The 238,336-nt window shown below is 51.3% G+C and overlaps 9 protein-coding genes, 1 long non-coding RNA gene and 1 other non-coding gene across 30 annotated transcripts; 6 read left to right on the forward strand and 5 right to left on the reverse strand.

The window, feature by feature from the left end:
* Positions 1–3,062: 3,062 nt before the first annotated feature.
* On the reverse strand, positions 3,063–38,893 carry H1-8 (H1.8 linker histone). 4 transcript variants are annotated; one of them, XM_059879699.1, is made up of 5 exons: positions 38,290–38,893; positions 7,496–7,755; positions 5,504–5,852; positions 3,704–3,765; positions 3,063–3,405 (listed from the first exon to the last, which is right to left on the reverse strand). In XM_059879699.1, the coding sequence occupies exons 1-5, from the start codon at positions 38,315–38,317 to the stop codon at positions 3,169–3,171; spliced, it is 936 nt and encodes a 311-aa protein (XP_059735682.1). In that variant the 5' UTR covers positions 38,318–38,893; the 3' UTR covers positions 3,063–3,168.
* Positions 38,894–40,526: 1,633 nt separating this feature from the next.
* Positions 40,527–46,855, reverse strand: RHO (rhodopsin). Its single transcript, NM_001014890.2, is given in 5 exon segments — positions 40,527–42,035; positions 42,895–43,134; positions 43,253–43,418; positions 44,637–44,805; positions 46,495–46,855. Coding segments are annotated over 5 exon segments (1,047 nt in total). The 3' UTR covers positions 40,527–41,924.
* A 7,891-nt stretch (positions 46,856–54,746) lies between these two features.
* On the reverse strand, positions 54,747–123,676 carry IFT122 (intraflagellar transport 122). 4 transcript variants are annotated; one of them, XM_005223076.5, is made up of 30 exons: positions 123,547–123,676; positions 116,825–116,891; positions 115,412–115,496; positions 110,165–110,243; positions 108,321–108,397; positions 105,630–105,696; positions 104,300–104,446; positions 103,046–103,222; positions 100,990–101,065; positions 98,160–98,351; positions 97,872–98,010; positions 96,522–96,724; positions 94,904–95,041; positions 91,145–91,309; positions 87,654–87,851; positions 81,436–81,576; positions 77,805–77,858; positions 74,849–75,010; positions 70,438–70,604; positions 67,692–67,863; positions 66,262–66,364; positions 64,286–64,426; positions 63,233–63,327; positions 60,668–60,768; positions 58,618–58,783; positions 57,579–57,690; positions 56,981–57,106; positions 56,085–56,164; positions 55,677–55,841; positions 54,750–55,205 (listed from the first exon to the last, which is right to left on the reverse strand). In XM_005223076.5, exons 1-30 carry the CDS (start codon positions 123,585–123,587, stop codon positions 55,116–55,118), a joined length of 3,726 nt encoding a protein of 1,241 aa, XP_005223133.2. In that variant the 5' UTR covers positions 123,588–123,676; the 3' UTR covers positions 54,750–55,115.
* On the reverse strand, positions 91,596–94,897 carry LOC132343527 (DNA-directed RNA polymerase II subunit RPB1-like). Its single transcript, XM_059880127.1, has one exon. The coding sequence runs from the start codon at positions 94,027–94,029 to the stop codon at positions 91,693–91,695; it is 2,337 nt and encodes a 778-aa protein (XP_059736110.1). The 5' UTR covers positions 94,030–94,897; the 3' UTR covers positions 91,596–91,692.
* Positions 123,677–123,910: 234 nt separating the features above from the next.
* MBD4 (methyl-CpG binding domain 4, DNA glycosylase) lies at positions 123,911–132,968 on the forward strand. The gene is given in 8 exon segments (NM_001034405.2): positions 123,911–124,115; positions 125,621–125,851; positions 126,269–127,071; positions 129,404–129,478; positions 129,556–129,690; positions 130,667–130,816; positions 131,299–131,402; positions 132,644–132,968. Coding segments are annotated over 8 exon segments (1,665 nt in total). The 5' UTR covers positions 123,911–124,026; the 3' UTR covers positions 132,722–132,968.
* A 5,590-nt stretch (positions 132,969–138,558) lies between these two features.
* EFCAB12 (EF-hand calcium binding domain 12) lies at positions 138,559–158,764 on the forward strand. 4 transcript variants are annotated; one of them, XM_024982590.2, is made up of 10 exons: positions 138,559–141,110; positions 142,383–142,479; positions 144,856–145,307; positions 147,560–147,742; positions 149,575–149,731; positions 150,080–150,276; positions 151,163–151,376; positions 155,422–155,584; positions 157,336–157,392; positions 158,232–158,764. In XM_024982590.2, exons 1-10 carry the CDS (start codon positions 141,039–141,041, stop codon positions 158,488–158,490), a joined length of 1,851 nt encoding a protein of 616 aa, XP_024838358.1. In that variant the 5' UTR covers positions 138,559–141,038; the 3' UTR covers positions 158,491–158,764. The 4 variants fall into 4 exon arrangements, with proteins under 4 accessions (XP_024838358.1, XP_005223177.1, XP_059736111.1 ...); XM_005223120.5 differs by having other exon boundaries at positions 138,559–140,713; XM_059880128.1 differs by lacking the exon at positions 142,383–142,479 and having other exon boundaries at positions 138,559–140,713; positions 151,184–151,376.
* A 1,293-nt stretch (positions 158,765–160,057) lies between these two features.
* On the forward strand, positions 160,058–163,824 carry RPL32 (ribosomal protein L32). The gene is made up of 4 exons (NM_001034783.2): positions 160,058–160,101; positions 160,932–161,032; positions 161,591–161,772; positions 163,646–163,824. Exons 2-4 carry the CDS (start codon positions 160,937–160,939, stop codon positions 163,773–163,775), a joined length of 408 nt encoding a protein of 135 aa, NP_001029955.1. The 5' UTR covers positions 160,058–160,101; positions 160,932–160,936; the 3' UTR covers positions 163,776–163,824.
* On the forward strand, positions 160,712–160,851 carry LOC112443561 (small nucleolar RNA SNORA7). The gene has a single exon (XR_003031972.1). It is a non-coding gene; the product is annotated as a small nucleolar RNA SNORA7 (small nucleolar RNA).
* A 552-nt stretch (positions 163,825–164,376) lies between the features above and the next one.
* On the reverse strand, positions 164,377–192,805 carry CAND2 (cullin associated and neddylation dissociated 2 (putative)). Of its 2 annotated transcripts, none has more exon segments than NM_001206543.1 (15): positions 164,377–165,360; positions 166,256–166,363; positions 167,660–167,824; positions 168,922–169,115; positions 171,190–171,231; positions 174,110–175,651; positions 175,994–176,135; positions 177,266–177,558; positions 179,728–179,870; positions 180,050–180,155; positions 181,548–181,813; positions 183,380–183,503; positions 184,205–184,359; positions 187,522–187,665; positions 192,685–192,805. In NM_001206543.1, coding segments are annotated over 15 exon segments (3,720 nt in total). In that variant the 5' UTR covers positions 192,753–192,805; the 3' UTR covers positions 164,377–165,132.
* Positions 192,806–192,878: 73 nt separating this feature from the next.
* LOC104975605 (uncharacterized) lies at positions 192,879–196,111 on the forward strand. Its single transcript, XR_814675.4, has 3 exons — positions 192,879–193,154; positions 193,244–193,541; positions 195,660–196,111. It is a non-coding gene; the product is annotated as an uncharacterized lncRNA (long non-coding RNA).
* Positions 196,112–203,477: 7,366 nt separating this feature from the next.
* TMEM40 (transmembrane protein 40) lies at positions 203,478–236,051 on the forward strand. Of its 10 annotated transcripts, none has more exons than XM_010817961.4 (13): positions 203,490–203,556; positions 217,708–217,748; positions 221,302–221,373; positions 222,198–222,335; positions 225,735–225,824; positions 230,072–230,125; positions 232,692–232,727; positions 233,092–233,136; positions 233,496–233,543; positions 234,228–234,299; positions 234,383–234,457; positions 234,958–235,020; positions 235,894–236,051. In XM_010817961.4, the coding sequence occupies exons 3-13, from the start codon at positions 221,310–221,312 to the stop codon at positions 235,911–235,913; spliced, it is 705 nt and encodes a 234-aa protein (XP_010816263.1). In that variant the 5' UTR covers positions 203,490–203,556; positions 217,708–217,748; positions 221,302–221,309; the 3' UTR covers positions 235,914–236,051. The 10 variants fall into 10 exon arrangements, with proteins under 10 accessions (XP_010816262.1, XP_002697153.2, XP_024839075.1 ...); XM_024983303.2 differs by having other exon boundaries at positions 203,492–203,556; positions 233,092–233,124; XM_010817960.4 differs by lacking the exon at positions 217,708–217,748 and having other exon boundaries at positions 203,478–203,556.
* The last annotated feature ends 2,285 nt before the right edge of the window (positions 236,052–238,336 follow it).

Here is a 238,336-nt window from a genome sequence, read left to right on the forward strand (position 1 = left end):
GACTTGGCTCTGGGCCTGAGCCGGGGCTAAAGGTCACTGAACCCCAAGAAAGGTCACTAGAGGACCAGCCCCAAATTAGAAGTGGCTTAAGTAAGTTTTTTTTCCTTTTAGGAAGGAGAAATAATCACACATATATATCAGGAGTAAGAACTAGGACAGAAACATGTACAATTTAAACAAAACCCCAGCAACACCAGTTCTAGAATTAATGAGCACAGAAAAGTGAGGAGAGAAAAGTAAACAATTTTTAGCTTTAAAAATAGCCTCTTCCTGTCGTGCCTTCTGGGTGGAGAGAGATTATCTTTTCAAATTTTCTATTCTGATCACTGATGCGTCTTTATTAAGCAGCAGATTTTCTAATGTGAGTTATTGACACATTCGATGGGTTTTTTTTTGGGGGGGGAGGTGTGATTCTAGAATGAATGCATGCTTTCTGCAAAACTGTCAAGGAGGACAAAAAGCACGGAGAAGATAAAACCCACCCTAACCCCACTTGTGGTCTGAATCTCAGAGAATGTTGTCCCAAAGCCCAAATCGTGTGCCCGTCTGGGCCGTGGGCAGACGGGTAGGAACTGGAATCAGGACGTGCTCCATCCTGCAAGCTGCCTTTATCCCATGTGGCCTTTCGTCAGCACCATCTTTCTATGCCATTAAATATTCCACAGCCTGTTTTAATGCCTGATTAACATGCGAGTCCTCCTTGAAGTTTAAGGACGCATTTGCAAGTGGAGGAAATCTCTCGTTTCTGGGGTCATCTGCTCACCACCCCCAGTCCTTGCCTGGGCCCCCGAAGGCTTGCCTTGCAGCTCCAGGTGTCCCTTGGCTCCATCTGCGGGTCACAGGAGGTGGGGGCTTCGGCAGACTGTCTGTTCTCAAGCCGGGGAGCAGGCTTTCCCAAGTCTCATGGGTGCTCCATGCTGTCAGACCTTGGCCAGGTCGGGGCTCCTGGCTGGCCCCCAGCTCGTAGAGGTGCCCAGTGATACCCACCCCCAAGAGCCTGCCCGGGGTGCCTCCCACTACTGGACCCCTCTTGTGGAAAGCGCCAGCCCAGCTCCCTGCCAGCTGCTCACAGTGCCCATGGGGGCTCTGCCGGCAGCCCCATGACAGAGGCCCCAGGGAAGCCGTGAAGCCCGACAAAGCCTCGCGTGGGATTGGCGAGGCGAGGGCAGGGCTGAGAGGAGGGGAGGGAGGGAAGACGCTGGGCTGCCTCAGTTTCCCTCTGTGTCCATCTGCCCCCTGCCAAGTGCCGTCCAGTTGACCTCTGATGCCCCTCAAATCCACTTGTTGGTCTCCGCCCCCCATCCCTGGCTCAGCGGTCACCCCTCATCTGGACCATCTCTCAGCAGCCTTCAGAACGAGCTGAGTTCTCACCCCACCAGGTGGGTGTCGAGCAGGTACTCATGTGGACCCCACATTATGGACTCTTTCTACACACAGTCCCTCAACAAATCCCATCCACCGAGCGTAAACGTCTACCTGGCATCCACCACTTCTGACCCCTCCCTCTGTGGCCAGCCAGCACCCCTCAGCTGGCCCACAGCAGGGGCCACCACCCTGGCTTCCCCCGTAGCTTAGACGGTAAAAGACTGCCAGCAATGCAGGAGACCCAGGTTCGATCCCTAGGTTGGCAAGATCCCCTGGAGAAGGAAAATGGCTACCCACTCCAATATTCTTGCCTGGAGAGTCCCATGGACAGAGGAGCCCGGCAGGCTACAGGCCATGGGGTTGCAGAGTCAGACACGGCTGAGTGACTCACACACACACACCGCCCTGGCCTCCTGTGGCTGCCCATGTCCCCCTGTGGGCACTCAGCTCCTCAATGGCCTCAAATGGGCATTTATCACAATTAAAATCCGAAGTTCTTACCCTGGCTCACGAGGCCCTTCAGGATCTAACCCTGTCCACCCTGCAGCTCTCGTTAGAGTGTGTACTGCTGCATAACAAACCACCTCAGTACACTCACAGCGCTCGTGCGTCTGTGATCAGGGCAGGGCTCGCGAGGGAAGGCCCGTCCCTTGGTGTCAGTGGGGCCGCTCAACAGGGGCAGAAGATCCAGTTCCTGGATGGCGCATGCCCAGCAAATTGGTGCTGGCTGGTCAAGGAGCTCAGTTGGGGCTGAGAACTGGGGTGTCTCGATTCTCATCCAACGGCTGTTTAGGCTTCCCCACTGCATGGTGGCTGAATTCTAAGCACAAGTATTAAAAAACAGAAAAGCAGCCCGCATGCAGGAAGCAGAAGCTGCCGGTCTCTTGAACCCTGGGCCCAGAAAGTGTCCCAGCGTCATCTCCTCAGTACCTGATTCAAGCAATCACAAAGCCCAGAATGAAGGTGCAGGGAGGCAGACTCAACCTCTCCTCGAGCAGTGTCACATTTGTTTAAAAATAACCCCAGCCCTCACCTCTGCACCTCCAGGTACCGTCTCTGTGTGGGCTTTAGCTTATGAGCTGCCCTGAGTTCCGTAGCTCACTCCCAACCCAGGGGCCCCGCACTTCCACTTCCTTCTGCAGATTCCCGCGGGACCCACAGTCCTGCTCAGTGACTAGTCCAGTGATCCATACTTCCTCTCAGCTCCTCTAATCCTTCCTCTCTGCAGCCACAGAGCTTCTTCTCAACACACACGTCAGTCTCTCCCTGGCCTGTAACCCTCCCTGGCTCCAACCGCTCCCAAGAAGATGCCTGCCTGCCTTCCCTAGCCTACTCCGCCATGCCTTGCTGCCCCATCCCCACGGCCCAGGGGCTCATGCCACCCCTCCCCGGCTTGTGCTCCTCTCAAAGCCTCAATTCGCCCCCATCCAGGCCTATCCCACTGCCTGCAAGCCCTTCCCCCGTCATCTGTCTGGCAATTCCTGCTCGTCCTTTTAAGACCAAAAGCTGCCTCCTCCAGGAAGCAGTCCCAGATCTCAGGTTGGACGAAGCACCTCTCCTGCGCCTCCGCAGGCCCCTGCATGCCTTTGCATCCCTGTTGCAGTCTGCATCTCCCAGGGGAGGGGCTTCCATCCTGTCCATCTGGGTGCATGCCCTGGATGGCCAAACCTTTAGACCTCAGCCTCCTCTCGCACCCATGAGTGGGGAAAAAAAGCTTTATTGATAAATAGGTTCCAGTGAAATAAACAGAGTGACAGTTTCTAGGGGAGTAAAAAGTAGAATCTGCATCTCTCCACCTTGCCTCTAGCCCTCGGCTTCTGCCTTCTTGCTGGCCGCTTTGGACACTGAAGACTTGGTGGGGATGCCAGGCTTTCTCGGGCCCTTAGAGGCCTCAGCCTTCCCAGCCAGTGGTCCAGGCTCCTTCTTGGACCCAGCACCCTTGGGAGGAACAGGGGCCTTGGCTTTGGGCCCCTCCCCAGCAGCCTCTTTAGGGACCTTGCCCCCCATCTTCTTTTTGGCCAGGGGAGCACCATTCTCACCCTGTAAGAAAGCAAACCAGGAGAAGGTGGCAGGGCTGGGCACACCACGCAGAGCCCACGAACTCAGGGTTGAAACCCCAGCTCTAGGTTGCTTTCGACAAGCGCCCTCCCCTCTCTAAGCCTCAGCCCCCTATCTATAAGGTGGCGACGGTGATCCTCCGGGCACTGGAGGGCTGGGAGCAGAGGAAAATGAAGTAAGTTACCCTCTTCCTCATCTGACCCCCGCCCCGGGCTTAGGGGGGAACACTCGAGCTCTGGCCACTGGAGATCAAGACAAGGGAAGTTACCCCGACACCTACCTTGGTGACCGTGGATTTTGAACTCTGACTTCCAGGCTGTGTTTTCCTGTGGGCCTTGGTATCTGCTGGAAGAGGGGATGCCGTGTGAGACAGACTTTTCCGGAGGAGGTGCCGCTCAGCAGCAGGCTTGAGGGGCCCCACAGCCCGCCCACGGCCCAGTCCTCACGCTGACACTTGCAGGCTGTGTGACCTGGGACAAGTTGTTCAGTCTCTCTGAGCCTGGTGCCCGAGTCTGCCAACTGAAGGTCGCAGCCTCTTGCCCACGGGACAGCAGGAGGATTAAGTGGAAGGAGGGCAACCATCCCTCATTCCATTCACAGCTCCCCATCCACCCACGCCGAAGGCCCCCGACAGGGCTGTCAGCCCCATGTCTTCAATCCATCTTCCATGTGACGGCCAGGATACATTTTAAAAAATGCCTCAGGCCCTGCCTGTCCCCTGTTCAGAGTCTTTCCATAACTTGATAAAAACCATCATGGAGAACAGTATAGAATTTCCCTACGAAACTAGGAATAAAACCACCACGTGACCCAGCAATCCCACCAGGAGGGCATGTATCCTGAGCAAACCATAATTCAAAAAGACACATGTGCCCACCCTGATCATTGCAGCACTATCTACAACAATCAGGACATGGAAGCCACCTAGATGTCTATCAACAGAGGAATGGATGAAGGGGTTGTGGTCTATCTTATACCAAGGAGTATTACTCAGCCATGAAAAGGACTGCATTTGAATCAGTTCTACTGAGGTGGATGAACCTAGAGACTGTCATACAGGGTGAAGTCAGTCAAAACGAGAAAAACAAATATATATTAATGCATATACATGGAATCTAGAAAACTGGGATCGAACCTTTTTGCAGGGCAGGAAGAGAGAGACAGACATAGAGAACAGACTTCTGGACAGTCGGGGAAGGAGGGTGGGACGAACTGAGAGAGTAGCGCTGAAATATACACACTGCCGTGTATAAAACACAGAGCTCGCAGGCAGCTGCTGTACAGCACAGGGAGCTCGACTCGGTGCTGTGATGACTAGAGGGGTGGGAGGGGGATCACCAGGAGGGGATGTATGTATACATATAGTCGATTCACATCGGTGCTCAGCAGAAAAACATTGTAAAACAATCACACTCCAATTTTTATAGTTTTGTGTTTTTTTTTAGATTCGTAAGAAAAAAAGCACCTTGGGCCCTAAGTGTCCCCTGTTCAGGGTCTTTCTGTGGCTCCTCACCAATCAAGTCCAGCCTCCCGCCGCCCTTCACAGCGTCCCCTTCTCCCACCCCCGATGCACACAGACAGGACTATTTAGACTTCTTCCACCTTTGGGGCTTCCCTGGTGGCTCAGATGGTAGAGAATCCACCTGCAATGTGGGAGACCTGGGTACGATCCCTGGGTTGGGAAGATCCCCTGGAGGAGGGCATGGCAACGCACTGCCGTATTCTTGCCTGGAGAATCGCCCATGGACAGAGGAGCCTGGCAGGCTACAGTCCATGGGGCCGCAGAGTTGGACATGACTGAGCGTCTAAGCACAGCTTAGCACAGCCACGTTCTTCATGCCTTCAGGCCTTTGCACAAGCTGGTCTCCTGCATGGGCCACCTCCTCCAGGAAGCCTCCCCTGACCCCTCCTCCCACCCCCACCAGCTACCATGAGTTCTCTGTCTCTCCGGGTCAAGCCAAGTGTCCTAGGGCACATTGAGTAGACAGCCCCTCCTCCCCAGAACTGACCCCTCCATCCCAACTCGTGGCCAGTGGTTGCCAGAAACCCCATCCCATGCCCACCCCATTCACACCCATACCTTGGCGGCTCCCTCTTTCTTTGACCTTCGACTTCCCGCCAGGCCCACCGGCACTGGGAGGGGCCTGAGCGGCCTTGTCCGGCCGTCGGGAGGACTTCTTGGCCTCACCCAGCCTTGGCTCTGGGTCCTTGGTCTGCGTGCCTTTCTTGGGGGCCTTCTTGGCTGCGCCTGGTTTGGAGGGAGCTGCCCTCTCCTCTCTGGGCTTCCTGGATCCTTTTTTCACCTCGACTGTGTTGGCAGGGTCCTTCTTTGACTCACTCGGCTTCTTGGGGTCCTTCCCCTCAGCCTGACAGGGCATCCTGGGGGCCGTCTTCCTGGGTGGGATTTTCCTTTTGTCTTTGGGGACTAACTGGCAGAGGAGAGAACGGGGTGGAAGTGAGAGCAGAGATCTGGGCATCTTCTGCCCCGACACCCTGCGTGAGGCTCAAAGAAGCCCCCATCCCCAGGGAGGGGGCGAAGAAGGCGGCCAAGGGCTTGGGGCACAACCGCCTCCTAAAAGCCGGAAGCCAGCAGTGCATGCCACCCCCCGCACCACGAGAGAGGTGCCGCCATGGAGGAGCTACAGGACTCGAGTCTGCAAAACTCACCCAGCGTTCTCCCCGTTCCCTGGGTAGGTGGCAGGCACGTACCTCCCGCCCCTGCCCCCGAGCCCAGCACATACTGTGAGCTCTGATGCTGTCTTCTCATGCTAACCCGTGAAGCTCCTTTGACCCCCCCCAACACCTCCCTGTGGACTGTGGCCCTGACACCACCACCCCTGCCCCCGCCTCATGCCACCACATCCCCAGGTCTCCTGGCTGCTTCCTGCTCTGCAGCTGAACATGGACGTGGAGGGCAGATGGGCCCCAACTCCAGCCATGCAACTCGACCTGTCCAAGTCTTTCCCTCCCCGCTTGGGCCTCAGTCTTCCCATCTTTACAATGGGGTCATCAGGGAGGGTGTGAGCAGCAGGGGCACGCAAGGGCCCCTGGCTCTGCCCTTCTAGAGCCCAGCTCTGATGACGCTGCTCCCCAACATCCCTGAATCCTCATGGGTCCCCGTTACCCACCATGACCAGAAAACAACCCCCACTCCCAGCACACACACATCTTGACTCCATGGTACCCGACACCCCCTTCTCTGCCTCCCACCCCTTGGTCCAGTTTCCTGACTGCCTCCCAGTCACACACACCCCCAGCACTCTCTCTCCTGCTTCCCCTTCACTCCACCCTGTGCCCCTGGCCTTGCCATGGCAGCTGTCGAAGTTCAGACCCACACACTCAGAGTCCCAGGAGGGGGTGTCCCTGAGCACAGCTAGCCTGTTCCCACAGGGACTGGAACTGGCAGTTTGAGAATGTTCCACCAAGTTCCACGGTGACTGTCAGAGGAACTGCTACATGCTGGAGCACAGCAGTGACAAGATGGATCCCAGGTCCGGGTCCCTGGGATCTGGGATCCAAGATGTCCCTGGTGGCAGCTGGCAGTCACGACCCTGTGGTTTGAATTTTGTGCCAAATTTGCTCTCAGCTCTGGGTGACTTGACCCTTTAAGAGAGGAGGATGTGTTGGCTCAGAGAGGCGTCAGCCCCGGTTTTGGAGCCAGGGAGTGTGGGGAGCAAACCCCAAGGCTGTGACCTTGAAGGGGCCAAGGCTGGGTCTGGGCCGCCCCTGGTAAAGGAATTCCAGGAAGGGGTCATGGGCACCAAGGACCCGGAAGTGAAACAGCTGAAACAGTCTCTGGTCATGGGTCCCACCCAGCAAGGAAGGAGCAGGGTGCAGCAGGGTGACGGGGGCCGTGTCGGGGCTCAGCCTCCCCGGGGGGGTGGGGGGAGCAAGCAGGGGGCATCTGGGTGAAGACAGAGGACAAAGAACAGACAGGAGGAGAGAGGGAACAGCACCCAGAGCTCGGGAAGAAAGAGCTGGAGCTGGAGTTCAAGCCTGGGGCCAAGTTCGCCACACCCCGGGACCACCTGGCACCTCCCCCCCACCCCCCCCCCCACCACCCGGCACTCACTTTGAAGCTGCCGGTGGCCCCCTTGGCCTTGGAGTTCACGGGCCTGATGAGCAGGCCGCGGTGCAGGCCCGTGGCCAGGGCCTGCTTCAGCAGGTGGTTGAGCCGGAGGGCGTCCACCGTCGGGTACTTCTGCAGGATGTAGACCTTGATGGCTGCCACCGAGGTACCCCGGCGCCGCTCCCCGGCCTGCAGTGCTTCCAGCACCATGCGCAGCACCGGAGGGTGGCGGCGCGGCGCCCGGACGGCGCCCCGGGCCAGGCCTGCGGGCGGGGGTGGGGAGCAGCAGGACGTCACCCAGGGCCCAGACCGCTGCGGGAGGCGGGGGGCAGCAGGACATCACCCAGGGCCCAGACTGCTGCAGGGGGCGGGGGGCAGCAGGACTTCACCCAGGGCCCAGACCGCCCCCAGGCCCCCAGCTGACAAACGTGCCCAGGGAAGCACCAGCTGGGTGCTGGCCAGTCCCTGTGGCCGGTGGGCAAGCAGCCCAGGGACTCACGTATGCATTCCCCCAGCCCCACCCACCCCTGATCTTGACCAGCCACACTCTCCCGGGGCCCACCGTGGGGCTGGGCACACAACAGCCCTCCAAGAAGGCTTATTAAGAAACGTTAAAGGGTCCTTTTAGTAAACAACACTGGGATCCCCTCTCTGGTGACCCAGGGTTAAGAGGCCACCTGCCAGTGCAGGGGACACGGGTTCGGCCTCTGTTCTGGGCAGTAAGATGCCACGCGCCCCGGGGCCTCAGCGCTGCGTCCACAACCTCGGAAGCCCGTGTCCCAGAGCCTGTGCCCGCATCAGGAAGCCGCAGCAATGAGGAGCTCACACGCTGTAACCAAGACCCAGTGCGCCAAAATAACTCAAAAAAACAAAAACCCTACACCAGGCCAGTTGTCTAGATCTAACATTTTACAGGAAATGCAAGGGCCACATGAAATCAGTAAAACCCAGATATGAGGAACTCTCCAGGACACGTGATCCAGTGCCTCCTACAAATAAGCAAGGAGGAAAAATAAACGTGGGAAAGGCTCCAAAAAGGAAAGATCCTACGAGACCCTTCAACCAGAGGCAAACGTAGGGGCCTTGCTCAGACTCAGAGTATGATCTGAACAATCTGACTGGGGGCAGAAAAGGCAACTAGACACATGTGGACACTGGGATATTTGAAAGCAAGAGAGTTCCAGAAAAACATCCATTTCTGCTTTATTGACTATGCCAAAGCCTTTGACTGTGTGGATCACAATAAACTGGAAAATTCTGAAAGAGATGGGAATACCAGACCACCTGACCTGCCTCTTGAGAAACCTATATGCAGGTCAGGAAGCAACAGTTAGAACTGGACATGGAACAACAGTTAGAACTGGACGTGGAACAACAGACTGGTTCCAAATAGGAAAAGGAGTACGTCAAAGCTGTATATTGTCACCCTGCTTATTTAACTTCTATGCAGAGTACATCATGAGAAATGCTGGGCTGGAGGAAGCACAAGCTGGAACCAAGATTGCCAGGAGAAATATCAATAATCTCAGATGACACCACCCTTATGGCAGAAAGTGAAAAGGAACTAAAAAGCCTCTTGATGAAAGTGAAAGTGGAGAGTGAAAAAGTTGGCTTAAAGCTCAACATTCAGAAAATGAAGATCATGCCATCTGGTCCCCTCACTTCATGGGAAATAGATGGGGAAACAGTGGAAACAGTGTCAGACTTTATTTTTTTGGGCTCCAAAATCACTGCAGATGGTGACTGCAGCCATGAAATTAAAAGACGCTTACTCCTTGGAGGGAAAGTTATGACTAACTTAGATAGCATATTCAAAAGCAGAGATATTACTTTGCCAACAAAGGTCCGTCTAGTCAAGGCTATGGTTTTTCCTGTGGTCATGTATGAATGTGAGAGTTGGACTGTGAAGAAGGCTGAGCACCGAAGAATTGATGCTTTTGAACTGTGGTGTTGGAGAAGACTCTTGAGAGTCCCTTGGACTGCAAGGAGATCCAACCAGTCCATTCTGAAGGAGATCAGCCCTGGGATCTCTTTGGAAGGAATGATGCTAAAGCTGAAACTCCAGTACTTTGGCCACCTGATATGAAGAGTTGACTCATTGGAAAAAGACTCTGATGCTGGGAGGGACTGGGAGCAGGAGGAGAAAGGGACGACAGAGGATGAGACGGCTGGATGGCATCACCGACTCAATGGACGTGACTTTGAGTGAACTCCGGGAGTTGGTGATGGTCAGGGAGGCCTGGCATGCTGCGATTCATGGGGTCGCAAAGGGTCGGACACGCCTGAGCGACTGGACTGAACTAAAGGATGATATTGCTTCCGGTGTGCTGATGGCAGTGCAATTATTTTAAGAGATTCTCATCTTTTAGAGATAAATACCGAACAGTTTACAGATGAAATGATAAGCGTGGCACTTACTCTGAAATGACGCAGTGGTGGAACAAGGGTAACCACGAGCTGTTAGCTGCTGAAGTTGACTGATGGGTGCATGGGGCTGTGGGGGCAGGGCTGGCACCATGCCATCAGTCTGCTTTTGTGTCCTTTTGAAAGCTTTCATCATAACAAGAAAAGGATTTCACTCTTGGGTATATACCCAGGAGAAAATAAAATATATGTCCACACAAAAATACACATACAGATGTTCATAGAAGCATTATTTTTGGTTTAGTCACTAAGTCGAGTCCGACTCTTATGGCCCCATGGACTCCTCTGTTCACGGGATTTCCCAGGCAAGGATACTGGAGAGGGGTGCCCCTCCAGGGGATCTTCCTGACTCAGGGATCGAACCTGCGTCTCCTGCTTTGTCTCCTGATTTGCAGGTGGATTCTCTATGGACTGAGCCACCAGGGAAGCTCCTTACATTATTTATAATAGTTCAAAAGCAGAAGCAACCCCAAAGTGCATAAACAGGTGAACGGATAAACAAGACTCAGTACAGCCAGAACGTCACACAGCCAACAGGAGGAATGAGGAACTCCCTTGAAAAGATGAGGCAGAGTGAAAGAAGTTAGTCACAAAAAAGTCACATGTTGTATAATGTAGCTGATATGAAATGTCAGGAACGGGCAAGTCGGAGCCAAAAAGTAGACTCGTGGTTGCTAGGGGCTGGAAGGCGGGTGGAGACGGTGAGTGACTACCACTGGGTACAGGTTTTTATTTAGAGGAGATGAAAATATTCTAACATTCGCAGTAGAGACGGGCCACAACTGTGAATGTGCTAAAAGCCACTGCACACTTTAAGTGGGCGAACTGCATGCTCTGTGATTTACTGAGATATCCCAATAAGCCGCTATTTTTAAATTGTTGCAAAAAAGAGTAGGATCCAGGTGAGGAGGGAGACAGTGTTAGAAGCTGTCAGTCACCATAAAGCACAGAAAAGTGGTTTAAATATGAAACCTAATTTAAACATGGTGATTAGAAATGTTGATTTCTAACCAATATCTAAAAACTGAAGACTCAGAAAAGGAATCAAGTAGCTAATATTAATAAACATATATGAAGGCAGATGTGCTCAGTTGCTCAACTGTGTCTGATTCTTTGCAATTCCAAGGACTGTAGCCCACCAGGCCCCTCTGTCCAAGAAATTTTCCAGGCAAAAATACTGGAGTGGGTTGCAATTTCCTTCTCCAGGGGATCGTCCTGACCCAGGGATCAAACCAGCATCTCCTAGGACTCCTGCACTGCAGGCAGATTCTTTACCACTGAGCCACCAGGGAAGCCTATATATATGTATATATATATATATATATATATATATATATATCTCACATATTAAAATGGAAAAATAGAACTTTGTACATATACAGATTGCTGTATCAAAATCTCATGGGAACTATTAATACAAAACAAAAAACTACAATAGATACACACATACAAAAGAAAAAGTCACCCAAACACAACAAGAGGGGGCTTCTCTGGTGGCTCAGTGGTCAAGAATCCACCTGCCAAGGCAGGACACATAGGTTTGATTGCTGGGACGTGAAAATCCCACATGCTGTGAGGCAACTAAGCCCGTGCATGACAAGTACTGAACCCATCACCCTAAAGCCTGTGCTTCACAGTGAGAGCAGCCACTCTAGTGAGGAGTCCAGACCCCACAGCTAGAGAGTGGCCCCACTCAGCGCAACTGGAGACAGCCCTCACACAGCAGTGAAGACCCAGTGTAGGTAAAAACAAACAAAAGAACAAAAACCCACAACACTAGTCATCAAACCACAAGAGATAAAAGAGGGAAGAAAGAAGACCAACAACAACCAAAAATCCAAACAATAAAGAAAATCTGATCTGATGCACCCAACTTAGGAGCACCTCAGAACAACACGTCAAACACCCATAAAAGAGGAAATTGACAGTAACACAATGATAGCAGGGGAAATTAACACCCCACTCACACCAATGAATACATGATCCCAACAGAAAATTAAGGAAACACAAGCATGAAAAGACACAAGAGACCAGATAGACTTAACTGATATTATAGGACATTCCATCCGAAAGCAACAGAATACACTTTCTTCTCAAATGCACATGGAACATTCTCCAGGATAGATTGTGTCTTGGGTCACAAATCAGTTCAGTTCAGTTCAGTCGCTCAGTCATGTCTGACTCTTTGCAACCCCATGAATCACAGCACGCCAGGCCTCCCTGTCCATCACCAACTCCCAGAGTTCACTCAGACTCACGTCCATCCAGTCGGTGATGCCATCCAGCCATCTCATTCTCTGTCGTCCCCTTCTCCTCCTGCCCCCAATCCCTCCCAGCATCAGAGTCTTTTCCAATGAGTCAATTCTTCGCATCAGGTGGCCAAAGTACTGGAGTTTCAGCTTTAACATCCTTCCTTCCAAAGAAATCCCAGGGCTGATCTCCTTTAAAATGGACTGGTTGGATGTCCTTGCAGTCCAAGGGACTCTCAAGAGTCTTTTCCAACACCACAGTTCAAAAGCATCAATTCTTCGGCACTCAGCTTTCTTCACAGTTCAACTCTCACATCCATACATGACCACAGGAAAAACCATAGCCTTGACTAGACAGACCTTTGTTGGCAAAGTAATGTCTCTGCTTTTGAATATGCTATCTAGGTTGGTCATAACTTTCCTTCCAAGGAGTAAGCGTCTTTTAATTTCATGGCTGCAGTCACCATCTGCAGTGATTTTGGAGCCCCCCAAAATAAAGTCTGACACTGTTTCCACTGTTTCCCCATCTATTTGTCATCAAGTGATGGGACCGGATGCCATGATCTTCGTTTTCTGAATGTTGAGCTTTAAGCCAACTTTTTCACTCTCCACTTTCACTTTCATCAAGAGGCTTTTTAGTTCCTCTTCACTTTCTGCCTTGGTAAATTTAAAAAAAACTGAAATTGTATCAAGCATCTTTTCCAATCACAACACTATGAGATTAGAAATTACATTAAAAACAAAAACAAAAAACCACACAGAGGCTAAACAATGCACCAGTAAATAACCAACAGATCACTGAAGAAATCAAAGAGGAAAGAAAAAATACATTAAAACAAATCACAGTGCAAACACAGCAACACAAAATCTACCACCCAAAACCTGTGGGATATAGCAAAAGCAGTTCTAAAAGGGTATATAAGGCACTTTAATCCTAGCTCAAGAAACAAGAAACTCTCATATAAACAACGTAACCCTGCCGATTCATGTTGAGGTTTGACAGAAAACAACAAAATTCTGTAAAGCAATTATCCTTCAATTAAAAAAATAAATTTAAAAAAAACAACCTAACCTTATATCTAAAGCAACTAGAGAAAGAAGAAACAAAACACAAAGTTAGTAGAAGGAAAGAAATCATAAAAATTGGAGCAGAAATAAATGGGAATGAAGACAATAGCAAAAAAAAATCAATGAAACTAAAAGCTGGTTCTTTGAAAAGATAATTGAAATTGGTAAACTTTCATAGAGACTCATCAAGAAAAAAAAGGGGAGAGGACTCAAATCAATAAAATTAGAAATGAAAAAGGAGAAATGACAACTGACACTGTAGAAACACAAAGGCTCACAAGACATTACTACAAGCAACTCTAAGGTGATAAATTGGACAACCAGGAGAAATGCACAAATCCTAAGAAAGGTACAACCTTCCAAGACTGAACTTGCAAGAAATAGAAGATATCAACAGACCCATTGCAAGTCATGAAGTTGAAACTGTAATGTAAAATCTTTCAACAAACAAAAGTCCAGAACCAGATGGCTGTGGATTTGATCAAACATTTAGAGAAGAGTTAACACCTATTCTTCTGAAACTCTTACAAAAATATGTGGAAGAAGGAACACTCACAAACTCATTCTATGAGGTCACCATTATCCCGATTCCAAAATCAGCCAAAGATACCACAATAAAAGAAAATGACAAGCCAATATTACTGATGAACACAGACATAAAAATCCTCAACAAATACTAGCAAATTGAATCCAACAACACATTACATGATCATAAACCATAAACAGGTGGGATTTCTCACAATGATGCAAGGATTCTTCAGTATCCACAAACCAACCAGTGTGATACATCACATTAATAAATTGAAGAATAAAAACCATATGATAATATCAATAGACACAAAACACTTTCACAAAATTCAAAACACCCATTTATGATACAAAAAAAAAAAAAAACTTTAGAAAGTAGGCATAGAGGAAACTTACCTCAACATAATAAAAGCCATAAATGACAAAACCCACAGAACACGTCATTTTCAATGGTGAAAACCTAAAAGCATTTTCTCTAAGATCAAGATAAGGAAGCTGACTCTAAACACTATTATTCAACATAGTTTTGGAAGTCCTAGCTACAGCAATTAGAGAAGAAGAATAGATAAAAGAAACTCAAATTGGAAAAGTAAAACTTTCATTGTTTGCAGATGACAGATACTATACATAGAAAATTCTAAAGATGCCCCCAGAAAACTACCAGAGCTCAATGAAATTGGTCCTGTTGCAGGATACAAAATGAATACCCAGAAATCTCTTGCATTCTTGTATGCTAACAAGGAAAGATCAGAAAGAGAAATTAAGAAACAATCCCACTGACCACTGAAACAAAAAGAATAAAATAGCAGGAAAAAAAAAAAAAACTACCTAAGGAGGCAAAAGACACACTTTTGGAAAACTCTAATAAGACACTGATAAAAGAAATCAAACACGACACAAACAAATAGAGAGATACACCACATTCTTGGGTTGGAAGAACCAAGACTGTAGAAACGACAACACTACCCAAAGCAATCTACATATTCAGTGCAATCCCTATCAAATTTCCAATGGCATTTTTCATAGAATTAGAACAAAACAATTTATAATTTGTATTAAAAAAAAAAAAAAACAGAGCTGAAGGAATTAAGCTCCCTGATTTTAGACTATACTATAGGGCTACAGTAATCAAGACAGTATATTCAGTTCAGTTCAGTTGCTCAGTCGTGTCTGACTCTTTGCAACCCCATGAATCGCAGCATGCCAGGCCTCCCTGTCCATCACCATCTCCCGGAGTTCACTCAGACTCACGTCCATCGAGTATATGGTATGGCACAAAAGGAGAAGTATAGGTTAATGAAACAGAATAGAAAACCCAGAAATAAACCCAGGCACCAACCGTCACCTAATTTATGACAAGTGTGGCAAGAATATACAATGGAGAAAAGGGAGTCTCTTCAATAAGTGGTGCTGGGAAAACTGGACAGCTACATGAAAAAGAATAATATTAGAACCCCTTAACACTATACACAAATTAAAGTCAAGATGGATTATAAGGCCAGAAACCATAAAACTCTTAGAGGAAAACATAGGCGGAACACTCTCTGACATAAATCACAGCAAGATCTTTTTTGACGGAATATTACTCAGCCATAAAAAGGAATGAAATTGGGTTATTTGTAAAGACGTAGATGGAGCCAGGGACTGTCATAGAGTGAAGTCAGAAAGAGAAACACAAATATCATCTATTAACGCATGTGTGGAGTCTGAAAAAATTTTGTACAGAGGATCTTATTTACAAAGCAGAAATAGAGATACTGACATAAAGAACAAATGTATGGATACCAAGGGGATAGGGGAGAATGGGATGAATCGGGAGAGTGTAGAGAACCTACTGCATAGCACAAGGAACTTCACTCAACGCTCTGTGATGACCTAAATGAGAAGAAAATCCAAAGAAGATATACACATACACACACACACACACACACACACCCCTGATTCACTTTACAGTAGAAACTAACACAACATTCTAAAGCAACTATACGCTAATAAAATTTTTTAATAAAAATAAATAAATGGGACTTAAAAGCTTTTTCACAGCAAAGGAAACCATAAACACAACAAAAAAGACAACCTTGAGAATCAGAGAAAATATCTGCAAATGAAGCAACTGACAAAGGATTAAACTCCAAAATATGCAAACAGCTCATGCAGCTCCATATCAAAAAAACAAACAAGCCAATCAAAAAATGGATAGAAGACCTAAATAGACATTTCCCCAAAGAAGACATACAGATGATCAAGCAGCACATGAAAATACGCTCGACTTCACTAATCATTAGAGAAACGCAAATCAAAAGTACAATGACATATTACTTCAAACTGGTCAGAATGGCTATTATAAAAAAAAATCTACAAACAATAAATGCTGGAGAGGGTACACTGTTGGTGGGAATGTAAACTGATACAGCCAGTATGGAAAACAGCATGGAGGTTCCTTAAAAAATTAAAAATAGAACTACCATATAATCCAGGGGTCCCACTACCGGGCATATACCATGAAAAAAAAAAAAAACCTTAATTCAAAAAGACACACGCACTGCGATGTTTACTGCAGTATTCTTTATAATAGCCAAGGCTTCCCTGATAGTTCTGATGGGAAAGAATCCACCTGCAAGGCAGGAGACCTGGGTTCTATCCCTTAGTTGGGAAGATCCACTGGAGAAGGGATAGGCTACCCACTCCAGCATTCTTGGGCTTCCCTAATGGCTCAGTTGGTTTAAAAAAAAAAAAAAATCCACCTGCAATGAGGGAGACCTGGGTTCGAACCCTGGGTTGGGAATATCCCCTGGAGAAGTGAACAGCTACCCACTTCAGTATTCTGGCCTGAAGAATTCCATGAACTAACTATACAGTTTATGGGGTTGCAAAGAGTCAGACATGACTGAGCAACTTTCACTTTCACTTTGGGCTTCCCTGGTGGCTCAGACGATAAAGAGTCCGCCAGTAGTGTGGGAAACTTGGGTTCGATCCCTGGGTCTGGAAGATCCTCTGGAGAAGGAAATGGCAACCCACTCCAGCATCCTTGCCTGGAAAAATTTCATGGATGAGGAGCTTGGCAGGCTATAGTCCATGGAGTCGCAAAGAGTCAGACACGACTGAGCGACTTCATTTTCTTCTTTACCATAGCCAGGACATGGAAGGAACTTAAATATACATTGACACATGAATGGATGAATATCTGGTATGTGTGTATACACACACACAATGGAATATCACTCAGCCATAAAAGGCAATGAAATTGAGTCATTTGTAAATAAATGAATGGAGCCAGAGACTGTCATAGTGAAGTTAGTCAAAAAGAGAAAAACAAGTATTGTGTCTTAATGCATATGTGTGGAGTCTGGGAAAAGCGGTACAGATGAACCTATGTGCAGGGCAGGAACAGAGACACAGACGTATGGATGTACGGACCTGGGGGTGGGGGAGGGAAGTGGGAAGAACTGGGAGGTTGGGTTTGCCATATATACACTACTCTATGTAAAATAGATAGCTAGCGGGGACCTGCTGGATAGCACAGGGGGCTCAGCTCAGTGCTCTGTGGCGACCTCCAGGGGTGGGGTGGGTGAAGGGAGGTGACATCTGTATACATACAGCTGATTCACTTTGTTGTACAATAAAACTAGCAACACTGTAAAGCAACTATACCCCAACTTTAAAAGGAGAGCAAGCTGGGGTAGCAATACTCACGCCAGACAAAATAGATATTAAAATAAAGAGTGCTGTAAGAGACAAGGAAGGACACTATGTAATGATCAAGGGCTCAATCCAAGAAGAAGTATATATGCATCTAACACAGGAGCCCCTCAGTGTGCTGTGCTCAGTCGCTCAGTCGTGTCACACTCTTTGCAACCCCATGGACTGTAGCCTGCCAGGCACCTCTGACCATGGCAAGAATACTGGAGTGGGTTGCCATGCCCTCCTCCAGGGTATCTTCCCTGCCCAGGGAGAGCAACCAGGTCTCCCGCATTGCCGACGGATTCTTTACCAGCTGAGCCACCAGGGAAGCCCAAGAATACTGGAGTGGGTAGCCTATCCCTTCTCCAGGGGATCTTCCCAACCCAGGAATCGAACCAGAGTCTCCTGCATTGCGGATGGATTCTTTACCAGCTGAGTTACCAGGGAACAAGGCAAATGCTAATAGCCATAAAAGGGGACATTGACAATAACACAGTAATAGCAGGGGACTTTAACACCCCACTGACCCCCGTGGGCAGAACATTCGGGCAGGAAATAAATAAGGGAACATAAGCCTTAAATGACACAATAGACCAGATAGAGTCAATTGATATTTTAGGGCATTCCATCCAAAAGCAGCAGAATACACTTTCTCCCAAATCCACATGGAACATTCACTAGGACGGATCACATCTTGGGTCACAGATCAAGTCTTGGCACGTTCTGAAAAGCTGAAATCGTATCAAGTATGTTTTCATAGCACTATGAGATAAATCAATTACAGGGGGGAAAACTGTAAAAAACACAAACACATGGAGATTAAACAATACGTTACTTAACAACCAATGAATCACTGAAGAAATCAAAAGAGGAAATAAAATACCTAGAGACAAATTACAATGAAAACAGAACAATCTTAACGCAAAAGCAGCTCTAAGAGGCAGTTTACAGCATTAGAATCTTATCTCCAGAAACAGGAAAACTCAAATAAACAACATGACCTCATACCTAAAGGAACCAGAGAAAGAAGAGACAAATACCAAAGTTAGTAGGAGTGACGAGAATAGCAAAAAAAAAAAGAATGAAACTGAAAGCTGGTTCTTTGAGAAGATAAATAAAATTTATAAACTTTTAGAGAGACTCATCAAGAAAAAAAGAAAACAGATTCACATCAGTAAAATTAGAAATGAAAGAAGAGAAATTTACAACTGACACCGCAGAAATGCAAGGCTCATAAGAGATTACTACAAGCAACTACACGACAATAAATGGGACAACCTGGAAGAAATGCACAAATCCTTGGAAAGGTACAAGCTTCCAAGACTGAACCCAGAAGAAACAGAAGATATAAACAGACCAGTTACAAGTCGTGACATCGAAACTGTAATTAAGAATCTTCCAACAAACAAATGTCCAGGACCAGGTGGCTTCACAGGTGAATCTGATCAAACATTTAGAGAAGTGATGTGAAAGTCACTCAGTTGTGTCTGACTCTTTGCAGCCCCACGGACTATACAGTCCATGGAATTCTCCAGGCCAGGATACTAGAATGGGTAGCCTTTCCCTTCTCCAAGGGATCTTCCCAACCCAGGGATTGAACCCAGGTCTCCTGCATTGCTGGCAGATTCTTTACCAGCTGAGCCACCAGGAAAGCCCAAGAATATTGGAGTGGGTAGCCTATCCCTTCTCCAGCGGATCTTCCCGGCCCAGGAATCAAACTGGGGTATCCTGCATTGCAGGCAGATTCTTTAGCAGCTGAGCTAACAGGGAAGCCCATCGATCAAACATGTAGAGAAAAGTTAACACCTATTCTTCTGAAACGCTTCCAAAAAACTTGGGAGGAAGAACATTCCCAAATTCATTCTCTGAGGCTACCATCATCTTGATTCCAAACCCTGACAAAGATATCACAAAAAAAGAAAATTGCAAGCCAATATCGCTGATGAACACAGACACGAAAATCCTCAACAAATACTAGCAAACTGAATCCAACAACACACTAAATGATCATACACCATGATCAAGTGGGATTTATCCCGGTGTTACAAGGATTCATCAATATCCACAAGTCAACCAGTGTGACATACCACATTAACAAATTGAAGAATAAAAACCATATAATCATCTCAATAGATGCAAAAAACTCTTGACAAAATTCAAAACACTCATTTAGGATGAAAACTTTAGAAAGGAGGCATAGAGGAAACCTACCTCAACCTAATAAAGGCCACATATGACAAACCCACAGACAATGTCATTCTCAACGGTGAAAACCCGAAAGCATTTCCTCTAAAATCAGGAACAGGACAAGGAAGCTCACTCTTGTCACTATTATTCAACATAGTTTTGAAGTTCTAGCCACAGCAATCAGAGAAGAAAAAGAGATAAAAGGAATCCTACTTGGAAAAGTAAAACTGTACTGTTTGCAGATGACATGATACTATACATAATGCTCCTTGGAAGGAAAACTATGACAAATTTAGACAGTGTTATTAAAAAGCAGAGACATCATTTTGCTGAAAAAGGTCCATATAGTCAAAGCTATGATTTTTCCCAGTAGTCATGTATGGACAGATGTGAGAGCTGGACCATAAAGAAGGCTGAGCATCAAAGAATGGATGCTTTCAAATTGTGATATTGGAGAAGACTCTTGAGAGTCCCTTGGACTGCAAGATCAAATCAGTCATTCCTAGAGGAAATCAACCCTGAACATTCCTTGGAAGGACTGATGCTGAAGCTGAAGCTCCAAGACTTTGGCTACCAGAATTAGGACAAAAAATGTATATAATTTGTATTAAAAAAAAATGGAGTTGGAGGAATCAAGCTCCCTAACTTTAGACTATACTACAGGCTACAGTAATCAAGACAGTATGGTATGGCACAAAAACAGAAATATAGATCAATTGAACAAAATAGAAAACCCAGAAATAACCCCACCCACCTATGGTCACCTAATCTATGACAAAAGCAGCAAGACTATACAGTGGAGAAAAGGTAGTCTCTTCAATAAGTGGTGCTGGGAAAACTGGACAGCTACATGAAAAAGAATGAAATTAGAACACTTCCTAATGCCACACACAAAAATAAACTCAAAATGGATTAAAGTCCTAAATGTTAAGGCCAGGAACTATAAAACTCTTAGAGGAAAACAGGCAAAACACTCTCTGACATAAATCACAGCAAGATCTTTTTTGACCCACATCCTAGAAAATATAAATCAACAAATGGGACTTAATTATACTGAAAAACTTTTGCACAGCAAAGGAAACCATAAACAACTTGAAAAGACAACCCTCAGAATGAGAGAAAATATTTACAAACAAACCAAGTGACCGAGGATTAGTCTCCAAAACACACCAACAGTTCATGCAGCTCAGTATCAAAAAATCCAACAAGTCCATCAAAAAATGGATGGAAGACCTAAACAGACATTTTTCCAATGAAGACACAAGATAGCCAACACATGCATAAAAAGATGCTCAACATCATTAATCATTAGAGAAATGCAGACCAAAACTACAATGAGATATCACCTCCCACCAGCCAGAACGGCCATGATCACAAAATCTATGAACAATGATGAACGCTGCTGGGGGTGTGGAGAAAAGGGAAGCCTCTCACACTGTTGGTGGGAACGTAAATTGATACAGCCACTAAGAAGAACAGTAAGGAGGCTCCTTAAAAGCTGAAGATGGAACTACTATGTGGCCCAGCAATCTCACTACTTGGCATATACGGTGAAAAAACATAATTCACAAAGACACATGCACCCCAGCGTTCACTGCAGCATTATTTACAATAGCCAGGACATGAAAAGAACCTAGACGTCCGTCGTCAGATGAATGGATGAAGATATGGGTGTGCGTGCACGTGTGTGTGTACACACACACACTGGAATATTACTCAGCCATAAAAAGGAATGAAATTGGGTTATTGCTGGATGGAACCAGAAACCATCAGAGTGAAGTAAGTTAGAGAAAAACAAGCATTGTATATTAATGCATCTACGTGGAATCTAGAAAAGTGGTCTAGATGAACCTGTTTGATGGGCAGCAGCAGACACAGATGCAGAGAATGGGCACGTGTTCGTGGGGGTGGGGAGGGGAGCAGGGTGAATGGGGAGGCTGTGTGAAACAGATGCCTAGGAGGACCCTGCTGCGCAGCACAGGCTGCTCGGCTCAGTGCTCTGCAGTCACCCAGACGGGTGGGGGGCAGAGGGAGGCCATGTGCGTGCACACACCTGATCGTTTCGTTGTACAGCAGAACCTAACGACACTGCTAAACAACTATACCCCAATTTAAAAAGAAAGAAAGAAAGCTGGGGTAGCAATACTCATATAAGAGAAAACAGATCTTAAAGATTGCTACAAGAGACAAGGAAGGACACTACATAATGATCAAGGGATTCATCCAAGAAGAAGATAGAACAATCGTAAATATGTATGCACCCAACACAGAAGTACCTCAATACATAAGGCAAATGGTAACGTCCGTAGAAGGGGAAGTCAACAATAACGCAGTAACAGCGGGGGCCTTTAACACCCCATGCCACCAACGGAGAGGACATTTGGGCAGAAAACAAGCAAACATAAGCCTTAAATGGCACAGCAAACCAGGCAAATTCAATTCGTATTTTTCGGGCATTCCATCCCAAAGCAGCAGAGTACACCTGCCCCTCACGTCCACAGGGAACAATTCCCAGGACAGATCACATCTTGGGTCACAAATCAAGCCTCGGTGCATTTTTAAACATTGAAATCATATCAAGTATCTTTTCTGACCGCAACCTTATGAGATTAGAAATATATTACAGGGAAAAAAAACAAACACAAACGCAGAAAGGTGAGACAACATGTTACCAAACAACCAATCAATCACTGAAGAAATCAAAGGAGGAAATCATAAAATACCGAGACAAATCACGATGAAAACACAAGTATCCCAATGCAAAAGCAGCTCTGAGAGGATTTATAGCATTAGAATCTTATCTCAGGAAACAAGAGACATCTCAAAGAACCTATCCTTACACCTAAAGCAACTAGAGAAAGAACAAATAAAAACCCAAAGTGAGTAGGAGAGACATCATAAAAATCAGAGTGGCAATAAATGAAACAAACAAAGAAAACCAATATTAAAAACCAACAAAACTAAAAGCTGATTCTTTGAAAAGATAAATTGGTAAACCTTTAGCTAGATTCATCAGGATAAAAAGGAAAAGCGTTCAAATGAACAACATTAGAAATGAAAACACAACAGAAATACAAACGCTCAAAAAAGATTGCTATAAGTAACTATGGGCTTCCCCGGTGGCTCTGCTGGTAAAGAATCCACCTGCAATGCAGGAGACCTAGGTTCGATCCCTGGGTTGGGAAGATCCACTGGAGAAGGGACAGCTACTCACTCCCATATTCTGGCCTGGAGAATTTCATGGACTGTATAGTCCATGGGGTTGCAAAGAGCTGGACACGACTGAGCGACTTTCACTTTCACAAGTAACTATATGCCAACACATTGGACAACCTGGAAGAAATGCACAAATCCTTAGAAAGGTACAACCTTCCAAGACTGAACCAGGAAGAAACAGAAGATATAAACAGACCAATCATGCGTACTGAAAATAAAACTGTAATTAAAAATCTTCCAATAATCAAAAGTCAAGGACCAGATGGCTTCATAGGCAAACTCTATCACACACTTAGAGAAGAGTTAACACCTATCCTTCTGAAACTCTTTCCAAAAAATTGCAGAGGAAGAAGCACCCACTAACTCATTCTATGAGGCCACCATCACCCTGATTCCAAAACCAGGCAAATACCACAAAAAAAGAAAATTACAGGTCAGTATCTCTGATGAGCATAGATACAAAAATCCTCAACACACACTAGCAAACTGAATCCAACAACACATTAAAGGATCATACGCCAGGATCAAGAGGGATTTATCCCAACGATGCAAGAATTCGTCAGTATTCCACACATCAACCAGTGTGATATATCACATTAACAAACTGAAGAATAAAAACCATATGATCATCTCAATAGATGCAAAAAATGCTTGGCAAAATTCAAAATACCCATTTATGATAAAAACTCTTTAGAAAGTGGGCATAGAGGGAGCTTATCTCAACATAATAAAGGCCACATATGACAAACCCATAGCAACCCTCATTCTCAATGGTGAAAAACTGAAAGCATTTCCTCTAAAATCAGGAACAAGACAAGGAAAGTTCACTCTCACTACTATTATGCAACAGTGCTTTGAAAGTCCTAGCCATGGCAATCAGAAGAAAAAGAGAGAAAAGGAATCCAAATTGGAAAAGTAATGCTGTCAGTGTTTGCAGACATGGTATTATTACACGGGGAGTTCTAAAGATGCCATCAAGAGAGCTCATCAATGAAATCAGCACCGTTGCAGAATACAAAATGAATCCACAGAAATCTCTTGCAGGACTTCCCTGGTGGCCCAGTGGTTGAGAATCCACCTGCCCATGCCAGGGACACAGGCTTGTTCCCTGGTCTGGGAAGATTCCATATGCCGTGGAGCAACTAAGCCCGCATGCCACAACTACTGAAGCCCGAGTGCCCCCCCAAGAGAAGACACCGGAATGAGAAGCCCACACGCCACAACTGGAGAGTGTGCCCCCGCTCACCACAACTCAGAAAGTCTGCGCGCAGCAACAAAGTTCCAGCACAGTCAAAAAAACATATATATATCTTGAATTCTTATATACTAACAATGAAAGATCAGAAAGAGAAATTAAGGAGACCATTCTATTTACCACTGCAACGAGAATAAAATACCTATGTATAAACCTACCTAAAGATGTAAAAGAACTCTACTCAGAAAACTATAAAATACTGGTGAAAGAAATCAAAGGTGACACAAACAAATGGAGAGATATACCGTGTTCCTAGGTTGAAAGAATCAACATTGTGAAAATGACTATACCATCCAAAGCAATCTACGGGTTCAATGCAATGCCTAACAAATTATCAATGGCACTTTTCACAGAATTAGAACAAAAAATTTTCCAACTTGTATGAAAACACAAAAGACCCCAAACAGCCAAAGCAATCTCTAGAAGGAAAAACAGAGCTGGAGAAATTAAGCTCCCAGACTTCAGACTACTACAAAGCTACCATAATCCAACATTTCACTGCACCATGATTTACAGTAGCCAGGACATGCAAGCAACCTAAATGCCCATCAACAGAGGGACGGATGAAAAAGATGTGGAACATCTATACAACGGAATATTACTCAGTCATATAAAAGGAAGAAAGCAAGGCCATTTGAAGCAACACGGACCGACACAGAGGTTGTCACTGAAGGAAGTCCGTCAGACACAAAAAGACACGTATGTGATCTCGCTTGTGTGTGGGACCTAAAGAAAGAGTACAAATGACCTTATTTACAAAACAGAAGCAGAGGCACAGATGTGGAAGACAAACAACAGTTACCATAGGATAAGCTGGCGGGGCATAAATTGGAAGACCGGGACTGAGAGTTACACACTCCTATTTATGCGACAGATAACTAATACTAACCTGCTATACAGCACAGGGACTCCACTCTGTGCTCTGTACTGGCCTGCATGGTAAAAGAACCAAAAAACGAGCGGACACGCGTGTATGGGGGCCTCCCAGGCGCCTCACTGGTGAAGGATTCACCCGCCAAGTAGGAGACGCAGCTTCAATCCCTAGTTTGGGGAGATTCCCCTGGAGAAGGAAATGGATAGCCACTCCAGTATTCTTGCCTGGGAAATTTCAAGGGCAGAGCAGCCTGGTGGGCTACAATCCATGGAGTCACAGAGAGTCAGACACGACTTAGCGGCTCGACAACAACGACGTATGCTCATGTATAACTCACTTTGCTGTACGCTGGAAACTAACAGAGCAATGTAAATCAACTGCACTTCAACAAAAAGTTTAAAAAAATAACTAATGGGATCTAATTAAACTTCAAAGTTTTGCATAGCAAAAAAAAAAAAAAAACAAACCCCACTATACGAAAAGGCAAGCCACAAACTGTGAGAAAATATTTACAAACAAAGCAACTGACAAGGGATTAATCTCCAAAATATACAAACAGCTCATCCAGCTCAATATTAAAAACTCAATCAAAAAATGGGCAGATGATCTACATAGACATTTCTCCAAAGAAGACATACAGACGGCCAAAAAGCACATGAAAAAATGCTGAACATCACTAATTATTAGAGAAAGGCAAGTCAGAACAATCACCGCACACCAGTCAGGATGGCCATCATCAAAAAGTCTACAAAAAATAAATGCTGGCAAGGGTGTGGAGTAAAGGAGACCCTCCTACACTGCCGGTGGGAATGTAGATTGGTTCAGTCACTGTGGGAGAGAACAGTATGAAGGTTCCTTAAAAAACTAAATATAGAATTACTGGATGATACAGCAATCCCACTCCCGGGCATGTACTCAGAGAAAAACATAATTCAAAAAGATACATGCACCCCATTATTCACTGCAGTACTATTTACAATAGCCAAGACATGAAAGCAATCAAAATATTCATCAACAGAGAAGTGGGTAAAGATGTGGTACATATATACAATGGACTATTAGCCCTAAAAAAGAACAAAATAATGACGTGTGCAGCAACATGGATGGATTTAGAGCTTTTTCTTACCGAGTGAAGTCAGTCAGAGAAAGACAAAAAGCATATGATACTGGTTTTATGTGGAATATACAAAATGGTAGAAATGAACTTACTCATAAAACAGAAATAGAGTCACAGATGTGGAAAGCAAACCTCTGGTTACCAGGGGAGAAAGGGGAAAGGGATCAACCGGGAGACTGGGACTGACATATCCACACTATTATATATAAAGCAGATGACTAATCAGGACCTGCGGCAAAGCACAGGGAATTCTACTCAGTCCTCTGAAGTCACCTATACGGAAAAAGAATCTAAAGAATAGATGTATGTATACTGTACACCTGAAATTAATACACTGCAAATCAACTATACTGAAATATGAATTTTTACAAAATAAAGTCGGAAAAAACTCTACCCGAAAACTCGAGATGTCAGCAAAAATTGTACAGACCTTATCAAATTGACCCTCTATTGCCTCCTGGCTAGGAAGAACCCAGTGTCTGAGAATATTCATTTTGGAACCAGAGCCTGCAAGTCAGTGGAGTCTCAGGTCAGCCAGGATCTCAGGGCCTCAGCTGCGTCCCATCCCCCATCTCCAACCGTGGGGAGGGGGCCCTAAGGAGGTCCGAGCCCTCCCAGCTGCAGAGGGAGAGGCTTTCAGGAGGGGCCTGGCCTGGGGTGACAGCTTTGAGACCGGCTGCGACCTGGGACTGCTTGTTGCAGGGCTGGCACCTGGACAAACATCTTCTCCAGCAACAGGACAGAGAGACTACAAGGGACTGCAAACAACCACACGCACGGTGTGCGTGACAGTTGCTCAGTCGTGCCCGCCTCTCTGCAACCCGTGGACTATGGCCCGCCAGGCTCCTCTGTCTGTGGGATTTCCCAGACAAGAATACTGGAGTGGGTTACCATTTCCTCCTCCAGGGGATCTTCCCGACCCAGGGATTGAACCCAGGCCTCCTGCACTGAAGGCTAATTCTTTACTGTCTGTGCCACCACAGAAGCAGTGGAGGCAAATTATGGACAAGAAGATACAAAAAAACCCCAAAACTCGACCGCTACTTCTGATGAGCTGTGAGCAAAAGCAGGGTGCTGCGCATGCCCCCCGCACTCCACACCTCTAAAGGGATGGACAGACCACCTAGGTGGTTCTTTGGCCTGACCCCTGAACACATCCCTACCCTCGCCCCATATGAGGAACAAATTAGCCCCCACCTCAGCGAGTGAATGAGGGAACCTGTTACTTGTTTTCATTCCTCCTTCTGTAGCAGGAACTGCAATAAATCATTGCCTGAATTTCTGATCGATTTCTCTTGTTTTAGGAGGCCAAGAACCATGGTCGGTAGCATACTATCTGGGATAGTTATGGACAGTTGCCCACTTCCCAGGAGAGGATCTGGGCACGTCCAAGACCATGGAATGAAGCCTCCCCGTGACCCGCGCGCACCTGAATCTCGTTTCAGTGTCACCGCAGGTGGTAAGTCTGCCTTCCTGGCCCCGGGGGTCTCAGGATCCTCATCTGGGCAATGCTTTCCCCTCCCCTGTGTCCTCTCCTCATCTTATCCTTCCGAGAGAGTGGACATCGGGCAGCTACAACATCGCTTCTCCCAGCTTGTGAGACCTGCCCCCTCTGGCCAAGGGCTCACCTGACGGGTGACAAGCGGAAGTGCAGAGGCTCTCCCGATGGGAGGTTTATCTCATGAGTGATAGACATGCAAACCTCAGCCCGGGGCTCGAAGTCCAATCACCCCCAATATCCACACCTTTGTTTCCCTGCCGCCAAGAGAAGTCCCCTTGGGAACGGGCCCAAGCAGCAGATTTCCACACACTTGTGTACACACGCGTGAGAGTCCCAAAGATGACGGACCCCAGGCTGGTTTCCGGGCTTGCTCACCCCGTGAGCAGTGGACAGGGTGCCCCCTCCTTCACTGGCCCTTTCTGGAGGCGCACAGGTTGGTGTCTGGACAGACACCTGCAGGGCGGGTGGAAATGGCAATTTCTCCGTCTCTTCCTCTTTCTCGGTTTTTTCTGTCTCTCCTACGTTTACCTCTCCCTTGATCCTCACGCACTACACTCCCACCCCGTTCATCCTGAAGTCTTATCTGTGTCTTTATGAGCTTTTGTCACTGACGTCTTTGTTGTATGTAGTTTCGTCTGTCCGGCAGCTCCTGCAAGTCTCTGCCAAGACACGGTGGAGAATTTAAGCCTCGAAATACAAACACAGCCCACACTGCCTGAGACGCCATCCTTGGGTTATTCGGGGGGAATTTTAAAGAACAAAAAAGAAAAAGAAGAGGGGCTTGTGTCTCTCTCGTCTGCCTTTGCAACGTAACTCTTCTGCCTGGGCTCCAAGAATTACCTGATCTATCCCAAACTGAGGAAGAAAAGAGACCTTTTTAAATTCCAGCAGGAAAACTGTGAGATCCCCGGTTCTGTAGAAATGAACTTATCTGGCTTCAGCTTGTGGGTTTAATACAGACCTGTCTTTAGAGTTATCAGTATGACACTTTTACTGTACCCAGGGTTACTGAAAGTCAGGAAGTACACATTGTTTCTGTTATAAAATCCATCATCAGAGAATAACCTGATACGATTAAACTTTTACGCAAATATAACTGTGAAAAGAGCTTTTTGGTAAACGCTATAGGAATCGTTATGCTTTGGAGATGTCCGTCAAGAATGCTGTTTACTCACTCAGTCACGTCCGCCTCTCTGCAACCCCATGGAGTGTATCCTCCCAGGCTCCTCTGTCCATGGGATTTCCCAGGCAAGAATACTGGAGTGGGTTACCATTTCCTTCTCCAGGGGATCTTCTGACCCAAGGATAGAACCTGGGTCTCCTGCATTGGCAGGTGGATTCTTTACCACTGAGCCACCAGGGGAGCCCTCCATCTAGAATAGTTCCTCCAAATTTTGGCACCTTGAAAAGAAACTAAGTATCCAGGTCAGTTCAAATAACATGAAACATTGGAACATTCATTGCTAGACAGGTCTACGTTTACCTGCTTTTGTCATCTTGGGAGAGGGAAACTAAACACATTTGGGTTTACGGGACACACGTCTTGCACCACATTAAGGACAGAAATTGTGCTTTGGGAAGACACATGTTTCTAGAGGTTATGGGATGTTCCAATCAGGGGCTGCTAACGTGAAAGACAGTTCATGGTGGCTTAAGGAGAGGATGTGTGTTTGCAGACAAGAAGGTATGAGGAATGGAAATATATCTTCTTAAAAGGAAAAAGGTGACTTCTGTCCTACAGCTGGTGATTTCTGAATGCAAAGAATAAGGGACAGGACAACACGGCTCCAGAAAGTTGCAGAAGGTTTGGGACAAGGAACACTGGGAAAAGTGTGCGTTTGTGCTCAGGACTTTCTGAGCTTGGGTTAAATTTAATCAGGAAGATGAATTTTATTAAGAGTAGGCTGATGCAAGACTGGATCTGGCTTCTCTCTCCCCAAAGAGAACAAAGTTGTCCTAGAACCCTGCTCTTGACCACAGATCTTGTGAGTTTCTGGGTCTTTAATCTGCATTTACTTTCAAAATCTTGTTTTCAACTCAGCTCAAGGAATAAGTACTTTCACCTTATTCTATGTCCAAAAATCCTCTCTGGGAATATTCCCACCTCTAGGTCCTCAGGTCCTGACCCCCGTGGCAGTTTTCATGGTGAATCTGTAAGGAGAGGTGTGCAGGTTTGAATTTATCAGGCGGAGGTTGTCATTCTGTCTCACCTGGCAGGCCATCACGGTTATTCTGGCCCACTGTGGTACCCCGGATGAAAAGGAGTGTATACTGAGCAAGGCCAGGGAACATGCAGATGGCCTACTGGCCACCAATCCGTACCACCAAACTGATCAGGCAGGTACATCAGGGACATAATCCCAGAATATGACCCACCCTGGGAGACAAATCCCCCCCACAAAATGTAAGGATTTTATCCTGGCTCTTTTAGAAGCAAAGGAGCTCGTGATCCAAGGAGCAGTAATCCACAGTAGTGCCCATCAGAGGGAGGGATCTTCTGTGAACCAGTGGGAAAAAAAGTGGAAGTGTTAGTTGCTCAGTCCTGTCTGACTCTTTCACAACCCCATGGACTGTAGCCTGCCCGGCTCCTCTGTCCATGGGATTCTCCAGGCAAGAATACTGGAGTGGGTTGCCATTTCCTTCTCCAGGGGATCTTCCCAACTCAGGGATCGAACCCAGGTCTCCTGCATTGCAGGTGGATTCTTCACCATCTGTGCCAGGGAAGCCCAAGCTGATTGAATTGCAAAACACACAGCTTGCGTGCAAGAGCCTAAGTTATGGTCCTAGTGATTGGCCCCCCTGAACTCCCTGGTCTTCCCCAGTACTCCCCACAGGAACAAGAAATGCTGAGAAATGGAGCTAAGAGAGAGGAAGCGCAGGTTAGTGTGAAGAGTAGGGTTAGCTTCTAGTCCTGGAGGCCCCACAATGGAAACTAAGAGTTGACATGATGCCATCCCCTACGGGAGGGACGTACTATGGGATGTGATGCAAAAGGCTTTTTCAGGGAAGGGGCTTAAAAGAACAGTAAAGCAACCAACATTGGCCTGTGACTTATGTGCCCATCATAATCTTAAAGGGATCTTCCCAACCCAGGGGCCAAGCTGGTTTCCTGCAATTACAGGCAGATTCTTGACTGTCTGAGCCACCAGGGAAGCCCCATGACAATGCCCAGACCCATTCAATACCCCCTCTGCTACTCAGGCCAATTCAGTGCCGAGTGACATATCCAGGGGACGATTGGCAGTTAGATTTCACCCAAACGCCCCCACGATCAAGATATAAGTATGGTCTGGGGTTGGTTGATACTTTCACACGATGGGTTGAAGCCTTCCCCACCTGACCTGAAAAGGCTATGGACATCTGTAAGTTCCTTTTAAAAAGAAGTAATTCGTTGCTTTGGACTTCCCAAGTCTCCCCAGAGCCATAACAAGCCCTCTTTTACAGCCAAAATCACGCAGGGGCTCACAACAGCCCTAGGGAGAGACTACAAGCTACACACTTCATGTTCGACTCTCTGCGACCCCATGGACCGTAGCCCACCAGGCTCCTCTGTCCATGGGGATTCTCCAGGCAAGGATACTGGAGTGGGTTGCCATGCCCTCCTCCAGGGGATCTTCTCGACCCAGGGATTGAACCCGTGTCTCCTACGTTGGCAGGCGGGTTCTTTACCTGTAGCACCATCTGGGAAGCCCAACTGTATGATTTAGTTCATGGGAAATGCCAGGAATGGGCGAATCAGAGCTAGATAGTAGAGAAGCGGTTGCCAGGGGCTGGGAGGTGGGTGGTGAAGGGGACTGACTGCTAACAGGTATAGGTTTTCGTCTAGAGGAGATGAAAATTGACTATGGAAACAAATAGACAACTGTGAACGTGCTAAAAGCCACTGTACACTGTAAATGAGTGACTTGTGTGCTATGTGAATTACTGAGGGATCTCAGCAAGATGTTATATTTAAAAAGTTGCAAACGAGAGTAGGATATAGGGGTGAGGAGGGAGCCGGTGAGAGGGGCTGTCAGTCACCATAAACCACATAAAAGTGGTTTAAATATGAAACCTGATTTAAACACGGTGATTAGAAACGCTGACTTCCAGCCAATCTGTAAAAACTAAAGGCTGAAGAAAAGGAATCAAGTAGCTAATATATATATATATATATATATGTGTGTATATATATATATATATATATAAAACCACATTTTAAAGGGAAAAGACAAAACACCATCTAAAAACTCTAGACCTCAGTAACATTTGTAAAGAGACTTAATCAAATTCAACCTCTGTTGTTTCCCGGCCAGGAGGAGCCCGGTGTCTGAGAATATTCATTTTGGGGTCAGAGACGGCTAGTCCACAGAACCTGAGGTCAGTCAGACCTTGGAGTCTCACTCTCAGAGCCTCAGCCTTCCCAGCCCCCGCCTCCTACAGCAGGAGCCCTAGCGTGGTCTGAGCCCTTCCCGCTGCAGGGTTAGAGGGTTTCTAGAGGGGCCTGGCCCTGGGTGAGAGCTCTAACTGCTGCCCTGTCTCCCCCAAACCACGCCCTGTCCCAGGGAGCCATCCCCGAGTCTCCGTCCTCCCCCCACCCTCCAAATTGTTCAGCTCCTCATTCTGCAGTTACTCGATGCCTGCTGTATACTGAGGTGTCCAAAAGAAGAGCTCAGGGTCCTTACAAACCTATCTCTCTGCTTCTCTCCCCAACAGTGGTGCCCATCTCTCATACCTACCCAGACACCCAAACAGGTGCCCAGGGCATGTCCTGAGCACCCCCCCCACCCCGAGGCAGGAACAGATAGAAACAGGCTTGAACCATTTCTCCCTTATGGACAGAAACTCCATAAAAGCACATGATGGGGGAGGCTGGATCCTGCCCAGATAAAAGATCACATATTCCTCATTGTCGAAGTTAAGGAGGCCTCCCCGACGACACAGGCATAGAAAGGCTCCTTGGAGGTCAAAGAGAGAGTGGGTGTCACCCCATGGCAAGTAATGTCAGCTACCCATAGGCCTCCGCGCCAGACTCCATCTCGGCTTAGAGATGCGCACACACACGTGGGAGGAGGCTGAGATGTACCAGATACAGACGCCCAAGCAGGCAAAGCAAGGCGCCTGGCCCAAGGAAACCCAGGAGAATTGCCCCATAAAGGCGATTCAGACCACGAGGGCATGACCCTCTCTCAGCCCACCCATGTGTCTACATCCACATGTACTCTTTTTCCTCCTAATAAACACTGGACTTGCTTCACTACTTTCCGTCTCTATGTGGAAACTCACTTCCACACAGGCCACAAGCTAGGGCCTCATCACTGGCCACTGGTCCCTGGGGGTCTGGTGGCCAGGATTCTACACTCTCCCTGCCACTGCATGGCTTCAGTCTCTGGCCGGAACCGAAACCCTGAGGTCACTCCTGCTCCCCACAAGCTTCTCAGCCGCCATCCCCAGGGCGCAGACTTTCTCACCCTCTCCACACGCATCCCCCAGAGGCCATTGCCTTCACACCTGACCCGGGGAGGGGAGGCTCATCCGATCAGCCCCTGCCCCCATCACTGCTGTTCTCCCAACTCTGCCCCAGCCTGAGGGAAGACGCACAGCATCCGCCTCCAAAACCAAGCCCTCCACCAGCACGCTCCCCTCCAGGCCCTGGCCCCAGCCAGGCTGTCCTCTCGGTCTGGTCGGCCGTGACCATCCAAGCTGCTGTCACTCACCCTTTAAGGCCCAAACAGCACTGAGCCGCTCTGCCCTGTGCTTCCCAGGCACTTGAACCTATTCTGACTCCAAAGACGTCTTCGCAAATACTCTGAACACGTCCCCTGTCCCACCCTCCTTCAGGAGTTGCCTCCTCTGGGAAGCCTACCCTGACCACCTAGAGCAGGTCAGGCAACTCCTCTGGGCTCCGACAGCCCTCTGGCTCCCAGCCACTCAAGCATGTGCCAGCATTATCAAATGGGCATCTATCAGGAGGTGGCATCTATCAGGAGGCGGCTTGCCTCCCAGCCTGGGAGCTCCTGGAAGGGATGAAGCGGGTCTGTGTGCCTCAAGGGACCCCATACCCAGAGAATCCTGAGGCGCTGTATGCTGGTTGAAAGCTGGGATGCGGCCCTACAGCCAAAGCCCAGTCGCGCCTCAAGCGCTTGCCGGCCTATTGCTGGAGCCCTTCAATTAGCTCCAGCTGGGCAGAGCCCCTCGCCCAGAGCAAATGGACTCCAGCTGGGGAGGCCCCTGCTCTCTCCTCCCTGCCAGCCCCCCACCTCTGGCATCAGCTCTTCTGCCCCTTGGCGGGGTGGGAGGTGTGTGGTGTCTTGGGCCAGCCTGAGGGAGGAGAGGGCAGGAAGGAAGCGTTCAGGACCCCCAGGGAACAGGCTCTCTCCCGGACAGAGGGGGCCGCTCCATGAGCTCACCTGGCTTTTCAGACCCTAACGGCCTGGACGACCCCTCTGCGGAGGCTGAGGAGGCCGAGGAGGTAGAGGAAGAGGAGGTAGAGGAAGAGGTGTCACTGGAAGCGATGCTCCCGGGAGCCATTTTGCAGGCAGAAAGGTACGGGCAGCCCCCTCGCCTGGCGTGAGGCCCCCAGCCCGCCTGCTCGCCTTACATACCCCCCAATTAGCCCCTGATTGGGCGGGAGGCGCGGAGCTGCTGATTGGGCAGGAGGCTGGGAGGGGGCCCTGCAGCCCCGCCCGGAGCACCGACCATGCCTCAGCTCCTGTGTGACCTTGCCCGTGTGCCTGACTTCTCTGGGTCTCAGCCCACGGTGAAAGGAAGGGGGCTCAGATGCTTGGTCCGCTCTGCGCCTCCGTGCAGCAGAGCCTGGGGGTGCAGACGGGGAACTGGCACGCCTGGGCCAGTGGAGGTACCCTCGGGAGGTGAGGGCCCTCCCCACCCCACCTCACCTCCCCCACCCCGGTGCCCACCCCTGTGCCCAGGCCTCAGCTGGCCTCCGCTGTCTCAGGAAGCAGCAGGTGGAGGCCGGCCAGTGGCTTCACCTGGAGCAGACACCCCCAGGTCAGCCTGTCCTGACCTCCTTCTGTGTTGTAAGAAAGAGTTTCTAAGGGAGGACAGAGTGATGTTTAAATTACTCAACAAAAGTCTCTATAAATAAGGACAACATCCACTGGGAAAGCGACAAAGAACACGAATTCACCAGAAAGGCAAACAAACACAGGAAAACAGCCTCGCCGTCTTTGGCACTCAGGAAAATTTAAATCGAAACAACGATGAGCTACTCCTTTTCTCGTCAAACTGATAAAAACTGAAGACAAAGTGTTGGCAAGGATGCGGGAGCCAGGCCCTGCTGTCTCTGCCAGGGTGTATTTGGGTGCAGCCTACTATGGAAAGGTATTCCCTGGAGCAGCAACTCCACCTCTCCTAGGAGCGCATTTGTTGGAAAAGAAATAATTACTGTGTTATCTGGAAAAGGAAAAAAAAACAAAACAAAACTTCCAGATGAATCACTCAGGGCCTGGCAGAATTACTCTCTTACTGTAGAATACTCTGCAGCCATTTAAAATGACGAGGTGCAGACTTCCCTGAAGCACAGGGATTAGGACTTCGTGCTTCCACTTTGGGGGCTGCAGGTTCAATCCCTGGTCGGGGAACTAGGATCCCATATGCCATGTGGTGTGGCCAAAAATAAATGAATAATAACAACAAATAATAAAAATAAAATGATGAGATGGATTAAAACAAGGAACGAGGTGGTATTTTACATACAGTAGGATGACGGGTTTTTTTTTTTTGGCCATGCCATGTGGCAAGTAGGATCTTAGTTTCCCAAACAGGGATTGATCCCACACCCCCTGCACTGGAAGCATGGAGTCTTAACAACTGGACCACCAGGGAAGTCTCCAGAATGACACATTTTTTAATGTCCATCGAAACTGAGCATCCAGGATGTGAAGAAATACATAGCCGCTGGGAAGCAACACAGAAAAGCAACTGAGGAACATCTATCACGACTAAGATGGATTTGGGCCACATCTACCCATGTCACTCACACTGATGGTGCTTCCCCCCTAGTTCAGTCGGTAAAGCATCTGCCTGCAATGCAGGAGGCCTGGGTTCAATTCTTGGGTCTGGAAGATCCCCTGGAGAAGGAAATAGCAACCCACTCCAGTCTGCTTGCCTGGAGAATCCCATGGACAGAGGAGCTGGGCAGTTTACAGTTCACAGGATCACAAGAGTCAGACACGACTTAGCGCTCTTTCTTTCTTACACTGTGATACGTAAGAGTGCTCAGTGCAATCTTGGCAAAAATGCAAAACAACCTAGATGCCCACCAAGGGCAGACTGGACAAATAAACTGTGATCTGTTCACATGGTGGAATCTTACACAGCAGTGAAAATGAGTGAAACAGAAAGATCTGTGGAATATGTTCCCCACTTCCGAGAAGGCAGAACTTTCTGTGTGTGTGTGTGAGAGTGAGGGTGTGAGTGTGAGTGAAGTCCCAGCAGAAGTTCTGAAAGGATTTACACCAAGGTAACAGCAGTGGTTACCTCTGAGGAGAGTGTAGGATTTTAAGGGGGCAGGTCTAGGACAGACTTGCATCTTTCTCTCTGTGGTTTTACTGTTGGGATTTTTCCAGGGGACTCTCCATTACCAGAGGTCTGGATTGAGGCAGGCAAGGTGTTCTAAAGTGAAACTAGATACCACTGCCTGCCTAGCACCCTGCATGGCTCCCCACTGCCATGAGGACCTCTCCACTGACCTCTCCAGTCTGGCTTATGAAGCCTCCTTCCCCCTCGAAACCCGAGTCCAACCACACTGAGGCTCTTGAAACTGGTTAGGTGTTGAGAGCTGGGCTTTCCACTTTGATTTCCTGTGTGTGTGTTAGACTGATGTAAAAATAATGCCAGTTTTTCACCCCTGCCCACATCCATGCCCATTTGCAGTGTAAGTCTGCAGCTCCTCCCCCGTGCCTGGAATCTGAGCTCACCTTGGGACTTGCTGTGACCAACCCAGTATGAGGGAAGGGACGTCTGGTCCCAGTCCCAGGTGAGCAAGCCTGCTGGATATGGAGAGGCCCGTGGCCCAGTCTCCCCTGTTGCCCAGCCCACACTGGCCAACCGGCCAGCCCTCCAACTGACCACAGATGCTCGAGTGAACCCAGCAGAGGTCAACCAAGCTTGGTCTGGGTCACCTGGCTGACTCACAGAGTCACAAGCAACAGTACACGGTGTGTTGTTTGAAGCATGAGATTTGGAGGTTGTTGTGAGTGCAGCTGATACACTCTTCCTACAAGGCCCTCTTTTATCTATATCTACCTTCTCCAGGGGACTTCCCTGGTGGCTCAGTAGTGAAGAACCCGCCTGCCAATGTGGGAGACGCAGATTCTATCCCTTGGGTGGGAAGATCCCCTGGAGAAGGAAATGGCAACCCACTACAGTATTCTTGCCTGGAGAATCCCATGGACAGAGGAGCCTGACGGGCTGTATAGTTTATGGGGTCACAAAAGAGTCAGACTTGACTTAGCGACTAACAAAAACAACACAACAACCACCTTATCAGAACTGTTTCTCACTCATCCTTTTGGCCTCAGTGTAGACATCACGTCCTCAGAAAAGCCCTCCATGACACCCTAGGATGTTAGGGGCCCCTCCTCGGGCTGCCAGCAGCCTCCAGCGCCTGAGGTTAAACACTGCCTTCCCTGTCTCCTTGAGCTCTGGGAGGCAGGGGCAGTGGGCAGGGCTGTGTCTGTCTTGTTCCTGGTGATGTCGCTTGTGCCCAGCACCACACCTGGCACACAGTAGGTGCTCAGCACCCACTGCTGTAGCAGTCCCAGTGCCAGAGCGGAGCTCGGCTGAGTGGAGGGAGGCCTGAAAACCATCTGCAGGAACCATCTAGAGCAGGAGCCGAGATGAGGCAAAGAGGAGTGTGGAAGCTGGTGCCAACGGGGGCAGCAATTTTGATCACGTTTCCAAGAACTGAGAAAGACTCAGGGATACAAACATTCCCACGAGCTTCATCTGAAACCCTGCTCCAGGTCTGTGCCAGGATAGAGTTTTGCATTTGGACGGAAGAAGTTCTAAAATGTGCTGCGTGATCTAAAAATTCTTCTAGAGGGTTGCCTTTTCACAGGGAAATGGTAATTGTGAAGATCAGGCTGCTGGAGAGAGGACGAGCTGCTTCGGGTACTCATGAGATGTTTTTACTGAGAGCTGTACGAAATTTAAGTTTTGCCAAATTTTTTTTTTTTTTTTTTTTTGCCATCTTGGGACACTGACCGGGGTCCTTCTATGTGTGAACTTACAGTTCTGCAGATTACAGTTCTAAACTCTTTGCACTCTCCTTCCAGAGGCAAAAATCAGGGGCTGAGAGAGCTCCGTGGCCTTGTCCCTGGCCAGGGCACAGCCCAGAGACTTGCTCCCTCCAGTCCATCTCTGAGGCCCCAGGGCGTCCTGGCCCAGGGACCCTGGCTGCCTGGAGCCTGGAGATGAGGTTGGTAACACCCTCTCCCCAGACTCAGTCAGCAGTTGTCTGCCTTTATATACGGCGGATTCCCCACCAATGGCAGTCAAATCAACTGCAAATTGAGGAAGTTAAGTAGGGTTTACTCTCTACCAGGAAAAAGTCAGAGAATGTTCTGGTTTTAGGGGAAATTTCTTTTTTCCTCTGGGTGTGAGGCTGCTGAATCCTCACAGTAAGTGGGCTGTGGGAGGGAGGGGACAGGGCTGACCGCAGGGCAGACTGGCTGCAATGCCACTGTGCCTACCACCACTGTGCCTGGTCCCACACGGCATCTGAAACGGAGGGTGGGATCCACACCCGCCGGCCGTGGGAATCCTCTCGTCACTGCTGTGGATGGAGGGCGAACTAGCCGGATATCACAGACACGAAGCGCACCTCTTCTGGATCGCTGTTGGTTCCGGGCCCCTTGCCTGTGGCTCTCCTCCTTCTGGTAACCACCTCCTGAAGTTTCCTTTCAGCTCCTTCCTATCCCCACCCTCAGACCATTCGGTTAACGTAGGGCTAACACTAACGTAGGGCTTCCCTCGTGGCTCAGCTGGTAAAGAATGCTCCGTGCGGGAGACCTGGGTTCGATCCCTGGGTTGGGAAGATCCACTGGAGAAGGGAAAGGCTACCCGCTCCAGTAATCTGGCCTGGAGACGTCATTGAACTGTATAGTCAGTCCATGGGGTCACCAAGACTTGGATGTGACTGAGTGACTTTGACTTTCAACGCTACCTTGCGCGGCAAATGCAATCAGGTGACCGGGGGCCAGGCCAATCAGAGGATGAATGCCCATCCCAGCCTGGTGATTGGCTTAGGAGCTATCATGTGACCCAGGCCTGGCCAATAAGAGCCCTACCTGGAAACGACTAACAGATGAAGAGAAGCCCTATTTCTGCAGGATTTGCTGAGCTTGGAATTAACTGGTGATTTCTATGCTTACATCTTTGGAACAGTTAACCTGGCATAAAGGCATTACTTTGTCAATAAAGGTCCATCTAGTCAAGGCTATGGTTTTTCCAGTAGTCATGTATGGGTATGAGAGTTGGACTATAAAGAAAGCTGAGTGCCGAAGAATTGATGCTTTTGAACTGTGGTGTTGGAGAAGACTCTTGAGAGTCCCTTGGACTGCAAGAAGATCCAACCAGCCCATCCTATAGGAGCTCAGTCCTGGGTGTTCATTGGAAGGACTGATGTTGAAGCTGAAACTCCAATACTTTGGCCACCTGATGCGAAGAGCTGACTCATTGGAAGAGTCCCTGATGCTGGGAAAGATTGAAGGCGGGAGAAGAAGGGGAGGACAGAGGATGAGATGGTTGGATGGCATAACCGACTTGATGGACATGAGTTTGGGTGGACTCCGGGAGTTGGTGATGGACAGGGAGGCCTGGCGTGCTGTGGTTCATGGGGTCGCAAAGAGTCGGACACGACTGAGCGACTGAAATGAAAGGCAGCACAGAGGAAAGTGCGGCCAAAGGGAGACCTAGAAGCCAGATAACACGGACTTCCCTGGTGGGCCAGGGGTTGAGTCCCCCCTGCCGGTATGGGAGACGGAGGTTCCGTCTCTGGCCTAGGCTCCAGGGCAGCTGAGTGGATAAGCCACAGCTACTCACTGAAGCTCGTGTGCCCTGGAGCCCGATCTCAGCAACGAGAAAAGCCACCGTGATGAGGAGCCCTAGCACCAGAGGGAAGTGAGCACCTACCCGCTCACTACAGGTAGAGAAAGCCAGCGCACAGCAAGGAAGACCCAGTACAGCCCCCTCAAAAGCCAGGTGACCTCATCTGAGCACCTGCACCCATGCATGCCTGAAGCCCTGAGCTTTTCATTTATGGGAGCCAATCGTGTCTTCCTTTTGCTTCAGTGCTATTGAGTATGATTTCCTGCCTCCTGCAGATAAAGGAATCCTGACTGACATCACCCACCTAGGGAGACAGAGTAGAGAGGGGCAACGACAGAGATCCCAGCTATTACCTGCCCCAGCGCCTCCATGGCATGAAGGATCTCCCTTCTCAGACTCCTGCTGCCTTTTCCCGCCTTGGACGAGAATGGTCATTTGGGAGCTACACCTTCATCCCATTCCCCCTTCAGATGAGGTCCCTGGTAGGGCCAAGCCTGGAGCTCCAGTAATGCAAAAAGCCTCTCATCATCTGCTGAGCCCAGGAAGCACATTGGCTGCATAAAGCCTGAAATCTCATTAAGGTCAGTTTTAAGATCCCCTTTTGCAGATAAGGAGGCTTCCAAGAGGTGACAAAATTTGCTTGCAGTTTCACGGGCCACCTGGATCTCTGTGACTCCGAGGTTGGAGCTTTTCCCATTCCTGGGCCTGCTCCCCAGGGGGCACCAGCCTAAAGCACTCCCAGGGGGCTCTGATGGTTGCTCAAACCCAGAAACCCCAGGGTCAAGGATCAGATGAACACTGCCCCGTTTCTATCCGTCCTGTAGATAAAGAGCTTGAGACTGACAAAAACCACCACCACTAACACCAAGGATAGGAGCTGAGCTTTTAATACCCCAATTTGCCTTCGTCTCCAGGCAGAGCTGGGGAGAGGTAGAGCTTCCCGCTTTGGTTATGTAGTGGAGGAGGGGCAGTTATGAGGCGGCTCGATTCTGATGTCCTAGAGTCCCAGCCAGCCTCTCAGCAGCAAGGACTCTCCGGAGTGGAGAATGGACTGGAGCCGCTGAAGGCTTGCCCAGCAAGGGAGCTAAAATCTGTGATCTGTGAACTTCCCAGGGGGAAGGTGGGTCCAGCCGGATTTCCCACGCTTTTGTTTTTTAAGCTCTTTTTGAGACAAAGGTGATGTTGGGGACCCAGCTCTTCGTTAAATGTGGGCAGGTAAACATAACTTCTAGAAGCTCCATACGGGCCCAGAGATACTGCAGCCTGGGTGCTGGGCAGGAGAGCTAGTGGTTTTTCAGATGCCGAGAGCAAGACCTGTCTCTCTGGGGGTTGCACTGGGAGGGAGTGGCCCGCGTCATGGGGGCTCTGCACTGGCCCCAGACTCTGGTCCTCTGATGTTGTTTTTTTGGTTTTTGTTTTCTTCTCAGGCCTGATGCCTGCACTCTGCATTTCCTTGACCGTCCTTCCCTGTGGCCCACCACCCGGCGCTGGTCTGACCTTGCCATCTGTCTAATGTTTATAAGCCTGACGAGGCTGGATGCTTAGAGCCTTGCCCAGTCTCAAAGTGGTCGCTATCAAGAGGAGATGATCATAGGAGATGAATTACTTATATTACTTGATATTATTCATAATGTTAACTACAGTCTGTCCAGCTCCTTACTATTTACAAAGAGCTCACACAAGCGAGCACGCACGCACGCACACACACACAATCTCATTTGATCTTCCCAGCAGCCCGTGTGAGGAGAGATTTGGAATTCCCATTGTATGGGGGAAGAAAGTGAGGCCCAAGGACAAAACAGCTGCTCAAGGTCATGAGCCAAGGGCGAGCTGCTGCTGCTGCTGCTAACATGTTGTAAGAGGATGCCTATGCCCTCCCGACCCGTTCATCTCTCCATTCATTCCTTCTTTCCTCCACCTAGCATTTATTAATAAGCACCTACGGCATGCCCCGTCATGTGCTACTCACTTATCCCTAAGCTGGGACACTTTTCCAGAGCAAGAGCTCTTGTGTAGCTGAGAGATGAGCTGGGGGGAGTGGATCTACAGCGGGCCCCCGGGAAATCAGGACTCCAGATCGGGCTGCCCCTGCCACGTGAGGCGCCTCCTGTTTCTCTCGTTGATTCTTTTGCATTTGGTTGGTTGGTCTTTGTGTTTACACTCAGGGAGCCTGTGAGAGCTGGTTCCGACAGGCGCGGCTCCTGATGGAGCTGCTGAGGCTGGGGTGGGGTGGGGGCTGAGGGACTCCTGCAGCTGGCCACGGAGTCCCTGGAGGGGCTTAGGCAGGCGCCACCTGGCTGGTCTCTGTCTTGGAGACGGTGGTGGAGGCCTCGTCGTCACCCAGCGGGTTCTTGCCACAGCAGAGAGTGGTGACCATGCAGTTCCGGAACTGGAAGGAAGAGGTAGGGTAAGGGTGAGGGGTGGTCAGGGTCCCGCAGAGTCTGGGTGGGAAATGGCATCGTCAGTGCGGTGCGCCACCTCCCTCTTCTGCCTCTGGCCCTCCCAGCCTCCGCTCCCCGGTGAGATGGCTCCCTGGAGGAACTTACTAAGCCTCCCCAACCCCACCCAGAGGTGCTAGGACCAAACCCGAAGGGGCCTTGTCACTGGTGATGCTCTGTGATGCCCTCAGTGTGCCAAGGGCCGTCTGGGAATTGTCTCATTGAACCCAAGAGTTCAGGATTTCGTCCTTTCCGTGGATGAAGAAACTGAAGCCCAGAAAAGGGAAGTGACTTGCCCAAGGCCACACAGCTGAAACCTAGCAGAGCTGGGATTTGAACCCAATCTGTCTGACTCCAGGTTTTCCCCACTGGACCAAAGAACCTGCAGAGGAACCACTGGTCTATATGTTAAAAGGACCGCTTCATCCATTCATCGCTCAGAACGAGACTTTTTGGCATCCTGTCCAGTTTGTGGAGACTGGCACCTGTTCCCAGGCCTGGGACTTTGACCATCTGGACCGTTAAAGCCAGCCTCCAGAACCATCCAGACTGGCACTTCTCTTTCCTGAGCCAGTATCAGAGGGCTTGTTAGAAATGCATGTTCCTGGGCCCACCTTGAGCTTCTAATCAGAAGGTCTGGGGGTTGTCCAGGAATCTGCATTTCTCCCAGATGACTTATGATTACCCCAGGGAAAACCAACTCCCCCTGCCCATTTTGCAGGTGGAAAGACGGAGGCCCAGTTAAAACTGCGGCTTCTCCACCTGTCGCCCGGGGGGGGCCTGGCCCCTTCCCACCCCACCAGCAGGCACCTGCTTGTTCATCATGATGTAGATGACGGGGTTGTAGACGGCAGAAGTCTTGGCAAAGAAAGCCGGGATGGTCATGAAGATGGGGCCAAAGTCAGAGCCCTGATGGGTGAAGATGTAGAACGCCACCCCAGCGTAGGGCAGCCAGCAGATTAGGAAAGCGATGACCATGATGATCACCATGCGGGTGACCTCCTTCTCGGCCTTCTGAGTGGTGGCCGACTCCTGCTGCTGGGCAGCCGCCTGTGGGGACACAGGGCCTGGTGTCCAGACTTGAGGCTCCTCTGGGCTGGGGGCCGCACTCAGCCTCATCAGCGCTCTTGTCCCCAGCCCCACAGCACTGGTCCCCCAAGGACCCTACCTCCTTGACGGTGAACACCAGCTGCCCGTAGCAGAAGAATATGACAATCAGGGGGATGATGAAGTGGACCACGAACATGTAGATGACGAACGACTCATTGTTGGTCTCCTCGTGGGGCGTGTAGTAGTCAATCCCGCACGAGCACTGCATGCCCTCCGGGATGTACCTGAGGACCGGGGAGGGGCCGGGGCAGGAGGGGCAGAGGGAGACCCACACGTGAGGGACCGGGGAACAGGCCCAGCTGACCAGAGCCCCCTGCCAGCACCTGCGCGGGGCTGCTCTCACTCTGGGCCTCACTTCCCCTCTCTGTAAAAGGGGGATAATAAACCTTTCCTTGGCTGTGAGGCTCACATCTACTGAGATAAGGGATTCAGGTGTGTGGAAACAGTGTTGTTGCCTTGCTCAGTGCCGTGTTACCCTGGGACCCTGGTCTCTCCCCGTCTCTCACTCCCAGCGCCCCTAGTCTGCACCCCTGCTTCCCTGCCTGGCGCTTCTTCACCCAGCCTGCCACTCCCAAGTGGCCGGAGGCCAGGCCTTGGACCATGAGGTAGGTGGGGGGAAGGGAAAAGGTCCCAATGATCTGTATTGGAGGCACCCAGGTCTTTCTAGGCCACTCAGAGTAATTAAGGGATTTTTGCACAGTTTCTGGAAACAAGAGGCCCTGGGGCGTGTGGTTAGGGTGTGTGATTTCAGAGGACGGTGACACTGAACTGACCTCAGGAAACCCAATGTTCATTAGCTGCGTCTATGAGGATATAACTAGGCCAGACTGGAGAAGATAGGGAAGGAGGGGCGGGGTTTTTTGCCCCTTGCTAAATTGCTCAGGAGGGAAAACACTGGCCCCAGGAAGACTGAGAGAGGAGGAAAGGGGAGAGAGATGGCAGTTTCCTGGAAGCAGAAGGGCACGAAGCCTCTGGGAACCCAAAGAGGCCAATTTCCCAAACCACGTTCCACCCCACCGCCATCTCATCTCAGCCCGTTGGGGGATATCAGCCGAGAGTCTTGCCAGGACTGGTTCCCAGGGCCACACGCCCACACCTGCATGAGGGAGGCTCTGCCTCTGCCGGGGCAGAGGCCTGAGGTCAGAGGAGCCGCTCCCAGGGCACTGGACCAAAGAGGATTGGAATCTGGCCTGGCTTAGTTGGGGATTAGGGGCACAGCCAAGGTGAAGGGTCGGGGTGTCTTGGAGTCTCCTTGACACAGGGCAGGGAGCAGCCCCGTAGTGACGTTAGGGGCTGACCCTCTCTTCCCTGCCCTAAACCTCAACCCTATGACAGCTGCCGGCTCAGGGGGCCTGAAACCAGGCAGCACTACCCCCGCCCCGGCCGGAGGACCCTAGGAAGCACCCCGGAGACCCTCCTCCCCTCCTGGTGAGGGCCGTTACCTGGACCAGCCGACGAGGGGGGGCGCGGCACAGGCCAGAGCCATGACCCAGGTGAAGGCGACGCCCATGATGGCGTGGTTCTCCCCGAAGCGGAAGTTGCTCATGGGCTTGCACACCACCACGTACCGCTCGATGGCCAGGACCACCAAGGACCACAGTGCAATTTCACCTGCAAGGCAGCCGCTGTCAGCCAACCCACCGCGTGGCTGGACCTGTCTTTCTAAGGATGGGGTGTGCTCCTCCCAGGGATGGGGAGGGGGGCCGACCAGGAAGGCACCCGGGGAGCAGTCCTGGAGTGCAGACTTAAGAAGCAGAAGGTCTGGACACGGACAAGGGGAGGTGGCGGGGAAGACAGGCCGATACGCCACGTGGAGGAACTCCCAGGAAGGTTAGTGCAGCCAGAACTCCAGGTTCACGGGGAACACAGCAATCGTCTCGTGGGGTCACGGCTGAGAACTGGGAGCCCGGCGGGGAGTTTTCACAGAACAGTGTGTCCTTCATGGGGCCATTGGCAGAGTTCTGGTCACAGGGGACGGCAGAGTTCTGGTCATGGGACGGCAGAGGCAGCAGGAGCCGGAGGGGGAGGCCTCCCTTTCCTCCTGGGCAGCGGGCCTCTCGCCTCCAGGGACATGTAACACCCTGGGCATGGGTGACCCTTTCCCGGGAGCCAGGGAGCCGGAGACTGTATTGCTCAGAGGGAGGAGGAGAAATAATAATGATGGGCTTCAGACATCTGCTCTGCACATCACCCCCAGAAACTCAGGAGGGAGGTGGCTGTGGGGTTTACCAACTGGGGCATTTCGGAGAGTGAAAGGGAATGCTAATGGGTACTCCAGGCCCACGGTTGTCTCAGAGGCGTGCCCACCTGTGGGTGGCACCCTTCTGGCCTGAGACTAGTGGATCGCAGTCACCCAGCAATGGCCAGTGCCCCGGGAACAGGGCTGAGGCAGGGCCTGGATGCACGTGGGAGACAGGAGACAGAGCATGCTGTGGCTGGTGCCAGGCTCTCTCTGCCCCCCAGCCTTGGTGACAACAACCTCCTGCGTCTCCTGCTTGCCCAAGAGGCCGTATGCCCCCTGGGGGATGCTCCTTGGTCTGAGCCAGGAGCCCCAGGCTCTGGGCACTGGCCTGCCACGTTCCTGAGTCAACTCTTCCCCTCTGCACGCTGCAGTTTTCTCATCGGCGAAATGGGATCTATTCACCCGTCTTTCAGTGAAAATATTTTAAAAGCATGGCTCGCAGCTACGCAGATCACCGGGCCTACTGTCTCCCTGTGAATGGACTCCTCAAGGCGGAAAGCCTTCAAGCAGAGCAGAGAGCCTGGAGGTGGCTGGGATGGAGTCAGAGAGAAGCTGGGGAGGGACCACGCCCTGCACCCAGTGCAGGCAGAGGCTGGTGCTGGAGGACTGAGGACTCTCATCCCGCCCAGGCTGGGGCCCTGAGCACAAGCACCGGTGTCGTGCAGCTCTCTGTCCCGGGACCCGGCGTGGGTCTCGCCCAACCCTGGTGCTCCAAGGGGAGCAGAACCGTGGCCTGAGGGGCCGCAGAGATGTGGGCTTGCAACTCGGCCTTGCCAGAGACCGCCTGCGACCCCAGTGAGGCCCCGGACTCCTCTCATCTGTCTCCTGGCTGGAGGGTGAGACAACGACCCCAGTGCCAGTGAGATCACGTGCTCGGCGCCCGCCCTCCACCAACGCCAGCCGAGCTTGACTGAGTAAGGGACGGCTTTGGTTCACAGGCTCTCGTCCACCATCCGCAAGGCTGGGGCTGTCCCCACACACCCACCCCCCACCACACCCAAGCTCCTGGCTCCTGAACACACACACCCCTCGCCCAGCCCACCGCACCCAGCTCATACCGCCCAGGGTGGCAAAGAAGCCCTCCAGGTTGCAGCCCGTGGGCCCAAAGACGAAGTATCCGTGCAGAGAGGTGTAGAGGGTGGTGGTGAAGCCCCCGAAGACCATGAAGAGGTCGGCCACGGCCAGGTTGAGCAGGATGTAGTTGAGGGGTGTGCGCAGCTTCTTGTGCTGGACTGTGACGTACAGCGTGAGGAAGTTGATGGGGAAGCCAAGCATGATCAGCAGGAACATGTAGGCGGCCAGCATGGAGAACTGCCATGGCTCCGCCAGGTAGTACTGCGGGGCCTCGAAGGGGCTGCGCACCACGCCCGTCTTGTTGGAGAAAGGCACGTAGAAGTTTGGGCCCTCGGTCCCGTTCATGGCTGCGGCCCTTGCGGCTGCCCGCCGGCGGCGCGAACCCGGGGATGCTTCTGAGGCCGGAGCTCAGCCACACGGGGCTCCGGCTGGACGACTCGTGGCTCCAACTCCCCCCCCAGGCCCTTATGAAGTGACCTCCCCTCCCTAAGCTCCCGGCTGAATCAGCACCTCGGAGATTGGGGGCGTTATTAATCATATTAATCCTCACTGCTGCAACGAGGGGCTTAATTGGCTTCCAGGTGGGGCCAAGGTGACTCCAGGTAGAAGGCTGTGGTCGGGGAGAAGGCGGGGCGTGCTGGGGACCCTGGGAAAGAGCAGAGGCCTGCCCCCAACTCCCCTGTCCCCCTCTGGCATCTCAGCTGATGGCCCTGGCCTGGCATTGGGACCCCTAGCTCTAGGCCCACTTCCCTCTGGCTCAGGGCAAGCAAATTTTGCCTTCCTCCCGCCTGGCCCACGAGCTCCTGGAGGGCAGAGCGCTGGTCCTTCGGTCATCCCCTCACTCAGCCCCTGAGCTGTCCCTTCCCCACCTGGGTCACCTCTGGGCTTATCCAGTCACCACACACTGACAGTGCCCACCGGCCAGGTCGTGAGCTTCACAAGTGCAGCGGGGCGCTCCGGGGACCGGACACAAGCCCCGCGTTGCCCAGGAGCTCAAAAAGCATTTGTTCCCTTGAACTGGAGTTCACTCACTCACTTGTTCAAACCGACATTTATGTGCAGGCCACTGGGGCACCCGAGGCTCCAGGAAGGAGGAGCTTATGGGCTGAGGAGGACTTCCGTGTGGGAAGACCCGCTCTGGACCCGGGGCGGGGAGGCCACCTATCTGCAGAGACGTCCAGGGGGACAATGTGTTGAGGGAGGGGGGCACTTTGCCAGGTTGCCAAGTGGGGAAGTCAGCATAGACTGAAGACAGAGGCCCGGTGAAGGCCCGAGGCCCATCTGGGATGTGGGCCCTCGTGGGCTAGGGTCAGCTGGGGTGGGGCTTAGTGCCAGGGGCTTTATCCAGGGGAACTTGGGCAGATCTTGGGGAGAGGAAGGTGGCTCAAAAGCCCTCAAGGATGAGCTGAAGGGAGCGATGGTGGAGGAAGGGACCAGGGCAGAGGGAACCAAAGCGGGGAGGGGACAGAAGCTCTTAGGGCTCCTGAAGCAAGGCCTCGTCTCCAGGAGGTGAACGGGGCCAAGCCTGTGCCGGGCACCAGATCCCTGCGGTGAGCAAGGAGGTGTGGTCCCGGGCACTCCCATATGGAGGGGAGGTGGGCCCTGGGAACAGCACACGGGCCGAGGCCCAGGACTGGGGTCAGGCTGGGTTAGGGCCGTGGGCCTCGGGTGCCGTGCGATCGGCAAGCCGTGATGGCGTATCCCAGAACAGCAGCACGAGCTCAGGGTGCGAACAAGGGCCCCCATCTACAATAGGATCGTGAAGACCCCTCCTAGGAGTGAAGTGGGGTCGCGGGCAGCCTGGCCTTCGGGGTCCTCAATGACCACAGTCCAGCTGTGAGTTTTATCTGGCACCGACTGTGTTCTACACAAGACGCTCAGTTCTGGGGGACACAGTGGACAAGAAGGACCAAGCCCCTGCCTGTAGGACGTGTCCTTCTTCTGGGGGGGCGGGGAGGGGCCCCCACAAACCATGAAACAAACGACCACAGGGACTGTTCAGATGGTGACGTCCTCCCGACACACAGTTGCCTGGAGCCGCCCAGGAAGGCCTCTCTGAGAACTCGAGGATGGAAGGAGCACTAAGGGGTGGAGCTGTCCAAGGAGAGAGAGCGGCCAGTGCAAAGGCCCCGAGGTGGGGAACGCAAGGGTGGCCAGGAAGCATCCCAGTGTCTGAGACCTCCATCGCTGAGGCTCCCTTGTGCTGTCCCTCTTACCACCTGGGATGTCTACACCTCTCTGCTCAGACACGTGCTCCCTTCGCTGCAGCCCACCTGGGGCTCCAGAGCCCTGCTGTCCCGGGCAGCGGGCAGCATCAGGACTTGTGTGGGGAGCCTGGTGGTAAGTGCTCTGGGGGGAAGGAGCAAGGGGCAGGCAGGTGTGGCGGGTGGGTGGGGCGCAGCTGCTCAAGGTGCTTGGCCCTGTGATTAGGTCCATCGCTAAAGAGGTCAAGGTGAAGAGTTTGATTCTAACACGGCCCCTGGTGGCCAGACAGAGGGACAGACGATGGACTCCCTGGGTCAAGACCAGAGCACGCAGCCCTGCCCTGGCCAGGCTGTCCCCCCGACCCTCAAACTCATGGCCTTGCTTGTTACCCGCTAACGCTTCTGACAACGTGGAAGCTTTTAATTCCTATTCTGTTCATGGGTCTCCTAGGCTGTAACTCGAGCCCCCAGGGGTGGGCTGGAGTCTGTCTTGCTCATCACAGGGCCCCAGAGCCCAGCTCAACACACAGCAGGTGCACGTCAATCATTTCCCTTACTGCTGCGGTCCCCAACCTTTTTGGCACCAGGACCAACTTCATGGAAGACAATTCTTCCACGGACCAGGGGTTGGGGGCGATGGTTTGGGGATGATTCAAGTGCATCACATTTATTGTGCACTTTGTTTCTAATTTAGTGCTGCCGCTGATCTCCCAGCAGGTACCGTAGGTCCACAGCCTGGAGGTTGGGGACCCCTGCCCTACTTGAATGAGCTGGGATTTCTGTTTGGTACCCGGGGCCTGGCACATGAAAGGTGCCCAAGAACTGTCTGTGGACTGAGAGGATGGATCTATGTCATCACAGGAAGTGCTGCCTTTCTCTAAGACTCAGGTCCACCCTCTGTTCAGTTCAGTTCAGTCGCTCAATCGAGTCCAACTCCTTGCGACCCCATGAACCATAGCACGCCAGGCCTCCCTGTCCATCACCAACTCCTGGAGTCCACCCAAACTCATGTCCATCAAGTCAGTGATGCCATCCAGCCATCTCATCCTCTGTCGTCCCCTTTCTCCTCCTGCCCCCAATCCCTCCCAGCATCAGGGTCTTTTCCAATGAGTCAACTCTTTGCATGAAGTAGCCAAAGTACTAGAGTTTCAGCTTCAGCATCAGTCCTTCCAATGGACACCCAGGACTTATCTCCTTTAGGATGGACTGGTTGGATCTTCTTGCAGTCCAAGGGACTCTCAAGAGTCTTCTCCAACACCACAGTTCAAAAGCATCAATTCTTCGACACTTAGCTTTCTTCACCGTCCAACTCTCACATCCATCTATGACCACTGGGAAAACCATAGCCTTGACTAGACGGACCTTTGTTGGCAAAGTAATGTCTCTGCTTTTGAATATGCTATCTCGGTTGGTCATAACTTTCCTTCCAAGGAGTAAGTGTCTTTTAATTTCATGGCTAAAATCACCATCTGCAGTGATTTTGGAGCCCCCAAAAATAAAGTCTGACACTGTTTCCACTGTTTCCCCATCTATTTGCCATGAAGTGATGGGACCAGATGCCATGATCTTCGTTTTCTGAATGTTGAGCTTTAAGCCAACTTTTTCACTCTCCTCCTTCACATTCATCAGAGGCTTTTGAGTTCCTCTTCACTTTCTGCCATAAGGGTGGTGTCATCTGCATATCTGAGGTTATTGATATTTCTCCCGGCAATCTTGATTCCAGCTTGTGCTTCTTCCAGCCCAGCGTTTCTCATGATGTACTCTGCATAGCAGTTAACTAAGCAGGGTGACAATATACAGCCTTGACGTACTCCTTTTCCTATTTGGAACCAGTCTGTTGCTCCATGTCCAGTTCTAACTGTTCTAAATATGCTATCTAGGTTGGTCATAACTTTCCACCCTCCGTAAAAGAGTCTAATAATCCACTCTTTCAGGGTGGGGAAACGGGGGATTACAGGTCATCCCTGACATGATGGACGTCTGCTCTGTAATGCTAGACAATTTAATGATAGACAATTAAAAACAAAGAATGCTCTTTTGTTTGGAGGAATGGGCTCACAGAACGACAGGAAGGTCCTTAGAAGTCACCTACTCTGACCCTCCTTTGCAGGTGGGGAGACCAAGGCCCCAGTCCACAGGGGGTCACCCAGGCCACCCAGCACGCCTGCCTGGCTGCTCCTGCCCCAAAGGAGCTCTCAGGAAGACCGTCCATCATCCACACCGGGGTGCCACTGACGAAGGCGGGCTGTGCCGGGGTGCTGGCAAGGGCCCCACTCAGCTGTTCAGGCCTGGGCAGCAGTGGCGGGGGCGGCACTGGGCTCAGTCGCCTAGAGAGTCTGGAAAGGCCCGCCGCCCCCCTCAGTTCGCTGGGACTAAGAAGCTCCAGGATCCACTCCTACCTACAGGGCAAAGCTGCCTGCTGTCCCGCATGGGCCCAGCTCACAGACCTACAGACCCGAGGAGCAGGTCCCCTCGCCCTCCCACATGGGACCGCGGCTATTGGCCACGAGGCTGGGGCCAGCCCAGGCCTCCCTTCCCTGAGCCTGTTTCCTGCCGGGACCAGTGAGCCTTGCTGACAGTATCACCCCCTTCTGCGCGCGTGTGTGTGAGCTAAGTCCCTTCAGTCGTGTCCGACTCTGGGGGCAGAAGGAGAAAGGGGACGACAGAGGATGAGATGGCTGGATGGCATCACTGACGGACGGTAGCCCGCCAGGCTCCTCTGTCTATGGCATTCTCCAGGCAAGAACACTGGAGTGGGTGCCCAGGGCCTCCTCCAGCAGATCTTCCCGACCCAGGGATCGAACATGCATCTCTTTCACCCCCTGCACTGGCAGGCAGGTGCTTTACCACTAGCACCACCTGGGAACCCTCCTCAGAACCTAGTTCAGTTCACAGCCGTGGAGGGCCCCTCCAGCTCTAAATGAGCATTTCCCACTCAGTACCCAACACTGCCAGCCGCATCTGACTTGTCCCCCAAGTGCCTGCCCATCCCAGAGTAGGTGCTCGATGAACAAGTGTCCAGGGGAGGGACAGCTCCTCCCAGCCCCACGGGGAGGCCTTCGTGCCTCTGACCACTGGGGAAACCAGCTTCCTCGGCAGAGCCGGGTAGAGGCGGGGCGTCCAGCCTTTCACTTGAGCTCTGCTGTCCCCACTGCCGGGCCGGCTGGAGGGAAGCTGCGAGCGCACGGAGGGCCAAGCGCGGTGTGGGTGACCTGAGCCTCCGCCCCCTCTGTGTGAGGGGCGGTGAGCGGCGGGGCTGGTTGAGGGGGGTGTTGGTTGGTCTCTGCTTGGAGGCCAGGTGTGGCGAAGGATTAGAGCTTAGCAGGCAGCGGTGCGCAAATAGCTCTTAAGCCTCTGCGTGGAGGTGCTGCTTGGTCAGCAGCCTCCTCTCCACGCCACCCCCCAGCTCCCCTCACTGCTGAGCCCCGTCACCTGCGTCACCACAGCCCAGCGAGGCCTGAGACTGAGCTGCCAACTCAGGGGGGAAGAGGGGAGGAGAGACCGGCTCTCCGCTTTCCGTCTGCCTCTCCTCCCGCCTCCCCCTCCCCAGCATCTGGCCAAGGCTGGGGGCTGGGGACATGGAGGTGAATCCTAGGCCACTCCCTGTCTATCCTCCTGGTCTCCCCTCAAGGAGCTCCCGGTCTTCAGGGGCAGCAGCCACGGGGAAAACGGATAACTCGGAGAGGTGGGAAAACACTCCCGCCTCAGAAACATTGGGGCCGGGAGGGAGGAGACAGCTGGACCAAGGCCCCTGGCTGGTGGAGAGGCGCTGGGGCCCTGGGATGGGGGGGCAGGGGAGCCCAGGGGTATGGGCGCCAGGTGGCGGCCAGCAGGGCCGCTGAAGCTATGACAAGCAGGGCAGTGGCGTGCTGGAGCCCATTCTAGATGTGCTGGGGTCTGGTGGAGGGCATCAGGATGTGCTTGGGCAAGTGCTGGGCCAGGGTGGGAGCCCCGCCCGGAGGTGGCCCCTCTGCCGGGGCTCCCGCCTACCTGATGGAGGTGCTGGCCCATGCGGAAGGCCATCTGGCGCCTGCCCACCTGTCCGGGAGCTGCAGGGGCCCCTGGCTTCGGCAGGCTGCCTGGAGGTGGATGCGGACGTGGTCTGGCTGGCTGAGGCCACGCTCGAGCTGGGGCCACCTGAGGTCTGGCCCGGGGGCTCTTTCTGGCCGTCCAGTCCCCTCTTCCTCACCTCCTCCTTCCAGAAACGGGGAACAGTGCTGAGGACCCAGAGACAGGAGGTCGGGACGCAGTTGCAGCAGCCCAGCCTGCGGCCACCGCTCCTGTCAGGGCCCTGTGTCCTCATGGGGAGATGGGGCGTCTCAGGATGCCTGTGGCCGAGGACTTTCCTTCCTCGCCTTCCTCACCGTGGCATGCGAGGGGGGCATGGTCACCAACACAGACCAAGGCTGGAACCTGTGTCAGAGTTGCAGGGGTCTCGTACAGATGGGCCAGCAACGGTGGAGAGAGGGCTGGACCTGGCCACGGCCCTGCCCAGGAAGGACAGAAGGGGAGCATGACGCGGCGCTCACACGCAAAGGCTGTGCCTGCCTGTGACCCTGTCTTGGCTCCATAAATATTTCATGAACGGAAGAAAAGAGAATGTTCCCGAGCCTCAGTCTCAGCATGTGTTCAGTGGGCATCCTTGAAGACGCCTGAGGGTTATAGAAGACAAATGCATGGAAAATCCTCACTCGGGGCCAGACTTAACAGGTTTGAACTCAGGCCTCTGGAGCTCAGCTCCTCTGGGGTGGCAGAACCCGGCACAGCAAGGCCATGAGGATGCACGCTGGAGTCTCAGGCTGGGCCCCCTCCCCCGCTTCTAGCCATGAGCCATCTGATCTGTCGCTGTGATTGACGCCTGTTAGATGGGGGGGGGCGGGGGGCTGTTTGCTCCCTCTCCTCTCTTTCCCAGCCACATGCGAGTGATTTCAGCTCAAGCAACGTGCTAATGGAAATCCTAACACATTAATAAATGTTTAGCACGCGAGAGAGCATGCATGATCGTAAGTAATTAAGACGCTCAACGGAGGAGTTCTGTTGGCACAACTGTCTGGCTCCATTTCTTTCTTTTCCTCCTGAGAGAGCTGCAGAAGGCGGCAGGGGGGATGGGGGGGCCGGGGTCCAGCCCTGGACTCACCCCTGGGGGGCCCCTCTGCAGCCACTCCCCCATCCTCAGTGTCTTCATCCCTCCCTTTGGAGGGGACCTTTGCCCTGCTCGGCCCACTTCACGGACACCCTGCAAAGGATCAGTATCTAATCACCAGGGTGGTTTTCCACACGTTCCCTGGCGGCCCAGTCCCCTTCCTCCTGCCATCAAGACTTTGCATAAAGCCCCGGACTGCTCGCTGCCTTCTTGGCAGGGAGCAGGGAGGAGGGTGAAGGGAGCGGCCTCGGGGAAGGAAGGACAGACCTCAGCACCTCCGCCTGCCCCCGGGGCTGCAGAATGGGAAGTCACCCGCCCTCTTTCACAGAGCTGAGTGAGAACTGAGCCAGCATATGAAGCACGGTTGGCACAGAAAAAGGTCCCCAATAAATGTCAGCTCACCTCCTCAGCTTCCCATCTGCCCTCAAGCTGCCAAATCGGACGCTTGCTGATGCTCAGGGGACGGGCCTTTCCTGGAACCTCAAGCGGAACCCACCTGCTCCAGGTGCTGCAGGAAGGGGCAGCTCAGGCCACGTGGAGGACCCGGGGGCAGCTGGGGAGGATGGGGGGCCTGGTCCCTGGGAAGTAGAGGGTGGACTCCGCAGGCCCCGGGAGCAGCCCTGTTAGCCACCTTCTTTAGAGCCTGGAATCTTATCTTCTCCTTGGGATGGAGCCCCGTTCCACCAAAATAAATAAATAAATAAATATATTTAAAAAAAAACAAAACCTGTTCCCCTACCATTCCCATATTGCCATTTCAATTAGATTAAATTTTAAGAGCACACAAATGTAATGTTCCTCTCGGATCAAATTAGAAAAAAAACAGGTGCACTTTTGCATAAGGAAATTAAGTTGCAGACAATATGAAGATTTGCTAAAATGCAGACACTGATGAAAATAAGTAGCCCTTTTATTTGTAATTATTGAGGCAATCTGTTCGCAAAGTGTACATGTGAATGGTCTGACAGATCCGTGGACTCCGGCAGACTGCCGCGAACAACTCGGGAGCCGTTCTGAAAGGAACAGATTTTTTTTTCTCTCTCTCTCTTAGAAAATATATGTTCATTCTCTCCTCCATCTCCTGGTGCTATTCACAAGACACAAAATGCCATAAATAGGAGTTTCGTGGTTACACAAGGCCCCTCCCTGAGATACACACTTGGTGGGGCAGAAGACACAGTCTGACAGTTTAACTCTTCCTTCGATGGCCCCGTGGACGGGCAGCGGCCGGGTGGGGCGGTGGTCCTCAGGGGGCCGGTCAGGGGCTGGGGTCATCCATGCGCCGCCGGCAGTAAGGGCAGCAGGTGTGCTGAAGCAGCAGCAGCTCGTAGTCCTCCGAGTGGAACATCTGGGGAGAGATGGCCGTGACCCCGCAACCCTGGGTGCTCGGCAGCCCCGAGCCGGGCGGGGACCACTGCCCTGCTAAGGGCAGGCGGCTTGGCAGTGAGTCGGGGCCAGAAGCACCAAGTCCCGGCTACCCTTGTCTGAGGACCAGCAGGGAGCTGGGGAAGGTCTGAGGCCCCTTCTACCCGAAATGCAGTTCAAAGGTGCATCCCACTGGCCGGCCCTCCTGGATGAAGGGCAGGTACAAGGAGCACAAGGTCAGGGGGCAAATCCCCAGCAGATGGTCCAGGGATGCACGAGAGGCTGTGGAGGTGACTAAGGACGGCCAAGCCTCTCCTCCAGCCCAGGGGCCCTGGCCTTGGCCGCTGAGGGACACATGTGCTCCCCCGATGCCTGGCCTCCCTAAGGGGACCATCCGGGAAGCGCAGCAGCAGCTGGAGGGAAGGACCCGGGGACCACGCACGCAGGCCGGTACCTGGAAGCAGGAGGGGCACATGGTGATGGAGGCGTCGGGCAGCAGCGAGCGGAAGTACTGCCACCGCAGGGGCGGCGGCCAGCGCTTGATGAGGACGTCCCGCCGGCTCATGGAGCGCAGCACGGAGCGGCTCACCACCACGGGCACGAACTCCGAGCCGCCTTGCTGCAGGCCGGGCGGGGAGAGCGGATGGGACCTTGCTCAGCCGGCGGGGGGACTCATAACCCCACAGAGGACCCCCGAGCCCTCCTCTGCCGGTTCAGTCCCTCAGGAGAACCCAGCTGGCCATCTCTGTGACCAGGAGCCCACCTCCCTCCCCCGGGGGCCCCAGGGAGGAGTGTGCAGAGGAAAGGGACCTGAGCTGGGGGTGGGGGGTCTCAGCAGCCCGTCACTCAGGGGTGCCCGCACCTCAAAGCTCAGCTTGGCTGTGAAGGGGTCGTCGTCCCCCACGGAGTCCATGCTCTCGTCCAGCCTCAGGGTCTGGGCATCTGGGGGGTGCTGGTCAAGGACGGGGCCTGAGGCCGAGGGAGAGCCCCCCTCCACCCGACACGTTGAGACTCACAGGGCGGGGGGCTCCCTTTGGGCCTGTGTGGGACCCTCCCAATGGCTCAGGGAAGCACAGCAAGGCACGCAAGCAGCTTTCCCCATGGAGGAGAGGCCTGCTCATACGGAGCCCAGCATGCAGGGGGGGGAGGCGGCAAGGGGCTCTGAAGGCTTCCACCGTGGCCCCCCAGGACCCGGCCCACGAAGGCCGCTGAGACAGTGTGGGAGCCAAGGGCTGCGGGCTGCGGGGCCGGAGCAGGTACGACAGGCCGGGCGGGAAGCCACAGCCCCTAGCACGGCTGGCGGCTCCTGGAGGGTCTCCCCACAGCTGCTGGGCAGCCTCACAGACACTCCTCCCAGAGCAGGGTGGGCGCCCCTGGGGATCCCGGGGCCAGCCAGTCGGGACTGGAGGTGCCCAGGGAGCCGCCCCCTCAGCCAGACCCCCGTCCCCTGGGGAAGGGAGGCTGCAGGTGCCAAGTCAGCGTGGGCCGTGCCCCACAGCAGCCACACCCCAGCCTCATGGGCGGGCGCGGGCGCATGGACGCAGTTCCTACCTCCTGTCCTCCCTGCCCCTGTGGCAGCTCTGCAGCCTGGGCCGGCGCCCCGCCCGGCTCTGGCCCCGAGCCTGCTGCCGTGGGGGCCTCTCCAGTGCGCAGAGTGGCCCGCCCTCGCCTCGCCTGGCCCAGCGGGCCCCCAAGGCCCCCCTGCCCCCAGGCCGGTGCCCAGCGGACACACACGGGTCCGGCCAGCACCCAGGATACTGTTGCTCGTGATCTCTTGCCACTTGTTCTCCCGCTTGAGTCTTGGCGCCTCCAGGTCAATGAGGGAGACGGCTTCTTCGTCTGTGATCCCCTCCTCCAGGTAGAATTCAACCAGGTGCAGCACCTCTGCAGACACAGGCAAGGGAGGGGCTGGGAGGCTGTCAGAGGCAGCGCTGGGGGGCAAGAAGGGGGGTCCCAGAGCTCCTTCCCGCCCACTACAGGTCTCGCTGAAAGCTGGCGGGGCGGCAGGGGGAAGCAGGCGTATGTGGGCAAGGGGCTCCTCTGCAGGGGAAGAGAGGCCTCTTCCTGGCTCCTGGAAAGGGGCCTCTAATCCCCATCCATGTGGAAGGAGCTGGGCCTTGAGAGCCACGTCAGCTGCCCGGATCAAGGGCCCCTCTGCCCAGGGAATTTCGTCAGGCAGAGCAGCACTCCGGGCTCTGAGGGGTCTGGGCAGCACTGGCCCTGCCTCTGGGAACCCTGAGTGACCCTATGTGTCAGGGGGGTAGGGGTGGGGGTCTCACTGTCCCCACTTTGTCCAAATGAGGACACAGGCCGCGCCGTCCGCAGGCCAGCCGCCCCGCCTGCCCGCCGCGCTCACCGTAGGAAGAGGCGGAGAAGACGAAGGGCTGGCGGCAGTTGATGCAGACGTTGCCCAGGTTGTTGAGCAGCGGGTTGTTGGTGGAGCAGCGGTAGCACAAGGGCACCAGCTCCTGCAGAACAGAGCGCGGCCGCTGAGGGCCCTGCGGGGTGCAGGCGCAGCCCCGTCTCCTTGCCTGGGCTCTGGCTCCAGCCTCCTGGGGCCTGGTGGCCGAGAGGAGAGGCCACCTGGGTGGGCGGGGCAGGGGCTCTGCACAGGGATGGAGCAGGGTAAGTAAGGGCCCACAGAGACTGCAGAGGCCCGGCCCCTGGGGCCTGCTGCCCAGGACACCCCCTTCCCAGGCGGGGCTCAGCAGTTGCGGCTCTTCCGGCAGGAATGACACTGGCCACAGCCACCACTGCCCAGCCAGCCACTGTGCTCCACGGGTTGTGCCAAGCACGTGAGCCACTTCAGCCTCATTCCTCCTCACAGCCTCCTGCAGGAACGCTGTTACCCGCATCCCCGTGTGACAGACGTGGAGACTGAGGCTCAGGAAGACTGAGACACAGCTGGGAAATGGGGCAGCTGGGATTTGAACTTAGATCTGTCTGATGCCAAGTCTCTGCTCTGAGCTTGAAGGAGGCGACTGTGGAGGAGATGGTGGCTGGTTGGGCTGGGGGAAGACAGGTTGGGGCACAGACGGAGCTGCAGACACTCGGCGTGGATCTGAAGGTGAGTGATAACCTGCCTCCAGAAGCGGGGACTAGACCAGGGGCTCCTAGGATGAGGCCCAGGCAGAGACACTGGGCCCTGGGCCTGGGCAGAGCAGACCTGGAGCCCCAGGATGGCTGGGAAGCAAGTGGGCAGGGCTGTGGGGGTCCGGGGGCTGTGATAAACAGAGGAGGCAGACAGGGAAGGGCAGAAAGAGCTGGCACAACAGGGCTCAGACAGGGGAAGGGGTGCTGAGCCCCAGGAGCATGGCAGCCATCTTTCAGTTGAACCCAGGCCGGGCACAGAGGTGTCAGGACAGGCCTCCTGCCCGAGGGGCCAGGGCCCTCACCTCACTGTCATGGAAGGGCTTGGAGCGGATAGTCAGGCTGCCCAGTTCAATGGACTTCTGGAAACGGGCGGGGATCTGCAGGCCCTGCAGCTTGTCGTAGGCGTGCCGGGCCAGCTTGTAGGCGCCCAGGGCCTTGCTCTGTTTGGCCAGGGTGAAGAGTGTGTTCCTGCCAATGACGAGGTTAAGGACGACAGAGGCCACAGCAGGCCCGAGCGCTAGCACTGCCCACCTCTGGAGCGAGCCCCAAGCTGGAATGCAGCTTGTGCGCGTGCCAGGAGGGCACGGGAAGGAGCCTGAGGACTGCTTTGCTCATCTGTGGGAGGTAAGTGAATTTCTCGGATATCAAGACCCAGAGATTTTTCCAGAGATACAGACAGCGTCGTCTGCATTAATATTTTAACCTTGCTTAGGTTTTCTGGGCCTGCTGATGGCTCATCTTGGACCCTGGCTGGGCCAAAACGGTTCTCCCTGCCTCACCCAGCCTGCCAGCTAGCCCCTAGATTGCCTGGCACCTAGTGCCACCCACTCCAGCCCCACCAGGAGGAGCCTGATCCCCAGTGCAGAACTCTTCTGCCTGTGCTTCACCGAGGCCACGGCAAGCTCCAGGCTCACCTCCCCGGCTCTGGGGCCCTTCTCTGAGCTCCTAGTCTGGGGCTGATGGGCTTTCGTGCTCCACCTCAGGTCACCTCAAATGCTGGCTGTGCCCAGGCCCGGTCTGCCCTTCCTCCCCTCACCCTGACCCTGAATGCCCTTCCCCACTGCCCCCTGCCAAGCCTCAGCTAAGCGAGGCCCATGTCCCTCCTCCAAGCCATCCTTCCCAGACGTTCCTGCTGCCCACTGCCCACCCCAACCCCGCGGCCCCTTCCACAGTCATCATATGGAGACGGGTTTCCTTGCCTGCGTCTCCCCTGTCCTCCCCGGAGTCAGGGGCCATGTCAAGAGCTGTTTCCACGTCCCCAGCGGACGTGAGGGTGAAGCTCAGGGCAGGGTTCAGTCAGACTCTGCCGACCTGAACAGAACCTGCTGCAGGGGCTGTGTGCAGGGTCCGAGGCCCCATGATGGGGGCAGCTTCCCCCAAAATGTAAAGGATGGGCCTGACCCCTTCAGAGAGGCTGGTTCTCACCAACTGGCAGCTCTGAGCCCTTCCCTTGGAGGGTCTGTGATTCAGGGGAAGGCAGGGCGGAGGCTTGGCAGAGGCCGAGAGATAGTGACGTCCCCTCCTTCAGAAGGGGACAGGGGCTTCTTGTGACTTCTGTCCCGTTCAGGACCTTCAGGATTGGGGATTATTTCCTCGTAGTCTCTGGCACCACACGCCCTCAGGCTCCTCCGTGGCCCTCACCAGCAGCCAGAGGAGGACAGGCCAGCTCCTGGGCAGGCCGTGAGGCTGCTGCCCCCTGAGCCCGGCTCCCAGGCAGGGGGCTTCAGCTCCTCCCTTCCCTCACCTCAATTCCCTCCAGCCCCTTCTGTGCACTGGGTGTTCCCCTGGAACATCTACTCAGGCCTCCCCTGGTTACCTCGGCCTACGGGACAGATGTCGCCTCCTCCAGGCAGCCTTCCCTGACTTTGACCCCAGCCTTCACCCTTGCACACTGCAGCCGTCCCACTGAACAAGGCCCTGACACTCGTCGTCTCCCCTGACTGACGGTAGCTTGTCACCTGCTACTGGCTGTGCGCTGGGGATGCAGCAGGTGCTCATCCACCTGGGCTGAACAAAGCTCTGCCCACCCCCAGGCCCCCAGCTCAGAGGCCCGGCGCTTCCTACGTTCCAGTCGCACGCTCCTCTGGGGGTTACGGAAGGCCCGCACAGTGTGTTGGCCAGAGACCCTCTGCCGGGCCCAAAGAGCCCTGAAAACTACCCCTCCCCCGGCGTTGGCCTGAGCCTCCCTGGCTGAGCCTCGCCTTTAGCAGCAGCACGGCGAGCTCTCTCCCTCCGTCCGTCCCCAAGGGCTGCTGGAGAGAGAGGGCAGCCTCTGCCAGCAGAGTGCTCTGGAAGAACTCCTGGGGCCATCAGACAGGAGGGGCGGGACAGAGGGCTGTGAGCAAAGGATACACTTTGGAGATGCCCAGGGGGGTGTCCTTGGTCAGGCTGTGCAGCAGGAACCTGGAGATGTTGAAGAGCGTCTCGGGAAGGTGGAAGCTGAATGGCTCCTCCTGCCGTGAGGAAAGCACACAGAACTGAATCTCTCAGCCGAGCCGCTGCTGGGCCAGGTGAGAGGCAGACGCCGGGCACTCGGAGTGACTTCAACAGAAGAGCGATTGCCCAGGGAGCACCTGCCGTGCGTGTGCCGGGTGCCTGCGGCCACACTTGTGTGGTCCCCAGCCCAGCCCGGCGAGGGAAGCACCTTCACCCTCATGGTAGTGAGGGCAAAACCGACGCCCCAGACACCGTCTGCCCACGACACCTGCATGGGGCAGGGGTTCAAACCCACTGAAAGTGTTTCTGTGAAGCTCATTGCCTCTGGGGTGGCTAATGATTCCTTCTCCCTGAGCTCAAGTTGTTGTCAATTAGCTCTAAAAGGGGAGACCTTTAGGCAATTTGAGACGTGACCTCCATACAAGCATCTCCTTAAACGGAGGCACTTAACCCTTTGTAGCCTGAGAGCGCAGGCCTCCTCTCTGCCGTCCAGCAGCAGTCTGATGGCAATGCCCACATACGTGCCAGGCACTGGGGTCCCTGCTGCATGCCTCTGCCCCCGTGCCCAGCACAGACCCTTCCATCAGACAGGCGCTCAACACCCATGAGTTGAATGCACAAGTCTTCTGCACTGAGAGGCCGCCAGAAGCTCCACACATAGCCTGCAGGGGACGCTCCACCGGGAGGGGTCTATAAGAGGTTAAGAGATCCCTGTTTTGAAGGACGCTGGCACGCTGCTCCAGATGACAAGATGAAAGCAGGCCAGCTTCCCCTGGCAGCGAGCACTCAGTGGTAATAAACTGACATTTCCTCAAGGGCCCTGCTGGGCCATACTCAGCGCTGAGCCACCAGGACTCCGGCCCTAATTGGTCTCGATCCGCGAGGACTCGCTTTACGCCACTTCTCTGGTCCAGAGCCCAGCCTTCGCTCCTTAGTTCTCACTTAAATTTCTACAGCCTGTCAGTTCCAAGAAAACTTGAGCCTGCATCCTCTCCTGGGTGACAGCCAGGGAGAGGCCTGCCTCTGGTTTTACCACACGAGGTGTGGAAGCTCAGAAGTGTCCCAGGGAGAGGAGAGAGGGGGCTCCCCTGGGAAAGGTGCCACCACCTCCAAACCAGAGCTGCTCTGCCCGGCTGGACACCAAACCCCGAGACACCGGCCGCTCCAGGCCTGCACTCACGCTGGGGCCTCTGCCAGAAGCAGCCTCCCTCCGCCCCCTCGTCACCTGCCCCTGTCCTACTCATCTCCCACCTCCTGGCTTGGGGGCCACCTCCTCCAGGAAGTCTTTTTAGTCCTCTAAGCACGTCCTGTGAGGGAACTAAAATGCAACTGCTTGTTTCTAGGCTGATGGAAGGCTGGCATGAGGCCTCCGCACGGGGCAGCGGCAAGAGCTGACGCTCACCCAGGGTCCCCCTTCCAAGTGCCCCCCAGTGTCAACTCACTGGATCCTCACCATCAGGTAGGCACTGTTATGACCCTCGGCTTTCAGAGGTGGGAGCTGAAGCACAGAGGGGAGTAAACGACCTGCCCAAGGTCACACGCGGAGCTGGTGCCTAAGGCTAGCGGCCCGTCCTCTTTAACTCCGTGGATGGGGGTGGGGGCAGGGGCTGCTAAGCACACAGGCTCCAAGTCAGGCTGCTGTCTGGGTTCAAGTCCTGGCTCTCCTACTTACTAGCTGTGCGATCTCTCTGTCCAGCACCTCAGTTTCCTCATCTGTAAAATGGGATGGCAGTATGTACCTCACAGCATGGTTGAAAGGCTGATACAACGAAGCCCTCGGCACACTGCCTGGTATGCAGTAAGCACTCAGTAAGGGTCGTCTAGTGTTACTGCTCTCTGACTTATCAGCACGGGGTACCTCACACTGCTGAGTAACTGAGGATAAGCAAGCAAGGAAGCTGAGGACCATCTGTCACCTGTACCCCACCATCAGGAGGCAGATTTAAAACAGCTTAAACAAAGGATTCGGCAGTAACTATTAAGAGCTATTTGGGTCTCTGGAGATCAAGCCAACACTCTCCTTTATAAAGAAGGAAACTGAGGGTCAGAAAGGGGAAGTGAATTGCTCAAGGTCACACAGATGGTCAGTGGCAGGGCCAGGGAGAGGCCTTGGGCCTTTGGTTAGCGCTGGACCTTCAACTGACTAGAAGACAGGGGCCCCTGGAACATCCCCCACCGGTCATTTAGAGAGACAGCCCTCTGAGTGGCGAAGCCAGAGTCCGCCTGAGTCATCCGAACCTGAAGCAAGTGACCAGAAGGCCCCTCCAGGTCCGGCTGGCTGATTCTGAAGCCCACACGCTGCACGTCAAACAAGCCAACAATCAAGGAAAATCAAAGTTCCAACCTGTCTCCCAGGGAGACCAGACTTCTCCGCGGGCCGTCACGCCCTGTGGGTGGGTTTCTGCTCCACCCAGAGGTCTGCTGCTCTGTGAGACGTGCCCAGGCCCCCCGCCTGGCAGGCAGTGCCCCGGCCCACCTTACCACGTATCGGTGGATGACGTGGTAGCCGTGGTACAGCTCGGCCAGGTGCTGGAAGTGGTGGAACTTGCTGAGCATCACTTCCTTCTGGGCAGGATCTGTGGGGAGCGGGGAGAGGGCCTGTCAGCCTGGGCCAGTTCCCCTGACACCGGGCCCCCCACCCCAAGCCAGGACAATGGGGAAGGCGCTCTGCTGTCCCGAGGCAGCAGAGTCCCTGGGGCAGGGCTGGCGTGGGGAGAGGCTGATCACCAGCACCCAGACGGGCCAGGGCCCCCTGGCAGGGAGGGTGGGCGCACGTCAGGAGTGTTCACGCTCACCTCACACTTTTTCCCTCCCCGTCCTTCCTCCTCGAAGCCCACACCCCTGGCCAGAACAGAAACTGCCCCCTCACACCAGGGCTTGACAGTTTCCTAACTCTACCCGTGGCTCCGGGCAGTCATGTGGGAAGCACAGCGGGTCGCCCCTGCTCCACAGACGGCGGGCAGCGCTGGGGAGGGACTGTGCCTCGCCACGAGTCCCCTGGCGGCTCCCATGCCAGTGTCCCTCATCGCCCGCAGGTAGGCCTTGGCCAGGGGGACAGCATCTCCCTGCCCTGTCCGCTTCCAGAAGGCCCGCGGCGCATCATGGGAAGTCTCGTGAAGGAAATCAACACCAAAACTATCCGCTACCCCGCCTGGGACGAGTGAGAATCTGGAGTGTGCACCTAAAACGTGATCTCTTCACCTTTTCATTTAATTCAATTTTTTTTAAGCCAGTGCTCAGCTGGCTCCAGTTATGGGCTCCCAGGTAGTCGGGGAGAGACATCTTCTGAACTAGCAACGCAGGCCCAGACCTCCCAACTGTAACCCCGGCATGGCCCTCATACCATCCTGAAGCTGAGGGGCAAACTGGGAAGAGATGCCACGCGAGATTACGCTGCTGCAAGACAGGGCCATGGACAATACACCCAATAAACAAGCCCAGGGCTTTAATTAAAGCCTCCCAGCTCTTCCGATGTTTATCTTGGTGCCAGAGCGGGGCCGGGGAAAACAAGGGGCCCGGCTGATGCCTGCTTACCTTGAGCTATATCGAGGCACTGCATGGACAGCATCCAGTAATAATAGGCGGCGTCACTAAACCTGCTCTCGACCACGGCATTGTGCGTGAGCTGCTCCAGCACCCGGACCGCCTCGCCCTGCCGCCCGGCCTTGTGGAACGCTGCGGGGGCACAAGAGCACGCCCCGTGCGGGGGAGTTGGGGGGGTTCTGTGGGGTTCATGGGGGGTTGGGGGTTGCTGCAGAAGTAGGACACTCATCGGAGCAGCTGCAGCCCCACGTTGCCGGGATGCGCCTTTCAGGCCGAAGGCTATAAATAACCAAGGCTACATCCTGAAAAAGTACAGTGAGATATATACTCCTTTGGGGGGCTGGGAAAAGGCAACCCACTTTGGGAAGACATGGGAGAAAGGGAAGGCTGAGGGCCATGCCGCGGGGCAAAGTCTGAGGGCGGAAGCGCCATCTGCCGCGTGCCCCGCCCCACCCCAAGACAAAGCTTAGCCACTCCCCAGGTGACAGGGTGACAGGCTTGGGGCTTTTGTTGCCAGTTCCCTCACTGCATCGTCACTACAGACCTACACAGACTTTGTGACATGGGCTCACGAGGTGGAGGTAAGCTGGCACCCCCAAGGCCACAGAACCGAGCCCAACGAAGTGCATGGTCGGTCTTCAACTGAGGGCTTTTGGATGACCAACTTGGAAAATCGCTTGGTTCTAGCAACCAAACACTTGTAAAAACCAGCAAAAAATTTCTCAACCATTCTTCCATCCACTTCACAGAAATTTCTAGACTCCCAACTATGTGGCCAGAGCCTCAGGGTGTTGGGGGCACCTGGGGAGGCCCTCCTAGCTGTGACACTTGCCCACACGTGGGTGCTCGGATGATCCAAGCCCCCCACGATAGGGAAGGAAAAGTTCTGGCTTTTGTTCCAGTCTCTTGTCTGAGCACCAAGTTACTATGGCGATGGATTCTTGGATGGGTAGACGCAGACAGATGGGTAGGTTGACGTGTTTTGCCCAAACATGCACATACTTCAGCACCTGGGTGCTCTGGAAGCGCTGAAGCCGTGGAGAACACGCCGTCCTGCCACGGGGCCTTTCGGCTGAGGAGCTCCACAGGGAGACACCCCGAAACGGGTGCAGAGGTGGCCACTGCTCCCACAGAGAAGTGCAAACGGGGTGCTATGGAAGATGACACGCCCAATCGGAGCCCTGCCCAGAGAGGCCGCAAACCCGAGTCGGGAGAACCAGGCTCCCAGACAGGCAGACCCTGGTCCAAAGCCGGCTCTCCAGTTTGTGGCTTTGGGACTTTGCAGGGCACCATCAGCCTCTGCGTCTCTGCAGGGCTGCAGGCAAGATGCAGGCTTGTGCGGTTAGGCGCCCAATCAGTGCCTGGCGCAGAGAAGGCCGTCACATTTGAAACTGTTCCCAGTTAAAGCTCTAGACGTCCTTTCGCTCCTGTGTGCGGCTGTTTTCCCAGCGGGTGCGCTGAGGAGCAGAGGACACCCGGTTTCCCTGAGCCAGAGACAGAGCCCAAGTTTCTCTTCTGGGTGAGGAAAAGTGGCCTCACCCACGTATGGGAGGTCTCTTGTTCCATCCTTGCCCCATCGCGCCCCGCCTCAAACTCCCTCTGTGCCACCTCCTTGCTGTAGGACTTCAGACAAATCCTCTACCTCCTCCAACCTCAGTCTTCTCATCTATAAAATGGTACCTACATCACAGGGCCGCTGTGAGGATAACACACCAGAGCACTTTGCTCAGAGAGGCGACGGGACCTGCCGGAGGTCCTGGGGCTCGACCGTGAGTGGTGGGCCCAAGAGCATCCCACTTGAAGCCCGTCTCCTTCCCACGGCCCCACGGTCTCCACTACCCGGCCCACCACCCGCGGGAGGGAGCTGTCACTCAGCGGGCGGTGGGAGGGCTGGGCGGCTCCCGGCCGTGGGCGTGGCCAGCGCTCTCTCCCGCCCCTTCTGCACGGTGCCAGGCTGTGGGGCCTACCTTTCTGGGCTTCCTCAAAACGATCATTCTCTGCGAGCCACTGAGCATAGGGCACGTAGATGTCATCCTTAAACTCGGGGTGCTTCTCACCCAAGGCGAAGGCCTAGGGGAAGGAGCGAACGCAGGCTTCAGAACCCGGGCCCCGCCGCCCCCGTGAAAGCACGGCACTTGGCTGAATCCATTAGGGATGTCATATTTTGCCGGCCTGACAACTCAGAAGGGGGGAGTGCCTCCCCCCTAACCACCACCCCCAGAAACGCAAAAACAAATCAGCTCTTTGAAAACAAAAGGCAATTAACAGCAACATGCAAGCGACCGGATTCAGTGACAACACAGTCTGTTTCTGGACCGCAGAAGCGGCACAGAATCGGAAACACTTTATTTTGAGGCTTTGCGTGGGCTCCCGGAGCGCAGCAAACAGATTTCTTTTAATTGCAGGCGACACCTAAGGAAACAGAATTGACATTATCATCGCTGCTGCTTATTAGCTGTCAGAGATGACTGGATGTGGTGCTGCGTGGCACCCGCTGTCTGCTTCGTCTGAGCCCCAGAACCACCTGTCGGGCCAGGAGAACCGGAAATGAGTCACGGGGGCCAGTATGTGGTGACGGGGAGAAAGCCTGCCTGATGCACTCATTTCTGCTGCTTGGGAAAGCTGATAAACACCTCTTGAGATGCCATGATCGCCTCTGGCTTTGGCCCCACCCTCTTTCATCAGTGACCTTGTCACCTCAGCAAACGGTGCCACTGAGAGGGGAGACAAGGGTCAGATGGCTCTTACCGGCAAAGGCCTCGCAACGGCCCTGCAGACCAGACCACAGCAGGTGGGCACAGGTCTGAGCCCCCTGAGGATGGATTTCAATCCAGGGCACAGGGAGCCAGGGAGCCGGAGGGTGGGAGTCAAGCCACAGAGGGGGAGCACAGCACTGGCTCCACCAGCCCCCTGCAGCCATCTCTCCTGCTCGCCTGGCTAATTCTTACCAGCCCTTGGGACAGAGGAGTCGCGGGAGAGGGCGAGGGCCCCGTAATGGCTCTGGCAGCCTGCACCTGGAAAGTGTGGCTGGCGTCTTCTGCCACAATTTGGCGGAAAAATGCCACCGAGCAGGGTTTAAATGTCACAGAGGCGTGGCCTCCGTGTCGGCGACGCGTCAGCCAGGACCAACGGCAGGCAGTGGGGGCTGTCATGTTAACTCTGGCATCCCTCACGCCCATCACAGAGCCAGCAGGCCGTGAGGGTTTCCTGAATGAAGGAATGAGCGAAGGCAGAAAGCAAGTGCGGAGAGGCCCTCCAGAACACTCGGGGCTCAGAGAACTCACGGGCGGGTCTCCTGACCTTCAGGCCAGCGCTCACGTCAAGGTCAGCTGCTCTCCGTGCGAACCCACCCCCCAGTCCCCGTGTCCCAGGGCTCAGGGAGGGCCCCGGTGCTCACCTCATCCCAGCGCTGGGTCTCCACGTGCAGCTGAACCAAGGATTTGAGGTCACCAATCTTCAGGTAGGTCTCAGCGGCATAGCCAGGGTTATCCAGCTTCTTGAAGAAGTGGGCGCACATCAGCAGCGGCTCCCGCTCGGCCTTGTCCAGCTTGCGGGCAATGTCGATGAGCCTGGAGTGGCGAGAGCACGGGGAGGAGGTGGGCTCTGGGGAGGCGGCCGGTGGGGGAAGCCCCATGGCGTCTGGGTCTCTCCGAGGGCGGCTCATCATGCTGACGGACCACCCCCCGACCCAGCCCAGGCTCAGTATGGTGCCTCGGCCCTGGCGTGTGATGTGAGGTTACTGAGGGACTTCACCCAGAAAGGCCGCCTGGTGAAGGACACTCTGTCCCCCACTTCATGTGCCTTTCCTTTGAGTTACGACCCTGTCCAGCAAGCTCTGGGGGCAGCAGCCAACGTCTGCCGCTCACCTACACGCGTCAGTTCAGTGCCGTGAGCTTTCCCATGTGTGATCTCACTGGATCGTCTCTGCCCTTGGGGGGTGGTACTGTTATTCCCACTTCACAGAGGAGGACACCAGAGGCCAGCATGGAAGGTGGAGCCGACCACGCCTCTGCAGCCGGGAAGTGGCCGAGTGCCCTCTCCAGCACCATTAGAGGAATTCTCACAGGCGAGCAGGGGCGGGGGTGGGAGCAGCCTTTGGGGACAGACCGCTGGAGGAAGGGTCAGTGCGCTAATGCTCTGAGCTCTGGGAGGAGAGCCTGCAGGGATCTGTGCCTCTTCTGGCCACGGTGCTGAATGGGCCAGGGCAGGGGCAGGGGGTGCCACGGGACCACTGGTTCACCCAGCCCCGCCACGGCTCGTGGGCACATGGGGCTGCGTGGAAAGTGCTTCTTCCCTCCAGAGAGGCCGGGGTTTGGAGCCAAAGTGGCTCTCCCAGGGGAGAGGGGTTCTATCTACCCAGCTCGCTCTTTGTGAGAAAGGACGGGGAAGCAGCTGTTAACAGAGACATCTCAGAAATCGGCAAGCTCAGGGAGGCTTGTCAATCCATACTGAGAAGAATAATGGCTCTAAAAATACCACTTCTCAGCAGAGAGAGGACGCATTTTAGGGAAAGGTGGCGCAGGCAACCCCTTGGGAGCCCCCGCCCCCGCCCCACCCGTGAAGCCTAAGTCCTGGGAGAAAGGACCGAGTGTGCTTGATGTCTCTCTTCTGAACGAGGTGAGCATCCCTGGGGTAAAGCGATACGTATCGGCTGCAAACGACAGTGACGTGAAAAACTAGAGTAAGTAGGGACCCTAAACCTGCCTGGCTCTCTCCTGTCCCACCTCTTTTCGTGAAAAGAAAAACCTGGTTGGGGCGGCGGATAGGCGAACTCTGCACCTCTATCTTCAAGAAATGCTATTCTGGGACAAGAAGACGATGGGGCGGTGTGGGAGGGCCCTCTGTGAGGGACCACACCAACCACATGACTTAGTCGTCGACCAGCCCCTCTCCCTCCTGAGTCCCGGGCCACTGTGGCCCACGGACCACAGAGTGGTTTCCAGGGCAACCAACAACCTTCAGGGCACAGGCCGAGCCAACCTCAGGAGCCGCTCCCGCACCGCTTTTCCTCTGTGAGCTGCAGCCTGCACCGTGTACGTGTGCACAGACACACACACACGTGTTAGCACGAAGCCCACTCCTGACAGTGGGAGGGGAGAGGCTGCCCCACCCAAAAAGGGTCCTGAGACTGAGCCCATCCTCCATTCGGCAGCTCCACCTGAAGCCCCCGAGCATCGGTTCTCTGCCTATGTCAGCGGCATCGCCGACGCCCCGCCAGAGCTCAGAGTCCTACTCCAGCTCCCCAGTCAGCCCCGCCCTGACGCCACGGCCTCAGGTCCTGCGGTTCAGCTCTCCCACGTCTCTCTTGTTCCCTCTGCTGCCACACAGCCCCACCGGCCCCCCGAACTGGACACCTGGTCTCCCTTCCTCCAGTTTTCCCTCCATCCTACACCTGCAGCGGGAGCACGGCCCCAACCCGGGTCCTCCCCACCGACTGACAGGTCTAAACACCTCAGTTGGCCCCCGAGGCCCTCCCTGTGAGCCCAGCCCGGATGCCCTGCCGCTGCCAGCATCCTCCCGTCCCTCTCTTGCACCGTCATCCTGAGGCGGCCCAGTTGTGCTCTCTGTGCCGTTCCTCCCCCTGCGCGCCCTTCCCTTCCTGCGCCTCCACCACTTGAAAGTCGTCAAAGGCCCTTCAGGCGAAGACCACCCCCGGCTCCCCTGGCAGAATGCGTGTCTCCTTCTCCGAGGCACTTGGCACCGCTCCTGTTCTTTTCAGCGCGGACATCACACAGGCTACGGGCACTGCTCCATGACTGCCTGGCTGGCCGGCCTGTGTGATCGCTTGGTCCCCGAACCCCGGTTTCCTCATCTGAAGGGGGCGTGGAGACACTGACGCTGAGGGTGTCGGGGAACCACATGCCGCAAGGAGCCGCAGTGCCGGCTCAGGCGGGGCTCAGGGAACGGCGGCCCTGAAGACTGGGTGCTCCCCCCTCACCCTCCACCACCCCTTCCCCAGGGCCTTGCTGATCAGCTTAGAGGCAGTGACTGCTGTGTCTGTATCTCCTCCAAACCGAGTCACCGTCGCCTGTGACCAGATACTTCGAGAAACACTGTTTTCCCTTGTCAGTCACATCCGAGCGCTGACAGGACGTGACACGCCGCCGCCCACGTGCCTCTCAGGGCCGAGACTGGAAACCTACATGTCGACCCAGCCGTGTTCCCCGCTGATCTCGATGGCCTTGCAGTGCTCGCCCGCCGAGATGTACATCTCCACGGCAGCTTTGGGCTCGTTGATGTTTCGAGCCCAGTCAGCCTGTTTGGTGATTAGCATCTTTGTTTCTTTGGGGTCTTCAGATCCAAGGAAATCCTGAGGAAGCACAACAAACAAAAACACTCGGGATTAGAACTTCCTGCTGCCAGCATGATGTCAGACCTGCCGGAGGCTACAGTGAGGATGGGCCTGCTTGGGGGTGGCCAGGATGCAAGCATGGAGCCGACGGGGGTGGGGGTGGGAGGATGAGGGGGAGCAGGCCCAGGAGACGCCCCACAGGTGCTCTGGGGCAGGGCCGGGGCAGTGTCAAGGACAGCGGCCCTCAACACTTCCTGCCTGTCCCGCCAACGGCCACGTGTCCTCCAGCTGAACAATGTGTTCCGGACTCGCGGGAGTGCTGTGCACAAGCTCCGTGGCGCGGGAGGCTCATGGTCAAGGCGCTTTGTTTGCTTCTTCTTCACGCAGAGCCTGATGCGTGTGTGACTTTACACAATTTCGGATACACAGACCTAGTGGCACCTTTACTCAGAGTAAGGATGACCCCCTCCCCACCCCACCACACCTCAGACTGAGGCTGGGGGTCCCCTGAACTCAGACGGGATGGCTTCCAGAGTTCCCGGAGGGCCCCGCAGCTGCCACCGCACTGCAGGATGTCTGTTTCCTGACTCTGTTCACCTTCTGCCACCTGAACTCGGGGCACGATCCCCTCGGCTCTGCCCTGGCTGTTTGCCAGGTGAACCATTCTGGTGAACCACTTCTCAACCGGATGCTCGGAAACCAGGGCTGAGTTTGGGTCTGCGGGGCTGGGGCCAACAGGAGGCCATGGGGATCTGAGGCAGAGGGAAGGGGCTTGCAGAGACCCCGTGAAGGAGAGAGAGGCTGCTGGACCTGGGGGGCTCCAGAGCCTGTGTTCCTTCCACCACAGTGGGCCAGAGGGGCCATGCCCAGCTTCCCTGGGTTTGGCCTGAGGATTCACGAGAAACAGCTTCAGAAGAGCACTTCTTCTCAGGATACGGTTACCCAAAGTATGTGCATGGGGGCCGCCAGAGTTGAGGCAGCTTTGGTGCTGACAATTTTAAAGGTGGGGCTTTTCACAAAGAGAAATTGTGAGAGCTTAAGAGCACAGCCCCGTGTGCCTCCTCAGCAGCAGTTTGTCTCGGGAATAGAGTGCCCTGCGGAGTCTGTGCCGTGCAGAGCTCACAAAGCCTGAGAAAGCACGCCTCTCCCCTGATTAGCACTCACTTGTCAGGAAAGTGCAGTCAATGTATGCTGAAAACCCACTCGAACAATTAGCGTTCTCTTCTTTTTCCATTTGCTTTCAGCATAATTGGGTAGCCTCTAAAATAACACATTAGATGGGCCGAAGGCGAGCGATTCTTTAAGGGGAGGACGGAGCATCACGACCCTGACGCTGAGGCGCCAATGAAAGACAGGTCACTGCAGCTCACGTGGGGAGGGGGCTAGGACGGCCGCCGGGGCCGGAGACGCCTGGCTTGGGCCCTTAAGGACACGGCCTTTACTCTCGGTAGCTACAGTGCCGACCCTTTATGCCAAAGCAAAGCCAGAAGCTCTGCTGACCGGATTGGTTAAAAGAGGTGAGTGGCTGGAGAAAACAGGCATCCTGAGAGAACACAAATGTCCTTCAGAGTGAGTGCTCATGGACTGCGGTATAACTGTGGTGAGAAGGGTTAGAGGCCAAGGGCGAGCCAGGAGCTTGGCTGCTCGACTAGACCAGCCAGGGGCACAACACACAGGCTTCGTGAAGGAGCCTGCCCCAGCCCGCAGCCCGGCTCCAGAAGCTCTGACCTAACTGAAGTTGAGTCTAATGCTTCCTCTAACAAGATGGCTTTCCAAAGGTTCTTTGGTTCCACGGTGCTGACTTACATGTTATCTGGGGCTGTGGCAAAGGCGTTGTCCTGGAGTGGACAGAAAGAGGCCGTGCTGAGTGATGAGCGAGACTAAACAGTGCCCTCGCGAGCGCTGATTCTGATCAGGACATACCACATGAGAGTTAAGAGCACTATAATCCCCTTTATCACCAGATAAACATGTCACTTACCCGGAAAGCATACAATTTATTTGTACGTGGGAATGTAATTTAAAAATTTTCTGAAAACCAGATTGAATCTTGGGAAGCAATTCTCAAGTAAACAAAAACACGCCACGTTAATAAGCACTGTGTCCCCCTCCCCCCGCCGTAACGCGTATGCACGCACGCTCTCAGACTGTGGGTGGGGAGGGTGTGTCCCCCCCACCCCCCGACGTAACTCGTATGCACGCACGCTCTCAGACTGTGGGTGGGGAGGGTGTGTTCCCCCCCTACCCCCCGACGTAATGCGTATGCACGCATGCTCTCAGACTGTGGGGGGGGGGGCCCAAACGGAACCAACCTACTGGGATCCTACTTGGAATTTTACCAAAGACTGAGACCAAAAACAACGCCCAGCGTATTTACCTTCGTGGAGAGGCAGACCAGATGGGCTGTGTAAATGGCTGCCTTTCTGGGTGGGAGACTCTAGGCGCACGAAGCCCACTGGAAGTGTGATTGGGGGTATTCCCGTGCAGGGGCAGGGTGGGGTGGGCAGGGGGCAGCCCTGAAGGACAAGCACACTGTGGTCCTGCCTGGCTTCGCTCGTTCTCCCAACCTTTCTGAGCTGAGCTGGGCGAGGTCACCCTCCAAAGAGGAGCTGGAGGCTGAGTAAAGTGAAGTGCCTTCCCCAGGTCACCCACAGGGAGGCCAGGCCTCACGCCCGCTCCCTGGACAGCAGTGCAAGGCACCGTCTCCGATGCCGCAGCTGCCCACGGGACTTCTCAGAGGTTCCAGGGGGCGGCTGGCCCAGAAGAACCACCACGATTAGCCAATCCCAGTGCCCAGTCTAGCCTCAGGGATGCGCTCCTTTAGGTCAAGGTTTTATTCTTGCTTTAAACGTTATTATCCCCAGAAAGAGACACGCTGAGTTAGGTGTTCTCAGTGTGATCACGCTGTTATACAGCGTGTGTGTGTGTGTGTGTGCACGCACACGTGTGTGTGCTGGGGTTTGGTGGGAGGCGAGGGTACAAAAGTTGAAGAGGGCAAAATGGGGTCAGCTGAAGCAGCCAGGCCCGAGGGACGGAACAAAGGAACCACCAAGGAAGAGACGGGCTGCGGCCCGTGCTCGGCCAGGTGCCGAGGACCAGCAAGTCCGGGCCTGCATCATAGCGACCCAGGTACTGCCGTTCGCCCAGGGCCTCACAGAGGCGCTGAAGACAGCGCACAGCCGTCCTCAGGAACAGAAGCGCAGGGGGACGATGGGGAGGGCTTTCCATCTTGAACTTGCTAGATAATTACCACGAACAGCCTCTAACTGCTTGTGGCTGATGACTCACTGAACATTCGGAGGCCGTGAGGTTACTGGGAGACAGGGTAACAAGGGTACCTTCAGGCTGAAGCTGAAGCTCCAACACTGGCCACCTGATGCGAAAAGCTGACTCTGGAAAAGACCCTGATGCTGGAAGGCAGGAGGAGAAGGGGGCGACAGAGGATGAGACGGTTGGATGGCATCACCGACTCAATGGACGTGACCAAGCCCCGGGAGATGGTGGACAGGGAAGCCTGGCGTGCTGCAAAGTCCGTGGGGTCGCAAAGAGTCGGACACGACTGAGCAACTGAACAACAAACTGTGGCAGGCAGACCTGGCTGCTCTAGGCGCCCACCCTCTCTTCACCTGCGCTCGGCCCGCCTGCAGGTGTCCTGGTGGTCTGAGCGCCGTGGGGGGACCTGCTCTCACACAAGCCATGAGGAGCCAGGAAGACCCTTGTGTGCCTTTAACGGACCAGACCTGGAGACTCGGCTTATCAGGGCCTCCATTTGCAAGAGGATGTCAGCCCTCCACCCCACACGGGCAACAGGGGCGGTGGGCTCACACATGGGCAGGGCCTCCGTCGTGGCGCCTCTGACGCCCTGCAAGAGGGCCAGCGCTAAGAGGAGCAGGCATTCAGGAGGCCTTGGCCGGAGTGAACCACGCGGGCCCCCGTGACAACAGCTGAGCCAGCTCAGGCCTGAGGACACGGACGCTCAGCGACTTCTGACAGAGGCTGGAGGGAACTGGTGGGAGACAGAACCTCCAACCCTTACCAAGGGGACTCCGCTGGTTAGGACGCACCGTCCACTGTCTCTGAACCACCACGCTCTGCCCCTTGTGACGTCAGCCTAAAAGGTCGGCGGCGGGCCAGGTCTACCCGGTCAGTGGCCACTGACGGTCCCCCTGTTGACCAACCCGCCCATGCTCTTTCCGAGGCCGCGGGCCACGGTCCGGTCCATGCGGCGTCTGGGAAGGCAGCCCGGAGGCGGCGGCGGGTACCTTGGCGTACTCGAACATGCGCAGTTCCGTGTACATGTCGAGCGCGAGGTTCTCGTGCCCGCTCCTCTTGTACAGTTTGGCGGCCTCGTGGAACTTCCCCTGGTAGGAAAACACATCTGCCAGAAACAGGTCATTGTTGGTCTCTCCCCGCTTCTTCCGCTCCTGGAAAAATTAGAAGCACAGGAAATGGTCTCCGCAGCCGTGGCAGGAAGCGCCCTTTACAAAGGTCCGCCGTGGCTATTTCAAGTTAAGCCCCTGGGCCTTCCTACTGGAACCTACGCTTGGCTCCTGGGCTGCTGTGTCTCTCACCTCGGTTTCTGGTGGGAATGCCTGACAACAAAAGCAGATTTTTTTTCCCCCCAGATGAGGGAAGATCAAAAGAGACGCAAACTTGTTTAATGGAAATTCCTCACAGTGGCTTCCTTACATATCCTTCCAAGGAAATGACTGCATGGTTAGGATGGGGTGTGCTGCCCACTCCTGGGGACCCCCAAGCTCCAAGAACTCCCAAACCCCCAGGCCTGGTTTGGCTGGGTTGTGACTCATGATCATGGTGGACAAGGGGAGAGTATTTTAGCGTTTCCTCTTGAGAAAAAGACATAACGAGTCTTATGTTCCTTCCACTGAAGAGAAGTGAGCGACGCTGTGTGCTGAGCATCTGCCAGGCGCCGGGTGTCCTCACCCAGGGTCACGCTGCCCAGAGCCCAGCCTCGGGACAGGGGCGGGTGGGATCACACGGGGCTGGGGTTGGACTGCGTCTAACTCCAGACACTCTTTGCTCTACATAATCCTGCCTTTGGAAACCAGTAGTCGTCCCCAAGGACACACCTGTCGAGTGCCCGCCCCGCGCTGCACGCGTGATCGACGTGTACACGGTTGCACGCACGCAGAGGCGCAGCAGTGCTCAGGGTGACAGCAAGCGGGGCCCTCCTCCCGCCGTGGGAGGGCGTGGCCATTAGTCTGCCGCTCAGGCTGCTTGTAAACACTCAGCGGCTCCCATCTCTCATCCCTGGCAGTCTCGCTTTGCTTGGTTTCTAGCAAGCGCACCGCAGAGGAGGAACACGGGACACCAAAGCAAACTCCTAGACAAGCTGGTGAAAGTTACAACAGCTGGAGGCAACAAGCTTCCCCACAGACAGAAAAGGATTTATAAAAACCAAAAGGAAAGCAAACCCACACTATGCGTAGTTTACGCTAGTCAGCCAAATAAGCTGACTTCTAATTGTGGGAAATAAATTAAAATCTCGCAGTGGGATAAGCAAATAGGTTTTGCAGGGTGTGGAATTTAGGCCAAATCCGTTGCAGTCCCCAGAACCTCACCAGGATCAGAGCAAACGATTCCGTGGGCTTAGCGAGTAAGAATCGCGCAGACAGACTCTCTCCAGCCTGCTTCCAGCCCAGCGGCAGCTCACTGACCCAAGAGGCACCTGGTAAGGAACCCGGGTTCTCTGGAATAACAGTGAATGCGAGAAGCAAGCCACGGAGGCCTCAGAGCAAACAAAATGGATCCTTGCCCAAAGGCCCTTTACCCTTTCTCCAGGGACAGTTCTTCCAAGGTTCCTCTGCCTGGCTCAGAACACGTCGGAAGACACTGCACGTGTCATCTCAGGAAGACGTGGTAAACGGCCAGAGTCGGTCCTCACAGAGGCCAGTTACTTTTGCATAGAGAAAAATCACACGCCGTGGCCTCGTCTTAAGACTCCTAGATCCAGACTGGTTGACCTACAAACACGGCCCTGCTACTCAAAAGCAGTCCTGGCCGCCATGGGTAGACGACTCTGAACACGCCCTGCCCCGTGCAGGTAAGGACGGTGCAGAGGATGCACTGGGGAGGGCGGGGATGTGCAGGGCGAGCTCCGGGAGCAGCTTCTTAGAAGGCCACATGGCCCCGACTAGGGACCGCAGGGGCCTGGAAGACGGAACTGGCTTGAATTCTAACCCGGCCTTCTGCTTTGGGGACACAGACACAGCCTCTCTGAGCCTTAGTTTTATTTCTCAAATAAGGATACGAAGAGCAGCTGCCTCGTGAAGCTGTTGTGAGGCTGTAAAATTGTGTACATGTGGCTCACGCGTGCGGCACGGAGCAGGCACTCGACAAATGGCAACAATTACCAGGCCGGGGCGGCCGTGAGCTCCCGCACGCCTCTCCTCCATGCGACTCTCTGCCCACGGGGCTCAGCATGCGGCCTGGCCCGCGACAGGTGTTTAGGATGCTGAACTGAGCCAGAGGGACGAGACATTTGCTGGTTTCCTCACAACTTCCATATGTGAATTCAAATGTATCTCACATTCCCAGAGCCTCACAATAAATCTGTTCTGAAGGAGAAATACGTACACCTTTTCACAGACAGACAGCATGAAGAGACATGGGGATAGAAAGTCTCCCATCCCCCAGCAAATGGTATAGGCGGAACCAGCCTCTTGGGGCCCCCACTGCCCCCAGGGTGGCCGATGAGGAGGGCGGGCTACGGGAAGGGCTCAGCGTTCTGAGGGTGCAGCCCCCCCACCCCAGGGCCCATCCCAGGGGGTGGGCGCAGACCACGTGCATTTGGGAAACGCTGCTTCCACGGGCATACTGTGCAGCCCTAGAGAGGGTGGTGACGAGCTAACAGGCACTGCGAGCATGGAATCTGGCTCCCGAGAACCTGTTTAATCAACCTTCGAGGTCGGTCTCATCCCATCGTTTAGCCCTCCCAGCTACCCTGCGAGGTTGGTCTCGTTCCATTTCCCAGACAAGAAACCAGAGCTCTGACAGACGAGGCACCCGCTGGGCTCGCCCAGCTCCCAAGGGACAGTCCGGACTCCTGGCTCCCATGCGCCGGCCCCCCTCTGTGGGCACCCTGCCCTCCCACTGGACACCCATGGGCTCCTGCCACGAGGCCTCCAGGCGCCCGCCTGGCAACCACTGACAGCATGTGTACGCTGCCCTGAGAAGGAAGAACACTTCATCCTTTACCTCAATGCTGTTGATGAGCTCTAAATACCGGAGGTCTTGTACTCTGGTGAAGGCCTACAGGGGAAGAAGAAATGAAAGAAAATCAGCTGCCTTCTGGGCTTCAAAAGTGGGTGATTGGCTGGGGGTGGGAAGTCGAGCTTTAGCAAGTGAGCCAGTAAGGTGGGGGAGGTGTGGGGGGGAGAAGTGAGCACTGATTAATCACCCTGCGTGCGTTTGGGAGGGTTCTGCCACTCACGCATCGCTCACTTTGGGACTAGGTCAACAAAACCCGGACGGTGCAGTCGGCAGTGGGGCTGGCTTGCGGGATTCTCTATGCGCCAGGGAGGACCAGGCCCATGGAGCCTCCCAGGCAGCAGCATCAGAGGAGGAGTGGGGGCAGGGACCAACTGAGGAGAGACCACACGTCCACCCTAGTGACCGGGGCGGAGCGCGGGAGACAGCCATGCCTTCCACAGGGCACACACAGGGCGGCGCTGAGGGAGGGGACGGGGCAGAGCTGAGCAGGAACAGACATGGCTTCTGGAAGGAAGAGGGAGGCAGGCAATGAATCACTCCTCGTCCCTGGAAGCAAACCCTTACGTAAACCTGACCAGTGCAGCTTGCCCTGGACTCACTGTAAAGCCAGAGATTTCAACCCATGGGCTACTAGAACATTTGAGGCAGCCTTCTGCAGGAGAACGGCTGCTTGCTAAGCCTCTTTTACAGTTTTCAGATCCTGCAAGGGCTGCAAAGGAGCACAGCCCACCCGTCAGGAGGCTCTTCGTGGGCCTTTGCTGCCAGCATCCTCCCAGGCATGCTCCTCTGCACCGTCCCGTGGGAAATGGGCTGACATGCGCCCGCAGGAGGCAGCAGATCCAGGAGCCTTAGAACAACCACCCCCGCCAACTGCTCTCTCTGCTTAGCTGCATGACACCCTCCATCCTAAAAGGCCGGGGAAGTGGACAGGTCATCCGGCCTCCAGCTGCCTCATGGATGACCACAGGGTGACTTCATCTTTTCACCCTGCAGGGCCAGGCGTCCCTCCTGCAATTCAGGGGCCTGTATTCTAAAGGGTGAGGCAGGCAGGTGAAAGAGACCACAAAGCCTCCCTGAGCCAAGAGCTATACAGTTACAAACTGGATGCCCTGGAGAAAGTAGACTCACTAACTAGCAACGGGCAGTGGTGGGAGGCAGGACTCAGCAAAGCGCTGAGGGGCAGGAAGCTACCAGAGGGCACCCCTAGAGAGGGGTTCCCGAAGGAGTCAGGCAGGCATCACACGAGCAAAGGGGTGGATGGCCCAAAGCACCCATCTCCACGCAGGTCTGACAAGCCACCTTCGAGACCCAGGCTTCCTGGAAGCAACTGACGGGGACGTCTGGCCAAGCGGAGAGAGGAAAGAAGGAGCCTTTGGGGTCTCAGTCCTGTCTGGGGGCCCTGAACCTGCCCTGGCCCCACCTCCAGGCCGCCAACAGCTTTCTCCAGATGGGGGCAAGGTAGCAGGTCCCCTCTGTGGGCCTTCTAGGTCTGCTCGGCTAGGATTCCAGGACTTGCCACCATGAGAAACCTGTCTCTGAGTTCCTTCAGCCCTGACATATCCTGCAGAGTCAGGGGTGCCCTGGTGGGACCTGGTCAGAGTGGTCAGAGTCACAAGGCCCCAGGATAACCTCAAGCAGGGGGAGGTGTGGGAACAAACGGAGTTGTGCTCAGGCCCGTCCGGCAGGCAAGGCAGCTCTCCTGCGCCACCTAGTGGAGGCGCTGGCCTCTCACAGGGACCCACCCTGCACCCTCCCGTGCCTGGGAGACTGCAAAGCAGCAAATCGCAGCCAGTCTGGATAAAATGATCAAGTTCTAGTCTAGGGTTAAAATTCTGTGGGCTTCACACAATAAATAATCTCTATTCTCAGGGAGGGTGTGGGAGATACAGGATAGTGGGGGGAGGAATTTCAAGTTAGTTTTTGTCCAATCAAACATCTGCTGAGCTCCTAACGGCTGAGGTACCGTGCTAAGTGGGCTTCCCAGGTGGCTCAGGGGTAAAGAACCCACCTGCCGATGCAGGAGATGCGGGTTCGAGGGGGTTCGATCCCTGGGTCAGGAAGATCCCTTGGAGAAGGAAATGGCAGCCCACTCCAGTATTCTTGCCTGGAGAATTCCACAGACAGAGGAACCTAGCAGGCTACGTTCCATGGGGTCGCAAAGAGTCGGACACGACTGAGCGACTGAACAACAATTGTGCTAGGCAGTGTTGGCTGAGTCTGGGAAGAAACTGATGCCTAGTTCCTGGGCATAAGGAACTGATGATCTCTAAGGAAGACTCCTCACTGCAATCCAGGCTGAAAACAAACAAAACACCGTCTAGGGCTCCTGTGTCATCCTTCACCCCTCCTGGCGTTTCTAGGGGCGGCGGGGGCGGGGGGTAGGTGGTGGTGGTGGAAACCCCTCCATGGACTTGCCTCCTGTCCCCTCTGAGTTCTCAAGAATTGGAACAGCCCTACCTCCTCTGTTACCACTTTTCTGACACTTAGTAGATCTAAGACCGATACAGATAATTACTACATCATGATCATCTTACTTGTTTTAATCACAGCCAGCCTTTGGCCAACCACCGGCATTTTAGAACCCCTTCTACAATGTGGGGGTGAAGCCTAAGGACACCAGGTCACCCAGGCATGTCAGCTGGTGGGTGTTCTCCCCATCCCTGCTGAGGGAGCGGGAGGACGAGGCTCCCTGGGGTCTGCCAGCCCGTGCGGGCACAACTGTGCCCAGCCAGCCTGCCCAGTCCCCGGCCAGCCCGTGCGGGCACCACAGTGCCCAGCCAGCCTGCCCAGTTCCGGCCCGGTCTCCGTCCACTCTCTTCAGGCGCAGCAGCCTCAGCCTAGCACAGGGCGGGCACCACCCACTTCTGTAGCCCCCTGCCCACCAGCTGGGGGTACGGGCTAACTGAGGACCTGGTCCATGGACTATGGGAAGAAAAAGAGGGGAGGGGGAAGCAGGGGAGACACGACTGGAAGCCACTCATTCCCCCACCTCAGGTTTCCAATGAAAACCCATCTCAGAGACGTGGCTGGACCTTTTCTAACGTGTGGAAAGGGGGCAAACGTCTTCAAGCATTTCTGGAGTTCTAACAGACTCAGCCAGGCAATGCCGCCGTGAATAGAGGCCATGAGTCAGGCCGTGAAGGCGTGTGTGGAGTGGCGCTGGGTCAGAATCAGAGAGCCCGACCATTTCGTCCAATGGACCTAGTGGAGCGCCGAGAACAGCGCCGTGTAATAAACGGCCTAATACCGGTAAGTGCTTGCACCGATGATAAAAGCCACCGCTGACTGAGTGCTGATGAGGGGCACGCTTTAGCTGGGCGCTGGGCATGGATGAGAGCTAACAAGGCTGACGGCAGACTCTAGAGGACGCCCCTTCCGCGTCGGGCCTTACAGGCATCAGGTCCCTACAAGTCTGTGAGAAAGGGGCTCGCGGTCACCCAGCTCTTACACGTGAGCAGCCTCAGCAAGGCTGTGAGCGGCTGAGGCTCGCGGTCAGAAGGTGGCTGAGCTGGGGCCCCGGCACAGGCCAGTCTGAGCCCAGGGCCCAGGACAGCAGGCTTCGGCCTCTGCTAGGGACCCCACGAGGACAAACGCCCCGGCTCGCGTGGACGCTCACCTTCTTCGCTGTCTCAAACTCCAGTCCTTCCAGGGCTTCCATGGCCAGCTCGCGCCAGTCGGCATCGGTCACGCCCAGGCAGGCGATCTGGTAGGCTTCCCGGAACATCTTCCTGTCCAGGTACTGGTACATCGGGGCAGACTGGAGGGGTTCGGCAGCAGGAGAGAAGACTGCTCTCAGAGCAATGCACAGAGGCAGAGGCACACAAAGCCTGACCCCACAGAGCCGGGCCGCAGGGACCCCCAGCACCCAGCTCGGGCCTCCCCGGGCCCCGCTGATGGCCTTCCGTCCGGCCACTCCGTTCACAGCCGCTGAAGCATCATGTTCACAGCACACGCCTCCACGCCCCTCCCCTCCACCCCAACTGGCTGCCCCCACCTCCAGGGTTAGGGGGAGAGGGGGGCCTCATTACAAGATGTCACCCTCACCTGGATTGCCTTTGCCCCCGTCATTCTTTGCAAAGTACCTAAGTCACTTTGTTAGTCACTCAGTCATGTCCAGCTCTTCTGTGAGCCCATGAACTGTAGCTCACCAGCCTCCTCTGTCCATGGAATTTCCCAGTCAAGAACACTAGAGTGGGTTGCCATTCCCTTCTCCAGGGGATCTTCTTGATCCAGGGATCCAACCTGGGTCTCCCAAACTGCAGGCAGATTCTTTACCATCTGAGTCCACCAGGGAAGCTCAAGTCACTTCACAGTCAGGCCCTGTTAAAACGGCACTTCTCACAGAAGGTCCTCACAGACCCCTCAAGGGAAGGGGTCTGTCTGCCCCTTGTCCCGACCTCAGGCTCTATTTTAATTGTCAGCCTGTCCCCGTAAGGCTCACACAACCCGAGGGCGGCAGCGGGGCTGGACTGACCCCCCGGCAGGCCCTCAGCCTCTAATGCCTGTTCATGCTGCTGAAGGAACGAGCAGCATCACCAAGAGGCAGAGGCCTGGGATGGCCTTTACGAAGAGGGCCAAGAAACCTGCGGGTCCCAAGAAAGGCCGCCCTCTCCTCGTCCCTGGCGCTGGGAACCTTTCTCCCCCCCCTCGCCTAGGAAGGGCTGCCTCACCCTGACGCTTGTGAATGCTCCTAATAACTTCACGTTTTAGGTCTCCACAGTGCTTTTGGAGCCCCACAGCCCTGCGTGATGGGTGTTGCTGACTCAGTCGTGTCCAATTCTTTGCGACTCCATGGTCTGCAGCACGCCAGGCTTCCCTGTCCTTCACTATCTCCTGGAGCTTGCTCAAACTCATGTCCATTGAGTCACTGATGCCATCCAACCATCTCATCCTCTGTCGCCCCCTTCTCCTCCTGCCTTCAATCTTTCCCAGCTTCAGGCTGTTTTCCAATGAGTCGGCTGTTCGCATCAGGCGGCCAAAGTATTGGAGCTTCAGTGTCAGTCCTTTCAATGAATATTCAAGATTGATTTCCTTAGTAATGACTGGTTGGATCTCCTTGCTGTCCAAGGGACTGTCAAGAGTCTTCTCCCCAGTTCGAAAGCATCAGTTCTTCGGTGCTCAGGTGTTATCATCCCCTGACTACTGCCCAGAGACTGAGACTCGAGTGACTTGTTAAGGACCCAGAAGTGGAATGCAGAAGCCCTGGGGTTGGACCGGGGGCAAGCTGCCCAGGTTCCATGCCCCTCTCTGCTGTGTGTGTGTGTGTGTTCTCCTGCACATGAAAACAAGGGTGAATTGGGCCGTGGTGGCTTCCACAGCAAAAGGCCAGTCAGTAGGGCTGAGGCGCTGCCCCTGCCCAGGCCTCCTGGGCAGTGGACATCAATCAGCCAGCACTTCTGTGCTAATCGTTCCCAAATGTAGAGCTGGAAGTGCTGTTTTCTCCATTCGGGTCCTTTATCTTTGAAATTTCCTGTCCTGTTTTTTTAGCTTTAGATTGAAGGAAACTAACAGCAAGATTGCTCTGACAGCAAGATTGCTGCTGAATGCTCACCTTTTCCGCCCGGCCGCCCCACCCAGCTCTCCTCCCTTCGAGGCAGGCAGCAGGGTATCCTGGCCTGGCAAGCCCACATCCTCGCAGAGGGATTTGGGGTCAACAGATCAGCTTCTGTTGCCTGCCCAGCCCACTGGCGACCAGCGCTTTGAAAACGGGAAGGTGCCGGGAGAAAGCGAGCCTGCTCCCTCCCGTGCCGCACTTCTCATTTGTGGCTCCTCTCCGGCTCTCTGGTGAGCTTCCCTGGTGGCTCAGATGGTAAAGCGTCTGCCTGCAATGCGGGAGACCCAGGTTCGATCCCTGGGTTGAGAAGGTCTCCTGGAGAAGGAAATGGCAACCCACTCCAGTATTCTTGCCTGGAGAATCCCACAGACAGAGGAGCATGGTGGGCTACAGTCCATGGGGTCACAAAAAGTCGGAGGAGCATGGTAGGCTACAGTCCATGGGGTCACAAAAAGTCGGACACGACTGAGTGAGCTTCGCTTTCACTTTCCGGCTCTCCAAGCCTCTATGGGCTCAGATCAAGTGTCACCACCTCACAGAAACCTCCGCACGCTCCCCGAGAACACGGAGCTTTCCTTTCTAAACGCCTCTGGTGGACCACCTTTGTTCCAATTCAGTTGTTTTGTAGTGTTTGCCATTTAAAGATTGGGAAGAATAATAATAGGAATTGGGCCAGACAAAATCTGAAAGATGGACGCATTGAGCTCCACTGCACAGAGGGCGAGGGGCTGCTGCAGGCCGTGGCTGGTTAGGGGGCAGGGTCAGAACTCAAAGCTAGTTGTCTCCCCTCAAGGGACCCCCAGGTGGAGCCCCATGAGGGTGGGACAGGGACACGGATGACCAACCGAGCACGGAAACCATGGCTAAGACGGGCTGGCCTGGGAGGCGCCATCTGAGAATGGGAGCTTTAAAAGTATTCACACTGAACAAATGCCCTCTGAGCCCTGCTCGATCTCACTGTCGCATTCCAAGCATGAAGTCACCTCCGCCCCGAGGAGCCGGACCGATCTGGGGCTCGCCGCTCTACTTGGCAGCCCTGACGAACTCGTTCTTGCACAAGATGATGTCAATTTCGAAAAGAAACCAGAAATCCCCAGAGCAGGCTTGCTGCTTTCTCCCTCGCCTCTAGGCCAAAACCACAGGCCGGCTGGAGGCAGGGTGACAGATAAATCGCCTTTGTCTTGGGGCTGCCTCTCCTGACCCCTGGCAGCTCCGAGCTGCTGCGTCAGCAGGACGGCCCTGGTGCGGCCCGAGGGCCCTGGCTCCTGAATCTGCAGGGCTTGACAGAGGCGCCCAGGGCCGCCCCTCCAGCTCCTCTGGGCCGGCCACAATCAGGGAGCAACGAACTGTTATCTTCGAGGTCAGGGCGGCAGCTGGAGGAAAACTCGCTCTCAGCGTGGCCTGTCTGTTCAATGGAGGAAGGCTGAGTTTCTAGAGGCTGTGGGGCCAGGGCACGGCTGGGGAGCAGAAACGGTCCTGCGGGGGGAGGGGTTCTTGCCCCTCCTCCTGCCCCGATTCCACCCATCTCTCCCCTCCTTTCTTTGGCTTTCTTCTTTTCCTCAGATCTGAATTCCACTACCACGCACTGAATAATTGCTCTGTGTCAGGCTCTATTCATTCCCGAAGCAGTCAGTAACAAGGGTGTCATCGTCAGCTTAGAGCGAGAAGCAGGCCCCAGCCCCGCCCTGTACAAGAAGCCAAGGGAACTCCTCAGTGGCCCAATGGTTAGGGACTTCCCCAGCGGCCCAATGGTTGAGACGCCACGCTTCCAGTGCAAGGGGTGTGAGTCTGATCCCTGGCTGGGGGGGCTAGGATGTCACATGCTGCCTGGCACAGCAAAAAAAAAAGAGCCAAAGCAGAGAGCGTGAGTGAAGGTGGGGTGTCTGGAGGGGGCAACGACTGATGGAGCCCAGGCGAAGGGCGATCTGGAGACATGTCTACAAATCCTCCACATGGCCGTGACCTTTGACCCAGCAATTTTCACTCCGAGGAAAGTATACCACTGAGCTATATTGGGATTGGTGCAAAGACCTGGCTGGGAAGATGCCCACCACCTGCAGGAGCAAAGAAGCTGTAACAGCATGACTGTCCAACTGGCTGAGCGCGCTGTGGACACCGTGTGACGGGACAGAAAGCAGTCATCAGAACAAGGGGGCAGGGCTTCCCTGCTGCATCGGTGGTGAAGAATCCGCCCGCCAACGCAGGAGACACGGGGCTCGATCCCTGACCTGGGAAGACCCCACGTGCCGCAGAGCGACTAAGCCCGCGCACCACAGCGACTGAGCCTGTCTGTGCTCTAGAGCCCGGGAGCCCTGACGACTGGGCCCGGGCCCTGCAACAAGGAGCCCCCAGAACGAGAAGCCCACAGACTGCCAACTAGAGAGCAGCCCCTGCTCTCCGCAACTCGAGAAAAGCCTGCGCGGCGGCGACAAGGACCCAGCACAGACGAAAAAAAGTAAGTAAATTAAATTAAAAAATAAAAACCAATGGGGCAGCGGGAAGCCAGTGTGGTTTTAACAAGGGGCAACCCAGCCCCGGGCCCTCGTGGGCTGGAGGTGCCGGTGCCGTGCGGCTACCCAGGTGATAGATTTTGTACCTGGTTCTGCAAACTGCTACCAGTGAGGTCACCTCGGCAAGTGGTTACAAAGGATCTCTGTCTGATTTCCTTCGATTACATGGGACTCTACAATCATCTCAGTATTCTAAATGCTAGAGAAGCACATTTACTCATGTGGAGCCGTGTTTCCAGTAGATTGCTGGGTGGAAAAGCCCAATTGCTAGGTGACGGCCAATAACGCCTACAAAGTGATGGGTCTGCAAACATGTAAAATTAGGTTAACTAGAAGACGGAGGTGAGGGGAGGTGATGAAAAGTCTCCCTCTCTTATTTAAAATCCACGCTCAGTGAAAATATGGTAAAGCTGAGGTTTCATCTACAGGAGCAACACTTAGAGACGGAAGTCACAAAACAGTATTTACGGTACGGCTGCACTTTTGTTTCAAAATGTTTACATAAACCATATACTCAGAAGAGCGTATTGCGCATCTATTATATACACCTTTAGACATGGTCTAGGGGCACATATTCTACAATATTTAAGGTGACTCTGGGGAGGGGCGTCCCTGGTGGCGCAGTAGTAAAGAATCTGCCTGCCAGTACAGGACACACGGGTTCAATCCCTGGCCCAGGAAGATCCCGGATGCTGAGAAGCAACTAAGCCTGTGAACCCCAACTACTGAGCTTGGGCTCTAGAGCCTGGAAGCCGCAACCACAGAAGCCCACATGCCCTGGAGCCCACGTTCTGGAACAAGAGAAGCCCCCGCGCCTCAGTTAGAGAGCAGCCCTTGGTCGCCGCAACTAGAGAGGTGCTCACGCAGCAATGAAGGCCCAGAATAGCCAAAAATGAATAAATAAATAAATAAAAGAGTGATTCCCGGGAATTCCCTGGAGTCCAGTGATTAGAGGGTTTCCCTGGTGGCTCAGCTGGTAAGGGATCCACCTGCAGTGCAGGAGATCCTGGTTCAATCCCTGGGTTGGGAAGGTATCTTGAATTACCCACTCCAGTATTCTTGGGCTTCCCTGGTAGCTCAGACAGTAAAGAATCCTTCTGCAATGCAGGAGACCTGGGTTAAATCCCTGGGTTGGGAAGATATCTTGAAGAAGGGTTAGGCTACCCACTCCAGTATTCTTGGGCTTCCCTGGCGGCTCAGACAGTAAAGAATCCTTCTGCAATGTGGGCGACCTGGGTTAAATCCCTGGGTTGGGAAAATTCCGTGGAGGAGGGCATGGCAACCCACTCCAGTATTCTGGCCTGGAGAATCCCATGGACAGAGGAGCCTGGTGGACTACAGTCCATGGGTTCACAGAGAGTTGGACATGACTGAGTGACTAAGCACAGCACAGCAGTGATTAGGAGTCAGCGCTTTCACTGCCGGGGCCCAGGTTCGATCCCTGGCTGGGGAACTAAGATCTCACAAGCTGTATGCATGGCTCTCAGTGAAACACGCTGTCTGCTGCCAAATGACCTTCCATATCTTCCCTGTCCCTTCCAGGAGAGGCCGATCAGAAAGACATAGAGGCTCAGGGAGGCTGAGCTGCTTGCCCAAAGACACCCAGAGGTTGCAAAGGGTGGAGACAGGGCTCAGTTCAGGTCCAAAGCGCCTCCCACCTGATGGCTGCCACGCCCATCTCTCCACCCTGTCTCCTCTCCACCCCATCCCTGGCTGTCCCCGGGCTCCTAGGCCCTGCCCTGGCTGGGGGCAGACAGGGTGCTGGATTACCTGTGGCACCTCCACGGCCGACATGGAGAAGACGTGGAGGCAGAAGATCTTGGAGCCGTTGTAGCCGACCACAAAGCCCTGCAGCTTCTGCTGGTGCACCGGGAAGGTGCTGGCCTTGATGTTGAGGTAGCCACCGCCAGAGAAGCAGAGCATGTCCTCACACTGGGTGTTCCAGGCCACGCTGTTGGCGTTGGGTTCCTGTGGGCAAGGGACGGTGAGGGGATGACTCCACTCCTACACTCGGCCAGGGACTGGCTCCCTAAAGCCTGAATCCCACTAAGCTGCTAACATGGGTTGTAGGGAAGGTTGGGGGAGAAGGGATCAGACACAAAATGGACAGCACAGAGGAGCAAGCTCCTCTCTGCACTGCGTGTGCTGGAATTCTTCAGGTAAGCATCACTTCTGAAAAAATTATCATCCCCAAAGATTAATCATTACATAGGAAGTGAGAAAATCAGCAAAGTGGGATGCAGTTCTATTAAAGAATGAATAAACAAAGCTAGTTTAAACGGAAGAAGGTTTAAAGGGATAGATCCCAAACAATTACCACTGATTGTTTGGGGGTAGCTGAGATTGTGGGTAATTTTTTATTTTCTACATTTTTTTGTTTGCTTCAAATTTTCTTTTGGTCATGAATGTCTATTGTTTGTTATAATAAGAAAGAGAACAGTGAGTTATTTTAAAAGTAGAAAATAATATATTGTCTCTGCGCTGACAATTCACACATGTAAAATCCTTCAAGCTAAGTTTCAACAGTACATGAACAAAGAACTTTAAAATGTACGGGCTGGATTTGGAAAAGGCAGAGGAACCAAAGGTCAAATTGCCAACATCTGCTGGACACAGAAAAAGCAGGGGAATTCCAGAAAAACATCTACTTCTGCTTCATGGACTATGCTAAAGCCTGTGGATCACAACAAACTGTAGAAAATTCTTAAAGAAACAGGAATACCAGACCACCTTACCTGTCCCCTGAGAAACCTGTATGCAGGTCAAGAAGCAACAGTTAGAACTGGACTTAGAACAACAGACTGGTTCAAAATTGGGAAAGGAGTGTATCAAGGCTCTATATTGTCACTCTGCTTATTTAACTCATATACAATATATCATAAAAAAGACCAGGCTGGATGAAGCACAAGCTGGAATCAAAACTACTGAGACAAATATCAACAACCTCAGATACGCAGATGATACCACTCAAAAGGAAGAAAGTGAAGAGGAAATAAAGAGCCTTCTGATAAAGGTGAAAGAGGAGAGTGAAAAAGCTGGCTTAAAACTCAATATTCAAAAAACTAAGATCATGGCATCTGGTCCCATCACTTCATGGAAAATAGATGGGGAAATAATGGAAACAATGAGAGATTTTACTTTCTTGGGCTCCAAAATCACTGCAGATGGTGACTGCAGCCATAAAATTAAAATTAAGCCATTAAATTAAAATTGCTCCTTGGAAGAAAAGCTATGACAAATCTAGACAGTGTATTAAAAAGCAGAGACATCACCTTGCCGACAAAGGTCCACCTAGCCGAGGCTAAGGTTTTCCCAGTGGTCATGTATGGATGGCAGAGGTGGGCCATAAAGAAGGCTGAGCGCCAGAGAATGGATGCTTTCCAACTGTGCTGTTGGAGAAGACTCTTGAGAGTCCCTTGGGGAGCAGGGAGATCCAGCTAGTCAATACTATAGGAAATTAACCCTAAGTTATTCATTAGAAAGACTGAAGCTGAAGCTCCAATGCTTTGGCCACAGATGCGAAGAGCCAATTCATTGGAAAAAGACCCTGAGGCTGGATAGATTGAGGGCAGGAGGAGAAGGGGTCGACAGAGGATGACAGGGTTGGATGGCATCACTGAATCAAAGGACCTGAGTTTGGGCAAATTCCAAGAGATGGTGAAGGACAGGGAAGCCTGGCGTGCTGTAGTCCATGGGATCACAGACAGCTGGACATAACCTAGCAACTGAACAACAAAACTACAGTCACCCCAGGAGGCACCCTGGGGTGCCTTCCCTGAAAGTTCCCCTCAAAGGTTTCTGCTCAGCTCTGGAGCCCCAGGGACCAGCAGATGTTCATCCCTTTCTGCCTAGAACCTGTTATGATGGCTGAGTCGTTTATAATGAACATGGTTTACTTTCATAATGAGGAAAAAACAATGTAAGTGTTTTCTGTTTGCAGGCGGCTGGGGCAGCAGAGAGGAGAAAAAGATAGCTGGGAATGTCCGTGTCTCCTGGCAACTTGGAGAATTACTCCCCTCTGCCTCCTGCAGAACCCTCAGCGGGGGCTGGGAAGGACACAGGCTCTTCCACTCCTGTTGAGGCTCAGCTGCAGATTCACAACTGGGGCCCTGCTAACCTAGTGACACCTGCGGCCGTGGGTGCTGAGTCTGGGGAGACGAGAAGCAACACCGAGGGCCCTGGTTTGTGCCAGGCGCTGAGCCAGGTTCTACGGCAGCTTGTTTAGCCCTGCAGCAGTTCTGGGAGGGGGCAGGTACTACTTGCATTTTAGAGGTAAAGAGCAACCGAGGCTCCGAGAGGTTCACTGGCTTGCTCGAGACCGGCACAGTGATGAAAGCAGGGGTGGAGGCAGGTCTGTCTGAAGACAAATCCTGTGCTCTTTCCTTCCTCGAAACCACTCTGGCTCCCAGTGACGAGGGCGAGTAGCTATGACGGAGTCGCCTCAGCCCAGCGGTAGCCAGGCATCCCCTTCCCAATCCGAGGCAGCACCCCTCTGCCGTGTTAATGTCACTGCCGAGGACATAGCGCTCTGAGGAAGGGACCTCACTCTGCCCACCACACAGGGAAAGCCGCAGCAGCTGAGGAAGCCAGTCAGGGGAGGGTTCAGCTCGCGGGCAACTCGTGTCAGGCAAATGGCCTTGACCACTTACAAAGCCCTCGAGAGGCAAAGCCAGCGCCCAGCCCAGCAGAAAGCCAGCCAGCACTGGGCACGGAGCCTGTGGGCCCTTTTCTCCGGTGACACTTCCTCCAGCCTAGGCGGTGTGTAAGCAGTGCCTATCCCCCCCAAACACTCCGCATCAGCTGGCTGCGGGGCACCCCTGTGAAATGGCAGAGGGAGGGCTCCCCTCCCCTGCCCTCTTTCAGGTGACAGACCTGGTCCTGTTCCCTGACTCTGTCTCAGGGCAGTCGCAGATACAGGCAGGCCTCCGGTCCGTGAGAAGCAGACTTTTCCCAAAGAATCATCTTCACGTTAACCCACGTACGGAGAGCCCTCACGGGCCCCACTGAGACTTGTTACTCATTCACTGCTCACAGTAATCTCATAAGAAAGGTATAACTTGCCCATCTTCCCAGCGTGGAAACCGAAGCCCACAAGGCTCAGCCAACTCCTGCAGCTTGTGTGCGAGGGGCGGGCTGGGCCAGCGCTCTCAGACTCTGTGCCTCTGCACCTCCCTGCTCCCCCAGAGCCCTTCCTGCAGGGGCTGGGAAGCGAGGGAGGGTCTCGAACCCAAGGGCCCTGTCCTGGGCACTCCGGAGGTCACCTGAAACAGCAGCTCCTTGGTGTGGATGTCGTACACCAGGCACATGTCGTTCTCGTCCACCACGGCCAACTTGTTGCGGGAGGCGCTCATGTCCAGGCAGCGCACGGCGGTGGCCTGCTTCAGCAGGACGATGGCGAAGAGGTTGTCCACGAAGATCTTGAGGATCTGGCAAAATTTCAGAGGGGAAAGCGTGAGTAACCATGGCCACACACCCTGGAACACCGGCACGTTGCTGGAACCCCTGTGTTCTACAAGCACCATCGCCACTAACTTCACCGGAGGCTCTGTGCAGAGGAGGAAAGGGAGAGGCGGCTTCCCACAGGGACCAGAGTGTGGCCCATCAGAGGCTGCCTACGTAACCACAGGCCCCGAGACACGACCAACCCATCAAATGTCCGCTTGACGGGGGACAGTTAACAGCACTGCCCAAAATGAAGGATTAGAAGACAGCACAGTCACAAACTCACACGGGAAAAGGCTCCTGTAAACAGTGACAGACATCCGGTGTAACCACAGCAAGAAGAGGATGCTGGGGAGGATGGCGAGGATTATGGGGAGGATGGGGAGGAGGGTGAGGATGATGGGGAGGATGATGGTGAGGATGGTGAGGATGGAGAGGATGGGGATGAAGAAGGGGAGGATGAGAAGGATGGGGAGAAGGATGGGGAGGATGGGGAGGAGGGTGAGGATGATGAGGAGGATGAGGAGGATGATGGGGAGGATGGGGAGGACGAAGGGGAGAATGGGGAGGATGGGGAGGATGGTGAGGATGGTGAGGAGGATGGGGAAGATGACGGGGAGGATGGTGAGGAGGATGGGGAGGATGCTGAGGAGGATGGGGAGGATGCTGGGGAGGATGGTGAGGATGGTGAGGAGGATGGGGAGAATGGGGAGGAGGATGGGGAAGATGACGGGGAAGATGGGGAGGATGGTGAGGAGGATGGGGAAGATGACGGGGAGGATGGTGAGGAGGATGGGGAGGATGCTGAGGAGGATGGGGAGGATGCTGGGGAGGATGGTGAGGATGGTGAAGAGGATGGGGAGGATGGTGAGGATGATGGGGAGGATGCTGAGGATGATGGGGAGGATGGGGAGGATGCTGGGGAGGATGGTGAGGAGGATGGGGAGGATGCTGGGGAGGATGGGGAGGATGCTGGGGAGGATGGTGAGATTGGTGAAGAGGATGGGGAGGATGGTGAGGAGGATGGGGAGGATGGTGAGGATGATGGGGAGGATGGTAAGGAGGATGGGGAGGATGGTGAGGAGGATGGGGAGGATGGGGAGGATGCTGGGGAGGATGATGAGATTGGTGAAGAGGATGGGGAGGAAAGTGAGGAGGATGGGGAGGATGGCGAGGAGGATGGGGAGGATGGTGAGGGTGATGGGGAGGATGGGGAGGATGGTGAGGATGGTGAGGAGGATGGGGAGGATGGTGAGAAGGATGGTGAGGATGATGGTGAGGATGATGGTGAGGATGGTGAGGATGATGCGGAGGATGGGAAGGATGGTGAGGAGGATGGGGAGGATGGTGAGGAGGATGGGGAGGATGCTGAGGATAGGGAGGATGGGGAGGATGGTGGGGAGGATGGTGAGGATGGTGAGGAGGATGGTGAGGATGATGGAGAGGATGGTGAGGATGATGCGGAGGATGGGGAGGAGGATGGGGAGGATGGTGAGGAGGATGGGGAGGATGGTGAGGAGGATGGTGAGGATGGTGAGGATGGTGGGGAGGATGGGGAGGATGGGGAGGATGGTGAGGATGGTGGGGAGGATGGTGAGGATGGTAATGAGGATGGTGAGGATGGTGAGGATGATGGTGAGGATGATGGCGAGGATGGTGAGGATGATGCGGAGGATGGGAAGGATGGTGAGGAGGATGGGGAGGATGGGGAGGAGGATGGGGAGGATGGGGAGGATGGTGGGGAGGATGGTGAGGATGGTAATGAGGATGGTGAGGATGATGGTGAGGATGATGGCGAGGATGGTGAGGATGATGCGGAGGATGGGAAGGATGGTGAGGAGGATGGGGAGGATGGGGAGGAGGATGGGGAGGATGGGGAGGATGGGGAGGATGGTGGGGAGGATGGTGAGGATGGTAATGAGGATGGTGAGGATGGTGAGGATGATGGCGAGGATGGTGAGGATGATGCGGAGGATGGGAAGGATCGTGAGGAGGATGGGGAGGATGGTGAGGAGGATGGGGAGGATGAGGAGGATGGTGAGGATGGTGAGGAGGATGGGGAGGATGGTGAGGATGATGGGGAGGATGGGGAGGAGGGTGAGGATGATGGGGAGGATGATGGGGAGGATGGGGAGGATGGTGAGGAGGATGGGGAGGATGGTGAGGATGGTGAGAAGGATGGGAGGATGGTGAGGATGGTGAGGATGATGCAGAGGATGGTGCAGATGATGGGGAGGATGGTGAGGATGGTGAGAAGGATGGGGAGGATGGTGAGGATGGTGAGGAGGATGGGGAGGAGGATGGGGAGGATGGTGAGGATGGTGAGGATGATGCAGAGGATGGTGCAGATGATGGGGAGGATGGTGAGGATGGTGAGAAGGATGGGGAGGATGGTGAGGATGGTGGGGAGAATGATGGTGAGGATGAAGATGATGGGGAGGATGGTGATGATGGTGAGGATGGGGAGGATGATGGTGAGGATGATGGGGAGGAGGATGCTGACGGTGATAGGGAGGATGTGGAGGATGGTAAAGATGGTAAGGAGGATGGGGAGAATGGTGAGGATGGTGAGGAGGATGGGAGAATGGTGAGGATGGTGAGGAGGATGGAAACAGCTACCAGTTACTGACTGTGCTTGACAGTCCTGTGAAACATGGGCTGCAAAGCATGTGGGTGAAACACGTGGGATTCTCATTTGTAACATCTGAGCCTCAGAGAGGTGAAGTGACTTGCTCAGGATCACACAGCTCGTGAGTTGCTCAGCATGCACACGGCCCCAGGTTCACCTGCCCACAGAGCCCAAGCTCTCCAGTCTTGCACTGGAAACGACAGCTGACGAGAGGAAGAAGCCAGCTCTCCTTCACTGTAATGTTGACACTCTGCAGCCTCTGCTAATCTCATCCCCTATGACTTTCAGCCCCAGGAAAGGCCTAACAAGCCTCAGCCACAGCCATCTGCCAGACAGCTTGGCTCTCAGGCTTATGCAGTTATATTTTCCCTTTCACATTTCCATGTAACCCACTTAGAACTTTCTTCTTTTGAGCAAAGAACACACACACAAATCTGTTCAACTTTTTGTAACCTAGATTTTCCACCTCTATTTGAACATACGGCCCGTTTTCTTTAAAACATCTGGTAAGAGCCTGGGGACTAGCACCCTCTGAGATGCAAGCTAGAACACATTCCTTGACCCATTCACTGCTCTAACAGGCATCTCATCTAAGGAATGAGCTCCATCTCCCTCCCTGTGAAGACACTGAAACTGAATCTCCAACAAGTCTCCCACCTCCTGGGTGACCTTAAATCCACGAAGCCTCCATGGCAGCCCAGAGGCTGCAGAGCCAACTCTGCCAGAACGTGGCATGCTGAGTAGAAGCCATCGTGGCTCTGGCTTGACGCTGGCCACATAAAACAGGATCCCGGGCTGCCCTCCAACATGCCTGTGGGGCGAGAGGTGGGGGTGCAGCGGGGGAGCCCTTTGCTTGCTCCAGGAACCCACCTCGGAGTCAGCACTACTCTGGCTGCCTGTGTCTGCCTGCAGATGACTGGCCTAATGGGAGACGCCAGGGTGCACTCACCTGTCCATTCTTCAGGCCGACCAGCAGACCCTCCCTTCCTGGGGGGCCACCGATCACTTTAATGTAGCGAATGAGAGACTCCATCTGCCACTCCCGCTCCTTCACGCCGCTGAAGGACAGGCACTGCAGCCGCCTCTCCTAGAAAACAAGCGCAGCTCCGGGTGATCGCAAGCAGGACAGGCGTGCCCGGGCGCCCAAGGAGGTCTGCCTGTGCCTACAGGGTGAAAACTGCCTCCACACTCTGTTCCCACTGAACCCATCTAGACCCCGTGCCTGGCAGCTTCACACAAGCCTTCCCTGCGGAGCCCAGCTCAGCCTCCATCTTCAGCAGGCCTCCGGGCAGCCACAGCCAGGGGCTGCACGCGGAAACACATCTGTAACCCGTGGCGCCCCTACCCTTGGGCTTCCCAGGTGGCCCAGTGGTAAAGAATCCACCTGCGACACGACAGACGCGGGTTCGATCCCTGGGTCGGGAAGATCCCCTGGAGGAGGGCATGACCACCCACTCCAGTATTCTTGCCTGGACGGTACCATGGATAGAGGAGCTTGGAGGGCTACAGTCTGTGGGGTCACAGAGGCAGACATGACTTGGTGACTAAATAACAACAACCCCTAAACTGCTTTAACTTGAGATTTTTAGAGAGATTTTTTTAATAGTATCTTACATATGTGATTCTTAAAGGATTTCTTCCACTTTATCACTTCCAATAGGCTTAATTTTACAAAACCAAATCCACCTCTACTTCCAGGAAAGTGGCTGGGCTGGGCTTCTCTTACGGTCTCCGCAGGCATTCCTGGCATCAACCTAGACAGCTTCTAGGAAGCTCTAAGTTGACAAATCTTTTTTTTGTCAAAAAAATTATCAGGAAGTAAAACTTCCTTTACTATTTTGAGTTGATATCATAAATTTTTTTGTTGTTCAATTGAAAGTGAGCATAAATTTCTGTGTGTATACGTTTACCAAAACGACACTGACCTTCATTTTGTGGGATATCAATGTATGCTTCAAGTCATTAAAATATACACAATCCCAGTTCAACACAGTGCTTTGTGCAATACAAAAATGTATTTTTCGGTTTTTTTGTTTTTGGCCTCAAGTCTGGGAAGATCTTAGCTCCCCTCCCAGGGATTGAACCCAGGCCCTCAGCAGCGAGAGTGCAGAGTCCTAACCACTGGACCAACAGGGCCCAGTCCTTCCAGTCGTGTCCAAATCTTTGCAACCCCGTGGACTGTAGCCTGCCAGGCTCCTCTGTCCATGGGATTCTCCAGAAAAGATTACTGGAGTGGGTTGCCATTTCCTTCACCAGGAGATCTTCCTGACCCAGGGATCGAACCCATGTCTCTTACATGTGTCTCTTGCATGGGCAGGCGGGTTCTTTACCACTAGGACCACCTGGGAAGACCACAGTCCCCGTATTCCCCAGTTTACGGCCTATAGCTTTCTGGTAGGCTCTGACCCCTCCAGATGCCAATAAGCATGAAAGCAATGAACAGCCACTGAGCTTGATGGGAAGGAGCTTTCTTCTAGCGACCGACTCTAGAGCTGGGAGGTGGGTAACCCGCTCCCAGGGGGAGGATGAAGTGGATGCAGCCCGCCCTCTGAGCCGCTGCCGCCCACCTGACAGAGGATGATGTGGTCGGCACACACCACCAGGAGGTTGCACTCGAACTTCCTGGCAATCTTCTCCTTCACCCGGTACCGCATGTCCAGCGAGTCCTCTGAGTACAGCTCGTAGATGAGGATCTTCTCGGGCAGCTGGATCGCTAATCGATTCTTGTAGATGGCAATTTTCTTGACAAGTTCTTTGCATTTAATCCGAACTGTGAAAGAGGGGAAAAAAAAAACCAGCTCGAACAAGAGGCTATTAGGTAAGGGAGAAGGCAGAGAAATTAAAAGCCATCATTTACTTAATGCTAGAGGCAATTAAAGGAGACACACTCATCAAAAAACCTTTACAAAGTGTCTAATACGCAATCAACTCTGCTAAACACTGAGTCGCATACAAATCTTTGTGGCCTTGAGCTTACATCTGACTGTGCAAAGTAGAAGTCTCTGTGCTACCATCGCTTGCTGAAGATAAATCTCTGAATGGCACCAATAGCCCCTTATGGTCAGGAACACGTCTGGGTAACTGCCCACAGCTCTGGACACTTGCCACCCAGCACTCTTGCCAACAGGGAGCCGAAGGCAGTTTCTGGCACATGCTAGGGTCTCACACTCCCGCTACAGGTGGAGAAAGTCCCTCAGCAAGGACAGCAGGGAACCGCCTGACCCGCTGCAGCCTCAGCATCGCAGCTGGAGTCTTTCATCAGAGGTGCTCCCAGGTGGGGGACCAGAGAATGCCACCTGACTCTGCAAGACACCCCTCGACCTGGACCCCCACACACAGGCCCCTGCAATGTGCTGTGGCCGGGACACCTACAGACGACTGCCCCTGAAATAAGCAGATTCTCAGCCCACTGAGCCAGCATGGCCACTTGGGTGGACGGAGGAAGGGCCTGGCTACCCGAGGCCTGGAACTCTGGCCTTCTGACCCAGCCCATGCAACCCACTGCCTCCTTCTCTCTGGGGGGAGCACCCGCCAGGAGGTGAGTGGACACGGAGCTGGGGGAGAAGCACCCCAGAAGGGACTGTGATCAGAGAGGACACAGGTCCGCAGAGACCCATGCAGGTCGCCCAGCCCCCGGCTCTGACTTGTTGTATGCTGTCCTCCCTTAGCCAGGCAGTCCATTTCCCCTTAGCATTAGCTGCAAATTTTTTTTTTGGAAAGAGGGTTCATTGCTTCAAAGACATCAATATCCTCTCCATGCTCCCACCACACAAAAGAGCGAGACCCAGTGGTCCAACACGTGCCCAGAACACCAAGGAGCAACACGCCCTACCATCTCACCTGCCCTGTGAGCAGCCCTGTCGACCGGCCCCTCTTCCCAGCATCTGGTGGGCAGAGGGGCCGTACCCGCCGCTTACCTTTCTGCTCGGTGATCAGGTGCTGCACAATGACATCAGTCATGCTATCCCTGTAGGCGTAGCGGTCCTTGTAGAGCCCGTGGACTGTGCTGAAAATCAGCTGGTAGAAGGAAATGGTGCCATCCTGGCAGCCCACCACCTGCGGAGAACGAGCCTGTCAGTTCTCAGTCCTCTGTGGAGACAGACCTGCCTGTCAGGAACAAATGTCAGTGATCTGACTGGCTAAACACGGCCGATGTTCACTGACTACTCGGGTGGTGGCCCAACCAACCAACTCCTCCTTCTTACCACGTAGTTGGAGTCAGGCTTCACTTTACACGTCCACACCCAGGAGGTCTGCTCCCCAACGGCCCCAAGCCGTACACCATCCTTGGTGAAAAGGGACACTTGCTTGTCTGATCCCCCCAGCAAAATGTACTCCCCTTTAGTAAAGTAGCTGATGCAGCAGGGGTCAAAGTTCAGGGAGTGGTCCTTCCCGATCTGAAGAAAGAGAACACACCAAGGGAGATGCATGCTGAATTCATGATCATCGCAACACGATCAAGGGCTTTTCCCTCCATCCTTTACATGGAGAACTGGCCAGCGTTCTCCATGTGACAGATTCCGTCACGAACACAGCCCAGCCCTCTAGAGCACCCCATCCTCTCCACACGGACAAACCCTCCAGGGTCTCCCCCAGTCCCACCCAACGGCTCCAGGGCTGTGTCTTAGCTCCGCAGTCAATCCACACCCCAGATGGTCTTCTCCCGTTAGGCCTCCCCCTCTGCTCACAGCCCTTGCTAGGCTTCAGCATTTCCCTCAGTCCTGAGGGCAATTTCTTTTTCTTTCTGCTTTTCTTTTCCTTCCCTCCTTCTTTCCTTTTTTTGTACTTCACAAAACTAAGTCCATTCAATGTTTTAAAAGTTGTTCTTATTCTATAACGACACTCATCCTATTCTCTTTGGAACGAACTTATTCAGGTGTTTCACGCACCACACGATTCGCCCATGTCAAGTGTACACTTCATTAGCTTTTACTACATCTGGAGTTGTATAACCATCATCACCAACGGCAACACCCCAAAAAGAAGCCCTGTACCTGTAGCAGTCAATCCCCTTTTCCTTCTCTTTCCACCCCCTGGCAACCACTGATCTACTTCCTGTCTATAGATCTGCCTGTTCTGGACACTTCATATAAACGGAAACACAGACCGCGTGGCCTTTTGTGACCAGTTCACCCTTTTCCAGTCTGCACCAGTACTTCACTCCTTTTCACTGCTGAATAATATTCCATTGTACGGATATTCCCCATTTTTTTTTCCCATGCATGAATCGATAAACATTTCAGTTCTTCCTATTTCTGGCTATTATGAAAAACGCTGAATATGAATATTTGCATATAAATTTTTGTGCAGATGTACGTTTTCATCTTTCTTAGATATGGATATCTAGTAGAGTTGCTGGGTCATATAGTAACTTCGCATTTAACCTTTAATAACTACTTAAAAAGTGGCTGGGTATACCATTTTATATTCCTGCCAGTAGTATACAAGGGTGCCAACCTCTCCATCCTAGTGGGTGTGGAGTAGGTCTCAGTGTGAGTTTGATTTGCATTTTCCTGGTAGCTAATGATGTTGGACATCTTTTCATTTGCTTACTTGGCCACATGTATTTCTTGTTTGAAAAAATGTCCATTCAGATCCCTTTTCCATTTTTTAATTAAGTTGTCTTTTTATTATTGACTTGTAGGAGTTTTTTACTCCTTGGAAGACAAGCTATGACAAACCTAGACAGCATATTAAAAAGCAGAGACATTACTTTGCCAACAAAGCTCCATCTAGTCAAGGCTATGGTTTTTCCAGGAGTCATGTATGGATGTGAGAGTTGGTCTATAAAGAAAGCCGAGCATTGAAGAATCGATGCTTCTGAACTGTGGTGTTGGAGAAGACTCTTGACAGTCCCCTGGACTGCAAGAAGATCCAATCAGTCCATCCCTAAAGGAAATCAGTCCTGAATAGGCACTGGAAGGACGGATGCTGAAGCTGAAACTCCAATACTTTGGCCACCTGATGCGAAGAACTGACTCATTTGAAAAGCCCCTGATGCTGAGAAAGATTGAAGGCAGGAGGAGAAGGGGACGACAGAGGATGAAATGTTGGATGGCATCACTGACAATGGCCATGAGTGTGAGCAAGCTCCGGGAGCTGGTGATGGACAGGGAGGCCTGGCGTACTGAGTCCATGGGGTCACAAAGAGTCAGACACGACTGAGCAACTGAACTGAACTGAAGAGTTTTTTCACATATTTCAGATGCAAGTCCCTTATCAGATAAATGATTTGAAAAATTTCTCATTCACTCTGTGTGTTGTCTCTTCACTTTTGATGGTGCCCCCTCTACTTTTAGGATGAAGGTCAAGCTCCTGAGTTTAGTTCCCAAGATCCCAAGTCAAAATGAGTCTCTTACAGTCAGCCCATGCTCCTTCAAACCTCCATGCCATTCTCCACAGCACCCCAGCACTAGACAAGGATGTCCTTTCCCCCTTCTTCTCCCCCTTCATCTCTTCCAGGAAGCATCCTCACGTCTCCCTGCCCACCCAAGGCCTGAAGGGCTAGCCTAGCAGCTGCTTATAAACGTGAATAAAGCAAATACAGGAAGAGGGTCACAAACTAGGACCCAGGCTTTACAGACCAAGCTGCATTTCAGTTCAACCATTTACCGGCAGTGCAGGAGCTTGGGCATAATATTTATTCCACTGCCCTGAGACTTGTCTACTCCTATCTAAAAAGCAGATCATCAGACTTTCCTGGAGGTCCAGCGGTTCAGACTCCGCACTTCCCCTGCTGAGGGCACGGATTTTATCCCTAGTAGAGAAGTTCCGCACGCCCTCACTGTGGCCCCAAAAATGTAAAAAGTTGATTGGCAGAGTACCTACTTCTCAAAGTTTTACAAGAATTAAAAGAGATAAAGAATGATAGCACTCAGCACAGAACCTGGTGTCACAGTAAATGCTCGATAAACAGGAGCTAACACAAATGACAAACAATCATTAATAATGCAGTCTCCAAACATGAAAACAGACGAAAACTAACAGGCATGACCAAACCGGTGCCTCCCACCGGGCCGGCACAGACCCGCATACCTGTTTTCCACTCAGCTGGTAGAAGGAAAGCTTCTGTCCCCAGTCAGCTACAGCCAGGATGTCATTGCGTTCCTCTCTAATCAACAGAAGACAAAAGAGGTTACGTGGGGCCAAGGCCTGCTGGTGAGTGTGGCCCGAAGGGTTTAACAAACAACAGGAAAGAGAAAGCCCAGGTCAGGCGGTCAGATTGCCAAGTGCCGGACGGGAGGACAGGGGCCAGAGGGCTGTGACGTGGGCCTACCCATCAACCGGTCCAGTGGGAAGGGGAAGGTGAGGTCAGCCCTCCCGGGATCTGTATCTCAACAGGATGCCCCACCACGCGGGTGCTCATGGTGCAGGGACACAGCCACCATGAAGAGGTGAGACCCCTTGTTTCATAGCTTCCTGGGAGCAGAGCTAAGACAGCGAGGTTGGAGATCCGAGAGCGCTTTCTCTTACACACTGTACAAGGTGGGGAGGAGCAGAGAGACAGAGAGCAGAGTCTTCAGCGGTGGGAAGGCATGGATTGTCTGATTTTTTTTTTTTAATGGACAGAGGGGAACCTTGCTTGCTCTTCCTCAAGAGGAAACTAACACCCAAAGCTTGGTTCCCCCGCAGTTGGGGTTCACACGCAGGTGGAATGGTTTCTGATTGGATCTAACAGGAAAGAACGGCGGTTCGCTACGACCAGCCCGTCTCTGAAACCGACTGCCATCAGCATCAGCGTCCTGGAATTGCAGCTGCAGGAGCCACACAGGAGAAACCTCCGCAGCCAAGGCTGAGGATCAGGCTACTCAGGAGTCGAGTTCAAGAGAGAGAGGTTCCCAGCCCTCGGGTGCTGGCCTGAACCCACCTAACATTGCCTCCTCTTCATTAACTCCGGCGTTTTGAGCCCAGGGCCTTGGGGTCATCTGACAGCACCATGAGACACTCAGGCAAAGCATGGTGCAGCCCTGTGAGCAAAACCCGGGCAAGGGTGACAAGATGGCAACCCACGCAGGCTCTAGTCGACAGCCAAGGGGACAAAGACAACGGAGAGGGGCGGAGGGACCCACAGGTGAACTCTGTGTGAATGGCACTGATCCAAACACGACCCAGGGGCCCAGGCCACGGCGAGCCCTCTTGGGGAGACCTCGTACAGCTCTGGGTCAGGCTCAGCCTCCATGAGCTGGATGGCTGGTTTCCAACCTTCTTTCTCCCCCTTTTACCCACCCCCCCCAAATCCTGGGCAGTGGGACTCTTTACCAAAACAAAAGCTTGTATTAGTAACTAAAGGGTCCGCTCTGGCTGAACACAGGTTGGGACGTGAAGCCCACCCTCTCCTCCCCTCCTGGTCCCCCACCTCCCGCCTTCTTTTCCCAAGGAAGCCCAGGCACCACAGAACAGTTTGGATGAAGTGATCTAGCTTAGGACTTGTCAATCAGAATGTCCTGCTCTCACACCGCAGCCTGCAATGGCTTCCCTACAGGTAATCTGGGCTGAAGAGAAGGAAGGATGACTGGACAGCGAGGATTTGACATGAGGACTGTGGCTAAGACGGGGGAAGCTCCTCTCTGATACATGTCCTAGCAGATGCAAGGTGAAGTGCGGTGTGGGAGCAAGCTGAGAGAGGAGTCCGGTAAGAGGGGAGGTGTCTGATGAACTACGCTGCGGCCAGGCCAGGGCACACAGGCAGGCGCTCGACGTCATGTTTTTCAAAGGACCCCTAGATGCCACTGTAACGAGTTCACTCTACGATGCTAAGTGGACAAAAGGGAGTAGCATATGGTTTGGTTCATTGTTCGAACGCACTACAAGACTGGGGGAAATACACTTAAGATGCGAACAGTGGTTTCCTCTGGGGATGGGGTCTTTCAGAAAAGTTGAACTTTCTCCTTTGGACTCTTCAGTGTTTTCCAGAGTTTCTCTAGAAGAGTCTTATAACCCACACACAAGCTTCAGGGCGCTCCCCCAGGGGGGAGGAGCCTGCAGCAGCAACACCCTTGGTCTTTGGGGGGCAGCGCCAGGGCAGTGCTGCCCGGCAGGTCCAGGCGGGCGGGCCCTGCGGGGAGGGCTCCGGCCCCCGGGACACACTCACAGGCTGTCGTCCCCGGCACCGTTGTCCTCTTCCTCGGGCTCGTCCTCCTCTGCCTCACTACCCTGACTACTGTACACTGCGGACTTCAGAGTGGAAGGGATATCCTGAAAGTATCTGCTGACAATGGCTTCCTCGGAATCCTCGATCTCTATGTTCATCCAGAAATTCTCCCATCGGCTGCAGACGGTAAGGGGTTGTTCAGTCGCATTGCCTACAACTGCACTAGGGTTATTAATTTCAAGACCTGTCAAGGAGCCCCTGCCCCTTGCCCGGAAGAGGACAGCAACCAGGCAGACCAGGCATCCTGCATCTCATGAATTAAAAATGGGCCCCCGAAGCCACAGAATCATCTGTGGCCGCAAAAAGCAAACAGCAGGAACTCTGGGGTAGGCTAATGGGCTCTGAAGGCATCAGACATGCATGCCACAGCCCTGGGATGGACCAAAGTATTCAAGAAGAAGCGTAATCATCTGATGTCAGAAAGGCCGTGAGATTAAACAGACTTCTAAATCAAGTAGGTCCCACCTTTAAAATGACATTGGGTTGGTAAACAATTAAGTCCTTTACCTTCAGAGGACTCTATGGGGAATGGTGGTGGCTTAATAATGTTACAGGATTACACAAGGAGATCTAAAGCTATTAGCGCCCCATCAAAGTCACATCAGCACAGTAAAGAAAATGTGCGTAAGGCTGGAGAAGGTAGATGCCAATTGTTTGTGGAACTATAGGCTTTGGGGATATTTATACTTAATACTGATGTTTTGGGGGCCAAGGGCAGCAAAAAGGGCTCATGAAAAAGCCTATATTCTGTTCAGACTTGGAGGGAAGAACTGAAAAGGGGAAAAGACCAAAATAAAGCCACGGCACAGAGGTGAGCTACTGATTCATAAGGAAGTGGCTCTCCTATGTCACATGCATACACACTCTCTCTGTCACACACGCACATACACACACACGCGCGTGCGCACACATACACGCACGCACACACACACACACACACACACACACACACTCTGGGCTGGCCTAGATGGCTCATCTGCTCAGCTACATTTCTGGGATGCATTCCAAAACTCAAGATGGGCTCTTTAAAAATTCCATTGAAACGGGAACAGGTTCCAAAACGGATCAGTCACATGGGGTGAGAAGCCTTGAATCAGGGAGCCTTCGTGAGGACAGAAAGAACCCAGCACCTGAGGAAGGGCTTCCTAGAGCTCCTGACAGAGGAGGAGTGGAGGAGGGCGGCGGTGCAGTCACCTGGATGGGTTCCAGCTGATGGACCAGATAGGGGAGAGGGAGCCCCCCGGCCGCTCGATCTTCACCTTCTCCTCGCCGTTCTTGTTGCGGATGCTGACGACCCCGTTGAACATCCCCAGAGCCAGGTACTGCCCGTCATTTGTCCAGCTGTTCAGACAACCGCCAGAGGGCGTGGGGAGGGGAAAGGGAACACAGCAGGTAAACGCTGTGAGGGTGGGGCCCTGCTTCAGATGGCCTGATGAGGCAGCAACGGCCACGCGCACCTGGGCCCTGATGCAAAAATCACAGGGCTACACTGGGGGTCCCACTGCTTCCCGGAGTGGAGGGCGAGACGTGAAGGGGGGTACACCTTCCTCTCGGCACCCACGGTCTCTATTGGCAGCGCCACAAGGGCTCTGAGCTCTGCTTGCACCACTGGCAGGGCCGCCCTACTCCCTGCTCTCCATGTCAGCCTCCTCCCACCCCCAGAGCCCCCTGAACACAGGACCTGCATCTCGGTCACTGCCAGTCTCCCGAGCAGGTGCCTACCAGCTGCTGAACGAAAGGGAGGCTGCGCTGAGAAGCTGCTCGGCAAGCACAGCCACCCTTTGAGAGCGTCTACCATCTGCAGGAGCTGCTTGCTTTCAACTCACTACCTTGTGTGCATTTCACAACAGCCCCATCAAGACAGCATCTTTTTTTTTTCCCTACATACAAAATGGAAATATATTTGTCATTTTTCTATGTTTTACAAACAATTGATTCTTTTCCTTCATTAAAAGCCTCCACTCTGTTCTAAAATGAGAATATTCTGATGCTTGGAAAAAGCACTTATTGTAGCTTAAAATTAAAACTGTGAGTGAATGACTCCATATATTGAAGTATTACATGTTACTGCAAACATCAGATTTCTTTTTAGTATAGTTTCTTTTCTTTTTAGCATCTTAATCCCCATTTGTCACACTAGGAACCTCCTGAGGTCACAGAGCCTGTCAGAGCTGCTGAACCTGGATCTGAACCCAGATCTAACATCAAAGCCTGTGCTTCCTCCAGCTGTGCCACCTGGACAAGGCCGGCTTCACATCCCGAGTCTGCCCCGAGCGCAGCCTGAGGCTGGGACGCGGGCTGCTAGACAGCTGCCCAAAAGCCACCTGCAGTGCCCTTTCGCTCCACGATCAAAGACATGGGTTCTTCCCATCAAAGAGACCACGAGAGAAGAAAAGAGGAAACATGGGGGCCAGACCAACTAGGAAGCATACGCCCTTCTCTACTGTGTGAACTAACCACATTCTGAGTCTGTTTGAAGAGCAGGGGGACAGAAAACCACCCTCAGAGCTGCCCCTTAACTTACCTGCAGCAGGTTATCTTGCTGCTGGATTTGTGCTTAGAGACAGACTTCTGCTCAGGAGACCATAAGCCTTCAATGCAAAATAATATGAGAGAGACTGGTTGGACTATTGTTGTTGTTCAGTCACTAAGTCGTGTCCGATTCTTTGTGACCCCACAGACTCCAGCAGGCCAGGCCTCCCTGTCCCTCACCATCTCCCAAACTTTGCCCAAGTTCATGTCCATTGCATCAGTGGTTGGAATATTACTCAGCAACAAAGAGGAACAAGCTATTGACACACGCTACAACTCATATGGATCTCCAGGGTTTCATGCGGAGTTTAAAAAGTCAGTCTCAAAAGGTCATATGCTGTATGAGCCCATCTTATATAGAGATGGAGAACAGAGTAATGGTTACCAGGCACAAGGAGTTAGCTATAATAGGAGATGGGGGAAAGAAAGTGTTAGTCACTCAGTTATGTTCGACTCTCTGCGACCCCCTGGATTGCAGCCCACCAGGCTCCTCTATCCATGGAATTTTCCAGGCAAGAATACAGGAGTGCCATTTCCTCCTCCAGGGGATCTGCCTACCCCAGGGACTGAACTGGAGTCTCCTACGTCTCCTGCATTGGCAGGCGGGTTCTTTACCACGAGCGCCACCTGGGAAGCCCCCAGGAGGTGGGGGAGGTGATGATAAAGGAGTATCTGCAGCGATGGTCATCAACGCAGGTGACGACACAACACAGCTATACACACGCACTGTGCCAGGCCAGTCTCCTGGTCGTGATCGTGTGCGACAGTTACGTGAGGCGTATCCACCGGGGAGAGAGGAGGAAGGGTACCTGAGACCTCTCTACTATCTCTGCAACTCTCTGTGAATCTATAACTACTGCAGCTTATTGTGAATCTATAACTACTTCAAAAGAAAAAAGGAGAGGAAGATACATTGGTGAATTTCTAGCCAACCTTTCAGGGGTTTAACTCAAAGGAATGCAACTTTCATAATTATTACACTATAACCAGGATACAACTTAGTGGTCAAAGTAATGAAAGATGCCTCCTGAAAATCCAGCCTCCACTCCCCAGCCTTTCTGGGCCATGCCCTGTCCCCAGCATACTGGTCGCCTTTGACTTGCTCCCTCCTGCCACTGACGCAGTGCTGCACAACAGGTCTATGTCTGGGCAACAACACCAAATTCTGCTCTGGGTCTGGGCCACGAAGCATGGCCAAGAAGGAAAATCTAGGGCAGAAATACATTTGCAGAGCAAGATGCAACATCCAACAATTTGCCTCCCCCGTCTCTGGCACTGGAAGGCCTCCTCCAGCATTTCCGCCTGTGCTCGAGCCGTCTCCCCTCCACCGCACCCTCAGGGGCCTCTTGGGAGTGCTGTCCAGAGCAGGCACTCGATGCAATCGCGTGGCCTGGGTCCATCCCTTACCCGTGGGGCGACCTCAGGCACATCACTGGACCACTCTGAGCCCCAGTTCTGTTTCATTGGCACAGCAAGGCTGAGACTGCTACCTGACCTCCACGGTTGTCACAGAGCTCACCCAGGAATTCATTCAACCCTTGGCACAGTGCCTACCAGCATTTCCTGGAGGCTTGGTAGTAAAGAATCTGCCTGCCAATGCTGGAGATGTAAGAGATACAGGTTTGATCCCTGGGTCAGGAAGATCCCCTGGAGGAGGAAAAGGCAACCCACTTCCGTTTTCTTGCCTGGACAATCCCATGGACAGAGGAGCCTGGCGGGCTACAGTCCATGCGGTGGCAGAGAGTCAGACATGACTTAGTGACTGAGCGCGCGCACGCGCACACACACACACACACACACACACACACACAGCGCCCACCACATCACAAACGCTCAACAAAATCATTACTTCTCAGAGCACTTTTACAAATTCGACCTCCCTACCTGCCCCCGGCCACAAGCTCTTTGAGGGCAGCATTTCTACTTTGTCTTTTTCACTCCAAAAGTAAGCACCCAGACCAGTGCCTCACATGGAGAAAATGCTAAATTTTTCATCACTGACAGTCCCTTCCCCTTTTATGTACACAACATGCTTTCAATCACATCCTCTGTTTTGAACCTCTGAACGCTATCAGTGGACAGAAGGAACGCGTTCACTTTAGGCCGGGGAGGAAAACAGAGGAGTCAGATCTCGAGTTCTGCTCTGCGTACCCACTATCTCCCAGCAAGGAAAACAGAACCAATGAAGTGAAAGCCAGTCTGGACCTTGAACAGGGAGCCTGCAGGCCTCCACCCACTCTCCTGGCCTCCGCTCTGTGCCGGGATCCCACCAGTGCGTGTGTGGGGCGGGTGTGCTCCTTGGGGAGGACAGCCACAACCACAGAATGAGTAAAGGGGATACGCTGCACACGGGTGCTGGGGGACACGGAGGTGGGGACAACGGGACTGTCCCCTCTCAGAGGCAGCAACGCCAGTCACGCCGGGGCTCTCCCGTTCCTCTCCCCACCTCCCTTCCCAGGGCCTTCTCCCAAATCGCCGTCTTACCCACCCATTTCTGACCAGACTCAATGGCCTCATTCACTCCCTTGGTTCCTACACAATTTAAAGGACAATTCTCAGCCTCCCCTCAGCCAGTGAAGGGAGAAGAAGGCGCACTGACTCGTCACCACATTCTGGATGGATTTCAGCACTTTTTGCCAATTTCCAGTCATTCCAGGACGAGACGCTGGGAACCCAAACCTACCGATGTCGCTGGAGGAACAGGATGCCAGCTGGTGGGTGATGGGGTTGTAGGAGACACACTGGATGGAGTCATTGTGCCTGGGAAGTAAACAACTGGAGATGATTACACGGCAGACCACAAACACTTCAGTGGCTCCAGCAGAAGCCTGCAATGACGGGCCCACAGACAGCCTCTCTAATCCGCACCATGAGCTCTGCTGCAAGTGACCAGTGAAAAGCACAGGGGTGAACGCCCGCCTCCTGGCTTGCCTCTCAGCCACCATTTTCCTCTCTACATGTTACCCACCCACCAGACTGGCCACCTCCTCCAAGATAAACGCACTGCACAGCTCTGATGTGGCAGCTGGTAAGAGGATGATGGAAAGCACCCAGACAGGCGCACTGGAAGCGCCGTATTAATGGCCATTCCTCTTATGCTTTGTGGAGGCCTGGAAATACATTCATTCGCACAGGAGGGAGGTACAACGAAGACACTATTATAGACCAAGACCTGGAAACATCTGAGACGACCGTGAAGGCTGAGGGAGTCGCGTCCCACGTGTGGCACCTCAGCTTCAGGTTTACCCCACGTGTGAGCCACACTTCACTTGTGACCTCCTTCATTCATTTATTCATTCATGCAAATGTTGATCTGTACACACGTGTTCACAGCAGCATCATTCCAACCAGCAAAGAGGTGGAAGCAACCCAAAGGCCCATCAGCAACAGATGAATGGATAAACAAAATATGGTCTGTAGATACACTAGGATGTCATTCAGCATTAAAACGTACGGGAATTCTGACACATGCTACAACACAGATAAACCCTGAGGACGTTATGCTCAGTGAAATGAACCAGTCACAAAGGAACAAGTACTGTAGGACTCCACGTATATGAGGCACCCAGAGAAGTCAAATTCATAGAGAGTAGAACTGTGGTGCCTAGGGCTGGGGAGGGGGCTGGAGGTGGTTGTTTTTAGGTGAGGAGTTTCAGTTTTGCGAGATGAAGAGAGGCCCGGAGGCTCGCTGCACAGCAACATGGATGTACTACTGGCCTGCACACTTAAAAATGCTCAGGATGGCAAATTGCATGCTATGTGTATTTCACCACAGTTCAAAAGAAAACCATCATTTGTTGAGTACCTACAATGGGCCGGGCAAGGCGCCAGGCACCAGAGACACACGGTGAGCAAAACACAGGCAGTGTCTGCCCCCACGGAGCTTCCAGGATGAAGGGAGGAATCTATCAGCCATCAGAGTGAATGTAAAACTACAGCCATAAGGGACTTCCCTGGCGGTACAGTGGTTAGGACTCCACGCTTCCACTGCAGGGGGCACGGGTTGGATCCCTGGTTGGGGAACTAAGATCCCGCATGCCACACAGCACCCCCAAAATAAAAGTACAGCTGTGAGAAACGCCATGAAGGAGACCCGACCGAGGCTAAAGGGGCAGGGAGGCTTCTCAGAAGAAGCCACGTCTGAGACCTGCGGGGGATGAGCAGAGCCTTGGCACGGAGAGGGGCCTGGAGCACACGGAGCCCAGGTTTCGGGCTGGCCACCCCGGGTGGATGTGAGGCTCTTGGAGGTGGGGACACTGGAGGGGGGGGTGGGGGTGGGGTAGAACGTGTGACATCAGACAAACTAAACTGAGCTACACACAAACACCAGCCAGCGCCGGCCGAGCCAGCAGAGCTCCAGACTGCTCCCTCACTCACTCACTCCCTGACCTTCTCAGCACACAGCCCTACAACTGAACTTCAGTCACACGGAAAAAAGTCCTTCCTGACTTCTTTTCTAAGGGGCTTGTGCTCAGTCCCTCAGTGAGAGGCCAACTAATAATACCGTGCGCATAAACGATCACTCACGTGTACTTCAGAATGCCTTCCAGTTTTGACGTCCAGATTATTACACTTTTGTCAGCTGATCCAGAAGCAAAGCGTTTGCCTGAAAGTGTTTTTAAAAAGAAAATAAATTTCACTTGTCTTTAGGCCGGCATTTTGCAAACAGTATTTCTTAGAAAGCTGCTTCTTTCAGGTCCCTAGGAAGTATCAGTTGCTTCTGCAACCCTTCTTATCAGTGCTGGGTGGCAGCACTTTGGAGTCAGGAAATTTGAGCTCATTTCCAGTTTTGTCTGAAACTCATGGAGATGTATGGAGGGCCTGTTGCAAGCCAGCATCACGTCCTATGTTCAGGATTAAGTCATGATTAAAGCATATGTGATCCCTACCTTCACAGAGTTTGTCTGGTGGGTAAAGCAGGCATTAAATTAAATTAATCCAATTCAAACACAATGTGGAGAGAAAAAAAAAAGCAGCTCTATGAAAGAGAATACATGCGGACCTCATTTCGGTGATGGAGGTTTCTCTGAGAACGGGATCATTCATTAAGACCTGAAGGCTGAGGGCTTCCCTGATGGTTCACTGAATAAGAATCTGCCTGCAATGCAGGAGACACGGGTTCAATCCCTGATCTGGGAAGATCTCACATGCCACAGCGCAACTAAGCCTACAGGGCAACAAAGGCAAAAATAAATAAACAGAATTATTAGGAAAAACAAAGAAAAAAGACCTGAAGGTTGAGCCAAGCTTAGCCAGGTGCAAAGAGAGCAGAAAGGCCCATCCACATGGGTCGAACAGATGTGCAAAGGCCCTGAGGCAGGAAAACAGTGCACATCTGGAGGGCTGAGAGCAGCCAGCCTGGAACATCACTGGCAAAGGGCGAGGTGGGTGGTGGCGGGATCTCTTGGGGCTTCGGGGCCACATTAAGACCCAGCTCTCTGTCCCAAGGAAAGGCTTCAAGCAAATGAGGCCAGGTTAGGCTTTCATTCTCACACTGCTTTGGCTGGGTGGCACCGCTGCAAACACTAAGCCAGAAGAGCTGCTCTTGTTTCTTCTTCCTGTCACTGCTCCCCTACCCCGGCAGGCAGCAGGGCAGGGAGAGAGTGGGCTCCAGGCTCAGTCTGAGCGGGAATTCCCCGTGACGTCACCTGCCAGCTGCGGGAGCGCCAGGAGCCACTGAGCATCCCCAGGCCCTCATTTCCTCATCGGAAAAGCGGAAGCAACAACAGTGTTTACCTCTCGGCTGTTGTGAGGATGCAATGAGATTACAGTGCTTAGGACTGGCCTTCTGAAAGAGATGGAAATACCAGACCACCTGACCTGCCTCTTGAGAAATCTGTATGCAGGTCAGGAAGCAACAGTTAGAACTGGACATGGAACAACAGACTGGTTCCAAATAGGAAAAGGAGTACATCAAGGCTGTATATTGTCACCCTGCTTGTTTAACTTATATGCAGAGTACATCATGAGAAATTCTGGGCTGGAAGAAGCACAAGCGGGAATCAAGATTGCCGGGAGAAATACCAATAACCTCAGATATGCAGATGACACCACCCTTACGGCAGAAAGTGAAGAGGAACTAAAAAGCCTCTTGATGAAAGTGAAAGAGGAGAGTGAAAAAGTTGGCTTAAAACCCAACATTCAGAAAACAAAGATCATGGCATCTGGTCCCACCACTTCATGGGAAATAGATGGGGAAACAGTGGAAACAGTGTCAGACTTTATTTTTTTGGGCTCCAAAATTCCTGCAGATGGTGACTGTAGCCATGAAATTAAAAGACGCTTACTCCTTGGAAGGAAAGTTATGACCAACCTAGATAGCATATTCAAAAGCAGAGACATTACTTTGCCAACAAAGGTTCGTCTAGTCAAGGCTATGGTTTTTCCAGTGGTCATGTATGGATGTGAGAGTTTTACTATGAAGAAAGCTGAGCACTGAAGAATTGATGCTTTTGAACTGTGGTGTTGGAAAAGACTCTTGAGAGTCCCTTGGACTGCAAGGAGATCCAACCAGTCCATTCCGAAGGAGATCAGCCCTGGGATTTCTTTGGAAGGACTGATGTTGAAGCTGAAGCTCCAGTACTTTGGCCACCTCATGTGAAAAGTTGACTCATTGGAAAAGACCCTGATGCTGGGAGGGATTGAGGGCAGGAGGAAAAGGGGACGACAGAGGATGAGATGGCTGGATGGCATCACTGACTCGATGGACATGAGTCTGAGTGAACTCCGGGAGTTGGTGATGGACAGGGAGGCCTGGCGTGCTGCGATTCATGGGGTCGAAACGAGTCGGACACGACTGATTGACTGAACTGAACTGAGCTGGCCTGGGATCGACGCTGAACAAGATCAGCTACCATTATCACTATTATCTCCTCACATCATCTTGTATCGCTTTCCTTGAAGGAAAAAAACTAGTTCTTACACACCTCTGTGTCATGGCTGCTTATTATTTAGTAAACTTAAGGGAGAAATCAGAAACAAGCAAAGTCATCATGTTTTAAACAGCAAAACCATAATTCGGTGTATCCTTACTTCTAGATCCAGTGGGGAGGGACTTTGTCATCACTACTCGGGTGTTACGAGGGGCGGCATAAGGCACTGGGAAGAATGCGGGCTCTGCAGTCAGAGGACCCACGTCAGGCCTGCTCTGCCAAGTCTGCTGTAACATGCTAAGTCGCTTCAGTCGTGTCTGACTCTCTGTGATCCTGTGGAGCCTGCCAGGCTCCTCTGTCCACGGGCTTCTCCAGGCAAGAACACTGGAATGGGCTCCAAGCCTATTTTCTCACCCCTTCCCTACCCACTGCAGAGGCTACTGGGAGGCCAAGTGAGATGACAGTGTGGCAGGACTTTGCAAAACGCTGAGAAACGCCCCTGACCGCAGAGCTTGCTCTGACAGCCCCAAGGGCCGTCACGGTGCCGCAGGCTGAGGCCCTAGACTTATGAATTCTGAGACCTCACAGGTCGCCCCCTGGTGTTACTGAGAACTTGAACTCGAATAGGCACATAAAAAAAACAGGACGACATGGGACAGCACACCTGACTATCAGGCAAGAACCAGCACCGTCTCTGCCACTGACTTGCTGTCATGTGACAGAAACTCGAGTGACTTCTCTCGGCCACTGTGGAGGTCTAAGGTGAAGAGAATGGACTAGGTCAGGCTAACACTGGGTGCGTGGAATTGCACGTACACACGCAGCGGATGCATTTCTGAGAGGGGTCTGTAGCTTTCATCAGATTCTCAAAGGGGCCCATCATCTGAAGGAAGTGAAAACCCTGGAGCCTGAGTGATCTCCGTGGTCCATCCGCACCCTGTGCCCCTGGTCTGGCACCTTCCCAGCAGTGGTCACAGAGGCCCATCTCTAATCCTAGGGCCACATGACACAGGAGGAAGTCGAGACTCAGAGTCAACCACCACCTCCGACTCACAGAGCTTTTGGGGTTGGAACTGTCTTATCCCAAAGCCCATGTTCCTCCCACAGACACTCAGCTATGGGAAGCACGGATTTACTTTAACTCTCAACATCAGTTTCATGCAGCTGGTGTGACAACCATCTCTCTTCTTCCTCACGCCACCTGGTGCCCTAACTCCAATGACCTTTCAACTCCACTAGAACCTCCCTCTCCACTGCCCCTCAGCCTTGGGGTCCTCTCTCCCCTCATGACTCAGCAACAGTTCAAGGTCAATGTAGATAATCACTCGTTTGCATACATCCTCTGCCCCTGCCCTCGAACTTCATCTTTAAGAGGAGCCTGTAAACCTACCACTGTGGTTAAATCCCGTCTCCAATTGCTCTGCCCCTTCCGTATCTATGCAGCTCTAAGTGAAGGAGAAAAAGACATCATCACACCGCTGAGTTCACTTTCAATCCATGATCACCAGCTTCAGGTGGGCCTTTCAGGTAGCTGGGGTCTCACGACACCTCCTGGGGCCATTTACTCAGCCCCTTGGGCAGGTGGTGACTGACTTTCTTCCTTTGCCCTCAACTCTCAGACACCTCCTTCCCCATCCTCACTCTCAGGTGTTGCTGCTCCCTGCTTCACTGAAAGGATGGGACAGAATTCCGTTGCCAGGACCTGCAGGGACACCCCCCAGCTTCCCGCCATGCCCATCTCTGCCCTGGATCTCCTCCCCTCCTCTCACTCAACCACACTGCTCTGGCATTTCCCACTCTCCTCCCTACAGCATCAACTGTCTCCAAATTCAGTGTGTCCGAAACTGAGCTCCTGACCTTTCACGGTAAGTTGCAGCCTTCCTCATCTCAGTGGAGGGCAACTCCATCCTTTTAGTCCCTCAGGTCAAAAACCCGGGAGTCACCCCGACTCCTTCCTTCACACCCCACATGCAACTGTCAGCCAATCCTACTGCTTCTGCCTCCCAGCTCTATCCGCTCCTCACGACCTGCTCTGCTTCTACAGGGATCTGAGCTGCCATCACCAGTGTGATAATATCTGCCCGGATGACAAGATGACAATTCTTCACTTGTCCTTCTGCCTCCACCCTCACCCCCTGCAGGCTGTTCCCAGTATTTAAAACAGAAATCAGATCAGATTTCTCCTCTGCTCAGAGAAATGGTTCCCCATTTTCAGTGAGGATCAAAATCCTGCGGCAGCGCACGTTAACCAGCCAGCCCACGCCTGTTACCTCTCTGCCCTCGTGCCCTGCTGCTCCCACCGATGCTCTGTCCCCGCCCCAGGAAGGCACGACCACCTGAGGACCTCTGCAATGGCTGTTCCCTCTACGAGGAGCTCCCCTCCCCTGGTACTGGCTGTCCTTACTTCCCTAGCTCCCCACCTTCAATCTTTGCTTACTGGTCCCCATCTCGACAAGCCATCCTGACTCCCCTGCCCCATCCTGCACCCAGCGCCGACCCGCCCAGCACTCTCAAGCCCTCTTATTGTGCCCTTCTCTTCTTCCTAACACTCACCACCTTCCAGCGTACTGTTTAATCTACTTATTGAGTACATTCATTGTATGTCTTTCCTCATACTCTCTCCCCTTCCCCTCCCACAACATAGACATGAGTCCCACAAGGGCAGGGATCTTTGTTTTGGTCTCTGAAGTACCTCAAGCAGCTAGAACAATACTTGGCCCACAGACGGGCCTCAATAAATACTTAAATGACTGAATTAAGCTGAATGACTGAAGTCTAAGAGACTGACTGTCTTCCGAAACCGGAAGTGGTGCTTGAGCTCACTAACGACGTGGGCCCAGGCAAGGAGAGAGACGAGCGGCTGTGAGGCCGTGACAGAGACTGAAGCCGAGCAGCCGCTTACCATCCTTCGCATATGCCACACAGTATACCGTGTCCTTGTGTCCCTTTAGGGGCTGAAGCAAGGTGCCATCAGATGTGTCATAAACCTGGCAAAGGAGACGAAACTACAGGTTACCCACGTGGCATCCATGAGTCAGAATTCCTGCAGGTCACTGCCGCTATTTTTATTTTCATAACAAAACATGTGTCAATATTCTCAGTTTGTACCAAGCAGAAACTACACAGAGAAACCAGACTGGCTGTGAAAGTTGGGGAACCCAAGAAGTAGAGGCCACGATTCTGCACGTTACATGGCTGGGAATGTACCATTAATGCTCAAGAAAACAAAAGTTCAGTCCGTGGAACTTCCCTGCAAAATTCACTCCCCTGCGTGAATCTGGATCTGCGACCAATCAAGCTAGACCCTCCCAGAGAAAGCCAGCACAAAGAGCCCAGTGTGAGCAGGAAGAAACGCTAGTGCAACCCTGCCCCTACTGCTGACATCACAGAGAGGCATTTCACACTTGCTCCCGAGAGTCTGAGAGTCACAGACCTGGGCTCGGGGTCTGCAAGTGGGAGGGAGTGTTCTAAAGCCCAGCTGTAACGTGGACGTAGAATTTTAGAGCTGTGTGATATCCATACATTTTGTGGAGACTGAAAAAAACACACTGTCTGGGAAATAAAGGCAAGACCCTCCAGAAAGGGTCCGTGTTGGAGAAGATAACCTACTGGAAAAACCTAAAAGGATTTGGACTGTTTACCCTGGAGAAGAAGTCTGTGGAACAACTGACTCAGGGCTTTAAGATTATGTGGTTTCCCGCGGACGGTGGAAAGCAGGCCGTCTGCACATCTAGAGACGACAGAGCGAGAGGAAGTGGACTTACGCAGGAGGAAGGGGCGAGCAGGCAAAGGTTCTCAGGTCAAACATAAAGTGTTCTCTGAAAACGACTGTTATACACTGGGACAGCTTCCAGTGGGAGCTTATATTCTTTGAGAATATGAAAAATAGGACTACATCCATATGGAACTCTTTAGGAAGGGCCTGTGCCTAAAATTGGGGTCAGGCTGTCTGGCTTTTCATGGAGGGAGCCCCTTGAGTCCTGTTGCTTGAATTTTTCAGGGCGACACAAATGTGAACTGACAAATGGCTCCATTTCAAAGGCATTTTGATTAATTATTTTTCAACTCGTTCACGGGTGTCTCAAAGTAAAATGTGAAAGATTAATGACTCCAAAGGAGGTATTGTTCACAGGTTCCTAGCTGATAGACAGTTTACCTACCTGTTTTAAATAGCCCATTTCCTTCCCTATTAAAAAGTAATGACTGGTTTTTCCGCCCTTGCCTTTTTTATCTTAAAAACCGGGTCAAATTTCAGAGCACTTACACGAGGGAGAGGGGAAAAAAGCACTTAAAAAGGAAACAGACAAAATCCTACCAGTAATCTGTTTCCCGCAGCCACAATCAGCTGGGTTCCATCGGGCTTGAACGCGAGGTCATATACACTAAACAGGAGACAAGACAAGGCAAAGGGACAATTAGCAGCCAAAATGACGAGGCCGGCTAACGGCCAGGAAAGCAAATGTTATGTCCATTACAAAGCACGGCTTGTGTAGGAGGAAGAAAAATAATAGCTAAGAATTGCGTTCGGTTGCAAATTCCATTCAATCACCACACCTTCCATCGCAATTCACTTGGCAGCTAGGGTTGTATCCCACTTACCACTTGTCCAGAAGCCAGACGCCAGACTCGATTCAAAGGGTCAACAGTGGGGGGCACTATCTCATCATGAAACCATAAAGGCTACACAAACAAATGTGCGAGGGCCAGAAAATCCACAGGTCATTTACTAAAACATCATTACTTCCTCCAATTAATCCGATGTTTACCAAGTGCCTCTTCCATGTTAAGAACTAACAGCTACAAGATGACAAAATCAGTCCCTCCCTGCCGTCATGAAATGACCACCCTGTAGGAAGGCAAGGCTCAGACACACTCACAAAGAACCACGTGTCATCAAGTCCAAAGCACGCACTTTTTTTTCATATTTGAACATGTCTGATGCTGGGATGCGTCTTATAATTGATAATGTGTCAGTTTAGTTGGCAGCATACTTTGCTCTCTTAAATCATACAGAAAATAATATTTTACAAACAGTGACCTCTTAGATTGGATGGAGTGTAGAATAAGACCGTGATAAAGGCTTTAGGAGATACATTAAAGCATATATTGTGGGATTCCAAGCAGGAAGACAGAGTATTCTGATTTGAAGAGGATCAGAAAAAGCTTCACAAAGAACACAACTTGTGAAAAAGGCAGGGCTTTAGAGACAGGCAGGGGGAGACTGGGCAAGCGCAGCATTTCAGGCAGAGAAAACCAAGCAAAGACGGGACGGCGGGAAGAGCAAACATGCAAACAACCTAATTTGACTGAAACGTGGCCAGTGCAGGGCGACAGGGAGCAAGGGATAAGGCCGGAGAAAAGAGACTGCAGCCATATGACAAAGATTCTCAAATGCCTCCAGGCAGCGACTTTATTAGTTCCAGTGACCCTAGGAAGACTGTGTCAGACAGCACTGCCGTGATGGCCCACTGTAAAAGCTAGGCGTGGGGTAAATTAACCGGGCACCTGTGAGGGACCAAAACTAGACACCCTGGGGAATTCCCCGGCCCACCAGTGTTAAGACAGAGATTTTATTGCCAAGGGCATGGGCTTGACCCCTGATCAGGAAAAGATTAAGGGCAGGAGGAGAAGCGGGCAACAGAGGATGAGATGGTTGGATGGCATCACCGAATCAAAGGACATGAGTTTGCATAAACTCCAGAAGATAATGAGGGCTTCCCTGGTGGCTCAGACAGTAAAGAGTCTGCCTGTGGTGCAGGAGACCAGGGTTCGATCCCTGGGTCGGGATGATCCCCTGGAGAAGGAAATGGCGACCCACTCCAGTATTCTTGCCTGGAAAATCCCATGGGTGGAGAAGTTTGGTAGGCTACAGTCCATGGGGTCACAAAGAGTTGGACACAACTGAGTGCTTCACTTTCACTTTTCCAGAAGATAGTAAAGGACAGGGAAGCCTGGCGTGCTGCAGTCCATGGGATCTCCAAGAGTCAGACACGACTTAGTGACTGAACAACAGCAAGCAGGGAACCAGCGCAGCCAGTAAAGAATCCGCTTGCAATGCAGGAGACACAGATTCAATCCCTGGGTTGGGAAAATCCCCACTCCAGTATCCAGTATACTTGCCTGGAAAACCCCACGGACAGAGGAGCCTGGAGGACTACAGTCCAAAGGGTCGCAAAGAGTCAGACACGACTGAGGGACTAAGCAGAGGGAACTAAGACCCCGCAAGCCTCAAGGTGTGGCCAAAAACACACAAACAAAACACTCTGGTAAATACTTAAGAGCATTTACCACAGAGACACCTCATGTTCATCTCTTCAAATGCATTATTTTATGGCGTCCTCACAATTCTTGAGGTAAGAATTACTACTCGACTACAGGTGGCGCTAGTGGAAAAGAATCTGCCTGCAACGCAGGACACCCAGGTTTGATCCCTGGGTTGGGAAGATCCCTGGTTGAGAAGGAAATGGCAACCCACCCCAGTATTCTTATCTGGAGAATTCCATGGATGGAGGAGCCTGATGAGCTACAGTCCACGGGGTCGCAAAGAACTGGACACAACTGAGCGACTAACACTTGCACTTTCCCTTGAGGGCACCCAGCTCAGAGAGGTCAAGCATCTTGCCCAGCATCACACAGTCAGCAGTGAAAGGGCCAGAATTTGAACTCAGGTCTGACTCTAGAGTCTGTGCTGTCCCTCCTTCCACTCTCCTGAGTTACTATCAATTTTAACAAATTGTGGCTGCTCTCAGTACTTTAAAAACAGTGACTGATATTTATTAAGCACATTTATTTACATGTGTGCAAAGTACAGTTTAAATGCTTTACACATGTTAACTTCCTTAATTTTCATAACAACCCTATATCTGTTTCACACATGAGAAAACAGGTAAAAAAAAATTAACTAACCTGCTTGAAAATACACAGCTACTGAGTGGACTGAGCATGCACTCAATGCAGTTAGAGCCAGAACTCAAATCCAGTGGTCAGTTGCTAGCTATCAGCAGCTTGTGCTATGAGCACTTTTATAACAGAGTTAAAAGATAAGTTAAAAGAAATTTTTTTAACTCAAATCTCTAAAAAGTAGAAGTGAAAGATACAGTAGAAAGGCTATATGTTTTAAGAAAAGAGCAGTACAGAAAAGAGAAATACCCTTACCGAAAACAGACAATTCCTTGTGTTTAAGATACAAATAAACATCTCCTACTTCTGTTGCCTGCTTGACTCCTAAAGGCATTTCAGCCTGCTGTTCCCTGGAACACTGGGAATAATGAATTAGTGGCTAAGAGCATTGGCTCTGGAGTGAGCCAGAAAACTACCTCCATCACTTACTGTGTGACCTTGACAAATTACTTACCGTCTCTGTGCTTCAGTTGCCTCCTTTGTAAAACGGAAATAAGTACAGTACCTATGTCAGCGGGTTGTTGTGAAGTGACGATGAGATAAAAAATATGAAGTTCTTAACCAGCGCTTGGCACAGAGTGAGCATTAGCTATTACTGGTACAGAGTACAAAGAGAGCAACTACTTCCAAAGGGAGCCTTAAGGATGTTCAGGACTTCACTGTGAGATGAAGGCATGCTTTCCTCACACAGAGAGGCCTAAGAAAAGACAGAGGGGGAATGGCCCTGTTCCAGAAGCTAAAACAGAGGCTTCACAATGAAGCTGAAAAGATCATGAAGGAAGATTTTGAAAGTCAGGCTGTGGAAAACTCCCCAGTAAATCAGTATTCCCCCAAATGCAACCTTATATGATGAATTTCAGTTCAGTTCAGTCACATCCGATTCAGCTACCCCATGGGCTGCAGTACGCCAGGCTTCCCTGCCCTTCACCAACTCCCGGAGCTTGCTCAAACTCGTGTCCATAGAGTTGGTGATGTCATCCAACCGTCTCATCCTCTGTCGTCCCCTGCTCCTGCCTTCAATCTTTCCCAGCATCAGGGTCTTTACCAATGAGTCAGTTCTTCGCATCAGGTGGCCAAAGTATTGGAGTTTCAGCTTCAACATCAGTCCTTCCAATGAATATTCAGGACTGATCTTTAGGATGGACTGGTTGGATCTTCTTGGAGTCCAGGGGACTCTCAAGAGTCTGCTCCAACACCACGGTTCAAAAGCATCAATTCTTCGGCATTCAGGTTTCTTTATAGACCAACTTTCACATCCATACATGACTACTGGAAAAACCATGGATTTTACTAGAAGGACTTTTGCTGGCCAAGTAATGTCTCTGCTTTTTAATATGCTGTCTAGGTTGGTCATGGTGTTTCTTCCAAGGAGCAAGCGTCTTTTAATTTCATGGCTCCAGTCACCAACTACAGTGATTTTGGAGCCCAAAAAAATAGTCTGCCACTATTTCCATTGTTTCCCCATCTATTTCCCATGAAGTGATGGGACCAGATGCCATGATCTTAGTTTTCTGAATGTTGAGCTTTAAGCCAACTTTTTCACTCTCCTCTTTCACTTTCATCAAAAGGCTCTTTAGTTCTTCTTCACTTTCTGCTGTAAGGGTGGTGTCATCTATATATCTGAGGTTATTGATATTTCTCCCAGCAATCTTGATTCCAGATCGTGTTTCATCCAGCCTGGCATTTCACATGATGTACTCTGTATATAAATTAAATAAGCAGGGTCACAATATACAGCCTTAACATACTCCTTTCCCAATTTGGAACCAGTCTGTTGTTCCATGTCCAGTTCTAACTTTTGCTTCTAGACTTACATACAGATTCTCAGGAGGCAGGTCAGGTGGTCTGGTATTCTCATCTCTTGAAGAATTTTCCATAGTTTGTTGTGATCCACATGGTCAAAGACCTTGGCATAGTCAATAAAGCAAAAGTAGATGTTTTTCTGGAACTCTCATGGAATTCTCATTTTTCTGGAACTCTCTTGCTTTTACAATGACACAGTGGATGTTGGCAATTTGATCTCTGGTTCCTCTGCCTTTTCTAAATCCAGCTTGAACATCTGGAAGTTCACAGTTCACGTACTGTTGAAGCCTGGCTTGGAGAACTGTGAGCACTACTTTGCTGGCATGTGAGATGAGTGCAATTGTCAGGTATTTTGAGCATTCTTTGGCATTGCCTTTCTTTGGGATTGGAATGAAAACTGACCTTTTCCAGTCCTGTGATCACTGCTGAGTTTTCCAAATTTGCTGGCATATGGAGTGCAGTATTTTCACAGCATCATCTTTTAGGACTTGAACTAGCTCAACTGGAATTTCATCACCTCTCCTAGCTTTACTCGTAGTGATGCTTTCTAAGGCCCACTTGACTTCGCATTCCAGGATGTCTGGCTCTAGGTGAGTGAACACACTATTGTGGTTATCTGGGTCATAAAGATCTTTTTTGTATAGTTCTTCTGTATATTCTTGCCACCTCTTCTTAATATCTTCTGCTTCTGTTAGGTCCATACCATTTCTGTCCTTAATTGTGCACATCTTTGCATGAAATGTTTCCTTGGTATCTCTAGTTTTCTTGAAGAGATCTCTAGTCTTTCCCATTCTATTGTCTTCCTCTATCTCTTTGCATTGATCACTGAGAAAGTGATCTTATCAATCTTATCTCTCTGTGCTATTCTTTGGAACACTGCATTCAAATGGGTATATCTTTCCTTTTCTCCTTTGCCTTTAGCTTCTCTTCTTTTCTCAGCTATTTGTAAGGCTTCCTCAGACAACCATTCTTCCTTTTTGCATTTCTTTTTCTTGGGGATGGTCTTGATCACTGCCTCATGTACAATGTCATGAACCTCCATCCATAGTTCTTCAGGCACTCTGTCTATCAGATCTAATCCCGTGAATCTCTTTGTCACCTCCACTGTATAATAGTAAGGGATTTGACTTAGGTCATACCTGAATGGTCTAGTGGTTTTTCCCTACTTTCTTCAATTTCAGTCTGAATTTGGCAATAAGGAGTTCATGATCTGAGCCACAGTCAGCTCCCGGTCTTGTTTTTGCTGACTATATAGAGCTTCTACATCTTTGGTCACAAAGAATATAATCAATCTGATTTTGGTATTGACCATCTGGTGATGTCCATGTGTAGTGTCTTCTCTTGTGTTGATGGAAGAGGGTGTTTGTTATGACCAGTGCATTCTCTTGGCAAAACTCTGTTATCATTTGACCTGCTTTGTTTTGTACTCCAAGGCCAAATTTGCCTGTTACTCCAGGGATTTCTTGACTTCCTACTTTTGCATTCCAGTTCCCTGTAATGAAAGGATATCTTTTTTGGATGTTAGTTCTAGAAGGTCTTGTAGGTCTTCACAGAACCACTCAACGATGGTTTAGGTGATAAAATGATGAATTTAGGTGATAAAAACGGAACAGAACATTAAACAATATTGAATCATAAAGTGAGACAGTCATTCTCTTTCGAGACTCTTTCAAACCTTCTAACAAGACACAGGACAAAGTCTTGGTTTGATGCTATTCATCGCAAGCACCTCTCGACCACACTTGCTAAATCTCCAGCTTTAAAGACAGTACCCCTGAGGCTCAAAGGTTCCCTAGCAACAGTATCTACGTACAACTTGTTAACCTCCTTTTGTTTCTCCCTGCCTTAAGTCCTACAGTTATCTTACACTTACAGCGACTGCTACTGGTTTTCATATACGGAGTAATAAGGGTTCCTGTAGAATGTAAAATCATATTTAAAGAAAAATAAGTCAGACAATTTTGAGAAAAAACAAACAAGACTATAGGCAACACGTGGATGTGGCAAAAAGTTGTCAAGTTGGGAAAACACCGAGGAGCCCAGGATGGATTTTTGAGTAAGGCAACAAGATAAAATTGTGAGGACGTGTGAAGCCGCCTCCAAAGGCCGCTACCTCATACGTGGTACAACCCCTCGCTCCCACTCCAGGCCTCAGTTTCTGCATCTGCCAAGGGATGGGAGGGCGACCTTGGAGTCGCCCAGACCGGGGGCTCAGTGTCCTCAGCCCAACCCGCAGGCCCGTTGCCCTTGGCAACCACCGGGATTCACGCCAAGGCGCCCGCCATCCCCGAGGGCCGGGGCCTCCCGCTCCTCCCGGACAGCCCCGATCCTCACCACTGTTCGACTTTATCTCTCCACGTCAACACGGCCCTCATCGCGGTTTCCCTGAAGACTCGGGCCCCTCCTCCCCGCCTCGGCAATAGGCCTCTCTCAGCCAGCCACTTTGTCTACTTGCGTTACCCCTGGCAACGCACATGCGCAGTGAGCTGCGCGCGCCAGGGTTTCGAGTGCGCATGTCTAAAAGGGCTGGAACGGTGGACCGGGAACCTAGAGGCGTCCGCGATTGGTCGGAACGGTGCGTCTTCCTTGACGAAGGATTTGATTGGCTAAGCTGCGGAAATAGCGGCTGCGGTCGAGGGGGCGGCCGGAAAGCTGCTGAGGAATCGGAAAGACTTGCACTGCATTCATCTGTTGGTTCCAGCCTAGCGCTCCGAACTGAAGAAATTTTCACCTCTTACTCCGCCGCACACCCAGAGCGACGCCCCCTCTCGCCCTGTTGCTGCCGCCGGAGCCCACTTGAGAGGCACGTCTAGGATGGAGAGTCCGAGCCTGAGGGACTGCGGAGCTGCCCCCTCGGTCGTCGACCGTGAGCGCCTAGTCCCAGACCGGCTGTGTGACCTCCGGCAAGTCATTGTCCCCTTTCGGGCCTCAGCTTCACCACCTGTATAATGAGTGTTGGGGGTGAGGGGGAAGTAGAAGGTGGGTGGGCCTTTCTCAACTAGGTTGGATGGAGCCTTGGAGGCCGGCAGGGTTAATTCCTGCAAGCAGGGGCTGGACGAGGTTGCTGGGAGGTTTTCTGGTGCAAGGAGATGACTGCCTGGGAGTCAGTCATCTGACTGGAGGATCATCACTCATCTTGGAGGATCCGAGGAAGACCTTGGAGGAGATGTCGTGTTAAGCAGCCAGCAGCGCTCGAGAAATGGGTACTGTGAGAAAGTAACACAGGAAGCTGCAGTCATTGTTTGAGTACTTGTGTATGCGCGGGATGGGGCTAAGATGACTTACGTACTCCCCCCTTCAAAAAAATATAATCTTAAGAACTACCTTAAAAGAGGTATCACCTCCTTTTTACAGGTGGATAAACAGACTTTTAGAGGTTCAGTAACTTGCTCTTGGATCACACAGATAGTAAATGAAAGAACTGGGATTTGACTACATTCTGTTGATTTTAAAGTTTGTGCTGTTTTCACCAGAATTCAGTTTCCTTATCACCAAAGCTGTAAAGGGTAAAATTTCTCAAGATCCACCCCGCATCCCGCAAATTATTTAACCCCTAATTGCATCAGAAGACCTTGATTCTAATTCTAGTTAATCACTGATTCATGCTTACTTTCCCCGTTTGTAGAAAAGAAGTTGGTTAGAAAGACATCTTTAGACACTCATCCAACTTTGAAAATGTATGACTGAGTGATTAGGATACCCTCTACTGAAGTTTTTCAACAGTAGTACAGGAACAGAAGTATTAGACCAAGATTTAAGTAGACGTGGGTTCTGGAATCATTTCTGCAAGTAACAGTCTTCCTGTCACTCAGTTTTATCAATAAAATGAGAGTAATCCTTATCCTACCTACCTTCTCAAGGTTATCAGATCAAGAATGAATGAGAATTTGAAAATTCTATATCAGAAGTTCTTTACCTTTCTGAGGGCTACAACTTCTGATGAAAGTAATAGATACTTTCCCACCACCCCCAAAATGCATATATATTAAAATTTTGCCTCACTTATTTGGGAGGGAGGGTGAAAGAGGGTATCTCACTAACTCCTTTAAGCCTTTCTGTGTATCCCCAGGTTAAAAACTTGGCTCTTGGTTCATATGTTTCAATTTATGCCAGATGTCACCAGAAACCTGTATAACGGTGCTATTCAGTGATTAACAAAAAATTGTTTTTCTAGCAAATTGCTTGAGTTTTTCATTGTTCAGAGATTTCCAACCCTTTTTAACCCATATTGGAGGACAGGAAGGTGTTGAAAAATAGGAAGATACTCTCATAGCATGACTGATCCATACTGACTCTAACCTCTCCCATAGTCTATGTGGTTCCTTCTCTGTCACTGACTGAAACTGAATAAGCAGAATCAAATTAATTTTAAATGAGCTAATCACTTGCACTTTGTTTTTTTTTTCAGGGAGGAAGATGTTGCTCTGGGGTCAGAAAGAGTGGGAGAGGATGAAAAGCAAATGGTGATGAAAAGCAGCAGTGAATGTAATCTCCCTCTACAAGAGCCTTTTGCTTCTGCTCAATCTGGTGGGAACGCAATGACAGAGTGCCGAAAGTCTGTACCGTGTGGATGGGAAAGAGTTGTGAAGCAAAGGTTATCTGGGAAAACAGCAGGCAAATACGACGTACATTTTATCAGGTGAGCATGCAGGGCCGTAAAGACAGTACAGCCAAATAATTTTGTCTAGACAGATGGGAGGAAAACATAGCAGAAATTTTGACTTTTTTCTGTCTTCACCATAAAACCATCATGGATTCTGTTCCTTCGTTGTCACTGGTTAGTTATATCAGATGAGCTGGGGACAAATACTTAACATTTTATCTGACTGCAAATGGTTACTGGGAAGACTGCACTTGAGTTATATTTGTAAAATTGTGTTATATTATCAAAAAGGAAGCTATTTAAAAGCACCTTTTTAGCAGTTTTTTATTTTAAATAGCAATGTCCATGGCAAAATTTGGAGGTTATTAATAAAACATCTGAAACGTGACGCAGTTCTTTTTAAAAGTCACTTTTATTTACTAGCAGTAAGTGTCCTTTAATGTCATTTTCTAGCCCACAGGGACAGAAGTTCAGATCCAGAGTTTCACTTGTTAATTATCTTCACCAAAGTGGAGAGACTTCTCTTAAGCCAGAAGACTTTGATTTCAGTGTATGTCCTGAAAGAAGCATCAAGTCAGAATGTAAAGGCCGAAACACAGCAGCTCTGACATTCCAACTGCAACACCAAAGTAACAGTTCAAACCGGAACCTCAGGACACGGAGCATGAGGAAGAAAGATGTATTTCCCCTGCCAAGTGCTTGTTTGGAATTGCAGGATAGCGGAGAACTACCCAACTTGAAAGAAGATGAGGGTGTTCATGATATTGCCTCCAGAAAGGTTAGCAAGTCCAAAAGAAAGGTGACTGTTTTGAAAGAGATTCAAACTAAGAAAACAAAACCAGGGTGCCGCAAGAGTCTTCCTGATCCTGTCCAAAGTAATAGAGAATCTCAAAGTGAACCTGTTGCACAGGAAAGTCACCTTGAGGGAACTTGCTGCATCTCTGATGCCAGAGCCAGCGAACAGGCCCTCAGTGTGACCACTGAAGAGGAGAGGCTTGGTAAAAAAAAATCATCGTGTTTGGGACCAAACGGTGAACAGATCCCTTCTGGCATTGTAAGCAAATTATGTTCGGCCAAAGAAGTGGAACCCAACAATAAGTGTGAGGACCCCCTTTTAGAATCTGAGGAAATAAGAACCAAAGTAGAAGCTGCGGAGAGGAAGGAGCATTTGCATATGGACATTTCAGAAGGTGGCTCTGAAACAGACGACAGCTCACAAACACAGAAAAACCCTACGTCTGCGAAAGTATCTCAAGGTATTCAGTGCACTAAAGTGCTGTTAAAGGCGCGATGAGGAGTTGGCACTTCCCGCCTGTAGCCAGTTAGGATGTGGGAACAGAATGAAGCTCTTGAGCCATGTTATCAGATACATCCTACCAGTTGGTCCTAGTGCTTTGTCTAACTGATGTTTAAGCCCTTTTGCATGGCAGAGAAGGGATCAGCGGGCTGCCACTCTGATGCCCCCAGCAGAGGACAGTTGTGCCACAGACAGTTGCTACCATGGCTCCCTGGTACAACACCTGGGACTTGTCAATAGTGCTCTCCCTTCTTCCCTTTTGTCCAGTAATCTTATAACTAGAGGAGAAGAAAAGGCTGCCCTTCTGAGGTTTGAGGAAGACTCCTTTTATACGTAAAATGTTTGAGATTAGCCAGTATCTTCTCTTTGCACCCTTGTTACTTATTACTGATATGTGACTTCCAGTTTAATTTTGCATGTATCACAATCATTTTTATTTTCTGTTGTAATGCTACTCTAAAATGCTTTCGAGCTCTAAATAATTCAAAACTAATCACATAGTTCATCTATTATTTGTAATATGCTCTTAATACAGAGTTCAGAGCTTAGCAGTTTTGCCTTTATGATACTTCAGTGAATAGGAGATGAAAAGGAGACCTTTGAGCAGCCCTCTCTTAGTTATTCATTATGCCATTATGATATAATGAATAACTCCTTTAAAGAACAGTAATTTAACTTGAAGTCCTCTGGGGAGACAGCGTGGACGGGCCCGTAGAGCAGGTGGTTAGACTTGGTTCCTTCTCTTGGTCCCCCTCATGGGTTTATTATGTCTTTGCTGTGCCTGGAGTTTCTCTGCCTTAAATAGAAGATGACCACATACACCTAGGAACTGCATAAAAATTCTTCAGATCTGTCCTTTAAAGACCTTGAACTTCCTAAAGTCTTGAAGTTTATGTAGATTTATTGCTAGTACAATGAGCAAGTAAAATATTGAAAACATCCTTTAGTGACTAAAATGGAAGTATTCTGTTCATCGCATGCATAAAGTCTATTCTTAACATGAGATGATACGTTTACTGTAGGTAATAATAGGTGTCTGACGAAGTAGTAAAGACTTCCCCATTGTCTTAGTTATAAACTGCCAAGTGAACTGAACTTAGTCTCCTATTAATAAGAAGGCTTAGACAGCATATACTTATAGGAATCCGCAGAAGAAATTAGCAAGTAGGTAGTAAGAGCAGTTTCTGTTGTTCTAACTCTTTTTACTTACCACTGGGCTTTGCCTATTCAAACTAGAATAGCACAAAAACCCAGACTGATTACCTGGAGACATGGATACGTATCCCAATCTATAGTCAGTCTCGCTGTTGTTCAGATAGTTGCTTAATTTCTAAGCCTTAAGAGTCTTCATCTGTAAAATAACAAGTGGTAACCTTCACTAGTCCTGTTTTTCACATCATGAATGTTGTAAAATGGAGAGTGAAAAAGATGGCTTTGTGCTAGACAAACACAAGGTATTATTAACTGACATGCAAATTTCGAGGGTAGGGCTCTAGCGAGTATTAAATGTGATGATTTTAGAAACTCGAGAGGCCTAATAACGGTGGTTAAAGAGTCTTTGGTAAATTGAACATCCCAATAGATAGTGGCCTCAGGTGTTGTAAGGTCCAGATCTTTGGGTTTTTCTGCAGGTTCTGTTTTACCTGTATCCTTTTTTGTTGTTTTTCTGATAAAAGTATTCACTGCAGAATATTTGAAAAATACAGAAAATTACAAGAAAAGTTAACAACAACCATTATATCATTTCGGTTTATTTCCTTCTAATCGACATCATTTTTTTCTTTTTTTTTTTTTTTTAATTGGGATCATGTGTTGAGTATTGCTTTTTTCACTTAAAAATTAATGACATGGGAAAAAAATTCATGATCTAGTCTTAAAATATTTTAATGACGAGAGAACTAGTATAACAGCAGTTAAAGGCATGGATTCAGGAGCCTTGTTGCCTGTATTAGAATTTCAGCTCTAACCACTGATTAAATAGAACAAAGAAGTATAGCTAATGAAAAAAAAAAAGAATTGCAGTTCTGACACTTACTAGCTGTGTGACTTTGGGCAAGTTACCTAGCTTCTCTGTTCCTCAATTTCCCTGTCTTCAAAGTGGAGATAAAATAGTACCTGCCTAGCTCCTAGTTCATTAGTAGGATTAAATTGGCTAATTTTTGTGAAGCTTAGAGTAGCGCTTGGGGCATTCTAAATGCTTTTTAGTAGTAGTGGACTGTTATTTGCAGTCCTGAATATTTCTGTAGACTGAACCATAGATTCTGTAAACAATGTTCACTCTTCCTTTTCAGAAGACACCGTCCCACGGACACAAATAGAAAAAAGGAAAACAAGCCTGTATTTTTCCAGCAAATACAACAAAGAAGGTATCCCTTTTCCCATTAGAAAGCCAGACTTTAAATCTGCTTCAGGTGTTCAGCTCTGATACGGTGTGTTTCTTTAGCTCTTAGCCCCCCACGACGCAAGGCCTTTAAGAAGTGGACACCTCCGCGGTCACCTTTTAATCTCGTCCAGGAAACTCTTTTTCATGATCCGTGGAAGCTCCTCATTGCAACTATATTTCTCAATAGGACCTCAGGTTTGGGATTCTTTTCATCTTTGTCTTGGTAAAGACTCTGTGTTGAGGAGAATTGGTTAGGAGGCCTGGCCTCAGGTTTGATTTTGACCTCAGGTGAGGCCTTCTTGTAATCCTCAAATTTTTCACCTATGAGAAAGTTAGACTAGATAACCTCCAGCAGCTTTTTTGTTTTTTTAATAATTAAATTTATTTATTTTTAATTGAAGGATAATTGCTTTATAGTACTATGTCTGTGTCTCTATTACCAGCCTTCTTTTGCATTAAGGAGCAAATTGTCATTTATTTTCTGCTTCCAAATTATTTTTGGTCATCAGTGAAAATCAGTTATTTAACATTCCTCATCTCTCTGTCATGTATAAATGCACTTCTTTTTCATTGGATACTTTCCTTAATGTCATTGGCATCTTTGTGTTCTGTATGCTTTTACACTAGTTATCTGATGATCTGATTATTTAAACTGACATCATGCAAGGTCAGGTTTCAGTGTAATCTGGACAACTAACCAAATAGGTTAATGATGTTAGGTTTCAACCCTGAAAATGGTTGCTGTTTATATAGGTAATGTCTTCTTGTGCATGCTTGATCGCTCAGTCGTGTCCGACTCTTTGCAACCCCATAAACAGTAGCTTGCCAGGCTCCTCTGCCCATGGGATTCTCCAGGCAAGAATATTGGAGTGGGTTGTCATTTGCTTCTCCAGGGGATCTTCCTGACCCAGGGGTCAAACTCAGGTCTCCCACATTGCAGGCAGATTCTTTACCATCTGAGCCACCAAGGCAAGTTTCATATAGAGAGTTTTTTGTTTTCATTCTTTCTTGTTAAACCACCGATTAGAAAACATTGGTTTCCCAGATGGCTCAGTGGAGATGCAAGAGACACTTTTCAGTTTCATGTGAGATTTATAGATAAGGAAGTACCTGCACCTAAAATCAACCCAACCAGAGGCATGTAATCGCATCCTTATTTTTAACTTCCCAGGCAAAATGGCCATCCCTGTGCTCTGGCAGTTTCTGGAGAAGTACCCTTCTGCTGAGGCTGCAAGGACCGCAGACTGGAGAGATGTTTCAGAATTTCTTAAACCTCTTGGTCTCTACGATCTTCGAGCAAAAACCATTATCAAGTTCTCCGGTAACTTTACGCATACACCCAAAGGAGAAAACATAAAAATGTGGCTATTTAAGAGAGAGCCACACCTTAAATTTCAATGTCCTCAGTTGCGACATTAATAGAGATCTTTCAGCCCAAGCTCCGAAGGCATTTGAAAATCATTCGCTTGCCCCAAACCATGGTCTCCCACTGACCCAGAAGATAAATCTTTGCCCAGCACTGGGTCAGGCTGTGTGAGCAGGATTAGGGGAAGAAGGCAGTGAAGCAGAAAGCCCAGCTGACCTCTGGGATGTTACCTCTGTCCAGTTAGCCCAGCTCAAGACAATAAGATGAGTTCGTGGTAGATGAGCAGAGCTGACAGGACTTGTGCTGCAGGAATTCAGAAGGAAGCAGTCACCACTGCTATTAGGCTATTAGGAGACATGCTTTCCCGTCCTTTTCTCCTTTTTAGGGAAAGGATTTTTCTAGAGGCTGACCTGATGTTTGGGGTGTTGTATTCACAGATGAATATCTGACAAAGCAGTGGAAGTATCCGATCGAGCTTCACGGGATTGGCAAATATGGCAACGACTCGTACCGAATTTTTTGCGTCAATGAGTGGAAGCAGGTAAGGCCCAGCTCCAGCACGTTCTGTCTCTGGGACAAAATAAGTCCACCGTGGTGGTTCAGACGATTTCTTGGACCTAACTCGCTATTACGGTCACAACCAATTTCACTCCAAGCTGGAGGGGTAGTGAAGGCTTGGGGTTTATTGATGCAGGAGAGGGTCTAGAGGTTTTCCCGAGTTGGTGAAGACTCCCTGGCCTCTGAGTGACCCCATCGGTGTGCCTCTTCTGGGCCTTTCCTGTCGTTCCCATTCACGTACCGTCTCTAGGCCCCATGCGGTTTTCCTCATGTCATGGTCGTACTCGCCTTCACAAGCCCACCCCTGGAGAGCAGGCTTGTGTGGGATTAGGTGGTCTCAGTTTGTACGGTCAATGGGTCCTTCGTCAGCTGCCAATTCTATCGAGTATGCCCAGCCTGCAGGCATCCAGGAGGCATCCTGGCCACCAGTAGGCACTGCCTCAGAGCCTGGTATGCTAACTCCCTCGCCTGTGACTTGCCCTGACGCATATAGCTGCTCGGCCTAGCCAAGCCCAACCATGCTTCACTGTGTATTGTGACCTGAGCAGTTCGTTTAAAACTCTCAGGGTCTATAACCTCCTTCTGGAAAAATAGCCTATTAATATTTGACTCACGTTATCACCACCTCACACACTGAGTCCTGGGGAAGATCAGTTCCAAACTGGAAAGTATCTTATAAACTGTGAAGGATTCCTTTGATGTAAGGTGTAATCCTAAACATTCGTGAATCCCATTAGGTTACAGATTATTATACTTTTTCAGGTATATTATCAGCAGATACTGTTCTCCCACCATATCTTTTTTTTTTTTTTAATAATTTTTATTTATTTTACTTACTTATTTTTGGCTGCACTGGGTCTTCTCTGCCTTGTGTGGTCTTTCTCTGGTTGTGGTGAATGGGTGCTAGTCTTCATTGGGGTATATGGGCTTCTCGTTCCACCGACTTCTCTTCTCGCGGCGCCTTCTCTTGTTACAGAGCACAGGCTCTAGGGTGCATGGACTTCAGTAGTTGTGGTGCGTGGGTTTAGTTGTTCTGCGTGTGGGATCTTCCCAGACCAGGGATCAAACCTATGTCCTCTTCATTGGTAGGTAGATTCTTACCCACTGTGCCACCAGGGGAAACACCTCCCACCAGCACCACTATATCTTTAAAAAGCCAATTTAATAAATGCATTTCTGACAAACTTACATAGGCATCTGTCTCCTGTGTTGTATTTCTTCCAGGTACACCCTGAAGACCATAAGTTAAATAAATATCATGACTGGCTTTGGGAAAATCACGAGAAATTAAGTCTATCTTAAAAACTCTTTGAAGTTTTCAGACTTGTTTTTTCTACATCGCTTTGCACTTTGATTCTTCAGAGCTCCATTAAGCACAACCACCTTTCCAGGCGTATAGATTTTAATCAGCCCAGCTACTACCAGCCTACTGTATGTTTTCTTAATGTGCGTACCACTGGTAGATCTTTGCTACTGAATGTGCTGGAACATGTTTTAAGAGTTTTTTGGTTTTTGTTTTAAGAAAAAATAAATTGTTATTTGACAACAATCCTAAAAATGTAAATGTATATGACTTTCCAATAATGAAATGTGATTTGAAGTTGGAAAAAACTCTCCTTAGTTACCGACAATATAAAGCAAATTTCTATCAACCTTATTTGAGGGAAGATTAGACGTTCTGCTCTCTTTCTGTAGAAAATGATACCATTGCTGTTTAGTCGCTAAGTTGTGTCCAACTCTGTGCAACCCTGTCTGACTGTAGGTCACCAGGCTCCTCTGTCCGTGGGGATTCTCCAGGCAGGAACACTGCAGTGGGTTGCCATTGCCTCCTCTAGGGAATCTTACTGACCCAGGGAGTGAGCCTGCGTCTCCTGTGTTGGTGGGTGGATTCTTTACCACTGAGCCACTAGGGAAGCCCTATTAATAAAAATATTTTTATTAAAAAACACCTTCTGTGAGGATGATCTGGCTGTGTCATCTGTCACCTCACTGACTGCTGGGGTTGATTTCACTGATTGGTTGGTTAGGCAAGCTGCACGTTCAGCTGAAGAGGACAACCTTCTCCAATCGAGGAGGACCGTTCTTTGATCAAGGATATATGAGTACCTGCACTCCCCTGCTAGGACCTCCAGACAAGCTCTCAAGGTCCATTTGTAGGAGAACATAGTGTATTCAAGCTTCCAAGACTCCAGACACATCCCCAAAAAAACGCCAACCCCCAAGGAAAAATAAGATTATTTTGTCATCGTGTGTGTGTGTGTTTATAGGCCCTTTCTTTCTATTCTTTTTTTTTTTTTTTTTTTTTACTGTACCAGGTCTTAGTTGCAGTATGTGGGATCTAGTTGCCCAACCAGGTATCAAACCCAGGCCCCCTTCATTGGGAGCACAGAGTCTTAGCCACCGGGGAAGTCCCTGTCATTATGTGTTCTTAAGGACTCTTGGTTGACTTTTAGGAATTGGAGATTTGACCCCGGCATCCATTTGATAACCTAGTGTGAATACCTGCCTGCAATTATGTTTCAGAGTCTTGGTTTCTGACTCATGTGTTCACTGTGATCCCCATGTGAAAACTCAAGCATTTACCCATCTCTCATCTTCCAGCTGGAGGACAGGACCTTTTTAGTTTTATGCCTTTTTTAATACAGGTATTATCATGGTATAACCCAAATACTAAAACATTTACTTTAGAAGGAACTCATAAATGAAAATCTAAGTTATCAAGCCTCAATTATCACTCATTTTAAGATGAGAGGGTAACAGACAAGGAGGCCAGGGGTTTCCAAACTGAGGAAATAGGCTGCAAGTGTCAGACATTTTTTATCTCTCTCTTAAGTGGCGGGAGGAAACAAACAAGTGTTAAGAAGCGGCGGGAGGAAACAAGTGTTAAGATTTTTCCCCTTCTCTATACAAATTTAAAAAGAGGTTTCTCTTAAAATTCTGTGTTGCCATAATGACACCTGGTTCCACCTGAACTGAACTTTTCTCAAATGCACTTTTCTTGCACTAACCGATGCGTTTTTCTTACGGATATATTTGTCTGGAGCTATGTTAATGCACTGTGTATTTACCCTAGACTCTGTCTTCAACTTGGTTCCGCCTAAAGGCTCAGAACCCACTTGACAAACCAGTATGTTATACATTGTTCTCCTAATCTATGTTAATGAAACTGTATATTTGCTTGGAAATCTGCCTTCAAGATTCATGTCAGTGGTTTTATAGCCTGAGATGACTCACCTGGTGCCAATGTTATCTCAAAATGCATGCTGTGGGTGAGGGGCCTGGTGCCATTCTCTGAGTCTGAGACATTTCCTTTCTCTAATTAGCAGACTGCTAGTAGCTATATAACATCCAGCTAAAGACTAGCGGGGGGGCACTCTTTCTGCCCCCTTCTGATGTCTATGTCAGAAGCTTTCTCTATCTCTTTCATACTTTAATAAACCTTTATTACAAAAAAGCTCTGAGTGATCAAACCTTGTCACTGGCCCCGGATTGAATTCTCCAGAAGCCAAGAATCCCGGCATCTTAGGTGGTTCAGCAACAACCTTTTAAAGGCATAATTTGCAAATTAAGCTGATTGAATAAATGAAAGATAAATTGTTAGGAAAACTGCTTTTGTTGTAGGGTAGAGCGTGAGCAGAACAAGGAGACACTGCTGCAGAGCACTGGTTGTTGCCACTTCAGTGAATGAGTTCCATTTTTTAGAGAAGGATGGATTTTGAACAGAGCGGGAAAACTGGCCACACACATACTTGCAAGGCAAGCATCCACTTCATAACCTCCCATCACATTTTTATGTAACAGACACCAGAATAGCATTCACTAAGCGTGAAAGTTTGTGCTGGCTCTGTGGGGACTTTCACAGGAAAGAGGAAAGTAAAAATAATAATGAACAAAAGCAGTAAGGTGTGGGGACATGGTGCCCAACACTGTGGTCAAGAGCCTAGAGGGTCCCCTGCAACCCTGGCCACAGCTGAGGTCAGAGGGTAGAGCAGGCACCAAACTTGGGGTTCAGGGGTGGCAGGGCCCAGGTCCCATCCCAGCATCTCCATCAGGATTGTGGGCCTGTAGACATCGCAGGGAAGCTCCACATCAGGAGCTCAGGCTATGTCAAGCCCTGCCTTTTCCCTTTTCCTGCAGATAACCTGGTTTCTGTACCTGTTCCCTGTTCTCTTTAGAATGGGTCAGTTATGGTTATTAAATCAATATATGAAATAGTTTACATGGAGTCTCGCTTATAGAAGCACTGCATTAATGTGGCCCGTAGGAATAGTCTGAGGGAAGACCTCAGATTGTTGAGAGGGTCACAAAACTATGCAATTTAGGGGCTTTCCTGTCAGTCCAGCAGCTAAGACTCCACCCTCCCATTGCAGGGGGCCCAGGTTCGATTCCTGGTCAGGTCACTAGATTCCACATGCCACAGTGAAGTTCCAGCACCGCCAAATAAAACAGTTTAAATAATAATAATGCGTTTCAGTAAGGATGATATTTTATACAGAGTAAGCCCTCAAGTGTTTGGGTTTTTTCTAACTTTTTATTGAAACAAAATTTGCCCCCCAAAAATTGATTTAACCATTTTTAAAGGGCACAGACACCCGAGACCAGGGGCGGTGGCCGGGAGGAACAACCCACGCCCGAGGCCAGGGGTGGCGACGAGAGGAGTTACCCCGCGTCTGAGATCAGGGGCGGTGGCTGGGAGGAGATACCCCATGCCCCAAGCCTGAGGACAGGGGCGACGGGCGGGAGGAGCTACCCCATGCCCCTAAGCCCGAAGCCAAGGGTGGCAGCAGGGAGGAGCAACCGCACAACCGAGGCCAGGGGCGGTGGCCGGGAGGACCAACCCCATGTCCAAGGAGCCATGGCTGCGCGGGCGCAGGAGGGCCTAGAGGAGCTATCCCACATTGAAGGTCAGGAAGGGTGGCAGTGAGGAGATGCCCCTCATCCAAGGTAAGGAGCAATGGCTGCACTTTGCTGGAGCAGCCGTGAAGAGTTACCCCACGCCCAAGGTAAGAGAAACCCAAGTAAGACGGTAGGTGTTGCAAGAGGGCATCAGAGGGCAAACACACTGAAACCATACTCACAGAAAACTAGTCAATCTAATCACACTAGGACCACAGCCTTGTCTAACTCAATGAAACTAAACCATGCCCGTGGGGCAACCCAAGACGGGCGGGTCATGGTAGAGAGGTCTGACAGAATGTGGTCCACTGGAGAAGGGAATGGCAAACCACTTCAGTATTCTTGCCTTGAGAACCCCATGAACAGTATGAAAAGGCAAAATGATAGGATACTGAAAGAGGAACTCCCCAGGTCAGTAGGTGCCCAATATGCTACTGGAGATCAGTGGAGAAATAACTCCAGAAAGAATGAAGGGATGAAGCCAAAGCAAAAAGAATGCCCAGCTGTGGATGTGACTGGTTATAGAAGCAAGGTCCGATGCTGTAAAAAGCAATATTGCATAGGAACCTGGAATGTCAGGTCCATGAATCAAGGCAAATTGGAAGTGGTCAAACAAGAGATGGCAAGAGTGAATGTCGACATTCTAGGAATCAGCGAATTGAAATGGACTGGAATGGGTGAATTTAACTCAGATGACCATTAAACCTACTACTGTGGGCAGGAATCCCTCAGAAGAAATGGAGTGGCCATCATGGTCAACAAAAGAGTCCGAAATGCAGTACTTGGATGCAATCTCAAAAACGACAGAATGATCTCTGTTCATTTCCAAGGCAAACCATTCAATATCACAGTAATCCAAGTCTATGCCCCAACCAGTAACGCTGAAGAAGCTGAAGTTGAACAGTTCTATGAAGACCTACAAGACCTTTTAGAACTAACACCCAAAAAAGATGTCCTTTTCATTATAGGGGACTGGAATGCAAAAGTAGGAAGTCAAGAAACACCTAGAGTAACAGGCAAATTTGGCCTTGGAATACGGAATGAAGCAGGGCAAAGACTAATAGAGTTCTGCCAAGAAAATGCACTGGTCATAACAAACACCCTCTTCCAACAACACAAGAGAAGACTCTACACATGGACATCACCAGATGGTCAACACCGAAATCAGATTGATTATATTCTTTGCAGCCAAAGATGGAGAAGCTCTATATAGTCAGCAAAAACAAGACCAGGAGCTGACTGTGGTTCAGACCATGAACTCCTTATTGCCAAATTCAGACTTAAATTGAAGAAAGTAGGGAAAACCACTAGACCATTCAGGTATGACCTAAATCAAATCCCTTATGGTTATACAGTGGAAGTGAGAAATAGATTTAAGGGCCTAGATCTGATAGACAGAGTGCCTGATGAACTACGGAATGAGGTTCATGACATTGTACAGGAGACAGGGATCAAGACCATTCCCATAGAAAAGAAATGCAAAAAAGCAAAATGGCTGTCTGGGGAGGCCTTGCAAATAGCTGTGAAAAGAAGAGAAGCAAAAAGCAAAGGAGAAAAGGGAAGATATAAACATCTGAATGCAGAGTTCCAAAGAATAGCAAGAAGAGATAAGAAAGCCTTCGGCGATCAATGCAAAGAAATAGAGGAAAACAACAGAATGGGAAAGACTAGGGATCTCTTCAAAAAAATCAGAGATACCAAAGGAACATTTCATGCAAAGATGAGCTCGATAAAGGACAGAAATGGTATGGACCTAACAGAAGCAGAAGATATTAAGAGGAGATGGCAAGAATACACAGAAGAACTGTACAAAAAAGATCTTCACGACCCAGATAATCACGATGGTATGATCACTGACCTAGAGCCAGACATCCTGGAATGTGAAGTCAAGTGGGCCTTAGAAAGCATCACTACGAACAAAGCTAGTGGAGGTGATGGAATTCCAGTTGAGCTATTCCAAATCCTGAAAGATGATGCTGTGAAAGTGCTGCACTCAATATGCCAGCAAATTTGGGAAACTCAGCAGTGGCCACAGGACTGGAAGAGGTCAGTTTTCATTCCAATCCCAAAGAAAAGCAATGCCAAAGAATGCTCAAACTACCGCACAATTGCACTCATCTCACACGCTAGCAAAGTAATGCTCAAAATTCTCCAAGCCAGGCTTCAGCAATTTGTGAACCGTGAACTTCCTGATGTTCAAGCTGGTTTTAGAAAAGGCAGAGGAACCAGAGATCAAATTGGCAACATCCGCTGGATCATAGAAAAAGCAAGAGAGTTCCAGAAAAACATCTATTCTGCTTTATTGACTATGCCAAAGCCTTTGACTGTGTGGATCACAATAAACTGTGGAAAATTCTGAAAGAGATGGGAATACCAGACCACTTGATCTGCCTCTTGAGAAATTTGTATGCAGGTCAGGAAGCAACAGTTAGAATTAGACATGGAACAACAGACTGGTTCCAAATAGGAAAAGGAGTTCGTCAAGGCTGTAAATTGTCACCCTGTTTATTTAACTTATATGCAGAGTACATCATGAGAAACGCTGGACTGAAAGAAACACAAGCTGGAATCAAGATTGCCAGGAGAAATATCAATAACCTCAGATATGCAAATGACACCACCCTTATGGCAGAAAGTAAAGAGGAACTCAAAAGCCTCTTGATGAAAGTGAAAGTGGAGAGTGAAAAAGTTGGTTTAAAGCTCAACATTCAGAAAACGAATATCATGGCATCTGGTCCCACCACTTCATGGGAGATAGATGGAGAAACAGTGGAAATAGTGTCAGACTTTATTTTTCTGGGCTCCAAAATCACTACAGATGGTGACTGCAGCCATGAAATTAAAAGACGCTTACTCCTTGGAAGGAAAGTTATGACCAACCTAGATAGCATATTCAAAAGCAGAGACATTACTTTGCCAACAAAGGTCCGTCCTGTCTAGGCTATGGTTTTTCCTGTGGTCATGTATGGATGTGAGAGTTGGACTGTGAAGCAGGCTGAGCGCCGAAGAATTGATGCTTTTGAACTGTGGTGTTGGAGAAGACTCTCGAGAGTCCCTTGGACTGCAAGGAGATCCAACCAGTCCATTCTGAAGGAGATCAGCCCTGGGATTTCTTTGGAAGGACTGATGCTGAAGCTGAAACACCAATACTTTGGCCACTTCATGCAAAGACGACTCATTGGAAAAGACTCTGATGCTGGGAGGGATTGGGGGCAGGAGGAGAAGGGGACGACAGAGGATGAGATGGCTGGATGGCATCACTGACTCGATGGACGTGGGTCTGGGTGAACTCCGGGAGTTGGTGATGGACAGGGAGGCCTGGCGTGCTGCAATTCATGGGGTCACAAAGAGTCGGACACGACTGAGCAACTGATCTGATCTGATCTGATCTGAAAGGGCACAATTCAGTGGTTTTTAGTACATTCACAATGTGCAACCGTCATCACTAACTCCAGGATATTTTCATCTCCCCAGCAAGAAAACCCTTATCTGTTCATTTTAGTCCCTTGTATAGTTTCTTTATATTTTTAGTTGCTCAAGGAGACATTTGTCCTGGTATAAGCACTGCAGCCAAGGGTCCCAAGTGCCAGCCTGTCACAGCAGCATGTGTCAGTACTTCCTTCCTGTTTAATGGCTAATATTCCATTGTTTGAATAAGACCACCTTTTGCCTATCCAATGGACAGGTCAAATTTTGGGTTGGCCAAAAAGTTCCTTCGGGCTTATCATTCAGCTCATATGGAAAATTCCAAGCGACCTTTTGGCCAACCCAGTGTTTCTCAGGTTCTATCATTCCAAAGCATGGCACCGTGTATTTCGGGGACCAAGCATACCAAAAACTGCCTCTATTCGTCCAGGATTCACTAGGGGTCTATCTGGAGGAGGGAGGGCCTGTTCTAAACACGTGGAGACCTGCTAAAGTCCCTACGGTTTAGGAGGAAACCAGGGATTTATTACTCCAGATTGAGGGGCCACGGGCCAATCTAAGAAATCCAACGGGGTTTTGTTTGTTTGTTTGCGGAGCCAGAGACTCTGCACCATTTGCTCCCGGACCCTCCCAGGACCCTTGCAGTCCCAGGCTGTCTCTCCCGGACTCCAGGCCTGTGAGAGTCTTCTCCCACGTGGCGGCGCGCAGCCAATCAGCGCGGGGCGTCCGTAGTCATGGCAACAGTTGCGTCCAAGCTCCGCAGGTCTCGCGTCTCTTGCAAACTTGGTTATTACTGCTTTTCAGATACCCCATACTCCCGCGCAAGCACACACACACACACACACATTCACACGCGCTCTTCAGCGCCGGCTCACGCACATATTCACACGCGCTCTTCAGTGCCGGCTCCCAGCGCCGGGACCATGGACGACTCTAATGAAGAGTACGAGGCTGCGTTCCGGTCGCTGCTCCGTAAGCTCACCCTAAGCTCCCGGGAATCGACGCCACCTCCAGGAAGCCCTTGACCCCCGAGTGGACGGGTGCAAGCGGAGTGAAGGCTAGGACAGGAACGGGTATCCCATTGTGCCGTCCCCTCTCTGGGTGCGGGGTTGCCAGGGAGTCGGGGGCAGGTCATGCGTGTTTCTCAGATTTCCCGGCGAGGGCTGGAGACGCTGGCCGAGTCGCCTTGGTTTGGAACCAGAGGCCCAACCCATGTCCCCGGGAAAGGTGTCCAGGCCCTCTGGACTGTCCCTACTACCTCACCAGACTTTAGTACATTCAGTACTGGAGAAGCGGCATGGAAAAGAACATCAGTCTTCAAATTTTGCACAATAGCCTACTGTCCTTGATCAGCACCACAACTTTAGAGGTGAATGACAGATACATGGATAATCCCAGAAGAAGGGATGAGTACTGGGTCCAAGGGTGATACCCAGGAGTAAGAGCTAAGCACAGAGGAGGCGGGGGAGACGGGGAATGCTTCCACGGTCCTGGAAGAGATCTTTACACGGAGTCCTCCAAGCCAGAAGGAGGAGGAAAAGCCTTCCAGACCAGGGGAACAGCATGCACAGAGGCCCAGAGACATGGTGTCTTCAGAAAACTGCTCAGAGTTTAAGTGCTGCTGGAGATGAGTGGTGAGAGGGGTCAGAAGGGATAAGATCCCAGGAGATCTTGGGAGCCAGGAGATGGAGAAGCTACTGAGAATAACAGGATCAGATTGGGAGCATCAGCAAATGCAGAAATGAATTGGCAGGCTCGGAATGTTGGGAGTGGGGAGCTGTCCCAAACGCCCCGGCCAAAGAACCCGGGAGGCTAGGGAAAGGCGCCAGGTGAGAGGGGACTTCAGGACTTGGGGCTGATTAGATAGAGAACTTGGGAAGAGCAATCAAGGGTGACATGCAGGGTGGTAGCCAGGTTTACCTGGCAGATGGAGGTGCTTTCTACAGAGATAAGGAACCTCCTGGAAGAGTAGACAGGGATGCGGAGATAAGTTCAGTCTTGGTTGAGTTTGAGTTCTTTGTCGGCCATACAAGTTGAGGTGCTTTGGGAGCAACTGTAAGTAGAATGCTAAATCACTTCAGTCGTGTCCGACTTTGCAACCCTATGGACTGAAACCCTCCAGGTTCCTCTGTCCATGGGATTCTCCAGGCAAGAACACTGGAGTAGGTTGCCATTTCCTTCTCACTATATGTCGAGTCAGAGCTAATTCCAAATCATAAATATTGATATGAGAGTCCTCTGCATGTGGGGGCCACAGAAATGAGAGTGGAGGAGACTGTTTGGAAAAAAAAAAAAAAAACAAACAAGAGCACCCAAGTATAAACCTGAAAGCCATTGACTTTTTAGTAGTGGATAGGAAACAGAGGCCCAAGAATAAGTAGTCAGAGAGGTAGGATGGAATTCAGAGAGAGATTTGTAAAAAGCACGGGTAGTTCCCAATAAATGCTGGTTGGATGAATGACTACATTCTCAGTTGAACCCAGCATCTTGTCGTCAAAGAAATAATACATTGGTTGTTGAGAAGTGCTTACTTCTGTCCACATTAATGTATACATAGTCTAATTATTTTCTGACTATGAAAGGAACACATGTGCATTGTAAAGAGACCTAACAACTATACTGACTGTTCACTTTGTGCCAGGCTGGGTACCGGGGATACACAGGAAGTAAGACACAGTTCTTACCGTTGGGAGACTCACAGGCTGTTGGGAAAAAGTATCGGCATCAAGAAAAATATGGTAAATGCTATGAGGGGGCTAAGCTTGGGGGTTCTGGGACCCAGAGGGGCAGGAGGGAGGGGTTGGGATGCTTCTGGGGATAGGTGATGCCTGAGCTGAGCCTCTGAGGCCAAGTAGGGAGTGACCAAGTGAGCAGGGGAAAGGGAAGTGCATTCCAAAGACAGAAAGGGGGCGGGGGGCAGAAGGGGATACCCTGGAACCACAGTCAGGTTAGCTTGGGAACCAATCCAAGGTGAGGAAGCAGGGATGAGGAGGCAGCACTGGCGAGATTAGGGGGGTTGGCAGGGGCGGGTGCGACAGGTGGGACCACGTTAAGGAGATTGAACTTTATCCTGGAGGCAGCTGGGAGTAACAGAAAGGTTTTAAGCAGGAGAGTTTTCATTGTAGCAGGAAAATGATGCAGCAGGTTGACAGTATTTTTTTTTAAGATTTTTTTTATAGTAATGCTCTGCTCCTTCTGAATTTTAGAACATTCCCACACCTGTTATTCATTTGCTCTTCATAACAGTTTTGGAAGGTTGCTAGAGCAGAGTTTACATCATTTTAGTAAAAGAATTGAGACTCAGTGGGATTAGGTCACAGCCTGGGGTAATATCAAGAAATGGCTAAGAGCTGAGCTCTGGGGCCAGGCAAGCCAAAGTTCATGTCCCACCTCTGCTACTAATCAACTGTGTGTCCTCTGGCCTCTCTGAGCTCAGTGTCTTAATCTGTAAAAGGGGTATAATCATGGGGCCAATCTTTTAGGTCCATCCACTTGTAATTCACTCACTTACCAAAGTGAACTAAAGAGCCTTCTGATGAAGGTGAAAGAGGAGAGTGAAAAAGCTGGCTTAAAACTCAACATTCAAAAAACTGAGATCATGGCCTCTGGTCCCATCACTTCATGGCAAATAGATGGGGAAACAATAGAAACAGGTGACAGACTTTATCCTGGGAGGCTCCCAAATCACTGCAGATGGTGACTGCAGCCATGAAATTAAAAGACGCTTGCTCCTTGGAAGAAAGTTATGACTAACATAGACAGCACATTAAAAAGCAGAGACGTTACTTTGCCAACAAAGTTCCATCTAGTCAAAGCTATGGTTTTTCCAGTAGTCATGTATGGATGTGAGAGCTAGACCGTAAAGAAGGCTTAGCACTGAAGAATTGGTGCTTTTCACCTGTGGCATTGGAGAAGACTCTTGAGAGTCCCTTGGACTGCAGAGAGATCAAACCAGTCTGTCCTAAAGGAAATGAACCCCAAATATCCATTGGAGGGACTGATGCTGAGGTTGAAGCTCCAATAATTTGGCCACCTGATGCAAAAAGCTGACTCACTGGAAAAGACCCTGATACTGGGAAAGTTTGAAGGCAAGAGAAGAAGGGGACACAGAGGATGAGATGGCTGGATGGCATCACCGACTCAATGGACATGAGTTTGAGCAAGCTCCAGGAGATGGTGAAGGACAGGGAAGCCTGGCGTGCTGCAGTCCATGGGGTCACAGAGTTGGACATGCCTGAGTGACTAAGCAACAATAACCAAATATCTACTGAGCTTCCAGTCTATGTTGGCACTGTGGAGGCGCTGGGACTCCAGCAGGGAACAAGAGAGATGAGATCCTGGTTCACAGTGTACTGGAAAAGATAAATATCAACCAAGAGCTTCCCTGGTGGCTCAGCAGTAAATAATTTGCCTGCTAGTGTAGGAGACTTGAGTTCGATCCCTGGATCAGGAAGACCCCATGGAGGAGCAAATGGCAACCTGCTCCAGTATTTTTGCCTGGGAAATCCCATGGACAGAGGAGCCCAGCAGGTGACAGTCCATGGAGGGCCGGGGGATCACAGAGAGTTGGACATGACTGAGCACGCTTGAGCATTATGAATAAACGAACAGATTCTAAGCATCTCTACCACACAGTAAGGCAGGTACCATCATTATCCCCATTTTACAGATGAAGAGATTGAGACCAAAAGAATAAGAGATCATGCTGCCCATAAGCAGCTGGGCTAGGACTCAGGCCAGAGCACTCTGGCTGCAAAGCCTCTGCTCTTTACAGCACTAGGCTGCCTCAGATGTTCAGACCATCAGAATGGCATTTTAAAAAGATCATTCTGATTGCCAATGAGTAAGGCGCAGGCAGAGTCGAGTGGAGTAAGATTAGAACCTAAGACGGGTTCCATGAGAAAGCACAGAAATCCCTTGGCACAGTGCCTGCTGCAGGGAGTGCCCAGTCACATTAGATGTAAATATTTTCACCATCATCGCAAGGCAACAATGAAGTCAGGCCTGGAAGCCAGGCACCCTGACATACAGCCCCGTGCTGAAGCATTTCTCCTTCCTGACTCCTGTGGTCCTCATCCTGATAGGAACTCACCTTCTAACCCTCTTCCCCCAAGGGTTCTACCAGTCTAAGTCCCTGTTGGATGATGAAAATGCCAGCAAGGAGCCGGTGTTCAACCCCGAAGCGGTCATCGCCCACTGCTTCAAACAGTTCAAGCAGGAGGACTTCCACCTGCCCAGGAGCCGCCGGCGGGTCATCATCCTGCCACAGAAGGAGGCTCCGAAGCCTGTCCGTCCCACGCCCCAACTCCAGACTCCCCTGGAGCCCACCCCCAGCCCCAAAGCCCCGGAAGTCGGGGACACCCAAGAACAGCCAGAGGATCCGAGGGCGTGGCTCAGACAAAGGCTGAAGATGCGGAAGGACCTGGAATCGTTTGGCAACGTCGAGAGGTGGCTGCAGAACAAGGCCAACCTCACGCTGTCCAAGGCCAAGGTCCTACGTGACATCCACAAGAAGCAGCCCGTGGCTCGGCTGCCGAGCCAGCTGGCCATGATCAGGGACACTGCGGTAAGCAGCCCCGTTTGCCAGGCGCAGACACTCTGGGTGTTAGGGGCTTGCTGTCACTCATTCCCTCAGACTAGGAAGGGTGGGGATCTTTCACCCTAACTCCCACCATCCCCGCTCCCAGTCCAGGGGAGTCCTGGGACAGAAGTCCTGAAAAGGAGGTGTACTTGTGATCTTTTGTTGGGCTTCCCTGGTGGCTCAGACAGTAAAGAATCCGCCTGCAATGCAGGAGACCCGGGTTCCATCCCTGAGTCAGGAAGATTCCCTGGAGAAGGGAAGGGCACCCCACTCCCGTATTCTTGCCTGGAGAATCCCATGGACAGAGGAGCCCAACGGGCTGCAGTCTGTGGGGTCGCAAAGAGTAAGGTGCGACTGAGCGCACACACACACACACACACACGCACACATGTACACACACCCCCGACCATGTGTTCACAGGGCTATTGTGAAGATCACAGTTGTGAGACTGGAAGAAAGTCTTATAAATCTTTTCTTTGCTAAGAAAATCTTTTACAACATTTGTATATGAATTTGTGTGTATATACATATTGTTCCCTCTATAAATATGAAGACAGAAGCTCAGTGAGGCCACACATTGTCCAAGCCCAGAGAGATAGTAACTGGCAGTCAGTAGCCAGAGCCCTCGTCTTCCAAATGCATCCAACACAGACACTTGAAAATTCTCCCAGTTTAGGTAAAGCTGGCATAAGAGGTGAGATAACTTGGGTTTAAACCCAGCTCTGCTACTTCCTAGCCATATGATCTGGGCCTCGGTTTCCTCAACTCTTAAATGGGGAGGACCAATGTGCCTGCTTCCCACGGTTGCTGCAACATCCAAATGGATTAATATATATAAGGTGCCTGAGACATGCCGAGCGTATAGTGAGCCCTCGTTCAACGTTTGTCATTTTTATTATGATTGCAGAATTACCGGTTTCATTTGGGTTAGCCCCCAAACTTCAGAGTCAGTCCTTGGTGTAATCATAGTCAAAACCCAACTTTCATGGTTCTCACACACCCTTTCCTGCCAACAGCACAGCCTCTAGGTATAAGCACAGGACTTGGGTTAGAAATCCACTGCTTACTTGCTGTGTGATCCTGGGCAAGTCGCTTCACCTCGCTGAGCCTGTTTCTTCATTTGGGAAGGGAAGCTTCCCAAAGGGAAGCTAATACCTACTATTGAATTCACGGCATCCTTCTTTTCCATTCAGCAAACCATTACTGCCTGCTTGCACAGGGCTGGGGGCTTTGTTGAGTACAAGCATAGGAGGTGGGGGATGTAGCTGAGTAAGATGTGATCTTGCTCCCAGGGGGTTCACATGTTAGTGGGGGAGGCAGACACAAAAGATTAATGACTCTGCAGTTGCCTCCAGGCCACTGATAGACGCCAGGCCGCTGATAGACTCCAGGCCGCTGAGGAGCTATAAGCTAGGGAATAGAAAGGCCTTTTGTAAACTGTCAAGTGCTCCACCACACTAACGGAACAGTATTCCTGAGTAGTTTACCCTGCTATCTGTTGGGGGGCACCCCATGGATACCAACATCTGAAGATGCTCGAGACCCTCATATAAAAGGGCAGAGTATTTGCGTATAACCCACGAGCATCCTCCCTTACATTTGAATCATCTCTAGATGACTTAGAATACCTAATATAATGTAAAGGTCATGTGAATAGTTATACATATCATGTTAAGTATGACATAAATAGTTGATGGCCATGGCAAATTCAAGCTTTACTTTTTGGAACTTTCTGGAGTTTTTAAATCCATGGATGTGGAGTGCACGGACCTGGAGGGCTGACTGTATTCCCGTTCACCTGGAAGGGAGGGGCAGTAGGATTCTGACAGAGAAGGGAGAGGTATTCCAGGCGGGAGGCCCAGGGCCAGAGGCTGGGGAGTAGGGGCAGCAGAGGCCCCAGGCGGCTTCAGGCAGGGGCTCATATTTTGATGCGCTGAGAGCCCAGTGGGATTATGATAGTGACTGGTCTGACGAGAGATGGGGATAAGAATGAAGTTCTAGTTCTCATTTTGTCCAAACCTCTTGTGCCTGATGAGAACTTGGAGGCTCAGAGAAGCCAAGCGGCCCAGGCCTCCCGCGGCAGGACGTGCCTGCCGAAAGCCCACGCCCTTTGCCCTGCACCCTGCCATCTGGGCGGCGTGGCTCGGCCTCTCTCTTTCCCATTTCTATATCTGGGGACCCAGCTCCGTGGTGTCTCCTGAACGCTCCCCTCTGCCCCCCTCTCTTGCCTCTTTCAGAAGAAAAGCCAGCAACCCTCCCGCCGGCAGGTGCCCCAGCTCCGACTGCCCAAACCCCCCGCCCTGTCAACCTTGTACTCCTACCTGCACTGCCGCAAGATCAAGATCCTGGAGCTGTTTCACAAGGTGGACCAGGGCAAGCACCAGATCTCCCGAGAGGAGTTCATCGTGGCTCTCAAGGCGGTAAGCGCCTCCCCTGCTGGCTTGAGGTGGGGTGGGGGTGCCCGTGCACCCCCACAGCCCTGCGGCACTATCCTGCTCTGACATCCCCCGCATTATTTGTAAAGCCGGATTGGAATGTGTGGCTTAACCTGAGCCCCCCATCAGACCCCTAAAGCCACCTTGCCCCAGTCTGACCTTGAAAGGCCCTACCTGAGGGGGAAGTGTGTAGAGCCAGCCTTGTAACCAGCCTGCTGCTTAGGGAATCACTGTCCTGCCAGTGAGACCCCAGAACTGAGCACAGAGAGAGCTGGATCTTCAGTCCTGCCTGTAGAACCTTCTAGAGCTTCTGGAACCATCACTAGCATGTGACTCACATAGGGGTATTGTTAAAACACAGCTTCTGTCCCAGTATCTCTGTGTGGGGTCCCAAGATACTGCCTTCTTTTTTTTTGATGGGGAGAGGTACCATGCAGCTTATGGGATCTTAGTTCCCCGACTAGGGATCAAACCTGGGCCCCCAGCAGTGGAAGCAGGGAGTCCTAACCACTGGACCACCAGGGTAGCCCCCTCAGGATGCTGTACGCTAACAAGCTCCCAGCGATGCCCATGGTGTGGGTCCTCAGACCACACCTTGTCGGGTTATTCAAAAATTCAATTTAACTATAAATAAATAAAACTAGAACTCCAGTTCCTCAGGCACAGTGGCCACAGTTGGAGTGCTCAGCAGTTGCTCTGCTGCTGGACCCCTCAGACAGAGCATCTTCCCATCATCACAGGAAGTCCTGTTGGTCTAGCAGAGCTCTGCTAACTCTGGCCCAGGAGTCGAATCCAACTGGTCTCCTGTTTTTTTGTCAATAAAGTTTTATTGGAACACAACACACACATTTGTCTATGCGTTATCATGGCCGCTCTCATGCTAGGAGGGCAGAGTTGAATAGTGATGACAGAGACCCACATGGCTCCCAGAGCCTAAAATACTTACCATCTGGCCCTTTCTAGAAAAAGTTTGCCGATTCCTGGTCTGGGTGACTTAAACTTTTATATATTTTGAATACATGATACCTTTAAAAAAAACTTTAGGAAAGAAGGGGAATGCTACACTTTTTTTAGTCTAAAATCACCAGCAGTTTCAGGCTTTCATTTTATACCATGTAGCTATCTAAACAACATTTCAAAGCATTTAAAACAAAAAATAAAGGGTCTTTAATTCAACGTCACCAAAAAGTTCAAACACTAAATCCTTTAGCACCAGGTGAGTTCTGATCGTCTTTAAATAAAGCACAGAGAATAACATCTACAGTGTAAAGAAGCTGGCAAAGATACATTTCCTTTCACACTATTTTTTCTTGAATATTCAGTATTGCTGGCAAGTATCGTATTCCTCCAAAGTTTGCCCGTCACCCTTAAAAGAGTCCCGGGCATTAGATTTCCGACTCTATTTTACTTCAGTTAAGGGAGGCCTCTGTGTCCCTCACAGACAAGGATGACAGATGTGACATCCTCCTTCCAGTCTGGCACTGGAAGGCTGAGATTGAAATGGAGTGTGCAGGCAGGCCAGAGGGAGAAGTAACAGCCTCTGCAAAGATGGGGACACGTCTGGACCGGGGTTTGGAAGGAGGGATGGGAGCTGTTCAGGCAGAAAGTGGGAAACGCCTGAGTCAAGGCAGAGGGTGGGAAATGTGCAGGGCCCCGGGGAGAGGCTCTGAGCTCCTTCACAGGGACCCTGGATGTGAGCTGGGAGCGCCTGAGGATGAAACTCGATGGGGAGGCGGGGCCAGGCTGGCGAGGCTTTGGCCATCCTAGCAGGACATCTGGAGCCAGGCTGCCCACCTGGGCTTCTCTTGTCTCCTCAGATTGGAGTCCCTCTGAAAAACCAGGAGGTGGAGGACATTGTGGTCTACCTCAGCTCCCTGGGGAAGCACAACAGCATCACGATGGATAACCTGGCCAGCACCTACAAGCAGTGGTCTTTGGCTCGGCAGCAAAGCACCCTGACCATCGCAACAGAGGGTGCGTGTCTGCCTCCGCCCCTCCCCGTGCAGGGAGGAAGCTGACGCTCAGAGAGGCTGACTGCCGGGCCACAGTCTCAAATCTAGAAGGCAGCAGGGCCAGGATCTCATTTCTGCCCGGGGCCGCAGAGGCCTGAAGCAGGCCTGGAAAAGCAGGATGCTGGAGGATGGGAACGGAAACGGGAAGGCTGGGCCGGGTGCGGGAGAGGGAGGAGAAGGCCACAGAGGAGCCCGAAGAAGGGACACCTTCAAGGCACCCGCTCGGCAACACTGGTTCACTGCCCGATGGGCTCTATGGCCGGGCACCCTCTCAGCTCCTCCTTCCTCTTCCTCTTCCCTCCACCCTTAGATTCCAGATCATCCAATGACAGCGGCTCCACACAGAGTTCATCCCCAAAGCAGAAGGCGAATGTACCCCCAGAGGCTCCCAAGATGGACCTGCTGACGGTGCCCGTGGTCGACACGGAGATGGAGGCACGGCCCATGACACTGGAGGAGATGGAAGATGTGGGCAAGCACTACCGAGAGAGGAAGCGGCAGAACAAGGTGCCCACCCCGACAGGAGAGGGACGGGGCTTGGGGACCGGGCAGGCCGGGCCCACATGCCCCACCTTCTGGCCGGGGGAGCTCTGGGGGTCCCAGCTTCCTTACCTCCTCGTTCCCTCTTCTGTCTGTATGAACAACACCTGCCTCCCAAGGTTTCTGATAAGATGAGTTGATATGATGTTTCTGAAAGTCCCGAGTTCCCTTCCTCCAACTGTTGAATCACGACTGACTCCTGAGGCCAGGACTGCATGTTCATCACAGCTGGAATCCAAGAACCTGGCCTGGGGCCTGGCACTGAGTAGGCACTCCAGGAACACATGTTGAGTGAAGGAAGGAAGAACTGATTGTATAAATTAATTCACCCAATAAATTTTTATTGCGAGCCTGTGATGCATCAGGCACTGTTCACTAAGTGCTTCCCTGGTGGCTCAGATGGTAAGGAATCTGCCTGCAATGCAGGAGACCCAGATTCGATCCCTGAGCCGAGATGATTCCCTGAAGAATGGAAATGGCAACCCACTCCAGAATTCTTACCTGGAGAATCCCATGGACAGAGGAGCCTGGTGGGCTACATACAGTCCATGGGGTTGCAAAGAGTTGGACACGACTGAAGCGACTTAGCACACACGCAAAGGAGCCTTCTGTATGTGTATACAGTCGCGTGTGCACTTCTGTGTAAGGAGCTGTGCACAAAGAACCTTGTGCCCGGCCCATTCACATGTTATGCAGGCGTCACCTTGATCAGGGGTGATTTTTCCTCCCCAGTGGCTGACATCAACAGCTGCACTCACGGGCCGGGGGAGGAGAGGCGCCTGAGGCTCCGCATCTGCCTTGGGCCAGGAGGGAGGCGAGGAGGAGTGAGTGCCCGCCTCCACTCTCCCCACAGCTGGCCCTCCCCTCCATCCAGTACACGGAGCAGTGCCGCCTGGTGCGCAGCGGGGACAAGCACTTTGACGAGCACTGCCTGCCGACCACAGTCCACGGGGAGATGGGGAGCATCCTCAACAGGTCCCGCGTGGACACCTTCCTGGTCTACCTGCAGTGCTGGAAGGTCTGCGAGGCCCACGGCCTCCCGCTGACCGAGGACATCCTCATGAGAGGTAGGGGCCTCGGGTCTGCTGGGAAGGTGTCAAGGGGGCCCCCGAGCAGGGGGCCAGGGTGGCAGCCACCTGAGGCTTGTCCTTCCCCAGCCGACAAGCACCCAACCACACCACGGAGACGCTGGGGAGAAAGGGGGCTGGGGGAAGAACAGCCCCACCGGGTTCGCTTTTATTTATTTGGGGCTGTGCTGGGTCTTCGTTGCCACGCGGGCTTTTTCTCTAGGTGCGGGGAGCGGGGGCTGCCCTCTAGCGGCAGTGCACGGGCTTCTCATGGCGGTGATTTCTCCCATTGTGAAGCACGGCACAGGCTCAGCAGTTGAAGGCGCACGGGCTTAGATGCTCCGCAGCACGTGGGATCCTCCCAGACCAAAGATCAAACCCGTTGTCCTCTGCACTGGGCAGGTAGATTCCCGTCCCCTGTGCTACCAGGGAAGTCTCCTGGTTTGCTGTGAGAGGGGATTTGACAGCCCTGCAGGTCCCACACTCTGCTCCTTAGGCCCAGAGTCCAGGTTCCCCAGCCTAGGGAAGGGAGCACCAGGACTGGAGGTCCAGGTGAGGGAGCCAGAGGTGGGCCAGGAGGAACAGTCCCGAATGAGCACCGACCATCGTGTCGATGTGGGAAATACGTCGGTGTTATAAGGAGTGAATCTGTGCATGTGATGAGTTGTTAAGATGAAATAATGTAGTTATAGCATAATTATTTGGTATTCATATTTACTGACAATAAGAGCCATTTCCTTAAGCAGATAAACTGTTGTAGGATCAGGGAAAAGATGGTTAAAGAATGGGACTTGCGAACAATGCATTGTTTCATTTAATATTTACATCTAATATATTTGTTTACAAATATGCTTTTGTCCTTGGGAACTGTGATTGCATGATAAAGGGAAACTGTTTTGTTATTCCTAAGTATGAATTAGTTTGCTTATTAGAGTAGGCGATTTCGGACCAGAAGCCTGGCTGGGAGAGGTAACCGCAACGACACAAGGAGTGTTCCAAACCCACTCGTCTCAGCCAGGCCTGTTTCTTGGTGCTTCTGCCACACAGAAAGAAGAACGCACGGGGAGACGGGTTCTGTGGAAGCCCTTTGCCCTCTGCTGAGCCCACAGGTCTCAATCCTGAGCTCTCGCACCGGTCCCGCCCTCTGCTTGGGGCAAGAGCTGTGTTTCCATGTATCCAAGCAGATCTGAACCCTCCACTCCTGGGTGGACTGTGTGCTTCTGAGACACGGGGCAGAGGAGCGGCCCCATAGGCCCCTGATGACCATGTAATGATGCTGGCATCTCGCATTTATGAAGTACGTGTTCAACGGGCCAGTCGCTGCTGCACTGGAGGGCAGAGGTTTTCCTGTAGGAACCTCGCAGGAAGGAGCTGTGGCCGTTCTGGGCTGTGGTTTTCTGAGAAAGGGACACACAGAGGGTGCCGTGACTTCCCTGAGAACAAGAGTCACCCCCCCCACCCCGGCCCCGGGAGGGGAAACAAACGCTCAGTGTAGAGGACCTTGGGTCTTGTATTAGTTTGGTAGAACTGCTGTAACTAAACACCACAGACTGGGGGCTTACACAGCAGAAAGGTATTTTCTCACCATTCTGGAGGCAGACAGTCCAAGATCAAGGTGCTGGCAGGGTTCATGTCCTCTGAGATCGCTCTCCGTGCCCTCCAGACAGTCACTGTCTGGCTGTCTAGTCACACGGTCGTTTCCGTGCACACATGCGCCCCTGCTGTGTCTCTGCGCCCACATTTCCTCTGCTAAGGACACCAGTCAGACTGGATGCAGCCCTTCCTTAGTGGCTTCATTTTAGCTTTATCACCTCTTGAAAGGCCTCATGTCCAAATACAAATTCTAGGGGTCAGAGCTTCAATGTATGAATTTGGGGGGATACAAGTCAGGCCATAAAAGGTCTATACAAGAGGAAGTGGCCAAGGGCCTTCAGGAACACAGGCCAACCAGCCTAAATGGTCACTGTCTCCCGCACAAGCTGCACACCCCTCGCCTGGGCAGCCGCTTGCCGCCGTCTGGGCCAGGAGGGCAGAGATATGGCAGGTGACCCCACAGCTCTCGACCCTGACTTTTATCCTCCCTCCCTCCTTCCTCGGGGAGCCTCATGCTCCCAGATCACCTGGGCTTGGCGTGCAGTGGGGCTCAGGTGTTCTAAAATGCAGGCAGGATTCCCAGGCACACGACGGCTCCTGCGGGCTAGGTCTCGCCCCCAGACATGCCGGCTGGTCCGTCCCCACCAGAGAGGATCGAGGCTTTACTGAGTCTCTCCACCACCGGCTTTTGCTGGCTCCTGGGCCTGCACACAGCTGAGCTTCACCTGTCTGCAGGATCCCTCACTCATGAGCACATAGGCACATCTGTGGGTGGGCTTCCTTTTGCTTCTGACTGGTCTAAAATGGGAAAGACGCTAGTCCATCTCTGGCTGCTGTCCTGGCCACTGTCTGTTGCCTGTCCTTAAGACAGAGACCAGAAGCACAAACCCTGGCACTTCCAGGTCTGTGCCTGAGGCTAGAGCTTGGTGGGCTCAGATCCCAGACCTCAAGCTCATGGGCCAGACTTCTGGAACATCGAGGCATTTCCCCTCTCCACTGAATATAGCTTTATTGTTCTGCTCCCCCTAATTTTATAGATAAATCTTGCTCATTTACATTTTTGAAAACAAAACAAAACAAAATCCCCCAGCCAGAGTTGACCACCAATAATATTTAACGACCATCCTTTCACAAATCTCTTTTTCTTATTTATTTGCTATTCACATGGATTAGCTCTATAAGTCATTTTTTAAAAGTCCTATATGTATATACATTAAAAAATGTAGTTTAAAAATCATGTAAACCTTTTAAAAATGATGATGTTGCCCATCTCCCCCTTCCCTACTCTCCCTTCTCACCTGTGCAATCCCTGCCCTCTACCCAAATAAACATTAAAACTTGGGACTTCCCTGGTGGTCCAGTGGCTAAGACTCCATGCTCCCACTGCAAGGGGCCTGAGTCCAACCCCTAGTTGGGGAACTAGATCCCAGATGCTGCAACTAGAGATTGAAATTCCCTGGCAGCTAAGACCTGCTGCAACCAAATAAATAAATATCAACAAAATTTAAAAAAGTCTCGGACTTCCCTGGTGGTCCATTTGTTAAGATGCTGAGCTTCCAAAGCAAGGGGCATGGGTTCCATTCCAGGTCGGAGAACTAAGATCCCACAAGCCTCTCAGCCAAAATAGATAATGTAAATAAAGAAATACATTTGTGTTGGCCAGATAAGGAGGGGGCATTCTAAGCAATAAACTGTAGTTGATTCACCAACTAAAAACAAACAAAAAAACCCTTAAAAACAATGAATAACCTGGAGAGTGAACCTCCACCACTGCCTCCAGAACATGAGACGCTGGGGCGAGTGGCAGAAGTGCTGCTTCTGCACGAGAAAACCCACCACCCACCGAGTCTAAGTTAATCCAGTGATGTCTTGGGTGAGGCCTCCCTCCCTCCTTCAGGGACTCCTGAGCAGGCGGCCCCTGCAGAGCAGGGTGTGGGGCCACGCTCCCTCCTACCTGCCCCCAGGCCTCGGGGCCACCGCCGCCCTGGTTCTGAACAGGCGCCCTCATCTGTGGTCCCCTGAGTGGTAGCCTGCCAGCCCCACTTCCCGACAGCATGCTGCCAGGACGCACTCACCACCATCGGGGAGGGGGTGTGCTGGGGAAGGACTCGGGGACCTGCTGCACTATTTTTTGCAACTTGCTGTGAACCTACCATCATTTAAAAATAAAAAGTAAAGGGACTTCCCTGGTAGCTTAATGGTTAAGCCTCCAAGCTTCCCGTGCAGGGAACTGTGGGTTTGATCTCTGGTCGGGGAACTAAGATCCCACGTGCCACTGCAGACCAAAAGAAAAAGTAAATAAATAAAGTAAAAAAAAAAATAATGTATATAAGGAAAATCTTTTCAAACAAGAATGTGAATTTGTTTTTAAAAATAGCCCCCCTCGGCCCCAAAGGCTGGGGTTGGGGACGGGTCTCGGGCTGACAGGCCATGTTTCTCCTCCTGCTTACAGCCCTGATGTACCCAGGGGACAAGATCATTTTCCAGAAGGATGAGATGCGCCCGATCCGGCAGCCAGGAGGCTACTACTCAGACTTCAAGCCCTTCACTGAGAACCTGGCCCTGGTCCGGCCCCAGGGTGTTCCTGTGCCTGTGCCTCAGAAGAAGCCTGACAAGCTGAGTGTCAGCCCCTCCTCCTCCGCCCTGCGCTCCTGCCCACTGATGCCCCATGGCTGGGGTGGTGGTGGGCAGTTACAGGCGGGTCACAAGGAGGTGTCTGTGTCCTTACCCGGCATGTCCAGCTCACCTGATCCCCACGGACTGGCCGCGTGTCCCCCCGGCACGTGTCTCCCCAGCCTTCTTGCCTCACCCGCATGCAGCCCTCCTGACTACATCCTACACGACCTCAAGGTCTCTGGAAAAGGTTAAAAAGAAGGACTTCTTAGAGAAACCGGGGAGGCCTCTTCACGAATCGTGGGCCGGGTGTAGGGCCCCTGCCAAGGACAGTGGTGGCAACCCCTCCTCTGCCTTCTCTAGCAAAATGTGGGCTTGCACACTCCTGCCCAGAGAAAAGAACTCTGCCCTGGGGCCTCCCCTGACCGTCAGATCAGCCCAGTGTCTCTCTAAGAGAATGTCCTGCTTTGTCAGGAGGTGATCGGCTAGCAGGCTACCACCAGCCAGCTTTGGTGGGGACTGCAGAGTGGAAATGGCAACCCACTCCAGTGTTCTTGCCTTGAGAATCCCAGGGATGGGGGAGCCTGGTGGGCTGCTGTCTATGGGGTCGCAGAGAGTCAGACGAGACTGAAGCGACTTAGCAGCAGCAGCAGCAGCAGAGTGGAGGGAGGGAGGGGAGAAGGGGCAGCTGACCAGATACCGTGACGGGGGAGGGGCTGAGGACCTGCCCACACTGTCCGTTGCTGCCAGATGCCTGCTCGGGTGGTCTGGCCAGACAGCCGGGGTGGGAAAGCAGTGGAGCAATCTGCTCCACTGACAGACCAGAGGTCAAATGGACCGTTACCTCGCTTACTGAACCTTAGCATGTTCATCTGTAAAATGGGCCTGACAGCTCTACCACACACACAGTGAGGACCCTTAGCACCTGAGCACTGATTGTTATAGCCTATCCCTTCAGGCCATTCTTGAGTGTAGGAGTGGGCTTCGCCTGCAGGTGGAGCTGGCCACAGTCCTGGCAGGGAAGAGCTGAGGGTGAGCTGGGCAGCTGGTCACCTAGAGAGTCCTCTCTGATCCCCTGCATGGCTGCCACCAATTCCTGAGCCATGAACCTCAAAAAACTGAGAAAGTGACTTCTGTCCTGCTCTGACAGGCCCCAGTTATAAAGGATAGAGGTCCCCCAGGGCGGGGGTGGACTGGTTTCATTGGCTACTTAGCATGTCTTGTCAAAGATTCCGAGGCAGATGCAGGCTTGCTGGGAAAGAGTGCTGTGGTGATTAAGTGATGTCTACCAGGCCCCAGATTTGGGGCGTTACCTTTTACCACCCTTGTCCTCAAGGCGGGATTCAGCTCTGGAGGGCAAGTGGGAGTCGCAGGCGCAAAAAGGATTCAGATGATTGAGCATGTCTCGTAATGACTTTAGAGGTCTCCGTGCTGGGGAACGAGAAACCCAAGGCCCCCACAAGGGGACTGACTGGTCCCAAGTCGCCCAACCAGCGAGGCTAGGAACCCAGCGCTGCCATCCTGTCTGCCTCCCCAGTAGGGCCCCAGAGATCTAGACACTCCAGTTCACCGTGTGTTCCACTGGAGCATGGCAGACAGTCAGGGCCCCGAACAGGGAGAAGTTCTCTTTCCAGGGCTCTGGTCTGGATTCAGAGGTGGGCCCCCATCACCCTGACATACTTACTCCCTGAGGCCCCACTGACCTGGATTTCCTGTCTCCTGACGAGATACCTCTCTCTCTCTCCTCCACCAGGAAAATGCCGAAGAAAATCAAGAAAATCAATTTTAAGGAATTTGAGGAATTCACCAGGTCTGTAGTGATCATCGAACTCTGGGGGAGGGGGGGGGGCAGGTGGGAGGAAGGGACCCAGGACTCGAGTATTGCAGGGTACATGGGACCCAGCATGCAGGAATCAGTGCCCAGGAGCTGAGGATCTGTAAAGTGACCCTTAAGTGTGCCAGAGGCTTCCCTGGTGGCTCAGCAGTAAAGAATCCACCTGCAGTGCAGGAGCCTTCAATCCCTGGGTCAGGAAGATCCTCTGCAGAAGGGCATAGCAACCCACTCCAGTATTCTTGCCCAGAGAATCCCATGGACAGAGGAGCCTGGCAGGCTACAGTCCATGGGGTCGCAGAGAGTCAGACACGACTGAAGAGACTTAGCACGCATGCACACACAAGAGTGCCAGGCAGACACTGCTCCCCACTCGTTAATTCACATAAACCCTCTCCACAACCCTATGAAGTTACGCTTAGCATTCCCATTTCACAGAAGAGGAAACTGCCGTACAGGAAGGCTGACTACCTTGCTCCAAGTCACGGATCTATTAAGTGGTAGAGCAGAGATTTGGACCCAGGTGTGCTGACTCCAGCGGCTGCCCTCTGAACAGCACGTGACAATGCCTCTACAGAACAGGTGGTGTGCGTGTTAAGAGTCTGGATTTAGAGACAGCCGACTGGCAGTCAAGCCCACCCCCCGCCACTTGCCAGCTGTGTGGCCTTGGGGAAATGACTTCGCCCCTCTAGGCCTCCGGGAGGCAGCAGGACAACAGAGTACTAGAGTGCTTAGTACAGAGCTGCACCTCCGCTGGGGAAGGAGCCCCAGCTGCCCCCTGTCTCCATGACGACTGTCTCTGTCTTCTCCTTCCCCAGGAAGCTGAAGGAGAAGAAGCCCAGCAGTCCACAGCTAACCCATCCCAACTTCTTCTGGCCGGGTCACCTCCTGGACAAGCTGCGGCTCTACCTGCCCACTGTGACCATGGACCGGAGCCTGGCCATCTTCAGCTGTGTCCAACAGCGGCCCCACGTCTACCCGGCCACCTACCACTCCGACTGCTGGTGGCCCATTAAGGACGTGAATTACGTGACCTACGCCTATTACGATGCCCACAAGATCTATCACATCAACTAGAGTGGCCCAGGTGTCACCAGACCTAGCCATCCTGGGGCCAGGCACCAGCGCAGCTAGCAGCCCAGAGCTGTAGACGCAGGGAGGGCGTTAAAGAGCCAGGCAAGAGAAGTCGTTTCAGTGGGAAGGCCTGGGCCAGCTGTCTCCAGACAAAGCGTCCAGTGTCTCAGAGCATGGATGTGTCCAGGGGAAGATGTGGTTTTTGAGTGTCTCCCTCTCCTGACCTCTGTCCTGTTGAAATAAAACTGGGTTGAGGTTTTCCTCATTTCACCTGTGATTCAGCTGATGTAATTTCCAGATTCAGAAGCTGTGGCCAGAGGGGTGTTGGAAAGCTGGGGTCCAAGGTCTGGGGAAAACAGCAGGCACATTTCCTGGAGTGTTGATGGGGGTGCCAGCATGACCTCTCCAGCCACTCGTCCCGGACCTCAGTGCCCACCAGGAAGCAGCAGGTAGTGTGGGTACCCCTGTGCCCTCCTCTTGAAATAAAATAAGCATGTCCCTCATCCCCCTCAAGACTGAGCCCTTTGGGTCACTACTTCCAAAACTCTTGGGCCTTTCGCAACTGCAAGCATACTCCCTGGTTCATGAGCCCTTCCCGACTCACCCATTTGACCCGGTCAAGACCTTTTCCATCACGACACACACCCTGTGGGCTGCTGTTAGCTCAGTGCCTCTGTGCTGGGCATCCCACCTGACTCCTTCAGCCACAGGACAAACAGGATTCCTGAGGTGTGGTGCCGCCAGCGATGTGATTTTGGACAAGACATTCCCTTCACAACTCCCATCTCACGTCTCCGGGTGTCCTCACACTCCCCCTCCACAGTCAAAATCTCACCAAGGAGTTGTCAACACTCCCTTCCCTTCTCACCCATCACGCAGTCAACAACACAATCAATCCATCTCAGCTTCTGTCTCCGTCTGGCTGTGTAACTACCAAGATCGCTGATGACAAGACATCCGTATTGTGTTCGGGTCTTGGAATCAAAGGCCGTTTTCTTTTCTCTTGAAATTTGATTTTCACATTAATGTTAAAAACAAAAGCTAAAATTCAACAAACCAAGAACAATGAATAACCAGACCATCTAGTTTAGCCTAATGGTTAGAAGTGTGTGTGTGTGTGTGTGTGTGTGTGTGTGCGCGCGCGCAACCCACCGAATGAGTGTTTTAACAGTCTACGTGAGAGAATTATTAGGAAGTCTATGTTTTGCTCTCTCCTGGCCACAAGGAAGCGCACTTCGGAAAGAAACGCGGGCGGAAATAATCTGAAAATTGGATTATCCTCCGGAGGGACGGCTTCAATTCCTGGCGGAAGTGAATGCCGCCTCACCAGGTCTTGGAAGTTCCAAATTTCACATTTTTATGCGGTCCCAACTGAAGGCATGAAAATTTTTAGTGCTACTCCTAGATATTAATAACTAGGAAAACACAGGCAGCCTCGGCTTTTTTTCAGTATTATTTCTCTGACGTGTCTTTAGTATCTTTGAAGGGCTAAACGCCGGAAGTGCTTGCCTTTTCTCTGTCAGGATGCGAAGTGACGTCCCATCGGCCCCCGCGCGGCACCGTCCTCTCTCTTCCCCGGCGCTGCCTACGGAGGTGGCAGCCATCTCTGACTCGGTGAGTGTTAATCGCTGGCCATCCGCGTCTCTGCGGCCTGCCTCTGGCCCCTTCGCTGCCTGTCGGGAAAGCTCGTCCTTCCCAGCAGTCGTTTGGGTGGGCATTGCCCTTCTTGGTCGGCTGGATCGCGTACAAGTTCCGAGTGAAGCGGCCCGGCGGGTGATGGAGGTTCTCTTCCCAGGGCCGCTTGTGCTCCAACGGAGGCCGCCTGGGGTCAGTCAGAGCTGCGGACAGCTTGTTTGAGCCCTGGGGGCGCAGGGCGCTGGTTGGGGCCAGACTATGCGGGGGTCCTAGGGGGCTGTGGAGCGACTGGGAGGGTTGCGGCCTGATTGCCCTGGCTCGAGTCCTCGGATCACCTCGCTCAGCCCTGTCTACTCACGTGTATTTGTCTGTTTCCACTGTTCGGCGCTCCTCCTCCTGTTTCTGGCCCTGGAGTTGCTGCTGTGGCGGGACCGCCAAAAAAAGCCGAGCTGCGAGCCGAATAGTGTAGTTAACCGAAATTCTGGTAGCGGGTCAGGATCTCTGGGAATGTGAAACTGCGTCTTGACCTTTGAGGATGCCCCTTTTGGCGGCATTCTCTCTTGGCTCTGACTGAGCAGGCTGACCCCCTAACCTCCCAGGATCGCATCTGGAGAATGGCTTGTATTCTGCCAGCTTCGGAGTCGGGAGGGAAAGCAAGCCTGGCAGAGGTACCCATTCCATTCCCAGTTTGCTCAGTATCTGGTGATTGGAAGACACTCTGCAACAAGAGTTCAAGCCCCCGGGTCAGGGCGAGAAAGCCTCTTTCCAAGAAGTCATCTTTGACGTGGTCTGTTGACTCTTTCTTGAAGGCATCATGGCCGCCCTCAGACCCCTCGTGAAGCCTAAGATCGTCAAAAAGAGGACCAAGAAGTTCATTAGGCATCAATCAGACCGATATGTCAAAATCAAGGTATGTGGCCCAGGATGGAAGTGTGTGTTGGGTGAAGATAGATGGTTCCTAAACAGGCTGTTGGGTTTCTGAGCTTTGCTAGATGACTGGTCTGGCTGGTGGCAGGGCTCTCTAGAACCCCAGGTGTCCCTGCCTCACCGCCACTCAGTCCCTTGATGTGTAAATTGGAATTTAAATGACACGGGGCATGGGCCTGTTTTGAGGTATCTAGAAGCTTATATTAGTTACATCTCAGGTGGCTTGATGACAATATGAGGGAGAGATTATATTTACTGCATAGGTGGGAAAACTTAGGTGCTGAGTGTGATGTTGAAAGCCGGGCTCCTCATCTTAATACACAGGCCCCTCACGGTTCATGGATATGTAGCCTGCTTTTTCTTTGCTTGGAAGGGGTGTGAATGTAGGTGTGTATTTATGCTGGTCAAATGTAGGAGCTCCTATGAAATCCTGTTACCCAAAGACAACTAGATGGCATATTTTCTTTTCATCTGGCCCTCTTTTCTCTCCTGAAGGCAGAGTTGGTGTCTTCACAGACACTAACAATGTGTTTTCTTTCAGCGGAACTGGCGGAAGCCCAGAGGCATTGACAACAGGGTGCGCAGAAGATTCAAGGGCCAGATCTTGATGCCCAACATTGGTTATGGGAGCAACAAGAAAACCAAGCACATGCTGCCCAGCGGCTTCCGGAAGTTCCTGGTCCACAACGTCAAGGAGCTTGAGGTGCTGCTGATGTGCAACAAGTGAGTTGGGTCTCACCTCTGGGTTCAGGTGTCAGAAGCCAGCCTGTGAGATCGGTTTGGGCAGGCAACTCTAGACCTTCTAGAATGCATTTGGAGGAGTCTTGTGTCCTCAGGAGCTTGGAGGATGCTTGTTGGGGACTCCAGAATGTTTCCTTTGCTGGGGGGGCAGTGGGGGGGTGCCCTGAAATTGTAGAGGCCTGGGACCTGAAAAGAGGTAATGGCTTTGCTTGGCACTGCAGCATCCTCTGGCAGTGGTTTTCAGAACATTACTTATGTGGGGGAAGGGGCAGGGATGAAATAGAGACCCCAGACCCAAGGGATCCTTAGTGCTGTGGCCACAGGAATCTTCAGAGGGCTACAGGAGTAGAGGAGTTGCTGCCTCGTTTGGGGAGAGCCCGCAGGCAGAGGACAGCACGTATTCTGAGGAATGTAGACACTTGGGGAGCACTGTGTATAAATGACCTATGGTTTTCTTAGGGCAGTGGGATGAGAAAAGCTTTTTCATGGGGGGTGATTTAGACAGTTTTGATCTGGATTGGGGGAAACGGTATGTTTTGGTTAAGCGGAGGAGAGTGTGTTTTCTTCCCCTACCTGTAGTAATTGCAGGCACAAGTAACAACCAACCAGTATTCTCACTTACCGTTGAGATTCTTTAGGTCAGGAAGTTAGGCATTAAAATGTTGGAAGTATTTTGGAAAGGATGGGCTTAGGAATTAATGTTGGATGCCCAGAGCGCACGGAGTTAGCAGGTTGGTAGAGAACTGTGACAGAAAGGTTCGGTTTAATCCCTTTTGTGTAGCAAAGATTGTGGTGCATATGTTGCCAGTTGCCATAAAGATAGGTGTGTTTTAAATAGTACCTTGGCAGTCTGTTATCAATAGCCACAGAAATACTCTGCATCTAATTCACAAATTCCATTTCTGGGCATTTATCTTTAAATAACTGAAACTTAAGTTGATCATTGCAGTAACTGAACACATCACTGTGATCGTGCTTATTAAATACACATGGATGAGGACCTGAGTGTTTTGTTTTTTTTTTTTAAAGATGGAAAGTGTGATACAACTTAAGTCTCCTTTAAGATAATTGCATGAGTAGACTTTAAAACAAAGCAGTTCTGTCTCTGGATTGGTTTGTCTCTTACTGTGAAGCTATTTTCCTGCAGAGTTCTTAACTCTGCCTGCTGCCTTTAGAGTCTGCTGAAATTCCTCCAGGGGTGTAGAGTGTCTTGTCTTAATCCACTGTTAATGGCATTTCCTTGCTGAAATGTGCTCATGATGAAATGTGCTCATGAGACCAATTTGTTGCCAACCTGGGGTGGGATGTGGCTGCAAAGGAATGAATAGACCAGTACCTGCCAAGTGCTCAGGAATTGTTCAGTGTTGTCATTCACTGAGTGAGTCTAGACATTGTTACTTTTCAGCTTGAATTTTGTCTGTAGTAAATGATGCTTATGGTCTGGGTGGGCAGCCCTTGGCTTAATCAGACTGTTGCATTTTGGTTGTTAGTTGCTTTGCAGAAGGTTTACCTGAACTTTTCACTGGCAAGGCCAAGCTCCCTGAAACTGCCTTGAGCTGTGCAGGTTGGCCCAGAGGGCTGAGCCATCCTGGCCTGGGTGGGCCTTGGTTTCCCTGTCTGTAAAATGGAGGTGATGCCTGGGTTGCAAGGCTGCTGGCAGGATTCAGTGAGGGGAGTCACTACCAGGGAACACTTAGGAGCTTGCTGCTACTACCATGGCATTAGGTGAGTCTGCAGCCCCTGCCTTTAGTGCTGTGGCTCTAAAAGCAAAGGAGCCAAAGCTCTCGCCCTCCCACTGGAACACTGTGTGCCTTCCAGGCAGGCCTCCTTACCGTGTACTGATTGTCTCTCCCAGATCTTACTGTGCTGAGATTGCTCACAACGTCTCCTCCAAGAACCGCAAGGCCATTGTGGAAAGAGCAGCCCAGCTGGCCATCAGAATCACCAATCCCAATGCCAGACTGCGCAGCGAGGAAAATGAATAGACAGCTCGTGTGCACATTTTGTTTGTGGTAATAAAAGCATAAAACCCAACCATCTGGCATCTCCCCCTTGGTTCTTAAGTCTTCAGTATGACAGCTTGCCACAGATTGGTCTTGTGCCTGTTCATGCTCTCTGGAACCTTCTGTTAGGAAGGGGTGTTTGTAAAGGACCTGTGATCTGCTCAGAGCAGGGTCGGTTCTGAGACCCAGATGGAAGGACCTTGCACTTGGAGCAGGCAGTCATTTTCAGCCTCACTTTGTAAAGTTAGAACAGAAGTTACCCTGTGTGGTTCTTAGGAAGACTGAGGACAATCAGGTTTCCCTTTCAACTGCAGCCGTAGATCTCAGGTAACAATAGCTAGGGTTCAGCTGTTTCATGAATTTTTATGAACCTTTTTTCCAACACACGGTTTAAGCAGCATAGGTCACGTGGGACAGGGCATGTGGCACTCTGGCACAGGACTGGGTTTAAACCCCATAGTAGTAGTAGATAGATGTCTCAGATTGATGGGTCCTGTTCAAAACCTAATCTGACAAAACATTTGTTGAGTAAATTATTGGTCATTTCATTTCTCTGAAAGACTTGGGAAGCATTCTGACAGTCTTAACTACTGAGGAGAGGAATTGTGCAGAGAAAATAACGGTGATTCAGGATCTGTCCTTTATTGACCTGGGATGGCAGAAAATTCTTTGGCCTGACGTTTACTGTTTCTGTGTCCTTGATACTAAAAAGTAAAGAGGACGGTTCACAAACCACCCAGTGACACGTTTGCTGATTTGCTACATAAGAGTCTGGGGGTTAGAAAAAAAATTACATCTTATTTCCTACCCAACCCACCTGGCCTTGCAAAACTGTAAAGCATTTTGGATGCTAAAGTGTGAAGAGCTCATAGAGGTATCTCGAGTTTTTCAGATGCCCAGCCAAAGCACTACTTTTGGCAGATCAGAACAGGTGAAATAGAGAAAGGGGAGCGGGGGAGTGACGACGTCTGGGACAGCGGCGGGGAGGAAGGCCGGCCCCCTGCCTCCTGTGAGCACGAGGGTATTTCTAAAGACTGAACACTGAGCAGGGACCCCCGGCTGGAGGGAGCCAGGCTAACCTGTGTGAAGTCACATCCATCTTCGTGGGAGGCCTGGAAGGACTACCACGCCCCCTCTGAATGACTGTCCTGAGTTAAAGGGCCCAACTGTTGGCAGCTCTGACAGAGCCTGTGAGTTGGGGTCCCTGGAGAAGGTGCCGGAAGCCCCGAGCAGGAGATGGAGAAAGGGCAGGAGTAGAGGCCTGCGTGGTAGGAGGGTGAGGCTCTGGCTTTGACTCTGGTGGGCCTCCTTGCGTGTCGGGGTCCCCAGGGGGTGGGTGCTAGCTGAGTTCCATGGAGTCTGTGCTGGGAGCCGAAACGGAATCCTTCTGGATGCTTTCAAAGAGGGCAGCCAGCTCGGGGTTGGATCGAATTTGGGACGAGAAGTCAGCCATGATGGGGCTCTTGCCCACTTCCGGGATGGTCAGCAGGGCGGCCACTGCCCTCATGGCCGAGCGCTTCAGTTCATCTTGCTTCTCAAACTCCTGTTTCACGGAACCAGCTTTGACCTAAAGTGGAAACGATGAGCTGGTCACCTATCATGTTGCCTAGCTCATGCCCCATCTCCTAGCTTCATTCACGGTGCTTAAAGGAGGCTCTTGGCACCGCTGGACTCGATGAATGGCTTGTTCTGACAGCCTGCTAGCTGACCCCTTCCCCCCACTCAAGTGCAGCCCGTCCTGCTTACCAGCCCAAAGCTGGCTCGCTTGCCCTCTGTTGCCTTATTCCCACCTTGCCCGCCTATTCAGAGAATCTCAGGAATTTCCCTACTGTTTATGGAATCAAGTCCAGGTTCCTGGCCTGCTCTCAGGACACTCTGTGACTCAACCCAGACAACACTCAGGCTCTTCCTGGTAGAGGTTAAGAGCTTGGCGGGCAGTGCTGGATTCAAATGGCTCTGCCCTTTTCTTGGTTAATTTGAACCCTTCCAAAACCCAAATTAGTTCTTGCATTTGGCAGGCATTTATTGGGTCCCCCTGGGTGTGACAGGCTTTTCTCAATGCACAGCTTTCCGTGCGCCTTCTGCCCCAGGTCCTCCCCGGACCCTGAGGCACTCCAGGGTAACTGCCCACTAGCTAGCAATCCTAAGTGTCTGACTCAGTTTCCCCATTAGGATGTTCAGTATCGCATGCCTGGTGGTACCCTGCACAAGGCCGGACACTCAGGAAATGTGTCATAAAGAGCTAGGTTTGAATGCCAGCTCTGCAAGTTACTGCGTAGCCTTAGTGACCTCTCTGAGCCTTTCTTCTCCTGTGTATAGAATGGTAAGAATAAGACAATGATAATGACTGAATAAAGTGTTTCACAGACCACCTGTATCTCTGGAGATTCCTAGTAAATGGTAACCATGAGCCATCTGCAGGGGACCTGGCAGGTACACACAGGGCTGGGCAGGGGGCTTACCTTGGCAGTGCAGGTGGCCCTGAGGGGCTCGATGAGCCGGTCCACCCTCTGCAGGACGGGCACAGGACACAGGGTAGCCAGTCGGGCGAGCATGATGAAGGTCAGCATCTGACCACGGGAAGGAAGACAGTTTTTGGTGAAATAGCCCAGGACCGAAAGGAGCAGGCCCTTGGGGAGAGCAGAGGTCTGGACCCGACCCCCAGAACTCAAAGTAGCAGCCGGCCTGCCCGTCGCACTGATCTCTGCTGGCACTCACCAAATACTGGCTGGCTAAGGAACGTTTTTGTGTGTTTGCCCAGCAAACACTGAGATTGACAACACTGGCTCTTAAGTGTGTGGAACTTTCAGGTGATTACCACTCCATTTATTCACTTTTATATTGTCTAAACAAACACAATTAACGACTTGATTATTTTACATTGGTTTTTCATTATAAAAGGGATTCATGCTCATTGTATATATATTAAAAAGCTCCAAGAGGACAGAAGGTGAAACCTGTCTCCCTGACAGGTAATACAACGGCCCACACTTCTACAACTCACCATCTGACAGTGGGCCTGGGCCACCTTCCACGGCGGCCCACAGACCTCACCGCAGCAGTGTCAGGACCCGTGACGGGAGGCGCCCAGTGCACTGAGCCAGTTCCCCATGAGCAGGCATTTGGTGGCTGCCAGCGTGCTGTGGAGAACCACCTCTCGCCTAAAACTCTTGGAACGTATGTTTAGGAGTCAAGTCCACGGAGTCAGTTCACAGAGTGAATTCCACACTTTGAAATGTGCCTAGGGCTTCCCTGGTGGTTCAGTGGCAAAGAATCCACCTGCATGTGCAGGAGACACGGGCTCATTCCCTGGTGTGGGAAGACTCCCCATGCCGCACAGCAAGTAAGCCCGGGAGCCACAACCACCGAGCCTGCATTCTGGAGCCCCAGAGCTGGGAGCACCCTACACTCTGTGCTCCACAATACGGAAGCCACACGCCGCAACCAGAAAGTAGCCTCCACACGCTGCAACTGGAGGAAAGCTCGTGCAGCAACGAAGACCCAGGACAGCCACAAATAAATCAAGAAATAAAAACGTGAAACGTCTCTAAGTTCTATTATTTTTGTAATTCTGGCCAAACCAACCTCCCAAGGCCTTGCCCACTCCCACCAAAGGTGTGCGAACTGGGTTCTTTTTCTTCCTGGAAAAGAACAAAGCGGGGGACTTCCCTGGTGGCCCAGTGGTTACGACTTGGCCTTCCAGTGCAAGGGGTGGGCATGGGTTTGATCCCTGATTGGGGAACTAAGATCCCACATGCCATACTGTGCAGCCAAAAAGATAACAGAACAAAGCGACTACTTTTGTGGGGGTGACTGGGGCAGGTGTGGGGGACAGACGGGCAGTGTCCAGCGGGGGCTCCTCCTACCCGGATGTCGTAGTGGTCCTTCAAGCCGTCCTCCACGTGGTTCAGGAACTCGCAGACGTCCAGCTGGCCCAAGCAGCTCTCCAGCAGTGAGTACATGCACTCGAAGGCTGCCTTCCGCACATCTAGCCCATCGTCCACCGTGTGCTTAAAGGGCCCCATCTCCACCTGCAGGAAGGAGGGTGGGAGGAAAACGGGCTGGGGACTGTGACCCCGGGGCACGGAAGACACCTCCCCAGGCTCCCGCTGTGCACCCCTCCCTCTCTCATTCAGTACTGTGTCCTGTCTCCAAATCATGCCTTAGACTCCCCAGTCTCCATGCCTGTGCTCAGCCTGCAAAGCCTTTTGATAATGATAATAGTAACAGTAATTCTAATAACAATTATTATAATCCACTGAACAGGTATGCTCTGCCAGGCACTGTGCTGACTGCTGGAAAGATGACACTTGACCAAATCATCTCAACAGTCCCAGGAAGACTGTGTTACTATAAACTCCGTTTAATATATGAGGAAACTAAGGCTCAGAAATGTTAACTTGCCCAAGGAGACGAGCTCAAGTTAGTAAGTGGTTCAGTCAGAATTAAAAATCCAGGTCTCTTTGACGTTGTTAAAACCACAAGGGTTTGCTTTTAGTGGTAAATTCTTACTCACCCCTCAAAGCCCACTTCAAATGCCTTCTCCTTTGGGGGAACTTTCCTAATCTCTAAACAGAATCGGATCTTTCTCCGAGATGCTAGGTGGTTCAGACCTCTTTATATCACGCAAGGACTTGTCTATTAAATCACTTTAACTCTCTGCCTCTTAAATCCTAACTTTACCATGTGGGCTCTAAGTAATTTCAATAATCAGGAGGCCATTAGCAAACTGGTGGCTTGTGTCTGGGCCAGCTGAGTCCTGGCGCCCAGGCGCAGGTCTGGTACCCCTTGAACACCTGCTGAATGTCAAGTGATCACAAGAGTTGCCCACATTTAAGCGCTGACTGTGTGCCAGGAGCAGTTCTGAGCACTTGCAAGATTTAGCTCATTAAATCGTCTCAACAACTCTATAATGTGGACCCCATTATGTCTTTCCTTTGGCCTGTTTGGAGAAACTGAGGCTAAGAGAGGATTGGGGCTGCCCCGGCCAGGATCCACAGCCAGGAAATAGAGGAGCAGAGTGGACCCTGTGGGCCAGCGCTTGCTCTGATGAACCTGACCCTAACCCTCTCCCCAGCCCCAGCAGTCCGGCCTGAGGGCTCCTGGCTGTGTTCTCCCCCGGCTTCACCTCTCGGATGAGGTCACGGCGGATCTTTGTCTCCTGGTAGAGGAAGGGCAGGATGTCGTCCAGCAGGTCGCGGACCAGCGAGGGCTTGTTGTGCACGGCGGAGTTGAAGAAAGCCAGGGTGGCCCGGCGCACGTTCAAGTCCGGGTCCTGCAGGCTCTCCATGAACTCTCCTGGCAGCGAGACCAGAAGCGGGGGTGAGGGGCGCCACAGCCACAGCCAAACACCCAGCTGTCCACACCCCACCTTGCTTCTCTGGTTAACAGGGGCCACTCAGACCTGGCTGGACGGGTATGGATGTGTTCTGAGCATCTGCTTTACACAACAAAGTCCAGAGAAGAAAGTGGACTTGAGTGTGGCCTGGGTTTAAATCTATGCTTGACCATGAGGTTACTGTGGGACCTTGAGCCACCTCAATGTCCTCATCTGTAAAATGGGGGTAACAGCTGCACCTACACTGTAGGACTGGTTTCAGGATTTAAAAATGTGGTAATGTCTAAAAAGCACATGGCAGAACAGCGAGTGAGGACTCTAAATGTTACCTTGATGTTATTTCAGATGAAGACACCTGAAGATCAGAGAGGTAAAGAGACTTACACAAAGTCACACAGCATTTCTTTGAGCATACACCTTTTTTGTGTAGGTTAGACTTTTTAAAGACTATGTTCATGTTTTATGTATTCAATAAATAAATCAAGAACGAGAGGGGTCCCTAAAAAAAAACTATTTCAAATGATATAAGTACCCAGGTTATGAAGGAGAACAACTCATCTAAGTAACTCCAAAGTATTGTGACAAGATGCCCCTCAGGCTAAAGATGAAAGAATTATAACTGAATACTGATTTTTCACAGATAAGGGTTAGCAATTCTTGTGACTACCTTCTGTGTATTCCAGGATTAAGTGAGTAAATATCTTGTGGAAAATAGAAGCTGGCATTCTCCCATAACAGAAGGGTACATGGAAAAGGAGAAGGCAAGCATGAACCCTGTGGTGCTGGGCGAGAATAGGAGGTAACCCGTGTACACAGGGGTTACTGTGTAATACACATAATAAATACCATTCTCCACTAAAAGGAATCAGGGCTTCTTGGAGAAATGGTTGATTCCAGGGACGAGACAGGAAAGCTTCAAGATGGGTATGGAGCATCTTATTGTGCAAAAGATAAGGATATGTGAAAAGAATGATAGAAATATGTCAACAGAACATAGGAACCAGCATGAAGGTCTCCCACTGGCTAAATGTGAGACAGTCTTGAGAATCTAAATAAAAGACAGTAATAGATTATAATCCACTGAAGGAAATAAAAATCCCTGAGTCTATAATGATATGAACAAATCAGTGAATAAAAAAATGGGGGAAAACAAAAAGTTATTCCTGAGAATAAAATGCAAACTAATAAATATGGAAGGAATGCTGAAATTAGAAAGTTGTTATTGTCATAACTGTCAATAATCATTTATTCAGGCAAGAAAGCACAATACATGCAAAATGTAGTGTGCAAAAATTTGATGGGGAAGAAGATATTTCAGTAGGCAGAAGATCTAAAGACATTCCTCAAGGAAGGCATACAGATGGCCAAAACATGCTCCACGTCACTAATGATTAGAGAAATGCAAATCAAAACGACAATGAGCTATCACCTAACACTGGTCAGAATGGCCATCATCAAAAAATGTACAAACAATAAATGCCAGAAAGGATGTGGCAATAAAGTGACCCTCCTACACTGCTGGGGGGAATATGAATTGTATAGCCACTATGAAGCACAGGATAGAGGTTCCTTTAAAAACTAAAAACAGAACTATTACTACCATGTGATCCAGCAATCCCACTCCTGGACATGTAACTGCGGAAAACTCTTAATTCGAAAAGATACATTCATCCCCATGTTCACTCCAGCACTATCTCCAACAGTCAAGACATGGAATCAACCAACATGTCCATCAACAGAGGAGTAGATAAAGAAGATGTGGTACACATACATATTGGACTATCGAATGCATGTGCGACCTCATGGAGTGCAGACTGCCAGGCTCCTCTGTCCATGGATTCTCCAGGCAAGAATACTGGGGTGGGTTGTCATGCCCTCCTCCAGGGGATCTTCCCCACCCAGGAATCAAACCTGTGTCACTTACATCTAACTCGCACTGGCAGGTGGGTTCTTTACCACTAGTGCCCCCTGGGAAGCCCATAATGGGCTATTACTTAGCCACAAAAAAAGGATGAAATAATGCCACTGGCAGCAACATGGACGGACCAAGATATTGTCATACTGAGTGACGTAAGTCAGATAAGGACAAATACAATATTGCTCATGTGGAATCTAGTTTTTAAAAATGATACAGATAAACTTATTTACAAAACAGAAACAGGCTTACAGATGTTGAAAACAAACGTGGTTACCAAGAAGGAAGGGGGAGAGGGATAAACTGGGAGATTGAGATTGACATATACACACGACTATATATAAAATCGGAGAAGGCAATGGCACCCCACTCCAGTATTCTTGCCTGGAGGATCCCAGGGACAGGGGAGTCTGGTGGGCTGCCGTCTATGGGGTCGCACAGAATCGGACACGACTGAAGTGACTTAGCAACATATATAAAATAGATAACTATTAAGAACCTGCTGTATAGCACAGGGAACTTTACTCAATACTCTGTAATGACCTATATGGAAAAAACTCTAAGAAAAAAGAGTGGATTTATGTATATGTATAACTGATTCACTTTGCTGTACACCCTAAAGTAACACAACATTGTAATGTTACACTCCAATAAAAATTTTTTTAAAAAGGAAGAAAAATCAAGACCAAGAACAGGGTGGAGAGGACCGAAGTGGGCAGAGGGGAGGGGGTGCTCACCAATGAAGGTCTTCAGGAGGGGATCGATGGGGTGGGGCTGATCGGAGATGAGGTACTTAACTGCTGTAATGACGGTGCAGCGGGTGTGTGGCCGACCTGCAGGACGGGAGGGGTGGCATTGGCAGGGGCACAGCAGGTCCTGGACACCCCCGGCCTGGGGGACGCCAAGCTTCCCCTCGCCTCCGTGGGAGACGGGATCGGAACCTCTTCGCGTGCAAGCCTACACATCCATCTTTGAGGAAGTCAATTACCACTTTCCTTGGCAGCCCACAATCGCTCCTGAATTCCAGCTGCAGCTGAGACGGTACAACTGCTGGTTCTCAAGCACCCACCCCAAGGACACGAACAGAGAATAAGAACCCAAGATGGGGCTCAACCCGAAAAAAGACCTCTGCTCAGGCCTTGGAGCTGCGTTCTATTTTTCAGATATTTTTTAGACATATTATCTCAATTAATCCTTTGGCTTAATCCTAGTCACTGGTTGATAATAATGTTAGTTAAAATAATTTCAAAAATTATTGTTAATCTCCACTTTACAGATGCAGAAAAAGAGACCAGAAAGGTTAAAATCAGATCTAAGGTCACCCAGCAAGTCCAGAATTCACCAGCTGCTTCTGAGCTGTCTCTGGGCCCCCCTGCAACCTGCATTCTCCAAGGAGAGAGCAGTTGTGCTTCAGACAAGCTAAAATCACTTAATTTTGCTTTTCTGCTTGCTTTCCGGGTAAAGAAGCTGCAGAAAGGGAAGGAAATACACTTCCCATCAGGGTGGAGGAAATTAATTGGCCATCTCTCTCTCCCCTCTCTACTTTCCACCCCCCTAGCCCATAGCACTGAATGGGTTAAGGCTGTTTCCACCCACAGACTTTAGTTCAAGACTCAGGACAAAGTTTACAAGTTGATGCTTGGGTATGAGGGAGTGAGTTATGGACTTCAGACTTGCAGCTTTTTTTCCTCTTTCCTCTTTCCACCCTGACTAGCTCCTAAGAAGATTCAGGGTGGCTGGTGAAGATAATACATGTAGAGTAGGATTAAGTGAACTAAGAAAAATGAGGCCAAGGACAAAGTGAGATGGAGACCACAGTGAGGGGCGTGCAGAGAGAGGAAGTCCCATGAACTTGCTGGTACCAGGCAGCTGCTCTGGCTCGAAGCGTCCCATAGCTGGTGGTAAAAAAGGAAATGTGGCCAGTTAGCTGGTTCAGCAGTGGGTGCAAGGCCCAAGCAAACCTGAGCTATGAAAAGGCAGGGCTCAGATTTCCCTGGTGGCCCAGTGGTTAAGAATCCACCGTGCAATGCAGGGGACGTGGGTTCAATCCCTGGTCCAGGAAGATCCTGCGTGCTGAGAAGCAACTAAGCCCAAGTGCCACAACTCCTGAGCCAGTGCTCTGCAACAAGAGAAGCCCCCACAATGATAAGCACCACATCAGGGGCAGCCCCACCTCACCGCAACTGGAGAAAGCCCGTGCACACCAACAAAGACCCAGCACAGCCGAAAATAAATACAATTTTTTTTTTAAAAAAAGGGAAAAAAACTGCCTCTCAGGCCAAGAACCTCGCCTCCCAAGGTTTCTTGTGAAGATCCCTATGGGTGTAACAGGTGATACTCTCAACACAGGCGTCCTGTCCACACAGCAGTGAGGGCCAGAGCTGCGGCTTCAACACCAGCCACCCAGTAAGGGCCCAACTGGAACCACTAACACAGCAATGACAGCAGATACTAACAGTACAAATTAGGTGCCACCCACCAGACCAAGCACTCTGCCTGCATTATGGCAACTAACCCACCACTGACCACATGGAGACCAGCAGACCAGCTCTGGGCCCGGAGGTCTCTCATTCCCAGGGGCTTTGACTTGCCCCAGAGCCCACTGTCCACCTGCCCTTCTTCCTCCCTGAGCTGCAGAACATCCTGACGCGCTCTGACCCCACGACATGAGACCTGCCCTCCTCACCCCGTCCCTGGCCCTCTCCAAGCCACGGGGCCTGGCATCCCCTCTGAGTCCACGTTTACATTTGGTCCCCGAAACGAGCTGCATTCTGTGGCCTGCCATTTCTGGCCCCTCAGAGAACCGCCTTTATTAACCTTTGCCTGGGGCATGTGGCCGCTGACAACGCCCAGTGGCATCCTGAGAAGTTTACTTGTTGGAAGGACACGTGAAGACTTGTGTCCCCTCCATCCCAGAGGGGCCCCCTGGAAAAGGCCCCCAAGTCTCAGGAAACACTGTTTTTAACGGCTCCTCTGCACTGAATCTTACCAACACCGTGATGCTCAGACCCCCATCACCTGAACGAGCTCACCCAGTGTGGACCTCTCGGGCGCGTTGCCCACTTTCAATCTGGGCTGCCTTTGCCCATCCCCGGGCCCTACCTGCAGCGAGCTGCTTCCGGAACCGGGGCAGGAGGAAGGGAGGGTTTACGAGGACGAGCTTCCCGATGCACTCGGCCACCACCCCCCGGGTGCCCTCCTCGGCGCCCTCGCAGCGCTGGAACAGCAGGGCCCAGATGTCCTCGGCGTAGGGCTTCAGGCTGTCGGGCTGGGCGGCCCCCAGGGCCTCCCGCAGCGAGTGCAGCAGCAGGTACTGCCTCCGGGGCTCGGCCTCCATCTGCCCCAGCAGGAAGGGCAGGAAGTCGGGCAGGTTCCCCGCGCCCACGCGGCCCAGCGCGTAGGAGGCGGCCGCCCTCACGTCCTCACTGGGTGAGCCCAGGGCTTCCAGGAGCACCGCCTTCAGCTCCCGCTGTGGGCCTGGCCCGGCCACCTGGCCCACCTCGGCCAGTGACAGGAACGCCAGGACCTTTACCCCAGGGCTCGAGCTGGGCGACCTGGCCTCGCCGACCAGGCGGTTGGCCGTGCCTGCCGCCTCCTGGGGACAGGCTGCGGCGAGGGCCGCCACGCAGCGGGCCAGCGAGTGGAACACTTGCTTATGCAGGCCGGGCCCGCCTTCCGCTGCCTGCTCGTACACAGGCGCCGTGAGCAGGCCGATGAGCTTGGCGTAGTCCACGCACGGCGGCCGGGTCCCCACCAGGGCCTGCAGGAAGCCTTCAGTGGCTGCCAGCACCCCGGCCGGCAGCAGGGGCGAGCGCAGCAACCGCAGCAGCTCGGCCAGCACGGGGCCGCTGACCTCGGCCATGGAGGCCGGCTGGGCGCGGGTCACGGTAGCGAGGAAGTCCACGGCCAGCTGGGCCACATGCATGTCGCTCTCGCTGACCAGGGCGGGTAGCTCGGCCAGCACAGCCCTCACGGCGGACGGCGGGAGACCAGGGCCCTGGCTCTGGGCCAGGGCAGCCAGGGCCGCCAGCGTGGTCAGCCGCAGCGCCCGCTGGTTCTTGCGCAGGAAGGAGGCCAGGATGGGCAGCGCCTCGGCCAGGATGGGCTGCAGGCTGATCTTCAGCGGGGACATGGCCACCAGCGTCAGTGCTTTGACAGCCGAGAGCCGCGTGATCTCGTTCCGCAGGCGGTCCAGGAGGAGCGAGAGCGACGGCTCCAGGTCGCCCCCGAGCCGGTCGCCCAGGTGGCCCACAAGATGGCCCATGCAGGAGATGGCCCGCTCCTTCACCTCCTGGTCCAGGTCGGTGGCCCGAAGCCGGGCCAGGGTGGCCGCGGACATCTCTCCAACGTAGGGCTCGGGGTCCAGCTTCCGAGGCCCGTCCAGTGGCCATAGCGCCCTCACCAGCTCCTGGAGCACCAGCAGGGCCTCGGCTGCTATCTTGTAGAAAGGGTCAGCCACACAGGCCATCACCGGTGGCAGGAGAGTGGGCAGGTGAGGCTGGAAGGCCTCGGCCGGCTCTGTGCCCAGCAGCCCCTGCAGGAAGGCCAGGGCGTCCATCCGGATGGTGGAGGAGCTGGAGCGGTCCGCCAGCGAGAAGACGATGCCTGTGGGGTGGGTGCCCGGGTTACCAGGACACACACCCTGACCCAACTCAGCCCTCCCTGGATGTGGGCCCACAGGCGTCTGAGCTGGACCCAAGCACCTGGGCCCTTACGCAGCAGCAGGTTCTGAGAGGTCAGAGCTCGGCTGGAGCCAGGGCTGAGGATACAGGCCAAGAAACTTACATGAAAACAGGACAGAGGGCCACACCCCAGCCCTGTACTCACTGCTGCAGTGGGGAGTCGCTGTAGGTTGCTGAACGGTGGTACCGGCAGGGAGTGAGGGCTGGGGGCTGGGTTCAGGGGAGAAGCCCAGAGGAGCACACCCCAGGTTCCAGGGCACCCTACCTGCTACCAGCACGGGCATGTGCTCTGCCAGGCTGCCCGGGAGGACGCCCGCCAGCTCGGTGAGGAGGCTGAAGCAGCCCTGGCGGGCCCTGGCACTCCGGTCTTTCAGCTGCCGCTGCAGGGCCTTCATCACAAGAGGCACCTGTGGGCAAGTCAGGGTGAGGAGGCGGCCAGTGATCACCCAGGCCCACACACCCCACCCACTACTGAGGGGCTCTGCCCAGGCACCTGGCAAGGAGGGACCCCCAGCATGTGGAGGGGATCATTCCACCCTGAGTTCCCCATCACTCACTCTGTGCCAGACACCCCATTCCACACTCACCCTCTGAGGCAGGCACTAGTCCTGGGCCCACCTGACACTTGGGAGACAGGCAGAGAGTAGAAGTAGCCAGCTCAAGGTCACCGGATCGGGGGGCCCCTCTCCGTTCCCCAGCTGGATTCCCTCCCTTATGAGCTCACCCACTCCGGAGGTTCGGATGCCACTGAAGCAATGACCCCCAGATCTACATCTGACACCAGACTTGTGTGCTACCTGCCCACCTGACATCGCAACTCAGGCATCCAACGAGGACTTCAAACAGAATAAATGTCCAGAACAGAACTCTGCGAATGCCCTGCTCCACCATCTCGGGGACTGCACTGCATGCTTTGGCCAGAGCTGAGAAGTCACATGACATCTCCCTGCCCCTCACCTTCCACATCCATCTGCAAACCCAAAAAACTACGTCTCGGGGCTTCCCTGGTTTCCAGCGGCTAGGACTCAGTGCCCCCAGTGCGGGGGACCCGGGGTTCAATCCCTAGTCGGGGAACCAGACCCCACATGCTGTAACCAAGAGCTGGCATGCCACAACTAAAGATTCTGCATGCCACAAGTAAGACCCAACGGAGCCAAACAAATACCTAAATAAATAAATACTCTTTTAAAAAAAAGAAAAAAAAAAAAACTAGCTCTCAAGTCCAACCTCCTGCCTCTCACCTACATGGCTGCAGCCATTACAATCCATTTCTCACACGGCAGCCAGAGTGAACTTTTTCAAATGTGAATGGGGTACCATATTCCCCTTCCTGCGGCTTCTACCCTCTTAGAATAAAACTGAACCCCCTTTCTGTGGCCTGGAACCCTACTTGTGCTACTGGCTATCTGCCCGAGACTATGCAGTCCTGGCACTTCATACAAACGACCAGGCACACAGCAGGTGCTCAACAGATGGGGGGCAGTGGGCAGAGGGAAGGGCTGTGAGGTGGGGGGCAAGGGGGGATAGGCAGGCACACCTGTCCTCGCAGCATCTGGAGGTTGCTGCTGGTCTGGGTGGGCTCCTCCATGACCTCCAGCCACCCCTTCGGGGGCCGCGTCTGCCGCAGCAGCACAATGTAAGCCCCGAACACGTCGGCTTTGACGTTCTCCTCGCGCTCCTTGAAGCGTTGGATGAGCGCGGGCGCCAGGGCGCAGTGGAAGTCAGGCAGCAGGTCGGGCCGAGAGTCGATCAGGGCTGCCAAGCACTTGGCCGCTGCCCGGCGCACCTTCCAGCTCATGTCGTCATCATCACTGTACTCCTCCTCGCTCTCTAGGGCAGGAATCAGGACACCCATGGAGCCCTGTGCCCCGAGGCGGGGAGCCGCCAGCCCCACCCAGGTGGTCTTCCAGGACAGAGCGGGTAAGAAGTGAGGGGGCAGCGAGGAGGGCTCGGGTGGGGCTTCCCCTTTCCATGTAGCCTGCCAGGCTCCTCCGTCCATGGGATTCTCCAGGCAGGAGTACTGGAGTGGGTTGCCATTCCCTTCTCCAGGGAATCTTCTCGACCCAGGGATTGAACCTGGGTCTCCTGTATTGCAGGCAGATTCTTTACCTCCTGAGCCACCAGGGAAGCCTCCATGGTCACTACTTATAACTACTAAGAAGTTGCTGCTTAGTTGCTGAGTTGTGTCCAACTCTCTGAACCACCAGGCTCCTCTGTCCATGGGGATTTTCAGGCAAGAATACTGGAGTGGGTGGCCATTCCCTGCTCCAGGTTAATGAGGACCTGCTGTGTGCTGGGGATGGTGCCAGGCAGGGAACTAGCTGGAGGTAAACCAGGGTACCCCCACCTGCCTCCCTTGATTGTTGTGACTGCATCCGGGAAAAACTGACTCCCAAGTGAGGATTTAGGAGATCCATTTGGGGCATAAGACCTGTCCTTTGGTTTTAGGACTGGCTGTGTGATGTTTTATCTACTTGGCTTTCAGAAGGGAGGCGAAAGTTCCCCCGCCCTGGGCAGGATTCTGATTCTGGTTTCCAAGCAGGACTACGGATGAGAGAAGCTGTGTTTGCATGGCTCTTTGCTCTCCAAGCTCCCCTCAGAGGCCAGAGCTCAAGTCTTCACCACCCCTCAGGAATGAAGGTGTCTTGAGGCTCTTTTGTAGATATGAGTAAGGCTCAGAGAGGGTGAGAGATTCTCCTGAGGACGCAGAGCTAGAAACAGCAGAGCTGAGTAAGGCCCACCCATACACATGGCGGAGACATATATGAGGCTCAGAAGAGGACGGTCCTACCTAGGGACACCCCAGCCACAGGCTCAAAGACCAGCGTGTTCCTACTCACTCTGCTCTGTAGAGAACTCAGACCAGAGCACTGCATCTGGACAAGCCATGGTGGGCCAGGGGGATGGTCCCCCAGATGTGCCTTGTCAGCTCAGCAGATGGTCCCCCTGATGGCCCCTTGTTTGTTATCTCCACCCCATGTCACCCATGGAGAAATATCCAGAGCTCCTAGATACTAACAAGAAAATGTCCAGTCTCCTTGGCCTGCGACTTGAGGCCCCTACATGCCTGTCCAATCTCATCTCCTGCCACCGCATCTCGCTCCGAGTGCCCCACCGGGGCCTAAGTCTCTCGCCTCCATCAGTGCCTCCAGGGTCCAGGGGCATCCCCCTGAGTGACAGACAGGACCACAGGCACAGAAGGAAAGAAGCTATTGAGTCCATTCCCCACCGAGGCATCTCTCCCTGTCAGTGCCAGTCAATCCATCATCAGAGCTTCACGTGGCTGGGGTAAAGCAATGGCTCTTGGACACTGTAATTCAAAGGGTACAGAGGGACTTCCCTGGTGGTCCTGTGGCTTAAGAATCCACCTAGCAATGCAGGGGATGCAGATTCGATCCTTGGTCAGGGAACGAAGTCAAGATCCCACATGACTTGGGGCAATTAAGCCTGTGCACCGCAACGGAGCCCACATGCTCTGGAGCCTGCACACTGCAATGAAAGACCCCGCATGACACAGCAAAGATCCCACGTGTGGCAACCAAGACGATGCAGCCAAATAAATTTTTAAAAAAAGGTACAGAGATGGCAGCATGAGATGGGGGAGTCTGGCAGACATAGCTTCAAGCCCCACCTATGCCACTTCCTAGCTGTGTGATCTCAGGCAAATCTCTGAGTCTCAGTTTTCTTGTCTGAAATATGGGCATGATAATAAATATCAGGTTTTCCAGGTTCATCGTAAGGAACATGAAATAAGAGGGCACTTTGGACATCACGAGATGCTCAGTAAACAACAGCTATCACGACTCGCTTGTGATCTGTGCAGTCAGAGAGTGCGGGGATGACAGAGGATCTAGATTTCCAAGGGTGGGACTGGAGCCCCAGGAAGAGTTGGGATCAGGATGGGGGGCACCAAAGGTGTCCCCTGTCTTCGGCTGCGGGATTCATGGGGAGGCTGAACCCGTTTCCACCCACCAGCCCAAGGACAAGGTGGCTACCCACCTTGCTCACTGAACTCGCTGTCCTCGGTCTCCATCTGCTCCTCGTCCTCGTCACTGTCGTAGTTATAGTTGGGGTCGTGCTTCACATACTGGAGGCAGAGGCTGGTCACGTTGGGCACGTGAGGGCCCATTTCCTTGGGGCACCTGTGGGTGGGATGGGGGAGGCTCTGCTGGACCCAGGCAGGACAGGGTGGGGGATGAAGCCCAGGGGTGAGCCCCGAGATCTAAGTGCTTTGAGACCAGCATCTTGTGCCCACTCCATCCCCACCAACTTCTCAAAGAAACCCCAGGGTCCCCATTTCTAGGACCCCCGCTGCACCTACTTCCTCAGGAAGGCCTCAAAGGCCTGGAGGCAGGACTCCCGAAGTTCGTCATCGTCCAGGTTGCAGAACTCCTCCACCAGGGGCACCAGGCGGTCCAGATGGGCCCCTGCAGGACCAGGTGGGTCACTGAGGCGAGGCCAGCCCATCTCCTGGGCTCTCCCAACCCATGGCAATCAGCCTGTGCCTGTCCCTGCCACCTTGGCCACTGCAAACTGTACCTCAGAGGCTTCAGCAGATGTGGGTTGTAGCCCTGACTCAGCCCCATCTAAGCTATGGGACCTTGGACACAACACAACCCTTGTTTAACCTCAGATTACTCATCTTCACAGTAGGGAGAACAGTGCCCACCAGCCAGAGTTTGTCAAGATTATGGATAAAATGCAGATAAAGATCTGCCTGGCACAGAACAGGCACTCAGTAAGTGGCAGCTGTTGTCAAAACTATTACTCATGTTCTTGATTATTCCCTGTGCTAGGCTGCAGCCCTGGGTGAGGAAAGTGAGGAGACGGGCACCGCTCTTATAGACCAGGCCAGAGGGGCCCCCTGCCTGGTCCCTGGGCTTCATAAGGAACTCCAGCTAAGCCCTTCTCCAGCTACACCCTTCCCTACTTTCCTGCCCAGTCAACCCTGAACCCATGTCCAGTCCTGTGCAGGTCTCTTTTCCAGGTCCACGCTTCTGAGGGTGGCTGCCATTGGGGAAACGTGGACAGATCTGGACTGCAGGCTGGGGTCTCCATGTGTGCTTGTAAGGGCCCCTGCAGGGAGAGGGCCAGAGGGGCAGGAGGGCACTGTGGCCACTCACTTACACTGCCTTGTTCTAGCCCAGACTAACTCCAAGGAGTTTGAGAATAAATTCAAACCTGATCGCTGAATTCCATTTCTAAAAAACTAACCTCTGGTGACAGAAAGGAGATCAATGGTTCCCTAGGGTGGGGCCTGGGAAGGATGTGCTGCAAAGAGACACAAGGAAAGTTCTAGGGGGTGATGGAAACGTTCTGCATCCTGATTGTGGTGGCAGTTTCACTGGTATATGGAAAGGTCGAAACACACTGAAGTGCACACTTTAACTAGTGTGCTGTGTTGTACACACGTCATCCCTCAATAAAAATTTTTAAAAAATTAAAACCTTGTTAATCACCTAGGTTGTTATTAAGGTACAGTTGTCAAAATAGGACGACAAAACTTATTTTACTTAAGTCTGGGGGCATGACTTAGAGTTACCCGCGCGAGCTTCTGGGTAGGGCTCAGAAGCAGGTCAAGCTCAGGGCCCACCTGGCTGCCTCTTGAGCCCACCCTTTCTCTTCCAGGTGCTCCAGCCCCACCCCGGCCCCGCCCCTCTCCTCCGCACCTCCCCACCCAACCACATCCCCTAACCAAGGAGGTAGCGCACCCAGGCCTTGCCCCTTAGCCCAGGGCCCGCCCCTCTCCTAGCGCTCCGTCCTTAGCCCCACCCCCCGCCACGGGGCCCCGCCCCTCACCGTGGGCCCCGCCCCCTTACCCAGGCGGTGGCCTGCCTGGCGGCCAATGCTGCCCAGACACTGGATGAGGGTGCGGATCGCCGTGGGGCTGGCTGGCGCGCGTGGGCCGGGCAGCTGGTCCAGCAGGTGGTCGGCGAGCTCCACGAAGAGGTCGGTGCTGCAGGCGGCCGCCAGGTGGCCGAGCGCCCCAACGGCCCGCTTGCGCACGGCCAGGCGCGGACTGCTCAGCTGCGGCAGCAGACAGTGCAGGAGGCTGGCGTGGAAGGCGCCCAGCGGAGCGCCCAGCCTGGGGAGCCGGAAGGGGCGTCGGGCGGGGCCCACCCGGCGGGCAGCCTGGGCCAGGCACCTCCCCTCTCCCTATGGGCTCCTGGCTTCTTCCCCGTTATGACAACCCAATGGCCCTAGGTAAACAGGAAGGTACCCTGCAACTGTGTGAAGTGATTACTTATTATCACAGGAGAGGAAGCGAGAGGGGAAGGGTTTTGCTCAAGCCCACTCTGCCCACCTGGGGAGGAAGCCAGATGTACTGGGGCTGGGGGACTCCAGTGAGCTTTCCCGACTTTCCCCGAGTCTGGGCCTTGCCTCAATGCTCATCCTCACTCACTCACACTCACTGAGGCCAGACCGATCTCCAGGGTACCTCTGCCTAACTCCTCCAGTGGCTCCCCAGTGCCCCTGGGATGAGCTGAGCTCCGGGCTCAAGGCAAGAGGGAACGGCAGAGAATGGTTTCTGCACACATAAACGCAGCCCATGCCCACCCTGGCAGCTCCCATCCCTCCTTCAAGCCAGGCCTGTGCCTTTCCCGTCGCATACATGAAACCTTTCCTCTCACTCCACACATACACATTGACCTCACCCTCCCATCTCTCTCTGTCCAGCACAGACCTCTTTCCTGGGTTTCATTTATTCATTTGCTCACCTACTAGAAAAGCTATGACACCCTACATGATACCCCACAACCTCCAGGGACCCCATGTCTTCGATGGCCTCTGTCCTCTGGGCTGAGGGCAGCCTCCCCATCCAGGGTCCCCCTATGCCCGCCCACGCCTGGCCAAGTCCTACCCACCCTTGAAGAGTCAGCTGACTAGACTCGCTCTGGGAAGGTTCCCCCTTCCTCAGTCGGGTGAGGGTCTCCTCCTCCGAGCTCCTACTGGTCCTGCTCTTAGCCGTGCTGCTGTTCTTACTGCACTCACAGGTTTACATGTCTGTGAGCTTTTCCCTGCTGCTGCTGCTGCTGCTAAGTCACTTCAGTCGTGTCCGACTCTGTGTGACCCCATAGATGGCAGCCCACCAGGCTCCCCCGTCCCTGGGATTCTCCAGGCAAGAACACTGGAGTGGGTTGCCATTTCCTTCTCCAACGCATGAAAGTGAAAAGTGAAAGTGAAGTCGCTCAGTCGTGTCCAACCCTCAGCGACCCCATGGACTGCAGCCTTCCAGGCTCCTCCGTCCATGGGATTTTCCAGGCAAGAGTACTGGAGTGGGGTGCCATTGCCTTCTCTGGAGCTTTTCCCTAGAGGCGGCCAAGACCCAGCCAACTCCATCCTCCCAACACTGGTCTAGCACCTGACATTTTTCTGGTAGGTGTTCAAATCTTGAGAAGCTGAATGAATACTTTAGAAAAGTGTAGTGCAATTGAAAACACTGGCCCAGCTATTAGGTTCCTCATGTCCTGACTGTAGTGAGGAGAACTCGTTGACAGTCAAGTTCTCCTGGGACACTACTGGGGCAATTAAAGGCCCCTGAGCACAGGGCCTGTGGTACAGTAAGTACCTGCTCTGTGAAGCTGAGTCCCTCCCTATGCCTTTGCCACCCCTCCCTGCCATCCTCATTGCTCAGGGTGGCCTCCCGCACCTGCTCAACATGTCAGAAAGGATGTCCAGGGCTTCCAGCTGCACGGCCACGTCCTCCTGCTGGGCGATCGCACTGGTGAGCTGGCCGGTGATCTTCCGGCACACGTTGGAGGCCAGGCTGGAGCCTGCACAGAGCACAAGGTGGGCGCGGTGAGGCCCAGGGCCAGCCTCCACCTGTGGCTGGCCTTTGCTCTGGTTGCATCCCTGAGGCCACATCCCCCACCCCACCCCCAAATGGTGCTGACCAGAGAAGCCAGGACGTCCAACGTCCAAGGTATGACCCAGGGTCCGGCCAAACTAAAGGAGACAGCTGGGGAGCTGAGGAACCGAGGGCAGACCTGCTGGCTGGCCTACCTCACATCTGACCCCTGTGCCCTCTGCCTTCCAACGAGGAGTCTTTCCCAGACCCCTGGCGGCCTGGAGGAGCCAGATGACCATGTTCTGGCCAGTGAGATACAGGTCAGTGTCTTCTGGGGAAACATGCACTTTTCTTATAAAGGGCAAGAGACCTGGGGAGAGACTTTAGCCCTGTCCTAACTGAGCTTCTCGGTAAATTGCTACAAAAATGGAGTGGCTGATCCCTTCCGAGTTAAGCGAGAAAAGCAACTCCCCATGTCTTCAAGCTGCCATTAGTTAGACTGTGTTAACTGCAGAGTCTAAGAGCATCTCTGAAACACAGCCATGAAGTTAAGCAGACGTGAGTCTGAATCCTCTGCTATTTACCAGGCTGACCTTGGGTAAGTCCCTAAACCCCGCTGAGCCTCTGCTTCTTCAATCATAAACTAGGACAAATAACAGAAGCATCTGGTCCCTGGGACCTGGGTACCTGTGGCCGCAGTGGGGAGCTCCGACAGGACGGTCTTCAGGCCGATGCCAGCGATGTCTCGGAGCTGCTCCTTGTCTGACCGCATGTTGGCACAGAGGACATCCACGATGGTCTCCACCTGGTACTCCTTCACTTTGCCCACCAGAGGACCCAGGCTGAGCAGGGAGGGAGGGACTGTAAGAGCCCAGGCTCAGCCCGAGTTGGGGTACCTCTTAGGTCCCTTCAAGGCTGTGGGGCCACATGTGCTGAGGAAAAGACTCAGATCAACAAGGGACTCCCTATTTTGCCAGAAAGAGAGGGACCCACCCTCTGGCTATGCTGACCTCATTCCTGACGCCTCTCAAACCTGCATCTCCTCCTGGATGCATCTCAGCACATGGCTAAAACATCCAACCCAGGAACCTCAGTTGGAAACCAAGGAATGCCCCAGAGCAGGGTTCTCAAACTTCCACATGTATCACAATCTCCTAAAGGACTCCTTCAAATAGAATGAACCCCAGATTTTCACACCACCCCAGATTTTCAGACTTAAGGGGTCTAGGTAGGGGCCTGAAAATTTACATTTCTAGCAAGTTTGCGGTAGATGGTCCAGGGACCACACTTTGAGAACTTCTGCCTTAGAGGTTTGCTTCTCCAAGTGTGGTCACAGATCAGCCTCATCAGCTCTATCTGGAGACGCAGAGATGCAGAGCTCAGGTCCCACCCGAGAGCTCCTGGACTAGAATCTGTGCTTCAACAAAACCGCCAGGTGACCGGAAAGCACATTAAAGTTGAAGAATCGCACAAGGGCTCCCAAGGCGGCTCGGTGGTAAAGAACCCGCCAGCAAATGCAGGAAACACGGCTTCGATCCCTGATCCGGGAAGATCCCACATGCCTTGAAGCAACTGAACCCAAGCACCGCCACCACTGAACCTGTGCTCTGGAGCCTGGGAGCTGCAACTGTGGAGCCCGCACGCCCTAGAGCCCGCGCTCCACAGTAAGAGAAGCCACCGTGATGAGAAGCCCGTGCACGGCAACTGGAGAGTCGCCCCCGCTTTCTGCAGTTAGAGAAAGCCCGTGCACAGCAGCAGAGACCCAGCGCAGCCAAAAATAAATAAAATTAATTTCAAATTAAAAAAATAAAAACCGCACGAGACACACTGTTTCTCAGCCTTAAGTCTGCACTGCCGTCACCTGGGGCCTTTTAAGAACGCGTTACCCAGGTACCAGCCCTAGAGTGTCTGAGTTAAATGGTTTCAGGTGTGGTCTGGACACTGGGGAGTTCTGTGGTTTTTTTTTTTTTTAATTTCCCAGGTGATTCTAATAGGCAGTCAAGGCTGAGGACCTCTGACCTAAGAGTGGTTCCCAGATGGTGGTGTACATTAGAATGCAGATTCTTGGGTGCACAGCCTCATCTGCCTGCCCCGGCCCCACTTCTGAATCAGAATCCCTGGGTGAGGAGCACACAGTTTAAACAAGGGGCTCACATGTCTGCAGCGCACACCAGTTTGCAAAACTCAACTTCTTTCTCCATCTAAGAAATCGCGGGTCCTCCCACTCAACCTCATATAGCACTGGTTCCCAATAGGGGTAATATTGCTCTGAGGGGTGTTTTGGAAATTTACTGGCAGGCCTTCTATTAGTTATGCTCATCATTGCTATTTAGATGGTACTTCTGGCTTTTATTGAAGGGAGAGAGGGGAGGCCGGGTGTGACAGAAAGACAATATTGCGAAACCATGTTTCTTGTCCTGCTGGAGTTTCTAACATCCCACAGAGCAGTCACACAGGTAAAAAGTCTTTCTATAATTATCTGAGTCCAAAATGAAATTATATGTAATTTCATTTTACATATAAACACAAAAATACTTTTTTGTACCATTTTAATATATACTCTAAAATTTCCAAAACATGCAGGTATCAAGTAACTTGAAGGAAGATTGTAGTTTGTTGTTCTGGGAAACTTTACCAGGAGATGGTCACCATTTCAGAAATCTCCTAAAAGCAATGCCACTGTGCTGGTATTTGAGTCCCCAGCATCCGCACCTGTCTCCACCTGCTTCCTGCCTCAGCGCTGACAGGAAGCCTACACTCTGGTGCAGGCTTCCCATAACTTTATTACACGGCTACCATCAACGTGCCTGAGCATTTATGCACTGAAACACACACGATCTTATTATCAACTGCATTCCTCTTCTATCTTTACGTGCCGGTTTAGGGCATTATATAAAGTGTTTTGTAATCATGGGTAGAGGCAGGTTCTAGTATGCATGAATTTCATTTCATGGTAAGAAAAGAGTATTTCAGATTATATGTTATAAAGAGGGGTTACTGCTTTTGCTAGTAGGAAACCAGTCCACATGATCTCAATTCCACTGTCAGAGGGATGACCAGACCACAAGCCTGAGCATGTCTTGTTCCCCAGTGAGACTCTTTACTGAAATCCCCTGCTCTTGGGGTCAAGTTGAAATTCACTACCAGCCTAGGATGCCAGGATCCAGCCCACAGAGTACTGTTTTGAGAGACAGTGCCCCAGTTCTCTGTTGACCCCTGCCATTCCTCAGTCCCCTGCCCACCCCAGCACACACACGCACACACGTGTTCTGAACATAACCCATCTTGCTTTTTCAACTCTGGGGGTAACCAGCAGAGGTCTCAGGACCACACATCATGAGGCCAATGGCAAAGACCCCCGTGTTCTTTCATCCCCACCATTTCTGTACATGCCAGCCTGACTTTCCAACTGCCAGCATTCGCATCTGTGTCTGAAGGTTTTCTCTACTTGGAGATATCAAGGAATGCATAACCCCCTGCCTACCCCAGGAGCAGCCCTCAACCAAGGAAAGCTGGCAGCTGGGACCCCCCTGAAGGTCTTGTCCTACACTGCGTTCCAGGGACCACCCCCCGCCCCAGCAGGGTTAAGCGCCCCTTGCCCACAGCGGTACGCTGCTTGAGAAGTCATGTTTATTGCTTTTCTTCCTTCCCTATGGCCCCACCAGCTTCCTGGGATCTCTTCCCTAATAAACTTACACGTGAACCCCTGCCACAGGGTGTACTTCCAGGGGAATGCAGACCAAGGCACTGTCCAGCTCGACTGGCACTCTAAGGAGTTGCTTGGTCGTGTCCGACTCTTTGCGACCCCACAGACTGTAGCCCGCCAGGCTCCTCTGTCCATGGGATTCTCCAGGCAAGAATACTGGAGTGGGTTGCCATGCCCTTCTCCAGGGGATCTGCCTGACCCAGGGAGGTGCTCCAAGAACTTCTCAGCCAGTCTTCTCCCAGCGGCTGGACCCCAAAGGGGCAGGGACCCTCTGGCTCCCAGCGGGGCCGACACTTACCACTTGACCGCCAGGTTCTGCACCTCCCCGTTCTTGTCCTCCAGGAGCCGGAGCAGCATCTTCACCACCTTGCGCTCACTGTCCTCGTCCAGCTGGATGGAGTCCTTCTGAAGCTCCGACATCAGGTCACTGGTGGCCATGAACCTGGGCAGGGAGGGCGGAGGGGCATTGCCGAGCAGGCCCCGGGCCCTGGTGACTTGGGCAGTACCCTTACAGTTCTCCCAGGAGCACACCTTGATACAAAGGGGCAGTCAAGAGCAGGTGGATTATCTGGGCTGTGGGCACAGCTAGGTCATCACAAGGAGTCCTGTGTGTGAGCATGTACTGACTTCCAGATTCTCTTGTCTGAATACAGCTGGGTCTACAGTCTATGGTTTTTCCACTAGTCATGTACGGATGTGAGAGCTGGACCGTAAAGAAGGCTGAGCACCAAAGAACAGATGCTTTCGAACTGTGGTGCTAGAGCAGACTCTTGAGACTCCACTGGACAGCAAGGAGATCAGACCAGTCCATCCTAAAGGAAATCAACCCTGAATATTCATTGGAAAGACTGATGCTGAAGCTGAAGCTCCACTACTCTGACCACCTGATGTGAAGAAGCCGACTCACCGGAAAAGACCCTGATGCTGGGAAAGACTGAGGGCAGGAGGAGAAGGGGACGACAGAGGATGAGACCGTTGGATGGCATCACCAACTCAATGGACACGAGTTTGAGCAAGCTCCGGGAGATAGTGACGTGCTGCATGGGGTGGCAAAGAGTAGGACATGGCTGAGCGACTGAACAATAGCTTCCGGTGACAGTACCTGGCTCAAGGGGTGACAGCTGCCCTCTGGAGGTGGACACACACTCTCCAGGCCTGCAAGATCTCCCCAGGCCCACTGCACCTGCTTACTGGCTCTTGCAGGCACTTGACAGCAGCAAGGCGAGATGCAGTGAAGTCCAGATCAGAGAGTGGGCGGCCCCAGAAAAAGAGTCAGGCTTTTGATCCCCCACCAGCCTGGTTTTCTAGCTTTAGCAAGTCAACCAAGAATCTCCCCCAGCCCTGCACCTCACAACCTGCCAAGCCAAGGCTCCTAGGGCAAAACTGGTCACAGTAGGATTCCAGCCTCATCTTTGCAGGCTCAGACCTGCTGCTGGATGTCACAGTGGGCCCCAGGGCCCCTCAGGCAGGAGGGCGCTTGTCAGTGTCACAGCTGTTTATCTTTAACAGCTGGGATAAGCCTCAAGCTGCTGAGAGAAGGAAGGAGGTTAGGCTGGAGGCAGGGAGAGGGTGGCAGGGTTGATGATGCCCACCTCTGGGCCTGCCTGCTGCAGAAGCAGCAGCCAAGGTCAGATGAAGGAAGAGATTTGGATCTGAGCCAGGACAAGGCTGAGGGTATGGGCTCCCCAGGTGGCCCAATGGTCAAGAATCTGCCTCCCAATGCAGGAGACGCAGGTTCGATCCCTGGGTTGGGAAGATCCCCTGGAGGAAAAAATGGCAACTCACTCCAGTATTCTTGCCTGGGAAACCCCATGAACAGAGGAGGCTGGTGGGCTACAGTCTGTGGGGTCACCAAGAGTCGGACACGATTAAACAACAGCAACAAGGCCTGGGGTAGCCACACGCACTCCTAAGTCTGTCCAGCTGAAGGGATGTTCAGAGAAGGCAGGCGGGACCCTGAAGCTGAGTTTCTGCTGCAATTTGTAGAGACCCAGCTCAGCCTGGCAACCCAAGGGATGTGCTCCTTTGCCCAAGATGGGCCTCCTGCCCCTTTCTTTCTTTTCCACCTATCGAACTCCTATTCATCTGCCAAGGGCCCAACTCAAATGTCCCAGTCTTGGGGAAGACTCCTCTCACCATCCTGCCCTATCCTCCACCCACAGTCTCTAAGCACACTTGGTCTCCCTGGACAGGAACCTCTCGGATACCCTGCTCCCCTTCATTACAGCACCTCTCACACTGCACTACAAGCTTGGTTACCAGTGTCTCCTCCATTTAACATGAACTCATAGAGGCCTGTCAGTTCATCTCTGAGTCTCCAGGCCCAGCAAACAACTAGCCCAAAGAGGCCCTGAGCGGGCAGGGTGAGGGCAGGAGGGGGAGGAGGGTTAGAGTCAGCCCCTAACAGAGCTCAGAGCCAGAGAGCTGTGTGGAGATCCAAACGCTGAAACCCATTCGTCTGAAACATGCTCCAGCATTTCAGACACTGCCAAGTTCCTGCAAATACTCAGCTCTCAGACATATATTAATACATGTGTATATGTGTACGGTGGTGGTAAGAAGGGCAAAGAGGAAAGGGTATAACTTGGTAGATAGGAGCTTGGGCACTGAAGTAAATATACTGGTCATGTCACTTACCACCCAGGTGACCTTGAGCAACTGGCTCCTCTCTCAGCCTCAATTTTTCCTTTTACAAAAATGGGACTTTTCTTTGCCCCACTTCATAACATCCCTGGGAGGTTGTAATGGGACAACCAGCTCGTAGCATGAGGCAGGTGAGGAAACTAGGCTCAGAGAGGTTGCAAAGAACCCAGGTGCATTGTCACCCAGCAAGTTGGGAAAAGAATCAGCCTGCCACTCAGCTCTCCTGGCTCCTCAACCAATACTACTCTGTGTTTTCAAGAAATGATGTAGCAGGGACTTCCCTGGTGCTCCAGTGGCTAAGACTCTGCTTCCACTGCAGGGGGCCCCGGTTCCATCCCTGAGCAGAGAACTAGATCCCACAAGCTGCAAATAAAGATCAAAGATTCCGTGTGCTCCCACAAGGTGAGACCCGGCATAGCCAAATCAACAAAGAAATATTCAAAAAAATGATGCAGGAATTCCTGCAAGATCCCTCAGTTTACTCGTTTCACTGCTGGAGTCTGAGTGGGAACAGAACAGCCCCCTGCTCACAGAGTGGGGACTGGGAACTACGGGGATGGAAGATTCCCTCCACCTGCCCGGGACCCCCACTTGCAGTCACCACCCGCCTCCAGGAGCCAGAGGACACAGTCTCAGTTTCATTCCAGAGAAACCCTAGAGGCGACTCAGCTGAAACACTGGGCCACATGGGTGCCTGGACAGCTGGTCAAGCAGGACCCAGCCCCCCTGGTATTTGGACTGTAAAAATAGACACCATCCTCATATGCTTGGGGGTGGTTTTAAGTGTTCTCAGGACCGCTGGCAGAGCAGACTGGGCGGGCTTCTCAGGCTCCAGTTGGCAAGGCTGATCCCTCTCCTGGAGCCTGGCCCCAAGGCCCTAGACAGTGGGGCACATCCCCTCGGCCATTGGCCGGCTGTGTGACCTTGAGCAAGTCACTTCACCTCTCCAAGCCTCTGGAGACCAGGAAGAACAATCACGACCACGCAGGCAGATGGGAGGACTGAATGAGATTATACTGGACAACAGGGAGCCTGGGACACAGAAAACCTTCACTGAGCACCTGCTGTATACCCAGAACAGCCTCCGAGACACAGAAGGAGAGTATACAGTCCAGTGGTCCAGGGGCTCCGGGTCTCCCAGGCTCCAGAAGAGAACGCAGCAGAAACGTAGGACGGGCACTGGAGGCATCCCAAGGAGGCGATGACTGAGTAGGAGCTAGCCTGGTGAAGCAGGGAAATGAAGGGACAAAGAACTTCCAGGTAAAGGCCCAGAGCAAAGAGACGCTGCAGCCTTCTGATATGCACAGGATCACAACAGTGTTCCTGGGGCTTCCCTGGTGGCTCAGGGGTAAAGAATCCGTCAGCCAATGCAGGAGATGCGGGTTCGACCCCCTGGGTCGGGAAGATCCCCTGGAGAAGGAAATGGCAACCCACTCCAGTACTTGCCTGGAGAATTCCATGGACAGAGGAGCCTGGCGGGCTACAGTTCACGGAGTGGCAAAAGAGTCAGACACAATTTAGCCACCAAACAGCAACCACAAATTAAGCATTCACCTGGTGCCAGCATCCCACATATAGCTAACTCTTCACACCAACCCTCCAGGTGAGTTGCTATTATCCCATTTCACAGAGCTTCTGAGACTCAGAGGGATTAAGCAGCTTGTCCGAAATCATACCGCCAGTAAATGACTGGAGGCAGGATCTGAACCCAGGACTGTGGCTCTGAGGCTCTACTAAAGCGGGGTGTCTACTAAAGGGGGGCTGTGGAAGAATGAGTTGCTGAAGGCGGGGGGTCAGAGCAGGAGGGCAGGGCCTCAGTCTCCTCCCTAGTCAAGAATCAGACAGCCTTGCCGAAATCTCATCCTCTGTGTTAGACTGACCTGGATGTGGACGCAGATTCTCCACTTCCTAACTCTGTGACCGCACCTGAGCCCTTTCTGCCTCTGAGCCTCACTCTCCCCATCTGTAAAATGGGGTAACTGACCGAATGCTCAATGGGTAGGCGTGGCTATCTCCTCTGAAAATTTCTTATAGCTCAGAGGGTCCAGAACAGGCTCCGTGATCATGGGCCAACCCTTTTTCCCCTCCTTGGGCCTCAGTTTCCCCAGAGGAGGAGGGGGTTGGAGTTTTTGTGGGAGTGGCCCACAAAAACGTAGAAGCCCCCATCCGAAGCATCACCTACCCGCGTCTGCAAAGCCACTCAGCCCAGCCCCCTCCCGCAGGCAGGGTCGGAGCAAACCCGCGAGGGGAGGGAAGGGGAAAGGTTACCCCTCTGAAGTGCGGGGGTGGAGGTGAGGTCACTGAGAGGGGGCTGAGCTGAGGGTTCCAGTGAAAAAGTCAGCCCTGGGGGCTGGAGTCCCGGGAAGGGAACGGGTTTCAATGCGGAGAGGAGGAGGCAGGAGAGGCCGAGGGCTTCAGCGTGGGTTGGAGAGGAGGGCCGGGGCCCGTGGCACGCGCGGAGAAATGCGGGCTTGGGCAGAAACGCAAGAGAGGAGAAGTAGAGACACGGGGCGGCCGAGGGCCGAGCGGTGGGACGGGAGGCAGGGGCTGAAGTTTGCGCGGTGGGAATCGCAGCTGGGCTGGAGTCCCGGAGAGGGCCGGGCAGCGATCCGCGGACAAGGGGCGCCCTCCCAAGCCCCGAGCTCCGGAGCGGGGCGCAGAGGCGGGGAGGGGGCGTCTCGGGGGGCGGGGTGGAGCTCCGGGAGGGATGCGAGGCGGGGGCTGCAGGGTCCCGGGGGGCAAGGACCGGAGCTCCAGGAGGGGAAGGCCGGGGGTTCAGGGCGGGGCGGCCCGGCGCGGAGCCCCGCCGCGGGCGCACCTGAAGTCCTTGTCGCTGGACGTCATCTTCTCCAGGAGGCTGGAGATGTGGAAGGCGGCGGTGCTCATGGTGGCTGCGCCGCGGGGCCGCCGGCGGGAGGGAATATGGCGGCGCGGGCCCCCTCCCCCGCCGCGCGCTGGCTGCGCTCAGCGGACAGAAATAGCCGCCCCCGCCCCGCCCCGCCTGCCGGCGCCGCGCTCGCCGCGGCCGCGGCCGCCGCTGCGGGAGGCAGCAAGTGGCAGGCGGGTGGCGGGAGGCGGGAGGCGGGAGGCGGGAGGCGGGAGGGGCCCGCCGAGGGGCTCGCGGATACCTCCCCGGCGTCCTTGTAGCAGCCGAGGGCCCATCACCGCTTGCACACTCCCGCGGACGGGGAGCTCACCACCCCTCAGCGGACAGCTCCTCCCTACAATTCCCCGTGGTACCCTGGATCCTGCTAGCGAGACACAGTCACGGTGACCAGAGAGTCTTAGGTGGGAGCCCCCACCTCGGTCAGTTCTGCTCCTGTGAGGCCTTGGCCAAGTTACTTGACCTCTCTAAGCCTCAGCTTTCTCATCTGCAGGCATTCCAGAAACAGGAGCTGCTATTGTCGGTCAAGCCAACCAGCGCACTTCCCATGCGGCCCACCCCAAAGCCAGACAGGGTATGAGGAGTAGTACCCTGTCGCACCAGGCCTTCTGCCTGCCTCATTCAACCCAGGACATCACGGCCGGCTTCTTCATCTTACACCCAACGCAACTGAGGCCACAGAGGCAGAGGGGCTTGCTGCAAGTCACACAGCCAGTCAATCTGGGATGGAATCAGGACTGACCCCAGACTGGGCAACAATTCTTAAATGAAGCGGCACAGTTTCTCCTCAGGTAGGTACAAGCTCAGGGTGGCAGGATCTATAGGAAAACAGGTAGAGCAGCAAAACTTCTCCAGGGCTTCCCTGGTGGTCCAGTGGCTAAGAATCTGCCTGCCAATGCAGAGGACGCAGGGTCCATCCCTGATCAGGGAAGATCCGACATTCCTCAGAGCAGCTTAGCCTCAGTGGGACAACTGCTCTTGAGCGGCGCTCTGCAGCAAGAGAAGCCACTGCATTGAGAAGCCCCCGAGCTAAATAAATAATATATACATATATATATATAGATATAGATATAATCAATTGTATTTTTTAACACTAGCAAGCGGGTACTCTTTCTGCCCCCTTCTGATGCCTATGTCAGAAGCTTTCTCTATCTCCTTTATACTTTAATAAAACTTTATTACACACACACACACACAAAAAGAAATTCTCTAAACAGCCAGGAGGCTATTGGCTCTTGGAAAAGTGAGTCGTGTGTGCAAGACAACCCTGGGTTCAAATCCCCACGAAGTTGCTTTCTGACTGTGACGCCTTGGGATAATGACACAACCTCTCTGAGCTATGATCGCCTCACCCTTGTAAGAAGGGGATAAAGGAAATCTTTATTTGATAACACACTTCTTGGGTACCTGTTATTATGGGCTTCTGGGCTCCAGAGCAGCACTGCAATGCTGGAAATTTTCTGTATCTGCACTGTCCCATACGATGGCCACCAGTCACATGTGGGGCTTCCCTTGTGCCTCAGTGGTAAAGAATCCGCCTGCCAATCCAGGAGACACAAGAGATGTGGGTTCAATCCCTAGGTCGGAAAGATCCCCTGGAGAAGGAAATGGCAACCCACTTCAGTATTCCTGCCTGGGAAATCCCATGGATAGAAGAGCCTGGCGGGCTACAGTCCATGGGACCGCAAAGAGTCGAACATGACTTAGCAACTAAACACCAACAACCACAAGCTATATATAACACTAAATCACTTTATGGCTGTTTATAATATTAAACCACTTCTTTCCGGGATGGAGAAAAATGTCTGGGCTTGAAGCAAACAAGGTTAAACTCTTGTTCTGTTATATCTTTTTGTTCTGTCACATCTTTGGGAAGTGATCTAGGCGGGCAGCTCCAGCCCTGTAGGGGGAGCCAAGGAGCCAAGCGGTGAATGTTCATCTGTGCGTGCTCAGTCATTTCAGCTGTGTCCAACTCTTTGCCACCCCATGGACTGTAGCCCTTCAGGCTCCTCTGTCCATGAGATTCTCCAGGCAGGAATACTGCAGTGGGTTCCCATTCCCTCCTTGAGGGGATCTTCCCGACCCCAGGGATCGAACCCGCTCCTCTTACATCTCCTGCACTGGCAGATGAGTTCTTTATCCCTATCTCCACCTGGGAAGCTCTGAGTTTTCGTCAGTCTTTACCAAAGAGCCGGGCTGTTAAACACAGGGGGGATATGGAGGGAAACTAAGATGTGGTGAAGAACAACTACTTTTGTGAGAAGACAGAGCTGAATTTGAGTCGCCTCTAGCTGTGTGACCTCGGGCAAGTGGCTCAGCCCCTCTGAGCCTCAGTTTCCACATCTATAAGATGGAAATAATAGCACCCACACAAGAAGGAAAAGCTCTTGGCTGAATGCCAGGCACAGTTGTTTTTATTATTGTTACAGCTTGTAGAGGAGACGCACATTGAGTCGGATGGCGGAGGGAAGGATTGTGGGAACACAGGAGAGAGATGGGAAGTGTGAGCCCAGCCTTGAGGAGCAGATACATCCTCCAGGCAGAGATCCGGGCCAGTGTTCCAGACACGCATGCTTGTATCCTCACAGTCTCAGGCTCCATCATAGGGTGCCCTGCATCCGCTCCTCATACCTGCAGGACAGGTGTGTCCTGTGACGTCTACCTGGGCTTGAGCCCAGTTAGACACTGCTCACAGGAGTGTCACTGCCCAGAGCTCTTAGGAGAAGTCCCAGGCTGAAGGCACTGTGTCCTTCCAGCATGGGTGAGACTGTTCCAAACATTTGGGTCTTGGATCGGAAGATGATCTCAAAAGCCGTTTTTAAAATCTCCCTCCCTCCCTATTTCCTTCCTCCCCCGCTCCTTTCTCCCTCCCTCCTCTCTTCTTTCTGTTCTTTTTATTCATCATAAAGGTTAACGATTTGCACATTTATTAAAAGAACTTTATGACTACCTCCTCAAGCACAGAACTATACTTGCAAACCCAACAGCAAGTATGGGACAGGATGACCAAGGCTGACACAATTCACAGTTGGAAATTTTGCAGCAGCAGTTCCGGCCGGGAGTCTCCTGATACCCAGTAGCTTAAATACAGGCTTCAGATAAAGCAATGGAAGCCACAGTTCGGACACTAGGGTAGGACGAGACTGCCTTTCTCCAGGTGAGTTCAGTAACACTGCATGCTCAAAGACTGTTTTTATGGAAACGTCCTAATGTCCACGGAAGTAGAAAGAATAATATTGATATAATAAACTCCAGCGTATGATCCCCTAGCTTCTGCTGTTCTTCACGTCGGTTGATTGTCCTTCCTGTCTCCCCCTCCCACATTTTCCCCAAAGCTGGAGTGCTTTTAAGCAAGCAAATCCCAGACCCAATGTCCTGTCACCAGGAATTGCTTCAGCCTGCCATGCCAACAGATGACATTTTTACATGGCTGCTGTGCCAATATCATACCTCACAAAAATAACACTAACCTTTAAATAATCGAATATTTAGTCCATATTCAAGTTTCCCAGATTGTGTTAAAGATGTCTGTTGGCAATTCGTTTGTTAGAAGGGTGTTCACAAGATTCACTGGGCTCCGATTTCTACAACTACGGCACTTCATAGATTTTGCCTTCTGGATGGCCTGTACCGGGCACAGACACACGAAATGCATCCTGCCCCTTCTAAAAAGCTCCAGCTGTGTGCTGGACACAAAGTAGCTCACAGTAGGCCCTCAAGATAGCCCTGCAAGGTGACGCTGAGCAGGTGCTCCCATCGATAGCCCCAGGACCCCCACTTCAGCTAAAAAGAAGTCCACTCTGATCTGATAGAATGCCTTAAAGTTTACTTGTCAAGAGGATCGTTCTGCTTAAAAAAGAAATTAAAAGCCACCTAAATTGAGTCTGAATCCCATATTTTGCATTTGTCAGAATGTCCCAGGGTGGACTTTTTCACCACTCACCCCTCCCACCTCTTTAAATTTGTTTGACGAGTACACGCTGTTTTATTTATTATTTATTTTTGGCTGTGCTGCGTCTTCAGCGCTCTGCGAGGGCTTTCTCTAGTTGCGGGGAGTGGGGGCTACTCTCTTGTGGAGCACGGGCTTAGTTACTCCATGGCATGTGGAATCTCCCTGGACCAGGTATCCGTTTCCCCTGCACTGGCAGGCAGATTCTTTACCACTGAGCCACCAGGGAAGTCCACCCACCCCCTTTTTTGGGAAAAAAAAAAAAAAATTTAGCTCTTGTCTTTGTTCTTTAGGGGGGCATTGAGACACTGGTGTCTGAGAGTCAGAGGGCTCTCAAGATGACCAGGTCCAACTTTTGCCTTCAGCTGCAGAGGTTTTCCACAGGCCCATTCCATATTTGAAACAACTGAGGCCTGGAGGCCCAGGGTGAGTCAGGCTTAATCTAGATGTAGAACTATTTTCAACTCCATCTCAGATTGCATCAAATACACCCATTGTTTCTTAAAGAATATGGAATTGCAAAGGCCAGAGGCTACCTCTTCAAAAGTAGATTGACACATACAGGAGCTTCTACGCTAGGTTAGGTTGGAGTTTCTCCATGGAGCAGTGAAAAAAGTCCTGCCTTTGGAGTTGGGGAAACCTGGGTTCAAGTCCCGACTTGGCCATATCTGTTATGTCACCCTGAGCAGTCCCGTACTCCTTTGGTTCTCACTTTTCTCATCCATGAAATGGGGCGATAGTTCCTGTTTAGAGCATTCATTTAAGAAATGTTTGAAAATGATTAAGACAGGCCCTGCCGTCAGAGGCATCCATTTGGTGAGTAAGTAGAAACTCACGTCAAGAACTGGGCTTGGGCTCCCCTGGAGGCTCAGTGATTAACAATCCACCTGCTGACGCAGGAGACACGGGTTCAGTCCCTGATCTGGGAAGATCCCACATGCCACACAGCCAGCAAGCCCGTGCATCACAACCACTGAGCCTGTGCTCTGGAACTCGCACGCTGCAACTACTGGAGCCCGAACACTCTAGAGCCCGTGCTCCGAAACAAGAGGGGAAGCCACCGCAACGAGAAGCCTGCACACCACAGCTAGAGAAAAAGCCGTGTGGCGACAAAGATCCAGCACAAATTAATTAATTATTAATGACAATTTAAAAAAAGAACCAGGCTCCAGGGTGTTCATAGTAGGGGCATGTTCTCCAGCCCCCTACACCCACAGGGCATCACTCTCAGACCAGACCCAGGAAGTCTCTGGGGAGTTCCCATCCGCCTGAGGGATCCCAGAGCTTCATTACAAGAGTGTCAAGGCCTAGGAAGGGCTGGTCCAGGCACCGCCCCGAACACTTCATGCAAATAATCTCACCATGGGTTGGGACAGCCGTCTCCCCCACTGTGACGGATGTGGAGACTGAGGCCAAGCTGTCAAGCTGTGTAACTGCTGTCTGCAGAGTTCACGTGCCTGCTGAGTCAGGGGGCCCCCCACCCCGGCTGTCAGTTCTGGAATGCAGGGAAGCCGGATGCCACGCTCAGCTGCTGAGCTAGCTCCCCGGGGCTGTCAGCTGTGCCCACAGGATGGTGGGAGGTTGTCCCATGAATCACTCCCCCGACATACACACAGCAGTGAGGTCACCTCAGGATGGAGCTAAGTTGGACTCCCTCATGCCTCTGGCAGCTCTGTCATGGCCCTGGAGATCCGCCCACGGCAGAGAGGTAGGAAATGCCTGGAGGTCCTCCATCCAACCTTCCGGAGGTCAACTCTTATTTGCTCAGAGAGGGGAAGTACCCTCACCTGGGACTGCTCTGTACTGTGTAGTCACTCCATCGTGAGGGACGGGATGTCACTCCGTTCATTTTTTTCGACCCCATTGACTGTGGCCTGCCAGGCTCCTCTGTCCATGGAATTTCCCCGGCAAGAATACTGCAGGTTGCCGCTTCCTTCTCCAGGGGATCTTCCCCACCCAGGGATTGAACCCGCGTCTTCTGCTTGGCAGGAAGTTTCTTTACCACTGAACCACCTGGAAGTAGAAGATAGTAAACACGAGGCATTGACTGGGTCTTATGGGCACTACTACGCGCCAGTCACTGAAACCTTTCAGTGGTAGGAAGTATAACATAGTCCATTGGTTCTTCAATGTGAGCAAGCACAAGACTCACCCGGCATGTTGGAGGGTGGCTAAAATACAAATTGCAGTTCCCACCTCCAGAGTCTCTGATTCATTAGGACTAGGATGGGACTCAAGAGTTTGCTTTTCTAAAAAGGTTACAGGTGATGCTGATATTGCTGGTCCAGGGACCACATTTTGAGGACAACTGATTAGTTCAACTTCCTTCCCCTTGCTTAATGGTGGCTCTCAAGTTCATTTTTCTAGGGACGGAGATCTCATTGCCTATTCTGTCAACCTATTTCATTTCTAGATAGTTTTTACTGTGAAGATATGACTTGTGTGTGTCCTTGTGCTGAGATGAAACTAACCCTCTTGGCTCTCTCCTGGCCAGTTCTCTCTGCCACTGGACTGCATGGTCTCATCAGAAAGGAGCAATTAGAGGGGAGAGGAGACTTGCAATTAGACCAAAGTTCTCCCTCACCTGCACAGTCCAGAGCCACCAAGCCCTCTCAATTCTCCCCTCTAAATCAACAGTGTCCAATAGCAATATATTGTGAGGGAATTCCCTGGTGGTCCAGTGGTTAGGACTCTGGGCTCTCACGGCTGAGGACCTGGGTTTGATCCCTGGTTGGGGAACTAAGATCCCACAGGCTGCATAGCCAAAAAACCAAACACACACACACACACACACACATATTCACTATATGTGCATATATGGATATATATATTATATATAAGAATTATTATATATTATATATCAAAATGTATAATTTTATTATAGTAATATATATTATATTACTATATTATATATTATGTATATAAAATATAATATATAATATATAATGTATAGTAATATATAAATACAATATACATTATAATTATATATTATAATATAATTAAATAAATATATATATTATATATTATATATATTATATAATATTATACATGATATATAATATATATACTATATTTATAAAATTTATATATAATACATTTAATATATATAGATAGATAATATAGATAGATATACCTATATAGATATTATATATGATATACAATGTATATCATATATATGATATATAATGTATATCACATATTATATATGATAAATGTATATTATATGTAGATATTATATATTATATCATAGAAGATATATAATATATATAATACTATATTATAACATATAATATATATCAATATATCAATATAATATAGTATAATGTATATAAATATATAAATATATTCATATAAATATATTATACATAATTAATATATAATATTAGTAATTAATGTATAATCATACTATATATTTTACACTTATAGTACATCTCAACTCTGCCCAGCCACATTTCAAAGGCTGCATAACCACACATGGCTGGTGGCCACTGTTTTGCACAATGCTGTGCCCCTGTCCCTAGTCCTCTCTACCCCTGCCACTGCACCAGCTCACCAGGATTCTGCCCCTTGTGTTTTGCCCCCCAATCCACAATCAGTTCAGTTCAGTCGCTCAGTCGTGTCCGACTCTTCGCGACCCCATGAATCGCAGCACGCCAGGCCTCCCTGTCCATCACCAACTCCCGGAGTTCACTCAGACTCACGTCCATCGAGTCAGTGATGCCATCCAGCCATCTCATCCTCTGTCGTCCCCTTCTCCTCTTGCCCCCAATCCCTTCCAGCATCAGAGTCTTTTCCAATGAGTCAACTCTTCACATGAGGTGGCCAAAGTACTGGAGTTTCAGCTTTAGCATCATTCCTTACAAAGAAATCCCAGGGCCGATCTCCTTCAGAATGGCCTGGTTGGATCTCCTTGCAGTCCAAGGGACTCTCAAGAGTCTTCTCCAACGCCACAGTTCAAAAGCATCAATTCTTCGGAGCTCAGCCTTCTTCACAGTCCAACTCTCACATCCATACATGACCACTGGAAAAACCATAGCCTTGACTAGACGGACCTTTGTTGACAAAGTAATGTCTCTGCTTTCAATATGCTATCTAGGTTGGTCATAACTTTTCTTCCAAGGAGTAAGCATCTTTTAATTTCATGGCTACAGTCACCATCTTCAGTGATTTTGGAGTCCAAAAAAATAAAGTCTGACACTGATTCCCCATCTATTTCCCATGAAGTGATGGGACCATATGCCATGATCTTAGTATTCTGAATGTTGAGCTTTAAGCCAACTTTTTCTCTCTCTCCTTTCACTTTCATCAAGAGGCTCTTCACTTTCTGCCATAAGGGTGGTGTCATCTGCATATCTGAGGGTATTGATATTTCTCCCAGCAATCTTGATTCTAGCTTGTGCTTCTTCCAGCCCAGCGTTTCTCATGATGTACTCTACATACAAGTTAAATAAGCAGGGTGACAATATACAGCCTTGACGTACTCCTTTTCCTATTTGGAACCAGTCTGTTGTTCCATGTCCAGTTCTAACTGTTGCTTCCTGACCTGCATATAGGTTTCTCAAGAGGCAGGTCAGGTGGTCTGGTATTCCCATCTCTTTCAGAATTTTCCACAGTTTATTGTGATCCACACAGTCAAAGGCTTTGGCATAGTCAATAAAGCAGAAATAGATGTTTTTCTGGAACTCTCTTGCTTTTTCCATGATCCAGCGGATGTTGGCAATTTGATCTCTGGTTCCTCTGCCTTTTCTAAAACCAGCTTGAACATCTGAAATTTCATGGTTCACATATTGCTGAAGCCTGGCTTGGAGAATTTTGAGCATTACTTTACTAGCGTGTGAGATGAGTGCGATTGTGCGGTAGTTTGAGCATTCTTTGGCATTGCCTTTCTTTGGGATTGGAATGAAAACTGACCTTTTCCAGTCCTGTGGCCACTGCTGAGTTTTCCAAATTTGCTGGCATATTGAGTGCAGCACTTTCACAGCATCATCTTTCAGGATTTGAAATAGCTCAATATTTCAAATTGCCAGTCCACAATATGGCAGCCAAATCATTGGTCTGAAACGTAAGATTTGATCGTATCCCCATCACCCTCAGGATAATGCCTGATCTCCTTGATGTGGCTTCCAAGTCCTCTCTCTCTTTCCCTTCTCCCCTCCTCTAGCCCCCAAGCCCCCCACTCTCCCACTTTACTGAATTCATTTGCAGGTCCTCAACACAATAGTGCCTCTTACCACTAAACCTTTGCACACTTGGTGCCCTCTACCTCTAAACCTTTGCACCCTTGGAATGCATCTTGGGCTACCCTTTCAGGTCACTCTCATTCTACAAAATTTATCGAGCGCCTACTACGTGTTGGACACTGTTCCAGATCTTGAAACTAAGAAACACATAAGAAGGAGGTATACATAACAAGAAAATAGCATGTCTGATGGTGAGCAGTAAAGCAGGATGCAAGAGAAAGGTGGTGCTGGTGGTTACTACTATATACAGGGTGGTCAGGGAAGGCTTCTTGGAAACGGTGATGTTTGGTTAGAGAGACCTGAAAAAGTGAGGGAAGGAGCAAGGTGGCTGTCTGGGAAAAGCACTCTAGGCAGAGGGAACAGCCAGGGCAAAGGCCCTGAGGAGGGAGGGCCTAACTGGAGTGTTTAGGGCACATTCCTGGGTGGCTGGGGCAGAGTGAGAGAGGACGTCATAGGAATTAATGTCAGAGAGGGCAAGGAGTGGGCGGCACATAGTACAGGGCTGTGTAAGAATAGAAGTTAGTAAGGGGGGCGTCCTGGCGGGGTGCTGAGCAGAGGGGGGACATGAGCTGACTTGGTTTTAACCAGATCCCTCTGGCTGCCCTGATGAGAACAGATAGTGGGTGGTGGACAGGAGCAAAGAGACTAGTGGATACCAGGGTGGTTGCAAGGAGATGGCATGAAGAGGCTGGATTCAGAATATGTTGAAGGGAGGGCCAACAGGGTTTTCCAGAGAAGTCAGAACCAGAGTATGAGAGAGCAGAGTCAAGGATGATTCCAAGGATGACTCCTGAGCTTAGATGATTCCTCTTCCAGGAAGCCCTCCTGGGAACCCCCAGCTTCTTGGGCCTTGCCTTCATGGAGATTGTCATGGCCTGTCTCCCTCAGGCTGCTACCCAGGGCAGGGAAGGACTTGTTTACTGTACTTCTTCCAGAGTGTTTGAGAGGTGAGTGAGAGAGGCAAGTTGAGCTGGAGTTAATTCTGGCCTCAACTTTGAGAGGTCTGTCCCCACCCCCCACCCATTTGGGATCCACAAGTCAGTAGATATTCTAGCCTTTGCCTAGTTTCCTCACCACCGGAGGGCATTGCCAGCCCCACTCACAGGAGTCTCTCAAGGCAACACTGAGCCTAGGGCCTCCTCTTCTGCTGCCGGTCTAACCTCCGTCCTCGGGGGAGCATCAGGTTGGCCCACATGGCTGTGCCCTGAGTCAACCTCACCCATGGCAGGGAAGAGGCGGCCCTAGGATGGAGCTTGACACAGCCAGAGTGGTGCGACAGGTCCTGAAGTTAGAGGGCATGGCCATGGCCCCGAGGGGAGGAAGAGACAGGGGCCTAGGGGTGCACCCGCCCCATCTGCCCTTCTGGCATACCGGGGTAATAGTCAGATCAGACAGGAAGACCGGGGGCCGACGGCACCGCAGGAAGGAATGCCACGCCGGTGAGCTTGTGAACCTGGGGCCCCCAGCGCAGCTTCAGGCCCCGCCCTGCCCAGCGTCAGGCCCCGCCCCTCCCGTCGGGGGCGGGGCCACCTCTCCGCCCTCCTCCCCCGCCCCTCCCCGGGCACCAGCAGTCCACGGTCGCATCGCCTCCAGCACGCACCTGCCTCCGGAGCTCAGGTAAGGGACACGGGGCGCCTGAGGGGCGGGGTGGGGGGATTTTCTTCCGAGTTTTGGGGAGAAAGAAGCTCTTCAGCAGGCCTGACATTCTGCGGTTCCCGGCGGGCCTGAATTTGAGTCCCACTCAGGGGGTTCCCAGTCAGGTGAGCGCCTCCGTCTCCTCTGGAGAGTCAGAGGAGAGTGAAGTTCTCCCCGGTGCTGGGAGCGTCCCGCCGGCCCACTCTGGGTCTGTCGCTAACTTGCTCTGCGGGGCCTTCAGAAACATTACGACCTCAGCTTCCCCATTTGTGAGGTGAAGGGTCTGACTAACTCTCGGAAGGCTTCGCCCCCTCCGCCCTCGTGAGACCCACAGATTCGCCCTCCCCTTCCCCGCAGAAGCTGCCCTGGCCTCGGGGCTCGAAGGCATCTTTGAGGAAAAAGTACTGAACGGAGAGCTGGGGGAAGGGGGAGCCCCGCTGCTGTCGGAAGCTCACGGGGCGGGGGTGCGGCCGAGAGGGAGCCCCCAGTCCCCTCACCTGTGCGCAGAGCATCCTGGCTTCTCTTCTGGGAGGCGGCTTTTGGGCCGGAAGCCAGCCCATTTTTCCTTTCACTGGGGACGGGAAAGATTATGATCTGGGGCTTATCATTTTGACCTGGTTTGTATAGAAACTGAGAGAAAAGTCACGTCAGGAGGGTGTGTTTGTCCTGTTTGGAGTCCAAGCAGATCTATACTAATGAACCCCCTCCTGTCTCCGCGTCTCCCTGCATTTGGGCTGGCGCAGCCTTCTGAAAAACGAGAGTCCTTGTGCTTTGAGATCGTTGCCAGATCACCCTCTTAGCGCGTGGTCTCCCACATGCTGGCCACATACCAGAACTGGGGACCCTTCTGGTTATCGCCGATGGAGGCCTTCTTTCATTTTCATAACAGCTCTATGTGGGAAGTTCTCTTTCTTTAAAAAAAATTAAATAACTTTATGGAGATATGATTCACATGCCATAAAATTCACCTTTTTAAAAGTGTGCACGTCAGTGGTTTTCAGTTTATTCACCAAGTTGTGAAGAAAGTTTCAGTTTATTCACCACTGTCTAATTTAGAACATTTTTATCCTCCCCAAATAAACCCCATACCCTCTAGCAGTCACTCGCCGTGTCCCCTTCTCCCTGGCAACCACTAATCCACTTTCTGTTTCTATGGATCTGCTTATTCTGGACATTTCATGTAAATGGCATCATACAATAGGGGCTCTCTTCTGACTGGCTTCTTTCTCTGAGCATAATGTTTTCAAGGTTTATGCATGTTTTAGCGTGTGTCAGCACTTCATTCCTCGCTATGGTTGAAGAACCTTGTATGATGATACCACATCTGGTTTATTCACCCATCAGTTGATGGATATTTGGGTTGTTCCCACTTTTTGGCTGTTATGAGTAATGCTGCTGTGGACATTCATGTACAAGTCTGTGTGTACATAGACTGTCAATTCTCTTGGACATAATATGGAGGACTCGCTGGGTCCTATGGCGAAACTGTGTGTAACATTGTGAGGAATTCAAACTGTTTTCCAAACTAGCTGCACCATTTTATGTTCCCGCCGACAGTATGTCAGATCTCCACATTTTCCACATCCTCCCCAGAACTTGTTATTTGTATTTCATATTTTAGCCATCCTAGCAAGTGTGAAGTGGTGTCTCACTGTGGTTTTGATTTTCACTTCTATAATGACTAGTGATGTCGAGCATCTTTCCATATGCTGTTGTCGATTTGTACATCTTCTTTAGAGAAATGTCTGTTGAAAGCCTTTGGCTATTTTGAAATTGGGTTGTCATGTTATTGTTGAGTTGTTGATGTGCCTATTCCAGGGGAGATTCTGAGGCTCTGAGACTGGGGGAGACTTGCAGTGATCTCACAGTCAGTGGTAGGGAGAGGTGGGAAGTGAGTCCAGGTCTGTCTGACATTCAAGAGGCAGCAAGCGTTTTCTCCTGCTCTGGATGCCTTTTGTCTGGTCTTTGCTGTTGCCAATTGTGTGTGAGTGTGTGTGTGAGAGAGAGAGAGAGAAAGAATGTGAGATACTGATGGGAAAAGATAGAAAGAGAGAGAGAGAAGACAGACAGAGAAACTGAGAGCATCTGGGATGAGAGAAGGAGAAAGAGGAGCCTGACCTGGCTCTGGCTGTTTAACAAGACACCCACCTTGGAGGGTCAGAGCCATGGAAAACCTTTTCAGAGCTGTTGGTTTCTTCCCATTAATTTTCAAACATTGTGGTTGTTGTGAACTTCAAAAAAGTTTACTCAGGAGCACACTTCCCACTAGTTTTTTTGTTCCTAAATCCAAAACAAATCTAATTAGACCCCCAACCTAAACAGGGAATAGCATCCCCTAGTGTCTAGCTGGGCCTAAAAATCCAGAGCAGTGTTTATCAGACTTTTTGATAATACCTTCTGCCCAAGAAAAATGTTTAGGCACCCCCAATACATATATTTATTTATGGATTTAGAATTTATATACAAGTTGTTGTTCAGTTGCTCAGTCTTGTCTATCTCTTTGCGACCCCATAGACTGCAGTACACCAGGCTTCCCTGTTCTTCACTGTCTCCTGGAGTTTGCTCAAATTCCCGTCCATTGAGTCAGTGATACTATCTAACCATCTCATCCTCTGTTACTCCTTTCTCCTTTACCTTCAATCTTTTCCAGCATCGGGGTCTTTTCCAATGAGTCAGCTCTTTGCTTTAGGTGGCCAAAGTATTGGAGCTTCAGCTTCAGCATCAGTCTTTCCAATGAGTATTCTCAGGGTTGATTTCCTTTAGGATTAACTCGTTTGATCTCCTTGCAGTCCAAGGGACTCTCAAGAGTCCCCTCCATCACCACAGTTCAAAAACATCAATTCTTCAGTGCTCAGCCTTCCTTATGGTTCAACTCTCACATCCATATGTGACTACTAGAAAAACCATAGCTTTGACTATACTGAACTTTGTTGGCAAAGTGATGTCTCTGCTTTTTAATACACTGTCTAGGTTTGTCGTATACACGTACTGCAACCATTAGTTAATATCTCAAGCCCCAACATAGTATATTCAGAGTGACTTTCCATCACCAACGATAGTGAATGGAAGTTCACCTTTCAGGGAGTTTTCTTATTATGATTTCAGTCAGCAACAGTGTGTGTGTCTGAGATCCTGTTCATTATCATTTGCAACATTAGGGTGGCTGCTGTAGGACTTGAACGAGGAGCAGTGGTGGGTCTCTTCCACGCTTTTCCTGTGTCTGGCTTGTGCTTTCTTGATTAGCCCTATCTCCTTCCGTGGTTTCTTGACAGGGACTCTTTGAAGCCACTCGTCCACACTACAGGGGCTGATTCAGTTAAAGCTGCATTGTTTGATCCTAACCCACCACCAGGACACGGCAATATAGGGCAACAGGCTGACCATGGAGGAACAGAAGACATGGCCACAGCAGACCTGTCTGCACTGTGGGCTTCCCTATTGGCCTCTAGGGACCCCACTTAGTGGACATGGTGTTGGGTGTCTGATATATGGCCAAGGGTGCACATTAGAGTTGAACTATGTACTCTTAACTATTTTTAGCTAAAACTGAAGTAGAAGTAGGGCTTCCTTGGTGACTCAGTGGTAACGAATCCATCTGCCAATGCAGGAGACACAGGTTCGATCCCTGATCCGGGAAGATTCCATATGCCTCATTGCAACTAAGCCTGTGTGCCACAACTGTTGAGCCTGTGATCACAATTACTGAAGTCACAGAGTCCAGAAGTCACAGTTACTGAAGCCTGTGTGCCTTATAGCCTGTGCTCTGCAACAAGGAAGCCGCTGCAGTAAGAAGCCTGTTTGCCACAACTAGAGAGTAGCCGCCACTTGCTGCAACTGGAAGAAAGTCTGCACAGCAGCAAAGAGCCAGCAAAGCCAAAAATAAATCGACTTAAATTTTACAAAGTTAAGTAGCAATAGGTGAACTGATTTGTCCTTCCTGTGCTTTGCAGATTATTATTTGAGAGACTAATAGGTTTTGAGCTAAGGACATCTAAGCCCACCGCTGCCACGCCTCAGCTTGCCACCTCTCATGCAGGGTGCTTGTGACCACATGAAGCAGTTATCATTTTTAGACAGTTTTTCCATATATTGAGCTGGCATCTGCCTTGGTGACTCCCCAAGATCCTGACTGCTCCCTCTGAGTTCACAGCCCCACCTTGTCCCCCTGTCCTGGAGGAGCCCTGCAAAGACTTGGGGACAGTGACCAGGTCTATTTATGCAGTGCTTATCCTTAGGCTGAGCAAGTCGGACATGGCTGTGCACTAACACACCTGCTCCTTCATCTAATTCTCTTGGATATGGTCTCTACACCCCCCTCATCCTCTGAATTATCTTGATTTGTCCAACTCTCTTCTGTTCAGGACCCAAGATTGAGCCCTAGGATAGGAGATGGTAAGGTAGAGGTCACCTTTCTCACCATGGACTCTGTGCTTCTGTTAATATAAACAAAGGCTGTGTTAGCTTTGCTTTGTCATGTCCGACTCTGTAACCCCATGGACTGCAGCATGCCAGGCTTCCCTGTCCTCTACTGTCTCCTGGAGTTTACTCACACTCATGTCCATTGAGTCAATGATGCCAACCAACCATCTCATCCTCTGTTGACCCTTCCTCCTTTTACCTTCAGTCTTTCCCAGCATCAGGGTCTTTTCCAGTAGTGAGATCATTTTACTGTGTACTATCTTATCCACAGCCCCAGGTGAGCTCCAAAACCCTCAGTGAGTGACATTATTTTCTGTGTCAGAGATGAGAAAAAAGGGCCTAGAGAATAGAAGCAAGGGCCCAGGGGTTGGTGGCAGGGCCCAGCCAGGCCCTCAGTCTCACAACAGCTGACTCAGTTTCCTCCCAACCCCTGCCCTGCAGGCACCAAGAGGATTTCCCACCCATACCGTGGGATCTGGAGCTCTGAAAACACCATTTCTGTTCCAAGCCCCTGCTTCCCAGGGTCTGTTTCTGATTCATTCCCTTCCCCAACTGTCCTGCTTGAAGGGTGGACAAAACCCTGGACGCCAGAAGTTGACACTGTTCAGAGTGGCCGGTGAGAGTGCCCAGGCCTGGATGCCAGGGTGAAAAGGCTGGCCCCAGGCATGGCAGGGATTGGAGCAGATGACAGTTTCCAACACTGTGCCAAAAGATATGGAGCCACATTCTAGGGGAGAGGACTGTGCTCTTGTGTAGTTTGGGGAAGGACCAGATTAGCTCCATCGAAAGCACTTTCTCTCCTGCAGGCCTTCTCAGAGCCTTTCATATGCGACGCACCTTGTGCAGCTGCTATTGGAGCCTGCGGAGAGCAGCATTGCCCAAATTCTTTGAACATAAAATCCACTTTTTCTTGAAGTATTTTGAGGGCCCCATAAGATGCTATTTGTAACTCACTTTTGGAACATGCTGTTCTAGGCCTTTACACAGGTTGTATCAACCCTGAGTGCCTTTGCTGATTGAGTGGCTGAACCTTGAAGGCTTTAACAGGAGCAGAGCATTAGTATCCTAGAATATCAGAGCTGGAAGAACCTTGTAGTTTGCAACTTCTACATATGGGGGAACTGAAACCCAGGGCAACCCAGCAGCTTGTTTGGAAGAAGGAGGCCAGAGGCAGGCAAGCCTGCTGGGAGATTATCATAACACTCAGGGGAGAGGTTCTGGCGTCTGAGTGGACCACAATCTGCCTTGCATGTGTTGCCTTTGTTAATGATACAGATTTCCCTGAGCAGCCTAACTCTAACCTTGCTCTGAACATCAGACCCTCTGAGTGAGGGAGTATCTGCACGACCAACAGTGCTCCCAGGGGCATCTGACCATTAGCCAAGTTTGGGAGATGTTGAGCGTGGGGAAGTAAGGGGAAACTCTCATTTACTGGGTGACAGTATTCTGGGCTTGCTGTGGGCATGATATCCTTCAATCCCCGCAACACTCGGGGAGAGAGATATTAATACCGCATTTTACAGAAGCTGAGCAGCAAACAGGGAAGAGTACACAATAATAACTGGCTCCTACAACTGGATCCCCTTGTAGGATCTCTTGGGAAGGAGGCAGTGGGTGTGGAGAAACCAGCTCCTCTTGAAGGAAAAATAGGACAGGCTTGGGCTTTGGCTGGCGGGAGAGGAAGGAGCTGGGTCATCCTTCCTGCCTTTGGAGCTTGAGGGCCCAGAAGGATGGTGGAGTCAGAGGTGCTCGGAAGGAAGATGTTTGGCCTCTGAAAGCTCTGGGCTGAGCCAGACACTGGGTTGGGGGGAGACTGTGGTAGGCAGAGTGATGATCCCCAAAGATGCTTGTGTTCTGATCTCTGGAATCTGAGAGCCTGTTAGTTTATGCGACAAAGGGGAATGGCGTTAAATGGAATTTAGGTTGTTCATCTGCTAACCTTAACATACAGGATGATCACGGATGGTCTGGTGGGGCCCAGTGTCATCACAAGAGTCCTTAAATGTGGAAGAGGGAGGCCGAAGAGGTCAGAACAGTGCAGTGTGAGGACTTGCCCCGACATTGCTGGCTTTGCAAGTGGAAGAAGAGCCACAAGCCAAGGAATGTGGGTGGCCTCTAGAAGCTGGACAAGGTCGGGGGTGGGAGAGGAAGGAGGAAAAGCAGCAGCAAGGAAATGGGCGTTCCCTTGGGCCTCCAGAAAGGCAGGCAGCCCTGTGGACACCTGGATTTTAGCCTGGTGAACCAGTGCTAGACTTCCAGCCCACAGAACGGCGAGGTGCTAACCACGTGTTGCTTCCAGCCACTACGTTTGTGGGAGTTTGTTACAGAAGCAGTAGAAAACCAGAGAGGCTCTGAACCAGCTCCAAGATGGTCTCTGTCCTCAGCAAGGGTATAGGTCTCGAAGGCAAGATCTTTAAGACAACTGGCTCAGGTGGTTACCACGATGGGGAAACCCAGGAGGTCCCCAATACAGCCTGGAGTTGTAACAAAATACCTTGTATGGTGTAGGGGCCTCAGGGGCCCTGGCCGGCCCGGCAAGCCCCACTTTGCTCTGCCTACCCTTTCAGAGTGCCCCTCCCTGAACCTCCCCCACCACACACACACACACACACACACACATACATTTGTCTCAACTCAAGAGCTTTGGCTGTGCGTAACAGAAACTACCACCGGCTACCATAACAGGGCTTCTTTGGGAGGATATGGGGGTTTTGCAGAACAGAGCACGCAAGTGAGGAAGCCGACTGCAGAGAAGATGGTGCCCAGGAGCAGAAACGAGAGGGCCCTGTTGCCAGGCAGAGCAGCGCCGGCTGGCTGACAGCTTGTGTCACTCACGCTCATCACAAGTCAGATCCCTGGGAGGAAGAGGCTGAGAGTCTGGCCTGGGTGGAGGGCAGTCACCCCTCAAGAACTCCCACATGCTTGTCCTGGAGCTGCATCTGCCTGGCCGGGTTGTGGTTGATGTTAGGGCGTGGGCTTGTCTGGGGTGATTTGAGCAGCCAGAGGACATCATCCAGAGCTGTGACTTGCTCCTGGGCTAAGACTAGCACGCATGAGGTAAGATCGTGGGTACTGAGAATGCCCTGGTAGTCCCGTGGTTAAGACTTTGTGCTTCCGCTACAAGGGGCATGGGTTTGATCCCTGTTTGGGGAACTGAGATCCCTCAAGCCATGCCTCTGGGATCACACCATGCGCTCTCTCCTGTCAACCTGGCTTTGATGCCAGGTGGCCCAGAGCAGTCCACCCCTCTGTGGGCTCTGTTCCCCTCCCAGCTGCTATTTCAGCTCCCAGCACCCCTTCAGTCCCACCTCCTGCCCTGGGCATGTTTAACTGAGCTGGCCCACCATTGGCAGCCCCAAGGCACGACGTTACAGTCCACCTGTGGGGAAAGTTGGTCATTAGCTGGGCTTTCAAGGCCCAGGATGATTCCCCAACCTCATGGGGTTCCTACCCCATCACCTCCCCACCACCGCCCACCTCTTGCACTCAACCCTCATCCCACTCTGCCCACTATTGAAAATCCAACTGCAGGGACCTCCCTGGTGCTCCGGTGGCTAACATTCCACGCTCCCCAGGTAGAGGCCAGGATTCAATCCCTGGTCAGGGAATTAGATCCCACAGGCCGCAACTAAAGAACCCGCGTGCTGCAATGAAAATTGAACATCCCGTGTGCCACAGCTAAGACCTGGCACAGCCAAATAAATAAAGATTTTTAAAAAATCCAACTCAGTCTTAGTCATCCCTCTCCTCCAAGGTGGGACACCTGAGGAAGATAAGCAACCCGTGAATTGGGAGACAGGGTTCTGGAGCCAGCCTTGCCCTGAATCGCTATGTGACCCTGTGCAACTAATTTCCTCTCTATTCTCAGTTTCCCCATCTGTTAACTCAGACACCGAAGCCCCACCCTAGCTGGGCGCGGAAGGCGCTGTGAAGCTGGAAAGGCTGTGTCCCTTACTGTTCCTCCCACCCTTGTAATAGCAGGAGCTTAGGAAATCTCTGCTGAACTCAAGTGGAAATCCAGTTTAACAAAGCCTGTGGGTGCAGCGGCCCTGGCACCACCGGTGACTCAGCAGGGCTGGGGTTTGCAGAAAAAAATGCTAAGTATTGCATGTCCTTGTAGGACCAGCCTCAGAATGGGGGCAGGTGGCTGAAAGAGGGAAGGCTACAAGCCTCTAACCAGGACCTTGGAACGGGGCGTCATGTTAGTAGGAGAGGGAATGGATGTGAGTCCATCCATAAGCTGGGAGACCTTGAACAAGTCACTTGTCTCTATGAACCTCAGTTTCTTCCTGCGTAAAGTAAGAGTAGTGCGCGTGAAATGAGATCATGGGAACTGGGAACTCCCTGGTAGTCCAGTGGTTAAGACTCCGTGCTTCCGCTGCAGGGGGCGTGGGTTTGATCCCTGTTTGGAGAACTGAGACCCCCCATGCCGTGCCTCCGGGATCACACCGTGTGCTCGCTCCTCTCTCTGCTTTCTCCTTTCTTCACTTCTGTCTCAACTCCCTGTGCTCCATCTTGGCTCAAAAGAGGTCATATGCAGTGAACCTGACTTCCAGAAGCCCCTGGCATCAATCCCTCTGTCTGATGTCCCACCCCTAGTGCACTGTCCTTTTGTCTTAAGCCTCGCCCTGCACACTGATTTTAAGAGTGTTACACCTTTACAGTTCTGCTGATCCTTTCTTATAGCAGGAATGTGGGCCAAGGAGAGATGAGTAAGGACGCTAAGAGGAGAAACAGGGCTCCCTCGGGTCCTGCCTCCATGAGCATTCTCTTTCCCCTCCTGTCCGTTTCAGTGTCCTGAAAACTGCTTGAGGAAGTTCCTTGGCTTCTGGGGACACTTGCTCAGGGCTCCAGTGGGCTGAGTGTCAATGGAAGCCAAGTCGGTGTGGTTTGCATAACACTCCAGTGACTGTCAGCGGCTTCTTTCCTGGTGCTAATGACAGAGGCCTGGGAAGAGCTGCCGGCATCAACGTGGACTAAGCAACCACGCTTGCTCAACCACTTACTAGCTCCCCGGTCAAGTTTCTTAGCCTCTCTTTGCCTCCGCATTCTTACGTGTAAAGGGGCACAAGCTCAGTGGGCCCTGATAGAGCTGTGTGAGGCGTACGTGAGGCACGTGTGTCATTGGCTCAGATCCTTGCCTGACGGACAGGAAGCACTTAGTTGTTACTGTCTTCATCATTATCCATGTCATCGTTTTTGTTTTCTGCCAGGCCTTACGCAGGGCACAGGTGACATAGAGATGAATCAGCCGTAATCCCTTCCCTGGCTGGTTAGTGATCTAGTACAGGAGACACCCTGGGTGTGTCAGACCCTCTCCCAGGCCCTGAGCAAAGATCAGAAAGTGAATAGGAACAGTGGCTCCAGCAGTTGTGCAGCAAGCCAGGGCCTAGAGAAGGAAGATTCTGAAACCAGACACGGCTAACGTAGGCTCAGGAGAGCAATGTGCCCCCTAGGCCTCCCCCAGATTGTGTCCTTCTTTGGAGTTGCTTCCTGCCAACTGTTTCCCATGTGAGCCAAGGCCCCTCGACTCTGTGCCTTTGCACACTGCTCCTCCTGGCCCTTCCAAGCTCCCCTTCAGCATTCCCTTCTTCAGGAACTCTGACTGACCCTGGTGTGATTTGGCCCCTGGGCTCCCATGGGACTACCACCGCACCCCACCCCACCCCACCCTTTGTCTACTATGAAATACCTTGAGGACAAGCATACAACTTATTCACCACAGTATCCCTGGGGCTAGCACATAATACGTACTGTATACTAAGTTGCTCAGTCACGTCCGACTCTTTCTGACCCCATGGACTGTAGCCTGCAAGGCTCCTCTGTCCATGGGATTTTCCAGGCAAGAATACTGGAGTGGGTTGCCGTGCCCTGCTCCAGGGGATCTTCCCAACCCAGGGATCAAACTCATGTCTCTTATGTCTCCTGCATTGGCAGGCGGGTTCTTTACCACAGTGCCATCACCCTAGCCTAAGCACACAGTCGATACTCAATTAATGTATGAAGGTAGGGGAGGAAAAGTGTATCAGTCATAATTGTTTTCAGCTACAAATGCTGAGACTCCTGACTATCGAGGCTTAAACAAACAGGGTTTGTTTTTCTTAAATAACTAGAAAGCAGGTGGCTGCTGTCAAGGGCTCAGCAGCTCAATGTCCCTGCATTAGCTTTGGCTTTCCCTCAAGGTCACAGAATTGCCACTGCAGCTCCTGCCATCACATTCAAGAAAGAAAGGAGAGGCAAGACACAGCACCAGTACTGTTGGCCTCTTTTGTCAGGAGAAGCAAAACTCCTTCCCAGAGCCCATCAGACTTCTCACTTCTTTTTGGCCAAAACTGGATCATATGGCCACTCCTCACAGGGATAACAAGTATCTACTTGATGCATGCTTGCGTGCTAAGTCACTTCAGTTCAGTTCAGTTCAGTCACTCAGTCGTGTCTGACTTTGCGATCCCATGGATTGCAGCATACCAGGCTTCCCTGTCCATCACCAACTCCCAGAGCTTGCTCAAACTCATGTCCATCAACTCGGTGATGACATCCAACCATCTCATCCTCTGTCGTCCCCTTCTCGTCTTGCCTTCAATCTTTCCCAGCAGCAGGGTCTTTTCCAGAGAGTCAGTTCTTCACATCAGGTGGCCAAAGTATTGGAGCTTCAGCTTCAGTATCAGTCATTCCAATGAATATTTAGGACTGATTTCCTTTAGGATTAACTGGTTTGATTTCCTTGCTGTCCAAGGGACTCTCAAGAGTCTGCTCCAACACCACAGTTCAAAAGCATCAGTTCTTCAGCATTCAACTTTCTTTATGGTCCAACTCTCACATGACTACTGGAAAAACCACAGCTTTGACCAAATGGACCTTTGTTGGCAAAGTAATGTCTCTGCTTTTTAATACACTGTCTAGGTTTGTCACAGCTTTTCTTCCAAGGAGCAAGCATCTTTTAATTTCATGGCTTCAGTCACCATCTGCAGTGTTTTTGGAGCCAAAAAAAATAAGGTCTGACACTGTTTCCACTGTTTCCCCATCTATTTGCCATGAAGTGATGTGACCAGATGCCATGTTCTTTGTTTTTTGAATGTTGAGTTTTAAGCCAGCTTTTTCACTTGCTTCAGTCATGTCCAACTGTATGATCCCACAGACTGTAGCCCACCACACTCCTCTGTCTATGGGATTCTCCAGGCAAGAATACTGGAGTGTGTTGCCATTCCCTCCTTCAGGGGAGCTTCCCAACCTGGGGATCAAACCCCTGTCTCTTATGTCTCCTGCATTGGGAAATGGGTTCTTTATCAGCAATGCCACCTGTGAAACCCAAAATGTTAGTTTCTCAGTCATGTCTAACTCTTTGAGACCCCATGGACTGTAGCCCTCCAGGCTCCTCTGTCCATGGAATTCTCCAGGCAAGAATACTGGAGTGGGTTGGCATTTCCTTTTCTGGGGAATCTTCCCAATCCAGGGTTCAAACCCAGGTCTCCCACATTGCAGGCAGATTCTTTACCATCTGAGCCACCAGGGAAGCCCATCTACTTGAGATAGAGGAATGAAGTTCAGTTTTGTTAACAAGAAGAAAGTCCAGGGATGATGACAGGCAGAAGGATTAAGGGGATGGGGGTAAGGAGGGTGGTTTCTGGTTAGACCTCGTCAGCAGAGGGTTCATGAACGAGGTGGTATTTGCACTGTGCCTGGAAAGTCACGTACAGTTTTGGCAACAAGGAAGAATGGCCTCAGTGGAAGTCTGGAGGCCTGCAAATGTGAGTGTGCCCAAGGGCTACCACATGAGCAAGACAGCTAAAGTAGGCGACAGGTAGGAGCAGCTTGGCGAACTGTTGACATATTTGGCATCCTCCAGTAGCTCGCTTGCCCCCATACAGCTCTGAGTCTCTTCTTCCCCCTGAAATTCCACCACGAGAGATGATCTCAGCCTCTGAGATGTACTGGACACCTGCTATGTACAAAGGGTCCTCTTCAAAATATAGATACACCCCGGGGCTCATGGTTGTCAGTTACTCGTTCCCAGATATCAGTTCATTTTATTGGCTAGTGATTTCCTAATGCTGAGCTGAATTCTGCCCTGAGAAATGGGAGTTTTTATTCCAGAGAAGGGTAATGGAGCCTGGAGTCTAGGACATGGGAGATGGGAGGGACTGGGGCTGGACCCCGAATGCCCAAGGGTCATAGGAGGTCTATGGAAGAGGGAACTCACGCTTATGGAGCCCTCCTCGGGCAGACACTGGCTGGCTTTCTTCTCTAAGGTGCTGCCATCACAGTTCACAATTGAGGTAACTAGAACTTGGAGAAGGGGACCGCCCGGCCAGGGTCATCTCGTGCACAAGTGATGGAAGTGAGGTTGAACCCTACTCTGTCTGACCCCACAGCACATGCTATCTTGTTGCTGCCCCGTCACAATAATGGTCATCATCTCAGCTGGCGTTTATTCACTCCCTGCTCTATACCAGGCATTGTTCTGAGTGCTCTGTGGGTTTTAACTCATGCCATTCTCACAACAATACACTATGAGGTAAGCACTATTATTGTCCTCATTTTGCAGACAAGGAACCTGAGGTCCACAAGAAGTTAAGGCACTGGCCCGGAATGCCGCAGCTCCAAGGGTCAGGGTTCACACCCAGGCTGTCCAGCTCTGAGGCACGGGGAAAGATGCTGCCTTGTCTGGGGCTTGTGGTGGATTAAAAGTAGATTCTCCACCAAAGACAAACAAAACCCCCATGAACTCATAGGTACAGAAAAGAAATTGGTGGTTTCCAGAGGTGAAGGGTGGGTGGGAATGGGTGAAATGGGTGAAGGGGGTCAAAGCTACAAACTTCTAGTTATACAATAAAAAAGTCCTGGGGGTGTGATGTACAGCATGGAGACTATTAGTTCAAAATACTCTGTTGCATATTTGAAAGTTGCTCAGAGGATGCTGCTGCTGCTGCTGCTAAGTCACTTCAGTCGTGTCCGACTCTGTGTGACCCCATAGACGGCAGCCCACCAGGCTCCCCCGTCCCTGGGATTCTCCAGGCAAGAACACTGGAGTGGGTTGCCATTTCCTTCTCCAGTGCATTAAAAGTGAAAGTGAAGTAGCTCAGTCATGTCTGACTCTTAGCGACCCCATGGACTGCAGCCCACCAGGCTCCTCCATCCATGGGATTTTCCAGGCAAGAGTACTGGAGTGGGGTGCCATTGCCTTCTCCAGCTCAGAGGATAGATGTTAAAATTTCTCATCACAAGAAAGAATTTTTGTTTAACTATGTAAGGTGACAGATGCTAACTAGATTTAGTATGGTGATCATTTTGCAGCATTTACAAATATTGAATCATTATGTTTTGCCCCTGAAACTAATATAATGTTATAAGACCATTATACCTCAATAAAAATTTTTAATTAAATTGAAAAGAATTTTTAGGGCTTCCCTGGTGGCTCACCTCTTCCCAGCTTTGCACTCAGTGACATCACGTTGATGTCAGCCAGTAGGAGTGTTCATATCACAGAAATCAGGAACCTATACAAATCAGAGCTTTATGGTTTGCTTTGTTGTTGGCCTGAATTGAAGAAAGTGGTCAAGCAAATGTTAATAATGCAGATTAAACCTCAAAACTGTAGGCATTACATTCTACTTGTTGTATATGAAATTCACAATACAGAGGACCTTATTTTTTATTATTTGTGTGCTCTGCATTCTTTTAAAATTTTTATTATTTCTTTTTCTTGAGATATAGGTTGATTTGCAGTGTTTCAGGTGAACAGCAAAGTGATTCAGGTATACATATACATTTATAGCTATTCTCTTTTAGATTCTTTTCCATTGGAGATTATTATAAGATACTGAATATAGTTTTCTGTGCTATACGGTAGGTCCTTGTTGTTTATTTTACATACAGTGGTGTGTATCTGTTAATCCCAAATTCCTAATTTACTCCCGCATTCATTCTTTACATCAGTAACATTTACTGCAGATGTGTGTGTGTGTGTGTGTGTATGTACTTTCCCCCCAGAACCACAGAACATCTGTCAGCTCCCCACTCACAGTTCCCATCCACTCTCAGTCTGTTGGCAGGAACATGAGTCACAAGGTCCCTTGGCCAAATCTAGCATCCAGGGATGCTGGGAAATATTGTCCCTGGCTGGATGACCATGTGCCCAGCTACAATCAAGGCTCTGACGGGGGCAGCCCAACCATGGCAGCTCCGTATATTTCCTCTAGAGAAGGGCACCAGCTCACTGAGTTTAGTTGTTTAGATTTTCCAAGGCCACACGTCCAGCCTTCTCAGGGCCTCACTTGAAGGGCCTCTTCGAGTTACCACCAGCACCCACTCAGAACTTCAGGAAAGCACAGGGTATGGTGTCCTGAAGGGGCGGGTTCCCAAATGTCATTCTGCAGCTCCAGGTGCCTGCTTCCCGCCCTGGCTTTGACCATTGTGTCTGTAATCCCAGCAGGTATTCCAGCAGGGCCTGACTGCATGATGGCCTTTGAGCAGTTTCAGGCTCCAGAACAACGTTTGGGGTTGCATTAAACAAAACGTGGGTTCTGGAGTCTCAAGTTACTTCATTCTTTGAGTCTCAGATTCCTCCTCTGTAAAGTGAGGATGATGAAATTTACCTCGCAGGGTTATAGCAAAGGTTAAATGAGACCATCTTTTGCAAAGTTTTGTTATCTAGAAACTATAATTCAAATGTGAAGTAATTAATCCCAGTTCTCTCCAGATTGGTTTGTGATCCAGCTCAGGTGGAATTATGAGCATATAAACCCATTTCTTGAGAAACCTATATGCAGGTCAGGAAGCAACAGTTAGAACTGGACATGGAACAACAGACTGATTGCAAATAGGAAAAGGAGTACGTCAAGGCTGTATACTGTCACCCTGCTTATTTAACTTACATGCTGAGCACATCATGAGAAATGCTGGGCTGGAAGAACAAGCTGGAATCAAGACTGCCAGGAGAAATATCAATAACCTCAGATATGCAGATGACACTACCCTTATGGCAGAAAGTGAAGAGGAACTAAAAAGCCTCTTGATGAAAGTGAAAGTGGAGAGTGAAAAAGCTGGCTTAAAGCTCAACATTCAGAAAACTAAGATCATGGCATCTGGTCCCATCACTTCATGGGAAATAGATGGGGGAACAGTGGAAACAGTGTCAGACTTTATTTTTTTGGGCTCCAAAATCACTGCAGATGGTGACTGCAAGCCATGAAATTAAAAGACGCTTACTCCTTGGAAGGAAAGTTATGACCAACCTAGATAGCATATTCAAAAGCAGAGACATTACTTTGCCAACAAAGGTCCGTCTAGTCAAGGCTATGGTTTTTCCAGTAGTCATGTATGGATGTGAGAGTTGGACTGTGAAGAAGGCTGAGCGCCGAAGAATTGATGCTTCTAAACTGTGGTGTTGGAGAAGACTCTTGAGAGTCCCTTGGACTGCAAGGAGATCCAACCAGTCCATCCTAAAGGAGATCAGCCCTGGGTGTTCATTGGAAGGAATGATGCTAAAGCTGAAACTCCAGTACTTTGGCCACCTCATGCAAAGAGTTGACTCATTGGAAAAGACTCTGATGCTGGGAGGGATTAAGGGCAGGAGGAGAAAGACGACAGAGGATGAGATGGCTGGATGGCATCACTGACTCGATGGACGTGAGTTTGAGTGAACTCTGGGAGTTGGTGATGGACAGGGAGGCCTGGTGTGCTGCGATTCATGGGGTCGCGAAGAGTCGGACACGACTGAGCGACTGAACTGAACTGAAACCCATTGTAAAACTGCTTAGTACTATACTGATGTAAGGTGGCATATAACATTTTAAGTTATTTAAAAAATTGTTATTTTATTATAACAAAAGCAGTACTGTTAAAAATTTAGAAAATGCAAAGTGAAAATAAGAAACTAAAAATACCCATAATGCTATAACTCAGAGATAACTGTATGTGTTTATAAGATATCAGAGATAACTATATATATTTATATATGTGGACCTCTAGGGACTTCCCAACTACTTATACTTTGATATAGCTCCAACAGTTAGAGCTTGAACAGTTATTAACAGAACAGTTATTAACTTGTTCTGTTGTTGTATTTGGATTCCCCCCTACCGTGCCCTCCAACTCCCTTATTCAGATAATCAAATTATTTTGAAGCATGTCCCAGACATCATATAATTTCATCATGAATAATTCAGTGTTCATCTCTAAATTGAAGGATATTTTAATTATTTTTGGCTGTGCTGGGTCTTTAGGTGCTGCATGGGGGCTACTCTTTGTTGTGGTGTGTGGGTTTCCCATTACAGTGGCTTCTCTTGTTGTGAAGCATGGACTCTAGGTTTTCTGGCTTCAGTGGTTGTGGCACGCGGCCTGTGGAATCTCCCTGAATCAGGGATCAGCCTGTGTCCCCTGCATTGGCAGGTGGATTCTTATCCACTGGACCACCAGAGAAGTCCTGAAGGATATTTTATTTTATTTTTTATTTATTTTTAGGATATTTTAAATAAATATAACCTCAACTTAAATATCACACCTAAAAAAATAAATTCTCTAATGGAGGATGTGGATAACAGGGAGAGGCTGTACATGTTTAGACACAGGGGGTAGATGGGCAATCTTTGTACCCTCCATTTAATTTTTGGGTTTTGTTGTTTGTTGCTGTTTGGTCACCAAGTTGTATCCAATTCTTTGAGACCCAGTGGACTGCAGTGTGCCAGGCTTCCCTGTCCTTTACCATCTCCTAGAGTTTGCTCAAACTCACGTCCATTGAGTCCGTGATGCCATCCAACCATCTCACTCTTTGCCACCCCCTTCTCCTCCTGCCATCAATCTTTCCCAGCATCAGGCTCTTTTCCAATGAATTGGCTCTTTGATTTAGGTGGCCAAAGTATTGAAGCTTCAGCTTCAGCATCAGTCCTTCCAATGAATATTCAGGGTTGATTTCCTTTAGAATTGACTGGTTTGATCTTCTTGCAGTCCAAGGGACTCTCAGCAGTGTTCTCCAGCACCACAATTTGAAAGATACACCCAACTGAATGCAGATTTGCAGAGAATAGCAAGGAAGCCTAAGAAAGCCTTCTTAAGTGAGCAACACAAAGAAGTAAAGAAAAACAGTTTTGCTGTGAGCTGCTCTAAAAACTAAAGTCTATTAAAAAAACAAGTTCTTAATAGTATCAAAAGTTGATCATTACTCAGATTTCCCTATTTTTGTGTTTCTGCTTTTATAAATTGTTCTTCTTGTACCTTTGAATATTGGGTGTTTGTATTTTTCTTATTTATTTGCCAAGCTCTTTATATATTAAGGATATTAACTAAGGTAATATTAATTACTTCCTCCAGGAAAAGCCATGGAGACTTCAGGATCACTTCAAGACCACAGTCAAGTTCATGGAGAATCAGAAGATCTAGACTGTATGTTTGCTTTCTCTAACCCTCTGGGCAAAGCTACATGGGAAATAGTGTCCAGCAATGACTGGAACAGAAGACCCTGCTCAGCTCATGTGGCTCAATGAATGGCCCAAGTTACAGTTGAAACCTCTAGAGAAGTAGTGATTTTATACACTTGCACATGCGTGTGCTTGGTCCAGTCTGTCCCCCAGCACTCTCTAGCAGTGGGAACCCTGCTCCCCTGAGATTTTGCTCCCCCAAATCTCAGAGGCTCTGGGAGCTTGGACTGGCATTAGGGAGAGTCCCCAGAAGGGGGGAAGGGTCCCACATGCCCCCAGAATGGGAAGGTTTAGGGCTTGATTGGATCCCACTTGCTCTGTAATTTACAGAGAATTTTAAATTGGCAACTGTTCCGTGCAGTGTGGGCTTCCTGGTGACTCAGCGGTAAAGAATCCGATCCCTGGGTCGGGAAGATCCCCTCGAGAAGGAAATGGCAAATCACTCCAGCTTTGTTGCCTGAAAAGTCCCATGGACAGAGGAGCCTGAGAACACAACTGAGCAACTAAACCACCGCCACCTACACTGTAGCGGTCTCTTGGAAAGGATGACGGGCTTAGAAGCCCCTCTGTGGGCTCCATATTCAGAGAAACGCCTGTCTTTGGCCTTCCTAGAGCCTCTGGAGCCCTGATCTCCTGCACCTCCCATGGGCCCTAGGGGTTTGGGAAGAGTACCCCACAGTCCAGCCACTCCTGGATCCCCAAGTCCATGTAGACCCCTAGGAAGGCCCTGGTGGTCCCTGGGGTGGGAAGGGCAGGAAATACTCCTCCTTAACTACATGTGCCTCCCAGATGGAGAGACGGATTCCCACAAGCAAGACCGGGAAGCCAGACTCGTTTCTCAAGGACAAGATGAGAGAGACAAGTCTTCCTCCTCTTCATCCTCCTCTTCATCCTCCTCCTCCTTGTCCTCCTCATCCTCTTCCTCAGGTAAAGCAATGACTTAATTAAAGACACATATACTACAATATCATTAAAGACAAGCATTTACGTGGAAAAAACAATCTCCTGTCCTCTCCCACCTCGGTATTGCAATTCTGGTTTTCCACATTCCCTTCCTGAGACTACCTTTCCGTACACATAACTTGTACAGTTATAACTCCCACATGGACAATTTTGTCCTCAGTTTACAATTTCTTCGCTGTCTTATCCTAAGCATTTTGCCGTGTTATTCCATAATATCTTAGCAACTATTGTTTTTTGTTTCCCATATAGCCCCTCATGTCAAGGAACATCTTAGTTTCCTAGGAGCGCTTTGGAGCCAGAGGCAGTGCATATGTGTGTTCCAGCAGCCTGCCTGGGCTCACACCCTTTCTTTACCACCAACAGCTTTGTGTCCTTGGGTAAATTGCTTAGACCTGTGTGCCCTGGGGTCCCCATCCATCAGATGGAGACCATAACAAAAGTCATTATATCATAGGATTTGTTGCTGTTGTTATTGTTTAGTCACTCAGTCGTGTCTGACTCTTTTTGCAACTCCATGGACTATATAGCCCGCTAGGCTCCTCTGTCCATTGGATTCTCCAGGCAAGAATACTGGAGTGGGTCGCCATTCCCTTCTCCAGGGGATCTTCTCGACACAGGAATCAAATCCACATCTCCTGCATTGCAGGCGGATTCTTTACCACTGAGCCACCAGGGAAGCCCAGCAACTCATCAGGAAGGGTCTATTTTTATTCACATTTAACAGATGAGGAAACTGAAGCCAGTGAGGTTAGCTGTTGAAGAACTTCCAGAGGCAGGGGGCTCCAGCAGGGGATTCTGTCCCTGTTTCTCCTCCCTACCTGGGCAGGGACGTTCTGTCTTCTTCTGATTCTGAGCGACCCTCCGGGGATGCTGCTTCCCTGCAAATATTCTCCACTACGTGCAGCCAGAATTCCCTTCCTTCCAGTCTCCAGAGTACACATGGGACTGGTCATATCAATCAATAGTTTGCAAAGCTGAGCCCTAAGAGAAAGCATCAGGAAAACAGACAGAGTCCTGGAACCTTCGAGACAGACTGACATTCAGGATCCTGGTCCCTGATCCTACCCTGGTGGCCAGCCGCTGTATCTTGGACGCTGAGCATTCTTCAGAGACAGACCATTAGTCTTCGGGGCCCGGAGCCTGAGTGTCTCCCAGCTGCCTCCAAGCCCCCTCCACACAAAGGACCCTAAGTCAGAGTCTGGCATCCAGCACCACTCTCCCTACATATCTATTTGTTCTTAATGCAGACTATTATTTTTTAATTAAAACTTTTTTATTGTAATAGATTACACATGGGCACATTATAGAAAATGTGAAATATTTAAAGAAGTAGAAAGAAGAAAGAAAAACATCCTTTGTTCTGTTAGATAACCACTCAACACATATTAGTGTATCTCCTTACATTTATTCAATATATGTTAAATTGTATATGTGTATATATTTTTTGTCCACGCTGCACAGCTCGTGGGATCTTAAATTCCTGACTAGGGATCAAACCCAGGCCCTCTGCAGTGAAAGCATGGAGCCCTAACCACTGGACTGCCAGGGAGTTCCCATCAATAAATATTTATTGAACGTGAACCATGTGCCAGGCTCTGTGATCACTACTGGGGGGGCCAGCAACTAACTGTGATTTTTTTTCTGCCCAAGTTAATTTTTTAAACAATTGAATTAGCACGTAAAAAAACTATCCTCATTTTAGACAGCATACAATTCTGTAATACCTTTTATTTAAAATTATCCATAGGGAACTATATTCAACATCCTGTAATAAATCATAATGGAAAAGAAAGAGCAGTCCTTGAACAAATTTTAAAGATTATATATTTTGAATATATCATGGAGAAAGCTAAAATAATTTTTGTTTGCATATTAACGGAGGTCATCCCTGTTGGACAGAATTTGGAGTAATTTTTGTTTTCTTATTTTCTGTATTCTTTGATGTTTTGTAAAATGTGATGAAAAAGCCTTTTGGGGGCATTGATTAATGTTTATAAAATACAGAAAAGAAGAAAATAGAAGCCTCTCAAAATCTTATCTCCTGAGATAAATACTATTGTTGTTATCCTGTTAAAAATATTTGTTTATATTTATTTAGCTGCACCAGGTCTTAGTTATGGTGGCATGTGGGATCTAGTTCCTTGACCAGGGATCAAACCCAGGCTCCCTGAATGGCAGTGCAGAGTCTTAGTCACTGGACTGCCAGGGAGGTCCCCCACTGTTATCTTGATGTGCTTCCTGTTCCTAGTTGAGATCACATATGCACTGGTTTGTAAGCACAGTTAACTTGCTTTCCTGGAATTTAAAATTGTATCCACAATAGACCAGGAGTTTCCCAAACACTGTGTGTGCGCATAGTTCACAGTCATGCCCAACTCTCTCAACCCCATAGACTGTATGTAACCTGCCGGGCTCCTCTGTCCATGGGATTCTCCAGGCAAGAATACTGGAGTGGGTTGCCATTTCCTTCTCCAGGGGATCTTCCCAACCCAGGAATCGAACCTAGGTCTCCTGCATTGCAGGCAGACTCTTTACAAACTGAGCTACGAGGGAAGCCCTGTGCCAAAGCACAGTGAGGGACATTAGGACTGCTGGGGCTCTGTTAATCATCCCAAGGGAAAGGGAGTCCTCTGAACCCGAAGCCAGAAACTCCTAGGCCTGAATCCCTGGAATGTGGACTGATCCAAGAGTTCAGATGATTCGGTCGTTCTTCAAGGCTTGATCAAGTTCCTGCACCAGGCTGGGCAACCTTAGGACAGTGGTGCCCAGGCCTTGTCCTTCAAGAACTCAAGGTGGTTGGAGGGATGAATAGCACCATGGACCCTCATGCCCACAGTGTCAAGCACAGACAGCTGACACTATAGAAACCCCAGAGGAGGGACTTCCCTGGTAGTCCAGTGCTTAAGACTCAGTGCTTCCAATGCAGGAATGCAGGGAGCACAGGTTCAATCCCTGGTTGAGGAACTAAGATCCCACCTGCTGGGGAGGGTGGGCAAGACGGTGTGCTGGGACAACTAGAAAAGCCCCTCTGCAGGAGGTGTTACACCAGCTTAACTTCAGGATAAGGGAGCAAGTGGAAGGGCGTTCCAGGTGGGAGACCAAGCACAAGAAAAAGCACCTCATAACAGTACCTCGTGGGCCTTGTCTTATCATCATGAAAGTCGCAATAGAAATAGTAAGTGATTTGTTTAAGGTCACACAGAAAGTTTGTGACAGTTCCTGTTCCCCAGCCCTCAAAGCAGACTTCTTTCCCCCCGACCACACTGCTCACAGAAACTAAATTCCAAGAACCAACACCAGAATGAGGTATTTCCAGCTCAGTCCAGGCTGAGGTTCTCCTACAGCGTGTGTTTGTTCTTGCAGAGAACAGTGATGAGGACCAGCACCCCCGAGTAACCAGAGAACGTCAGCACAGCCAGGGGGCTGGACTCCCCCGCAGGGGCGGCTCACCCGGTAGGCGGTAGGCCTCGCCACTTCTCCTTTGTCCACTCAGTGGAACTGAGTGTGTCTGTGTGAAGATGTTCCTTGCAGCATTGTTTATAGTAGGGCAATCATAGAAACAACCTAATGTCCAACAGCACAGCAGAGCTCTGGTCTTCATCCATCTCTAAAGCGAAAAAGAGAAATTTAAATCATAGAGTTGGTTTGATCTCATATCAGTTCAGTTCAGTGGCTCAGTCGCTCTTTGTGACCCCATGGACTGCAGCACGCCAGGCCTCCCTGTCTATCACCAACTCCCGGAGTTTACACAAACTCATGTCCATTGAGTCGGTGATGCCATCCAACCATCTCATCCTCTGTCGTCCCCTTTTCCTCCTGCTTCCAATCTTTCCCAGCCTCAGGGTCTTTTCAAATAAGTCAGTTCTTTGCATTAGGTGGCCAAAGTGTTGGAGTTTCAGCTTCAATATCAGTCCTTCCAATGAACACTCAGGACTGATCTCCTTTAGGATAGACTGGTTGGATCTCCTTGCAGTCCAAGGGACTCTCAAGAGTCTTCTCCAACACCGCAGTTCAAAAGCATCAATTATTTGGCACTCAGCCTTCTTTATGGTCCAGCTCTCACATCTGTACATGACCACTGGAAGAACCGTGGCGTTGACTAGATGGACTTTTGTTGGCAAAGTCATGTCTGTGCTTTTCTAATATGCTGTCTAGGTTGGTCATAGCTTTTCTTCCAAGGTGCAAGCGTCTTTTAATTTCATGGCTACAGTCACCATCTACAGTGATTTTAGAGCCCAGAAAAATAAAGCCTGTCACTGTTTCCATTATTTCCCCATCTATTTGCCATGAAGTGATGAGACCAGATGCCATGATCTTAGTGTTTTGAAAGTTGAGTTTTAAGCCAGCTTTTTCACTCTCCTCTTTCACTTTCATTAAGAGACTCTTCAATTCCTCTTTGCTTTCTGCCATTAGGGTGGTGTCATCTGCATATCTGAGGTTATTGATATTTCTCCCAGCAGTCTTGATTCCAGCTTGTGCTTCATCCAACCCCGCATTTTGCGTGATGTACTCTGCATGTAAGTTAAATAAGCAGGGTGACAAAATACAGCCTTGACGTACTCCTTTCCCGATTTGGAACCAGTCTGTTGTTCCATGTGCGGTTCTAGCTGTTGCTTCTTGACCTTCATACAAATTTCTCAGGAGGCAGGTAAGATGGTCTGGCATTCCCATCTCTAAGAATTTTCCACAGTTTGTTGTGATCCACACAGTCAAAGGCCTTGACATAGTCAATAAAGCATAAATAGATGTTTTTCTGGAACGCTCTTGCTTTTTCTATGATCCAACAGATCATTTCTATGCCAACAGATGTTGGCAATTTGATCTCTAGTTCCTCTGCCTTTTCTAAATTCAGCTTGAACATCTGGAAGTTCTTAGTTCATGTACTATTGAAGCCTTGCTTGGAGAATTTTGAGCATTACTTTGCTAGCATGTGAGATGAGTGCAATTGTGTGGTAGTTTGGACATTCTTTGGCATTGCCTTTCTTTGAGAATGGAATGAAAACTGACCTTTTCCTGTCCTGTGGCCACGGCTGGAAACTGTGGCCACGGCTGGAAACTTTCCAAACTTGTTGGCATATTGAGTGCAGCACTTTAACAGCATCAACTTTTAGAACTTGAAATAGCTCAGCTAGAATTCCGTTACCTCCACTAGCTTTGTAGTGATGCTTCGTAAGGCCCACTTGACTTCAGACTCCAGGATGTCTGGCCCTAGGTGAGTGATCACACCATCGTGATTATCTGGGTCATTAAGATCTTTTTTATATAGTTCTTCTGTGTAGTTTTGCCACCTCTTCTTAATATCTTCTGCTTCTGTTAGGTCCCTACCATTTCTGTCCTTTATTGAGCCCATCTTTGCATGAAATGTTCCCTTGGTATCTAATTTTCTTGAAGAGATCTCTAGTCTTTTTCATTCTATTGTTTTCCTCTATTTCTTTGCATTGATCACTGAGGAAGGCTTTCTTATCTCTCCTTGCTATTCTTTGGAACTCTGCATTCAGATGGGTATAGCTTTCCTTTTCTCCTTTGCCTTTAGCTTCTCTTCTTTTCTCGGCTATTTGTAAGGCCTCCTCGGACAACCATTTTGCTTTTTTGCATTTCTTTTTCTTGGGGATGGTCTTGAGCACTGTCTTCTTTACAGTGTCACAAACCTCCATCCATAGTTCTTCAGGCACTCTGTCTATCAGCTCTAATCCCTTGAATCCATCTGTCACTTCCACTGTATAACTGTAGGAGATTTGATTTAGGTAATACCTGAATGGCCTAGTGGTTTTCCCTACTTTCTTCTATTTAAGTCTGAATTTGGCAATAAGGAGTTCATGATCTGAGCCATAGTCAGCTCCGGGTTTTTGCTATTTTTGCTGACTGTATAGAGCTTCTCCATCCTTGGCTACAAAGAATATAATCAATCTGATTTTGGTATTGACCATCTGATGATGTCCATGTGTAGAGTCATCTCTTGTGTTGTGTGTTGTTAGAAGAGAGTATTTGCTATGACCAGTGCGTTCTCTTGACCAAGAGAACGCACTGGTTCTTTGCCCTGCTTTGCCCATTAGCCTTTGCCCTGCTTCATTTTGTACTCCAAGGCCAAACTTGCCTGTTACTCCACGTATCTCTTGACTTCCTACTTTTGCATTCCAGTCCCCTATGATGAAAAGGACATCTTTCTTAGTGTTATTCTAGAAGGTCTTGTAAGTCTTCATAGAACTGTTCAGCTTCTTCAGCATTAGTGGTTGGGGCATAGACTTGGATCACTGTAATATTCAATGGTTTGCCTTAGAAATGAACAGAGATCATTCTGTCATTTTTGAGATTGCACTGGAGTAGTGCATTTTGGACTCTTTTGTTGACCATGATGGCTACTCCATTTCCTCTAAGGGATTCCTGCCCACAGTAGTTGATATAATGGTCATCTGAATTAAATTCGCCCATTCCAGTCCATTTTAGGTCACTGATTCCTAAGGTGTCGATGTTCACTCTTGCCATCTCCTGTTTGACCACTTCCAATTTACCTTGATTTATGGACCTAACATTCCAGCTTCCAGTGCAATATTGTTTCTAATAGCATCGGACTTTACTTCCATCACCAGTCACATCCATAACTGGGCGTTGTTTTTGCTTTGGCTCCATCTCTTCATTATTTCTGGAGTTATTTCTCCACTCTTCTCCAGTAGCATATTCGGCATCTCCTGACCTGGGGATTTTATCTTTCAGTGTCCTATCTTTTTGCCTTTTCATACTGTTCATGAGGTTCTCAAGGCACGAATACTGAAGTGGTTTGCCATTCCCTTCTCTAGTTGACCACATTTTGTCATATATTTTGTAAAAAAAATGACCCATATGTGATTATAAACAAGACTGGAAAGCAAAATATCAAAATGTTAACAACGGTTATCTCTGGATGGTTATATTATGAATGATTTTTCTTTTCTTTTTTGTGAACTGACTTTTACCATACATGTTTTATGATAAGATTCTTTTATTTTTATAAGAAAAATATAATTTTGTGTTTTTTTTTTTTAAAAAACAAACAACTTTAATAAATGTTAGCCTAAATTGATCGTGGGAAGAAAAGAACTTGGGGGAAAGAGACTGGATTAATGCCTACTACAGATTCTGACACACAAGGTGTTTAATAAATGTTCCCATGACTCTGCACCTGAGCTCTGGGTCCTATTTCTGGAGATAGAAATGACCAGGAAAGCAGACCTTGGTAACAGATCTGGATTTGAACCTTTAGAATTGCCAGTTCCTGGCCGTGTGACCTTCAGAGAATAACAGCTTTTGTGAGCCTTAGTTTCCTTATCTGTAAATTGGGGAGGGAGAGGTACTAATACCTTCTTCACAGAATCTCCGAGAGGGTCAAATGGAATATCAACTATAAATTGCCTAGTTCAGTGTTGGTATATAGTAAGTGCTCAATAAATGGTGGCTAGTATTACTGACTTTGCACAAGGCCCAGGTCCTCTCTGGCCCCCAGTTCTTTCCTGAGCTGAACATGGTCAGCTCAGGATGTGTGAGGGGTGTCAGACAGAGTAGCAGGAAATCTCTTGTAAGGTTGTCTTTGCTTCTTGAAAACCTCCCACCTCACCCTCTACACAAGGACTCTGTTACTTTTTAAAGCTTCCAACACCAGAAGAGGGAAGCCACTCTGGGGTGCTGTCACTGGGGGAGCTAACTAACAGGTTTTTGTCTCCACCCAGGTGCTGAGCATGGGGAGCCTGACGTTTTGAAGGATGAGCTTCAACTCTATGAAGGTAATTGTTTGTCCAGTGGCTTTGGGCGAAACAGAATAAAGCAAAGGACACGAAGGCTTAGGGCCTTGTTGGGAGGAAGCAAGGTGATGAGGGTGTTTCATGAGCTGAAAGTCGTGGGCAGATGTATGAGATGGGGCAAGGTGAGTGGTTACAGCGTGAGCAGATGGAGGTGGCGACAGGAGTTTTCTACCACAGTCAGACTGTGCCAGAGTATATTCTGATCTATAGCGCGACTTTCAGGGAGACTGTCACCAGTTACCTAACCTTTTTGGATCTCAGCTTTCCAACCAGCAAGATGGAGCTTGATCAGTACCCTCTCTCTTGGAATACTGGGTTGTTTAAGCATGCATGGGAAAATTAAGGACCTGATCTCTACAACACTTACATTATAGAGTAATTGTCTCTAAGCATCGTCACTTTTACAGCAAGCAGATGTAAATATTATGCCACTTTGCTTGGTAGCACTGTGATGAAATGGAGGAATTTGTAGGAATGAACTTGTTTACCAGAAAGCCTCACAAATGCGCACTGCCAGATAAGAAAGTCTGTTTTAACTTTGTTTAATCCAGCAGTTCCATAATCTGCTTGGTCTCTTAACTCCTGATAATAACCCAAGGAATACAACAGGAAACACAGACATTCAAGAAATGTAAATGAGATGTCTTAGTGTCTGGAGAAGGCAATGGCACCCAACTCCAGTACTCTTGCCTGGAGAATCCCATGGACGGAGGAGCCTGGTGGGCTGCACTCCATGGGGTCACTAAGAGTCAGACACGACGGAGCGACTTCACTTTCACTTTTCACTTTCATGCATTGGAGAAGGAAGTGGCAACCCACTCCAGTGTTCTTGCCTGGAGAATCCCAGGGACGGGGGAGCCTGGTGGGCTGCCGTCTATGGGGTCGCACAGAGTCGAACACGACTGAAGCGACTTAGCAGCAGCAGTCTTCTGCATCAAGCTATTACCAATGGCTGCCACTGGGTGGCGGCATTGTACTTAATTGTCATACTGTCTTTGAGTTTTCTGATTTTCTTTCTTTTTAACAGAAAGGGCATTATCCGATTTAGAAAAAAAAATGTTTCTAATTGCTCAGGTCGTGCAAGAAAGTTTTCACTGGATGTAAAATGAGAAACTGTTATATATATACATACACACACACACACACACACGCATATATTTTAAATGTTTTTTTCTCTTCAAAAAGTAAGTCACATTCACTGTTGAACACATAAATATCATCATGTATTTGTGAATTAATTCCTCCAAGTAATGAGTTACCCCCAAGACATTGGAGGTAGTTGGTAATTACACTATGGGAGTCGCATTTCGTGCTGTTCTTGGTTGCTCTGGGTCCCCTCGGTGCCGGCCCCTCTTTGATCATCTGCAGACAGTGGTTCCGGTTTGCACATCAGCCCTGAGGACAGTTCAGCCTCCTGGATGTTTGTTGCCAGGAGTTGAGTGCCCGCTCCTGGTGTTTGTGTCCTGAGGCTGACCTGGAGGAGGGAAGTGTACAGAGTGGGGGCTGCTGCCTGCCCTGAGGGGAAGAAGATGACAGGCTAGGAGAGAAGTCACTGGGGATAGGAGAGGCCCCAAGAACCAGAGGGTGATGAGGTGGAGGGCCGCCCAGGCCAGATGAAGAGAAGGCTGCAGCCCAGCGCAGGAACAGGGCTCCACCCATCCTGGGCAGCCCCGACCAGGAGCTTGACACTGCGGTCGGGGTCCAGGGCCCCCAGAGTACAACCCAGCTTGGCCTGTAAACTCTGGGCCTAATGGGGCTGGGGCGCAGGCCTAAGTGTCCTCACCTGCGTCAGAGCAATGAACAGGCACAAATTGCAAACCGGTGGCCTGTGTGTGCAGATGTGTTTTATCTGGATCCCAGCATGTCTTTATTATTATTCTTAATGGTGCATCCGTACTCATTTGTGTCTGACTCTTTGTGGCCCCATGGACTGTAGCCCGCCGTGCTCCTCTCTCTATGGGATTTTCCAGGGAGGAATACTGGAGTGGGTTGCCATGCCCTCCTCCAGAATCTTCCTGACCCAGGGATGGAACCCATGTCTCCTGCATTTCCTGCATTGTCAGGTGGATTCTTTACCACTGAGTCACCTGGCAACCCCCGTTATTCTTAATATATTTCATCAATTCAATTGTGTGACTAATAGTTTTTCACATATGGACATCTGTGAAATCGGGGTGCATCTTAAAATCACTGGCAACCCACAGTTATAATTGACGTCATTCTCACAAACCATGACATCTTTGATTGGATGGAATGTGAATTGCCAATTTTTTTATAGTCAAGAAGTTTATTTAAAAACCTGAATTTCTAGCTTCTCGTGGGACATTAGAAGACCTGTAACATGGGGCAGGCATAACTGTGGCAGCTTTCAGGGACTGCCCTATGGCACCTGTCCCTTTAGATGGAAAAGAAGCCCTCCAGTTTGCTCCAGTGCCCTCTGCAGATCAGTGGAAAGCCTCTGGGTGAGAGAGTTCCACCTTCCCTGAGGTGTAACTTCTTACCACCCAGAGCATACAAGTATATAATCACTGATTTCTGTTCTGTGCAGGTGTGCCCGGGGAGGTGGTGCCTTCAGGAGAATCAGGTAAGTGTCTGTTAGGGGCGGGGGGTCATCGGTGCTGGTATTGATGAGGTCTGGGCATCATCTTTCCCCCAAGACAGCCAGCTGCTGTCAGATGCATGACTACAAAAGATGGGACCCCATGTCCACTCTGGGCAGGGGCTCTGACCTGAGCTCAGTAGGCTGGCGGGGCTGGCTGTGGTATGAGGGGGGCCAGGGAAGGTGAGAAAGGGGGTCCAGGCAAGAGCAAAGGGATTACTGATAACAGTCTATAGATAGATCCCCTGGGCACTGGAGAATCTGACAGGGGCATTTTCAGAGGTCACCTGTGGCATCTGTTAAGGGCCCAAGCTGGCCTGGGCACTAATGTTGAGTTTCTAATTTCCAGGACTCCGAAGGAGAGGCTCTACCCCAATGAGTGGTAAATATGCAGGTAGTCGGGGGTGGCCTGGATTCCAAGGCCTGGGACGGACTACAAACAGCCTGGGAGGTGGGAGTGGGAGTCGGTTCCAGCAGCGATGCCATCATTACCCAGGTTGTCATATGACCCAGAAAAGGGGCCTCCGGGCTCAGGGGACGTGGAGCAGAAGAGACTCAGGCCTGTGGAGCAGGTGGGCGTCAGTAGGGGTCCAAGGACAGTTGCCCCACCTTCCAGCTTTGCCCTGACCACCCTGAAGTGAGCGCCCTCTGACCCAGGAGCTAGAACCCGGGAGAGCCCTTCTCAGTGAGGCCTCCTCAGAGAGGATCCCCCGAGTTGTTCCATTAAACACTCATCTCTCTCTTGTTCCCAAGGAGAAGTGGAGGCCTCTCAGCTAAGAAGACTGAATATAAAGAAGGACGGTAAGGAAATTAAGGTTCTAGGGCTGCTGCCACTGTCTAATTTCAATTTCTCTGGGGAGGAAGTCAGCTGGTGGCCTGGAACAAAAGTAATCACAGCCCACCTCTGCCACTGGCCTTGCAGTTCACAAACTCCTCAGCTTGGAATCAGCTTGAGAGAGTGTTCCAGTGATGCCCATTTTGCAGATATGGAGACTGAGGCTCAGGGTCAGGAAGTGGTCTCACAGCTAGTGAGAGGCGCAGCTTGGGCTTGGACCCTGGTGGTGTGCTCTTTCTGTTGTACACGGAGTCACTAGGATGAGAACTGCCCTCCAGGCCTTACGGCCATGATGGGGAGCAAGGACTGGGTGGGCTGGACTCTAGGGAAGGAATTATGAGAACAGGCGAGACCTTCTCAGCTATAGGCCTGCAATCGTGGGGGTCTCAAGGGGAAGGATGACGGTAGGAAGGGAGACCATGGTTTTATTTTATTTTCAGCCACGCTGGCAGCACAAGGGCTCTTATTTCCCCAAACAGGGATCAAACCCAAGCTCCCTGCAGAGGAAGCTCGGAGTCTTAACCACTGGGCTTCCAGGGAAGACCCTGGAACAGCGAATAAAGCTCCCGTTGAGCAGAGATAAGAATACTTTTAGTTAATTAAAAAGAGAGAGAAAGAGGTAAACAGTAACCCCACCTCTGCCTTGACAGATGAGTTTTTCCATTTCATCCTCCTCTGCTTTGCCATTGGGGCCTTGCTGGTGTGTTATCATTATTACACAGGTGAGTGGGTGGTGCGGTGTGGGAATACGGGGAGGGGGTCTGGATCTGCAGGCTGATCATTCTCTCCCTTGCTGCCCCTGCAGACTGGTTCATGTCCCTTGGGGTCGGCCTGCTCACCTTTGCCTCCCTGGAGACTGTTGGCATCTACTTCGGCCTGGGTAAGGCCCCACCGCAGGCAGAGTCTGGTGTGGGGGCAGTGGCTGGGCCGGCCACGGAGGCTCGCCAAGGGCCGGAAAGCCACGACTTAAATATTTTGTAAAGATTTCTTTATGCTCATGTTTGCTTCCTGACTGCTCTCAAGGTCAATGAGAGGTCATTGGCACAACCCCATGGAAAAAAATGGGCAGCTCCATGAAAATACAACAGAAACAGTTTAAAGTGGCAAACAAACAGAATTAGCCAGATCCTGAAAACAAGGCAGTTAATGGAGTGGGTGCCGAATTCGCCCAGTTTCCTGGCATTGTTACTGCTGTTCGTGGTTGTTTTCAATAATAATAACTCAGGCCTATTATCTAAGCTTAACCTGCTGCCTGAAATTCCATCAGAGCTCTGTTTGTATGGGTGAGGCCTTTGTCCAAAGTGGGCAGGGGGAGGTCTGCCCCTGGGGTCCCTCGAAGCGGGCACAGGGCTGCATCACCTTCCTCTCTGTTTCTGGCAGTGTACCGAATACACAGCGTCCTGCACGGCTTCATCCCCTTCTTTCAGAAGTTTCGGCTGATAGGTAACGTTCACATTCTCCCTCTGTTCACTTTGTCTCTCCCCACCGGGGTCTTCTGCTGCAAATGAGCCTTAGCATATAGGAAAGAGTCAGAGCCCGGAGGTGAGGGCCTGAGTTCAAGGCCTGTTGTTGTGGTTCAGTCACTCAGTCGTGTCCGACTCTTCACGACCCCGTGGACTGCAGCGCGCCAGGCTTCCCTGTCCCTCACCATCTCCCGGAGTTTGCCCAAGTTCATGTCCATGTTCAAGTCCTCCCTCCTCCAATTTCCTATTTCTGAGGAGCCTCTTTTAGCCTCAGTTTCCTCAGCTGGAAAAATGGGTGTCATAATACCTACAGCACAAAGGTGTTATGAAAATCAAATGAGGAATGGATGCAAAAGTCCTTAGGTGTGAACCGCTGTGGAAGGGTACAGGGGACCTGGGTATTCCTCATTTGCTCAGGCAACTTTGAGCCTCTCTGAACAGTATCTTCTCTGTGATTTTATTTGCTTAATAGCAACTTGTGTTGGGAGTGGGTTTTAGTTCTCCTACACTTGACCAGTGAGGAAACTGAGGCTCAGAGAGGTAGAGTGACTAGGCCGGAATCACACAGCTAGAGTGGCCAGGCAGGATTAGAGGAGATCCGCTTTCTTGACCAGCAGCTCTGTGCCTACCATTACATCACAAAACTGACGGGCCAGGGGCTGTGTGTCTCTAGGTCAGAGACTTCCATCTCCTTTAATCCATCGGATGCTAAAGGAGAAACTAGCTGTAACGGTTGTGGGTCATGACTGCCTTATGTCAGCTGTTAGGGGCATTTGCGCCTCTGGGGTAACGGTGGGGAGGAGGCCTGGCTGCCTTCAGAATCCCGTGCCATCCTGTGGGCTTTGCCTTCCAGGCGTCAGGAAGACTGACTGAGGCCAATGCCCGGTGGGCGGCCAGGCCAGGCCCCGGTGTGACCACCACCGCATCCTCTCCACCCATGAGGACAGAGCGGCGTCCTGGGAGACACGCGAGCGGGCCACGCTAGAGCAATAAAGAAAGTGCTTTGCCTTCCATGTGGAGTGAACGTTGGCACCAGCCGGGCTGAGGTGTCCCTCGGGCAGTGTCTGCATGAAACCCAGATGCCAGGATGATGGCAGGAGCGGGGAGGGTGTGGGCCTGTGCCCTTCACAGGGGCCTGGATCAGCAGGGGGGTCCTGGGACATCAGTCCTGTCTGGAGACAGTAGGAGCCCCTGGGCCCTGCAAGCTGTCATCTGTCTGGGCTTGTGATTTCTCTCAAGTGCCCAGGCCATCCTGGCCTGCTGCTCTGAGGCCGGGGAGCACCACGCTGGGCCCCGGGGGTGAGCCTGACACAGGTGAGATGTTGGGGACTAAAGCCACAGCATCCGGCGTCTTCCCTCAGCTCCTCCAGGGCCAGCCCTGCTACGCCTGGACTCCACCAAGATTCAAATAAACCCTCTCTTCCCTAGACTACAAAGAGTCAGCTAAGCGTTCCTTTAGGTTTCTCGAGTGTGAGAATACATTCGGGGTCTTCTCTGACCCCATTGAGTCAGAGGGTAACCTTTTCCCACTGGACAAACTATAAAAGGGAATAAATGCGAAAAGCCTGTCATTTTAGGTCCAAGATTTCAATTGTACAGGTTTGGAATAGGAGACAGGGTTTTGCAAATATTCTTGTGAAAAAAGATCTAGAGCTGTGAGGTATTCTTAGCTCAGTAAATACCAAAGAAGTGAGATAAGAGCACAAAAAATCCATGGTAAGCTCGGGTTTCACTAATCGAGGTATAGCGTCTAGATTGAAGGAGGTGAGTATGTTCTCTTGTGCACAGTCAGGCCACACCGATAGAATGTTTTAGATTCACATGTCAGGAATGACAGTGACAAAGTAGAGAAAACACAGAAGAGGAAACCAGTGTGGATATAAAAAATAATTGGAGAACCGAGGACTCTTCAACTTGCAGCAGAGAAAAGTGGGGGCCTTCTCTGAGCTCATAGACTCTGAAGGACACTTTCTCAAGTGCTTCCGCAGGTCCCGGCCCACTGCGTTGGTTGAATTTTCACAGCAGCCTCAATATATGTGCATCCCCCTCATTCTGCAGATGGACAAACGGAGACTCAAGGACACGGAATAACTTGTCAGGTTCCCACAGCAAGTCCGGGGCAGAGTGTGAGTGTGCCCAGGCCTGTGTTCTCCTAGGCCAGTCCCCACAGCAGGCAGAGCATCCCTGAGCCAGCCGCAGTCTCCCCCAGTATTTCTCAGCTTTGGGATGTCTCAGAGTTACAGAATATTTTTATCAAGTGAGAAAAGGAGAGCTACCAACTCCTTACTTTGCCCATTAAATAAAAATAACAAAAAACAGGGCTTCCCTGGCAGTTCAGTGGGAAAAATCTGCCTGCCAGTCAGTGCAGGAGATACAGTTCGATCCCTGATCCCGAAAGATCCTGTTTGCCTCGGAGCAGCTCAGCCGTGTGCCACAGCCGTTGAGCCTGCGTCCTAGAGGCTGTGCTCCGCAACAAGAGAAGCCCCCTCAGTGAGAAGCCCACGCACCGCAACTACAGAGTAGGCCCTGCTCACAGCGACTAGAGAAAAGCCCGAGCAGCAACGAAGACCCAGCACAGTCAATAAAGAGATTAAATTATTTTTTAAAAAATAAAAAAAAATCAACTGTCAGCATTGTTTTATAACAGAAAGGATAGTAGCCCCAAATCAAAACAGCAGGGACATTATCATCAGAAACAAAATGGGCCTTAAAATGAAAAAAAATGAAACTTTATGAACATCTACTGGGTGTCCTTTGCCCTCCAATCACTGTGGTCTGATGAAAACTTAATCTTTTGGAAACTGTGAGACTAGAGAATTCCTCAGGACTTGTACGTTTTCTCGTTCCTGGGATTTTCCAACTCAACTCCTACACCTCAAGGGATGAAAAGCCTTGCTGCCTCCCAGAGCACCTTGTACTGCAAGAATTTTCCTGCTCTGTTCTAAGAGGCCTCTGTCAGTGAAGCTTAAGGCCTTATTTCAGGAGGATAAAGTGAGCCACGAGTAGGGAATGTTCCTGATAGTCACGGCTGTATTCTCTCAACACTCAGCTCTCAGCTCAGCCCTGACAGCGTCACCTGGGGCCCAGCCCTCCAGCCATGTTCCTTCTTTCCAAGTTTGCTCCGGCTGTACTGGGTCGCTTGCATTTCCACACAAGCTTTAGGATCAACTTGTCAGTTTCTGCCGAGAAGCCGGTGGGAACTCTGCTGGGATCGCTTTGCACCTGCAGATCAGTTTGAAGAGGAGTATCTTCTTTTTTGTGGTGGTGGGGGGGTGGGCTTCTCAAGTGGCGCTAAT

This window comes from Bos taurus, chromosome 22 (assembly GCF_002263795.3).
Source record: "Bos taurus isolate L1 Dominette 01449 registration number 42190680 breed Hereford chromosome 22, ARS-UCD2.0, whole genome shotgun sequence".
Classification (NCBI taxonomy): Eukaryota; Metazoa; Chordata; class Mammalia; order Artiodactyla; family Bovidae; genus Bos; species Bos taurus.

What these genes read in the sequence shown, in the direction of transcription:
- H1-8 (XM_059879698.1), bottom strand. Translation starts at nt 38,317, where the DNA reads ATGCCGTGTGGGACCAGGCACAGTGGTG. An exon ending in GGGCCACCGGCAGCTTCAAA is followed by an intron (nt 5,853 to 7,495) that starts GTGAGTGCCGGG and finishes CTCCTCTGCCAG; the next exon opens with TTAGTCCCCAAAGACAAAAG. An exon ending in AGAAAGAGGGAGCCGCCAAG is followed by an intron (nt 3,769 to 5,503) that starts GTATGGGTGTGA and finishes CCCCTCTTCCAG; the next exon opens with CAGATACCAAGGCCCACAGG.
- LOC132343527 (XM_059880127.1), bottom strand. Translation starts at nt 94,029, where the DNA reads ATGTTACAAATGAGAATCCCACGTGTTTCACCCACATGCTTTGCAGCC.
- IFT122 (XM_024982901.2), bottom strand. Translation starts at nt 123,587, where the DNA reads ATGAGGGCCGTGTTGACGTGGAGAGATAAAGTCGAACAGTG. An exon ending in AGAGATAAAGTCGAACAGTG is followed by an intron (nt 116,892 to 123,546) that starts GTGAGGATCGGG and finishes TCTCCTGTTTAG; the next exon opens with TGTATATGACCTCGCGTTCA. An exon ending in ACCACATCATCCTCTGTCAG is followed by an intron (nt 95,042 to 96,521) that starts GTGGGCGGCAGC and finishes CTTGTTTTCTAG; the next exon opens with GAGAGGCGGCTGCAGTGCCT.
- EFCAB12 (XM_002697088.7), top strand. Translation starts at nt 140,476, where the DNA reads ATGGCAACAGTTGCGTCCAAGCTCCGCAGGTCTCGCGTCTCTTGCAAA. An exon ending in CCATGATCAGGGACACTGCG is followed by an intron (nt 145,308 to 147,559) that starts GTAAGCAGCCCC and finishes TGCCTCTTTCAG; the next exon opens with AAGAAAAGCCAGCAACCCTC. An exon ending in TCATCGTGGCTCTCAAGGCG is followed by an intron (nt 147,743 to 149,574) that starts GTAAGCGCCTCC and finishes TTGTCTCCTCAG; the next exon opens with ATTGGAGTCCCTCTGAAAAA.
- RPL32 (NM_001034783.2), top strand. Translation starts at nt 160,937, where the DNA reads ATGGCCGCCCTCAGACCCCTCGTGAAGCCTAAGATCGTCAAAAAGAGG. An exon ending in ACCGATATGTCAAAATCAAG is followed by an intron (nt 161,033 to 161,590) that starts GTATGTGGCCCA and finishes GTTTTCTTTCAG; the next exon opens with CGGAACTGGCGGAAGCCCAG. An exon ending in GTGCTGCTGATGTGCAACAA is followed by an intron (nt 161,773 to 163,645) that starts GTGAGTTGGGTC and finishes TGTCTCTCCCAG; the next exon opens with ATCTTACTGTGCTGAGATTG.
- CAND2 (XM_024982844.2), bottom strand. Translation starts at nt 192,752, where the DNA reads ATGAGCACCGCCGCCTTCCACATCTCCAGCCTCCTGGAGAAGATGACG. An exon ending in TCCAGCGACAAGGACTTCAG is followed by an intron (nt 187,666 to 192,684) that starts GTGCGCCCGCGG and finishes CTCCCTGCCCAG; the next exon opens with GTTCATGGCCACCAGTGACC. An exon ending in CTTTCTGACATGTTGAGCAG is followed by an intron (nt 181,814 to 183,379) that starts GTGCGGGAGGCC and finishes CCGGCTCCCCAG; the next exon opens with GCTGGGCGCTCCGCTGGGCG.
- TMEM40 (XM_010817960.4), top strand. Translation starts at nt 221,310, where the DNA reads ATGGAGACTTCAGGATCACTTCAAGACCACAGTCAAGTTCATGGAGAA. An exon ending in TGAGCTTCAACTCTATGAAG is followed by an intron (nt 230,126 to 232,691) that starts GTAATTGTTTGT and finishes TGTTCTGTGCAG; the next exon opens with GTGTGCCCGGGGAGGTGGTG. An exon ending in ACTGAATATAAAGAAGGACG is followed by an intron (nt 233,544 to 234,227) that starts GTAAGGAAATTA and finishes CTGCCTTGACAG; the next exon opens with ATGAGTTTTTCCATTTCATC.